Below are 257,500 nucleotides of genomic sequence, written 5' to 3'. Positions count from 1 at the left end.
ATTAACTTCAATAGATCTACTCTGAACAAAAGTTAGGTGACCACTGTTCATAATCTAACCTGCGTGTAAGCTTTTTGTACAAGTGAATCAGGATGAATGCTTAATAAACAGATTGTCTGGACATACCCATAGGTAAAGGTAAAGGGACCCCTGACCATTAGGTCCAGTCACAGATGACTCTGGGGTTGATGCGCTCATCTCGCTTTATTAGCTGAGGGAGCCAGCATACAGTTTCCGGGTCATGTGGCCAACATGACTAAGCTGCTTCTGGCGAACCAGAGCAGCGCACGGAAATGCCATTTAAGGTACCTTCCTGCCGGAGCGGTACCTATTTACTTGCACTTTGACATGCTTTCGAACTGCTAGGTTGGCAGGAGCAGGGACCGAGCAACGGGAGATCACCCCAGCCAACCTTCTGATCAGCAAGCCCTCGGCTCTGTGGTTTAACCCATAACGCCACCCGCGTCCCGGACATACCCATAGGCACTCCTAATTTTCCCTTGCTTTTTAGCCCATAAATCAACCCTTATACCTATGCATTAGAAGGAGATGGTCTCTCCAGCAAATGGCCTTTCTCATTTTCCTACCAGAATCATTTCTCAAGTATCATTCAAGCTACTTGAAGGAATCAGGAATAGGTTGCATTCTGTTTTGCTTCACCCACAACCTTACCAGAGGTCCCTGGTGACCTTGGCTTTCAGCTCTGTTCTTTGCTTTTGCCTAGACAGGTAGCTGCTATCTGGCATACCAGCCTACTCCAACCCTGCAAACCTCTCTGTCCTGTTCCACCTGCCCTATCACCAACTCCCACCTTTCTGCACCCTCCATATTCTTAAGCATTGGTTGCATTGGCCTCTTTGGCCCTTGTGGACATGCTTGTCCTATACACAGTAATCCGATTATATACAATTCCTGAGTACTTCCTCAAAAAGTCCCAACATTGACAGAGATCTGTAGTTGGCATATGCTAAAAGTCTTGATTCTTGAGTTCCCGTCACAGCTCAAGACACACTTACAACACTGTTTTGACAAGTCTGTTCATTACTTGGGTGTAGACAGTGTGATATGGGCTTGATTCATTGGCATCTCTGATACTTGTATTTTTCTTCTTCGTTAGGTGGACTAATAAATTAATATGGGGAAATAGCATGGCAAGAAAGGTGAAGCTTGCCCTATCCCAGAACAGCTGCTGCAGTTGAATTTTGGGCTATATCTTATTTCAGGGCGCAGTCAAATGTCATGGAATGTGATCATAGACCCTATGAGGTATAGTTTGGGCCATAGGATCATAGACCCTATGAGGTATAGTTTGTGCCACAGTGAGAAGCATAAAAACCCAGCCTCGGCATGTTTTAAACCGAACAAACTCAGCTGAGCAAGGAGGGAAACTCACATGAGTGGAGTACTAATCAGGGCAAGCATTTATTTTGCATGTCTGATCTTCAAAATATTTTAAAATCTATCTGAGAAAATATACACCCTTGACATTCAAAGGAGGGCAGGGAAATCTGAAAGGAGAGGGAAATATTTACATGAGATTTGTGCAACATGGCGAGTCCCGTGGAAATGCTAGCCACCTTGAGCCTATGGGCAGAGGAAGGGAGGATATAAACTGAAATAAATAAATAAAACGCACCCCTTCTATCTTCAAGCAGCGTACACAAAGGCCACAGTTAAAAAGACTCCCGTGGAATACTAATGGCATGGAACAAGCAAGTCTCTGGTAGAAGAAGGACCCCTTGTGGTGTGAAAGAAAAACAGAATGAATTGAATACACGCCGGAAAGCAGCTTCTGGCCTGATTTGCTCATGGGGTGAAGATTAAACACTTTGAGAGGTAAATACAGCAGAACGTCCCCTCACTCTGTTAACGTGATGCTTATGTTGGAGGTGGCCAAGAGCACAATGTATATGGTTACTTGGAAGTCCCACTGTGCTTAGTGGTGCCGAATCTCAGGTAAGTGTAAACAGACTTGCAACCTTAGAAAGGATATGCAAGCAGGAATATGAAATGTCAGAAGGTTCACTTTGCTTACTCCACTGAGATGGCTGTCGAGCATCTGAGGCTTATGTATGTGGTACACAGTGCTTGCGTGTGTGTGTGTGTGTGTGGTGGGGCTCATTATATCTTTAAAGAGAGAGCTGGACCTATTTACTCCTTTGCTTAATGTAACACGTGTAACTTGAATATTTGATTTCACTGACAATAATGGGTTAGATGTATGTATGGACATACACTTGGAAATCAAGCTACACTGTCTAATGGCAGTTGATTGATATTTTGTGCATGCTGTGTAAAATATTAATCAAGCAATGAATAGTAAATACTGTCTTATTTGCTAACAAGCAAAAGAGGAAAGTGCAAACAACCACTGTAGCATGGATAATTAATCAAAAGATGGATCTCAGTTGCCATACTCTTGAAACTCTCCCATTTAGTCACATGATGTATGTTAGCTCAGGCCTTTCATATGACATACATTTTTATGTGACTTTTGAAACAAGAGTATTTTATTTAAAACTACAGTGGACCTCGGAAGTCGAACGGACTCTGTTCCAGAAGTCCATTCGACTTCCAAAATGTTCAGAAACCAAAGCATGGCTTCCAATTGGCTGCAGGAAGTTCCTGCAGCCAATCAGAAGCTGTGTCTGGTGTTTGGGTTCCAAAGAACGTTCGCAAACCAGAACAGTCACTTCTGGGTTTGCGATGTTTGGGAGCCAAAATGTTTGACTCGCAAGGCATTCAGGATACAAGGTAAGACTGTAATGGCAAACGATTGATGATCTATCATCTTCTTGATACTCAATGGGTTTTCAGCAGGGTGGTAACACCAGATTGAATCCTAATACAAATTGGGCCAAGGATCAGAGCAGGATCTGGGCCTCAGTTCGGTTGGGTTGAAACAGCTTTGGATCACTACTTGTTGAGTAGGCCTGGGTCATCGAGGGCTGTCAGAGAGCAGGGCATCAGAAAGGAATGAGAGGAAGGCATGAGCAAGAAAAAGGAGAAACCATGAAAAGGAGAGACCTCCTGAATCAGTCTGATCCGGTGGATCAGGGTGGCCCTAATTTTCAGGTGCCTCCACGGAGGGGAGCTAGATGCAGTATATCTATTGAATGTCTAAGAAGACTAATTCTTTCATTAGGTTTTGCACCTTTTTTGCCAGCTTTCACTGCATATTCTTTGTCTTTAGGACATATTATACAGTTTCTTCACTTCTGTCATTAAAATTTTTCTCGCTTTCTCGCGCTCTCTCACACTGAGAGAAAGGTCAAAAACACTTCGCTGGAGATGGGTTTTCCATTTTATTGTCTACGAGGTCGCTAGTCGTGGTGTATATAAATAAAATATATACGTAGGATCTGCTAGCTGCCTTGTTGATTTGGTTGCATTTAGGGCCTGTTTATTTCTTCCTCTCATTCTACACTGGGGAGAGAAAGAAAGGGACGGAAAGAACTGGAACATTAAAAATAAAAAACAAGCTGCTATTTGATACACTTCCTTTGCATTAAAACTGCATCAGGCTTCCGACTTGCTTTTAACAGCATCCACGCCCTGCTTCTGGGAGTGAGGCGTTGGCATCTCTTGTGAGCCATTAGATTTACACTTGCCGACGTTGTTCTTTGAAAATTTGAGAGTTCTGCTTGGTGAGCAGGGTCTCAGGTGGCTTGCAAGAAATAAGGCTGGCTCCCATCTTTCCATTTGGGAGTCAGTGTTCCTGTGGGGATTAAACTCCCCTGTAGATGACCAGCTTGGTATGTGCAAGCAGCAAATCACCACCACTTACTCTGTTCTTGCTGCAGACGCATAACAAGCTTCCACATATTGTGATGTTGATAGTCAGAGACATGCAGGTGACCACACATTTCACTTTCCTGTCAGAGAAAATCTACTATAAACTATCCCTGTCACCCCCATAGGGACATGTCATTGTTATTTTCCCCTTAGGACTCAAGGCACACACTTAAGATCACCTAACACAAGCTTGTTTACTCCACTTAATACTCTTTAATGGACTGCATTCACTGTTTTGCAAAGGAACACTTTTTCTACTCTTTTCAGGGCTCATCCACACCATGCATAGAAAGCACGGGTATGGGCAGCTTTTTATTCTGCCCTGCTCCTTTCCAAGGGAAAATCCGCTCTTTAGCGATAGATCAAAACAAATGGCAATCCGGAGAAAAACTGAATTGCCATTTGTTCCTATTAAGCACTAAAGAGCAGTTTTCCCCAGGGGAAAGTAGCAGAACAAGAGGAAGTGTAAATAAGCCCTCAGTGCGTACCTAGGGATGAAAGTGGGGGTGGGGTTCATATTCGCTTTAGCAATTGCAACAGGAAAGAGATTAGTTCTTCCAAATGAATGCATGTGAGCAGCAGTACAAGTTTGGTATATAGACACCTCAGGATGTCTCATAGCTGAATGGAATATGGAAGTGCTACAGCTTCTAGCACAACCTGGTCTGCACACATTTTCTAGCCAGGAATCCATTCAGAGGTATTGGGCTCTTGATTGCAAAACAGTGAAACTGCCTGTTCCTTAACACGCTTGTAGACTTCATTTGGCCAGATAGGTAGCAATGTGCTATTATCATGAGTATGTGAGGTGTTCAGACATTGGTAACCACAAGTACTTTCTTAGACTGCTACCCTAAGCTCTACTTTATGTACAGCAGGGAGGGGGAACATGTGGCCATGCAGATATCTGGGGCCATGCTGATGGAAGTTGGAATCCAGTAAGATTTGCAGGCTTGCAAGTCTCCTGTCACTGCTGTACAGAGTGCCTTACCACTGGCCACTTTCACTTGACTTTAGTTTGTACTCAAATTTAGCCTGTCCCCTGCCTAGTTTGGTTGCAACTGCTTTCCTCAGACAGGACTCTAGACACTAGATGCAACATGGCCATGCATTTGATGATACACGTCCCAGTACCGTAATTGCTTTTTTCTTGTTTTGGCTCACTGACAATACTCAGAGCATCTGTTCTCGATTCCATATATAGAAGAATACCTGATCAAAGGAAGTTGTTTTATTTCTTCCCTTCCTTAGAAAGTGCAGTATTAGGACTCTTGATGATCAATGAGATTAAACTCCTAAGGAAAGCCAGTGCTATAAATTCTTAGTGTGGAATGGCTGCTATATCAGCAGGAGAGGGTATTTTTGCAACAAAAACAAACAAACAATGTGGTGGAAAATAGCTCCCTCATGTTAGACCTCTGAGGTATAATGGAGCCCTTATTGAAAGCAATACAGAACAGCGTTCCTGAGTATTGTTGCCGAGCCAATTGCTTCTGAATGCCAACGCAGCCACTTTTAACACCAGCAATGAAACACACAGCCTTGTCAACAGGAGTGCAACACTTAAAAACCAGAGCCAAATGATTTCCCCTCCTTTATCAATTTTGTCCACAATGGAGGGTTCAATCTGCTGCCAGTGGAAAAAGAGAGCTAATAGCCAATGTTCTTCCTAGTGGAAGGAGCTGCTTGGAACTCAAACAGTGTAGTCCTAACCGTGTTTTCTCAGAAATTTGTCTTGCTGATTACTGTGTAACTTACTAGCCTGTAGGTGGCTTTAGGATCACAGCTGTAAAGCCAGGGTTTGTTGTGTGGGCATCAGAAAAGTCTGGCAGGTCTCAGAAGAGCAGTGCATATCCTCTAAACATTAGGCTATCCCCCAATTTAAGAAATATTAGTCAATCATATGGGTTAATCAATTTGGATGTTAATAGAAACAAGCAGTTAGCAGCACCCACAAAATTTGCCTTGTGTCTGTAATACTTGGAAGCAGCCTGATAAGGTTTTAGATCTGCTTATGTCATTCTGATTCAGTTTGTTATCCAGGACCCAAATTTGACCTGTTTAATCAGAAACACTATTTTTCCCCATTGACAATGATGGGAAAAATAAATATGGCTCTCTTTTTTTACAGAAGTGGCTGGAATTTGCAGTTAAGAGTCCCTCCGGAATGGCTTGAACCTGCCAAATTTCAGGTACTGATTCACCCAGGGGTTTGTTGTGCAGAGAAACTTTTCGATGAGTTTTAAAAAATTTTGCCATATGTACATGAAAATTCCAGACATGCTTCCCTGTTCTGAGGCAATAAAGCCTGCCAAATTCCAGAAAGATGAGAGCAGTGGTTCTCCCACAAGGGCAAATCAGTTTTATCAGTTTTTGGTGGGGAAATGGAAATCACATTCCCTCCTGGTTTTTGTGCACAATCTGCTTGAAAACTCTGCATTTCTCCTCTGTTGCTGAATGGAATGAAAGATGGGTGACCAATCCTGGCATCCAATGAAATGTGAGCATGTTCAAGGGGCTGTGGTTTAACGTAGTTAAACCAATGCAAACAAGAACTGAGTTCGGATATTTATTGAGACCTTTTGCAAGTGCCTTAGGATGCATTGGTGAGCACCTTGGCACCACATTTGTGACCCCTGCCATAGTACAAACTGCTTTGGAAACCCCTTTCAATGTCAAAAGCAGTTTGCAGTGCAGTGAAGTTTTGTTTTGTTTTGTTTTTTAATGAAAACAAGGCTAGGGCTGTGACCCCATGCATATGGGAGTCAGACACATTGAACTCAGTGGACCTTACTTCCAAGTAAACATGCTTAAGATGGTGCTGAAAGCTCCTCTTGGCCTCATAGAACTAACTCTATAGTTTTTTGTACCTTGATTATTAGGTATAGTTGTAAAAAAAAAAAGGTTTACTATTATTCATATTTGAAATTTGTTGTTCTTCAGGATTAGGAATGACTCTAAAAAGTAGATTTACTTTTACTTTGTGAAATCCCAGTGGTGAAGCTTCTTCTACATTTCTCTCCTTGATCCTTCGTTCCCTGACATCAGACAATATGTGACATGTCTGTGGAAGTTCTCTCAGAAAAAGCCTTGGCAGATGCAAGAAGTAAAGTTCTTATCTCAGTACCCAGGGAAGTTATGCAAGTTAAGCTGATGGCACTGAGATGAGGAAAAAACACCCTGGAGAAATGAATCATTGATAGAAGATCCTAAATATTAATAAGATACAAGAGGATGCTTCATTCAACTTTGCACTTAGTCCAACTGCCTGGATAGACTTGCTCGCTCGCCTGCTGGATCAACTATTCTAAGCCATGCAAAGATACCTTAGGCGTGCCGAACAAATGCCAGGTCTTTCTGACTGCTGAATGGATTATTTATTCAAATCTCAAATGCAGCAGAAACTCTTTAGCCTAAACAAGGTTTAAGATCAAAATTTCAGTTCTGAATATACTGTCCTTCTGAGGCCCACTAAAGAAAGGGGCCTCTATGAGAAAGGGGGGAAAGGATATCAGAAAATTGCAAAGCATCTTCAAATGCATCTAGGTTAGATTGCACTAATGCGTTATATACCTGGGGCTGCCTTTGAAGGCAGTTCGGAAACTACAGCTGGTAAAGAATGCAGCAGCCAGATTATTGATTATTGACCAGAAGGTCTGAACATATTACATGTTTGTGTCATATGAGCACAAGGCATCAGCCTTAGTTTCCAGTTTCCCAGCTTTTGGGAACTTGGGCCAATATGAGTTAGTCTTAAATCTGATATTCAACTGGCAGGCTTTTAAATAATAATTACAGAAGGTTCTAGAAGGTTCTTTCTGATTGGACAGGTGCATCCCTAAAGATTTAGAATTTCTTCTGAGCTAAGGTTATGTGTGGCACACTCATTCTTGCAGTTAAAAGGTATATAACCCAATATTGTTCATGGCACTGATTTCCTTTCAAGTATGAATCCATATAAAAAAAATGGCAGAGAAAGTTGCTTTTCTCAGAACTTCTCCCCACTCCACCATCTTATTATATCAGTATGCATCTGTTGCAGCAACCCACATTTCAAAAAAAATTAATGAGAAAAGCAAAGTGGGTTCCCCCCCCCTCCCCCCAGTCTGAGAAGTTTCCACTGGAAATCCCCCAAGGACACAGAACAGCGAGGAGATAGGCCCTGGCTTTAATTGTTGTATTAAAATTCTTCCAAGCTAGTACACAAGCATTCAAAAGGCAAGCTAATTAAAATGCCAACGCGGTGCCTTTCATAGCCTGTGAAGTTCTTATTATGTGCTTTTCTTATTGCTACCGTAACTTCAGCTAGACCCAAAAGCCTCCCTAAAAGTCTCTGCTTATATAAAAAAGTAGAATTGTGGCAGTTTTCTCCCTCTCTTGCAGTACTAGAAACTGAGGTCATGCAAGTGAAGCTGAATGCTCTTAAGATTCAGGGCAGACAAAAAAAAAAAATAACACAGCAGCACATCATTAAAACACTGGAATTTGCTGCTTCAAGGCCTAGTGATCACCACCAACTTAAGACGGCTGAGGGAAAAGGAAACTAGCCATGGCCACCAGTCATGAGATCACCTCTAGCATCAGTGGCAGTGTGCTTCTGAATCTGTTTCTGGGGAACATAAACAGGACGGTGCTGTAGTGCTTGTGGACTGCCTATTAACACCTGGTTGACCACTGTGGGAACAAAATGGTGGACTAGATGGGTCTCTGGGTCACGATCTAGTGAGGTTCTTCTTGTCCTTGAACCCTTTGCTTCTCCTATACACACGAATGGCTCCCATTAGTCTCTGCAGCATAAAGAAGCTGCAATATCTGATATCACTGCAATGGAAACCACAGCAGCCGCCTCCTTCCACTAGGTCACTGTAGGGGGAGAGTTCACATCTCCTATATGGAAGCAAATGACACTAATCTGTGGGGGGAAGTAGAGGAAGTGCAGGAGAGGACAACTTAAGGTAGGGGGGAAATCCTGCCCCCATCCCATGGTTATCCCAGTATTGGAAGGCAGATTTTGCCCTCTCTTCAATAGTACCCTTGGTTTGATTCCGCTGCCGAATGGACGTTCTTCACTCCATGTTTCCCCCCCCCAAAAAAATAATTATTATTAATTGCTTTTTCATCTTCACCTCAGCACTTGAGAGTGCTGCAAATTTATACTAGGCCTATTTGCCTTTGAGTGTCTTGTCTCATCCGGATGTGCCTGTTTCTTCGCACAAAATGACTGAGCACTTCTTAATAAGGATTCTTTTAATCGTGTGGCACCTTTGCGTTCGTATTGCAAAGCCCAGTCTAATTCCATCAAACTCCTGCCTCAGAGAGTGACGTGCTTTAATATTAGTAGGAACCAATATGGGCCTGACTATGGCAACCGCACTAGCAAATTGCCACCGTGAGGGACAATTAAGAGGATTTGCATGAACAGAAATCAGACGAAATACAGCAAGAGACAGGTCACTGTTAACTTCTTAAGGACTGCGAGAGCCTGTTCCATTTTTAATTAATGACACTGAGCCTTAACAAAGATTTGCTTGAAGAGTGTTTGTCTGGAATGCCATTATTTTAGGAGCATCGTTTCATTATTTAGTGCCCATGCAGCAATTCCTCCTGTTAAAGATTCAGACCGGGCTCAATAATATAGAAAGTGCATGGTCTGGAGTACAAAGAGACCCCAGGTGATACAGTGGTTAGAATGTCTAAATAGGATGAGGGAGGCCCGAGTTCAAATCCCCATACAGCAATGACCCTATTTGGTTGGATAACCTTGGACCTGTCCTCCTCTCCCAGCCTATCCTATCCAGCCTCTCAAGTGTTGTTGTGAAGATAAAATGGAAGGAAAAGAACTGTGTATGCAAAAATATTTTGCAGCAAGTTGTTTCCCCTGTTTACCTGTGGGTGGGTGTGGGTGTGCTCTGTCCTGGCACTCCCCGTTGCTGGAATGGAATAGAGTTTTGATGTTGAATATTTGTTCAGTGGCCCAAGACAAGAGCAATTCAGCAACAACTTCCCAGTTGAAACACTTTTTTGCAGAAATATTAAGAGCTACCTGGTTTATCTTTGGATTGAAGGGCGGACTTGACAGAACCGCCGGAGCTCTTTGGAGAATGGTGAGTTAACAATGTTAACAAATAAGCAAAATAGATCTAACTTTTAAGTGTCCACTCTAATCCGTGAGTGAAAGAGTAGACAGCCCACATTCAGATCTCTGATCCTAAGGAAGACTAAAGCCCTTACTCCCGCCTCCAAAGCTTCTCACATTGTTCAATCAGACTGCATTAAATTAAGGGAGGGGGAATGCCTAAGAGTCCACAACCTGCTCCCATTGCAGAAATTTGGGGTGCATTTGTGGGATTTAGAAATCTGTGAAATTGGACACAGCAGTAACGAAGTATATGATGTTTATTGGCACTTCCAGATTTTGACTGCGGGTAGAGCAAAGACATGTTCCTAGCCGTGTAAAAGGTTCACTCAAAACAATCAAGGCTGCTTTTGAACATTCTCCATCCTCAACACTAAACGTTTGCTTAATGGTCACACCCAGCCCACACCCTCAGAGCTGGGGGAAAACAAAAACCCAAGTGGCTACCATTGCTTTATACTGCATGCTTAAACACCGCAGGTGTCCAAAACAATTTTCATCACAAGAAGCAACTTACAGACGCTGCAAGTCGGGGCTGGTTTGTAGAAGAAGGTACCTTTCCCCATCACTTATTGCTCAATGACACACAACCGCATCCATTGAAAAATAATTTTGCTCAAGGTAAGCCAGGACTATCTGGACATTCTCTTCTGTGGCAGCAAATCTTTGTGCATTTACCTGGAAGTAAGACCCACTGAGCACAGTGGAACTTTCTTCAGAGTAGACATGCACAGGACTGAGCTGGGGGGGGGGCACTTCACAGCAGCCAAGAGATAACACGATGCTGCAGTCACTGTGTACATGTGAACTTGCTCCGAGCTGCATTTCTGAGAGGTGCAAAATGCAGAAAAGCAAGGCTTTGGAAGTTTTCAGTACAGGGTCCTTGGGAACACCTGTTCTCAGGCCCCTACAGGAGACCTATTTTACTATGCATCTCCACCTGATACATAGCCCTGTTCTCTGTAGCGCTTTGGCAGGACATCTCAACCATTAACTTGCATCACGTTGCACACTTCCCAGGTAGTTTTCAGTCAGCTGCACAAGCTTGGCGGTTGCATAAACAATAGAATCCAGTGATTCAGCAAGTTTTCAGTGACCTCGTGCTGTTCTCCACTGACCCATCTTCTCCGTAAGATACAGACTCAATAGCTCCCACTTTATTTTTGCTCATTATCAAGAAAATAATAATAAAAGAATCACGAGGAAAGAAATCCCCTCCCCACCCCCAAAAAAATCCACTCCCACCCAGCCCCAGCACCAAGTTCTCTCCTGATCGATATGAAAGGGTTTTCACATTCCCCCCACTTCACTCTCCCTCCCCAGGCATGGTATATTATTGTAAAGCTGAACCAATACTGCACTTGCAATTGTGAAAAGGAATGACTTTCTCGCAGAAACGCACATAGACACACAAAGAGGATGTGCGCTGCTGTTAGTGCATCTTGGAGATGGGCTCCGTTTCCCTAATGAGCCACCGGAGAGCTTCTTGCCGTCCTTGTCGCTCGAGCTCTGCCCCGACCACCTCTCGGCATTTTCTGTGGTACTCGTTCACCCAGTCACACTAAAAAGAAAGGAGAGCACCTTGATCTCCAGCCACTGTGAATGCTACTTGCAAGGGGGGAAGGGATTATATATGTCTAAAAAGCTCAAATAGTTGAAGTGGAGAGCAGCCCTTTGTGTACTGATGTCTATGGGGAAGTGCAGCTGGATACAATAGTCCCTTGTGCATCGCTTTTGGAGGGATGGGGGGGGTCAAAGGCAATTGTGAGGGCAATCTGAACTCGCAACAAAATGTTGCAGCGTGGAAGGTTCAGTGTTCCAGGCAGCTAGCCATGCCCTCTACCATGATGCGCAGAGAAAAGCTGGGCAGGAAGAGTACCAGCAAGCATGTTTCTGTTTTTGTCTTTAAATTTCAGCTCTTAAGATACCTATGAATACATCACAACAAAACAACCTCACCTGATATATACTCAGTTCCTGAAATTTTGTCAATCTGGGAGTTCCCCTTCCCACCTTCTATCCTCAAAATAACCACGGTGCCATTTGTACTAGTATCCTGTCAGGTTTGGCAATAGACCACAACAGGTTTGGCTGTAAATACTAAGACAGCTAAGTACTAAGATGGAGGTTTTCATCAAGACCTGGTCTGTCTGGAAATGAGGGGGAAGAAAACCAAGCATTACAAGTCCTCACAGTAAAAGTCTCAAGTTTTACAACACAGTTATTATTTTCCTTACCTCTTTTGGAGTTAGCAAATCAACGTCTATCATTTTGGTTTGAATGGGAACCAGGGTCAAAGGCTCAAACGTCAAACTCCCTCTGTTGCTGAAGTTATACTACGGAAGTAAAATATCCTAGTCATTGGAGAAAGCTTCTAGCTGAGTAAAAGTGCCCCTCTCACCATCACAGATTTCCCATAATGCAGCCTTCCCCATTCTGGTGTCCTCCAACTCTCATGAGATGACAGAAAACTGGACAACAGTGGCATTAAGGGTATATTCTGAGACAGTTTAACTAAGCAAATCCAGACATGTCATCCATCCCTCTGGAGAACTGTCCCTGCTGCATAAAACTGACTTTAGATTTGTTCTCACCACCTTTATAAAGATGTTTTCAGTCAAGTAACCTAATGCATGTCTAAAGTCCGTTTTGGGGGTGTAATCCGGCCCACCGGTTGGTTTAATCTGGTCCCTGTGGCAGTTTATTTCCTGGGTAAAATCCTTAAAAAGCCTCAACAACTTCAATCCTAAAAAGAGCTCAACAACTTCAATCCTAAAAACAGGTTGGCCCTTTGGTCGGCCCTCACAGCCCTTCAGTTCATCAAATCTGGCCCTCTTTGAAAAAAATTTGGACACCACTGACGGTCCTAATGTGAAGGTTGGCCATCTTGTGCCAAACACCATGTTTCAACCCAATGTTCTCTTACGTTTGTCATTCCTACATAAAAACTCCCTTTCATCAGCAACTAGGAAAGTTAATAGAAGATTAAGGATACTTTCCAAAGTTATGTTTCAGCTTCCAGGATGGCAGAAACAACCAAGCACTGCAAGGATGGAAAAGCTGTGGCTTTGAAATCATTGGTGGGGAACCTGCAGCCCTTGAGATGCTGGAGGACTCCAAGTGCCATCAGCCCAAGCCAACAGGGCCAGTTGTGAGGGATGATGCCCAACAACATTTGGAAGAAGGTGGGTTCACTCCCCATTGGAAAGACATTGTGCTCACAAATCACAGCAAGGAGGCATTGCTCCATAGAATCATAGAATCATAGAATCATAGAATCATAGAGTTGGAAGAGACCACAAGGGCCATCGAGTCCAACCCCCTGCCAAGCAGGAAACACCATCAGAGCACTCCTGATATATGGTTGTCAAGCCTCTGCTTAAAGACCTCCAAAGTAGGAGACTCCACCACACTCCTTGGCAGCAAATTCCACTGTCGAACAGCTCTTACTGTCAGGAAGTTCTTCCTAATGTTTAGGTGGAATCTTCTTTCTTGTAGTTTGGATCCATTGCTCCGTGTCCGCTTCTCTGGAGCAGCAGAAAACAACCTTTCTCCCTCCTCTATGTGACATCCTTTTATATATTTGAACATGGCTATCATATCACCCCTTAACCTCCTCTTCTCCAGGCTAAACATGCCCAGCTCCCTTAGCCTCCTCTCAAGCATGCAAAGGAACCGCTCACCTTGGTTTTAACAGGAACGACAATGACAACGTTTTCTATTCGGATCCCAAAAGCATCAGCCTCATAATAACCAGGCTCTGCAGAGACAAAGTTAGCCAGGAACACTGTTAGAAAAAATTTCCCCAAAGGGCAAACCCCCTAACAACCTTGGGAGTAAGGCCCAGCTTTTCTGTTCAAGCAACCTGAAGATTTTGGAGTTCAAAGAATCTTCCATATCACACCCAAAGACACATTTGCACCTTTCATAGAGAAAGGCAGTACAGTGGTACCTCTAGTTACGAACTTAATTCGTTCTGGAGGTCCATTCTTAACCTGAAACTGTTCTTAACTAGAGGCGTGCTTTCGCTAATGGGGCCTCTTGCTGCTACTGCGCTGCCAGCACACGATTTCTGTTCTCATCCTGGGGCAAAGTTCTCAACTCGAGGTAACTCTTCCAGGTTAGTGGAGTTTGTAACCTGAAGCATTTGTAACCTGAGGCGTTTGTAACTCAAGGTACCACTGTAAAGGCTTCTTCTGTGGCTTGATCACAGAAGCTGCATTGGTGAGGCAACACTTGGGGTGAAAATACCAGAACCGTAAGAAAGGAAACCAGGATGGGTGAACCAAGGCCCTTGAACAGCAATGATGCCTGAAAACCCCACAAAATTCATATGGAAGACAAGAGATAATGTGCACCAAATCTACTGAACGCTTGTGCCAGCAAAATCAGACCTTAATGCATACATCCTGGGCTGACAAATTGCTGCCATAACAGCTAAGGGACATCCCTGCCTCAAATCTCACTCACTGCTAGGTGAGCCCAGGCACCATTTCTCAGGCTCTCATCTATAAAATGAAGCAAGAGTAGTTCAGAGCAGCAGCTTCTTGGAGATGGAGTTTACTTTATTTATTTTATTTTATTATGCTTTTTATTAACTTTTTATTACACCACATAAACACATGATACTTAAGAAACAAACTAAAAAGAAAACACAAAACAAATGACAAACAAATAACCATAAAGCTGAAAGCTCTTACACACAGACTTATGTTACCCTATTTTCGATTGTTATTCTATTCTAATAGACTTCCTTCCTCCTCAAAGCGGGTCTAATTTCTTGTTTGTTTAACTGTTTCTTTCTCATTTCATCATGGAGTTACTGATGCTTACCATGAGGGGGGTGTCTGTGAGTCTGTGATTCAAATATATTTGGACACTTGCAAGCACAATATAAATGCTAAGTATTAATATAATCACTGTTGATATTTAAGGACTGGAGAGGTGCCACCCTCCCATTCTTTCCCAGAAACAACAACATAGAGAGCCAAGAGGATCACATGAAATTCTTATATTAAAAGCCAAAGAGGCAGAAGACACTAGTTCATGTAACAAGAGTCATGAGTCAATGGGAATAAATTAATTACCATCAGAAACAATCATCCCGGCTTCCAGAGGTTCATCTGCAAAGGTTTTGTAGCTAATGCCACATGGACCTTCATGGACATTTAGGAAAGCCCCAACTCCGTGTCCTGTGCCATGCAGGTAATCTAAGCCTTGGTCCCACAGTGCAGAACGTGCAAAGGAGTCCAGGAGGTGACCTACAAGACACAAAAGGAAGTTGCAGGTCCACAATATATTAACAAGCTGAGCAGAAAGCAAGCAGCCTTTTTTCTGGCGGTCATATCCTGAACTTGCAGGTTGAAAAAGATGTGCATACAATTTTATACTGTCCTTTATATACTATGATTTTTTTAATAAAAAAAAAACAGCTTTGGAAACAGGATGTAAGCATGACCATAATATTATCCAAACAATTGGTTTCCCACTCCCCCAGAACAAAAACTAATTCATACAACAAACTTCCCCATAAATGTATATGCATATATAGTGGATGCTAGTCATCAGAGAGTTCATTTGGATACTTTATAAAGGGATGCCATATTTCAGCAAAATCATCTCTATCAGTCGCATCATTGGGGCATGTACTCTCCTAGTTAGTTTCTCAGATAAAGCAATTGACCACACGTTCTGTTTCCATTGTGTGATGTGTAGATAATCGTGTCCTTTCCTTTTGTGTACTGTGCTGAGGGAACAATACAGATACCCCTTTTATCTGCAATCTTGCAGAATTTATTCATTTTTTAAAAGGGATAATGTTGTGTCTTGCTTGAAAGTTTCAGAATTGTAAATTGAGGGGAAACAGGCCATAGCTCAGGGCTTGAATATTGGCATTGTGTGCCAGGGGTCCCCCCACATCCTCAGGCAGGACTGGGAGAGAATTCTGCCTGGAATCCTAGACAGCTGCCAGCCAGTCAGAGCAGACAATACTGAACTGAATGGACCAATGGTCTGACTCCATAGAAAGAAGGCGACTTCCTATGTTCTAAAACCGGAACCCCATTTTTAAAGGGGAATTGTTGTGATTTGCAAGGGAAATATTCAATTTTAGTTTTAAGTTTCTTTAGTTTGTATATATGCTTTATCTGCGTCTGTGGCAATTCTATTCATCCTAAGTTACTTTTATAGGGGTATGTACTTCCACATTGTTAAACCCTTCCCTCGTGAAGGCCTGATGACTAGATAACAGAGAAAACACAAATCTGATTCCGAGTGCCACTGCAGCTGAGGAAGAGGAAAGGGAAACTGACCAACCTTTGGTCCCGTTGGGGAATATAGCTGCGCTGACAGCTATGTGACCCTTCAGCACATAGGTAAAACACTCCTGGAAGGAAAGGGAAGACGATGAACAAAACAGAAGCCATTGGAAGGCCTGGCCCACAAGTCACTTGCAACCTAGAACAAGTGCATAAAGAATTCTGGACTGGGGTCTGCCAATATATTTGAAGCAGCAGCTCAGTTTGATAGTAAAAGCGACCAGTGTATATCTCATCTCCCTAAGATGTGTGTGTGTGCAGGGAGGGAGGGGTGAAATAAAGGGCAATTTCTAGCAGTGATCAGAGCTTGGATGTGGACTACACCCCAGATGTTTTAATTGGCTCTTGTACACATTGGCATCCAGAACATCTGCCCCACCCCACCCCCTTTGGAGAAAACACTGCTTCTATAAATATTCAGGTGGTTTTGATTATGAAAAAAAAATGCCACAAAACTGAATATCCAAAAGGTTCTTGATGGATAGATACAACGGGGGGTGGGGGTGGGAATGAAACCAGGACCCATAAAGAGGGAGAGTTGCTGCAGGTGCCCGGGGACAATAAGGCCACCCTTGACTTTCAGGGGTGGTTTGGTGTCAAGCAGAGCTACTTGATCGTCTCACGGTCCATTGTAGTAAGTGAAATCTGCACACATACAAACCTACAGTGCTTATTGTATCTAAAATTGCCTGTCAACCCCTTTGGGGAAATCAACGATGAAAACCAAATTCTTGCATACCTTTTCATAAGCTGTTGGGGTGCCAAAATGCATTGTCCTTGTCACATCTGTAGTTCCATCCCTTCCAAAAAGAGAAAGAGAAAAACATATTCTAACTATCCAAAGGGAAAGGTGGAGGCATAGGCTGTTGCGTTATACCGAGTCTGAGCATTGGTCCATTTAGTTCAGTGATGTCTACACTGACTGGCAACAACTCCCAAGGGTTTCAGGCAGGGGTCTCTCCCTGTCTTGCCTGTATATGCTGGGGATTGAAACTGGTATCTTCTGCAGGCAAAGCAGATGCTCTAACACTGAGCTATGGCACTTCCCGGAAAAGGCAAGAATATACTTTAATCTATAGCCAGCCTAGTGCAAAATTTTGTGAGCTTCTTCCAAGTGTTCTGCAGTGGGTAAGGCTCAGTTGTAACAAGAATGGGCATTGCTGGTCTTGCTGAGTCGCATCGAAATAGGCTATGAAACAGGTCAAGATTTCCTCATGGAAATGCCAGGAGACCATTGCCCACCAATCAGCTCACACAAGGAAGATATTCTGTGGGCCTCGTCCTTCTTACTGGAATCTAAAGTGCAGAAATAGCAATCAACTGGCAGAAGTTCATTGGGCAGGAGAAGGACAAGGTATGCCTACAGAGGGTGGAATAACAAGACGGGTAATTGGTCATAGCAGCTGTGACCTTCCAAACCTGCTAGCAAGAGATCTCCCAATTAGAGACCCCCCCAAAGCAGATGGTTTCTCCCGCACTCCTGAGATAAGGTCTCAGCTAGCCAATGGACATCCAGGTGTCTTCTGCCACACCTCAAAGTATAATCTATTTAGTTATGCTATTTTTTAAAAGGAGCAGCTTCTAGAAGCTGGCTCCAGCCCTATCCCAACTTTTCTCTAGTTAATGCATGCTCAAGTAAGCTTTCACAGACTGCAAGGCCACTGGAGAGATGTCAAGCGGAATCTGTAACTGTAGCTCAGAGGAAATGAACTCTCTTCCAACAAATCTATTCTGTTATCCCTCCAGCTATCCCGGCTCTGGTGTCCGTTGGTTCCTCCCGCTCTCTGCTTATGGAACATTCCAATCTGGATAACCATCTGCATTGTTGTCTCTGCACAGGGCAAGCTGTTCGGAAAGCTGAGGTACAAAGGATTTGGCTCCAGCACAAGAGATTGTACTAAACGACCTCTGCCCCCCTTCCCCCCCCCCCGGCTAGCTCTGCCAGCGTACAAACTGAAGTCACTGGATGCAACTCAAGGCTCTGGGATGCTATGTTTCATAAATGATACATAATTTGGTACTGTGGGGCATGTTTCAGAGGATGAGAAAAGCAGGACACACTTCCTTACGTCAAACCAACAAAAACAGGGGAAATAAATCCTGCCAAACCAGTAAAAATTAGGGCAAAATGTGCATCCTGCAGCTCTGTGCATGAAGCACAAAAGAACAAAAATCAACCTTCCGAGGACAGCACTAGGGAAAGCGAGTTGGAGAGCATGTGAGCAGTGCCTGGGGAAGTATTCAAAGCCAGTCAAGCAGGATTTCTATTGATCCATGGGTTGTTGGAAGCTATCAGGACCCCTGCATAACTCCTCTACCCTGTCCCAGAGGAGTGAGCAAATATTTCAAGTTCTCCAGAACTTCTTCTGCAGGCTAGGTGTTAAGCGGCACTTTTTTAAAAAATGGGGAAGAAAAGAAAAAGGCAGGTACAGTGGAAAATCCTTAAGAGTCTGAAAAATGGGAGTTCAGAAAGTGCAATGCACACTTAATTTCATTAGACGGACCCGGTGCAAAGTAGGTTTTCAAGTTCATCAAGAAATTCTATCTAATGGGTTGGGATCGCTGACCAAGGAAGCCTCCTTCATCTCTATGGTCCTACAGGTCATGGAGCTTTGCTCAAACATCTAATTTAACTATATGTACCGTGCTGAAAAGAAGTCAAGGGATCTGTATCTCTCTCAGAATTCCCAAATTATCCATACTTTTGAAAATAAAGAGCACAATCCACACGTAACTGCTCTTCCACAACCTCTGTTGACATTAACAGGAGTTAAGCAGGACCCTGAGAACTTCCCCCTGGGGGGGGGGATTTGTGCAAAGTCTCTCTCCAGACACTCTGCCCTAGCACATGACTTTTAAAACACTCGAGTTAACTTTGCAACATCAGCCAGTTCAGCCCTGCTGCCCCACAGCCTAGAGAATGTCATGGATGCATAACTCATTATATTCAAGTGGCTGCTTCACAATGTGGCACCGAGGAAGCCGATAATTAGGCTGCCTGAGAAGAAGGTGCTCATTGTACAAGTTTTATCCACATAGTTCCCATTCAGGGGGCCATTAAAATTTCAGAAAAACAAAAACGCCAAGCCTCTAAGCCAGGAAGGGAAAACCTGTGACCCTTCAGGTGCTATGGGACTCCACTTCCCATCAGCCAGCATGGCCAATGGTTAAGGATAATGGGATTTGTAGTCCAACAACATCTCGAGCGCCACAAGTTCCCCATCCCGGTTCTAAAGAAGCAATTTCCATTCACAGATCAGTTCCGCTCCATTCCTTGCTGAACAAAATAATTTTCAGCACAGCCCCCAACTTGCCAGAATAATATTGCTATGACTCATATTTTCTCCATGGTGTTTATCTTAAACAAGTATAGTATAAGGCTGTGTCTTTTTCCATACCAAAGCTATATCTGAGGTGGGATTTGATTTAGTGTAGGTTCACCAATGTGAAGTAGCCTATAAGCTTCATTTACCTGTACTGAGCCCCAGAATCCAGGAGGTAGATTTCATTCATGGATAAAGTCCTATTTGTCTCAGGTGTAGGCCTATTCAAGAAAAGAAAAATGATTTGTCTCACCTTTTCATTGAAACCAGCAAGTGAAAACAGACTGAATTACAAGTTCTTCCTTCAATTATACAATTAAATTATGAACTCTGGGCCGAGTGTATTTGTCCTTAGTAAATTTTCATGGACTGTTAGATCAAATCAGCTGCCCATTTAGGTCAGCATCATGTGTCTGAGGGCATCTTCAGCATTGTACAGCATGTGTTTACTATTCTAAATTATATAGGAGGCTGTATAGCATCACAATATTTGGTGGTGGAAGCACATTCACAATGACGATCAGAAGGCTGGAAGAGCTTGTTATCTACACCTACTTGTTGATCACATGATTCTCTATTGAAAATTCTACAGCTAACAGGAGACAGGTCTATGAACCACCAAGAAATATTCCAACACTTTAAATAAAATTATAAAGTAAGGTATTTGCATGTATTTGCACTTCATTCAACCATTATTTCAACTAGGGTTGTGCTAAATTCTGCACAGTTATCAGTTTTTGCACTGAAAGCTGCACTTTGGGACAAGGTTAATTTTTTCACTGAATCAGTGGATGTCAAGATTTTTTCCTTTTTTAAAAAAAGCTTCCAGCCTCAACATCATGCAATCCCTGAGAAACTTGTAAAGGACAAGCGAAAATCCTCTAGTTTCTGCATTCTGCAGCAGCAAATAACCTCAGCCCTCCACAATGACTCCACCCCTCAAACTCTCTCATTAGTAACTTTGAAAAAACAGGAAGCTAGCCAAACAGGGACAACTGATCTTCATGAAGCCAACCGCCTGAAAACAATTTGGACATCCACAGTAGATGGTTACGGAACAAGATACATTGTTCTGCTGCTTCAACCACAAACTCTCTTTATATCACTAGACGGAAAATAACATCAACTGATGTGATTCCCTGAAGTTCCGTTAAGCCTCAGATAGCATGGGGACCACACCAAGTGCAATGGGATCCTGGAGAAAAGATTTGGTCATAGAAGCTAACTTGAAGATTAACAGTAGCGAACATTTCCTAATCTAAACTAAGCAGCGATACACTAGCATGATGGTGCTCTAGGTTCTTCCAACTATGTAGTGAAGTGTCCAGTGCAAGGACTCTGTTGCTCTTACTTACTTGTAGTGAATTATAGCACCGTTTGGGCCTGTACTTGAAATCGTAGGAAAGCTCAAGTCGACAAAGTTCTCTTGCTGGCTGGAAAAAAGAGAAATTTCATGAGCAAAGGTCATTTAGAACTTCTAGAGAAAGGAGACATCCTGCCTCTCAAAGGATGAGAACAAAGGTTTTCATCTTCTGCCATTGCCCTTCATTGAGATTTCATCATTCATGATCAGCCTGGTGAGTCTTCCTGCAATTTGTCTCGATTAACCATTTGGGCCAAAACTTGCTCAAGTTGTTCTAGCAAGACATTGAACATCAAACCTAAAGTATGGGGAAGGGCTGTAGCTCAGTGGTAGAGCATATGCTCTTCATGCAGGAGATCCCAGGTTCAATCCCAGCATCTGCAGGTAAGGTTGGGAATGCCCTCTAAAAACTTGAAGACGCCCTGCAGTTCTGTATAGACAATATTGCACTAGGTGGACCAATGGTGTGATGATGTGTTATAAAGATGCGTCCTATTTTACCACCCAAAAAAAGAAGGTTGGGAACTGGAACTAGTGATGATCTCAAACCAGAGCTTGCTCTATACCCTCTGCTTAGTTCATCCAAAAAAGTATCAGCTGGAGTACTGAAACATACTGAGTTAGTGTACTTTCCCCACATCATGCACAGCAGACTCCCTAGCCACGTTTGCCAATCTGGTCTTAGATATAGGGTTGACTTTGTTTGCCCAAAATGACATGCACTGTATTCTGTGTGATGAATAAGCCTGAAGGCCAAGAACAGCACAATCTTGTTCTGAGCTTGTTTAAGACAGAGGTATGAAACCAGGCAAGACAAACAAGGAGAAGACAAGGCACCAGTTTGATCATGAAATTATGCAGGACATGGACCCTCTCTCAAAACAATTTGTGGACATCCAATCAAGCCAAATGTTGGAAGATTCAGGACAGGCAAATGAAAGTACAGTGGCACCTCAGGTTAAGTACTTAATTTGTTCCGGAGGTCCATTCTTAACCCAAAACTGTTCTTAACCTGAAGCACCACTTTAGCTAATGGGGCCTCCTGCTGCTGCCGCGCCACCGCTGCACAATTTCTGTTCTCATCCTGAAGCAAAGTTCTTAACCCGAGGTACTATTTCTGGGTGAGTGGAGTCTGTAACCTGAAGCGTATGTAACCTGAAGCATATGTAACCCAAGGTACCACTGTACTTCTTCATGCAGCACATAGTTAAACTCCCTCCCACAGGAGGCAGTAGCATCCACCATCTTGGATGGCTTTACAAGAAGGTTGGGCAAATTAATGAAGGATCATGCTCTGCCTCCAGGAGTCAGCCACACCTGTGAATGCCAGGTGCTGAAACTTGAGGGCGAAGAGAGTGTCTTATGCTCAGGTCCTGCTTGTGGCTTTCCTCAAAGTTCTCTAGCTAGTCACTGTGAGGTTGAGCCAGCAGGCTCTTCCGATGCTCTTATGCTCCTAAAGGTTTGCTCTTCTTTAAACTGCCTGCCTTTTGGAAGTCGGACCCCTTCTTTCCGCAGCCTCCCAATAAAACAAATGGACCGTGTTTTCCCCAAAGTCTATATAAAACTTCAGTGACTATAATGACCCAGAGATTGCCCACATCTGTCTTTCTTCTTACCTACGGAACTCCTCTGCTTTGTCTGCTGCTGTTATTTCAGTAATATTCCCTTTGGGAACCTAATAGAAAAGATGGCAGCCTGGTAAACAACAATGGAAACACAGCATGTTGCAGCTTTCATGAGATCTTGCCCAGTCACTCTCTCTTTTCCTTTAGAGGCCACTGTTGACTCCCCACCCCTCCATGCTATCCTTGGGCATCAATATCAGGGCTCAACGACATTAGCAGTGGCTAAACCAACAGTACTTTCTCGTCAGTAGACTACAGCTATTGAATATTAGTGTTACATTGGAAAACTTAAAAGTGTGGCTAATCTTAACTATGCTACATTGAAACCAGCTTTATAGTTTGATTTCCTAAGTTGACTTCTTTCAATAAACCATGGTTAAGACTAGACACACTTTGTTTGAGTTTGGACATTCCACTAAGCTGTGATTGGTGGCAAACAGCAGCAAAAGCTTCTGATCCCCTCCATGTGGCTGCACTGGAAAAGCAGGGTGAGGGGGAAGTGTTTGAATCCAAGGTTAACACAGGCCCATTCACGTAGTGCCAAGCACCATAGTTTAGTGTGATATCTGAACATGGCCATTGCGAGAAAACTAATATAGCATATATAAAAAAGAAGAGAATTTGATGCTTTCCAGTAACATTCCACTATGGCAATCTCTGCCATGATTTTTCTCCTGTATGCAAGCCAACCGTTTACCGTTCCTCTTTTGATCACACAAGGCAAGCAAAAACAGTCTCCAAAAGTCATCATTTCCTCTCAAGGTGTAAATATGAACAGCCCTCACAGTCCCTACAAGTCTCAGTGGCTTTCTCCCTCCCTCTAGGCCATTGTAATCAGTAGTTACCATGAGCAATACTAAAGCTTATATTCATGCAATCTTCTATTATACAGTAACAGTCTTCTCTCAGTAAAAATCTAAAAAAACCATACCTCCTTCTCCAGCCAGTTAAATAACTCACACAAGGCCACAGCATCCTTAATCTGTTAATAAAGGGAGAAGAAGAAACAAGGTAAAGGGATTAATGAAATACACCTGTATGGAATAACCCACTGAAAAACTGGCCCCAAACATTTTAATGGAAGAAATATATTAGTAGGCAGTAGCAAAAAGACGACATTTCTACTTCCAAGCAGAAACTTCTACACTTCACTCCGCACTCTGAAAAAACTATTGCAGAGTTCAGTAGAATTAATAATTTGCAGCTCTGAAACAGAAAAGAGCCACTAAACTGGGCAGATCACTTACGTGAGCTCTCCTCATGCCTTCTGACTCCGCTGCATTCTTCACAGCTTTTGCAATGCATATGGGAGTGCAGGGGGTGAGGTAGCGGTGATCCTAAGACCAAAAGGAAAAGATACAATTTGGCAAGGAGCCCAAACCGCCTGCTGGCCCTGGAGTTGTCTGGCCACTAAGACTAAGCTGAAGTGGGCTAGCTACATCTTCGTATCCTTCCAAGCCTCAGGGACCAGACAGAAAGGATGCATGCAGGCCAAGAGCATCCTTTATCATCTTCTGTCTGCATGAAAGGCAAAGTGTAGCCTTTCCTTACAAGGGACCACCAGATCATTTTGCATGCCCTTTCCTGCACCTTTTCCAGTCATTTCCCCTTGATTCTGCTCGGACTGTTCTAAGCCCTTCAGGAGATGGTCCATCTGAAGTCTACAATTCCATGGATCTACGTATTTAGATAGGATTCCTGCATTGCAGGGGGCTGGACTAGATGATCTGTGAGGTCCCTCTACAATTCTATGGTTCTGTGAAGCAGACACACCTCTGCATATAGTTCTCTCTGGAAAGTCTCCAACTCTGTGCAAGCCACTTTATGAGCTGAGCAGGAAGCAGGGCAAAGTCTGGTCTCAAAGAACATTGCGGACTGTGCCAAAACACTGCCATATACATGGGACACTGAACTAAAAGTACCTTAGAATCTTCTTGCACTCTGTGTTAGATATGTAACACAGCACAGAAAGCAAAAAGAAAAAGGAGAGCCCATTTCAAACAGAAGGCATGCTCCTGCAGCCCAGGGTAGCCAGTGGAGTGCCTTCTACGTGTGGTTGGACTCCAACTCCCATGAGCCCCCACCACCATGGCCAATGGCCAGGGATGAGGGGAGTTGGAGTCCAACGCCATCTGAAGGCACCACAAGAGCTACCACTGCTCTAGCTAATGGAGGTTTCTATATTCATGTTCTACATACAGGTGAAGAAGAAAAATGCCTCACATGGGATAACAGTAAGTCTCACGGTGCGTTTTGTCACAGCCTCCCCAAAGAAAGCCAGAAGAGGCTGCTGTGTCGTCGTCCCCCAACAAAACGATGAGAACAAAACCTCTTTATTCCTCTCCAGCCCAATCCGCAAAAGTAGTTTTTTTGCTCCAGGGCCAATTTTTTTTTCCAAATCCCTGCCTTATTCTAATCTGACACTCTTTCAGATAAATTCTTTTAATGAGTTAGTCATTTCCTCCTGCCACAGGGGTTGTAAGCAACCCATGGAGAGCTTGGCTTGGGTTTCAAAGCCACGTTGCAGCAGAGGACAAGAGGCCTGCAACAGCCCCACGGAAGGAAGCTTGGAAGCATCCGCCCCGAGTGGAAGTGCATAGCGGCAGACCTGAGCTGGGGGGGTGAGAGGAATTTGCGGCCTTGCCAAAGCCTACAGACCTTGGGGATGGCCTGGGTCAGGGCATAGCTGGCTTTGTCACTGAGCCAAACTTTCTCGTGGGGAGAAAGGGTGTCGCAGATGGACTTCAGAACGGTCAGGATGGAGTCGTACGGCAGCACTTGGATGCTGAACTCAGGGTCCTGAGCAGAGTCCAGCAACAGATGCTCTCTCACGCCTGGGTCGGACATGCGATCGCCGTCAATGAACAACCTAGAGGAATATATTGGAGAGATAGAGAAAAGCAGCCTGAGCCTTGCGGGAAACACAATTAAATAAAGAGTGAATGACTGAACGTTTTATTTATAGCATTTGCATCTCAGCTTTTTGCTAAAGAGATCAAGGTGTCGTACATGGTTCTCCGCCTCCTCATTCAATCCCCACAACAATCCTGAGTGATTGGCCCAAGGCCACCCTTCATGGACAAGTGGGGATTTGAACCCCAGTCTCCCAGGCCTTAGTCCAACACTCTAACCACTACACCACACCGGCTGGCTCTCCAGGTCTCAGTAGCAGGGTATTGGTAATCTGGGCACAGACTTTCTTATAGGTGAAAAACATATGGTAGTGCTACCATAGGAAGGAGCAGAGTGAGGTGGCACCGAGGTCAGGGGAGATCTAGATGGACAGTAATGCCTCTGCAGGTGCAGCTGCCTTGTGGGGCTGCTGCCTACTCAAAGTTCCCCAGACTTCACTGCTGCCTATTTCTTTCCTAGTGAGTGCAGTGCCACTGCCATTTCTCCCCCTTCAGAGGCTGCAGCCTATTGCTTTTAAAGACCTGCTGTCCTTGCCCACTCAGCCAATCAGTTTCTTGAAGGAAAATATATACACATGTTGACCATCAGAGTAAATGTGAGCAAAATAAATGAGAAAGCCTCGGTTTCCATTACCTGATTGTATTGGCTCCTATGATGGCGTAAGCAAAAAAGACCGGGTTGTACTCAACATCCGAGCCTCTGAGATTAAAGAGCCCTAAAAAAATAAGGAAGGAGAAGACAGTGTCACAAACCTGGTTAAAATTCAACATTACAGTGGTACCTCAAGTTAAGTACTTAGTTTGTTCCGGAGCTCCATTCTTAACCTGAAACTGTTCTTAACCTGAAGCACTACTTTAGCTAATGGGGCCTCCTGCTGCCGCCGCGCCACCAGAGCATGATTTCTGTTCTCATCCTGAAGCAAAGTTCTTAACCCGGGGTACTATTTCTGGGTTAGCGGAGTCTGTAACCTGAAGCGTATGTAACCCGAGGTACCACTGTACTTTCTTTTTTTTTAAGAAAGCAGTGGGGAAGCACCATCCATCGTGAGATGCAACACAACCACTTAAATGAACAATAAGGGGCTTTTGCCACAAGATGGCATTAGAAGTCCAGACTACGCACAAGGAAGATCTTTTGGTAACAAGAAAATAAGACAAACGAAGTACAAAGGAAGCCAAGTTGGACCATAAGGAAAAAGTAGAAAATCCACAGCGGGACCCTATATTTATTAGGACCACCCACAAAATAGTGAGCAAACTTTCAAGGTCTCCAGATCGCTTTATCGGGCTGGAGGATGAGGGAAGCAAAGCCGGAGGAGTGGGATGGTGGAGAGGGAACATGGCTGGTATTAACACCATAAAGTCTGCATTGCTTTCAGTCTTGTGACCAAGTGCAGGAAGAGATAAGGAATGTAATCAAGGTGCTGTGCAGGTTGCGGGTTACACCTGGGATTATAAACAAAAACAAAAGAAGATCCAATGGTTCAGCAGCTCACTCCTTATTACTGAAAATGTAAAATCCAGGAATTACTCACATCTGTCTCTAGAGACTGAGACCGGTCTCACATATCACACTAAGCCAAGCCAGGCTCCCAGAGAGGAGATCACAAGCATTTTGCTACACCACCAGCCCCAGCAGTCATTCTGATGACGGGCAGGGAGTTCAACTCTGGTGGTACCAGACAAAGAGCCTTGGGAGGAGATTTCCCCACCTGAAAAAGGCCCCATCTGTGGTTACCATCCTACACCACTTCAGAAGGCCTCAGGACTCGAATAATAAAAAATTATTATTATTATTTTTAAAAGGGAGTTCAACTCTGCTTGGTGAGGGTGTGCAAGCATGTTTGCCACTGTGAACTCACTTGCGCAGCAAAGCCCTGCAGAAAGCAGGCCACAAGACAAGCCCACAGCCTACCAAGCAGTCTCCCCAGATCAAATCCAACGCGTTATCCTTTGGGCCCCATTGCCTCCCAATAAGCAAACTTGCCATTTCCTGTTTTGCACTTTACTGTGCTCCTGGCTGCTCCTCAGCTGTGCTTGGTGGGTATTTGGGAACTAAGTGGTAGCAGACTGTAAGCAGGCAGCAGCTACCCACAAGTGCAGCAGAAGGTGGTTTTTCCAACCATTCGTGGTAATTAGTAATATTGAGCCCAGCAGCAGCCCTCCTGGAAATGGCACAAGGTTCCTTGCCATTGACCAGTGAACAGCCAGCAACTGAAATCTCTACATTCCAAAGATGACACCGGGACAGACTTCTATTGTCCAAATTGGCCCACAGTCCTACTGACCCCTGGGGATGCTGCAGGGTTTCTCATTTCCAGCTGCATAGAGATTTCTGAGTAGATAACCAACATGGAATTGAACAATGCTAAAGGAAACCGGATACTTGTACTCACAAGCCACTTCATCCAAGGCGGTCACCACAAACCACGGAGCCTTCCTCTCAGCCATTTTCCCCCGCAGGGCTGTGATCTTGTCCTTCCAGCTGATCCCTGCATCATGCAATGAAAGCGAGAACTTAATCCAGCCAAATTCTCTAGGGTTAATGTAACAAAGCAGTTCTTTTATCTACACACAGGTGCCGTTTATGTCCAATGCCCAATTCATCTCAGATGCTTTTAGGGATATTAAATGATGGTTGCGGCCGGACTAGTCTCATCCTTAACACACACAGTACCTCTGCCCAATATGCAATTCAACGGGGAGCCTGTCGAGATTGCCGTTTCATTATCAACAACATTCTTACAGACGTGACTGGGATCCTGCTAACCTGTGTAGTTCAAGCCTAGAGTCATCAAGGGTTTGCAAGGCCGTGGTGGTCGATCTGTCCATATGACATCAATTAGGTTGTCTTTGACAGGCACAAGAGTATGGCCAGCACTATTCAGAACTTTGGACATCCTCTTCCATTGATCTGAGGATGACAGAAAGAGTGACGTAAGAAGGATGCTGCTGTTGAGATCCCCAGCCTGCTAAGCTTTCCCTGTGAAGCGACATTGTGTAAGCAGAAACGTGGGGGATACAGTACACATTTAAACACATGGGTTGGTAACAGAATCATTTATCCACTGCATTTCTTAAAAAGTATTTTATTAAGAACCTCACCATTTGCATTCATGAAATATAAAATCAATAAAAAAAACTGAACAAAATTGTGTGCGCATGTTCTGTACATTACAACGAGAATTAGGGAACGAGAACTTCTCCTGTTAGGGTCAACTAAACCCTAAACTTTCATCAGAAAACTTTGGACCAGAAACGTATCACATTTCTGACAATGTATCGCTCTCCATTTTTAAAGAAACATAAGCTTTTACGCCTTATGGTTTTGAAAAAAAACTGAAGATGAATGGTTAGCTTACAAACCACTGTGGGATTGTAGAGGGAAAGTAGTAAAAATATTGCCATTAACCAGATTTGGGGGGAACAGATTCCTGTGACCTTCTTCAAATTCCCAACTGAAAAGTTTGCTAGATTCATTTGCAGCTGAAACTCGATAGGGCATCCAATCCACCTCCTTCTTGAATAATCAGGATATCTCACTGCCTCCTTGGAAAAACATCAGCCTCCCTACCCCCAACTACCTTGGCTGCAGAGAAAGGGTTTCAGGACAAGTTCAACTACCCTGGTTAGAGCCAACCCCTTGATGCTGTGTGGTGAAGCAGCACGGGTCAGGAGAATCTAACCATTTACACAAATCAGAAGGCATTTAAGGGCAAGCTAACCTGCTGAAATGATGAAAGGATCTACTCCAACTTTGGAACCCTCGGGGAGAACACTCACAAGCCAGTCCTCCTGCGCGGGAGTGTTCTTCAGACCTGAAGGCAAGAAAGAATTCAAGAAAGATTGCAAAGTTTAAAGAAAAGCAACACAAGCATGGAGACCTTGATCACAAGACGGGGAGCAAAAAACCTCAACACAGCGGTTTATAACCAAATTTAAGTGCAGAAATGCATACCCAAACCCCAAGTAAGACTGCAGTGCCAGAGATGGAAATAGCACCAGCGGTGGGGAACCCCCAGCCCACCAGGCCTCCCTATTTGGCCGCAATGTAATTTTGGCCAAGCCACACCCCTCTTGGGCAGCTAAAGGCTAAAAAATTATTTCTTTTCTTCACTGCTCACTTTCCTCTGTGGCCCCCTAGCCTTGTGCTGTGGCTCCACATTCACGTGATTTTCACCTGTGGCCCCCTTGGAATATCCTGGACCGCCCAGGGAGCCATATGGCACCCAGTTGGGAAACACCGCAATAGAGTCCCGCCCATGGCTTTTTGAAAGCCTTAGCTGATGAGCTGTGATTGCACAGAGCTGTGCAAGGCTCTTTGAAGTTGCAGCGGTCGACTAATTGTCAAGACTTCAAAGTGCTGCGAACGGAATTGCAACACAGGTTACCGACAGGTGGCTAGTGCCCTCTCCCCTGTCAAACTTGCCCTGTGAGGGAGATAAGGACCCAGCACACAGGTCAGGTCCACTTCCCCATGCCTGGAATACCGAATAGTATTTTGGGAGAACAAACCATGCGTAAATCCCTAGGAACAGATACTCCAAAACCATGACCCCTCACCAACCTTTATCATAGAAGCCCTCTGCTCCCAAAACAAACCCCATTTATGGAATCCTTTCCATACACCTAAAAACACTGCAGATATTCAGCAAAATTAATGACTTGGAGCTTGGAGCACTGTGATACAGTGCAGTGTGGCCCAGAATGTTGCCCCTTTAATAACTCAGTTTGCTCCCTACTATTTGCCTTGGGAAATCAGCAATCAGCTTCAGAGAACAATTGAGTCAGAACCCTGGGCTAGATGGACCAGTGTTGCCTACTCCAACTAGGAGATGTCAGAACTTTTCCATTTCTGCCAACTGATACCCTTGAACCTGAAGCCTTCTGCATGCAAACCATGCACTCCTCACACTGAAGCATGGTTAATTTCAGCTATAGCTACTGCTAGCCCCAAGAGCAAAGCACCTGGGAGGTAGCCAAACAGAGCATCCTTCCTTTCCCTGCCTGCCTCCACTGATTTGAGTACCACTGAAAAGAGAAGTGGTGCCCATGCGAGCTCTTTCCTTCTCCTATCTCCCTTCCCTCATCAGCCTTTGTTCTCACTAAGGTCAGAAAGCACTGCAGTTGCTAAGCAACCAAGGGATGGGCCGAGGAACAACAAGTTGCAAGTACTGGCAGCAAGTTCAGCGATAAAGGAGGAACTGGTATGTTCAGGAAGCCCAATGGTTAAAGGGGGGGGTCAGCACAAGGAAGAGAATGGGGAATGCTGGACTAGTCAGAAATTCTGATGTCTTGTCCTAGTGCCTCCATTGGGGAAGCTGAAACCATCTCTGTGGTTCAGGGTACCCTGAACATTGCAACATTTTAATGTCATGCCTCTCGCACACACAGTTTCTGTTCCTCAATCTTTCCCCGACACGCCCATATAAATGACAGCAATTCGGTACAATTTCCATAGCTAGAATTATGCCCCCCCAAAAAAAAAAATTACAAGAGTTTTCTTAATTTTGAGTTACATGTCCAGATATTAAATGCGGACTTTCTGCAAGCACAGTATGGCTCTTTACTGTGGCATTTGGAAAGCTGGGTGCACAATTCACAGGCCCTCAGCTGCACCTTCAAGTGAGCCTGGAAGTAATCAGACCTAACACAAAATGAAGAGGTCACTATGGGGCAAGGTCACATCACCTTTATCGCCTTTGCTCAGCATCTGTCAATCACTCAGGCTGCATTCAAGCAAACTCCATTATATTCTTCTCATAGGGTTGGTACAGGAAGCTGCAACTTGCTTTTATACTATTCACACAAGAAATGCTATTGTATTTTTCCAGCGAGCACTCACACTTGGTGAAGGGTACAGCCAAAAACTAGGATTTGCTTGCTTTCTGCCTGCAAATAACCGCTGACTTTGGGCAGATATACTAGAAAGGGAAAGCAAGAGGCCCTGCTCCTGTAACATGTTCAAGAAAACGTTTTCGCCATGTAACAACAGGACCAAGGGAGCGTTAATGGGTTAAGAAGCACAACTAAAGGAACTAAAGCAAAGCACTAGTTTGGGCTCTCACACACCCATCATCATGAGTGTCCAGTTGGTATCCATTTGCTCAGCAGCTTGGAGAAAGTAGCGTCCGTCGGTCCACATGGCAGCATCTTGTGCTGTTATTATGGCGGTTCCTGAGAAAGAGTGAAGAAGGGAGAGGTGGTCATATATTATACACACAGACAGACATGGCCATTGGTGCCCGCTGAATGAAGGGAAATAAAACAATCGAACTTGAATTAAGTTTGTTCCAAAGCATCTGAAATTCAGGCCAGAACAGTAGAGTTTACCTTGAGAAGGCCTGAGCTAAAATACTCACTTCCTGGGACATAAACCATAGTTAGGCTGCTGACACCTGGACTTGGCTGTTTTACAGTAAGGGGTAAACAAAGCAACACAAAATGGCTGGCTTGACAATGCTTACAATGCATATATATCACACACACAGCTTGAAATGAAACCTACATCTCATAGCTGCAGTTTAATGCGTGTTACCAAAGGGACATGCTGCTAAACAGAACACACTGTCCCTATGAAAGATAAACAAGGCTTTTCCCACCCATTAGCTGAATTTCAATGCCCAGCGATTTCAGATGCAGAAAAAATGTTTTTTAAGAAGATTGAACTTGGCTAACCAACACTGTTTACCGCTTAATCCCCCAATCTGCCAAACTGCAAGCAAATCTGTTTCCACTGGTTTCGCAGAGGGAAAAAGAAAGGCAAGCTGCGATCACTGTATGAAACAGTTAACAGGATTTTTCACTTTATTGAAGGGTCATCTGGGGGTCGGCAAAAGCTCATTACTACACGGGTATTACGTCACCATTCCAGCTGGTGTCGATGCTGAAAGGGGAAGGGACAAGTCAAACTTTTCCTTCGTGTTTTTCTTTCAACCCAGCACGCAAACTGCAAAGCACAACAGTTTTTCCAGAAGTGAGCTGAGCCAACTCTCTCCACCCCACCCCTACGCACATACCAAAGTTCAGCAGCCACACTGCTATAGACTTATCTGCCCAGAGCAGGTAATATGGAATATATACCAAGTCTGCCTTAAATGTGGTGGAGAGAACTGTTTATGCGGCATGGTAGGGACTGATTTCTTCCCCTTAAAAAGTTACACACAACAGCAGCCAGGTTTGGACCAGTCCCTACTCCTCTCTAGTATATAAAAGCATCAGGAAACAGATGCTGACATCACCTTCCCCATTTCATTTTTAATTTATACGACAAATGCCACTATGATTAAGGCTGCAATCCTACACACCAGCGGTAGAGAACATAAAGCCTGTGTCCCTGTCTTGCTCCCGGAACCCTCCTCAGATCACACCCCATATCCCCATGCCACACCTCTCACTGCTCCCGATTCACCCCGCAAGTGTTGTATTTGTGTGTTGTATTTCGTGAGTCAGGCTGTGCTTTGGCAAGAGGAAGGAAAAAGAGAGAATGGAGCTGACTCTAACGGTGTTTCAAAATGAGCTGCTATGTTGTTGTTTTTAGGAATGCTATTGTTTTATTGCATTGTATTATATTGTAGTTTTGCAGTTTCGGTGTTGGGTTATCTATACATCTTGAATGCATTTTGTAAACCACTTAGAAATTGTCTTAAGCGGTGGGTGTATCAAGACATTTTGCAAATTACACAGAGATTATTAAACAGACTGGATGTAAAATAACAGCAACAACCATACAGCACTTTAGCTTTAGAGGAAGTTGGAGAGATTCGTGTTTCGGCCCGTGAACCTCAGAGGAGGAGCTTGGCATTCAAAGCTGAAGAACTGTCAAATGTGACGGGGTCAAGCACAGTTCTGGGAACATACCTGCTGAGCCATCAAACCCGCAGATGAACTGTCTTCGGCAATCACAAGGCGCACTGTACTCACTCTAGAAATGAATAGTGAAAAGAAAAAGGGGAAAGTGAGCCTAATGATGCACAACAGCAGAGAGAGGCACCAAGAGCAGCAGAACATGCTTCCTGAATTAGCTGTGCTGCCCTATCAGGTGCTCTTCCAGATGCAAAGAAATACTGAAAAATCTGAACAAGCTCTTCCTCTGCACAGCTGGTGAGAATCCCAGACATCTGGTGGGCACCAGGCTGGGGAAGGCTGCCTTCATATAATTATTCCACTGAGACATTTAAACCTCCATGTTTATTCTTCATTTGTTTACTTCAGATCTGCAGTACTTTTTCCTCCGACATTTCTCACAGCGCTCATGTTTATTTCACTCTTGACCACACCACTGTCCAGCCAAACAAGTCAGGCCTTTGATGTGGCAACACAAGCGGAAGAAACGCCCCCAATATCTTCTGATCCTGGAAGCTGTAATAGACGATATGCCTCAAATCTGTAACCTTTGCTTTATTTTACTGGCATCCTCTAACTGGATTTTATGAGAAGTACTCAAAAATGGGTGTCTACCTAAAATCTCCTCGTTATGAATTTCAACCACTGACAACAAGCTGCTCTGGCCTTGATTATAAGCTCAAAGCAAAGAAGCCTAGAAGTCTCCACTGCTGGCATGTATCCCATGCAATTCAGAACTTAATTTGCTAAGGCAGAATCTACTTTTTCTAAAACTATGAGAAAGGTAGCTTTCCAGCTCTGATGTTCACAGACCAGTGCAGTCACAATACTGGCTCCATGCAAACAGTGGTTTGCAAACTGAGGCAACCTAAGGAATGCATCCTTCCTACTCTTCCTATTTTCCATTTTCTTGTTGGCCTGAATCATGATTTACAGTGATATTTTTATCAACGCTAATCATGCTTCAACCTAGCCAGGTACCCTTCAACCGAGGCTAGTACGGCTAACCACCATCAGCTTCCATCCAGCCCCACAAATAATTTATGAAATTAAGTATATATGCTTACTTTGCGTAAGATAACTTTGATGCTGTGAAATGGTAGGTAGCCCTACCACCACCACCACCCCCACTTGAAGCCTTGCTGAGGAACACTGGTAGAAAATCAGTCAGGCAGTTCATTCTTCTTCTCCCCCCACCCCTTAATTCATTATTACGTTTTTATCCCACCTTTCCTTTAAGGAGTTTAAGGGAGCCATGCATTGCCAGTCCCACCCTTTTATCCTCCCAACAACTCTGCGAGGTAGGGTAGACTAATAGATTGCGAGATTTCCCAGTGAATATAATAATAATAATAATTTGTTATTTATACCCCACCCATCTGGCTGGGTTTCCCCAGCCACTCTGGGCAGCTTCCAACAAAGTATTAAAATACAGTGGTTTGTTAAACATTAAAAGCTTCCCTAAACAGGGCTGCCTTCAGATGTCTTCTAAAAGTCTGGTAGCTGTTCTTCTCTTTGACATTTGGTGGGAGGGCGTTCCACAGGGCGGGTGCCACTACCAAGAAGGCCCTATGCCTGGTTCCCTGTAACTTGGCTTCTCGCAGTGAGGGAACCGCCAGAAGGCCTTCAGAGCTGGATCTCAGTGTCCAGGTAAAACAATGGGAGTGGAGACGCTCCTTCAGGTATACTGGGCCAAGGCCATTTAGGACTTTAAAGGTCAGCACCAACACTTTGAATTGTGCTCGTAAACGTACTGGGAGCCAATGTAGAACTTTCGAGTGAGTTTCGTGACCAAGTGGGGTTTTGAACCCAGGACTCCTTGGTCACTCTGTCTACTTCAGCACACATGTACTTGTGTCCTGAGAATCAAGGCTTTAAACCATGTAAATGGGGGGACACGGTTTTGCTGAAGTCATGGTATGCAGCAAATCTAGTGGATACAAAATAAGGAGGGGTGGGTTTCTTCCTGTCCATTCAGCTCTCTGAACAGAACAGAACAAACCTGATAAACTTGCCCAGCAGGAAAAGCATAATGCGTGGTCTTTGCATTACTGCATTCCCTAAAGCGACACAAAGAAATAAAGAATCTTGCAGGTCATATTCCAAGATCCACAGGAACATATTAAAAGTCTCACAAGTGTAACCAGAGCTACAGAGAAGCAGGCTCAGGCAGGAAAAGAAGCACCTGTAGCAGCTGCAAAAAAATAAAAATAAAACCCTCTTGCCTGCAGCAACTTGAGAGCAGAATAGCTGTGTGTGTGTTTGGTTTGCTTGCTTTATTAGATGAAGAACACTGCGCACTGGCAGCTGGAGACACTGTTCTCTGCATACAGCATAAAACGCGGACAATGGAGTAGCCATTAATCCTGGAGCAGGGCTTTCCACGTGGCTGCCCCCCTTTTGCCCCACTACCTGCACCTTCCGGAAACAACAGAAGATATTTTTTGTTCCCAGTCAAAGAAATGGGTCTTAACCACGAGTGCCTGCTTTCCTAGGGTTTCAGTCTTGTTTTAAATGTATTTGCTGATTTTGTGTTTAATAATCTCATATGTAAATTGCCTTGAGACGGCTGTTCAGAAGGTGATTAATAAATGGATGATAGTAGCTGCTGGGGGACAGGAATCTTACTGTGTTCCCGGCCTATTTGTGGGCTCCCCTAAACATTCCCACTGTGAGAATAGAACACTGGACCTTTTCACAGTGTGCATCACCTTGATCTAGGTTTAGGATATGGTGGCATAGAATAGGGATACCTCTACATATTAAACATGCTGGGCTAAAGAAACTTAATCTTTAGCTCTTGGCTAAAGCTCTTGTAGCACGGGGGAGGGAAGAATTCTACCGACAGAAGACAATTCTGCTGAATCCCATACCTGGTGCGCATCTCCGGAGGGTACAATGTAGGCTTGGATCGGTTCTGGAACATATTTGGAGTTTCTCATTGCTTGTTGAAGCAGATGAAGCAGCTCTGTAGTCTTCTTGGGAGCCATATTCCTATTTGGAATTATATATATTTTTTTAAAAAGTCTGAGAGTCCTGTGGATTTCATACCTAAATATTTCAAATATGTAAAAGAAACTCCATGGTTTCCAACCTGCAAGTGAACTTTTCCTCCTCCCCCCGCCCTCCCTTTCTTCTCCCACAGGCAACTTTACTGTGGTACAGTTTGACCCCAACCACACTCGACCAACTTCCAGGACCTTGCATTTGTAATGATGAATCTCTTGGCAGTGGATGCCTCATGAGTGGCAGATTGGAGGAAGTACTCTGCATGGGAAACTTTAGGAAACGAAGCACAACAGATGCTCTGAGGCATGTGAGAAGGGCAAGGACATCGAACAGGAAGGAAGCAATTCACAAGCTGCTGCTGCTGCTCTCAGTTGTGGGGAATGTTCCTAGAGCTTCTCACTGCTTCCTATGTGCCATCGTATAATAGTTTACTGCCAAGGACAGTCAGTAGGTTCCACAATCCCTCCTTTCTCAGCAACACGTTTCCCAAGGGAAAGAAAACGTTTCATTTTTCCAAGTTTAGATCTGGCAGCCCTACCCTTGCAACTTTCCATGTCTCCTTCCCAAAATCAAAGTAAGTGTGGTGTAGTGGTTAGTATCTTGGGCTACGATGTAGGGAACTGGCAGTTCAAATCCCCGCCCAGCCATGAACCTTTGGTCAGCCACTATCTCTCAACCGAACCTCCTTTACAGGATTGTTGTGATGATAAAATGGGGAGGGGGGGGGGACATGTGTGCTGCCCTGCGGTTCCATGGAGGAAAGGCAAGATATAAACAAAATAAATAGAGAAATAAGAAACATGGCTTGTTGGGGAAGTGTATTTAGATAAGACGAGCATAATAATATTCTTTGGGCAATTCATGTGTCACAGATCACAGATCACCCAGAGCTACCATCTTACTGGAAGATATGTCTATATTTTTATTAATTTTTATAAAATTCATACCGTGCCTCTCATCATAGATGATCTGGCAGGTGTAAAACCCTTTCTTTCTAGTTATCATTATCATTTATTTATATGCCACTTAATGCCAAAACAGTCTTGGGTCGGTTATCCCAGAAAGCAGCACACGTTGATCATCTCTATCCCAGATTACAATTCAGGATTACAACCCTTTTTGGCACCATTTGTGCATTCTCAAATGACTCCACTACCCAGAAGACTGAGGTTATTTTGGACTATTCCAGTGCTGGTGGAATATTTGCTATACAAAATCATGCAGGTCCATCTGCAGATTAACCTGGGCTCACATCTACATTATTAATTTGGCACTCACAAAGAACAGTGGATGCTCATTCAGATATGTCAATTAACATCTGAAACGGGGGAAAGGGGAAACTGGCATATACAATAAGCAACTTCACACTGGAATTGGCACTGAATCAGCAGCTACTGAGTCACTAATATTCATTCAGCACAACACAGAAGCTACAAGATCATACTTCTAATTAGGAACATACCATCTGGTCAGGGTGGGTTACCATTTTCCAAAAGGGACCAAGATTCTATCTTTGGAAGAGCTATTCTGCGGAACAATGTTCAGTGAGTACAGGGTTGTTTTTTATTCAAACATTGTGATGGGGGCGGGGGGAACTGTGCCAGTGGAAATTTGTTTTTCTTTACACCACTTAAAGAAACTGGAGCTCTTTTGGAATAAGATCAGCCTCACTGTAGCCCACTACCATATCACCAATTTACTGAATCCCTCCATGGGGATTCTATTGGAACTTGCAGCTTGCCTTGGCATGAGGACATGAAGCCATTGCTGATTGACGACAATGGCTGGTGCCCATCGGGATCCGTAGGACAGAAAACAGAGAGGCCATCAGTAAATGGCGAGTAGAGCCAACTAATTCTAGTTTTGCCCCCCCCCCAATTTTCCCCTGCTGAGTTCTACAAAGGCCGATTGAGGGGGAGGGGCTGGCATAAGAACGATCAGGCCAATGGTCCATCTAGTCCAGCCTCCTATACTCACAGTAGCCGTCCAGATGCCAACAGGCAGGATCTGAGCACAAGAGCCCTCTCCCCTCCTACAGTTTCCAACCAGAGCATAGCCATCATGGCCTGGCAGCCATTGGTAGCCCTATCCTCCATGAATTTGTCCAGTCCTCTTTTAAAGCTATCTGAGTTGGCGGCCATCACTGCCTCTGAGGGGAGAGTGAGTTGCAAAGGTTAACTATGCACTGTGCAAAGTGCTTTCTTTTATCTGTCCTGAACCTTCCAACATTTGGCCTCATTGGATGTCAGCAAGTTCTAGCGTTGTGAGAGAGGGAGGGAAACTTTTCTCTATCCACTTCCTCTGTGCCGTGCATAAATGTATGAACATCTCTCATGTCTCCTCTTGCCTGCCTTTTCTCAAGGCCGCAACCTTTCCCCACAGGAGAGTCACTTGATCATTTTGGATGCCTTTCCTTAACTCTTTCCAACTGCACAATATTCTTTTTGTGGTGAGGACAATATGCTTTTTGAGGACTGCTTGTAATAAGGAAGGCAAGCAAGTGGGACTGCTGAGGACACAGCGAGGTGGGATGAGGCAGTGTCTCATTTGCCCTAATGGACCGGCTTCCTCTGTCGATAGAAATTCAATAACAGATGGCCTTGCCCGCATGTCACCAGGCCACCATCTTCCATGGCCATTGATTAGCCACTAAAATAGAAAGGGCCTTGAGCAGCCAAAGCCCAGTATTAAAAATGGGGTATGCTTGCTGCATGTTAACTAACCCTCAGCAAGAGTACGGCACGTGGCCAATAAATGTGACTGAAGTGCAGTTGTGAATCAGACCAAGGCATTTAACTTCAAATGCCCAACCAGAAAGGAGGATTTGGGATCAAAAGGCAATGACATACTCCAAAACTGCGATCTTGACACAGCAAGGTCTGAAACAACTTGGGCAACGCATGACAGTAGCTCTTTTTAAAAAAAATAGTTCAGGAGTGCACACAAGTAACAAATTTGCTCTCATTAGCCCACTTTTGTGGGTATTTTTAAAAGCACATCTGCTTTGGGGAGGAAAGGTATCCCATTAAAAATCAAGTGTAAGTACCATGAGGCTGGACCTAGTTCCTGTGCTAATGCATTCACAGTTGCAACGCTTCAAAAATGTCACAAGCATTTCTCCAGTGTGGTTCGCTTTTGAGGGCCAAACTGCATGTGACATTGGGAGACCTGTAATCAGATCTCCTGTGTTTTTCCCAAAGGTAAAAGTTCCGTATTTTTCGCACCATAACACGCACCTGACCATAACATGCACATAGTTTTTAGAGGAGGAAAACAAGAAAAAAAAATTCTAAACGAAACAGTGGATGTATGGTTTTTGTGCTTCATGCTGTGGCTACAGACATGTGATCTGACGGTGAGTTTGGGGTAGCCCAATGCAAAAATCCTGAGGATCCATGTGGATCCATGCTTTGTAACCACGTTTTTGCACCACTGTGGCCCCAGGCAACAGTGGGTGCGTGATTTTTTTGGTGCAAGCTGTAGCCATGGACATGCTATGTGATCTGATGGTGAATTTGGGGTGACCCAGTGCAAAAATCCTGAGGATCCATGTGGATCCGTACTTTGTAACCACGTTTTAAGTGGGGAGGGAAGGAAAAGCACTCAAGGGACAAGGAACACGCGTGGGGTGGGTGGAGAAGGATGCTGTTAATAATGCAGAAGAGGGGTATAAGAGGAGAAGGCTCCTCTCCTCTCCCGCTTTGCTCCTTTAAAGGCTCTGCTTCTCTCCCTCCTCCCCGGCTCGCTGAAAAAACAGCTCCGGACTCTTGTAAGTGGCTCCTCTCCTCTCCTGCTTTGCTCCTTTAAAGAAGCAGGCTCTCTGTCCCTCTCTCCTCCCCATTCAGCGGCTCTTCTCCCGCTTTGCTGTTTCAAAGCGAGCCATGGAGGAGGGAAGGAAGGAGACCCATGGATCCTCTGCTCACGACTGCAGCAGATCCCCCCGCCATCCGTAGGCATTCGCTCAATAACACGCACAGACATTTCCCCTTACTTTCTAGGAGGAAAAAAGTGAGTGTTATGGTGCAAAAAATACGGTAGATGCATGGGGGGGTTGACAAGGACAGAAAGCAGGACTAGGGGAAGGGGTTAACCCTCCCCCCAAAGACACATATATCTTTTCCAATCTAAACTTCTGTCCCTTGAAAAGCTGTGGTGCAAAAGCTAATAATAATTAAGAAAGAGCAAACTGTCGCTCCAACACTGCAATGAAAATATTGCCAGGAGAGTGTGCACGTTGTCTCCCACAGGGCAAATAGCTTTAGATGAGGCAGTTCTGATCAGGAAAATCCCCTGCCTCGCCAGCACTGTTTTCCCAATCCAATGCTTTCCTCTTCCCACCCCCGCCCCAGCTGCTTTTAACAGTGTGTGTCATGTCACACATTTAGTTTATTCCTGAGTCTCTAGCCCACTTGTCTGTAAAATATCTTTATGAGACAGGTCACTGTCTCAGAACTTCCTGAAAAGCCTCTGGTGGCCTGTATTACTGTATTATTCATACTGTCCTAAACCAGCTCCTTATATCCTTATTGCCAAGACAAAATTCTACTGCCAAAAAAACCCCCTTAATACCACAGTTAAAAAAAAAACAATCAAACAAAAACCACAGCAATGAGGACTAGAAGGTTTATATTTCTAAAACAGTTAGATTCCTCACAGGGTTCCTCACAGCCTGCAAATCACTCTCTCACTTTAGATCTGCCCAGTTCCACAAGTCCTCACTTATGTTTCCCTATATTAGCTTCCCTCTTAAAGAAATCAGTCTTAAAGAAACAAGTCCTTCAGAACTCAAGGGAATGTATCTCACAATATCAAGCTGTTTTGCTCTCTTTTTTTCTAAATAAAGAAACCATTAGAGAACCAAGCAGTAACAATTTTACTTTTTCCATGGAGAGCTAAGTACATTTTGGTTTTGTTTTAAAAAAGAAACTTGTTCATTCTCATTTTATCTGTGTTGTGTGCCTCATTCCTGACTTGAGAAGACCAGACCTTCAAACTGTGTGTCCATAAGATCTTTGGCACAGTCCTACTCTAACAAAACAAAAGGGGGGGCTGCTCTTTTTCTCCTCCCTTCCATTTTCCTTGGGTGGTCATTTATCCAATTTCACTAGATTCCCAATGGTGCCATTTACCTCCATCACTTTGACAACACTAAATTATAGGCAAGGAGTAAGTTTTAATTCTTTCCCTGCTATCATCTGCCCCTGTGGTATTCAAAGACAAACAAAGCTGGAATTAAACGACATTTTCTCATCAGTGTAAAATACCGCCTCAGTTTAAAGGACAGAACCACAGTCTATACATGCCCCCCCCTGCAAAAAAAAATACCTGTCCTGGTTAGTCCTTCCTTGGAATCCTGGGTTCCCCAGCTTTGGACAGCACAAACACTATTCAGCTCCTTCCTTGCTCTTCATTGACTCAGCAGTGCCTGACAAAGCAAAGGGCAAAACTTCAAAGGTACAGAGACTTTTTGCCACAAAAACCCTTCCCTTCCCACAGTGGTTAATCTCAAGCAGCGATCCTTGCAGCGATAGGATTGTTCTAGTTGCAGTTCACAACACCAGAACAGAAAGCATTGTGCCATAGTGGAGGGGCTGCACTTAGATCTGGGCTCAAACCAGTCAGCTGGCTCAAGGCTGCATGAAACTTGATGATTTTTATCATCATTAAACTCCAGCAGGCTCCAGGGTGGGTTACCACAATTTACAATTCCAAACTCAAAACAGATTACAACCAGAGGATTAGGGTGGGCCCTTTAATCACACAAGTCAGGGGTCAAAGGCCAGGGTAAAGAAATGAAAGTTGTATAGCGAAGAAGCCAGGCACACCTCTGTGGGAAAGGAATTCCACAATTTAGGGGCTGCCACAGAGGATGCCCCCTCCCAGGCCATCACACAAACATACCCAAACTTCTGAGGGAGGTAGAACTCCCAAGAGGGACGCCCCTTCCTCACAGAGCTGCTATGAAGATACACAAGATGGTTCCATTTATGTTGCTCTGAACAGCTTGATAAAAAGGTAAAGGGACCCCTGACCATTAGGTCCAGTCGTGGCCGACTCTGGGGTTGCAGCGCTCATCTCGCTTCATTGGCCGAGGGAGCCGGCATACAGCTTCCGGGTCATGTGACCAGCATGACTAAGCCGCTTCTGGCAAACCAGAGCAGCGCATGGAAACACTGTTTACCTTCCCGCCAGAGCGGTACCTATTTATCTACTTGCACTTTGACGTGCTTTCAGACTGCTAGGTTGGTGGAAGGATCCAAATTGTGATAAATGTCAGCAAGGTCCAGGCCATATGTAATCAGTTTAGACTTTAATTCTGGAACGGCTACAGATTAGAAAACGTAACGGGGGATGGCAAGACTTGCAAGGAGGACAAAGTGCATTGTAGTTGTGTGCACACATGTGAGCTGTTGGGGGTGGGCAGGAGTACAAGAAGTTGCTCATTCAGTTGCAGGAGCATGTACCAACAAGCGCTGACCTGGCGTTCTGTCTGTAGGAAGAACTTCAAAAAAGAAACGAGCCATTTCACAGAATTTGCACCCAGGGCTCTCACACCATAACCACATTTAAATGGCTACAAAGAACACATTTTCTTTCTTTATCAGGCCTTTCCTCCAAGGGGCTCAGGATGACTTACAAGGGCCTCCCCACAAAAGCAACACCCTCAAAGGGAGGTGCCTTGGTTAAAAGATTGGGTCATCCAGCTCAGTAATGTCTTCATCCTGACTTGCAGTGACTCTTCAGAGGTTTAGGCAGGACTTTCCCTCCAGGCCTATAGCTGAACCTGATGTCTTCTGTATGTCAGGCACATCCTCTATCATTGAGCTACAGCTCTTTGTCCTGTGGTGCAAGTTAGGCTGAGGAAGTGGCTGGCACACAACCACCCCGGGAGTTTTGCGAGACTTGAACCTGGATCTCTCCAGTCTTAGTCCAGAGCTCTAACCATTATGCCACATAGGCTAACTAAGCTAAAATAGCAGTGCGCCTGTTTAATTTGTGTACCCTGCTTTTTTATTTAAAACCATCAAAGCTGTTTTCAACAAGACTATAACTAATAAAACCAAAATAATCAATATTTTGGTTTGATTATTTATGTTCTTAATTGTTAGGGGTTTCCTGCCTTGTGGGGGGGTTGGACTAGATGATCTTCATGGTCCCTTCCAACTCTACAATTCTACTATTCTAACCAACTGAACAGAATAGAATAAATAGTAGCTAAAAATAGCCCTACACACTAATATTATTTCTGTATTTTATTTATTTATTTATCTATCTATCTACTGCCTTTGTATATCCGCAATGAAATGTAACATACTAAATGGGGTGGAAGGGAGGCCTGTAATGAGTAATAACAGAAATAAGGTTTAAAAGACACACACGCCACAAAAAGCAGATTTTTTGGGGGGTGGCATCTTCAGGAGCTGGTGAAATGAGCTCTCTGTTCATAGCTTCTCCTCTTCTACCTTCCTTCAGGGTGCACTGAGGGTCTTTAAGTAGCCCCTGGGAAAATAAGTTCTCCACAAAATATCCAGAGTATATAAAATGGCTTATTTATGAAACTGTTACTATGGCAGCTACATGGGCATTCAGGAAATGGGTCCCCAGGACTGTACATTAGAGAGTTCTGCCAATAAGACACGTTCTGGCCTACATAAGCAACTTACAGTCCAACCATACATGTTTCTTCAGAAATAAATCCCACTAAGTTCAATATATTTCAATAGGCAGGTGTTCACAGGATTTTAGCTTGAGGCATAAAGCTTTTCACTGAACCTTTTGCAGGTTCGCTACTTCGGGGAACTCTGTGAAGTACCTGATGCTCTGAGTTTAGAAGTGCTGACTTCATACAAGCCAAGTGTTGTTGTTTTTTCTTGTTAGAAGACTAGTTAAGGAATATTAAACCAATGCTAGAATACAGTGTGTGGCCAGTATGTCTAAAATTCTGTTTGCTTCTCAGGTGCATACACACCTGAAATCTTGCTTTATAACCTTGACAGAACAGCTTCTTTTTCTTTCTTTCTTGTTGTTCATTATTGTAAAAGAAAAGAAAGCTTCTCATCTGGCCCGTCAGTCATACTCAAATGCAGTTTCACTTTCATTAATAAAACAATTGTTTTTAATAGTGAGAGCTCATATTTTCCTTCCGGCTCCATTAGCTGCTTTTTAAAAAACATTTCCTAACAAGTGAAAGCACAGAGCAACATTTGGGGGGGGGGATTTTTTTCCCAGGAAGTCCCATGCAGCCAATGTTCAGAATATCCGTTGAAGGCTGGGATCCTATTGCATATTTACTATGGAATAAGCCTCAGTGAACCTATGGGGATTTCCTTCTCAATGAAAATACACTGGATTCGATAGATGCACACCACGCCACACTCATACATATGCATGCACACACTTAATAAGTCTGGTCTGCATCTGATGAAATGAGCTGTGCTCCAAGGGAAGCGAAAATGTGCTGCTCTTTTAAGATGCCACAAGACTCTTCGTTTGGGCTTTGCGCAGAGATCAGGGGGAAATTAAAGCCTAGCCATTTTCTTCACAGCCTGAAATGCTTTATTTTATCAGTTTATTTCAGATTGCTGGAAAGCCGGGTCCTCTGTTTCACAGAGGTCCCCTGCAATGCACCAAGCTGCAGTTTCCGCGTCCCTTCTTTTCCCCTGCCCTCCTCCCGGGCGCGCCACCCCGTTTGTACCCAGCGGCCATCCTGGCCCTTCGGATAGCTCACCTGGCCGCCTCTACTGTTTTGCCTCCCTCACTTCAGCGCTTCCGGGAGGCTGCCATGCAAATCTGACGTCTCCAAACCCCGTGAGCCACCGAGGCCGGGGAAAGGGAAGGGGCGGAGCAACCTCCGCTTCCGTGCCAGTGACGTCGCGGCGGCGGCTCCCATTCATGCTCGCCGCCCGCAAGAGGGAAGGAAAGTAGGAAGGGAGCTTCCCTCGGCTCTGGCATTCTGAGCTTCTTCAGTTATTAGCTGGTGTGCGCGGCAGAAGGAAAGAAAAGTCGGCCGGGGAAATTATTTTAGCCATTTCATAAGATCTAACACACCGGTTGATATTTAACACCCCTCAAAGCCGCTTACCAAAAAAAAAAAAAGATAAATACAATTTTGTTATAAATGGATAATTTTAGTTATTTATTACCAGCGATTTTTTTCTTTAAAAAAAAATTTAGGGGCACTCTCATTTTGACTCAAGAAATTAACCGTTTTATAGTTCAAGTCGGGGAAAACAAATACAGTAAATGGACAAAAGTACAAAGATTCACAAAATGTTTAGGGGTATGTACCCCCAGAAAAAAGCACTGTTTATTACTATATGTAATACATGGGCATAGCCAGGATTTTTATTAGGCCTTTTGTTAGGGGGCGCAGAACCTCAGCTTGCTATGTATTTTTATTGATTTTTATTGATTTGGGGGGGCAGCTGCCCCTCCCTGCTCCGTGCTTGGCTACACCGCTCTTCATCTGAGGAATGCAGGGAGATTTGCACTGTAAAAGCACAAAAATACACAAAAGTATCTAGCAGACAATCACCGCCCCCACAAACACACATACAGTTTTAGAGGCCATTGATTGTTTCATTAGCCCAAGGTTTGGGGGAAGAATTTTCAGCTTGCGCCTAATGATAAGTAATGAAGGTGCCAGGTGAGCTACCCTGACAATAAAATAAGAAAAATAATAATTTAAGACTTTTGAAGAATTGAAACAACAATAGACTGGAATATGAGGCATACATCTTCAAAATAAATTGGAGAATTATATCCAAGTTTTATGTATTTAAAAAGGAAGGGGGCGAGAGAGATGTTGGGCTCATTTATTTCCATGCAAAAATGAACTGTGCTTTTGTTATGGTAGAAACCCTTTCCCCCTTGGCAAGGCCACAAGTGTAATAGGCAGATATTTGAGTGGTGAAGTTTACCCATGATTATCTGTAAAGTTGTAATTTCTGCCTGCCACGCTAGAACAAAAGATAAGGCCCAGGGCATTTCTGAAGCAGTGGCTTATATTCACTAAAGCTTATATGTACCAGGCAAATGGGAAGAGAAAGAAATGGGCTGCTCAGAATTGGACTGTTTATTGAAATGCAAAGCAATGCAATCAGTTTATTTGAATTTTTATCCCTTATAAAGATTACATTTATCCCTCACCAAGCAGTTCAAATCAGTGTCTGTTTATTTATGTATGAATACACTGCCTCTCGATCTGTGATTCCACAGATGGCTAGCTATATGGTTTCGGTTGTGTTTGTAGATGTGTACATACACATGCAATAATGTAACAAAATCCACAGTAAAACAGAACAGATAAAGCAATCAGCCTCATTAAAACCAAATATTATTTAACAAAAATATATCTACCTGCTTCCAATACATAAAAATGGTAGAGGCTGACAGACAAATAGGGAGAGGAGTTCCTAGAGAAAAGGCCCTGCTCCTCATTGTTCCCCACCATGCCTTTAGATGGTAGGGGCTCCCTTGGGAAGATCTTGGTAGTCAGGCCCCCTGAAAGTTACACTTTTTAGCACTACATGAAGTTCTATTTCTTTTACCTTCACAGCACGCCAGCAGAGCAGGTTAGGCTGAGGAACAGTGGGTGAGGGCTAACTAAATAATACTCTTGAGTGGACCCATTGGAATAATACACTTGATTTAAATGGGTCTACCCTGAGTGAAACAAATATTGGATATCACCCAGTGTTTGGCCTTCCCAATGATCTTCATGATATAATAGGGGTTCTCTAGTCCATATGCAGCACTCAATCCACAACCTTTTTTAAAAAAAAAAAACTATCATTACTTTATAACCTAAGGTTGCAGTCCTACACTTATATATAAGAAACTGATGCCGAAATCCAGCATTGCTTGAGCTCTGCAAGTGCAGCTTTCTCCTGACTAAAATGCAGAGTGTTTGAGAACCAGGACATTTGCAGGGAAACCAAAATGCTTGTTTACCAAGCTATCGTACTACCAACTTTACTGTATGCTTGTGAAACATGGACCACTTATAAACGCCATCTCCAACTCCTTGAAATATTCCATCAATGGTGTTTATCTGGAAAAAAATACATATCACCTGGGAAGACAGGCAAACCACTGCCAGTGTACTGGAAGAAATAAAGATCACCAGTGTCAAAGCAATGATTCTTCCAACATCAACTTCGTTGGACTGGTCATGTTGTTCAGATGCTTGATTATCATTTTCCGAAGCAACTACTCTATTCCCAACTCAAGAATGGAAAGCGAAATACCGGTGGACAACAAAAGAGGTTTACAGATGCTCTCTAGGCAAATCTAAAAAAAAATGTAACGTAAGTACTGATAACTGGGAAACACTGGACTGTGAGCGCTCCAACTGGAGAAGAGCCTTTACCAAAGGTGTCATGAACTTTGAAGAAGCACAAACTTAGGGTGAAAAGGAGAAACAAGCTAAGAAGAAGACATGTTTGGCAAACCCTCACTGTGATCAACTCCCACCCGGAAACCTATGTCCCCACTGTGGAAGGATGTGTGGATCCAGAATTGGCCTCCACAGTCCTTACAGACTCGCTGTTAAGACCGTGCTCATGGAAGACAATCTTACTCAGCTCCGTGTGATTGCCAAAGAAGAAGATGATAAGACTAAACCCTTCAAGAACTGGATGAAACTTGTTTCTGAGCAAACGTGTAGGATTAATGTTGCAGCCTGCACATAGTGATGTTTTTTTACCCATCATTTTTGTAAGCTACAGTTGTGGCTGTGTTGGTCTGAAGCAAATGAAAAACAGACCTGATTGTTTATTTGAATTTGTAGAGGTGGGATTCCCACACACACACAGTGCAGAGGGGGGCACTGAACGTGGCTCCACTCCCCACCCCATGATTGGCATTGTCTGGTTTATAAATATCCAAATAGGCCTAAGGAAGCAAAAAACCAATCATAGCTCCTCTGTATGTTTCCCCATGTGTCTGCTCCTCATAATTTGCAGCAAATGGACATATTTGTGGGGCAGTGCAAAACAGGAAGCAGGCCTTGCTGCTAGTTCAAAATCAAGTAAGCAACTTAGACCTGGTTTGCCTTTGATGACAATCAAATGTTTGCAGATTCTTCCTATCCACCAGCATCAATTTTATTTGTATGTTGCCTTTCCACAAAATGATTCCTGCTCAAAGCAACAACAAAGAAAGCAAAGATACATGTCTAAAGCAACTATTGCAAAAGCAATTCCAAACAGGACAAAACAGCAACATAATAGCAAATATGAAAAAACAGGGAAAAACCAATTTTCAGCACCATAAATATAACAAGATTATATTAACAGGATGGAAGTAGTAACAAATAACAAGGGAGCTTGACAGCTTCAACTTGAACCCAGAAACACCCCTCCTATTACGTACGTCTCTCTCCTGCAACAGCTTCTTATAAGACCCAAAGGCAGTGGGTAGGATAAAGTAGCCTGAAACATCCATCTCATTTTGTAATTTACAGGCCCTCTCCTGCAACAACTAGCAAGACTTCCAGGGACATGATCTTGCTCCTAGTATTGATGCCCCACAAGGACCTATAATGCTGCCTGATCTAATGTTTACATGTTCATTCAAATATTGTCATTTTATTTTTCTAATAAAAGTATAGAAGCCACAGGTATGTATCCAGCATTCCCTGCCCACTGGGAAGTTTTAATTTTACACTACAGAGATATTCAATGCAATAGTTGTGCAGGCAGAACTGTGTGCAACAGGTTGCGCTATCTCACCTGCAACAAAGCTACCAGGAACCTGCTTGTGCATTATCTTGCTTAACAACATTCTGCTGAAGTAAAAAAAAATTGGCAGCAGAATATGTCCTGCTAAGTGACTTCAACTTAGTGCTACATTGGATACACTGTTTTCCTTGCATCTCAGCAGATACCAGTTTTCAGTTTCAGTCCTCTCCTCCCATCCAAATCCATATAGCCTCAAAATGACAGGCGTAATTACTGCAAAATCTGATATATTTCCCCTGATTGTTCCCTCAAGTATAACAGCTTGCCAGTTTATTTAGCCTCGAGCACATTTTCACAGGTGGCTTTTTGCTTAGCCCCCTTTAAAAAAGGGAGTTTGTTACAGATGACCACTGCTATAGGATTGCAAAGGGAACTGCTATGACTGAAGGTAAAAGGATTTGTGGTGCAGGATTTTTTGGATAATTGCTTCCAGGTTAGAGCGTGTTTGCTGCAGTCTGGGGTTACCCACAGGACTTGCAGCATGGCTTGTAGAGTAATATAATCATGTGGCTTGCAGCAGCCCCCAGTTTATAACTGCCAAGGGAAGGCACAGCAGATCATCTGCTTGGTTTTATTGCTAACAGGCTAAATCTGGGAGGAATTTCCCTTCATCCATCAAGTGAGCAGCAAGTGCAAGAGAATTTTATGGTACTCTGATTGTAAAGTTTGATCTATTGATGCCTAGGGGGTGGTTCATTTGGTTTTTGTGTTTTTGTTTTAAAAATTGACTTAACCTGAAGTCACAGCTAAATATTATTAATGAAGTTACATACATTTATGAACTGTGCTTTTCACAAATACTGTGACAGAATTGCATGGGACTGCAAAATATGAGAATATTTGTTACCTTATTAGTTATTAACAATTTCATTGTTAATAATTTCAGTGGATTTGATGGATAGTGTTAATATTGGAGCTGCTTAACAAAGGTTAAAGACAGGGGCACAGTTTCCAGAAAATGCAAGACCAGGACATAACTGCCAAAATATATACAGTATATAATGATAATGATAATGATAATAATAATAATAATAATAATAATAATAATAATAATAATAATAATAATAATATATTTTAATACCCCACCCATCTGGCTGAGTTTCCCCAGTCACTTTGGGTGGCTTCCAGTCAAGTGTTATATGCAGTTTTGTATAAAGTTGCTTATTCTACTTTGTATGTATATATGCAAATATGGAAATAATTACTGTAATTTAAATGGAAATGCAATTCATCTCAACACAGTGAGGCAGGTGATCTGTGTACCTGTTCAACCTGCTCTTCAGATGCTAGCTGTTGATGGGCAACTTCAAAGCCCCTGCTCTTTTGTAGTTCTTTATTGGACTTGGACCAGACAGCCCTTCAAGTAGAAAACACCTTCAAAGAGAGAATATTCCTTTGTAAAGTAGAACATGTGGCCACCCCAGAAATCAGACATCCCTGCCCCTCTTCTCTGGACTGCTAAATCTAGTCCAGTCAGGAAACAGGACATAGCGAAGTCAAAATGGACCCAGTAAGTCTAAAATGAATAACCAGATTTTGGTCCTCTACAGGCAGAGTTGGAAAGAAAAGACAAACCAGCACATTGCATGATAGTGTCAGGACATCATGCTTTCTGATCACTCAAACTCCCAGGCAAGAAGAAGGTAAAACTTCACTACCTTTAAGCAACAACAGGAAGTAAGTAATGCTTGCTCACAAACAGTTGGGAGTGAGGAATATGATCCCCGTTCCATGAGCAATACAGCTTTTTGCTTATGAAACACCAGATCTGGAAACTGTGGTAGTTCCACAGTAAGGAAGAAATCCCAAATCCAGTTTAAGGGTTCCTCCAAATAACCTGTTTACTGACCATTCATCCTGACTTGTTTACCCAAAACATATGCAGGGGTTAGATTATCTCCAGCCTTATTTGGAGCATTCATTCTGGTTTGTTTGAAAGGTGATTATACAACATTGACCCTGAGTTGCTTATACATGTTCATGTTGCTCATTCATTTGCCCCACAATTTTCAGTGCATTTCCTCATCACTTTCCTAACTGCAATGAGTTGGATGTTTTGTTTCGTTGCCTTAAAAAAATGTGGATTAGAGTATTACCAGTATTTTGCCCTGGTACAAATAATCCACTTTAAGGGCACAAACACTTTAAGGGAACAAACCTAAATTTCCCCTACATGCTTGAATACTTCCTGCAAAATAGTGACAGCCTAGAAACACCCAGAGAGATGCAGAATTTTTATCTAGTGGAAACAAATGAAATCATCTTAAATAACATAGTTAAAATGCACAAAAACACAAGAAACAACTGAGGGAGGAGTCTTACTGAAGACATTAGATTAGTACTTCTTACATTTTGTTGTAATCAACCAACATTTGCTCAGAGATGATCCACTGAAATCAATAAATCTAAGTGAGCCAAAGTCATTCATTTCAATGGGTGTACTCTGAGTCAGAGTTGGCTACAACATTGCATTCTTAACTTTGGTCTTGGCACTACTTCTCATCCAGTCTCTAGATGCAGGCTGGGGAACCTGTGGTCCTCTAGTCACCATTGGACTATAATTCCCATAATTCCTGACCATTGGCTAGATTGGGGCTGATGGGAGCTGGTGTTGCAGCACCAACCATCCCTGTACTACATTCCTTGGAGCAGCCAGTGAACCATGTTATGAGTTCATGTTCTCCGGATGGGGGGCGGGGAATCCAAACAAATATGGAAATATCTTATACATTACTATAAATAATGCAGACCGCAATGTATCTAATGGTCTCACGGACATCTCAAACATTTGGATTCCGAAATCTAACTGCTCATCTAAACAGAAATGCTATTTACGCAAGTCTACAGTTACACTCGGAAGGTCACAAGCTGGATTTGCACAAGTGGGAGCTGTGGGTCTGAGTTCTTTGTAGCAGATGGGAGAGATGGATAGGACAGCTTTCTGTTCCTGAAGGAAACATTCTGTTTTCTCTCCTTCCTTTGGCAATAAAAGGAGTCATGGCTCCCATTGCTATTTGTGAAGGGAAGGACCTTAGTTTTAGTCCCTCTCCCACACAGCAACAAAGGGCAATTGGCATGGTAAGACCCTTGCAGGAAGTGAGATTTCCATAATTGCCTATTGGCTGTTATTTATTTAAGGCATTTAGATGCTGCCCTTTAGCCAGAAAGGCTCTTTGGGTAGCTTATGGATATCAGTTCTAAAGCAGTTCCCTCAAGTCCATAATCTAAAACAGACAAAAGACTTGTGGAAAAGGAAGAGGAGGAAGGAAGGAAAAGCAAGCTAAAGCTCAAGTTCAAGTTACTGTTCTTATTAATGAAGTTATATAGTTCTGTCCATGCATATCCTGGCTGTCTAGAATAGCAGCAGCCCCTCTGTGATGCCTGTGGAAATTCTGTTTTCCCCTTGATAAACAGGAGTGGTTTCCCATGCATGGAAGCCTTCCTCACTCAAATCAGATCCAGGAGCACAACAGGTGGCAGTGGCCAGGCAAGGAGGATGCAACAGTTCCTGTTAAACCTCTGGTTCTCAAATTCTAGGGGATAGAGAAGGGAGTTCAAGTTTCTCCTCAATGGATCCTCCAGATCAGTTTTCATGATGGTCAAATCAGGAAGCTGAGAATGTATGGGAAGGCCCTCTTCTGCTCTTTCAGTGTTGAATGGCAAGGAAGAGGGACATGGCAAACACCACCTCTTTCTGGCTAGTTTTAGCTTTTCCCTGTGACCCACCATACATAAAACACCTTGCGGATCGCTGTGGTCTTGTTGTCATATTTGTAATAGCACGCTCTCCTACTTTAAGCTAGAAATGTGTAAACTATATTAGGATGCACTACAGATTTCCAGCACAAGCCTAACCATGTCTGTTGTGACATGAATTCAGTAGGTAAGTGAGGTGAGTATTGCAGCCCAAGGCCCTACAGTTACAGCAGGGCTTAACTACAATGTACGTACTTCTTACGTATAGTACTTAATTGTTAAGAATACACACACACCCTGCCTTTCCAATAAAACATTGCTCAAGACAGGCAGCTGAAAATAAAAAAAGAAAATTCAGCATAAAAACACAATCAATGCTTCGTAAAAAAAATTCACGCCAAAGGAATACGCAGCACAAAAAACAAAGATGGCATGAATGTGTTTGGAGATGAGAGGAGTTGATAAGAGGCAAGGGAGGCAAAGCATCACATTCTTTTACTATTTCTCCTCTCTTAACAATACAATCCTATTTCTGCCTACTAAAAATCCCCACTGTGTTCCGTTTGTGTAGTGCTGCAGCCCAAACACACACACCTCTCCAGTGGGTATAGGATTGCAGCCTAAATCCCCCTCCTAAATCTGCTTTTTCCTGGAACTGCAGCCATCTGGCTTTTGTTACTTGCATATGCAAGTTAATGTGGAGTTCCGCCTTTTATATCAACATTGCATTAAGACTGTCACTTAAAATAAATGTAGCTGACCCTCTCTTCTTCTTCTTCTTCTTCTTCTTCTTCTTCTTCTTCTTCTTCTTCTTCTTCCTTTGTGGCTCATCATTATTACCCCTCTTCTTATTCTTCTGAAATGTTGCTCATGACCTTGATTCAGTGAAAGGAATTCTGGATCTCCATGGTTTAGGGAAATGTTCAGGACAACTGGTCAAATCAGATGTTAGATTTTATCGAAGCTTCTAAATGATTGCTGGATTGTAGCCAGCCTTTATGGCTAACAGATAGTTGCATACACACCCTAAAATTGACATTTCTTTTAAATGTCTGCACTGTTTGTTGCTTAGAAGAAAACTGGAATGTCCCTAGTGCATCAAATACTTAGAAATAAAGCTGTTTGGATAGTTCTCCTCTGGTCAGAGCAGTTGAAAACAGTAAATTGATATTGCTCCCTCTTGTGACCTGTGTGTCTCCTGTTCATTTGAACCAGCATATCAGGCAATGGTTTTTATTGGAAACAATTCTTTAAAAATATGCACAATTTGGTTCCAGTTGACCTATGTCTGCAATAGGAGCTGAGCTTGTCCCACTTCTCTCTTCTTCAAGCCTACTCCAGCCCTGCGGATTCCTGTAGGAGCAAGACTTCTCCAGCTTCCTTTCCCTTGTCTTCTCTCGCTATCCTTTTCAGCCACATTTCCTGTTTTCCTCATATTAGTTAGGATCTTGCAGGGAGCACAAGCCAATATGTTGTCCTACAAGGCAGAGGTAGTTAATGTGGTGCCCTCCACATGCTGTGGACCCATCTGCCCCAGCCAGTGCAGCTGATACTCTGGAATCATGGGAGTTGTAGTCCAAAACATCTGGAGGGCACCATGTTGGTTACCCCTTTTATGAGGAAAGCTCTTTCTATCTTTGAACTGCATGAGAAAGATTCTAAAGCACAGCAGGGTGTTCCTTGGAATTTGGCTGAATGGATGCCTTATTAAGGGCCTGACCCTGTGGGTATTTCCCAGAAAACAGAGGCAGCGCTAACCAACTCTTTGTGTTGGAAGAGCCAACCATCTAATCAACTAAACTGCTGCCAGGAACCCATATACAGCCATAACATCACACCTGCAGGTCACAGTGAAACTCAAGAACCTCCTTAGTCTCCCTTCCTCAGGACTGGTAATTATTGGCATCTCATTCATTGCTCCTTTCTGTACCTTTCTCACTTCTCAGATTTTCCTGTCTTCACATAATCTAATCCCCGGTAATTTGCACACAGGAACTCCCCCTTGTGTGTTTAGGTTTCATCAGCAATCCTGCCAGTTTCCACACACCTGCCCTGCTCCAGATAAGGCAACTTTTCACCCTCCATCTGCTTCTATCTCTGTATTAGTAACTGAGTAAACATAAGCTAATGGTCCAGCCAACATAGGTATGTGTAGCTTGGGTATTAACTTGGAACAACTAACCTTTTTGCTGTTTCATATACTGACCAAAGTCCAGTCTCTTGAGCCTCCATTTTCTTGAGCAAGGTGATTCTTGCCCTCCCTGAAGCCTGAGAGAGGCCCAGACCTGTCCTCTAGTTTTCTCATGTGAGGTCAGTACATAATTCCCATCAAACCCACACAAGTTAGCAATGGATTCTATCTTGCAGAAAGTCAGGGAAAATCCAGGCATTAATTAACATCAACATCACCATCTTCCTCTGATCCTGGAGGGTGTCTACCACTCACCCTCCACTCCCTGAAAGGAGTCAGTTCTCTTTTACCTGCCAAACATGAGAGGAACTCATAAGGTGGGCCAGGTATCACTCAACCCAATGTGGGTGGGAGAGTCCTTCAAAGAAAACAATGGCACACAAGCCTTTGTCCCAGACTCTCACATCAGGTTCTGTCGTCTCCTTCCTACCATCCTGCCATTGGGGTCCACCATCCATCACTGACCACCAGGAAGCCTGCAACTGACTACGCTTGCTGCTTTGCTTTTGAAGAGGCCAGAACACTGTATTGCAAGTACCATATTTTTCGCTCTATAGGACGCACTTTTCCCCCTCCAAAAATTAAGGGGAAATGTGTGTGCGTCCTATGGAGCGAATGCAGGCTCCTTGGCTTCAGCGATATCAACACGAAGCCTCCGAAGCGCAGAGGGAACTCGCGCTGCGCTCCGAAGGCTTCAGGTTCCTTTTGCTGAAGCCGGGAAAGCGAGACTCTCCTGGCTTCAGTGGAAGGAACCTGAAGCCTCCGGAGCACAGTGGGAACTCACACTGCACTCCGAAGGCTTCAGGGATAGCCACCTGAAGCCTCCTGAGTGCAGCGGGAGGTCCCACTGCACTCAGGAGGCTTCGGGTTCCTTTTGCTGAAGCCAGGAGAGCAAGACTTTTTTTTTCTTGTTCTCCCCGTCTAAAACAAGGTGCGTCCTATGGTCTGGTGCGTCCTATAGAGCGCAAAATACGGTAAATAGCTTAGGATTGGTCAGGCTTGAGCCACAGGGCTCTTTTGTCCATTTGCTTTCTTCCTTTCCTTCAATAATAATAATAATAATAATAATAATAATAATAATAATATATTTATACCTGCTCCACATAATCAATCATGTAACATGGTGTACACACACCACTTAAATTGGATTTTGGATTATCCTCCTTATTTTTCTGCTTTAACTAAAGGAATGCACCTACTGGGAGCAGTAGATACACAAACACAAATAAATGAGCAGAAGAGCCCATTCAATCTACAGTCCTATTTAGAATAAGCAAATTTAGAATTGGCATGAATGATTAGTATAGCTGTAAATGAGAACTATTTGAAAGCTTGCTGAGATTAATGTTCTTCCTGGTGACCTTATTCTTGGTTATAGTTGAATAATGTATGGTTAATGTTTTAAATACCAGAGTGTGGGATGAGATTTGCAATGAACCCAAGGATGATTTGATATTAATTTTGGGGTGTTTAGTAGGAGCTTCAATAATCTAAAACCATCCTCTGTGCATAATGTAAAATATTTAATAATTAATTTATCAAACCTATTATATTTAAATATTTAGACTAGGAAATTACTACTTAGAGCATTTTGATCTTGACTATGCCTGATGGCTCATTTTTATTTTTTATTTTTTTAGTTCAGTAATTGAAAGACATGATTCCTCACCTTTGCAACATGCGTTTGGAATCTGGAGCTGCACTTTTTCCATTTCATTTGGATCATATTATTTAAAAAAACAGGATATGACATCAGAAGGTACTAATGCCTGTCATATGACAGAGGATGTTACCCTTTTGTTATCCTACCCATAGCAGGAAATAAACACCCCCTTATCACGACTCCTAAATGTTGCACCTTCGTCACTATTCCAAATCTCATTTCCCACATTTCCAAACATATGTTTTTAAAAATATATATGTATATATCCCAACCCTATCTCTGTATTTGATGCAGGCTGTTTCCAAACACCACCCTCCAAAGTCAACAGAGAGAAAGAGAGAGAGAGAATTCAGAAATATTTTTTTAAGTGCTAGGGAGAGAAATCACTAAAGATTTATTATGTAGCAAGGCAATATATGTCTATTGTATATATCTATCCAGATGGACTTTGACACTACTCCCTTTTCTTTTTTTATAGCCCTTTTATTACTTCAAAGAGAGATCTGAAAACATGCAACCAGTGATATCACTAGCGATATGCAGAATCCAGACTAAGGGCTGCGCTGGGCCAGAGGGTAAAAAGAATTGGTGTTCCACACAGATCCTTGTCATGCTGTCTTAATTATTTATTACACCTGAGCACAGCTCTTCTTACAAAGAACTCAGAACAGCTTCCATTCAGTTGCCTGCCTGTCTGCCATCCAGAAACTGCCCAAGGCCAAACTTCAGCAGATGGGTTGCAGTCATGTGTCTTCAGACCTCTCTCACAGCTAACCCAATGTGTCTGCCATCATATCCCATTATATCCCACATATTTCCACTGTCCTCCACGCTAGTATTTACATCCTCTTTCCATTTTAAAACTGCTGCCTCCTTTTACCGTTCATTACAGTGCCTACAACTTGCAGGGAGAATTACGGAAGTGAACATGGTCATTGCTCACAATTGTTGTTGTTGCCTGACTCTTCGTAACCCCATGGACCAGAGCACACCAGGCACTCCTGTCTTCCACTGCCTCCCGCAGTTTGGTCAAACGCATGTTCGTAGCTTCGAAAACACTGTCCAACCATCTTGTCCTCTGTCGTCCCCTTCTCCTTGTCCCCTCCATCTTTCCCAGCACCAGGAAGTCTTTTCCAGGGAGTCTTCTCTTCTCATGAGGTGGCCAAAGTATTGGAGTCTCAGCTTCACAATCTGTCCTTCCAGTGAGCACTCAGGGCTGATTTCCTTAAGAATGGATAGGTTTGATCTTCTTGCAGTCCATGGGACTCTCAAGAGTCTCCTCCAGCACCATAATTCAAAAGCATCAATTCTTCGGCGATCAGCCTTCTTTATGGTCCAGCTCTCACTTCCATACATCACTACTGGGAAAACCATGGCTTTAACTATACGGGACTTTGTTGGCAAGGTGATATCTCTGCTTTTTAAGATGCTGTCTAGGTTTGTCATTGCTTTTCTCCCAGGAAGCAGGCGTCTTTTAATTTTGTGACTGCTGTCACCATCTGCAGTGATCATGGAGCCCAAGAAAGTAAAATCTCTCATTGCTTCCATTTCTTCCCCTTCTATTTGCCAGGATTTTTTTATTTGCTCACAAAACTTGGCATTTAAAGAGTTATTTTAGAGTGTCAGATAACATCACACATATTGTCTCGTTATCCTACTTGTAAGGTGAATCAGTAATATAACAAATGTGAGACTGAGGTGGAATTGTATCTCAGCTGAGGCCAGACCTATGAGTTCTAGCTGGGATTTTAGAAAGCCCTTTGGGGACAGATTCAGGACTTGTCTTTTTCTAGATGTTCTTGCCTGTTCAGTGAAATAGAATGGGAGATAGGTGCCTATTCAGCCTCTACTGCGCTAAGGGTGGAATCCAATGTAGCACTAAATAAGTTCTCCCATCTGTGCAAGGATTTCTGCTTGTACAATGGACAATTCTCTTCCTCTTCTCCCCCCTGTGTACCCCCTCAATCTATTCTACCTGGAGCAGATATGGGGAAGGTTTGGGGTGCATGCAGTGGGAGGGGGGAGTCCCATTGTGAAGCTGGAAATGCTTGCACTTCTGAGACATGGTAGTTGAATGCCACCTTAAGCTTCCATCCCCTGAGGCCTCTAGCCTGTTTGCCCTTTCTAAATTGTGTCCCAGCAAAATATTACTTCCTTGCAAGGACCACTAAAGCAACAAGGATTGTCAATTACAAAAGAGGATGAAATGACACTTGGTTACACTGTACCAGTCACAGTGTGTGGTCTGTAGCATATTGAATTCTATGGGACCATGCTATCCTTTGGCAGATCATGGTTTCTCACCCTAATCTACCTCATAAGGTTGTTCTAGCCTGAAAACAACCCTTTGTATACCAGCTGGAATTCCGTTGTAACAGGCATGGTATAAATAAATTAGGGATGAGCAGGATGTTCCACTAGTTTAACAGAGCTAGCAATAAATCCATTCTGATCTGTCAAAACTCCAGAATACGGTAGTTTGTGGAATTTGGAAAATTCAAAGACCACCACCATCACTTCAGCTGCATATGCAGTTCTCCCCATTTGCAGCCACTGCTTTGCAAGATTGTAGCTTTATTTATTTCCACCTAAGGAGCTCAAAGCAGCATGAGTCCATTACCTCACATTATCCTCACAACTTCCCTTTGAGGAGAATTAGACTGAAAGACTGTCAGCTGCCCAATGCCTGTCAACTTATTTTTCATGGAAAAAATATTTTCTACTGCAGAAAGTGAAATGTGAGAGCACACTTATGTGACAATTTGCAGGGAGGAGACAATTTATTCAGTGGTGTGCTAACTGGTTAGGTTTGGAGCTTATTCATCACAGCAAATTACCATTTGTGAAGCTTTGGGGGGGCGGATGGCAGGCCCCTTAAGTACCCTACCCAGCTCTGTTTATGCACTGAACAATAACACTCCTTCTGAAATGTGATCATGTCATGAATTTCCAGAGTCTTGCCTTACCTGTTTCACAACAACCCAACACCAACAAATCCCATTGCTTGCTGCTAGAGCGAACCATTGTGAAGGGTAATTTTCCCAGCTTACACAAAACACAATTCTGTTTGGAAGCACATCCATGTGAATGAGACATATTCAAGAACATAAGAGGCCTGCTGGGTTAGACCGAAGGCCTATCTGGTATGGTATTCGGCTCTCACAGTGGCCAACCAGATGCCTGTGACTGCCAGGATGTAGGTACAATAACAGTCTTATTCTTGGCCTATGATTTATCTGTATGCCTTGGAACCTTATTATGGGTTTTCACCCCACAACTACTGAACTATTAAAGGATGAAATATTTTTATACCCTCATTTACTTTTCAAACTATCTGCTGTTCATGTGCTTCTTTCTAACTGATCTAATAACACACACACACACCCTAAATATTAAATATATTAAATCATTTCCCTTTAGGTAGTGCATGTTCAATATCAGAGAGTGAGCTGTTCACCTTATTTGATTTCTGTAGATCAGCAGTGGCGACACTGTGGCCTTCAGGTGTTCCTGGACTATCACACCTCAGTCCTGACTTTTGCCCATTCTGACTGGGGCTGATGGCAGTTGGAGTTCTACAGCACCCAGAAAGTCACGGGTTCACCATTCCTGCTATAGGTGCATAAGAAAGGGGTGCCAATTTGATAGCGAGAAGTGGAGATACTTTGCTGCTGCTCTCTCTATAGGTCCACGAGGTGGGGCTGAGCAGTTTGGGGTGGGTCTGGAAAAACAGCCTAGAACAAAAATTGTTCACTTGCGATATATATCTTTTTTATTATTATTTAATGGCCAGGGTAAAGAGAGGTGGGGAAAGGCTTGTTCCTCATTTCTACAGAAAAAGAGTAAAAAAGATGAAAATCCCAGGCAGCACTTGTATTTTGTGGTGTTATTTTTTTCCCTGGTTGCCTAGCAACCTTACAATACGATCAAGCTTGAAGATATCGCACACCCAAATATTTTCTTCCTATTTTAAAACAACCTTTTATTAAGAAACAATAGGCATGTTTTCATATATTATAAACTTGCCATGTTCCTATAAGTTAAATGAGCCCAATACCCTAACCTTTTTCACTACAGAGTATCATTACAGATACGAAGTTAAAAGGGAAAGGTTTCAAGATAACCTTCCTGTTTCTTTCCATTTGTTCCAAACTGCAAAGGAAGAGATTTTACTATGCAATGCATGAAACCAAACAAGAAGTTAATGGGCGGTGTGGGGGAGGGAACTGTTTGCTACGCCATTAATAATTTCAAGATTTCTTCCTACTTTTCTTTCCTCTCCGCAGCATATATTAAAGAGAAACCTTATATTCTTCCAAGTCATTTCTTCCTTCATCCATCCAAAAACTTCAACTTGGATGTCTAATGAAATAATGATATATTCAGTATCTCCAGTCCTCTTTTTTAATAGGCTTCTGTTAAAAAAAAAAAAGGAGTTAGATCAGCTCCTTTCCTTCTCATTCCAGATAAGCCTCAGAAGCATTAAGACTCTCCTCCCTGGAAGAGAGGGGAGTGGTTGTGGACGGGAGCCCGAGCACCGCCCCTAGCAGGGGGCGTAGCCCCCTGCCTCCACCTCACCTGGCTGGCGCCCACGCCCCTCGGGAGGCAGCCAACCAGGTGCCTCGGTGGGGGCGTGTTCAGCAGCCTTTTGCTGCGGTGCCAGCCTCTCCCCGGCCTCATTCTTCGCCATCGTCTCGTAGAGAGTCACCCACCCTCCACTCCCTTTGAGCTCAGGGTCTTAGTTTCCCTTGGCCTTGCTATGGACCTTAGGTTGGTCGCCCTGGTTGTCTAGGGGGCCTGGTAGGAGTTTTTCCATTTGGCATTAGGCTTTTTGTTTTTTTCGCCTACCTCATAGCAATCGTCACAACTTTTGTGGTATTGGTGGGTAGGTTAGGCATTGGAATAATGTGGTGTGGTGTGTCGAAGGGCTAGGTGTGGCCATCGCCTATGCCTTCAATTTTTGGGTATTCCGTTAAAGGAATCTGGCGGTCGTGCATTCTGTCCGATGCCTGCTTGGCGGGAGGCCATAGCACGACCCTCGGTGACATCAGGGGGGAGCCTATAGTTGGATTAGCATCAACAGGCTCCACCTACTGGTGAATAAACCCACTTGCTTTAGAGATCCAATGCCTAAGCCAATACCTTTTCCACTGCTGTAATCAATAAAGTTGTGGCCTTTCCATGCCCATTAACCTTATATCATGTGTCCTTGTGTATTCATTTCGCATCGCGGGGGTCGGGTCCTCAAACCACAATTTCCCATGTGGGGCAGGATCTAGTTGCTTTATATTGTTTTTCAAGGAAACACTCAAGCCCTCTATCCAGACTGCTAGGTGACCATGCTCGAGCTGCATTCAAAGAGGCCAGGCAATTTTACAGTACTACCCGTCAGTTCCTTTTTGTGCATGACACACAATACATAGCACCAAGCCACCTTAAAAAAAAGAAAAAGCAGTGTGACTTGTTCAGAAGTATGGACCATGGGGAGCTGCCTTGCAGTGAGTCAGGCCATTGGTCCATCAGCTCAGCAGTGACTCTACTGACGGTCAGAGGCTTTTCCGGGTTTCCCAGCCCTTCCTGGAGATACAGGAACCCTCCACACGGAAAACAGATGCTCCCACTGAGCCCTTCTTCAATTGATGGATTTTGATCACCTGAATCGCACACACCCTCCTCCTTGTCCCATTGTGCCACCACTCCATTCTGCCCTGCAAGCTCTTTTTAAAATGCACACTGTGTGAATAAAAGCAAGCAATTCCTTGCTCTGTGCGGCTGCTTATCAACACGTCTTTGGAAACTGATTTTGGACTTCTGCCAACTGTAAATTGAACCTTGCCACAGTGGAGTGCATGTACGTATGTATGTATATTCTGTTGAAAGGAGTTGCAGAACCTGCTTCTGTTCTATGTCTCCATATCAGGATACTTAGAGCTCTGAACCCCAGCCCTCAAAACAAAACCTCTGGGATAGGATTGTAGCACACAGGCAGATTTTCGTCTGTTCAAAACATAAAGCAAAATCAGGCCTCTTGAATCAAAATTGTATGTTTTGAGGTTAAGATCCCCACACACACTCCCATTCGGTTGACCTACTGTGGATTTTGTTTTGTTATTGCAACTGTTCACACAAAGGAGTGGGAAAGGGAAAGAACGTGGAAAATGTAAATGATTCAGAGTAAGTGCAAAATGGAGCTTAAGATAGTTTATTATCGAGGAAGATCCCTGATCTCTTGCTAGGTGTGTGCTTGTCGTGGTCTTATCACACCACTGTGGGTTTATGAGGAACTGTCAAAGTTCAAAAATCCGTTCTGTATGTCAACTCATTCAAGATTGTTTTCAAAGTAGAGGATAAAGGATCCATAACTATATGATACTGAGCCCTTGGTTCTCAGCAAGAATGAATAAGGCTTCACATCAGAGAGGAATCTAAGGGGGTGGCTGATGAACCAGCAGGGCTGGCAGAATCAGAGGGAATAGAGTCAGATCCTGCTACCAAGGAAAGATCTGGCTGCCGCCACCCCTAGAAGTACACACTTCTAAGCACTGTCTTCTCACTATCATGAAGGCTGGTCCTGCCCTGCTCTTTTAAAAGTGGAGTGGGAGGTGCATGTCAGGTACCGCGACATTGTCTTAGCTGCTTCTTCGTCATGTATCTTGGAACTCTGTTGTAGACTTACAAATCTTGTACTCTGGGCTAATGCTTAGTTCATTTGCTGATCTGGTGAATAAAGTTTTTGGGTTTCCTCAAGCAGAGAGCCTGAGTGCTTTTTTCAAGAGTGGGAGCCAGGACAATCTGTTCAGTAGCACATTTAGAGGCAGAAAAGGTATTATGAGGATGCAGAAGCGAGCATTCAGGCAGGAAGGGCTGCAAGTCCAAAAGCAGCATCAGCACTCTACCCAAATCCAAGCTTTGTCCACCAACGTTCCCCTTGGCCGCTTTCTAACCAGGTAAGAAAGTGGTTCAAACCACCTGGCTTGAGTACATGAATATGATTTATATTCCTGATACATTTGTTCATATTGCATTAGCACGCACTATCAAGGGCCCAGCTAGAGAGAATGTCATTTTGCAGAACGGCAGACCTGCAATATTGTTAATGATAGCCTGTTTAGAGCTTTCAAGGCCAATTAACTTGTTACTTCTGACAGATGTGAACAGCGGATTAGCACTGAAAGCTAAACAGCTGTTCAACACGTCATTAATGCTAACCATGCACTTTGTAGAAAGCTAAAATAGACAATAGGTTCAAACATCCTCAGATCCTGACATCCTCAGATCATCATACCTCTACGGAAAGGGTTTTAAGTTTGGAAATATTTTTCTCCATAATATAATGTGTTTTTATGTTATTGTCACTAATATATGAATTTCAGTGCACACTTCACCGCAGCATATGCATGTTTGCACAGGCTAGTTTTGGTGAAGTGAGAATATTGAAAGCTGCCCATGCTTTGGTTCACTTATTTCAGAAAGTGTGGGTTATGTAGGTTTGGCTTTAAACATGAATTGAATCAAATTTCTCCCCCATCCTTAGGTGTATGTAATTTTTAAGTATAGCTCTTACCGGTAAGTATTTCTCATGACAAAAGTACTGTCACTGTGCTAGTTTGTTTTCAATATTTCCCGAAAGCACCTGACTCTTTTGGCCTGTGTCTGTCACACTGGCATTATGTGACACTGCTTTGTGTGTCACGATTTCCAAGTTCTATTCATGGCACTTTGTTTCATTGCCCATATGGTTTTGCAGTCTTCCATGGATATTCTTCTACGGCAGGAAAATGTGAGATCAAAACTAGTCTGTAGTCCTTCATCTCCTGTGAGGATTCACATGGAAAGAAAAAGCAGAAGTGAATGAGAACATCTGAAGGTGAGAAATTTATGCACGTGTGTGTGCCTGATGGCCATTGCAGATAGAGATGACCCATCACCTATAATTTTAATCATATGGAGCCAATTGGTACACTCAAGTTTAGGGTGGGCTAACTTTTATACACATTAAGGGAATCCCATCTACTAAGTCCTAACATGTTTACTTAAATGTAAGTCCTACTGGCTTTCTCATACATTTCAAGTCAGTGTACTAAGATTTTTCTCCATTAATTTTCTCCATTTCTTTTATATTTATAAAGAATTCAGCTTTATTCAATTCAATGACACATTCACATCTATAGCAAGTACAGTAATACCTCTGTGAACGTCCACCTTGTCCTGGCATCCATTCCGATGAACGTCCGTGGCAAACCCGGAAGTACCGGAACAGGTTACTTCCGGGTTTGCCGCTTGCACATATGCAGAAGTGCAAACCGTTCCAAGCATGTGTGCAGACGTGGCGCTTTGCCCTGTGTCCTTTTCGGCTAGAGGCCAGGGCTCTGGAATGGATCCAAGCCGCAAAGCAAGGTACGGCTGTAGATACATTGTGGCTCATGATGTTAGAAGTACTGCTTCTATACTTCTGCTCATATAGGCAATACGCCTGGCATGGAAATCTGTCCTTATAAACCAACATTAAATTATCCCATTGCTGTGGATGTTTCCTGCCTTGGGGATGATGATAAGTTAGTTCAGTAAGAAGGAAAAACTGTAGCTTCTTTCCTGTTCCTGTTTGCAAGCACAAGCTGCACTTGAAACATGCTGCATCCTGTCGTTCTGCTAGTGCCTTACATTTTGAAACAAACTTCCCCATTGTTCAACGTTTTGGCCTTTGAATTATGTTCCCTAGAAGAAAAGTCTGACTGTGGTCATCGAGATGGAAAATAAGTATAAGGATTAGCCATTATGAAAAGTAGTGAAAGCATTATTTTATACAACTCAAGTGAATAAAACCACAGGAAGACCATGAAAGGAGAGAGAGAGAGAGAGAGAGAGAGAGAGAGAGAGAGAGAGGAGCTTCTTTGTTGTCCAGGCTGTGATGCAGAAGACTAGAGCCATACATGAGCTATTATTTCCTAGTGAAAGGGAGAGGTGTGTGCTCAGGTTTATACAGCAAAATTGGGGCCACAGGTAGGGTAGTGCTTCTGCTGTTGGCCACTGCCAGGGAATAAGTACTTCCCCAAACCTCCAGTGCATGCATAGAATTGTGCATGTGCCAGTTTGAACCTTAGCCATCATTTCTTCTATTGGAGGTGTTCTAGGTAGGGTGAGTGCCAATTATTATGCAACCAGAACAGTACCACCAGTGCACAAGAGGGGAAACCTAAGGTTTGCAGCAGTAGAAAACATTTATTTAATAATAAAAAACTAAGGGAGCAAATAAAACCACCCCACCTCTCAAAACAGCTGAGAGAAGACTGAACAGCCTCAATGACCATAGAATACTAATGTCTCTGGAGCAGGGACAGAAAACTGGAGGAGGTGGAATTGAGAAAAGTCTGCAGCTGGCTGAAACTATGACCAAGAGCATTCCACATATCAACATTTGGTTTCAGGTTCCACTTCTGTATAGCCTCTGTACCAGGGATAGCCAACTTGATGCTCTCCAAATGCTATTGGACTACAGCTCCCAACGTCCTTGACAATATTTCAACAGTGTTTCCTGTGGCTGATGGGAGTTGGGAGTGCAACAACATCTGGACGACACCACATTGTTTACACCTGTTCTATCCTCTAAGCCATGGCTTTCTGGGTTCTAGAGAATCCAGAGGCTTCTTTGAAGTTTTTCAGAACTCCTCAAATAGATGATCAGGGATGATGGACAAGTTCTCCTAGAACTTTCCCATAATGCATTGGAATTCATAGCAGACATGAAGGGCAGTTTCAAGGCAGAGAAGTCAATAGAGTTTCATATAATAAAAAAAGACTGAAAGCTAGCGGTAAGTCAGCCCGGGAGGATTTGCCAGCTAGATGCAGCTATGGGTTCAAAGGCACAAGGGGGATTAGACCATTATCAGGGCTAAAGCTACAAAGCAAAGCAGGATCCTTCACATATCAGATCTAATGTGGATGTTGTTGGAGACTTGTGTGTCTGTTGTTGATGTAGTAGATAGGTAGCCGTGTTGGTCTGCCATAGTCAAAATAAAAAAATTCCTTCCAGTAGCACCTTAAAGACCAACTAAGTTAGTTCTTGGTATGAGCTTTCGTGTGCATGCACACGAAAGCTCATACCAAGAACTAACTTAGTTGGTCTTTAAGGTGCTACTGGAAGGAATTTTTTTATGTTGTTGATGTGTAAATCTTGGCTAAACTGCGTAAAAAGGAAAGTAGGAGAAATATGGATAAAGAGAAGAAAGCTGCTTGGTTGTTTTTAAATTGAAGTGGGTCTCATGGTTGGAGAAATTGGACCACAATTATATCTGTCTGAAAGGGAATTGGGGTATTCTCATAAATCAACATCTTCATGTTCCAGATTGATCAGTCTGAATAAATAAGCACAATTCCCATATTTAAAATAACATATTAAAGTTACCATTGCAGCCATAATCTAATGAATATCCATTGGTGTAAATCCAATATTTCATGACTCTTAAAATGCCCCAAGAGTGTTCCCTAAAAGGAAACTTAAGCTGCAACCCTATACAGACTTATCTAAGAGCAAGCCTGTTTGGACACAATGGGGCTTAAGAATTACCCTTTAAAACATGGCAGGAAGGTAAAGGTAAAGAAACCAATCCACATTCTGTCATCTGAATACCCAGTTAGACTTTGAAATATTTGCTCTCTCCTTCCACTCTTCATTCCTCTTCTATGAACATTACTTTTCTATCTGCGGAACTGATGACCACATTATATGCTTAGCTTCTTCCTGATTCTTTAGCAACTTTGCAATTGGTCTCATTTAGAAAAGATTAATGAACTCAGAATTGACAGTCTGCAGACTGAGATCATCTCAGTACTAACTGGTAAATGCTGCAGCAAGGGAGGTGAGGTTATATTGTGAACAGTTGTCATGGCAACCTGATGTGTTAGTGAGTAAAACATGCTGGGTGCATATTGTTATAAACCTGGACAACTTCAAAGCTGCTGCCTCACTGCAAAATCTTGTTGCCAAGGCAATGCAACAGAAGGCTAGACCTGACTGAAATGAATACCACAGATGGCTTGTGACAGTACCATCTAGCCGGCTGGAAAGAGAAGTGTTAAAAGAAGTAGTAATCAAAAGAGAGCAATAACAGGAATGGGAGGAGGAAATGAGGTGGGATTTTTTATCAAGAGAGAAAAGAAAGCAGAGACTAGGCAGATATCAGGTGATGTAAACCCTTTAAGGAAAATGTGTAATGTTCCTCATTCGTCTGAAATGTGGTAACTTTTGAAACTGGTAAGATGATATTGGTATTGAAAGGAGCCCTATGGATCTTGTTGGAAGAAATATGTCATACTGTGTGCTAACTATAAACACATTCTGCAAGCTTTAATGGGTTCAGTCTGTAGATCAATCAGTAGAGAAAAGCAATATAGTTTTAATTAGCAAGGGATGACATTAAACTGAAAGTTGTGGTGCAATCCTATAATATCTAATGAGAAGTAAGTCCCATTTACTTCAGTGGGGCATGCTTCCAGGTAAACATGGATTGCAGCATTAGAAAACACAGCAAGCCTGGATCTCTATGTCTGAAACTGCTGATTCCACAAGTTTTCCTGGATAAAGCGACGGGACAAAAATACTACCCCTTGGACCCCTGACTAGAACTCATGGGATGAACAGAAAAAGAAATCATGGAACAAATAAAAGTGTGTTTTCATATGGAGCAAAATTGATCTCTACGACCCGTTGACGGAGATTGTGGTGAAAGCCAAGAATGTGAATAGATTCTGCAAAGAAATAACCAAAGGAATGGAAGATAAGAGAATCCTAGCTTGGTAGACAAGGCGCTCAGGATTCATATAACCAGGTTCACAGTGGCAGTGGGTATGTCCATTAGTAATCTGTGCAGTTAAATGTTTTTCCTCCTCATACTGGCCAGTTTTACAGAGAAGGGACCCTTGCCTGCCTCACCGAGGTTTATTATTACATAAAGAGTAACTTTTACACTGTATTCAAATGATCTGATGAATCAAGAGTTGAAGGTTTGTTGCTAACAATAATCGGAAGTCAATAATAATAATAATAATAATAATAATAATAATAATAATAATAATAGGACTCTTGTAGGCTGTTGCTATTTTGGGGTGGGATTCAATCATGTACCAGCAAATTAAGGTTGCACAGTTATAGTTGATTGGGAGGTCTTGTGCAACAAATCCACTCCCTCAAGATATTGGTCTTTCTGCAATTATGAAACTGATAGGGAAATGCACTGGAAAGTGTAGGGTAACACTTGCTCTGATGCAAGGCTATCTAGCCTTCCTGCAAAACAAAACACCAGAGTGACTAGGCTTATTAGGCAGCCCACTCCATATAATCTCCCTGCAAACACATCAGAATGAATGCTCAATAAACCGCTCACCTGAAAGCACCCAGAGAATCCAACTCAACTCAGCTTGGAAGTACACCATGCCTCCTATGTTACAGAGGCAAAAAATCCACAGCAAGTGTTGCTTTATAGTAGGGCATGAGGTACCGTATTTTTCGCTCTATAACACGCACCAGACCATAACACGCACGTAGTTTTTAGAGGAGGAAAACAAGGAAAAAAATATTCTAAACGAAATAGTGGATATATGATTTTTGTGGTTCATGCTGTGGCCAGAGACATGTGATCTGACAGTGAGTTTGGAGTAGCCCAATGCAAAAATCCTGAGGATCCATGTAGATCCATGCTTTGTAACCATGGAGGAGGGAAGGAAGGGGAACCATGGATCCTCTGCTCACGACTGCAGCAGATCCCCCCCGCCACCCGCAGGCATTCGCTCCATAACACGCACAGACATTTCCCCTTACTTTCTAGGAGGAAAAAAGTGAGTGTTGTGGTGCAAAAAATACGGTAATTTCTTCTTGGAAGACAAACCTTATTGACTGAAGTGAAATCCAGCAAGATAAATAAAAATGGCATTTCTTTACAAATACAGTATGTAGACGGACAGAGAATTATTCTCTCAGTAATTGTCTACCTGTATATTTATATATATACTTAGATTAGCAGATTGTGTGCAAATACTTAAGCATATTTAAGGAGAAAGATAATCTAAATATTTGCCAACTTGGAATTTATGTTTAGACTAATCTAGAACTTCATTTTGCAGTCTGCCACCTGAACTTAATATGTAGAAGTATACACCAGTGCTTTCAATGTGCTGAGTTCCCAAGGAAGCAGCTTAGGGCTGTATTCCAGGGCATGTTTACAAATGATACTAGAAATGGTTTTTGAAGTTCATGCTTATGTAATCTGAATGTAAATCTCATAATGGCTCAAATAGTAAATTATTTAAAACTTCTCTTCCATTTACTATCCAACATTACTCACATATTTACACGGGGGCCGTGAACCCCTCGCCTCCAAACCATGCTACTTACCTTGTTGCAAACTCCTGGAAGAGCATTTTCCCAACCTGGAATAGCTAATCACCTCCACCCTCAAATTATGGTGAGGCCAGAACTGGCCAGAGGCTCCAGATGACCTATTCCTTGAAGAGTTTATTTATACCCTCCCAGTACATAGCTGGCAAAAATTAAGAGTGATTTAGTCCATCTTTTTAGGGTGCTTCCAGATGGTGCATAAAATCGCTAACAGACCATTTAGCTAGCATACTTCTCTTTTTAATAAAAAAAAACTTATCGGATTGTCCATGGAATGGGTAAATCCAAATTAAATGTGGTGTGGGGAAATACAAGGTTGTTATATTTATGCTGCCAACATTGTGAAGACACTGTGAAAAACTTGCATGCCTGAGCAGGTTGTTTCCCTCAATAAACTCGTGACTGGAAGTACCCTTAAAGAATCATATTGTGTGTAAGAGAGACATATGTAGCCTCCAAAGAATTCACCCTTTTCTTTGCAAACATATAGAAAACAAAAGGGTTTAAACTGAACTTTAACACTTCCCCTGCGAAATAGCATGAATTTGACTACCCAGCCTGCAACCTTTCACACTGGAACAGTATTTGTTATCACCTCCTTCACCCCACTTAAAGTTGTAATGTACTCCCTCTCCAAAAAGACAAAAATGGGTCCCTGGGTGAAGGACTGCATAAAGCACACCCTAAACTTTGGGTGTTTCCTTCCTTCTGCATCATAAGCTATCGCTCATATGATAACACCTGGATATTTTCACTGTTGAACTGATATGAACTCCCTGCTAAGCTTCTGTGAGGCTGGAGTTTATAAATAATGGATTCGAAAAGATCTGTTTTGCTCTTATTACATTTATGTAATCTGAATCCAGGATTAGCATTGTCTTGTCTTTTCATATACTTTCAAACTGATTTGATTCCTTCCCCCTCTCCCCTAAAAAATAGTTGTTGCTCGGCTCATGCTATTAGAAGAACAGGATGTTCTTTCTGGCCCCGAGGGGACTAGCAGGAAATGAGAACTAGGTTTTCTGGCATGATATGAGCTGTAATACTATTGGGACAATATTAGTACTACATAAGAGGAAGATGTTTGCTTGATTATTTTTGTAATCCTGGAGTTTTAATCCCAAGAATGTGAGCCTGGTTTCATTTCTGCTGCGATGGGAAAATGATGGTTGCAATCTTTCTAGTGTATATTGAACTCAGGGAGGTAAAGGTAAAGGTACCCCTGACCTTTAGTTCCAGTCGTGGACGACTCTAGGGTTGCACACTCATCTCACTCTATAGGCCGAGGGAGCCGGCATTTGTCCACAGACAGCTTCCGGGTCATGTGGCCAGCATGACTAAGCCGCTTCTGGCGAACCAGAGCAGCGCACGGAAACGCCATTTACCTTCCCGCCAGAGCGATACCTATTTATCTACTTGCACTTTGACGTGCTTTCGAACTGCTAGGTTGGCAGGAGCAAGGACTGAACAACGGGAGCTCACCCCGTCGCTGGGATTCGAACCGCCGACCTTCTGATCGGCCAGCCCTAGGCTCTGTGGTTTAGACCACAGCGCCACCCATGTCCCTCAGGGAGGTTTACTTCTAAATAGGCATGTTCAGGACCACACAATAGGAGACTTACGGTACTTTCATTTCTTTTATGGTAACCGAGTAAGAACTATTCAAATTGTCGCTTAGTTAGAAACTACTTATAACAGGTGTGGGGAACATTTGGCTTTCCAGATGTTGCTGAAATACAACTCACATCATCCTTGGCCATTGGCAATGCTTGCTAGGGCTGATGGTAGCTGTGGTTCAGCAACTTATGGTGGACTACCGATTCCACACTCCTTACAATTTTCAAACAAGATAGCAGATTATTTTTCTTGCTCAGTAAAAGATGGTTGGAGGAGCCTTAGAATACAGAGAATCATACTTAAAGAGTAGCCAATGAGAACATTTTGGTCTGTTTTCCATCGAGTGGCAATTACTGCATACACTAATTGACCCTGTTTACAGTCATCTGCACAGGAAATTTTACTTTTTAATGCATGGGAAAAGACTGCTACATACAATTTTTGAATAGCTTGTATAAGGTCACTTAACCACTGCCCTTTACTCATTGCACTAAGTTTATTGATGCTGCTTTGGAGTAAGTGCCAGGACAGCAATTCTATACCTACTTACTAGGGTCTAATGTGAATGTTGTGGGACTCACCTCTGAGCAAACAGCATGGGGTTGTGCTGTAAAGGGCAGCAGCAGTTGTGAACAAGTCAACACACTGGACTGGAGGGTATAGAACTGCATGGCTCAAGCTCAGAGCAGAAAACTATTGCACGTTTAATATATATGAAACGAGTGCAGCTATTTGTGTGTCTCCAATGGAGAAGATTTTGTTCTACATACAGTCTTAGTGCATTATTGCATGTCCAAATTCTTTTCAGCTCAAGACGACTCCAGGGTCAGCTTTAGGCTCTAGATATTCGGTAGTCATAGAGTGGTGTCCAAACGTTTTTCAAAGAGGGCCAGATTTGATAAAGTGAAGGGCCATGGGGGCCAGCCAAAGGGCCAAGCAAAGTTGTTGACCTTTTTTAGGATTTTACCCCGAAGTTGTTGAGCTTTTTTAAGGGTTGGAGTTGTTGAGCTTCTTTTAGGATTGAAGTTGTTGAGGGTTTTTTTAGGATTTTACCCCAGGAAATAAACTGCCACAGGGGCTGGATTAAACTGACCAGCAGGCCGGATTAGGCCCCCAAAATGGACTTTGGAAATGTCTGCAAACATATGATCCCCGGAAGATGAAGTTCTTACAGATTTCCTGGTAGGCTTCAAGAGAAAAGTTCCTCTAATAACCATTAACACAATAACATTTGTACAGTGGTACCTTGGGTTAAAAGGGATGCGGGTGGTGCTGTGGGTTAAACCACAGAGCCTAGGACTTGCCGATCAGAAGGTCGGTGGTCCGAATCCCCGCGATGGAGTGAGCTCCCGTTGCTCCGTCCCTGCTCCTGCCAACCTAGCAGTTCGAAAGCACGTCAAAGTGCAAGTACAGTGGTACCTCAGGTTACATACGCTTCAGGTTACAGACTCTGCTAACCCAGAAATAGTACCTCAGGTTAAGAACTTTGCTTCAGGATGAGAACAGAAATCGTGCTCTTGCGGCGCAGCGGCAGCAGGAGGCCCCATTAGCTAAAGTAGTGCTTCAGGTTAAGAACAGTTTCAGGTTAAGAACGGATCTCTGGAACGAATTAAGTACTTAACCCAAGGTACCACTGTAGATAAATAGGTACCGCTCCAGTGAGAAGGTAAACGGCGTTTCCGTGTGCTGCTCTGGTTCGCCAGAAGCGGCTTAGTCATGTTGGCCACATGACCCTGAAGCTGTACGTCGGCTCCCTCGGCCAATAAAGCGAGATGAGCGCCACAACCCCAGAGTCTGTCACGACTGGACCTAATGGTCAGGGGTCCCTTTACCTTTACCTTGAGTTAAGTACTGAATTCGTTCCAGAGGTCCGTTCTTAACCCAAAATTGTTCTTAACCTGAACACCACTTTAGCTAATGGGGCTTCCTGTTGCTGCTGCTGCTGTGCTGCCAGAGCACGATTTCGGTTCTCATCCTGAAGCAAAGTTCTTAACCCGAGGTAATATTTCTGGGTTAGCAGGGTCTGTAACCTGAAGTGTATGTAACCTGAGGTACCACTGTATAGCTCAACTAATGCCAACATTAATGTTGGTTGGAATGTATGAACACCAATCATCACCATTATTTATTGATCTCACAATCTACATCAGGGTGTCTAATGTGTGGTCCTCTAAATGTTGTCGAACTCTTAACTCCTGTCATTTCCAGCTAGCATTACCTATGGTTAGGGTTGATGGGAGTTGTAGTCTTCTCCTATTGCTCTTTCAAAGGTTTCCTCTTCTCCTGTTCGTTTTTATATATGCCTATGCATATTTCTCTAGTCCCTCACAGAATCATGAAAGAGACATCAGCAGACAAGCTGCCAGATACTGCAATCCGGCCCCAGAATGAAAATCTGCTTAGTTAAGTAGCTATACTACATTATGTTTTTGTGCGCATTGCAGGGATTTGCAAGTGCAACCCCATTTTCAGACATATTGACTTCATTACATTATCCAAGAATCAACCCCAAACATGCATGCCTCATGTCCAGGCTCACGCTTACAAGAAGTAAATACATATCTGGGGCGATGGAATGATTGGGAGATGAGCAAGTGACTAGGATTGTATCTGTTTTCTCTTACCTTGCTCACTTCCCAAATGCATGCTTATTCCTGAAAATCCCACCGTCCGTGTTTTGGGCTAAATCTGAAAAGTTTTGTGATATGAAGAGTTAATCTTAAAGCCTTAGAAAGTAATCATACAGAGTTGTTGGGAAGCTATAAAGCCATTATGCAAGGATGAGGAAGCGGGAGAGAAGAGACCTTATCTACAACTACTTACTTGAGTTGAGAAGCTGAATCTTGATCTGGCTAATAGATAATGCAGCAAATTGTGAAAGCCTGGAGCTATTATCTGATAGTTTTTTAGCAACCTGATGTTCCTTAGGAACATATAGCCATTAGCCACAACATGTATCATTCTCGGAAAGTTCTTGGGATCATTTGCACGAGAACACATTTTCCAACATTGCAATCTGGCAGGTTTCCCTATCTCTTGACGCTGAAATGGCTTTAAAAGAGAACAGAAAATTAAGGAGTAAAGTGAGGGCATAATGCTCTTAATTTTTTTGGTGGTGGGAGGGAAGGAACTTGTGCCAGGAAACACTGCGGTAATTTTTATTGATATTGAACAAGTTAGAGTGATTTGTTGGATATGTATGTTCTCTAGTCTACAGCTGTGTGAAGACATATCAAGTTAGCAATCTATTAAACTGATAGCACAAATCATGTTCTGATTACTTTTCTATAAGAAAGAGAATGATGCAGATCTGTCTAGCTTTCTGTGATGTGTACAAATAGTTACCCAGCTTCTTAGCATGAGGCAATAGTGTGTCAGTCTTCTCTTTAGAAATGTCAGGAGTAATTGCCCAAACAATGTGCCATGAATTTTACAGCACATATTAAGTACATGGACATGCAACCAAATCCTGTGCATGTTAATTGGAAGCCACCCAAAGGATGTTGCCAAAAGATAGTGCATAGGAACTCCACACGACGTATGTGGTGCTTAAAAGGCCTTTAGTCCATTCTACAGCCCATTGATGTGCAGCATTTTACACCAACACAGCCACTGACTGAGGAACAAAAGACTCATCTTCAAATGTGTTGGTAGCCAGAAGTCCTTTTTACCAGATTTGACTTATTCACCAAGTGTGGCCTTATCAGAAGCAGGCAGGTCTTGCCTCTGTGATGCATGCTTTAGCCACACCCAGATGAAACTACTGCAATGTGCTCTACGCACTTGTCATTATAGTTGGTTTGGAAACTACAGTTTGTGCAGAGCAAGATGCTCATGATGCATCTAACCTACACTTGTTACATTGGCTGCCTGTTAGTTTCCATGAGTCTAAGGTGTTGGTGTTGACCTTTGAAGCATAAATTGAACTTAATGGAATTTACTTCTAAAGCACCTCTGGGTGCAAGGAGATAAATAGGGACCGCTTACCAGCAGGAAGGTAAACGGCATTCCGTGTGCTGTGCTGGATCGCCAGATGCAGCTTGTCACGCTGGCCACGTGACCCGGAAGTGTCTGCGGACAGCGCTGGCTCCCGGCCTATAGAGTGAGATGAGCACACAACCCTAGAGTCTGGCAAGACTGGCCTGTACGGGCAGGGGTACCTTTACCTTTACCTTTAGGCATATGTAGGTTTGCCATGTTAGCCACTCTGTTATGTGAAATAAATGAAGAACAAGGGAGTGTAATAGTTCTTTCAGATTAATTAACACAGATTATAAGAGTGTTATCCTGCACATAGTGTAATAAAGTGATTTGATAACTACTGCTTCTAATGATCATGTGGTGCTAAGTGGGCTTAAATAGTACTAGATCACTATGAGTTACTTATGAAACTAGAACTAAGCTTTCACCCCTCCCATACCCAAGAATCTCCTGAGGAGTCTGCTGATTCTCCAGAGAGGAGGAGGCGTGTTCTGCTCTCTACTTATTCTGCTCCAGCACCACATCAAAGAGTCAGTCAGTGTGTCGGAGAGAGAGAGTGTTAGAGATTGTGTGTTTAGATAAGGTTGCTGCTAAGAGCAGCTGCAGACACTCAGTGCGGCTCAGCATTCATTTATGCTTAGACCTATTTAGCTCTGTATATAGTTGTATTATAGTTGTAGTTATAGAATAAAGAAGATATTCTACAGAGCTGCTCTCCGAGTTGTTTATATACTCTGCTAGACTCTGCTGTACTCTGCTGTGCGACGACTGTCTTCTTGTGGAAGTGAATCTGGTGCTCACAACTCTAAGCTGTGAGTCCACAGCACTTTGACCTGTTCCTGTGCAGAAGGTGGTCTCTGGAAGTGCTACCCAGCTCGCCTATCCCAGTCGGGCTGAAGTGGATGAGTCCAGTTAGTGGCACTGGCTCAAGGGCGATGCTGACAAAAATCACTTTGATGTTTAGTTTTAAGATTAGCATGCAATATTTACTGTATATATAAATAACATTTTCTTTATGCAGATTTCTACATATTTAGCATATTTAACACATTCCATTTCCTGCTGTCATTAATAGAAAAACATGTTTCACACTTCTTAATTAGAGCAGCATCCTACTCCCTCTTTATTATCAGCTACAGATATTTGAGGTTCTCTGATTAATAGATACTAACAGAAATCTTATGGTTGAGTTCAGTGGGACTAAGCTTGATTTTTTTCTCTCCCCATTATTATTATTTCTTCTTCTGTTCATGATTTTCAGGAAAATATTGCAGATCACACTGGTATTCATAAGCTAATGTCTAAATAAAATAATAATAATAATAATAATAATAATAATAATAATAATAATAATAATAATTTTATTTATATCCCGCCCTCCCCAGCCGAAGCCGGGCTCAGGGCGGCTAACAACAATAAAACAGTACAAAAGTACAGCATAAACAACACTCTAAAATCATTCATTATAAAATTAATTAATTCAAGCCACTGGCAACCATTGGGCCAGAGCTCCGCGAAGATTGCCGAGGGAGGGAGTCAGGCTGTGCCCTGGCCAAAGGCCTGGTGGAACAGCTCTGTCTTGCAGGCCCTGAGGAAAGATGTCAAGTCCCGCAGGGCCCTGGTCTCTTGTGACAGAGTGTTCCACCAGATTGGAGCCACAGCCGAAAAAGCCCTGGCTCTAGTTGAGGCCAGCCTAACTTCTCTGTGACCTGGGACCTTCAAGATGTTTTTATTTGAAGACCGTAAGTTTCTCTGTGGGGCATACCAGGAGAGGCGGTCCCGTAGGTACAAGGGTCCTAGGCCGTATAGGGCTTTAAAGGTTAAAACCAGCACATTAAACCTGATCCTGTACTCCACCGGGAGCCAGTGCAGCTGGTATAGCACCGGGTGAATGTGATCTCGCAGCGAATACCTCGTAAGGAGTCTCACTGCAGCATTCTGCACCCGCTGGAGTTTTTGGGTCAGTCTCAAGGGCAGCCCCACGTAGAGCGAGTTACAATAATCCAGTCTGGAGGTGACTGTCGCGTGGATCACAGTGGCTAGGTCAGGGTGAGAGAGGTAAGGAGCCAACTGCTTAGCTTGGCGGAGATGGAAAAATGCCGCCTTTGTTATAGCTGCAATCTGCGCCTCCATGGAAAGGAAGGTGTCAAAGATTACACCCAAACTCTTAACGGACGGTGCTGGCACTAATTGCGCCCCCGCAAGAGATGGGAGTTGCCCCCCCAATCCCATATCGCCCCATCCCAGCCACAGGACCTCTGTCTTCGAAGGATTTAGCTTCAACCGGCTCCCACGTAACCATCCAGCCACAGCTTCCAAACATCTGGTCAGTGTGTCTGGGGCCGAGTCAGGATGGCCATCCATCAACAGATAGAGTTGGGTGTCATCGGCATACTGATGGCAACCCAGCCCAAAACTCCGAACAAGCTGGGCGAGGGGGCGCATAAAGATGTTGAAAAGCAAAGGGGAGAGTCTCGCACCCTGAGGTACTCCACACACCAAGGAGTGGCGCGATGACAATTCCCCCCCAAGCGCCACCCTCTGTCCCCGACCAGAGAGAAACGAGCGCAGCCATTGAAGGACTGTGCCCTGGATCCCCACGTCGGCAAGGCGGTGGTCCAGACGTTTGTGATTGACCATGTCGAAAGCTGCTGACAGATCTAGAAGAATCAGCAGTCCGACCCGCCTTGATCCAGCTCTCTACGAAGATCATCTGTTAGGGCAACCAGAACCGTCTCGGTCCCATGACCAGCGTGGAAGCCGGACTGGAATGGATCCAGAGCCGATGTTTCATCCAGAAACCCACCAAGCTGTTCAGCAACCGCTCTCTCTATCACCTTACCCAGGAACGGAAGATTCAAAACCGGGCGGTAATTGGATAGATCTAAAGGATCTAGTGATGTTTTCTTTAAGAGCGGGCGCACCACTGCCTCCTTCAGTTCCCCTGGGAATGTCCCCGTGCCAAGGGACAAATTGATGATATCCCCCAGGAGGGCCCGCACCTTGTCTGGACATGCTCTAATCAGCCAAGATGGGCACGGGTCGAGAGGACAGGTGGTGGGCTTTCCAGCTCGGAGGAGTCTGTCCACATCGGCTGGGGATATGCGGTCGAAGTGGTCCAATACTGGACCCGAGGACAGTCGAGGGGCCTCCAGTTCCTTTATTGTATCCAAATTGGCAGAGAGGTCATGGCGGAGCAACAAGACCTTCTCCACAAAAAAGCTCGCAAATGCCTCACAGCTGTGTGTCAAATTGTTATTTAAATTTGGCTGTCCCTCAAGGGACGTTAAAGACCTGATTATACTAAATAATTGCGCTGGGCGAGAGCTAGCGGATGCAATGGAGGCCGAGAAGTATGACTTCTTAGCAGCCTTCACCGCCATCTCGTAGGTTTTCATAAAAGCCCTACAAGATGTTCTTGAGGCTCCGTCACGGGCACCCCGCCATACTCGCTCTAGCTGAGGTCCCGCTTCATTTTCCGGAGCTCCTCAGTAAACCAGGGAGCCCGGTTTCTGCGGGGTCGCAGAGGGCGCTTAGGTGCGATCTCATCGATGGCTGCCAGGAGCTGGGTATTCCAGCCCTCAACAAGCTCAGTCAATGAGTCGCCAGGGGGAGCAAGGTCCCGCAAGGCTTGGCGGAATCTATCGGGGTCCATCAGCCTCTGCGGGCGAGCCCAAATCGGCTCACCACCTAAGCAGGGTGGGGGTGGAAAGTCAATCCTGGCTTTCAGAGCATAGTGATCAGACCATGCCACCTTCATCGAAGGAGACATGATCACATCTATACCTACGCCAAAGATCAAATCCAGCGTGTGGCCTGCTTGATGTGTAGGGCCCGAAACAAACTGGGAGAGCCCTAGTGTCGCCATGGAAGACACCAGGTCCAGAGCCTGTGAGGAGGGAGTGGCATCAGCATGGATGTTAAAGTCCCCCAATACCAATAGGTTAGGGAACTCCAAGGCCCAGCCGGCCACCACCTCCAATAGGCCTGACAGGGTGGCTGCTGGTGCGCTAGGTGTCTGGTACACCAGCTAGACAGCCAAGCTCTCCTCGGAGCCCCACACTAGGCCAACACATTCAATGCCGGGGATCGATGGCGATGGTAGAGCCCTGAAAGGACAGTCTTCCTGGATTAATAATGCCACCCCTCCCCCCCTGGCCCACAGTCCGCGACTGGTGGAGGACAGAGAAACCCGGGGGCGCCATCTCTCGTAAGGTAACTGTTGCCCCTTCGCGCACCCAGGTCTCCATCACACAAGCCAGGTCGACCCCCTGCGAGATAAAGAAATCTCACTGGGTGGTGGTTTTATTGCCTATAGACCTGGTATTGCACAGCACCAGTGACGGAGGTGAGTAATCCTTGCTCACCCTACCCTCGTCACATGTATTTCTTAGCCTCCTTAAAAATACTATTAAATACAACATATACAGTAATTAAATGTAATATTTCCCAGAACTACTTTACAGTATCTCTACTTACATGTAATAATAATAATAATAATAATAATAATAATAATAATAAATTTATTACTTATACCCCACCCATCTGGCTGGGTTTCCGCAGTCACTCTGGGGAAACCCAGCTACAATGCACATTTAACTAGCAGTTACCACATGTATTCACACAGAATATGAAACTGTTGCATGAAGCAGATTTTAAAGTTTCTTGCTATACAACTAGGGCTGTAATCTGGTGTGCACTTATTGGAGGTAGCACATAGCTATCATGGCTGGTGCATGTCTAATCTTCTTTTAAAGTAATCCGAGTTGGTAGACATTACTATATCCCGTGACAGCGAATCTCACTGTGTGAAGAAGTACTTTCTTTTGTTTTAGAGGCTGCTGCTGGGCCAGCTGGAGACTTCATGGCCTCCATGACAACCATGGGTCTCTCTCAAATGGTCATCAGCCCAACACATCAGGCAGGACACATTATTGATGTAACCCTTGTCCCAAATGAGATGAAAGATGGACTAAGAATAGGGAGAAAGCACTTCCTTGTCATCAGAGGGTTATCTGCTTAAATTCTGACTGACATACGTCTGGGGAAAACCTTTTTGTAGGCCGACATGCCCATCTGGGTGGATTTTTATATTTTAAAGGAAATGTCTGGGTTTCTTGGGGGCCCTCAGGCGGCTCAGGCAAAGGCTGCTCTGCACAGTGCAGCTGCTGCCAGTCCAAGCTAGGGAAAGAGGTGCGCCCATGCACTTGTTTCCCTGGCTCAGGCTGGCAGCGGCTCCCACTGTCCTCTTTTTTCCTCTTCAAGATATGGCTACCCTACTACCTTGGATAGGGTTGTTCTTACCCTGAAGGAGCAAGTTCAGAGTTTGGGGGTTATTCTGGATTTAGCTCAAACACTGGAGGCTCAGGTAGCCTCACTGGCTAGAAGTGCCTTTTACCAAACGTAATTGGTTTTTTAGATATGGCTGTTTCTGGACTGGGAAAGCCTGGCCACAGTAGTTCATGCATTCATTACATCAATCCTGGATTCCTGCAATGTTGTGTGCTCAGAGATCTGCACTAGTTACCAATTAGTTGCAGGGCCAAGTCTAAGTTGTTACTACTAGTAAAGTATATAAACCTGGGACCATATTGTCAGAAGAGCAATATTTATGGTCTGGATAAAATACAAAGACTTATTAGACGGTAAGACCCCGAGGTGGCTATCACCAGTGGAGGCCAAGGCTCGAAAAAGACCCAATATGGAGGCCAACTGGCCAAAATATTGGGAAATAATAGAAAAAATTGGAGACAATTGGAGGTTGCAGAGCTTGGAGAAACTAAAGAATAAGGTGCGAGATTGGTTACATTACGCTCAAATTCAAGAGGCTTTCAAAATAGACAAAAAAGTTGGGTTCCAGGTGGATAAATCGAAATTAGAGATGGAATTGTTAGAACCAAAAACTAAGATACTTTCGAGAATGTATAACTTGCTGCTTAAATGGAACACACAAGATGAGACAGTTAAATCAGCCATGATAAAATGGGCACAGGATGTTGGGCATAACATTATGTTTGAAGACTGGGAAAGGTTATGGACCACCGGAATGAAATTCACGGCATGTAACGCCTTGAAGGAAAACATTATGAAAATGATATATAGGTGGTACATGACCCCAGTCAAGCTTGCTAAGATATATCATCTGTCTGACAATAAATGTTGGAAATGCAAGGAGGCTGAAGGGACATTCTTTCACCTCTGGTGGACCTGCCCAAAAGTGAAGGCCTTCTGGGAAATGATCTATAATGAGTTTAAAAAGGTGTTCAAGTACACCTTCCCCAAGAAACCAGAGGCCTTCCTCCTGGGCATTGTCGGCCAGAAGGTGTCAAAGAAGGATAGAACTTTTTTTATGTATGCAACTACAGCAGCAAGAATTCTTATCGCAAAGTACTGGAAGATACAAGATCTACCCACACAGGAAGAGTGGCAGACGCAATTGATGGACTATATGGAATTGGCTGAAATGACTGGCAGAATCCGAGATCTGGGAGAAGAAACAATGGAAGAGGACTGGAAAAAAATTAAGGACTATTTGCAAAAACACTATAAGCTGTACGAATGTTAAGAATGTGCATGATTTGGAAACTTTAGCTTCAGCAACTAGATCTGATGAACTGGAAATTAAGTTATAAGAAAGACAAGGTGGAAAATTGAAGTAATTGTATTATGTTTATTTTAAGGCATAAGTGATTGAGAAACAGTATTTTGAATCTAGAAACATAATACTTGAAAGATACAGTAAGGTATGAAACAAGGTAACAATTTGCTGATGTTTTTATTGCAAAGAACGCAGGGTTTGGAAGATGTGGGGAAGTCCAGTTGGATTGGTAAAAACGGTTTGGAAGGTTGGTTTTCTTTATATACTTCTTTTTCTTTTTTCATTTCTTTTCTTCTTTTCTGTATTACATTTCTGACTATGTATAAGAAAATTTAATAAAAATATTTATAAAAAAAAGTATATAAACCTGGGACCTGTTTACCTGTGAGAGCGCCTTACCCCATATATGCCCACTTGACTGTTTCAATTTGCAGAACTGGTACTGTTACATGTGCCATATAATACCTGTTCCACATTGTAAGAACCCAGTCTTTTAGTACAGCAGCATCTAGACTTCAGAACTTCCTACCTATAGAGATGAGGCAGACATCTTCACTGTACTCTTTCAGTGCCTAACATTTTGTTTAATCAGTCTTACCCAGATATTTAGAACGCTGATGCATGTTTGTTTTTAGTTTATTGTGTTAAATGTTTTAAATTTTTGTTAATTCTTCTTATTGATAATTTTATTGTTTTATATTTTTGTAAACTGTTTTGAGGCTTTTTTTTAACAATCAAGCAATGTATATTTTTTTTGAAATATTTTTCCTGACAGTATTCAGTATTGAGGTTGCATCATAGATTTAGAATAATTGAACTGTAGAGTTGGAAAGGATCATGAGGGTTATCTAGTCCAACCCCCTGCAATGCAGGAATCTTTTGTGGGGCAGTTCCCCCCCCCATCCCTTTTCAGATGTCGCCTAACAGGCAATTTGTGTGTGTGTTTACAGTTGCCACACATTGTCAACATTTTCAGTAAGCTATCCAATGTAACACCAAAGTCTCTTACTCCCCCATTGACATATATGTGAAATTATGATTTGTTGCCCCAATGAGCATCACTTTGCACTTGCTTACATTGGATTGCATTTGCCATTTTAATGCCCATTACACAATTTTGAGATCTTTTTGGAGCTCCTCAGAATCTTTTTTTGTTTTAACCACCCCTAAGCGATTTGGGATCATTAGCTGCTAACTCCTTATGAACAAGCTAAAAATCACAGGCTCAGACACCAATCCCTGGGGGACTCCAATTCCTACAACCCTCCATTGGGAGTAATGTCCATTTCTACTCTCTCTACTTTAGAAACTTTAGAAACATGGAAGTTTGTCCATCGTTTTGCTAAAGATCAGGTTGCATTCCCCCCTCCCCTGCTCAGTTTGAACTTTATATACAATTTTGCCAGTACAATTTTTTAAATAAGCTTTCCTGTACCCTAGATGGCAGGAAACAGTTGGGGAAGAATCAATAAGCTTTGAGAGAGAGGGAATGCTTTTTGCTTCTGCCAGCGCCTAGTGGCAATATAGAGCCTCTCTAGGAAGTAACATACTTTCCTGTCCTTTTAGCTTTAGAGCCGCTGCAGTGTGTGTGTTGTGACTCTCTCTCTATGCAGCATTGCACGATTTAACACTCCTACAAAAGGAAAAGGCATACGCACAAGAAAACCAGGGACACTATCTGGTAAGCAATCTTCTATTATTTTATAACATATTTAAGTTGTGGTATGGAAAGCCGAAGGAATACTCAGCCACGCTTGGTATCTCTTCTGCTGCATGCTTTTTATGTAAGGGTTGCAGACTTGGATGATGATCTGATGGTCTGACTGCAAGAGACACCTCCCCTTTCCCTGCCCTCAGAGTGCTTTTGTACAGTAAATTAACATAAACTTTCATGCAACAAGGGAAGTAATTAGGATTGCATTTTCTCTCTTTAATGACAGAAATATGCAACCTCTTCCTTCCATATTGAAGATCCAGCTACAGCAAATATCAGATGACATATTGCCATAATGGAGCTGGCAAAATCCTCATATCCTCAAGCACTACAAGACTGTACTTCTGAATCTAAAAGCCTATCATGGTGATGAAATAATCCCGGAGAGTAAGGAGAGCCACGGATAGTTGAAATCTGCAGTCTTGGATCTTGCAAGCATTATTAAGGCTCTTTTTTTTAAAAAAAAGAGCCATATTGGTTGATAGAAGAACCTTCTAGGTAAAAATATTTATTATGTGGGAAAAGGGGGGGAGAGGAAGGGAATATTGAACATATGTAGTAGGAGGTGTGGGTGTGTCTGGTTGAGTGAGGTGAGTGGGAGCTTGAGAGAGAAATGGAAAGAATGTTAAGTGTGTCCATACTAGAAGGGCTGGAAATCAGAGCTAAAATATGTGTCTGTAAAAAGGGCTGTCATGGATTTAATTCTGAGGAGAGAAAATCTGTAATTCCAAGCATATTGAATTGCAATTAAAACCCACTGAAATCACTGGATTTTTCTCTTGAGTAAACCTGAGAAGGATTGGGCTGTGAACAGCAAGGAGTGAGATCTCCTTTAAGGCGGCACTCTTTCCCGAGCTTACTTTAAAGTAAGCCGTATTGAACACTGGGACTTTTGAGCAAACATGCATAGGGTCCGGTTGTCATGGAGGAAACAGGTGTCTGTGAGCATAGGAGAGCGTCTGAAATGAAGGAAGGTATGAGTTTGAAAGGAGTGGCCAATCTATTTCAGAAACACAGGAGACGATAATATATACTGAAGCGGACTGATTCTCAAACCCCATACCAAAGCAGTCCTATTGAAGTCAGTTTGTAGCAGCTAGTTAGGGATTGCAGCCTATCTGGTTCTGGAATGTGAATGTAAAAGAATGCGGGAAGGAAGGCTAAAGTTACACGTTGTCTTTGCAGCAACATAATCGGGGAGATAAACTGGAATTTGTAATGCAATGTAGAGAATGGAAGAGTTGTGCGGAGAACGTGAAGGGAATATGGAGTAGCAGAACTCAACTGAGATGAGAGGTGACTGCAAAACGAAAGGGGGAAAGGAATCGAGCAAGTCCCGAGGGGCTGCAGGGACCTGTAAAAAAAAGGGTTTAGAAATGATCTCGCTTATTCTCAAATTATTTCGTCCTGCCCTGTAACTTTGCACTGAACTGCGCAGTTGGGGGCTTATTTACCCCCAGGCGTGGTATTTGCAGACGTGCTAACAGACACACACGCGAAGGCGCGCGCCGCAGCCTGGATAGGATAGGGAGCACAACGCAGAGGGAAACATCCAAAGCTGCTTGCGAGAGCCCGCCGTTGTTTTTTTTTTAGGTTTAACAAAATATATAGTAAAAATACAAAAACAAATCAAGGCTGCTGCGTGAGGGACTTGGGCTGCGTGCGCCACGTGTGGACGGTGTTCCTAATCCAGGCAATCGTCAATGTGAGCGTGCAGATCCTGGTCTTCGAAGGTAGACACGCGACAAGAAAAAAAGCCCTGTCACGTGTGGAAACCGAACACCAGCCCCCGCTCTTCTCCCTCTTGGGTGCATATGAGGGGCGGGAAGCAGATCCAATATTTCTGCGCGGAGAAAGAGGGCAGGGAGTGGGGCTTCACGTTCTGGAGACGAAGGCGACCTACCCGGGCGTGCGAGAGGAGAGGCGGTGGCAGCGGCGGCGGCGGCAGTGATGACGGGCAGTTGGCCGGGCCCTCGCTCGCCAACAGGCCCGCCCCTCGGGCCCGGCCACTGCGGAGCCTCCGCCCCTCAGGCGTCGCCCGCAGCCGCTGCGAGGTAACAACAAACCGCCCCCTTTGGCCGGTTCCCCTCCGGCTGCGGAGCGACGAAGTTACCCCCCCCCCTCCTCACGCCTGCCTGCCGCATAGCAACCCTGAAGCTCCGGCGGCAGCGGCAGCCCACCTGACCTCCTACCCCTCCTCCCCGCTATTCCGAGGGGCGTCGAGGGGGAAGGTGGGGGCGGGGAGGATTCAAACTTGGACGAACGTTGGCGGCGCCCCTCGGCTTAGCGGAGGGCAGGCGCGGGAGAATCAATGAGGGCAAGAGAGGGGCGCTGCCAGATAGTGCGCCGTTCACTCCGCCAGCGGAGGGGAGGAGCCCGCGCGACCCTTCCTGCCAGATAGTGAGGCAGCTACGCCCCGCCCCTCCTCTTTCGTCACTCCGGCCAGGCCCGCCCCGCCTTCCTCGGCCGTAGGAGGTGCTGCTGCTCCTGCGAGCCAGCCAGAGCAGCCGAGGCGGCAAGAGGGAAACACAAAGGCGCGGGCGCTGCTGAGGTAAGCTGGCTCTTCGCACCCTTCTCCTCCGAGGGGTGCACTGGGTGGTATCCTGAGCGCTGGGAGTCCGGGAGGGGCGGCTGGTTGTTCATTTACTTTATCCCTCATACGTTTCTCAGGGGTGGGAGATTCAAAGTGTCCCTGTTGCTCTTGGGGGGATTTCTCTCTGCTTCCTCCCTCGCGCACACTTTCTTTTTGGAGGGAAGGTGTTCTGGGGGGATTTTTTACGTCTCCCGCCGTCAGTTCCGCCCACATCCTGAGCCACGTTTAATTCAAAGAGAGTCCAGCCTCACCCCCATCCCCCCCTCACCCCAATTCATGATACGAGATAGCACTCCGTTTATTGTTTTGGGGCACCGTGTAGGGGGTGGGGCGTCACCAATGAACCTTCCGTGGAAGGAGGGCCTTTTGCTCATCCTAACTTCGGAGTTACTTATACTGAACCTACATCTGAGCACTAGGTGTGTAACACCGCCTCACAAAGTGAATTTGTGAATACTCGCGTTCACCTTGTTTTTGGCTGCGGGGAGGGGGGGAGTTGAGTGTCATCTAGATCTGAGAGCTCATTCAGACCGGGGGAGGGGTTGAAACTTCAAAAGTTATTTTAAGCCATTTAGATTTGGGGGCCCTGCTGAAACTTTTTGTTTCACTGGGGTGAACAACGCTGAATGGGCTAATGAGGCTTGGGCTCACCTTTATGCATCCTTTGTGAGTTGTAGCCAAATGGTTTGCGGCATCCAGAATGGCTGCCCTGCTTGCTTGCAGCTTGTGCAAACTAGTCAGTTTCCTAAGTCTTCTGTCCTCCAGCTAATTGCCATTGCATCCTTCACTTTGTGTGAGGTCCAGTTCCACTCATACTCTGCCAGTTGATCATCTGTGTTTTCTGTGGCTCCCCACTGAGGTGTGTTTTCCACCATCTCCCAAAGACTGTCTTTGGTATCTTACATTGACACATACTAGGTGTTCATACTGCTGTTGCTTGTAAACATGGAGCAGATTGCTTGTGCTATTTGCCTTTTAGAAGTGTACACTGCTATTAATGTTGTGTTCTGAGTTATATTTTTGGAGAGCACCCTTTCATGGATATTGGCAGTGCAGATAGGATATTCCTCAACTGTCTATTTACTTTGTTCTGTATTTGGTGGCTTGTTTCTTTGGATGAAATTTATAAGAGGACTTGGAGGTAGAGAGAAGAATAGCTTTCTATGACCATTCAGAATTATCTGGCTTTCCTTCTATTGGTAGTGTAGCTCTGTTCCAAATACATCATAGTTAGCCGAATTAGTAACCTCCAGGTATGCCAACCTTGGTGACATGGGCTTCATTGTTATTATGATTTGATGAGTGAAGTGATATTAGATAAAAGTGAGTGAAACTTTTTGATTTCTTTCCTTTGTGATCCTTTATTAATAAAAATCCAAAACTTAAGTCTATAGGCCTGCACAGTCTATAACTCACAAGTTAAACACAGTTTATTAGTCATGCATTGTGATCTGCCAAATACTTGAAAACCCAACCATTTTAAAAATAATGCTAGGCATATAGCAAAAAAAAAAAGTTTATAAAATTTCAGGGGGTTGTCATACATAGGAGATCAGCATTTGACTTGGTAGGTCATTCATTGCAGGTGCTTGCTCTACACTACAGTAATTGAGCTGCTTTTGATAAGGCACATGGTAAGAACTGTTATAGGGTTGCCATACGTCCTCTTTTTCATGGTAGAGTCGTCAAAGCGATCCATAGTTAAAAATAGAAGTCTGCAAGTGTGTCCTCTTTTTTGCTCTTCAAAATATGGTAACCCTAATATTGTATTTTCTTGTGTGTGTGCATACTCCTGGGAATTTACTGCTCGAGTGCATGAATATGGGCATGCACTATGGCTAGTGTGTTTTAGGAAGCTGCATGTTAATTTAGGATGTATCACTATAAGTCATTGTTGACTTATAAATATAACCACAGTGAAAGTAATTTGTATGCAGAAATATACAGATATTTTATCCATGATGCTTAAACCCGTGGGGGAGATCATTTTGCATAGAAGGGTAGAACATTAAAGTGCTTCACTGATAAATTTCTGCTTTTCGTTTTCCCTTTCTAGTTTCATGACAGGTTGAAGTGCAGTTATCTGTATCGGAGTTCCACAGAGCTAAAAGAAACACACATTCCCTTCTTCTTGCAATTATTCAGTGCCTTCTTTGCTTGGTGGTCTTCCTCTTGTTGGCATAGTTAGTGAATCTGTTTCTGCTGTCTTTACTAGGCCTTAAAGTACAGTGGTACCTTGGTTTAAGAACAGTTTAGTCTATGAACAACTTGGATTAAGAACGCTGCAAACCCAGAAGTAGGTGTTTTGGTTTGTGAACTTTGCCTTGGAAGCAGAACATGTTCGGCTTCCTGTTGAGTGTGTTCCATTTGTAAATTGAGTCCCCCGCTGCTAATTAGAGGCTTCCTATTGTGTCTGTTGGCTGTTGAGTCCCGAGCACCCACACAACACAGAGGTGATATTTTGTTTTTGCTATATATTTTTTGTGGGTTTTTTTACTGTGATTTGCTCTTTGTTTTATGGGATTGACTTGTGACTGTGGCTTGTGATTTCGTTTTTGTGACTTGTTTTTGTGTCTGTGTAGAACCCAGCTCAGCTACTGGTTGATTGTGTGACTGCAGAAATGGATAAAAGCCCCCCATCCAAACAATGACTATCAGTGCATATAAGAATTTTTATTTTTTTTTATCATCTATAATACGGTCTTATTTATTTTATAGTACATTGATTATTGCCTTCATTTTAGGGATCAATGATCTCGTTAGATAGTAAAATTCCTGTTAAATTGCTGTTTTAGGGGTTGTTTTTCATCGTCTGGAACGGATTAATCCATTTTCGTTATTTTCTATGGGGAAGCACACATTGGTTTAAGAATGCTTTGGTTTAAGAACAGACTTCCAGAACAGATTAAGTTCGTAAACCGAGGTACCACTGTACTGGGAGTGGGAGAAAGTACAGGGCAACATAATTTTGTTGCTAGCCAATTGATGCTGCTGTGAATCTGTTGCATCCAGGATTCAAAGGCAGAAATGTAAGTGATGATGCTTTTGTATTTGACTGGATTACAAAACAAGCAGTGCACTTAGGGCTTGATGTTAGAAAGGTACTTTCAAATGTTGCAGGGTACAGAATACCTTCAGGTATTTGGCCAAGGAATACATTGTGGGATTTTCACAAGCGTATGCCTCATGCAACAGAGTGGCAAGGCCTTTGCACAACACAGCCTCCAGCTTTTGTTATTTGTTGCCTACTTCAGATTCCTTCGCCTTCTGCATCATGTTTAAGAAGTTGGTCTATATTTGGAAATTCTCACACCAGTAAGAGCAACTGACATGTGAAAGGGTAGAAGCTTGCTTCAATCTGGACAAACTTCAATTTTTTGAAGTCTGTGATAAATATAGTGACAAATATGAAGAAACAAAATCTGAATTTTTCTCATCTCTTTTTATGGAAATGAGTGTTTTATGTCTGCTTGACACTGCAGAGAAAACACAATAATTTTCAGAATAAAGAACAATTTGTTTTACTATAATGTTTTTGCTTTCTGTTGTTATTATTTGTTGCCTGGTCCTTATAAACTGGCACAACTAGTTTCCTTACAATTCAGTAGTTTTTAGCTCCATGTTTAACAAAAACTTTAAAGAATATATTCAATTTGTAATTATTGTCTGAAGAAACTGTACTTTTAAGAACTAGACATGATGTTTCTTTGGTAGACAGAGTTATACATAATGCATTTAGATTCCTAAAGTAATGACATGAATTTTGATACCGGTTCTTTCCTGAGAAAAAGGCAAGGAGGAAATGTTTATAGTGGACCCTCCGGACACAAATTAAATTCATTCCAGGAGTCCATCTGCAACCTGAAAAGTCTGAAGGCAGAGGCGCCGCTTCTACGCACGCACGTGGCGTGATTGAGCGCTTCTGTGCATGCATGGGCGGCGAAACCCGGAAGTATACACTTCTGGGTTTGCCATGTTTGTAACCCGAAAGTTACGTATCCAGAGCAATATGTAACATCTCTAGCTTGAACTAAATGAGAATGTTTGTTTTTTAAAATGGTGGGATCGTATCAATAATGTCTAGTAATGGAACTTGGGTAGGTAGAGTTGAATCAGTCTATTTCTGGCCCATGTTGACATCACATATATTCATTTATAAGCCATCCTGTTTCATCATTAATGGCCTCCCAACTAATTAAATAACTATTAATAGCTATAATAACTATTTAAATCAAAAAAATGAATTTAAATATTTTTCTTTATCTCTGTATACACATTTCTAAATGTACCCTCAATTGTGTTTTTGAAATGCTGTTTGGTGTGTTTGAATCAAGAACTGCATTGCAAAATTTGGAGAAGTACAAAATCCAAAGGACAACCAGGTTCCAATCTATGTATTAGTCTAGACTGTACAAAATAGATCAAACTAAAAATGGAGACCAAACTAAATTTTCCTCTGTCCCTAATCCAGAATTTGGAGGCACTTGCTTACATCTTAGACATTGATTTTAATAAGGGGAATTATTTTGTTTAATTAACAATTTTATGTAACCATACTCTTTTTGGTATAAGAGGGAAAGAGTACTGGTATTATAGTTCATAGTGGACCTATGGTGAGAGATTTATTGACAAATAATATTCCACACACACACCACACCCCAGATAATCTACTACTAATATGTTTTGTGATGTTGCTGGATATTTAGAAATCTAAGATAAATTTCAGAATTTAAATGAGATCAGTTGCCAGAAATTCAGTAATTTGGTATGCTGTAAACAAATTTATGGTTTTTGAAATAATGTTATACTTTTTGTGTCCCGTTGTAAATATTGAGGAAAGTTGGGACAATTGAAAGAAATTGGTATTATAGAGCAACACAGTAAATAACAGGGAAACAACTCTGTCCCATTTCTTTCACTCATATCAGTGTTATTTTCCTCTCTCTCTCCTTTGATTGCTGGAAATGCTATATATTCCTTTCCTACATGGTTAGTTCCTAAGTCCTTGAAAGAAGAATAGCCAGAAATGCTGTGTATGTATTGGGGTACAGATGAGGTGCTATAAGGGTTCTGAAGGAAGGATTAATTTGGATTTCCCCATATGCCCCTTTTGGATCCTGGCCAGTGTTAACACATCTTCAAGTTCTCTGCAACAATGCAATGGAGAAACCTGCTCTTCAAAAGAATGTGTTATAGTTCTAAGCCTCCAATATTCTGTACTTCTTTATGTTATTTGCATTGCAATCACAGCCATGCAGATGTTCAGACACTATGCCAGTGGCTGTTGGCCAAGATATGGCATTCATCCTTACTCTGCAGGTGTCCATGAGCCTCTGATTGATGGAAGCTGGGATTGAATGGCAAAGGATGAATCACTCTGTTATTGTTCTGTTTTCCTGCCAGGTTTCTTGGTACTATTTGGTACTTTGCTGTAAGCTAAGAGAAAATAAATGGATAGTTAAGCAGCAGTGCAAGCTTCAAAGTGAGGTTGTGTAATGCCAATCGTTGGATTTATGAAGGTGAATTAAAATACATTATGTTGGGTGTTAGATCAGTGGAGGGCAGACTTTAGAGTTGTGAGATGTGTCTTGTGTTTTACTAGAACTATGAGATCTACCAACTGGAGCAAAGTACCAAAATATATTGTTTTTTTCTTAATATGTATATTAATAATATAATATATATAAATAAAAATGCTGGGGTTTTTTTCCAGAATCAGAACCAAGCTGAGCTCACCACCCTTCTACACAATTATCAGTTCCTGGTTACCTTCATTTCAGCAGTCTTTCCTTTGGGGGGGGAGTCATTTTATTATTGGTTATGTTGACATTATTGAGAGGCAGAAATTCTTGCAAATCACTCAGATGAGGATCTGCTGGTAGATTTCTGTCTACTGCACACCACTGATTCAGATATTTTGGTCTTGTTTGAAAGTTTGCAGTACTGTATAATGTACTGAGGTATATTTCAGACCTATAGTTTGGGTTTTTTAGAACACATCTCAAAATAATAATATAAAATATGTCACAAAATATTCAGCTTTTTGAAATACGATTTATACTGCTATTGCTGCATAAAAGGTCTCCAATTGCCATAGTTCATTTCTAATTGTTCAGGAATCTTTGAAATCAAAACATGACTTAGAAGTTGGTTACCGATAGCTTGCAATCTAAAGGAAGTTTAGAGACTGAAATAATATCTACCATCCATTTGTTTTTGTTTTTCAAGATACACAGAAAATGTTTGACTGCCTTGTGTAGCAGTTTCTTTTTAAAGCTATAAATACTCCTCACAGCACAACTGGTGCTCTTTGACACAGTAAACCTAAAGCAAGGATCATAGTTTGAGACTCTTCCGATTGTTTCAGGATTAAAAGATGCACCCAGTGAGTGTCTTTTCTTTCTAGTTACCTTTGGCTTCTGTATAAAGCTGTTACCAGCTATAGTTAGAGATGATCCTACTATTGTAGGTATACAAACTAGAAGCAGCACTAAGTTTTTGTTATAAGCTGATAATGTGGTAGTAATTATGAAAAGCTTGATTAAGTTGGTTAGGAATTTTTCCACATTTAAAATCCAGATAAACAAATACTAAGCAGCAACAATACATCACTGGTAGCAGAGTCTCCAAAATTTCACCTGTAGTTTGGGGTTTTTTTTATTATGCATCAATGTAATCATTCAAATAATCTATTTTAATCTTCAAACAATATTCTGTGCTTTCTGCATCTAAACAATGGGCATACCTACTGTGCTAATTACTCAAACAGCAAGAACACAACCATTATTCAAAAATAATAAGTGGGACATATTTTGTATTGTTGACTTGCACTTCTGTAGATCCCCAAGAGAGGCACTTTTGAATACATACCTGACTAGTAGAGTTTCACCACATCTATTTGCTTAACCGTTATGATGCTGCTTGGATTTAATATATTAAGTGATCTTTTAGTTCTATGCGAACAAATCCTGGCGTGGCTGCAAGGAAGAGATTGGAAGCATCCAATTTCACCTTGGATTCAAGTTGCCCTTCAAAACTTCCATGCTGATTCAAGCACTATGTCTTTTATAAAGTCATCCAAAAATCTCTGGATCATCTGATAATGGCCAGTGTTGTGTCTACAAAGATTGCCATGCAGAACTTTGATCTCAATCTTTCAAAATTGTCTATAATTTTAAGATAGTGATCTATTAGTTTCCTCACATGATGTAACATTTCTAGTATCTTGGGTTATTTTCAAGCATCACAAGATTACTTACTTTCAGCCTATTTCTACCTCATGCTCTATGGCACTTTGTATACTGTGTTAATCTCAGGAGTGTGTGAGCTTCTTGAAGTTCCCTAGGGCGACTTTATCACCCATTCTCACCCCAATCTAATAAGGGAGGATAAAGTAGCCACTCAGTGTTACTCCAGACAAGGTGAGGTTAGGAACCTGGGATCACTCTGCAATAGGGCTGGACGATATATATCGTCCAAAACCTATTTGAAGTACATATCATGATAAAGGATTTTGACTTGGCAGTACATTGCGAATCATGATGTATGTTAGAGCTGGGTGATAAATAACTTAAAACAGGTTTCAAGTCCATATGATACTAATTTTCCTAATTTTTCCTAATTTTTACCTGGCAATATATTGTGAATAATGATCTGTGCATGTGCTATGCAAAAATCACAATATGGGGAAAACCATGAAGATGGCCAATGCCTCTACATAACTCCATCCTTTTTCCAGGATGTCTTATTTTTTAATAAAATACATTTTAATCCTGCAGAAAATATTTTTCTCTTCCCTCTATCTGCTTCTGGTGTGGGGGAGGGACACATGGAATATTCTGTTTTCCATGTGATGGAAGTGACTTAAATTAGAATCCTTATGGATTTCTAATGGTGAAAGATTGATCTCACTCTTTTTCTTTGTGCGGCTTGGCATTCAAAATAGGTATGACTCATGTATGGCATATAACAGATTGAAAGGATGATCATAAAATTCTTTTCAGAACCGTTTGCATAGGTTTTTAGAAAAAAATAAAATCATGTTGTTCCAGTTGAGTACAGGCATAGTGCCCATTTGTGAGCTCAGTGAAACCCTGTGTTTCCCCCCTGGCAATAGGATCTCAGAGGCAGAGAAGAGGAATGTTGCAGGTGATGGGAGGTCCATGTGCCCTCCCATAGTCCTTCATCCTGCCATTGTGCTAAGGCATAGAGTCTAGATAAGTGGTTCCCAATTAGCTAATTACTGAGGACCCCCTATTTTTCAAAAGCCAAGCCACGGACCCCATACTTTTGAAAATTTTGATGACTCCATGGTAGTTACCTCTGCAAAGCAATTTTTTGAACAGAATGTGGGGTAGCCCTTAATAAGCAAAGGAATTTAAGGGTTTTTTTAAAAAAAAAAACAGACTAGGGCTGAGTGATACCTGGTTTTCAACATTGTGATACATCAGTGGCTATACATTGTGATATTCTGATATATCACAATGTCTGAAATTGGAGATCAGATGTGGCGGTGAGGGAAGGAGCAGTCGCAGAGGTCGGGCGGGTGGGTGGGGGAGGAGAAGAAGCGGAGTCACCTTCACTGCATGGTTTGAGTGGGAGGGGATGGGGTTGGGGGGTGCATCAAGCTGCTGTCAGCAGGGCAGACAGTGGTGGCAGCCAGTGAAGATGGACATCCACTGTGACTGTTGCTGCTTTCCTGCTGACTTACACGAGGAGTGAAATATTGCTGTGTATTTCTGGGTCAAAATTGTTATTGCAGAGGGATTTCAAAACCGATTTTGGCCAATATATTGAAAAATCGCACAGCACTAAAACAGACCATAAAATTTGTGATATTAGCATGCAGAAATGACAAAATAATAGTTGGGGTGGAGGCAAAGATGGGGTCGCGGACCCCCTGGGTGCGTTCCGTGGACCCCCAGGGGTCCCCGGACCCCTAATTGGGAACCACTGGTCTAAATCTTTTATCACAAAATGTCTCCACAATATGTAATTAATTATTTCTGTAGCTCTTTCAATAATACAAAGTATATTGCATTGTATTATCTATCAGGTTGTCATAATATGATGAAAACTTATCAACTCACTGGGCCATTATCCAGGGAGCCTTTTTTACTTGAGTATTGATCTGTTTACACATATAGCCTGCCTTCTGTCATGAAATACCAGGCAGCATATATGTTTTACTAGGTAACTTTCCTTTGGCACTGACCAGGCCCAGACTCACTTAGCACTGCCACGTTGGTCACCTCATGTGCCTTCATTCCATCCCATGAGATGTGTGTGAGTGCTTGCAGCAGCAGCAGCATTTGTCACATTGAAAACTGTCTTTGAACTTTGGGAGTTGAAATAGCTGAGCCTGTATCAGGCTCATAGAGAGCTTGCCCAGGGCAGCTAGTCCGAGTCGGGTGCTTCCACCAACTTAGCCCCCCAAGGCCTGGGGCAGGTGTAACCCAGCTTCTGCCTCCCCCGGTACAGACCTGGCTTGAATGGAGGGGAAAGATTGTGGGAGGCACCTGCTGTTTAAAACACTTTTTTTTTTGCACAGACATCTTCCCACATGATTTTGGTTTGAGCTCAAAACCTTCAGGGTTGTAGTTGAGCAAAAGTTAGATGCCTCTAACTCAGGCATGACACACTTCCTTTTTAGTGTAATTTATGGCAACTGGTATGTTTTTTCTCCATACCTATTTGATTAAGTCAAAGCAGATTTGAAAATTATCTTTATCCTCAAAACATGAATAGAAGGATAGGGAAGAGAGAATAACCAACCTGGTTTGCATACCATTTCTCCTTTTTCAGGGATTTGCAACTTATCTATTGAATTTCCTGAATCAAACTTCGGCAAAACATTTACCTTTAGTTTTGCCCTTGGTCTTAGCCTAAGGCTGTGCATTAATATTAAGATTTAAACCATTAATTAAAACATTTAACAAAGCATTCGAACAAAGGATAGCTGAATTGTGTAATGTCTGGTTTTATTCATAAAGGTGAAATAATAGCCTGAAGCTTTACTTTTGAGAGAGGCCTCCACCCAGTATTCCAACATAAAACAACCTTACTTCATCAGGTAATCTCATCTTCCACCTTTGTAATATAAATTGTATGCTGCTTCCATTGCCTAGGGTTAAATAAAATACTCTCTTGAGTTCCTTCTACTCGAACAAAGGTTTTGTTAGAGTGCTTAGAAAAACAATAAGGCTCTCTTTTATACAAGGTGACCTTTGATATATTTTGCCTTCAGGTTTCACAAGGACCTGTTGTAAAAGATTTTGGTTACAACCCTCACCTGACTATAATATGTTGGTGGTTAATTGTCAAAACATGTTTGAAGTTGAAAAGCAAAGCATGGTTGCCTCATCGAGTAAAGTGGAGATGATTGAATCTTTTACCTTGTGATACTTGCACAATTCTTTATAAGCTATTGATTGATAGAGCAAAAGCTGCCTGATATTTACATTTTACTAAATACAGAGTTGTATTTAGTTAGCTCCTTTTACTGCACAATAAAAATAAATTCAAGAGTGCTTTACTTATTGATTAACTTGGAGGAATGTGTACCTTGCATATGTTTCTAAATTGAGAAGGACTGTCAAGGACAGGGGTGAGCAATGTGGCCAAGGACCACATTAGAGCCAGAGGGTAGGCTGATTTGCATACACAATTGGCATACCATAGTGAACATTCCTCTGCCTAGTACCTTGATTCTTATGTACCTTGGAGACCTTTATAGATCAAGTATTGCTAACCCACATTTTTAGACTCCTAAGGTAGCCTGTTAGAAATCATGAGGTTTGATATATAGGAGTGGAATTCTCTGTTACTGGAGTGGGGAACCTTTGACCATCCAGATGTTGTTTGATTGAAGCTCCCATGATCCTTGATCATGGAGTTCTGTTGCTGGGCTGATGGAATCTAACAACATCTGGAGGACCACAGGTTTCCCAACCATGCTATACATACATTCGAGTAAACATAGGACTTTTACTTGTAATTAATTAATCCTTTTCAGATTATGTGCTCTCTTGGTTTCATATATCTTTCTATAAGCTCAGAAAGCAACACACCCCCTTGTGTTTTTAGCAGGAACCTTTAGGCCTTCCAAAACCTGGAGGGTGGATTATTGTATGTCAAAGGTGACTTTATTTTCTCCAATGTGCTTCTAAATGTCATTACTCTGCCCTCAACAGAGCTTAATGTAAGGCATATATTGTTCATTAACCTGCTACATTAAGGACAAAGATTAATGAACATATGATAAGCAGTGCTTTAATTTAGTTTGCATTTCAGTAGTGTTGAATGACAAATGGAGATATGTGGGGGGAGTTGGATTAGTAAAATTTATTGGACACTAATAGTGTTTACAGATATTTGCAATGCTGACTAGTCTGATCAGTTTTAAATTAAACTTTAATATTACAGTATTGAATACTGTATTAAGAGAAAGAATTGTATTTTTTCAGAGAGATGCCTGTTTTGTGCCCTGCGTGGTCTGTTGTCAGGAGCTGGAGTCATGCATAGGTCAGCAATAAAACAATAGAGCACCCGATGTCAGTGAAGTTAACTCTCTATGCAAAGAAACAAAACAGCTTAGTCCTACTGGTCATAGTAACCCTTCCCAGTAGGTCTTGCCCCAATTAAGTAGTTTCGAGGACTGAAGGTCTCTGCTTTCCCACCGTTCTCTTAAGGTACTTCCCTCGGTTCCTTCCCCAGCAGCCTAAAGCGCTATTGTCTTGCCTCTTGTTGCTCCACACTCTTCATTTCTCTGTGTATTCTGGGAGAGCAGGGGGGAAGGGAGCTGGTCGCAGCAGGAGGGGGAGACTCCCTGGACTCTTCAGCAGCCAGCCTCATCTCTGTCTCTTGGCCTTCCTCCTCTCCAGTCTCTGAATCAGAACTGCTCTCTGCCTCAGCTTCTTCCTGCTCACTAAACCCTGTTGTCTTTTCCATCTTCCAACAGCTCCTTTTCCCAATCTGCTCCGTCTTCTCCCTCTGACTACTCATCATCATCCCCAGCTGGGGAACCTCCAACCCCCTGACTCTGAGCCTTCTTCCCCTGGGGGTTCCCTTGTGGTTTCCCAGCTGGTGCCTCCCACCACTCTTCTGAATCCAGCCAGTCTATAACATCTGTATACTTCTCAGTCAACTGATCTAAACTTCAGGATTTAGTTAAACCAAATATTTCTATAATATTGTAATTATGTCTATAAACCGGTATTCAGTAAATTTATATTTGCTTTATCTGTCTTAATTCGATGGAGTATAATCTACAAAGGTCAGAATAAACTGACAAAAAGGTTGTATGTGACTTACTCATACCTGCAAGTAGATCAATCAAGTTAATAATGACTAAATTAAATCCATTGATTTCAGTGGATCTGCTGTTCAATATGGCGTAGTCATATACTATATGAAATATGCATTATGTTACAGTTTTCAAGCATGTGAAAGTCTTGTACAAATAGAACAAAAAACTGTATTTTAATCTTGTATTTTGATTACAGTCTTCCTCAGTTTTCATTCCAAATTTATAACATTTATTACTTCTAGAAGTATTTTCTGAACACTTGCCTTTGGGCGGGGGGGGGATTATTGGGTTGTTTTTGTTTTGATTATGTATTTTGTGGTTTTGTATTCTGCTTTTATCCTTTGAACAACCCTGAGACCTGTGGGTATAGGGCAGTATAGAAATTAATTATATTATATTATATTATATTATATTATATTATATTATATTATATTATATTATATTATATTATATTATATTATATTATATTATATTATTATATTATATTATATTATATTATATTATATTATATTATATTATATTAATGTAGTGGGCTGATTAGATTAATAGCAAACTAGTAGCTTTATATACTAGGGTTATTCTGCAAAAATGTCAACCCATATAGACCTATATTTATTTTCATATATTCTGCATCATTTTAAATATACTTTTGCAGCCTTTCATTATCTGGCAACAATTTTTCAAACTGACATTTTGTGTTTGAGTAAAACAACCATACTTGTGACATGCAAAATGACCCAGATTTTTTCTATTTTTTTCTAAGCTTCAGTTAAATACACCCCCAAAAAAGATAATAGGCTAATGATATTTTATTTCAGGGGTCACCAGCCCTTGTAGACTAGTGGACAACTTTTCAAATTTTGAGGGTGTGTTGGGCATGCCTGTCACAAAATGGTTACCAGGGAGGGGGCAATGCAAACACAAAATGGCTGCGGTAGGAAGTGTTAAAGCAAGTTAAGAAGGCAAATTTAATGTAGCACTGCTGAGGAGGTATGCCCAATATCCAATTAGGTTTGTGTACCCTATGCTACCTAGACGCCATAGGCAGAAGGAGTATTAATTAACCTAAACTTCTGCTTATATTTTACGTTACCATACAGTAATGTATATTGTGTGATATGGGGAAGAGGACAAGATATGGGTTCTGAATGAGTAGATGTATATGCTAGTATTCATCTTTGGCTGTCAAGAATTCACATCCACTTCTATGCATGCTTTAAATGCAGAATTAAATCACACAGTGTTCAATAGGGCTTTGAACACGACTACATTCTTAGGGAGTTGAATATGAAAGGGTCCTCCGGGAACATTAAATATGACCTATTTTCATTTCTACTTCAGTTCTGCGTTGTCTGCATGATGATGTAATCATAGTTCCTCATCTTACATTCCAAACAAGAAATAAAGAGCAGGTACCGTTGATATTATACATTTTGGCCTCTTCTGAAAATAGGATTATATTATATAAACATTACTCGCAAATCCCACTGCTGGTTACATAAACTTTAACAGCATCATGATAAATGCAAGAGGCTAACCTCAGCTCCTTCAAAGTCCCCAATGTGTGCAAAGAGAATTGAAGATGGGGGTTGAGCTATCAACTTGCAGTCATCTTTGCTCAAGGGACCACAGTTGTGCTCACTCCTGGTGAATGCATCTGTCATCCTTGTGACTTTCCTCAGGATCAGTCAGATCTCATGCTGAGGTTCATCAGAAATCAAAGAGATATCCTTCACCACCACCTGCCTTTTTTGGGCTCTGGAAATTAGAGGAATGACTCCATCTTTTGCTAAGCTGCCAATAGGCTTCCAAGCAGTAAGTTATCTCCCTTCATGGCCCACAATGTTTGCAGTGAAGCTGGAGTGACCCCAGAACTCAGTGTGATGTTACAAGTAAGACTTGTTCCTTCCCCCTTAGAGAAAGGGCAGAGTTGGTGGCTGCCACAAATTTTGGCAGTCTATGAAGTCTACCCTAGGTTTTCTTTCCAGAATTCTCTGTACATTCCAAAGGGCTCAGGTGTGGGGTTTGTGATCACTACACATTAAATATTGTTTGGACACTCGGTAATCACACAGATGCTATTGAATTAATATTTTTTCTACAGAACTAATGACAGTGGCATTTAAATTATGATACTTGGCCATGAAAATATTAGCAGTTTCTTCCCTTAGTTATGTTACATCTGCGAAACGTTATTTGCCTTTTGGGCTTAAAAGTGTCAAAGTGTGAGCAAAGTTACCACTATACTAGATAGTATTCCCTTGGCTGGAAAACACAGTTCACCACTATAGTGGTAGAGGGCAAGCTGGAATGAGCAGCAGAGCTGAAAACTACTGAGGTGGGAGGAAGAGACTTTATGTACTAGTCAAGGCTAAGAAAATGTAACTATTGTTGGAAACACAAAAAGCTGCTTTCTTTTGAAACATAATTGTATATATTGTTACAGGTATCATTATCCTAACTGATGTAGCCATGTTCTTCATCTTCTCAGCAGTGCATGTTTAATGCCTAAATGTAAAGCTGTGAACTAGTTCACTCAAAGCTTGAGATAGTTATGAACTTAAAAGATTTGTGACACTCTGGATGTGTTTGAGTTGGGAGAATTTTATCTGAGAACTAGCATATTGAAGCATACGGACTGCAGCTCTTTTATAAACTGAAAAGAGCAGGTGACAGGGAATCCTTATTCTCCAAAGCCTAGAAAACCTGCTGACTACCATTTAGTTCTCTCACAGCTATTAAATTGTCCTCATTGGATAAAAAAACAGTTTCTCCAATCACATGCTGCTTAATAGGTGACTGCAGTATATGTGCTGTGGCAACAAAATACATAATTTCTGAGGGTTAGGAGAATGGAAGCAATTACTCATGCTTTCTTGACATAATAATCAAGTACAATGATGAGCAACACATGTGCCATTGGATCCATTTTCTTGCAGCCTGGAACCATTTTAACAAAACATGTCTCCTTTTTTGCCACCCCCTCACTTATCTGGGATTCATACCTGCCACAAAATTAAGGTTACTCTTTCCCTTGAAACTTGTCCCTGCATTTTTTTAGAAGTATGTTTTTGAGAAGTTTCTGGTGAGTAGGCAAGGAGGTGAATAGGTTAGTATTTCCTTCTCATTTTGTTCAAAGTCAGAATGCATGCTAAACTTTGTATGTAATGGCCATGGTATGATTTCAATATGTTGTACAATCCATTAAACTTCTATTACTCATCCCAGTCTCTCAGGATTGGTCATACTAGAAATTTAAACTGAAACAGATAGTAATTGCTCAATTTCAAATGTGAATCTATGACAAGATTGTAAATGTGGGAATGAAAGAATGGGAAGTTACAAAAAGTAATATGTAGCAAGGGAAAATAAATAATTGAGAAAAAAGTATAAAAGTAGTATAGCTTGCTACTTTTAATGTTTGATTATTTAAAATTTATTATCTAATTTTGCCATAAAACAAAACAATGACAGTGTCTTTCCAGACATGTAAACAAAATTCACCATGACTGAATAAGTGAGAGTCATAAGAGGATTATAGGGAGAGTCAAATGAGGGCAAAACCATGACATGATTACAATGTAGCTTGACTCTGGTTATTTCTGTGTGCTTAAGTTACTTTTCTGATCTGCATGCCCTTCTCAAGGCTAACTAGCAGGCTTGCTTTTTTACTTCCATGTAGAAATAAGAACTGCAGTAAGAATGCTGCTCTGTGCAAATGAGCAAGGAAACTTAATTTCAGTTACTGAGAGATCTGTCACCTTCTCAAGGTCAGATGCCATTCCAGTAAATTCCAGTATTGTACTGTAACATCTGGTCTTGTACAGCAGTTTCTGACCTGGAGGTTGATTGCTTGGAAAGATCCACAACATGTCTTGTGTTACTCAGGTTCTGGAGCTGGCTTCTTCCACTTAAAAACAAAATACAGTCGTACCTTGGAAGTCCAACAAAATCCATTCTGGAAGTCTGTCTGACTTCAAAACGTCCAACTTCCAAAGTGTGGCTTCTGATTGGCTGCAGGAAGCCAAAGCAACTTGAGTTGGATGAAGAGATGAATAAATGCCAGACAAGTATTGAGTCTAGACAAATTAGGATTGTATTTGTGGGGTTGGAGATAGATGTAGGAATTCAAATGGGGCAGGGAATAGCAGAAATAAACACAATTCCCCCCCCCCAAAAAATCTATGTCTCACTTTCTATGCTTACTTTAAAAATCATCAGTTATGATTAATGGACACATACATTTTACTTCAAGGCCTTCAGTTTTGCTTTTGTTGAGTTTGCTGTATAGTTTATCATTCAAGAAAACAAAATGTCACATAATCTTGGGATCCATTCACTTGTTTGAAGGTAACAATTACTATAGGTAACAATTACTATAATGCATACATATTATTTAAAATGCATAGATTTAGATTGCAGCACAAATTGTTTAAGATCAGGTTTGATTTCTTGGCTGCATCAAACATCTGCAGTAGGGGAAAATATTTTGTATAGACTTGATGCTTGACAAAAAAAATGTGGTTACCTACAGTACCATCCAAAGGAAAGGGGAAAAAACACTTTCAGAAGTTGGTCATTTCCATAACTTGATTAATAATGAATTTCAAATGTGAATTTATCAAGTGATTACAAACCTATGTATTTAATGCTTCATCTTGTGGCATACTGTATGTTGCTAGCTCTGGTAAGTGTTGTCAAAAGGAAGTAAAATAAAAACTATTAGTGTCTTCTTAAAAATACCCTTTATAATGGAGTTTTCTCTGTTTTTCTTTATTATAGTATTTGTAAATCCTTCCTTGATTTCTATACATGTAAGATAATAGTTGCTGAAAAGTGTTTTAGAGGGATTACTTGGACTTTTATTTCTACTAGGTTGTTTTGTTTTGTACTGAAATTGAACTCTTTAAAGAAGTCTGGACACTTTACTAAGATATTAAGACTTTGCTATGGTTACTTGATTGAATGCAGCCATGGGAATGTTGACAAAGCCAAGTTCAGGGGCGGATGTTTCATTTGCAGTGGAAGGTCACAGAATTGTACAGAAGAGCTTTCACCAATGGGGGTGTGGAGCTGACATATCTTTGTATCACACCAAACTGTCCTGGCAAAATGTTTCTCAGCAGCCAAGGGACAGTTGATAATTGGAATATAGTGTTTCACGTTAGGATTATAAGCCTTACTAATTAACATTGCAATACAGGCAGTTGGATAAATCTTACCGAATGCTGGATATTTATTCATTATAAAAATAAGTCTGAAAGATTTGATAATAAATTGTTAAGCTGGGATAATTCTGGATATTAGGGTTCTGCACTAAGATTCTTACTTGATGAATCATCTGGCTTTTAAGCTTCTGTGCAATTGCTTTAACTAATTGGGATATTACGAGTTTCTCAATATATTTCCTTTTTTGAGAATACTTCAGGATATGTTGCAATTTGATACTCTTTCTAGAAGGGAAGGTTGTTTTTATTTATTTTTCTCCTTTAATCATAATAGGGAAACAAGCAAGTGTGCCCTTAAACAGTCCCACTGATTTAATCTTCCGGTTAAAGATTGAAGCACTGCTTTACACAGGCCTCCTGTTAAGCCTGGAGTTGGGGGAGGGGGTTGAAAATTCTCCTGGCAGATCTGCTACACTTCCAAGGCACTCATATAGCAATTGCTGGGAAAATCCTCTTCTTCCTTCCTCCAGGCTTAGATGGAGGGCTGGAACTTGTCTATTTCACTCTGTGCTTCGGAGGTATTCAGAATTATTCTGAAGTAAAGCATGACGTGGACAGGCTGCAACTGTTCTCCTGCATTCAGAAAGGGAGATTGTTCTTAACCTTGCAGTGTATTTTAGAGGTACTCTGAGCACGTCTAAAGCTCAGTTTGTTGTCAGATAAGACCCCTACTTCTCCACCATTTAGGTAAGGACAGGAGCCTGACAATCACACATTTTGACTGTAGCTGCTTAGGCCAGTAAAGCTTGTGAATTTCACTATGTATGTATAAAATGTATTATTGTTCTCAGTGCAGTGCAGTAATGGTGTACTTAAATGAGATTTTCGTAACTAAATTATTCCAATAGTACATTTTTATACATGGATTATGACTGATACTTGTTTATATATGAAATGTTGAATTTAATACTACTTCTGCAGGAGCTGTAATGCATTAGGAAAATTAATTGGTCATATAAAACAAATATATATATATTTTTAAAGTGAGCTTTAGTTTTGTTTGAATGCACTTGCAAATTAGAAAATGAGTGGGTTGTGTTTTTAAAAAAAATGCCTGAATAGTCACTTCAGAAATAACCTCTTTCTCCTTTAAAACACCTTTGTGCCTACTCTAAACTGTAGAGTACTTTTCCTAGTGGTCCTAAATTCCAGTGCTGGGAAGCAGGTGGCAGGACATTTTTGGAAGTTAATACAGATCCTACAAAGTCTATGCATTAGATGTTAATGTGTTTTGTTTCTGTCTTAGAAATGTGACTGAACTGTAGAGGTTTTATTCCTTAATGCTTTATTTTCAAGTAGCATCTGTGGTCCCTTTCCATTTATAGAAGAATCCTTTTCCGCTTATGTATGGTTTTATAGAGCCTGGAACCTTTCTCTTCTTCCCCACCCCCTTCTTGTTGCAAATTGAATGCTTGGCATTAATTTATTAAGATTCCTTCAGCCAAATCTGTACTTACTGGCTTCAACCACACACAATCCATTGTACCCTGTTAAGGTACTTCCCTTGAATTTATGGCTCTTTGGGGAGTTTCTAGTATCAAGGAATCTTCAGTCAGCTGGAAACAATTGTATAATTAAGAGGCATTGAGTAGATAGAATGGTTCTACATAATTGAAGCAAGCAATGGCATGTTTGGCTATAGATGGTGTTTTCAGCAATTTATTTGTAGGCTTTACTTTTTCTTTTCCCTTAAGTGTCATTTCAAACTGAATCAGCATGGGTGCTTCCAGTAAGTTTATCCAATAGCAACCAGTTCCAGCCTTGCTCTCCAACTCACGTGGAAGCATTGTATCCATCTCTTGGTAGGACTGAAGGTAGGAATAATAGCAGAAGCATATTAAAAGAATCTGTTTCTGATACATTGGTCATGAGAAAGACCACATTTTGCAGTAATACTCTAAAATAGCAATCTTCTTTTAAAGCAAATATGGCAAAAAAATATATGGCTGTACATCTTTGTATCACTAAAAACTTTTTGTTTGTTTTTTAACCTCAAAAACAGCAAACTGTAAGACACATCTTTATTTAACTGGAATTGTTTATACTGCCGACTCTCTACACACAAGTAATATACACATATTACCCACCCTGTTTAAGTTTATTCAGGGCTGCATCATCTTCGAACTTAGAACTATCTGTTGTTGTTGTTGTTATTATTATTAGGAAAAGTTTAACCATACAACTAACACATGCCTATTTCATTATTAATTTTGACTCTTGAATATTAGCTCAAGAAATATAGCCAAAGTTTCCTCTCTTTCAAACAATTAAAATAGTAATTATTTTTCAAAAAATGTTTTGAGCATTGCAGAAGTTTTTAGTTTTAGGATTCAAAAAATTGAAAGCAAGAAAATTCTATGGATGCTTATTTTACAATTCAGTCAATTAAGTGCCAGATTAAATAGTTTACTGTTTTCCATCTGATAGATAAAATGAACAGTATCATTATTCACAATAACTCATAAGTTGCTTAGACAGCCAAGTACTAGCTTTTCTTGGAAGGGACTCTTTAAAAGCCATTTGCAATTTCATCCAACTGGCAGGTCAGTATTACAAAACAGGCATGGCCGGTGTCAGGACAATAGATTGTTACAGCTTGTATTAGTAATGCCTTAAATGCATAATCTTTGAATCAAAACATGAGACATGCATGTAGAGTATGTTGCCTATGTTTGGAATGAGTCGTTATTTTGTAGGAGTGGCTACCTTTGACCTGGGCTTGGAATATTTCTTAGTTTCATAATCAGTTAATGGCATTAGGGATGTCCAGACATTAATTTAATTCAGTATACAGTGGAACCTCTACTCACATATAGAATCCGTTCCGGAGGTCTGGTCATGAGTTGATCCGGGTCACTGGTAGAAGTGCTGTTCTGTGCGTGCGCATTTGGCCACGGCGCCATTCTGCGCATGTGCAGACGGCAGCCGCCGCTTCTGTGCATGTGCAGATGGCAGAAGCTGCTTCTGCGTGTGCGCGAGCTGTGGCAAACCCGGAATTTACTTCTAGGTTTGCTGCGGTCGTGAGTTGAATTGTTCACGAGTAGGGGCGGTGATAAGTCGAGGTTCTACTGTACTGACTTCACAAGGATGAGCTGTGCAGGGACTGCCAACAAACCTTAGTACGGTTTTGACCAAACTATTTAGGTGAGACTTTGTATTTTAATATTCATTTATAAGCAACTTGGTCCAACCCTTGGGCCACATGCCACCTAGCCCTAGAGAGGGATCTTATTTTTTTAACATAGTGGCATAATTTGCCACTGAATCCAAATTCAGTTAAAAAGGCTGACCATACTGACTGACTGTCACAGGACCAAAAGACCTGGTGTAGCATTTCCAGTCATGTCCTTCAGCCCTGCAATTGACAGGTTTGTGTGCAGGCTACTAACTTTTATGGGCTTCTTTACAAGGCCATGTTAACTGATGTGCATGTGCACAAGAATTCAATTTGCAGAAGAATTAGTTGTTTAAAAATATTTTTCAAATGAAACTGAGTTAATTGGAAATATTTCATTAAACGTACAACAAAGGCTTATTTCTTTCCTACTAAAGACACGTGTACTTGTAGAAGTGTTGACAATGTGTCAAGCCATTTGTCTGTAACACTTCCTTGTATATAAACACCATTTGCTGGGGTGGATTTAATCTCCAATAGTATAGGGTGTGAGCACCTCTGTAATAAAATTCAGAGAAGACAATTATTGAAAGACAGACTGAAACCAGATGGGCAAGAATGGAAAGTGTGCATTCTGTATGCATTCTGTCTCCAAAAATGTCAGATTAGTGTGACTGTCTCAGAAGACAGGAAAAAGGGCTACAGTAGTAGTTGATATATTATGAGCACCTATCTTTGAATATCTGGTTTGAGACTACCCAGTTATTTTTTGCAATACTTATATCCGTAGTTTGTTATTCCAGTGTAATGAATTCCTGTTTATTGGAAATGAGAAGCTTTTCTTGGAAAGAAGTGTCACTGCATGCACATTAATTATTATTTAACAACATTTTATGCAACAGTTTGAAATATTAACACTTGTAATTGTCAATTGCTGTTTTAGATTTCTGTTATGAAGATTAAGTGTTTTGACTAGCATATGCTAGGAAGAGGCTCCACAGCTCTCTGCCCCTGGTGTCCCTTCTCTGTTAACTCTGTGTTGGAATTCTCACCATTCGATGTTATGGAAAGAGCTGTGGAATTGCTTAAATGAGTTTTGGATGAGCTGCAGGGCAGAAGGGGGGTGGGTGGGGAGAGAGAGACCAGACATTCTGCAACCCTGCATTAGAGTTTTCATCCTGGTCAAAAATTGTGCTTTAACTATAAATGAATATAGCGTTATTATTTTTTTGTAGTATGTGAACGCTTGAATAAAACAATACAGAATAATGTGTGGAAACGGTACAACGCGCTTTGTAGTGAAAGAATTTTATGTTGAATGAGTGTTGTAATTTATATGCAAGTTGTGACCAAAGTAGAGTCTACCAGTGGATGGATGGCATGGTTGCTGAGGAGCAACCATATGTGAGAGCCCAGGAGTATTGAATGATTGTTTCCTGTGCTGGGAAAGCCTTCCCACAGTAGTTCATGCGCTGGTTATTTCAAGACTGGTTTACTGCAGTGCACTCTATATGAGGCTTCCCTTGCACTTGATGTGTCAAATACTTCAGCACGATTTCTGACAGGAGTGAGGCTGTGGTAGCAAATAGCACCAGTGCTCAAATATCCGCACTGGTTGCTGATTTTCTACCATCCCAGATTCAATGTGTTACTATTAGCATTATAAAGCCCTTAACAATTTGGGACTGGTTTATGTACAAGATTACCATACCCCACATCCATCTGTTTGACCGGTTTGGTCTGCGGAATTGACACTACAAAACCCGTTCCACATTTGTGGTACCTCGGGTTACATATGCTTCAGGTTACAGACTCCGCTAACCCAGAAATAGTACCTCAGGTTAAGACCTTTGCTTCAGGATGAGAACAGAAATCACGCAGCAGCGGCATGGTGGCAGCGGTAGCCCCCATTAGCTATATGTGGTGCTTCAGGTTAAGAACGGACCTCCGGAACAAATTAAGATTGTAACCAGAGGTACCACTGTAACTTGATCATTTAGTGTGGCAGCACCTGCCCTTTGGAACTCTCTGCATATTGACATCAAGCAGGCACCTTCTCTGTACTCTTTTTAGCACTTCTTAAAAACTTCATTGTTTAGACAAGCCTACTTGGATGCTTAGAAAGTTTTTTTTAATCTGTTTTAGTATTTTAACTTTTGTATGTTTTAAGGTAAGGTTTTAATTTTTTCTTGATTTTCTAGTTTTATCTTTTTGTAAACTGCTTTGAAGGTTTCTTTAACAGTGAAAGAATAAATTTTATGCAAATAAACAAACTGTGTGTGTGTGTGTGTGTGTGTGTGTGTGTGCGCGCGCACACACACACACACACACACACACACAAATTACTTCTGTAATACATGCATGTACAGTGGTACCTTGGGTTACATACGCTTCAGGTTACATACGCTTCAGGTTACAGACTCCGGTAACCCAGAAATAGTGCTTCAGGTTAAGAACTTTGCTTCAGGATAAGAACAGAAATCTTGCTCCTGCGGCGCGGCAGCAGCAGGAGGCCCCATTAGCTAAAGTGGTGCTTCAGGTTAAGAACAGTTTCAGGTTAAGAACGGAACTCCAGAACGAATTAAGTACTTAACCCAAGGTACCACTGTAATGAAGTTATACTAGTATTCATCCTCATTATTAATGAGAAGCTATAATAATAAAACCTGCCTTGCCTTTCTTCTGTATTTCACTGAGAGAGAGAGAAAATCTGTGTACATATTATAGCAATGCAAACAGGTGTTCAGACAACTGAAAGTGGTAACATTTCTATAGTTAGTACTTTGTACACTAGCACGCTCCCTTTCACCATCAGTTTATTTAAGCGGAGCTCACCTTGCCCTGAAAGGAGAAGCTGTAATAATTTTTGTCAGCCCAGTTTTTGCTTTCTTACTCTGGGAACAGACAGCCCTTACCAGGGAGAGCAGCCACACCCATAATGAATGCCTCCTTCTCTTGTGGTGTACACACTTAGAACTGCTTTTAGTTGATCTCGGGCAAGGCAAAAAGTAAATAAACCAGACTTGTAAGTCTCCTACCCTTTCCTCTTGTACGGGTTGCTCTAGTGCAGGGGTCTGCAACCTTTAAGACAAAAAGAGCCACTTGGACCCGTTTCCGAAGGAAAAAAAATCTGGGAGCTGCAAAACCATTGCGACATTTAAAACAAATATATCTCCGGAGCCGCGATCTGACAGCGGGCAGGAAGGTGACGTCGGGACGGTGCGTGACTAACGCACGCACCGCCCCATGTGACGTCACAGCCAGTACAGTGCCCGCCACAGTGGGGAGTGTCGGGGCGCACAATGCACCTCCTCCCCTCGCTAGTATCCGCCCCGGAGCCGCGGCAAAGGTGTAAAAGAGCCACATGCGGCTCCGGAGCCACGGGTTGCAGACCCCTGCTCTAGTGGAAGGGTGGAAAAAAATTCTCTTCTTTTGGAATGAGTCCTCTAGTCAAGCTAGAAAGAAAGACATTTCAATCTCTATTTGAATGATCATGAACATGTATTTCTCATCTAACAAAAGAGTCCTCAACTTTGGAATTGCTCAAAAACTGTTGGATCCATAAGGAATCAAGGAAAACTAAACTTGCTAAACAAAACAAAAAAATAAGATTATCAGGATATATTGTTACTGTGAGAGCAGAGATGTCTGTCAAACCCTCAACCCCTGGAGTATTCATTCAGAGATAAAGTAAATAGGGATGGGGTGCTGCTTAGACATAATGTTTTACTTTCCTATTATGTGCTTGCTGATGGAAAATATTCCAAGAGATGAGGAATTAATCTCTTTTGAAAAAGCCTTTTTCATGTTCTTAGTGGTTTGGTTCAATCTTCTGCTTAACATCAAAGACTCATGTCAGACACATAGGCCATTTATTTCTAGCAATAACATCTAAAAGGCAAAGTGCAGTTCAAACATTAGACGTGGGTGCTGATGAATCAATCATCTTTTACCCCTGGCTCGGTCTAGCTCTCTCCTAACTAGATGGCTAAAATGGATTGATACTTTCAGCTTTTGCCTTTGTTCATTTAAAAAGAGGTTTCCCTCCCCATTCTCATGAAAGTGCTGCATTGGCATATTTGAAGTTGTAGCTGTTTTCATAGTTAGACCCATTGGGCTGCATAATTGGTCTTGCCCACTGGTATGTATTATACTGGTCAAGAAGAATACTTTTTCAGTTAACAAATCTGCTTTTAGTTTCTAGACTGTAAGACAATGCACAAGTGATGGGGTGCAGGCGCCTGAGATGTCATGGGCAAGTGGTACCTCAGGTTAAGTACTTAATTCGTTCCGGAGGTCTGTACTTAACCTGAAACTGTTCTTAACCTGAAGCAGCACTTTAGCTAATGGGGCCTGCTGCCACCGCCGCACCGCCGCTGCACGATTTCTGTTCTCATCCTGAAGCAAAGTTCTTAACCCAAGGTACTATTTCTGGGTTAGCGGAGTCTGTAACCTGAAGCGTATGTAACCTGAAATGTATGTAACCCAAGGTACCACTGTACTTTGAATCCACCCAATTTGCTGTGTGAATCACATCAAGTCCTGTTGTCTCTGCAATGATGCAAGGGGATATTGAGGCCATGCCTTTGGGTCATGCTTTCAGTGTTGTTGTTGTTTAGAAGGTGGGAAAGAGTTGGAATCCAAGGACATCTGGAAAGACCACAGGTTCTCCACCTCTTTCTTGCAGGGTCATTGTAAACTCCGTAATAAGATAATGAACATGAAGCTTTTTATATATTTAAAATTGTAATATATATGTGGCACACTTGAGCATAAGCAGAGATAATAATATACAAATTGCTGTCCTGTTTGAACAGATTTTTCTAATTTGCATTCAGATTAAGACCAGGATCTATATTATTTGGCATTTTGGGCAAATTGTACTGTGTCAAGAGACAATTTGTGCTGTTATGCTAATCTGCTTAGTTGTTGGAAATCAAGTGGGCATTTAATATCTAAAAATAGATTATTGGAGGTCATCAGCTTGAATGTGCATTCACATTCTCAAACTATCCCGCTATGTAAATGGAATCGTATCCTGAGAAAAGCCCCGGCAAATAGCTGCACACGTGGCTTAGTCTTGAACTGTTGATCTGTTCTCTCAGCCACTCTTCTGGAAATAGAATGTTATCACCAACATTGTCAGGTTCCTTAGGAATGTGTGAATGAATAGGATTCATCCCACCCACACAATGTTAGCACTGAGGTTAGTGTGCAAATACAAAAACTTGAAATTAGGTTTGGAATGCAATTCATCTGGAGTGGAAATAGCCATGCATTTTATTTTGTTTAGAAAGGCTTTATTTAAACCATTGTAAAACACTTCAGACCGCATTTCCATTACTACTTCCACTGAAACGAATCAAGATTATTATTTCACCATTCAGTTCTGCTAAGTTCCCTATCATGACTCCAGCACTTTCCCTTTTGCCCTCTTTGTGCTGGGTTCTGCTTCTGAGCACCGAGTATATGTCTGACCCATATATACAGAGTATATACATGTAGACGCTGCTATACTTCTGGCAGATCTGCTGGTTGTTGCGGGAGCCCCAGCATTCCTGCCTTCTTAAGAGGCCTATCCCAGAAACTGAAAATGTAGAATTTAGTGGTCATGTAGCAGACCATCTTACCGTCTCTTAAAATAAAAGAACTTCAAATATTGAGAAGAATTGATTTTCTATGATGTGTTGTGCTGTGTTACAGTATAGTAAAGATGCCTGTTTATTCCTCCTTTGGACAGTCTTATGGGTTGCTTTAATACAGGGATGGTTAATTTTTTTCTATCTGAGAGCCACATTGCCCCATGTTGAACCATCAGTGGTGGGTGGGATGAAATGTAAAAATGAGTATGGCAAAAATAAACACACAAATTTGGGAAGCTTGGAGGAACCATAAAAAACTTTGGACACCACAGCAGGGCATGCATAGGAACATTTTTTCTTGGGGGTGGGGAACCCTCAGATTCTAAAAACTTTTTCAAAAGAACAAAAATATGATAGGTACAAATCTATTGAGGAGCCTTTGTTAGCTACCCCAGTTTAATACCTTGAAAATTGAGAAATTACATATCATACTTAGGACAGAAGCATGTTTTGGTGGTGAATTAGCATAAGCAGTTGCACCAATCTTTGTAGGACAAAAATTCTGTTTTCTGATGTCTTGTTTTATACACACACACACACACACACACACAGTGCGTACTCTCATTTTGACTCAAAGAAAATCACCATTTTATAGTTCAAATCGGGAAAAATTAAATAGAGTAAATGGACAAAAGTACAAAGATTCACAAATGTTTAGGGGTATGCGTCCCCCTGCATCCCCCCAGAAAAAAGCACTGTATATATGGGTCAGATATAAAAACTTTTTGATCTTCTACCTCTAAAAAACAACAGGAGGAATAGCATCAGCCCCGTCTTCTATAATGTTTTTATCCAATCCTTGTTTGAAATAGTAACACTGTAGAAACATTTTGGTTGTCTGTCCCCATGCCCCCCCCCGTCCCCCACCATATAGGAACTTTCACACTTTCCCCCTTCCTACCTCTTGCTAATGATGTTCAAAGGCTCCTGTAATGGGAATTAGATTTTTTTCCCCTTTGGTTTTCCTGAGAGTGATCTTGTATCAGTTACAGATGCTCATTTTTGTTTTGGATTGGGAAGGTGTGCATTAATTTAACTAAAGTAAAGGCTGTTTTCTCTACAAATTTATGTAGTTTAATACAATTTCTGGAAGAGTTAAATGAATCTCATCTAAGTCATATACTTAGTTGAGCTGATGAACTGTAAGAATTGTCATTGTTTGGCGAGAAGTCCAGTGACTTTAACAACTTACAGAATGTCTCAGGAGAATGCTTGTGGTTGCAAGAATGGAATATTCAGTTACATAATCAAGTTATTGTTCATGCCGGCTCAGCTAACTTAAAATGATGAAGAGGTCTGTTTTGCATTCAAGGAAAGGTGAACAGCTTGCAGTTATCTCACTGAACAAACTTGCGTGTAACTTCTATAACCATGCTATTTTGAAGCTAATGGAGTTCCTGGGAAGGATAATTTCTGAACTTTTGGCTCTACTTGTGAATAATGACCAGTGATAGATTAAAGGAGCAAAAGTTGCTGCAAGCTGATAAGGATGTCTCTTCTGCTACAGAAAATTTATAGTGGAAAAAAGTCTCATTAACCAAGTGTAGCCTGAAGATGAGAGTCTGGATTGAAAACTGGATCCCACCCTCCTCCACACCCCTGTCTGAAACACAATTGTTACACAGGTTAATTAGCATTTGAGCATCTCATGATTCTTTCCTTGCTTTTACTTTACATTCTCTACTTATCTTGAGTTTGTGTAGAATTTGTTCTTTTCTTCTTGCATTCTTTTGATGTATATATTGTGTTAATATTGAAAATTTCTGTTTTTTAAAATTGTGAAAGATAATAAAACTGAATAGCTTTGTAAATTTGTGTTACTTTTGACCAGAACCCACCTCCTTTTGTTTATATATTTCATGTTGAGTTCCCTCCTCTCCTTCCATATCTATCACAACTTTTCCAATGTCCTGAAAACACTTACTATATGCATTCCTCCACTGTCCTTAATTGGCTACTGCAGGCAGGAACAGGTAAATACATTAGTTGAGTGTGCCATTTTTTTGAGGCAACTAGTGCTATGTGCTCTTAGCGTTGATAAATTATTGAGCCGTGTAGCACAATTCAGCTTTCATCTTGCATAGGGCAGAACTGTACTAGAAATAGTTTGTATGTGCAAACCCAAGGGACCTTGCCAGAAATGCAAACAGTTTAGGATAATAATAATAATAATAATAATAATAATAATAATAATAATAATATCCCACCCTCCCCAGCCAAAGCCGGGCTCAGCTAACTTAAAATGCATTATAAAATCAATTCATTGTAAAATCAGTTCAAATCAAACTGATGGCAACCATTGGGCTAGAGTTCTGTGAAGAATTACCAAAGGAGGGGGTCAGGCTGTGCCTTGGCCAAAGGCCTGGTGGAACAGCTCTGTCTTGCAGGCCCTGTGGAAAGATGTCAAGTCCCTCAGGGCCCTAGTCTCTTGTGACAGAGCGTTCCACCAGATCGGAGCCACAGCCGAAAAAGCCCTGGCTCTGGTTGAGGCCAACCTAACCTCTCTGTGGTCCGGGACCTCCAATATGTTTTTGTTTGAAGACCGTACGTTCCTCTGTGGGACATACCAGGAGAGGCAGTCCCGTAGGTACGAGGGTCCCAGGCTTTATAGGGCTTTAAAGGGGCTGAAACAAGAGGCTGAAACTGATGATAAATTAGTCACAGGCAACGTATCATTTTAAAAATTCATTTATAAGATAGATAGATAGATAGATAGATAGATAGATAGATTCTGTATAAGGCTACTACTTTCTTGCCTCAGCCCCATCTATTTTATAATGGGTAGTTTTTCCAAAAAGGAAGAAAGAATTCCCAGAAACAGATGAAATGTCAACAGAAAAGCTTGAACAATTATTTAGTTTAAAATATCAGTAAAAATACTGGTAGTAGTCACATCTACTTAGTTTTTTCTAAGTTAATGTCAATGAACAAATCATCCGGCAATGGGTGGCTTGACAAAAATAATTTTCTAAATCAGTATTCCTTGTTGGTTCTGAATGTCTTTCATCTCTAGATGGTAGTACCCTTCAGCTAGTATGAGAGCAGAGAAACAATTGCAGTTTGAATCTGAGCAGAGAACAGAGTGCTAGCTGGAGTTGGCTAAAACAGAAGCATCACCTGCATTTGCTGTGCCCTTGGTAATAGTGAGCATTTGGATCCCTCGCCTTCCTTCACCTACTCATGCAGTGAATCTCACATGGCAGCAATGCCCATCTGGTGCACACCTTTATTTGAGCTTCATATCTACTGGTCAATCTGCTGTCAATGTAGTCTGCCGAGTTCACAGGATGTTGACAGTCTAGTGCAGATATAGTATATAGAGTAAAAGAGATTGGACAATATAGTACTACTGCAAAAAATGGAACAAATATCAAAGCAATTAGCAGAATAGCATAATACAATGTATAGCACTCACCTTTTAACACTATGTAGGTGGGCTGCTGATTACCAAACACTACTTGTGATGATTTGATACATTTATCGTCGTGACTAATGAGCAGACTATTTGCTTTTGTAGCCATAGCAATACTATAATAACCTGTAGGTTGTTAATTATTTTAAGGAATCTAATTTGAAAAATGAATGTGCTATGGTAAATGAATCGTTGGCCTTGAAAATTTGTTATCCCCTTCCCAGTCATTGGGTGGCAAAACTTGGGATTTTCCATCTGTAAAATGAGAGCAATTATACTCCCTTCTAAAAGGTGGTAGCAAATGAAGATAAAGTACCATGCCATATAAGTCATTTATACAAATGAAATTATTATTTATACAAATGTAATTACCAGTAAGACTTTTGCCTCATGTTCTGCACCAAGCAAGCCATTTTTGAAATTAAGAAGATAAAACACAGAGATCTGTCTCTTGAAGAAAAAGTAATAGGTCTTTTGGTTCCAGGTAGAAATGTTTGACAAAGAACAAGTGTGCCTTTTGAAACCAAAGGATTTTTTTTACAGTTAGAAGCACTTTGAATCAGATTCCCTTTTTGACTAAACACTTGGAAAGAACTTGACAGCTGTTAAGGCAAGTAGAGTTAACTCTGAGTATTAGGTCTGAAATGAAATAACTGCAGTTTGTTAAAATAACGTATAGTTGATTCCAAATGTTTAGAGTAAGCAGCTAAAGAATTATCTTAAACTAATCTTAAAATCTGTTATAAAATCCTCCTATAATCTCAAACATTTTTCTGTCCAGCTGCCAAAATCTTAGCCCTTAATTAGGCAAACTTCTAAGAAAGGAATGGAAACTTTGCCTGATGGTGAACTGTTGTTATTATTATTTATAAAATTTCTATATTGCCCTTCATCCAAAGATCATAGGGGAGTTTACAATATAAAAACACAAAAATACATACCATAATAACAAACAAAACAATACCCATCCCCCAATTTAAAAGGACATAGATTATTTAATTATCCAAAGGCGAGGGAGAAGAGTAATGTTTTTACCCAACGCCTAAAGAAATGTAACGAATGTGCCAGGAAAGCCTCACCAGATGGATACCATGGTTGATGGTATTGAAAGCCGCCGAGAGGTTGAGGAGAATTTACAGCAGCCGCAGATCTGGGGGCCTGGCTGATGGAATAACCACAATTTCCCAGGTTGGAGGAGGGACTGGCACATGGCAGTCACTCACTGTCTGTGCCGTGTGCTTTTTACCCGGCCTGCCCCACCATACTGCAATTCTCCCCCCCCCCTCCAGCTCATCACCTTCCAGACACATCTCCCCTCCCTCAATAAAAATAAAGAACACTTAGAAAAGTTGTAGCAGTGGCCCTGTCTCTGCTTTGTAGCTGGTGCTGCAGCCAGAAGATGTAAGTTGGCTATAGGTGTGGAAGTCACAGGACTACTGCTGACACCTTCTGGTGCCAGATTGCTGGATGGTGAGAGGCTCAGCAGGTGCAAGCTGTAGGATTATGCTTTCTTTTCCGTTCACAATAGCAAGAAAAATGTAACTGGGTGTGTTGAGTCAGTCAGATTTATGATGGTGAGCTCACTTATCCTGAAAGTAAGCATCAGTGAACTTTGTTCTCAGTAGACGTGCATAGGATTGCTCTACACAGTTTAAGTAGAATAAAGGCTATACAATATTTTTGTTGATCATGGCACCTAGTAGAATAAATGTTTAATACTGACATGAGCTGAAGGACTGTGGAAAAGAAAACACATTTATTTTGTTTATATTAAAATTGCTATTTAAAAAAACACACTAAGGCACACTTCATTGTGATGGATTCCCAAGTGCTGTACATTGTACAACTAATGTGTGCTCATCACTAAAGGCAGCTTACAACAATTGAATTTGCAATATTGTTATAAAACTACAATATAAAAAATGCAGATGTTGTGCCTTTTGTTTTGTTTTGTTTGTAGGTGTGATAAAGTAGAAATACGTTAAACCTGATTGTTGATTCCCGCCCCACACGCTATGTTTTCATGTTTTAGTATAGCTTTATTCTGACTGGAGGTGATTTTAAGTTTCCCACTTCCTTCTTCCTCTGCCCTTTCCCAGAAAACAGATGCAGTTAAAAAAAACACCACCTCATAGAACTGTAGAGTTGGAAGGGACCCCAAGGGTCATCTAGTCCAACCCCCTGTGATGCAGGATTCTCACCTGAAACATCCAGGACAAGTGGCCATCCAACCTCTGCTTTAAAACCCTCAAGGAATGAGAGCCCACCACCTTCCAAGGGAGCCCATTCCACTGTTGAACAGCTCTTACTGTCAGAAAGTTTTTCTTGCTCTTGCCTCTTTAAAAACTTTCTATATGTGAAATGGTTTTCAAAAATTAAAACTTGGACAGGTTTTTAAACGTTTGAAACAATTCAAATTACATGGAATGTGGTAATGATTTGGTGGAGTCTTTTTAAATGTTATATCCTCATATTTTGATTCCAAATTAAAATTATGCATTTGGCTTAGTTCCTAAATATACATCAATAGTGTGCTTAAGTTTCATGTTGGGGCTTTTTGCCATTGGAATATTTTATCCATCTGAAATTTAAGGTGTTTGCTTGTTTGAATATGTAGACCCCCTTATGAGAAGGCAAACTGGGTGAATGATGACTGGATGGAATATATTACTTTGGAATAGTCTTTCTTTCGCCAGACCTTTATTAGGCATTACAGATATAATACAGAATAGTATTAAACTAGTAATTACTGGAGATTTGAAGATAGGAATGCCCCAAAACTATATAGTAACATATTCATTCCAGCACCTTGGTGACCTGGAACAAAAGCAGCAATGCCTTTTAAAGCTGTATCATAGATCAGTTAATCAATAGAAAGGGTCTTAAGTAGTTCAGGACACATACTGCAGCTGTCCAATAATTTTCTTCTTTTTTCCTGACCTGATACCATAAAGGAGTAATTGCATGGTTAATTGATTTCTAGAACATTTACACTAACCATGTGCTCTGCACATGTCCAAGTGTCCTAGACTCTGCGTAGACTAACAGTCTAAAAAACAAGACACACAAGGGGAGGGGAGGGCCAATTTCAGAGCAAGGAAAATATGGTGTTAACAGGCATTAATATCTAGTCGGTGCCAGGCTTGATCTGTCTTTGCTAGTGTTTTTGCTTGCATGGCTATAGAGCAAGCACTCAAAAGCTAGAGCAAGTCCTAGAGCAAGCCACTTGCTCTACTAAATGGGAATATTCTGTTGACTTCAGTTGAGTTGATTGCATATTCTCTTCAACTATATATTTTGGAAAGTGGGCTGCCTGCCTGTTTGTTTTCTAAATATTTGAACGCCTATCAAGATATTGTTGTGAAACTTGGCACGATGGTTCCCAAGTAGGGTGGCAGACTTTGTTGCCATTTGGACACTGGGTGCCATTTTCAGGCACAGTGGTTCCTAAGGTTGGGATGGGGGTTAATGTTTGGACACCATATGCCATTTTGAATAAAGATGGCGAACTGAAACATTACTTTGGTGTGACTTCATACAATTTTTGGTGTCTTGGGTCCAAACTCACAAAACTATCCATTAAAAAGCCCCACAATTATTATTTTTTTACTAAAAAGTAAGCACTGGACGCTCCCCACTAGTATCCTGTATGTGAGCTAAGATAGAATTGTTTGGACCAACGCAAGGAAATGTAGCTGTGGCCCATGTAACTGATACATTACTACAATAAAAGCTTTGTTTTTAAAGTGAAAATGTGTCATAAGAATTATCATGCAAGTCTCTCCTGTGTTAATTTTTCATTTCCATCAAGATGCTTGAGATTCGTCTGGCTGTTGAGAATTTTTGTAAAATTATTTTATACTTCTTGCATTCTATGCGCTTAAGGCTTTGGCAATATTTAGGGATGGAAGAATTGTTGCGTTATTGTCAGTTGTTTCCAATGAGGAAATCACTGCTTGGTAAAGCTGTTTGCATTCCTGTGGCCTGTGGTATAAGGAAATATCATGCTATAAAAATTCCCAATTATTTCCCTAAGGATCTCTTTTCTAAATCCTTTGATGCCTTGGGGGTGGGAGTTGGAAGTGAAGTAGAAAACACAGAAATCTAGTTTCTAAGCCATTAGTATGCAACCTCAAGCTTTGTTAACATATTCTAGTTTTATCTTTATTTTTATAACCCACGGTCATGAATTGTACCAGAGATGCTTCCCTTAATTTCATCAAACATTATAAGCTAATAACTGTGAGAGAATATTTTTTACTTCAGAAAAAAGCATGCCGTGCAACTTTGAATGTACTGTACTGTGACTCCTTTGATACATGGTTACTTTTGTACGTTAGAGACAGTGAGAACACTCTGTCCAGTTCGGGGCACCACAATTTAAGAAGCATATTGAAAGCTTGTGGTGTGCAGAGGAGGGTGACCAAGATGATAAAGGGTCTGGAAACCAGATCTCATGGGGAACTGTTGAGGGAATTGAGTATGCTTAGCTTGGTAAAGAGGAGATTGAGAGAAGATATGAAAGCAATCTTCGAATTCTAAATGGTTGTCGCTTATGGAGCAAGCTTACTTTCTCCTGCTCCATGGCTAGGACCCAAACCAGGGGCTTCACATTACAAGGAAGGGAGTTCTGACTAAATATCAGGAAGAACTTTCTGACAGTCTGATATTGCAAAACAGCAGTAAGATTGAGACAGCAAATTATGGTTTGCATCATCATTCCATAATGGGCTTAAGAGATGGAAAAACTTCTCCCTTCCACAGGGACTCTACACAATTTTTGCTGTTCTTTTCCTGATAATGGTGTTAAGAAAAAATGAATCAAAAATAGTGCCCACATTTCCCGTACCATTCTCTGGCAGCAAATTTGGGTATTTCTGAATATTTTTAAGGCACATAAGTCTTCAAAAATTGGTGCATTCATTCTGTTTTGTAGTGAAAGAAATTCAACATCACTCTACGTCAAGTGTTCCATCAGAGCAAGCATTTCAGTCAGACCACTGACAGCTTGATCCCCACTCCTCTTGTGTACTGTTCTGGGGAGTCTCCTGAACCCCCCCCCTCCAATTTCAGGGGCATATAGGGGAAAGTCCTTTTGTGCAAGTCCTTGTGTGGGCATCCACTGACAGGACTCATTAGTTGGATCCCACCCAATGTCATATTTTTAAAGCTTAAATCAGTACAGGTGGCAGCAGAGATTTTATTTCGGGTTGCTTCATGGTAATTGCTATTTCCTTCTACGCTATATCGTTCTGTGATGGGAGCAGGGAGGACTGCGAGTGGGGGTGGACATAATTTCCCCCAGAATGTGTCAGAATGAATGCTATGGCCAGGATATTTTGTGGGGGTAAGTGGCGGCCACCAGGACGAAGCCTGCAAAAGTACCGTTCTCTGCATGTGCTATAAAATGGATGGGAGGGGTTGGACTTTGCTTCTCTTTGGACAGGCCATTTGCAGAAACCGTACAAACCTGTTGTGCTGCTTCTGCCTTCTGCAAAGTTAGAATGGTGAGAGATTCGACTGTTTCCTCCTCAGGGTTCTTTGCAGTTTATTAAAAACTTCAGGAGGAGAGGAGATTGCTGTCTTGGTGTCCAGCTAATTTGATTTGAGAAGTCTTGGCAATTAGAACTCGATGACAAACTGATTTTACGGTGCTTTTTTAATGTCCAGTTAGGCACTATCTAACCTTACTTTCTAAGGGCAATTTTTATTTGTAATCAAAGATTCGTAAAAAACAAGCTTCATATAAACATTGGCTAGAATCCATTATATTGTTAAACATGCTGAAGTCCTTTTGATTTCAGTTGTCCATCCCTCTTGCAGCCAATTTTGAGGAACTAGAGAAGTTGAGTTCACTTTCCTGAACACTTGGTTGGTGTTTTTTTTTTTTTAAAAAAAGTCAACAAATACAGTGTTTTTGAGTGGCTGCATTTGCTCATGTAAAGTTATAATGAAATTTACAATCTGTGCAAGTTCTGTCTGAAGCTGACATGCTTTGCTTTATTTTTGTTTGCAGGTCAGAAGGGAGAGAGAACTGTGAAAATAACATCCAGGTAACAAATGTGATTTTGTGGAAATTAATAGCAAGAAAATGAATATTTATTTTTTTGCTGAATGATTAAGAATAATATTGTACCATTAACAAAGATTGATAGTGCTTCTGAAAATTATTGGTGAATTTAACACCAACTCTATATGGATATTGGTGGGGTTTTTTTCCATAATTTATTAAGTTTTCAATTTTACATTTCAAAATTTTTGGGGGGAAACTTTAAAAGATCCAGTGACTTCCATTCTTCTCCTTCCATGGTTCGTTCTTCATATCATACATTCCTGCATATTTTACTATAACCATTCAAATCAGTTTTCCACTTTTAAATCACTCAAATATTATTTACAGTGTTTAATTTAACTTAATGCTGCCAGCTTTTTCAGCTGAGTACAGTTATTTTCCATATATACAATAAACGTTTTCCACTCTTCTTTAATCATATGTTCTTCTAGCTCTCACACTATTGCTCTTCTCCAAAGCTTTTAATTTTTCTAATGCTTTGGGCACACTCTCCAAAGGGTGTCCTAATGTCAACAACACATCTTCAGCAAATCCCCTTAATTTATAGATTCTACGTCCCACCTCAATACCTTTAATTTCCCTATTTCACCTTATATTCTGAAGCAATATTTCAAACTCATAATAAACAGTGAAGATGGGGACAGCCTTGTCTCATTCCTTTTTCTACTTGGCATTGGTCTGAAAGAATATTGTTTACTAATATATTTGCAGATTGATCAGTATAGATTGCTAAAACCTTAATCATAAATGATCATGAATTTTGTCAAAAGTTTTCTCTGCATCTAGAAAGATTTAACACAGCCTGTTTCTTACTTCTAGGTACTTTATTAAATTGATTACATTTCTTACATTGTCTTTCATTTGTCGACCTAGTAAAAACCTGGCCTGGAGTCTGCGGACTGACTTAGTCACATGTCGTTTTCAGTCTAATAGCCAGGATTGTAGCAAATAGTTTATAGTCACAGTTCAATAATGAAATAGGTCTGTAATTTTTAGTCTATGTTAAGTCACTCTATTGTTTGGGGATTAGAGTTATGAATGCGTCTTTCCATGAAGCTGGTACTCCCATCACTAGAATTCTGTTAATGGTGTCCTTAAGTGGTTCTATAAGTGCATCCTGAAACTTTTTATAATAAATTGCAGTAAGTCCATCTGGCTCCAGTGCTTTTCCCATCCCATATGGATATTGTTAACATAATTTACATTGCTGCTATTTTTTATTTTTGCTATACCTTATTTATCTCTGTCTATTTACCCAAGCACAGTAACTCAGTAGAACAGATAACTAACTGTTGATAGTGCTGCCTCTTCTCTTCTCTGCACCCCTTTCTACTAACCATCTGTCACTAGACGTTGTGTGTCTACAAATTTTAAAACTTCTGAGCAGTTAATAAAACAGTTCATAATGCATAATCAGCTGAACCAATAGCTGGGGTGGTGGTGTATGAATTTCAGTCAACTGCATAGGTTGTTTTCTGTTGTCAAATTTTAGCTCATGATTTGCCAGAAAAGCAAATCAGGTATACCCTACCTGATTATTGGGGGTGGGTGGGAATTATTATTCTCTTTCTTACATAAATTATCTCATTTGGTTCTGCATGACCTTGGCTTTGCCCTAGTCAAAGGGTGAGCAACCTACTTTCTCTTTAGGATTACTTTCCCTCAGGGGTGATCTGTCAGAGGCTGAGTGTAGAATGAATTCAGTCCAATTTACTATTTGTAGAACTCTCCAATTTACCTGGGTAAAATCTGTTCGTGCATATAACTTTTCCCAGCTATGCAGCAGTTTGTCAGTTGTCCATGAAACTTTCTCTCCAGCTGTCATGGCTCATTCCCTAAAAAATATTTCAAAGGCAAATTTCCCATATCCCATAGAAGAGGAATCTGATGGGAATTGTCACCCTGGAGCTGAAACTGATAAGTAACATACAACTGTCTCCAAACAGCAAATGGTTACTTTCTTCCGCCTGTCAATTCATTTTCAACACAATTGTCTGTGTAGGAAACAGCATATACCCTGTGTGAACTTCCTTATGTGCATTTGTGCATGTGTCTTTTACAATATGAACACAGGCTCTGCATAGTTTGTACACATGGAAAACTGCATGCCATTATTTGCTTGAATCTGAGGTCTGTTTTAGAAATGTGTAATATGTGAAGTGGCAACTGGGGAAATGATTTGGTGCCCCTGGTCTGTGTGCTGTCCATAGTTTAGATATTACTTGTCTCCATTTATGCCTATCTAATAAGACCACCATCTTAAATCCTTCTCTGATGCCACCACAGGTGAGATGTAGCAAAAGATTATCACAGAGGACCTTTTCAGTGGTGCCCTCTGCATCTTTAAAACCATGTCCCCAGAGTAGCTTGAACTTCATATCATTTTGGCACAAGACAGAAATCATTTTATTTCTCTCATGCTTTTAAATCTGTTAAGGTCCAATCTAGTTTTTTAATCTCTGCCAAATGATTGTATGCTCCTATTTCATGTTAATATTGGTTCTGTTTGATGTATGTCTTTTAAATTGTCTGGTATTTTGATTTGAAAGCTGCCTTGTGAATTTTTGCTAGCGTGGGAATATAAACACTTAGAATGAATAAATAAATACAAGGCCAGCACTTCCACGAGCCAAGCTGAGACAATTGTCTCTGGAAGCATGGACAGTGAATGGGTGTCCTCTGGGCTCTCTGCTTGCTGGCTTGCTTGCTTGCAGGCCACCCACCCAGTGAGGCTCCAGTGAGCTCTTCCACCTTTTCCTCTTCCTTGCCTAGCTCTCCTTTTAAACTTGTAACTAACTAGATTTACACAGAATGTCCAGCACCTGCAGCAAAGTGGTGGCAGCACAGGGGTTCCTGGCCAACATATTCAGAAGACTGGGCTCTGAGGGACAATCCACTTGACATTTCCTCTGAGCAAGGTAGGGAGGGGAAAGAGAGAGACCACCAGTGCTGCCACCACTAATGCATTGTTAAAACAAAACAAAAAGTAAGTGAGAAAAGTGGAAGGGGATTAGCATGGGCAAGAGGAGTGTGAGGAAGAGGAGGAGCAGGAACTAGGCCTAAATAAACCAGCAATTCAGATACACAGGGATGTTAATGGTACTTTTTGGAACATCCAGGAAGGAACAGAATGGAATCAGGTTGAAGTATTAATGCTATCTTAAAGCTAGAACTACTGCTCCTCTTAAGCAAGGGATGGGGATTCTGGCTCTCCAGATATTGTTGAATCAGCTGTCATTATCCCTTATCATTGACTAGCTTGGCTAGGGTTAATAGAAGTCGAAATCTAACATTTTGTTCTTCATTCTGATCTTAGGCAAATTTTATCAAAACTGCAAAGGACATACCTGAACATTTAGACAAAAAGTTGGAAAACAGTACTGTGTGTTAAAGTGCTCAAAACTGTGATGTCCTATCTTAAAGAGGTCTGGGAATCAGAATCTGTTGTATGTGGAACTCCTTGGTTTATGATTAAGAGGTAGAACTTAAGTACCTTCAAGTGAAGTGAAAGAACCTTCAGATAAGTTCTGTTTTCCATTGGATCCTCCCCCCCCCCCCAATTGGATGTCTGGGTTGCCTTCTTTTGAGTCTTCTAAATCTTTCATCAAATCCCAGTCAGAAATCTTATGGCCCTCTCTTGACAGATATACATTAGAGATTTTTAGAACTGATTCTGCGATGTGTGGGATCTTGAATTATTACTTGTGAATAGCAATGGTGTTTTTTCTCTCCTATATTGTTGGTTTGCTTTGATATCCTACCCTTCCACCAGCAGTCTCAAAGCAACACACATCATTCTCTGTGCTCTGCCTGTTTGTTCTCACAACAATCCTATGATATAATGACTGGTCCAAGATCACCCAGGCATCATCATAGCAGAATAGGGATCAGAACCCAAATCTACCCAGTAATAGTCCAACACTCTTAAGTATCATACAAGGTATGCTTGCTGTATATTTGCTACAGTTGTATATGATTCCTATGATTTGCTTTACTTTACTTCGATACCACAGTAAAAACAGGATGTGCTAATGGTGTTATCTACTCTGGAAAGGAAAGAAGTACTGTTTTCACTGTAGCTTCTTTTTTCCTGTAACTTCTTTTTCCTGTTGATCACAGGAAACTCTTTAGTAAGATAGTCCCTCTTTTGCCTGATTGTTCACAACTGTGTGCTGTAACATGCAAGGAAATGGCTTTGTGTCTCTTCTCTCTCTTTCCCAGCCACTCTTCATTGCTGATTGTGCTAATATATCAAACTATAGTTTTTACTAAAATGATGACATATTGGAATGCTGCCCAGATGCTAGTGCAAACAATATGTGAATATTATCTTCAAGCAACGTGGTAGTTCCCAGTTAAAGATTAACTTAAGAAGGAGTGTGAATTCATGACATTTGTAGATTAAAATAGTGTTTACTTGCATCCTGTACAATAATGACCTTAACACTCCATCTGAACAAATTAAATTAAAGTTTTGGAAATGATGAAAGCCAGCAGTGCTTTATCAGTGCTCACATACCGCTGTTGTTCTTGCTGCTGCTGCAAATCAGGAGGTAGAGGGGGAATGTTAGTGCAGTGCAGCCCCTCTACCTCCTCTTAAGCAGTAATAATAATAGTAATAATAATTTTATTACATTGCATTTTGGAGCCCATTGAAACAACTGCCAAGAAGCTGTTTGGGAGTGTACAAAGCGCTGATGTTAACTTGGGTTCACCTGCTGTGCGCTTGCTTCTGCACTTTTAAAAAACTTGTTCAATTCTTCAAAATAATAGGTAGGCACTTATAACAGAAAATAGAGCGAGAAATATTCACAGCAGAATCCCTTAGTGTATCAAACTTCAGTTCTGTTGTCTGTTTTTAATTCATTTTGTTGGAGAAGGTATTTGTTTTCAAATCTGTCCTGAGCTTTTATAATGGGGCAGGCTAAAAATCCATATAAATCCTAATACCAGTAAAATGAGGATTTGCCATTTTCAGTTAGCATAGAAAAGCTAACTCAAGTCAGCTGAACAGGAACACTGGCAGACTAACACTATTAGGACCCTTCTATAAAGATAGGTTTGTTCTTGTCTCAACCTATATAGCATCTCCGTTGTGTTACGTTCATTATTCCAAAAGTCTTTTGTATTCCATTTTTGAATAACATAGCTTAAGCCTATGTTTTAAAGGAAGACATATAGGACTACATAATACAAGGTGGTACTTAAATAAAGAAATACATAGCCACTGCCCTCAACTGTGTTTGCATAACTTTAGTGTCACATTTTGGTTTTCCTGCACCAGAGTATGAACTTTTGACACAGATTCAAATTGTCAACATCCTTGTCCATGAGGCTTACTACAAGCCAGCCTGCAAAATTTAATTAGGTTAATCTACATTTGTTTGATGACAAATATACCGAATTGACTCTTAACTCTTAACTCCACACAACTTTGTACAATCTTATTACCTCACAAGTATCTAAATAGGGAGTTTCCTAAAGATACTTTCTGGGCAGATTAATGAATTTGCCTAGAAAGTATCTTAAGGAATACCTTTTGAAAACAAATCTTGTGTTTAAAAATATATCAAGTAGCTGTTATTTTACTTACAGCGTCTGCAGAGTGTTAAAATGCTCTTCCTTATCTGCCCAACGGTCCCTCCTCTTTCCAGTACCATACGCAAGCATGAAGGCCGTTTTCTGGCAGCAGATAAATTTCCATATCGCTTTCCCTGTCAGATTCCTGGGCTATGAGATAAAGTGGTTTCATACAACACAAAAAGGAGAAGGTTAATGTAAAGTTCTTGATTGCACTTATGGGTAAGAAAAACTTGGCTATGGCTTTTAAAAGAAATTATGCAGGAGTGAGTTCTGGTGGGAGTTGAAATGTTGCTGTTTTTCTCCTCTCTCCCCCAACATGGATGGTGTTTTCCAGTTCAGTTCTAGGGGCCTCATTTAAGGTAAGCATCACAATCTGTTCTTTCCCTTGCACGTTCAGTTGTAGGGCAATTCAGGTTTAAGAGAATTGCATGTTTAGTTTCTGAGACATGTTTTTTTCTGAACCTTTTCATGAAATCTTTCTTTAGTTTTGCAAGTGACTGGGGTGGGGGGGAGTTATATTTTGCTGTCATACAAGATTCTCAAATTAGGTTTGAAATAAACCAGAATAAAGGGTTGTAAGAAAATATTCACCCTAATGTTGCAACATTTAATTCTAAGCTCTTGCCTCCTGCTTTGCTATCTTAGAAGTAACCAACTCAGACAGAGTTAAAACAATAGGTTCTCTCTTGTTTTTATAAACTTGTTGGAACATTGAAATGAAAAGTAACTGCTGGGAAACAAACTTGTATCCCACAAGCCTTCACTTTTTAACCAGCAGAGTTGTAAATCGTCAATGGATATCATTTTTGTCCTTCGCAACATTTTGATATACTTTTATTGCAAACATATCTATTGCAAATATATTCCAAAAAGAGACTGTATAAATACATTCTCAAGCAATTTTATCAACCTCATTGTGCAGCTTTAATAACATGAGGATTTGAAATATGCATGTGGCAAAAACTGACTTTAAAAAAATGATATGTTATTAAGAACTTTTTTATTTGTGCTAGTGAAGTATATTGGCATGCCAGCTGAAACTGATGTCATTTTTGTAAGCTTTATTCTTTGGATTTAGTTACCGCTGGATGCCTCACAGTTGCTGAGGCTTTTCCTCTGAAAAGTAGCAAATTTTTTTCATCCCATTTCCTTTCTGTTCTGGTTTTATGCTGTCTATATCAGAGTTTGGAAATAATTTAAGCTGAATTGATAGTGAAACCTGGGTGCACCACTAAGTGTTTTATATATGGAATTATTTTTATTGCTTTTGCACATGTAATTGTTTTAATTGTTGACATTTTTATTGTGAAATCTCTGAGATATTTTATTGAAAGTGATTCATAAATTGAATCAAATAAATAAACAACCATTTTGGGGCACAGTTCTTCTGATCCAGTATAGGTCAGTTTATTTGCCTTTATGTACAAACATATTTTGACTAGCTGGTCAGGCAAGACCTGTCCACCTATTTATTATTTCTTTTTCCAAAATTGTGTACCCTTACCCATTACCATTTTTTAAAGGAAAGCAAACATTCCATCTGCATTTGCAGCTTATGTGTAGGCATGTGCACATTTCTTGTAATACCCTTGTGGTCACTGAAAAAAGGGTCAAAATGTTAGATGAACTAGTTACATGTTGTAAAAGAATGACATTATGTATTTTGAGTGTTTTTATGGCAATAAACTTAGGCTTAACTAAAGATCTCAGTGATTGCAGGATAGTGTAATAAGTGGGTGACTGTTTAGGAATAATAGCCCTGTACTACTTTTGATGCGGGTGGTGCTGTGGGTTAAACCACAGAGCCTAGGACTTGCCGATCAGAAGGTTGGCAGTTCGAAGCCCCGTGATGGAGTGAGCTCCCGTTGCTCGGTTCCTGCTCTTGCCAACCTAGCAGTTCGAAAGCATGTCAAAGTGCAAGTAGATAAATAGGTACCGCTCCGGCAGGAAGGTAAATGGCGTTTCTGTGAGCTGCTCTGGTTCGCCAGAAGCAGCTTAGTCATGCTGGCCACATGACCCGGAAGCTGTACGCCAGCTCCCTCGGCCAATAAAGCGAGATGAGCGCCGCAACCCCAGAGTCGGCCACGACTGGACCTAATGGTCAGGGGTCCCTTTACCTTTACCTTTACTTTTGAATAGCTCAGCTATGCTCATCTTTGTCTTCAGTATGATTCCAATCCCTTACTCATGGCCTCCCATTCTAGAATAACTCATAATGACTCCAGAGCTACTGTTTTATCATGACACTCTAACCATATCAACATATCTTATTTCTTTTCCTATAGCTCATCCTTCCCACCTCTCTCCTCTCTAAAGTTTCTGCAAAGTGTGTCTTGTCAAGTTTAGTAAACTCTTAGTAAGCCCATAGAAAATTTGTGTGTTAGGATTCTTGGATCAGTGGACTATTATTGCAGACTATTACTTGAACCTATGACGTTTATGCTATGGAGTGCTACAGAGCTCAGTGTTATACCCCATGTTGTTAACATCTTTACTGTATGATGATGCTGGGAGCTGTCACTTAGTGATTTAGTCTGCAGGGATATTAGAACCAACATCAACTGTGATTTCAGCACAGGGTCTCTCTCTCTTTACAGCAATAATGGGAATGAGCAAAGTGGCTTTGAGCTTCATATTATAAGATTATGGATTTAAACCATTTTGCATATACATACAAAAACAAAACTATGTAGACAAAATATGAAACAACTTGTCTGTTCCATTAGCTCAGATACATCAAACACAAATTATATAATGTGCACTAAGTAAAGTCGAAGATATCCTGAGTAGGAACCAGCTGCATACCCTGCTACAATTCAACAAGAGACTACACACCAATATCTCCAACGGCCCATATCAAACTAATAGCATGGCTCTCCAGTGTGGAATAAATTGAAGCTAGAAGACTCAACTCACACCACTGAATTAATTTCACTGCCTTAATTTGCTAATCATGTCAAGACCATTTGTCCTCTCTCTCCCCATCCTCTTGGGGGAGTATGTTAATGGATAACTGCCAGACCTTCATTGTTTTGTCAACATGAATCCATACCTAAGGAGGTTCACTACTGCTTGCATGTACAGAGAAAACTTGTGTATATTTAGGTTCCCAGAGTCCACTGTGAATTAGCAGGCTGCAGATAGGAATTTCTTAAGGAAAACAAGATAACAGTCTAGGAAATTGATCTGAGTAAGCCTTCTGCTGCTGAGTCAGCAGCAGTTAGTGTTAAGAAATGGATCAGCTATAAAATGTGCATCTCTCATATCTTCCTTAAAAGTCAGAAAGCATTTGCAGCCGTTTCTGTTTTAAAGACCACCTGTTCCCACATGAAAATGCCCAGAAGTTGAGGTCTTCATCTGAGACCTTTAGAATTAAGATGGGTAGTGACCAGATCCTTTTCAGTTGTGCCACCCTGTCTTTGCAATACATTTCCCACGGAGGTTCATCTGGCACCGGTCTTTTTTGGTAACAGGTGGATATCTTTTTTCCCCACAGGCTTTTTGATCTTAATGTTTTAGCTTGGTTTTTTAAACTGAGTTTGATACTGGTTTTGGCTTTGTTTATTTACTGTGTTTCTATTTTGTATCTTTTCGATTGTTAGTTACCCTTGAGGCCTTTCAGGCTGAAGAGGATTCTGAGTAAATAAATATTAATAGCAGGGATTTGGAGGTGCAGGAGGGGAGGAATCTCAATCCTACAAAAAGTACTTAGAAGTTACAAGCTGTGCGCACATGCAGTGATAAGCCATGCTGCCTAATTGCTCCTCCTTTGCTCTCCCCCAGCACTAAGCAGGAAGCCTCGGCTGTCCATTTCATCCAAACCCAGGGGTCATGGTTTGTTGCTTCCCAACAAGCCAAAAATCAGCATGCCAACAAACCATTGATTAAGGCTGGCTAGTGATTGTGGCTTATTAGTTTAGTGGTAATGTGGAGCCACTCACACCAGAGGAGGAGTGAAGTGCAGGCAATTGGGTACCAGGATGTTGCTCATTCAAAATAAAGTACAATAAAGCCAAAAGTCCAGCTTTGTTATGTGCAAACATGGCTAATGTTTCTTCTGAAATATTAGAAACTTTTAACACCTAAAGTAGGATGATGAATGCAGCTTCCTGCTTTGATGTACACTTCAGAAAGGCAATTAGTAGCTGCAAGAGGAATACTGAAATCCATTATCTATTCTAGAGAAGAGATACCATTAATCAGAACGATCAGTTTGCATAGCTATTTAAAGGTTTGTGTTCGTACTGACAAGGGACATATGTATTAAACAGCTGTTCTATTACTAAGGTAAAACATATATGTATCTCTGCATATTTATCAACACAGGACTTTCCTTCTGGACTTTTAAATCAGGTGCACCTGATCGTGGGAAGTGTGCACTATTATTATTTATTATATATTGCACCTTTCTCCAAAGGATTAAATATATCAATACTAAAACAATTCACTGAAACTTTTAAAAACAGTTTAAAACTCCTTGAGTGCTAACCAAATACCTTACTTAGAACACTAACCACAAACACCTCTTGATAGTGAGTTGATCCCGTATTTCTTCCTCACTTTAGTACTACGTAACATTGGCATCGACAGACACCTGTACTATTTAAATATACAAAGCATGTGTATTACTCTGTGATTCATTTTGGCATAGGTCTGGCATGTGCTGTAGTATTTGTTCGTGCTAATTTGAGCTGGCAAGATACCAGAAGCATTTTTTTCACTTAAAAGTGTGTGCAGAAGGCAGCACCTCATCTTCAGAGTTTGTATAACCAAAATCAGATATGGTGTTGTTTAATCTGAGTATATTTAGGGCATGATTGATTGACTATGAATAATTGAAGTTCAGGAGCATATGAATTGGACAGTACACTGCCTTTGAACAACTGTATGCATGGGTTTATTTCAATCATTAACTGAAGGTTAGTACATGAGCTATGTGGGAAAGCACAGTGTCATCTGAGCGGGGGCATGTTAAATGCAAGTTCTTGTAAGATGCAATGCATGTGAGAAATTGTGGGCTGAACGGCTGCCTGCAGCTACTAGGGGGTGGTGCGCTATTTGGTAAAATGCACACACTTTGCTTTACCTGTTTTTCTGGATAAGCTTCTGCTTTTATGTCACAATGTAGGGATACAGAATGTGGAAAGCTCCTGTAGTTAGTTATATGTTCAGCATACCACCAAGAACTAAAATTTACTTTGTGTTTTTCCTGACCAGATATGTTGCGCTGTTCGAAGTAGTTTCATGAAACCAGCTAGCACAAGTAATAGTGTGTGCCATTGATTCTGTTTGTTTGGCAAGCACCTCCCAAAATACATAATGCCTTGGATGACTTTAACATGCCACAAAAGATAGAGCCCTAAGAATGTTTCACCTTTCTTTTGCCAGTAAAGCACAATTGCGTACACTCTGGGTACTTAATCTGACTGAGCTGGCAGTTGTCCATTGTTATCAAGAGAGTGGGGGAAGGGAGGGGATAGAATAACTTGATCCTCTTAGTCGAGATATGCAACACACGCTGCAGACAGCCCGATCTGGATTTTATTTCTTCATCTCTATGTGATCCAGTATGCATTCCTAACATGTTACAAACAGTTTGTGTCTCTGAAAGCACAAGATCAGTTTTCAGTGGCAACAGCCCCTAAAGGAAACAGACTGATTCCTCCTTGAGCAAACATCTGGCCAATTGTGGATGGAATTAATTGCTGATCTCTGCTGCCTGTGTTTTTCTTCTCTTGTCATTTCCTTTGCAGCTGTGAAAGGCAAGTTTTTAGACCTGAAAGCAGCATGGACATTTCCAGCAGTAGTAGTCTAAAGTTACAAATATTATAGATACATTTGGATTTAAATACCTCCTGCAAACATACTAATTTTGAAATCTCAATATGAGATAGGCAATTATTTTGGAAAAAATTAAGACTCCGTCTATGTTTGGAACACTTTGAAAATCAAGACCCTCTAGTGTATGAAGCTTATTCCCCTGCAGTTAAGGAAAATAATCACCTACAAAGCTGACTGTTGTTTTTATTGCTTTTAACCATTGGTAACATTGAGATAAATTCCAAAAGGTTGGTTTAGACAGAAAAGCACATATTTTTATAATGATCAGAATTGCTGTTTTGTCAGAATCTTTTCAAATCTTGCTCTTTTGTCATATCACAAATCATCAACTGCATTCAAGAACAATTTCTAACATTTGAAAGGTAAACCTACTGGTTTACTGTTAATGTCCAGAGGCAAACTGCAGTGTTAACAGTACTTTGTCTCCACCCACATATTTCTTAGTTTATTGGAAGAAATACCTTGGTTACAGTGGTGAAAATTAAAGAGGCAACTTTGTAGCAGACTCCACACACTTGAAGAGTGGCCTCAGTGCTACTCACCCAAGACTCAGCCTGCTGGTTTCCTATTTCATTGGATATTTGTTTATGGCAAGGTACCTGTAGCTTCCTGCCTGTGTCTAAATCATGTGGCTTTATATCACTGTTGAAGTCATCTAGTACCTGGAATGTAGCAAGAGTGCCTGCAAGTATGGACTGATGGTCTGATTCTGCACTCTGGGTTGCCTGTCGTCCATCCCTGCCAAGCTCTGCAATTGCATGGCTGTCAGCAGACAAATTTAGAAGCAAATGCTAAGTGTTTTGAGGAAAGTTTCATTCAGTCCATTCTTAGCCACTGTATCAACCAAACACCACTGTCCACCAAGGAGCTACAAGCGAAAAACATTAAAACTCTTGAGGCCTTGATAGTGCTTCACACCACCTAGAGGAGCTTGCTGTGCTGTCACTCCCTATCCCTATTTATCCTGACCATCTTTGTTCTCCCCAGCTTATATACTTCAGTGGAAAAGTACAGAAAAAAGGTAGAAAGCAAGAATTATGACAGACTCATGTTTGTAGCTTCGAGAACACTGTCCAACCATCTCATCCTCTGTCGTCCCCTTCTCCTTGTGCCCTCAATCTTTCCCAACATCAGGGTCTTTTCCAGGGAGTCTTCTCTTCTCATGAGGTGGCCAAAGTATTGGAGCCTCAGCTTCAGGATCTGTCCTTCCAGTGAGCACTCAGGGCTGATTTCCTTAAGAATGGATAGGTTTGATCTTCTTGTAGTCCATGGGACTCTCAAGAGTCTCCTCCAGCACCATAATTCAAAAGCATCTATTCTTCGGCGATCAGCCTTCTTTATAGTCCAGCTCTCACTTCCATACATCACTACTGGGGAAACCATATTGACTCTAGAGGATGCTGTCTCAGTGTAACAAGTCTAAGATAATCCACAACTCCATTTCAGTCCCACACCACTTTACCGCCCTGCCAAAGCATCGTGACCACCAGCATTTGACATTCTGAATATGAGTCCAGGGATGAGCATCTTAAATGATGCTCTACATTTTTGTGTGTCTATTTTTCTTTTTCAAACTAAGATTAACTGAAGCAGAAGTTTGAATCTCCTCGTGTTCTTTCATTCATTACACAATTACGTGCACGTATTTGTGTGTCCTCCCTCAGCTATCTCATATTAAGTGGTTTTTGGCAGACAATGAGAGTTATGGAAACAATTAAAATTCCTATGAAACATTGTCTCACTTGTTTATTTGGAAGAGTGGGTGGTGGTTGGGAAATAAAGGGCAGAGCCTTGCTTTAAAACAAAAGTAATTTGCTTTGGAAAGGACTTTTTCAAGGAAAAAATGTCAGTGTCTTGTATAAGTTTTCAGCTTTCTGTCAAACTGAGCATTGACAATACTAGGTCAAACACATTCAAAATATTCTGACAAGCAGTGATACAATACTGATATGTAATTGGATTATGGTTTAGTGTAGAAATGAAGTTTAAATGCTCATTAATTTCCTACGGATAAAAATACAGAATAAAGCAATGGTTTGATCTAATCATGTTTGGAGCGTGCAGTGTTTATTCAGAAGAATCCCCACAAGCAGGAGACCTCTGTCCCCCCCCCCCTTGGTATGCATGGGTACCATAGAAATAGGAAACTGTGGTGCATGGAAATGGGAGGCAGGAGGGCAGGTGTCTTATTTTTGCCCTAAAGCAGGGGTGAGGAACCTGTGGCTCTCCATGTATTATTGAACTCCAACTCCCATCAGCACCAGCCAACATAGCCAGTGGTCAGTGATAATAGGAATTGTAGTCCATCAGCACTTGGAAGGCCAGAGACTTTCCACCCCTACCCTATAGGGATCTAATACAGGTGCTACACCCATCATAGGACTGGATTAAGCTTTAAGTGTACATATCAAATATCCACTTTAGTTAATATAAACACTCTTGTTTTTCTTTTGGTTTTACTGGTTTGATAAAAAGGGTTCTGCTGCAGTTCATTCAGCAACAGTTGATGGACTACTGCCTGGATAACTTTTTGTTTCTTATTACTATTAGCTATATAATAGAACCTGCCAATAACTGATATGATGATGGAAGTATTTGCTCTGATTAAGGCAACATATCCTGGGACTGATATGATAATTTGGACAAAAATGCATATGACCTTACTCAATTTTGGCAAGTTTTGAGGATTTAGGAGTTACCTTTTTAAGTATTAACAAATTTGTTTTCAGTTTATAAAAACACTTTTACAAATAGTAATTAACAACAAACCATACTGGCTGATACTATCTCATGTATCTCACTCCCCTTACACATCCTAATGAATGTTCTTGTCAAATCTAATCTGATTAAAATAAATAACATATATCATTGTATGAGATTTAAAATAATAAATAAATAATTGAAAAGGTTAAATTTCATGGGTAAGAATGTGAAATCAGCAGGTATGCTACTGCTATCTTTGCTAATGATCAAGAAATGTACGCAAGATTCTTTTTAAAAAATACCTTTAATTTATGCACTTTTCCCTAAACTATTTTCTCATGCATTGGCAAGTCTTCAGCCAAAGTTGTAATGATAAGATAACACTGGGACATATATAAGCCAACACTATAGCTCTGTTCTTACTTTCTGTGTAGGCCAGGGGTGCCCAAACTATTTTCAAAGAGGGACAGATTTGATGAAGTGAACATGCGTAAGGGCCAACCAAAGTTGGTGAGCTTTTTTAAGGCCCCCAAAACGGACATGCCTGGTGTAGGCAATCACTTGCCCCACACTCAGTTTGCATATTGCTCACCTCAAGATACGAAATGGACTTCTATGTCAGGAAATTTTAGAGTTAAACTAGAAATTGGATTCTGAATAAAGCGATAAAGCATTCATTCAGTCTGAGTTAGATGAGTCTCCAATGATTTGGCAGCTATAAATTAACAGGTGCAGCTGTGAGGAGACTGATGGCTAGAATGATTGGAGGGAGGCATGGTCACCTTCACTTAAGTGAAATATTTGGTGACAAATGAGAATGCAAGGAAAAGATATCATTCCATTTGCCTCTACACACCATGAGGAATGTGGTCTTCACTTTTTCACCTGGCTATACTATTCCTGTGGGACGCGGGTGGCTCTGTGGTCTAAACCACAGAGCCTAGGGCTTGCTGATCAGAAGGTCAGCGGTTCAAATCCCCATGATGAGGTGAGCTCCCGTTGTTTGGTCCCTGCTCCTGCCCTTCAAAGTGCAAGTAGGTACCGCTCCAGCGGGAAGGTAAATGGCGTTTCCGTGCACTGCTTGGGTTCGCCAGAAGCGACTTAGTCATTCTGGCCACATGACCTGGAAGCTGTCTGTGGACAAACGCCAGCTCCCTCAGCCTATAGAGCAAAATGAGCACCACAACCCCAGAGTCGTCCGCAACTAATGGCCAGTGGTACCTTTACCTTTATACTATTTCTGTAGTGAAGTAATCAAACATTTTCTGCCTCATTTCGTAGCACACTTCATTGTGGGAGACAAGGTTGTGTAACCTTGTGTAAAGACAACTTTAGAAAGGGGAAATCCAGTAGTGAAGTTGGAAGGGAAGGGAAAAGAACTAGGAACTTCATTCCTCCCCTTATGTAATCTAAGAATTCCATGAGGAAAGGGGAAATTATAAAGTCCTGTCCCATCTCTTTTGCTACATTCCTGTTAGAAACTGAGCAGTCTGTTTCCACTTCGTATAAGTGAGAGAGTAATGGTATTTACAAAGTAGGTTAGAGAGTGAAGCAAAACACGTATGAGTGAATATGAATAATGAAGCTAAGTATTTTGTATGTGATAAAAATGAATGTAAGTTCCACCCATCCCTGGATTTCCACCATATGGCTTTTTTCAAGTGTTGAAATTTTGAATACTGTACAGAGTATTCAAGGCAGGAGAGCACAAAATGAATAATCACTCTTGTCTAGACCACCCCATTTTTTGCTATTGGGTGGGGGGCTCTCATAAAGAATCAGCCAATACTAAACCCATTTAAGGTTTCGAACTTCAGATATTTGAAAGATAAAAGGCACATTGCATATAGGTGTTCAGCAAGAGCCAATTACTGCTTACCCGAGGTGAGTGAACAAGTGGCAAATTATAAGGATATCAAGGTTTGGCATCTCAGAACAACTTGTTGATACCATTAGACAGTTTCATCTCTTCTATGTGTCATTCTGTGAGTCCAGGGCAGCTACAAATGCCCAGATTTGTTTTTATTCACTATTTGAAGCAAGGCAATAGTGAGAATAGGTAAAGGTAAAGGGGACCCCTGACCATTAGGTCCAGTCGTGACCGACTCTGGGGGTTGCATCGCTCATCTCGCTTTACTGGCCAAGGGAGCCGTCATACAGCTTCCGGGTCATGTGACCAGCATGACTAAGCCGCTTCTGGCAAACCAGAGCAGCACATGGAAACGCCATTTACCTTCCCGCCAGAGCGGTACCTATTTATCTACTTGCACTTTGATGTGCTTTTGAACTGCTAGGTTGGCAGGAGCAGGGACCGAGCAACGGGAGCTCACCCCGTCACGGGGATTTGAACCGCCGACCTTCTGATTGGCAAGTCCTAGGCTCTGTGGTTTAACCCATAGCACCACCCGCATCCCTATAATAGTGAGAATACACACCTCTTAAATGCCAGGAGTTCCTCTATTTGGTGGGAGAGCAAATAGGCTAATGTTCCGATGGGTCTCTTTAAAACATCAGTTGGCAGGATCCTGTAGACTTTCATCCAAAACTGAAAATCTTCCTTTCTTTGTGTGTCCCTCTAGGCCCATATCATTGTAGCTTTTATGTAAACTGTATTCATATTTATCAGAATTTATGATAAGGAAAACATTTACAGTGCCTTCCAAACGCTCAGATAACAGAATTTGTAGACTTGGCCAGTGCAAAGTACATGCTTTCAACAGTTTTGTATAGTAATTTTGTCCGCAGAAAGAGCTCCACCCTTGATCTTTACCACATGTATTATGAAGAACATGATGAAAAAGAAGGGTCACCTCCAGGGCAAGATTTCTTCAGCATTGCCATATGTGATCAGCTTCAGTTTCCTGTTTTAGGGGTTTTTTTATAAGGCAGTTGGGCAGCTGCTACAGTCTGTTGGAGGAAGAAAATATAGTGCTTTTCTGCTGTATATTTCATACATTTAGCAAAAATATTTTGGTCATGCTGGCTGGGACTGATTGGGAATTGTAGTTCAACAATAGTCCACAAGGTTCTAACCTCTGCTCAAGGGATATCTTTACACCTTGACAAAATAAATGTCACTATGATCATTGGTTTTGTACAGGCAGAGCATGAAGTTCATAATTTAGACAATTACAGAGTGACTTAAGACAGGAAAGAAGGTAATGAAGGATGGCTCAAACATATTTGGAATTCCCAGAGTAAACAAATGTTGAATGAAGTTTTTTATTTGGAAAAAACCACCCTGAAATTAGCCTTAGGGAGACTTCACTGTCATGGACATTGTAAATAAGGCTTTGAAATGTTAAAATGTTGCTAAGCATTGATTAAACATTTATTTACTAACTGTATCACAAATAAATACTTGCATGTTTACGGTATGTAATTTACCAGAATTGGATGATAACTTGTGATCTGGTAATTCTGCTCTTCGAGACATCGTGGCATGAACTTTGTGTAAGAGTGGGTTCATTCAATAAAAAAAATATAAAGGAGCATTTAAAGAGCCTTTTATTCCACCCATAAAGATGCTTTGTGCTGTAGCTGCTGTGTATTTGACGGACCAATTGGGGAGAGACACAGCCAAAGACTGTTTTGAAGCATATTTCAATGCTCTTATGCTAAAAACTATGCCTTCATCTTTGGTTTAGCAATGTGAATGGTAAGTTTAAATTTGTGTGAATTATTCTATTTCCTCTACAGGCAGGGTTTCTATCCATGCAAATCTCTTCTCTTGCAAATTGTTTTTTCCCTTCTATATTATTGTTCATATTGGGTTCTTGAGGGGATATTAGATCTTACAATTTTGAAGTGTTTGCAGTTAGTCAAGAGTTTCATGTGGTTGGACTTGGAGCAAGTTTTAACTTCTAGTATGTAATCCATGCTAATGATTTTCTGCATTTGTGGTAGGTGGACACCTGTACAGATTATGATAGTTTTATGTACAGTAATGAAATATTTGGGTATTAGGATGGGCTGCCTGTGATAAAATGACCAATTATGGTGTTAACATACATTACATATGTGGAAACAACTTCAGCTTTAGGCAGTAAATGATATAGTAATAGCAATGTGGCTATAGCTGCCTCCAGTTAAAAATCTGTGTCTTCAGTTCTGTGTTTTCAACAGTAAATTACGCTATGGTTTCTTCTGAATACTAAGGGCATACAAATGATAAATCATTAAATCTAAAGGTATATAGTAAGAAGAAAATGAAGCATGTCTAAAACTAGAAATAGACACAAATTATGGTAATCCAGATCTGTAAAGTGAATACTTCTGACTTCTAAGCAGATTCTTCTAAGCAGAACTTTGCCTGAAAATTCTGTTAGGCAGTTGTGCATGGGTTTTGCACACTGGAGTTACAAACTGTCTGGCTGTGATGTGCTATCTTATGACTATACTTCCTGGACAATTGGAAGAACCCTGAGTTCAAAATTTCAGAGGTAATCCCGAAATCATTTCAGTTGTATACCTCCTTGCTAATTATTTTAGGATAGATACACTGTGCTTCCATAGAGAATTGTGAGCTTCACATATTGAAGATTATGACCCTGTAATTGTTAACATGGTCCTTTATCCAAAGGTGGAAAAGTGGTGAGCTAAGTCTCTGATATTGCCAGAGCTGGATGACTCTAACAGTACAATCATATGCATGCCTACCCAAAAATAAGTCCCACTGAGTTCAGTAGAGCTTACTTTCAGATCAGCAGGATTGGATTGCAGCCTAAGTATCTTTTCAACCTTATAAAAGCAACATATGCTTAAAATCTTTAGGATCTTTTCTGTTCATCTTCACTTACATTTTGGCAAATTTTATTAAATCTACCTTGTTTCTAGCACACATTTTTTAATTTTGATATCTGAAAGTACCTGCATCTCAGTTTTGATATAAAACAAAGCATTGACAATTGATGCTGAAAATTTGCATGTTTTCTTGTGCTCTTTCTACATTTTAGTCCTATAATCCTATTCCTTGCTTCATTGAATACTGAAAATGACGTATATTGACATGACATACAATTCTATGTGATGTCCAGGAAACCGAATGAGAGATGAACTTTAACCTGCCATCCTGCCAGCAAATGTTCATTGTTGTAGAAGCAGAAATTCACTTAATATTAAGGATAGGATAGTATTTAAAAAAACAAAACAAAAACCAACTGGATTACGTGTATTGAGGTATTTGATTATGTATGATTGCCAAAGAGAGGTGCCCAGAATGAAGGGCTTCTGCATAGTTTTTATCAGCTATAATCCTGGTATGTGGTGAAATACTCAGTTGACTAATTGTTCCAGGTGATTGCAATTTATTTGCAAGCAGCCAAGCTATTTTGGAATCCTGGGATATATAGGCTATCAGAACTTTTTCATGTGTCCACATTTTTGACTATCTTTTGTAGCAGAAAAATCATGGTCACCTGCACCACCTTTATTGTAAGAGAGAACCTGTGCATCCCTTTCTCTGAAGGCTCATATTCCTGTGAGAAAGGAAGACACAAGGAAGCTTGCCCTTTCAGCTGCAACATTCCAGGTGCTTTGGTTCCCCAGTAGCAAAGGAAGCTGCCCATCTCCTTCTGTCAAAGGGAGTTTGATCTTCTGACTTTTGCACAGCCAGGCACCTTAGAAATACAGTGGCCAAACACCTCCAGCCGCCTTCCAGACTGCTGATCAATTTCTCGGCAATCGGTGGAGAGGGTAAAGTTGCATTCAGTGTCATTGTGTGTGCTTGTTAAGAGCATTATTGTGATGAGATGGGATCTCATCGCAAGATAGTGGCAAAAAAATAAATTTTAAAAAAATCACCTTTTTAAAAGGAAGGTAGAGGAGAAAGAGAGAAATTGTGTCAATTGTCAGTGGTTTGGACTTGGAGTCCCATTCCTTTTCTAGAACTGAGTGTTTGGCTGAAATCCTGTGATACACAGTGGGAATTCACTTCCTGTCAGGAAATGCTGTTTTCAGTGTTTTATCTTGTTGAGGCAACCATGAGTGAACAATAGGTTATTAAAGCTTTAAAATAACAAGTGTCATAACTAAGCCAATATTTATTTTGTTCACAGTACTGTCCTAAAAGAAAGTATTGGCTGGTTTTTAGAATGGGTTAAGTAATTGGCAGTTGTATTGAACTTAGGGTCTGGCTACTTTCTAATTTTTTTTTTTTTTTTAGCCAAAAGCATAGTGCTGTACTTAGCCTGCAGAGCTTCCTGCCACTGTTTCCTGTAGTAAAAGAGACAAAAATAAATGTACTAGTTTTAAAGGTACTTCGTATTCAGAATGCTAAAATCACTTCACTTGAAAACTTGGCACTCTAAATGCTTATTGAAGAACCTAAAAATGCAATTCTGAGGTGGTGTTTTGGGTAGTATCTACTATTCCTTAAGGGTATAATTTCTGCCAATTTCAAAGTACAGTATTAAAATTGTATTTTACTTCAATATGCATTTTTCATAGTTAAATTCTAGCAATTAAACCATTCAGAATGAACATTCAAAACATATAATGTGCCTCCTAACATTACATGATTGCCACCATTTTGTACATATTATAATTTTTTTAAAAGATAAACCCTGGTGTCAGGTTAGTCCTTTCTTCTTAACCTAATCTTACCTTGGACCATGTCTGGGAAACCTTTTTCTAGGCAGAGGGCCATATTTTTTTGTGGCCAACCTTCTAGGGCCATGTGCCAATGGTGGGTGTGGTCAAAACAAAAGTGGGCATAGCCAGCACAGACAATAGGTGGGACCACACCACACTCTCTCTCTGCACACACTGTATATGCAAACAGTACACGTTCGCAGCATGCACACACACTCTACATTTACGCATACACTTGTCATGCACATATATGCAGCAAGAAAGGCGAGGGAAGCAAACCTCTGCCCACCTTCTTCAGCTACTGCTTGAAGTTGTAGTTGCAGAAGAGAGCACTTTTGGGCAAAGGAGAGATGGTGACCTCATCCAAAATGTTTTGTGGGCCAGGTTCAGGCTACCAGTTCTCAACTCTGCCTCAGATTTTAGATTTTGATAAGGACTTGTGTCTGTCTTTTTCTGTTAAACTTTGCTTCATACATGCATTTTCCTTCCTTAATGACTTGTGTGTATGAATTACAGATAACTTTCATGTTTCATATTTTATCATAATATCTGATGTTAACAACAGTGTAATACTTTCCACTGGAGTATTTCCCCAAATACTGCTTCTAGACATTAATTTTTCAATAATAAAGTGGTGTTAACTAATACGATGTACAGTGGCATCTCAAGTTACAAACGCCTCAGGTTACAAACGCTTCAGGTTACAAACTCTGCTAACCTGGAAGAGTTACCTCGAGTTGAGAACTTTGCCCCAGGATGAGAATGGAATTCGTGTGCCGGCGGCCCAGTGGCAGCAAGGAGCCCCATTAGCGAAAGCACGCCTCTAGTTAAGAACAGTTTCAGGTGAAGAACGGACCTCCGGAATGAATTAAGTTTGTAACTAGAGGTACCACTGTACATGTATATGTGAGTTATACCTAGACATATGTCTGAGTAGTATGCATAATTGTCAATAAGCTCTAGGTTATACCACATAAGTCTCATTCTGCAGGAATTTTGACTATGTGCACTGTGTAGGCATGGATATTAGTGGTAGTGATTCCAGTGACTTAAGCTGATGCCTTCAGCAACTTAGAGTCACTGGGATATTTGTCTGTATGCCAGATGGGCAGGGTATAAATAATAAATTATTATTATTATTATTATTATTATTATTATTATTATTATTATTATACACACCAGTTTGCTCAGGACTGCTTGCATAGATGAAAAACATGTATTGTGCAAAGTGACCCTTTGAATACCCTTCTGTTATTGATCCTAATTCAAAGGCTGTTCAGATCAATCTGTTGCGTTAATTTGCTTGCTATGACTAGCTAGTGACAAAAGTGTTGAAGTTTAAAATCTTTCTCTTTAAAATCTTTTTTGTTGCTGAGGAAGATGAGTGACTGGCAGGCCTTCACTGTGTTGGACACGATGGAAGTAATTACAATTTCATTACGTGGCTGGCACTGGCTGTTGATCCTCATGGGTTCTCACAAAAGAATTTCTGTTCAGAATCTAACATAGCTAGAAAACTCATATGTTTGCAACCAGTTTCCATAGCAACTTTGTAAACTAATGTGAACAGGCAGAAGGCATGATTTCATAATGGCGAAAGTTCTCTGTTCTCTCAGTGTTGCAAAGTTTGTACTTCTGATTCTGCATAACACAGGATTTTTCTCCTCAACTCATAGCCAAGCTCATCATTGGTATGCCTGGGTGGATGAACTGTAATGCAAGAAAAACACGAATATTTTTCAGCTGAGTGGATAATCATTTTAGTAACTTCCCACACCTTCCTTTCATGAGCCTTAAGTCCATGCCACTATTATCATGCCAAGATGCAACTTCAGATGGTAAACAATATGTTTATGATGATCCTGAAAGTGACAAGTTAAGTGATACTTTGTGGATCTTACGTGCAGCAACTTCTGTAATATTTTGCATGCGTTTCAAACTATTATCACAGGCTTAAAATCTTGTTTCTCTTCAACTATCAGCAATGCAATAAATTGATTTTCCGAAAAAAGATAAACCCATGCATACCTGGAGATACTTTAAAAAGTTCAAAGCTGTTTCATTAGTCTAGACAGAAATCTTTTGTTCACTCGCGGTACCTGAGCCTTTTAATTCATCCCCCCTTTTCAGTGATTGAGTGGTTATTATTATATCACAGAAGGCTTGAGAGGAAATGGGAATGCAGGGCTGGGAACTGGGGGAAAGGATTTGATAGGCGGCATGCAATTGGAACGGAATGTCATGGATGTGAAGATGAGAGAGAGAACAAGAGGTGAGGTGTGCACAAAGCAGCAAATAGAAGATAAGCACAGCCTAGGAAAGAAAGAGTGCAGAAAGCTGGAGATCAACAGACCACTGTGAAAGCAACAGGATGCCAAGGAAAGCGGCAACCATGAAAAAAATACTGAAGAGTTGTTTTGTGAAGGCAATTGTAAATCTACCGGACTACAAGTTTTCCGTGCTTCCACTGATACAAAGCTGCCAGGATGTTAAATGTTCTGCAGCAAAACTGAAACAGCTAAAATACAACAAAAAGTTATATGGTAGCTGCTAGGCTTGGGCACATGATTACTACAGCTCTATTATGTGGTGGCAATGGTAACTTTCAAAGTTAAAAAAAAAAGCAAGGGAAGAAGACTGTCGAACATGGGTAGGCAAACTAAGGCCTGGAGGCCGAATCCGGCCCAATTGCCTTCTAAATCCGGCCTGCGTACAGTCCGGGAATCAGCGTGTTTTTACATGAGTAGAATATATCATTTTATTTAAAATGCATCTCTGGGTTATTTGTGGGGCATAGGAATTCATTCATTCCCCCTCCCCAAATATAGCCCAGCCCCCCACAAGGTCTGAGGAACAGTGGACCAGCCCCCTGCTGAAAAAGTTTGCTGACCCTTGCTATAGAAGAAGCTCTAGCCTTGGAGACCACAGTATAGGTTGATACTGTCCCTTTAAGACTAGTTATGCCACTCCAACAGAGTGACTACAGCTTGTAGCTGATTAGGGAGTGATACAGCTCAGGGAGGAGTGCTTGCAACAGGAACCACTCTGTATGTGTGCTGAACATAAAGAATATTGGCCTACCATGCCATGAGAGTCATCATTTGAGAGCCACCCATGCCACATGACAATGACATCACTGTCAGCAGGAGGCCACAACCAAAAGAAGCAAAAAGAAACCCTGACAGGGAATTTAGTGGAGACACTCCAGGAAAGTGCAATGACATCTCTATTCCCTTTCCCCATGTAAGAAAAAATGAAGCAGATCTATCATTTTACCTGATCCCAGGGCAAGGAGGAGCTACAGGCAAGAATTCATAGCCTGTGCATACAGTAATTTTCACATTTAACCCTCAGTTTTGTACACACGTGCATGGGTCCTTGTTGAGAGCAGCAGCAGTAGGGCATCCAAAATCACACCTTCACCAGGAACCCAGGAACCCTCTGGGTGGGTCTTCAAAATTGGTGGGATGTGTAGCTTTTGAACTAACTTTACCACAGTTGCAGCCTAATCCAAGGCTGAAATGTTGCATACTGCAGTTAAAAAAGTAAACAGTTATCGTCTGGACTGTTCTGCAGAATATGGTAACGCTGCTATGGTTTCTGGACCCACTCTATTTCTTCTTGATCACTTTAATCAGTTGATGAGGTGATAACAACCCTACCCCATGAAAATTATCTCTGTGTAACGTTTAATCCTAATTGTCTCTAAGAGTCCTGGACAAGCGCTTCCTTTTTTCATTTCAACAAATATAAAGGAGTTTTGTCTATCTTCTCTCTCTTCAAAAAACCTGATTGTACAATTGGAAACTGGCTCAAAACAAAAGGCTTCTAAAGGATTCTAGAGGCATTCACTATGAAATAGTCTTCACCCCTTCTTCAGTCTAGGAGGCAGGCTTTTTATGTATTGCATCCAATGAAATATTAGATGAATAAATTAAGATGTAGTGATCTCTCAGACAATTTATGTTTGCCAAGTGAGATATGAGCAGTTTCCTGGCTCCATGTATAATACAGATGTTAACCAGTTTAGTGACTTAACTCATATTTACTCTCATTAACATTTAAATCTCTTATTTCCATCATTTCATGGACATTTATTTTCAGTGAAGCTAGTAGTCATCCTCCTACATTTATCTGGAAATCAACTTTGAATTGTAAACAAAATCAGTATGCTTTGAAATCATGCAGTTTAAATCTAATGAAGATCACTTATACAGTGTAATTGCTCTCAAGTTTGAGCATCAAAATTAGACCAGTAAACATCTTTCAGTAAAAAAGTCCTTCAACAGTTATTCAATTTTGTGGTCATTCCAAGCAAATTACAAAGAGCACAAGCCAATTCTAGGCTTTACATTACTTCATTGTCCTCAAAAGAAATTTTATTTTTCTTAGAAATTTTGTTGTTACTGCCTTGCAACAAATAAACCAGAGTTTAAATAAACCTTATGCCTTATGGTTTGTTTGTGGAACTAGGTCTGTTGTTGGCTTCCTGATCTTACGTGTGGCTTGGTGTTATATGCCTAGGCAGGCTTTTCTTTAACTATGGTTTAAGTGTAGTTTGTTTTATCACCCAACCCACAAAGTAGCGGAGTTGCTAGGCAAGAGCAGCTGGAAATAGAAGCTGCACTTAGCTCTTCTTGCTGGCACTTTTCCTGAAGCTGATGTTCTGATATAAGTCAGACTTGCAGATATTGCAGCACACCTGCTTGGCAAGCACACATGCACACCTTCTCTTGCTACTACTTAACAGCATAGGTGGCGCTGCCTGCAATATACATTATGCTTCCTAGAATCAAAGGATAAATTCACAGTATTGACTGATAGTTTTGGAGGAGGGGGAAGTAAAAAAAAAGAGTGGATGCAGAGTGGAGGAGTGGAAGAAAAGGGTTAAATAACTAAAAGCTACAAAGGAGAATGGATGTTGCTTTCTTTGGGGAAGGGTAAAAAGTAGCTGTTTGAGAGCTGCCCAAGACTCAAAGATAATGATCACATTTCTCTCTCTCAGCTGAGCAATGGAAAGGGAAATGACATAATGCCAGCAGTTGGGTGCCACAGAGGCTTAAGGCAGAGGTTCCTAACCTTTTTGCTATGATGAGCCTCAAGTTCAAATTTACTTAGTATGGTGACCCATCACTTTATTGTCACATGAATTTTGGACTTTGGGTCTTTGGAAACTGTCAGTTTGGTGCGTTGTAATGACAATATTACCTATTTATTATCATTACTTGAGGCACCCAAGCAAAAATTTACATAATGACCCTATTAATGTGAAAGTTACAGTGCTTGCATATTGTAGCAAGAAATCCTGATTTCACATATATGCTAATGAATTCTGAACTGCCAGTGACTGTCCAGGAACGAGACCCTGCAGTATTAGTAAATAGTTTAATGAAACTGCCAACCCATTGTGAAGCATCTGTGAAAAAGGTTGATTCTATGTTTGGAATCATTCAGAAAGAGTCAAAATAAAACTGCCAGTGTCATAATACCACTATACACATCTATGATGCAACCACACTTTCAACATTGTGTAGTGTTCTGGTAAACTCACCTCAAAAAGAATATTCCAGAGCTAGAAAAAAATTCAGAAAAGGGCAACAAAAATGATTAAGGGGTTGGAGCAATTCCCATATGAGGAAAAGTTAAAACATTGGGAGCTTTTTAATTTGGAGAAAAGGGAGTAAGCAGTGGGAGGCTAGATAGAGGTTTATAGAATTATTCATGGTGTGGGGAAAATAAATAGCAGTTTTTCTTCCTCTTCTGTAACGCAAGAGCCAACAAGCTGGGCTAGCCAACAAAACTGCATTTTGGAAGATTCAGGATAGAGTACTTCACACAGTTGCGAAGTTAAGGAATTCACTCCCACAAGATGTCATGATGGCTTCCAAAATGGATGGGTTTTTTAAAAGCATTAGACAGATTCATGGAGGATGTGTCTATCAGTTGCTACTAGTCACCATGGACATGTTCTCCCTTCACTGTCAGAAGCAGTATGGGAATCAGAAGTGACAAGATTGCTGGTGCATTCAGGTCCTTCTTGCTGTCTTCCCATAGATATCTGGTTAGCCATTCTAAGAGCAGGGTGCCTTTGATATGACCCAGCAGGGGTCGTCTTGTGATCTTCTACAGAGTTCTGGAGAATTTGAAATCTTGCACACTATTTTGTCACACCTTTCTTGACCTAATAAAGGTTTTGCCTAATGCTAATTTTAGAATAATATAAGGCAGTTCCTTCATGCTGGGCTTTAATGTTTTTGGCTAGCTCTTCTCAAGGTCCTGTCTAAAACTTTGTGAACTTCTGTCTCTGCTACTGATTATCGGTTCAATTTTTCTCACTAGAGCATATGTCTGACCTTCAAGATGGAATAGACTGATAATGGGAAGTGCTCACCAGTTGGCACAATTTCAGACAACTTGATAACCTTTTGACTTCTTGATAATAGCATTGTTGACTTGTAAGAATTAAAGGTTAGCCTTGATAGAATGTGGACAAAGAGGAGGAGCTGCGATGGCTTGCACTAGGAAAAGGGTTGGGCACATACTACAGCAGTGTGGTGCAAGATCAGTTGTTCATGTAAACATTTGTAAAATCTACCAGTTGCTGCACGTCTGTCACTTGAGTTGCTCGCCTTCCCAACTTTTGAACCTACACTCAGAGCAAAGAGGCAGCTGTTTCTCCTCTTGACATTTTTAAGGATGGGCAAAACTGCCATAAATCAAGAATGACTTATGATATGATATGAATACAGTGTGTGATTCCATACTGCTAAAAGTAATCAGAGAAATCGTGATCTTCAGAGGTATTCACAGTAGAAAGACAGGTACATGTGCAAAATAAAAGAGAAATTCCTAATTCCTTCACCTAGTATTTGCAGTAGTATATCATTTTTGTATCTCAACAACAAATAGAAACTTTTTCTCCTTCTGCATAAGGAAACTTTGGAGTGAACCAAAAGAACAAATCTTGGTTGTGCAAAAGAAGTTGGGAGCCTAGGAGGTGCTGCAAGAGAGGAAATATTTACAAACTTACAAACTCTTGGCACTTAAGAACACTTCGTATGATTAAAACCAAATGTATTGTACAATTGTTTCTTTTACGTGTCATGGTTATCTCAGTGGAACCATAGAAACAGTTTACAGCTCATAAAAAGTAAAGAAAATAGTTCCATGACTACAAGTTGATCCACAGTGAATACAATAAATTACACACAACTGCCAGCTTATAGTAAATAAAGAATATCCCTGGCCAGTTATGTTGCTTTGTAATGATGAGAAATTTCACAATGCTGTCAGATTAGAAATTGGTATATTTTAAAATATCTGTCAAGTACTACAACAATGTGAATATTCCAGTTTTAAGTTCTAAATGTTATCAAATATGGTATGCACAAAGTTGGTAGCATTCAGAATCACCATGGGGTTTTACCCACTTGCTAAGGAGGGGGCGACCCAGTCCATTTCCCCCCTCTTTCTTTTCAGCTGATGTTTGCTTTTGTCCAAGCTGAATTAAGTATAGTGAAGATGAGCTAGGTCATGAAAACCAAAAATGAAATTGCCAGTTTCAGTGCAGCAGTACCTAGACTGCCAAGACTGCAGCAAAATCTTTCAGACCAAGCACAGAAAAATGCTGTCATCTGTGAAAAGCTTTTCAAACCAGTTTTTTTCCTTCAAAATAAGCATTCTTGAACCTTCAGATGCCTCATATTACTCTCACATCACAGAATTGATTGCCATGTTGTTGTTTGTAAAATAAATTTGAGCTCTTTGCTGATCTATAGCACTGTCCTCATGATTTTCTCGCCCAGGATGTCTGTGCTAGCCTTGTTGGGAGTGTTAAAAAGGGGTGAAATTATGTCTGATGTTTAAAGCCATTTTTTGTTCAGATCAGCAGAAAAAGAGGTAGTGTTTACTTCAGTTCCATATGATTCCATCTATTTTTACAGATGGCTTTAATGTATTCATAGTGTTCAAATTTTGTATTGTAATGGTATTTATTTATTTTTTTTGTACACCACTACAATATTTTTGAATTGTGACTGGTTTACAAGTTCTTTAAATAAATGGTAAAATAATATATAAATGGATTCCTGTACTTTTGCTCAATCTGTTTGTTTTGTTCTAGGAGAATGTAAATGAACAAATAACCAAAAACACCAGCTAGAGGATCAAGCACAATAACAGTGTCAGCTCTGAAATAATTCAGTTGGGGGAGAGAATGGGGAGCTTTGTTCCATGACCATACATACCTTTGTTATGAACTCCCTATTATTATTATTATTATTATTATTATTATTATTATTATTATTTATTTCAGTTTGTTACCTGCCCTTCACCTTAAGGTCCTAGGATAGGTTACAACTATTTAAAATGCAGCTTAATGCAGTTTAAAAATTTACAGTTAAAAATACTGATGTCTTTGCTGCCCATGACTCCTTTGGGAGGGAGGCAAGGATATGACTTTAATTAATAAATAATAAAACAATATTGTGCGCAAGATGAAACCCTTTGGAACCCCATAATATAAGTGCTGTAGGCTGGCACATTAACTTCCCCTTTGGGACTAGCCATACAACAAGGAGCAGACTCATAATATCATCATGCTTCGGTTAATCTAGCCAGTCCAGGAGGATAGTCAGATCTATGGTAGCAATGGCTGTTTGAGAGGGCCAGGAGAATCAATAAGGTCTCACTACCCAATCTCTTTTATAGCACAGGTAATCTAATTAAGTGAAAAGTATGAAGTCAGTGTGTGCTATCATGCTTTTTCATGTGTAAAAAAGAATAAACTATTTTTGTTTGCTATTACATATGCATGTTTGATAAGTAGTAAGTTCCAGTGAAGAAGCTGCTTCCTAGTAACCGTGCTTAGGACAGCAGCATTTCTATAGCATCTTAAAGGACTTATTTATAAACCTCCATCTACTATGTAGAGTGTACTTGAAGGGAATTGAATAGCCACTTTATTTTTATCAGGCAACAAGTGCTTTCAGGATTTATGAAGTAGTTCTGTATGTGTTTGCAGAGCAGCTAACATGGAACACCTTTGTAGTAGTAGAGCTAGGAAGGCGATTGATTCTTGTTGGGATTAGTTGGCTGAAGCCAAATATAAATAGTAAAACTCAAGTTCCACTATGCAGGAAATCAAGAATCTCTATTATTTGGGTGCCAGCTGGAGATGAGGGAAACAGGAGGTTACCAGAGAACAAAACATGCCTGCTGACACATCTCTTCTTTGCTTAACCTGTCTCTGTGAACAGTTTCATGAAGTAGTTGGGAAGAGAGCAAAGTACTTTGATGGTTGATGCTGGAACAGAGTTCCTGAAAGCTTGTCACCTGATTAATGGCTGTTTTGTAACAGTATGTGCTGCAGTCCTGATTGTTGGAAATGTTTGCCTGCTTTTGTTTGCTCAGCAGGCACCAAAGCTTAAAGGGAATTTTTTACCCTGGAGCGAAGTTGGTGAAGGAAAAAATGTAAGGGGGGGGGTGGGGAGGACCTGTCACTGACAATGTTCAGTTTATGTGCTGCTGTAAAAGAATTAATATTGCATAAGCTCTGATTTTGTTAGATACTCTCTTTTTTTGCACAATTTTATGTCCCCTGCTGCCCCAAGCACCTTTGTTGTTCTTCTGCAATGAAGTTACAACTAATAGGTCTGTGAACTGTGAGTCTGGGGTTTAAGAAATGGCAACATTCCAATAGTCTTGATTGACTATTGAGAATGTAAGTTTTAAAATACTGTATTCTAAAAGGTTAAGGAAAGTAATTCTTCAGTTATGAAAAGCATGCTTTTAAAATTCAAAATTATAGTTTCTAGTAGTCCTAGTTTCTCAATCAGCATCAATTTGTAACAAATCCAAAATATGAATGTAGAATTAGTGGAACATCTCTTCCTGCTATGATTTGGCATCCAAGCATGCTTTTGCAAATAGTATGCGTATTGTATTAACTGCCTCCAATTCCTCCTCCCCTTTTCAATGCTGTGCAATTTGTCCGGTCCCTGAACTTCACTGGAGCTTTTAGTAACCAGTGACTTTCATCACAACCAGTTGCATTCTGAGGCAAGAAGCACAAATGGCTGGGGAGGGCGGGTAGAGAGAGAAAAGGAATATAGACTGCCAAAAGGAGAACATCATTCCAAATTGTTCTTTGCTGCTATGCTGTTAAAGATGAAAACTTGCTTGGCCACGGTGTTGAAAAGAGCAAGCATTTTAAAAATTGTTTCACTTTAGTTCAGAGCTTGGGGTAGGGTAGGAAGAGGTAAACCCATCCCCCTCCATGCAGAAACACAGGCTGGTTTCTCTGGATGATTTGGACTTTAAGGGATATTTAATTTCTCCCATTCCACTAATATGCTGTAGAATTTGGTGCTCTAAAGAAACTTGTCCGTATTGGGAGTCAGATAACCAGAAGCAGGCAGGTTGTAAGGGTTATGGATCCAAATCTGTCCAGGTTGTTTTCTACTTCCTACCAGGTTGGGGAGTCCCTGAAGTTATTTGTTTATTCATTTATTGATGTTTGTAGGTCAGCCAGCTGCAGGAGGGCAAAGTATTAACCCTGAAGACAAGACCACCATGTAAAAACTGCCTATTTATGTAACAGAGAAAAAGCAGTTAAGTATTAGTATTCAAGCCTTTGTGTCCACCCTCTTGTTTACAAGGGAGTTTATGCCACCGTAGATTGGCTGCAATCCAGCAAGACAGTCCCACACATACAAAAAGAGTTTTCCCGTTTTCAGCAATGGAAGGGGGGATAGCTCTGCGTATTATCCGGCTACGTTAGAAATGGTATTGGGCCACTGGAAAGTGGTTGCTTTTTCAATTCCTCTATGCAGCGCATAGAGTGCAACGATACTTTACAGGCAGGTTCTTGTATAGAAAATCACTTTGATCTTGTTTGTGTACAAACTGCAAGGTGACCATTATAAACTGTATCCAGTGTGGTATTCAGCCACAAACTGAAAATAAAAAGTACGTGAACAAGACTTAAAAGAATTTTGAAACAAATTTTCTTGTTCAGAGCAATGTTCTTTAACAGTATTGATAATATGTCTCACTTTCTCAATAGGTTATTTGAAATTCAAGCTATATTTTAGTTTTATCATGGTGGGCATATTTAATATCTGTGTCACAAATACATAGCTGGGGAGGAAACTGCACTATGAAGGTGTTCTAAGAAATCTATTTACAGTCCAGGGAAACTAATCATGTGGCCCTCTGAACTGTTTTAAGTTTAAGACCTCTTCAGGACTTAGACACCACCTGGTGGTCTGTTGAGATCTACTGGAAGCAACTAAAGTGTTACCAACCCAAGCTAACATCTGACTCAGAAGTGATGATTCTTATACAAGGGTTACCTTGCAACATGGCAATTAGAAATTAAATATTACCGTACTTTTCCGTGTATAAGACTATGTGTTTTTTTACTCTTAAATAGTGTTCAAAATCTGGGCTCATCTTATACACGGATAGTATCTCCCCCCATTTTCTTAAATCGGAGTCCCAAAAAGTAGGGGGCATCTTATGCATGGAGGGGCGTCTTATAGGCGGAAAAATACAGTACATTGATGGTCCCCCAATGTTGTCTTGATTTACTAGCCGACTGTTAATTGTGATTGCAACTGACCGGTCCCCTCCTTCCCACTCTTCAAAAACACAGGGAACTTTGAGATGTGGTGGAGTCGGTCTTTCACTTAGCACTAGGCTTTAGAGCAGTGTTTCTCAAACTTGGGTCTCTAGCTGTTGTTGGACAACAACTCCCATTATTTCTGACCTCTGGTCCTGCTAGCTTAGGGATCATGGGAATTGGTTGTCCCAACAACAGCTAGGGTCCCAAGTTTGAGAAACACTGCTTTATAGAGAGGCAAAGGTAGTTTGACTCTTCCTCACTGCTTCCTCACTAGGCAATCCCCTAGTCTTCCCCTAAATTCTGTGGTTAAATTCAGAGTGCTTGAAGAATTAGAAGGATCTTTTCTCAGTTTGTGCTGAGCTTACCTAGCACAAAGATCTTCCTTACAGATTTATTTGCAATACATAAAGAACTTATGGGAATTTTGTGGGGAATTTTGTGCCAGTTGTGGTCACCAGAGGGGAGAAAGCTAATTGTCACTGAAATGCAGATTTTAGATTGAGAACCAAACAGATGTGAAAGATAATTAGGACAAGATTGACTGAGGTGGCCCTTCTCATTGATTGCTAATTTGCAGTAGTTATTTCAAACAGCCAAAAAAGTTCATGACCCAAATAATCAACATTTGGTATGCCTTAAGTCTTTTATATTCCAACCACACAGCAAGTAGAAAGTGAATGGATTGTCATAAATTGTTGTTTAATTTTTTGAGCATTTTTCATCTGGCATGCCCTCCAAGTGGTTTGATTAAAATGAATATAAGATTTACAGAAATCCCAAGATACAATTAAAACCAACAATAAAGCAATCACAATAAGTATAACATATAAAAAAAGGCTAGAGGCTGAAAAAAAAGTTCATCTGAATCTTAAATCTTGATTAATCTTACGTGATTACCGTATTTTTCGCCCCATAGGACGCACCAGCCCATAGGACGCACCAAGTTTTTTGGGGGGGAAATAAAAGGGAAAAAAATATTTTCCCCCCCAGGTGCTTGTGGGGCCGGCAGCGGGGAGAAGCGCTCTTCTCCCCGCCGCCCGCCTGCAGACCAGGTCCGGGGACAGCGGGAAGACGCACTGCGCCTCCCAGCTGTCCCCAGAGCTTGCGCGGCTGGCGGCGGGGAGAAGCACGCGTCTCCCCGCCGTCAGCCTCCAAATCACATCGGGAGACAGCGGGATGGCGACGTTCCGCCTCCCCGCTGTCCCCCGACCTTGTGGGGCTGGCGCTGTGGCTCTCCTGAAGCCTGGAGAGGGAGAGGGGTCAGTGCGCACCGACCCCTCTCACTCTCCAGGCTTCAGCGAAAGCCTGCATTCGCCCCATATGACGCACACACATTTCCCCTTCATTTTTGGAGGGGGGAAAGTGCGTCCTATAGGGCGAAAAATGCGGTATATGGATATTGACTTTTAAGTGATTGATGTCCTAAAGAAATCACATTAAATAAATAAAAATAAAAACTCAGAAGCTAATAATCCTTTTAAAAGGCATGAAAATGTGCATATTGTACAACTCTTCCCCACCCTTGATTGCTCTTTGTCATGTCACAGGATTCTAAATCCATGTCTTCTCTGTAATTGTCCATGCTTGTAAGGTCAATTTGATGGCTTGTTCTTAAATGCCATTAAATCTCTCCTGGCTTCTTATTGTTCCAGGTGAAGAGAATAATCCAGATTGAAGCATGAGTGCCGAGACCAGCCAGGGGGTAATCACAACCCCTCCACCCCCCAGCATGCCTCACAAAGAGAGATATTTTGACCGCATCAATGAAAATGACCCTGACTACATCCGCGAAAGAAACATGTCTCCTGACCTCAGGCAAGACTTCAACATGATGGAACAAAGGAAAAGAGTCACCCAGATACTGCAGAGTCCTGTGAGTATAATTCAAGGGGATGGGGTTGGGGGGGAGAGACAAAACGGTGTTTCCTCATTTGCAGAGACTTGTATTGTTATGTCTTCATTTTAAAATAATGAACATGGGAGAGAAACTCTTGGACTACATAATAGCGAGAAAGAATAACTCAGGACTGTGTAACATTTCATGAAAATCATCGATGGGTGGTTTGTACAGTATTTGTTTGCACAGTTTTCATGTGTGAACAAACAGCCCTTTATGCGGAGTTTGGCTCTCAACCCCCCCTCCTTTTTTTTTTTTAAATGCTATGCTTCATTAACACTGCACAAAAGTAGCTTCCCAGCTACATGGCATTTGATTGCTGCTTAGACACAGGGAAGAAAAGGGAAGTCACTGCCCAGATACAAACTATTGGGACATTTACATACAGATCGGCATTCCGCTCTTATTTTGAATTCTGTACTTAAAAGCTGCCTCAAATGCCTCCATGTGATTTGGTTTGTTGGAAAAGGTAAACTGTATTTTACATATCATTAAAATAATGTTTTAGAACACCAGCTTAGCGTACACTTGTTTGTGAGTTCAGTGCATCTCATAATTGTAGTTAAAATTGTCAAACTTCTTCACGAGTCCAAAGGAGATTGTAGTTTGTCCAGAAACTATAACAACCCAGAATAGAGCTAGTTTTGCTTTTTATAATCCATGTCTGCTCATAAGTCTGTGTGCCAAGGAAACAGGGCCAGTCTACAAGAAAGCAACGCACAATCTGTTTAGGCAATTAACCCATATTCATCAGATTGCATCCTAAATGGACAGTGTGACTCCATACGACTGGCTTATGTGTAAATATGTTTAGAATTGCCATGTTAAGGTAGCATCTCTATGTGGACAATTTGAAAATGAAACTTCTGTCCTGAGCTAAAGGATAGGTGTAGGTGTGTCTGCACCACTTTTAACTTCAGTTTGAAAACATCTAAAGCTAGTAATCCAAGTTAATCCTGTATGGAAGACTGGTGTAGTGTTTATGCCTGAATGATAATTGAAAGGCATATGTTCTGCTTCCTCCAGTTTCTATATTATTCAAACCAACTATTAGTTGTAAGTTTCTGGCTTTCATGGCTCCAAATAAATTTCTAAAAGGGTGACTTTGCTATGTGCTCCTCATTGCAAGTTCCAAATAAAACAACTAGTGGCTTAAACCTACCGTGGAATAATTCTGTAACAGACTCATCCTGCTCCAAACCTGTAATTCAGAGGACTCAGCATGCTAGGAGAGGCATTTTTAAAGGCTGTATACAGCTTAGAAGAGCTCCTAGTGAACATAAACTGAAGACAACACATACAAAGTTGCTTGTATATGGGCTAATTGGGAAACTGTGTTTGGTAGGCTGTGTCCTTCAGAGGCAGAATAGTGGACCAGGGGAAGGTGATGATGTGTGAGTTAGTGCGAAGAGTGGGCACTTACAGTGGGATTTTATGGTTTGGTCTATATCTGAAATGTATACACTACTTTTTTTAGTCAGATACTTTTTATTAGATACTGTAAAGCTAAAGTAAATGTATTGTGCTATTCAGTGAGGACTCTTACATTTAATTGGTCGTAGCAAAATTCTACATTTTTTTTTAAAGTAGAGTTTGTCTACCTGAAAGAAAAAACATGGGCACCTATTTCAGATGTGATTCTACATTTCCCATTTTAAGTGTTGCCTTCCTGTGAAACTGTCACATTCTGTTTTTTCCTGTATTGCTTTTTTCTACCTTTATGTGAAATGTCTGTCAATGCCGTAAAAACATCATTCAAGAATAGTTTCATGCGACCAAAGCTGACCCTAAGCTAATCCATATACAGTGTCAGCCTGGAGCCAATATTATACTTTGTGAATTCAGTAAACATATGACATGACCAGTTCTGTCACTGTGGAACAGAAATCCTGTGTAAGACATAGCATATAGTTGTCATGTGCTTGCTAAATATACAAACAAACAAACAAATAGGTAGCCCCTATCTTGAGTCAGCTTCTGTTCTGTAATGCTACACTAGGAAATGCATGCTGTTTATACAGCTTGTGTGTTACATAGTTTATTTTATGGAGTATCTCAGGCATGCTCACTAAAACACAAACTATCACTACAGCAAGCAACTTGCTAATAGGATAGTTGTGCTGGTTTTTAAACAAGAGAAGGAACTGTGGTTTTTATATTATACAGTAAAGTAGACCCACAACTCATGCAGGGGATCACACCTAAAGCCATATATATATCATCAAAACCCATTGGGTTTAAAGGTGGGTGGGATTGCCAAACTCATGTTTCCCAGAACCCCACCTCTTTCTTTCTTTCTTTCTTTCTTTCTTTCTTTCTTTCTTTCTTATTATCATGCACATAAAGCACACGAGTTAAATGTCTGCAAATTGTGGGCTTACTGTACTGTCTACACTGTTGTGTATAAATAAGTACATGTATAATTAGCAGTACCTGTGCTACTAATTTCAAAGGGGCTACTTTACCAGGTGTCCATAATAATGGTACTCGTTGGTTAGTGTCTGTCTTGGGAGGAATGCGCCTTTCAGGGTGAAGTCAAACTGTTGGAAGGTTGCAGGGCCTTCTGGCATAGCTCCTGAGGGCAGAATCCACATACCCATATTTTTCGCTCTATAAGACGCACCAGACCACAAGACGCACCTAGTTTTTGGAGGAGGAAAACAAGAAAAAAAATATTCTGAATCTCAGAAGCCAGAACAACAAGAAGGATCGTTGCGCAGTGAAAGCAGCAATCCTTCTTGCTGTTCTGGCTTCTGGGATAGCTGCGCAGCCTGCTTTCGCTCCATAAGAAGCACACACATTTCCCCTTACTTTTTTGCTCCCTTATAGAGCAAAAAATACGGTAATTAGAAAACTCGGCAGTGAGTGCATGAGTGACCAGTGCAGTGGAATCACAGCTTTGTAATAGGCTTAGCACACTGGTCAGTTGACTACCTATTGTTTAACATTGATCAAATTTTGTTGAATATTCTGTTCAGTCACCTCTTAGGTGGGCCATTGCTATTTTAAGAGAACAGGGCAAACATTTTCTAGAAAAAATAGCAATGGTTGATCCTAGTATTTCTAGATAAAAGCCAGAGAAAAGAGCCATTCACATTAATAGAAACAGGACCAAACACTGTTAGCAGTTATTATTCATATTCACACAAATAAATTTAAATGCTTCACAATAACGGTATTAAAATGCTATAAGATAAAATGTACTTTTAGTGTTCTGACACCTGACCACTGTTTAACAATAATTGACAGGTCAAATGCCGTTTCTGCAGCTGTGAATAGCATTGCATTTTGTTTACCTGGTATTATGGGGAAATTGATGCTGCTTTAGGCAGTGCACAATGCCAGAAAGCTCTGGGTAAAAATACAGAACAGGCATCTGAACCATCGAGAGAAGTCTTTCTGAAGTACCGAGAGAATGATTGCTGTGTGTTGAGGTACTGTTGCATAGAACTATTGAGTCAGAGATAGCAGAAATAAGTCACATCATTGCATAACTGTATCATACGCACCAATGTAGTAGAGCAGAAAGAGACTTCCTGGAGTGGGACAGATACTTCTGCCTGGGTCAATGTGTGAATAGACAGATTAAAAACATTTCGGGGTAAGGTAAGGAAATGGCAAATGGTTTACATCTGTAAGTAGTTAATGTTCCTGTTAGCTTTTTTCATGTCAGTTAAGGTCTATTTGTGTGTGTGTTGCATGAAATAGTGAGTGAAGAACTTTCAGTTAGCTCTAATTTTATATTGGCTAGTGGGAGTTGCTTATCAGCAGTTTCCAGACATGCAGAGCTTGAGGCTAGTATTGCTAATATAGTGGTACACTATTGGCAAGAATTCACTGGGCTTCCCCCCACCCCATGTTCCTAACCTCACCTTCCCCACATTTATAATAGTCTAGCAGCTTTAATGATATTGCAGTGCAGATAAATTAAGACCCCAAACCATTAATTCCTTCAGCGTTTTCCACTTACCACCCCTTATTTGTGGTTTCCCCATAGTTTTATGTAATAATACAGTATAGCCAGTTATAGAGACATTGTGTAATTTTTAAAAACTAAATCCAGATGTATCACAATATCTAATATATAGCTTCATCCACTGTTGGGGTGCTTTTTTTGGTTGTTGATGTAGAAAATAATATTCCTTATTGGGGGAAATCTGATCACCTGGTTGCTGTCAGTTCTAGTTTCCCCAAAGCATTTTGTAATTGAGTTAAGTCTAGAGTGAGAGACTAGGGTGATGTCTGCTGTTTCCAGAAACTCTTATGTACTATTATAAAGAATAAAAATAACTTCCTGGCCTTACATTGCAGCTCTTAGCATATGTATTATGACACAATAGCGCTCAGCTCAAAAAGCTTTGTAGAGTGTCCTGCCACAGTCAGCTTCAAAGACAACCAGACATTCAGCTGTTCTACACTACATGCTCTAATATGAAACAAATAACATGTTAATTAGTAAAAACCATAGTGAATTGGATCCCCCCCACACACAACAAGCACCATGGAATTTAGAGCAGTTGGGTCAAACATCCAATGAGTCTTCCTGTTTGAAAAAGTTGTCTTTCAAAGAATGGCTTCAGGTCGGAATGTCCCCAGTATTTCATCAGCTGCTGTTAGGTTTGCACTAATGGTTACCAATACTTGGTTAAAATAGTTTTGAAGTAAATGTGTTGCATTTCGGAGTGGGACGATCAAGGCAAGAAGCAAACCTGTGGGGGAGTGGCATTAGTGGGAGAAGATGGCAGCAAAATGTTACTCAGAGTAATCTTTCTTCAACTCCCACTCTGCTTGAGTTCAAATCTTAAGGGGGAATTGTGTGTGTGTGTGTGTGTGCGCGCACACACACACACATAGATGCATGCTGCTTTCATTTCCTAGCTCTAAAAAAAAATTCACAAACAGGCACTAGAGAAAGTGTGACCCAGGGCTATTTCTAAGCATGACCCTCTAGCTAGAGTAGCTGCTTGACATAGCCAGCAGGTGATCTGTTTGTCGCTGACCTCCATGACTTACATGGGGAACAGAGTAGTACCCTTCTTTTTCAACTACTAAGCATCTTCTGTTCCCCTTTCTCCTGGCTTCTGATACAATAAAGCAGAAATAACCAGACGTGCATGCAGTTAATCCATACAAAGCAATGCTAAATTGATGTAGTTGTTCTGAAGTTCAGTACAGAGATTTCAGTTCCAAAATATTTTGAACTTGTTTTAAAAAATGAACTACTCTTTAATAAGTAACTATGTTGGATGGTAAAAAGAACAAACCAGCTGCTGATTCTTCTTGACAGATATGTCTTATATTTTCACAGGCTTTTCGGGAAGACCTGGAATCACTAATTCAAGAGCAAATGAAGAAAGGCAATAACCCAACTGGATTGCTTGCCTTACAGCAGATTGCCGACTACATTATGGCAAGCTCTTTTGCAGGATTTTCTTCATCTCCTCTAAGTAAGTGCAATTCATAATAATTCTTTCTAATAGCTAAAATGACCTTTATAGAGAATGCCTATCCTTGTTCCTGGATTATTTTATGGAAAACCTGATCTTGATAAACTGCTGATAGATTCACTTTTGCTTCTACTGATTTCTGTTTGTGATCACATATACATGTATATATGAGATATCAAAAAGATCCAGTGTTCTGCTGCATACAAGCAACACCACTCCCTATAACCCAGGTAGCCAATGTACCGCCCTCCAGACACTATCGAACTACCACTTCTATTAGCCCCAGCCACAATGGCAGTGGTCAAGCATGATGGGAGTTGTAGTGTAGCAGCATCTAGAGGGCCACATTGCCTATCCCTGCTTTAACCTGTAGTTTAGATTTGGCAAATATAATGCTTTCTTTTAAAAAGAACTGCTACATTAACAGCTATTTATTTTATTTAATTGTTAATTGAGGTAGCAGGAAAATATAAAAAGTGACATTTTGTTGTGAAATTCAGCTTCAGGTGGTGTTTCAAGTACCTGCCTGTGTCACCAACTTGGTTCTGCCTTCTCTTTTGAAAGTCAGAAAAAGAACATTTCTCAGGTGCAAAGTTCAGTAGTTTAAATGCTAAAAGTTGTTGGGAAGGTAATGGAAATAACCGCAATGTTAGCAGTTTCCAGTTCATTCTAAAATGTGACTATGGTTGCTTTGAAGAGAATGTTCTAATGGTTTTTTTATAATATAATTTAGGCTCTGGATTGGTTACACCTATCAATGACCTTCCTGGGATAGATACCACTACATACGTAAAGGGCGAAAAACTTACTCGTTGTAAATTAGCCAGTTTGTATAGGCTGACAGATCTTTTCGGATGGGCACACTTGGCCAATTCATATATCACAGTAAGTACCCTGAAGTCAGCATTTTTATTACTCCTTTGCATATAGGAAGATATAGCTGAGCTTTTCAGCCCTATAAATTGCATATTACCCCAGGATTAAACATACAGTTTTGTTAGCATCACAGTAACCTTTTCCTCTCAATTTCCAGGTAAGAGTAAGCAAAGAACATGATCATATTCTTATCATTCCAAGAGGCCTATCGTTTTCTGAAGCTTCTGCCTCCAATTTGGTATGTACTTAACATAGGGAATAATGTTATGCACTTAATTATGTTGAGAGTTTTGTTCTGTTTCATTTACTGTTGACCCAAAAGGACATTTCAGAACCTTTAGGGCATACAGGCACACCTCCCCCCACTTAGGCATGTTCTACCCACACATATATGCATGGAGCCAGGAAAGAAAGAAAGAAAGAAAGAAAGAAAGAAAGAAAGAAAGAAAGAAAGAGAAAGAAAGAATCATACAAGGAAATGGCAGGAGAGAGCTGGAGAGTCCTCATGGCTTACAAGCAGACCCTCCCCAGAGCCCAAAGAGGATGTCAGTGAGGGCGGAGGAAGCCCCAAAGAGACCTGAGGTGCAGCAGGGCTTTATTTCGGCTGCTTAGCCTCCCTACCCAACAGCTGATGTGGGGGGTAGCGCAGCAGTAGCAGCCCCTTTACCGCTCATCCTCCATGCAGCCCCAGAGATTCAACTGGATTGGAGAGAGAGCTAGAGAGCAGGGAGAATAGGCATTTAGTGTCTCTTTAAAGGGGGTTTCACACTTTACATGATTTCACTCAAGCGCTCAGGGGCCTGGAACATAGCCCCTGCATGTGGGTCGATGCCTGTATGTGCCTAATGTTTTTCTTTGAGCAAACAACTGAAACAAAGGTTACATTTTTTTCTCAGTTGCTAAAACGCGGCTACTTTATTGTAAGTGTCAATCTTCAGGTTTCTATGTAGGTTTATATTCTCTTTCATCTGCAGGTATCTGCTGAAACAGCACTTGCATTTTTAATCAGTCCTCTGCCAAAATTTATCTGCTGCTTCTTACCATATGATCCTCCTCCTTGTTCTCTGTTGTCTCTCCCACTCATATTTATGTCTGATCCTGTGCCTCTTAAGTACCTTAAATTAAACTTGGCTGTTTGTATCCAGGTGCATATAGTGGGAGAACATGGATGGAGTGACCCAGAAAGCCTCCCTGTACCTAACGAAATACTTCCTTAAGCAAAACAACTCCTATTTGAGACAGTCTCCTTTAGAAAAAGGGTAGCACACCCATCCCTGCCCCACAATTTGAGCTTGGAGTTGGCACACTGAACAATTTCATCCGTTTTATTGGGAAATTGTATTGTTCGCCTAAGCCACTGTTAGGAAATTCAACATGCATCACACTGAGAATGACATAATCAGAAGTGTGATGGGAATCTTAATGGCTTCCCTCATTGCAGCTGTTAGCTTCCCTTCCTACTTATTTGGTGGCTGCAACACCAGAGAAGTCTCTTGGAGGCTACATTCCCTATCTGGCATTTTATATGCTGTGATGGCAGCAAACCAAGTGTGAAAGTTGGCACCTAAGTCCATTGTTTTGATGTCAAATGTCCTGAGGAGTGGCCTGGAAGGAAAGAGCCTGAGACTGTCTTTGCAGCATGCAAGGTGACAAGGAAGCACAGGCGCTTGACACTTAAGGCTTGATAGTAATCTGAGCTATAAGAACTACTTTAATAGGCACAGTATTTACTTCATAATATAAAGGAGTATTAAGAGCTTGCCAAATCCATATTTGCAAGCAAGGTAATTTACTAACTACAACAGCATCACTATTCTCCTTCTGAGGGTTTGTACTTTTTTCTTTAATGTTTATTAGACAACTGAGAGCTGAAGTACAACAGAGCTGACTGAAATGGTTTAAAAATACCGTATCACACTCATTTAAATCTTGTAGTAATTCTAACACTATACTCTGTGTTTCTCCTGAAAGCTGAGGAGCTATAAAAGCCAACCCATGTTCCTTGGTTACTCTCAGTCAGGACTGAAATGTACTTAGTGGTGTTTCTCTGACTTGGCTTTTCAGGTAAAAGTAAACATACTGGGAGACGTGGTTGACCAGGGAAGCACCAATCTAAGCATTGACAGTTCAGGATTCAGCCCTCATGCAGCCATCTACTCCATGCGCCCTGATGTTCGATGTGCGATCCACATACACACTCCAGCAACAGCAGCTGTAAGTCTGTTCTCTTCTTAATGTGGCATAAAGAGGAAAATGTTTCAATAGTACACCATTACAGGATTGACTGAAGCTGAGGATTGATTTGTGTTGAGAATCCTTGAAGCTCCAGCAATTCTATTAATAAGTTGTTGCTCTTCAAGGTATGGATCAACCACTCTTCTGACATCATCTCAGATGCGTACAAATTTAAACAGGCACAAAAACAGCCTGTTGTTGCCATTTGATTAATTCATCTTGAGAATAACACAAGTTGCATAGAAGTGCTATACTTTGTGCTCTTTTATTTCTCAAATTCTTGAGTCTGCTTTTCCTATCAAAGTAGCTTTATTCCTATTAACTATAATGTATACAATACATCAAAATGTATACAATATGCATACAATACCAGCAAAATTAAGTCTTCAGATACACACCAACACCAATGCTGCACACTCTAGAGATTAAAGATGAAAGCTGTTCCTGCATAGGATCAAAGCAGTAAATATAACAATAATCTGTATTTTCAGGTTTTGCATTACTAACCTTTGTTAAGTTTGACACCAAGGAATCTCATTCAGTTATTATGCTATGCATGGCCATTCAAAAACAATGCAGTAAAGAAGATGTTAATAGTACAAAAATTTAACCTAAAATGACCCATCAGATTGATATTAATTAATTAATTAATTAATACAATACATGTATTAATAATCAGTTAGGCTCATCCAGACTCAGTATTTGGATGAAACATGCAAATTATTATAGAAGCATCAAATTAACAAAAAGCTGCATGTACAGCACAGCTGAAAAGTATAAAGTTTTCCAGATGTTCAAACAACAAAACAATACTATTGATAATAAAATTAAAATGTTTGAAAACAACCACAGCTAATAATTTCAAGGTTGCCAGGTACAATGTATTTCTGCTATCCACTGCCTAGGTAAATGGGAATGTTTTAAAATTCCTTCCTGAATGTTAACAATGATAGCGACAGATGTAGCTAACCAGGGAAAGTATTCAAAAACTGAGGAGCCCTGCATGATCAGCACCAATCAGTACTAAGCAATACGCAGAAGCAGCACCCACAAAGCCCCAATATAGTTGATAGTTTAGACCAGGCTTCCTCAACCTTGGCCCTCTAGCTGTTTTGAGACTACAATTCCCATCATCCGTGACCACTGGTCCTGCTAGCTAGGGATCATGGGAGTTGTAGGCCAAAAACATCTGGAGGGCTGAGGTTGAGGAAGCCTGGTTTAGACCCTTGTATACTAGTACTAACACCTTAAATGGGGCCCAGGTCACTAACTGACAACCAGTCTTGCAGCTGCGTACTACGCTAGCTGCGGTTTCCAGACAGCCTTCAAACGCAGCCCCAGTGGTCCAAATAGGAGGTGATTAGAGCATTGACAGCTGAGAGCAAGTTATCTTAGTCCAGGAATGGTCATAACTAGTATCCAGTGTTTTCTTTTCACTGCCAAAGAGGTTCCTATTTGCAGAATAGAGATGGAGGCTATTTTTTTGATTCATTCTCTTCTATGCAACCTTCTATTCTGTTCTGAAGTATCCTTTGACCCTCAAGAACAGGTTTTGGGATGAGAATGATTGGTTCTATGGGCTGAGTATGAATATGCAACACACACACACACACACCCTTCATTGGCAGAAACATCTGTTGGATGAAAGAGCTTCGCATGAGCAGAGGGACACCACTAGATACAACCCTTGGTCTTTTTTTAGAACTCCCCATTTACTTGAACTATTTAATTCTGAAACCATCTGCCTTCTCCACATTTGCTTCAAAATCCATATGCTGGCAATCCATCCATAAAACTCCCACAATCTATTGATAGTTTGTTATCAACTAGGTAGGAATCCATGTTCTCCTAATTTTCAAATAGTTGCAAACTAAAGTTATTAAACAGGTACTTTCAGTGTCACTTGAAAAATTAACGAGTTTTCACGTTCATTCCATGTTACAAGCATTATTTCTTTGAAACAGGTTTCTTCCATGAAGTGTGGTATACTTCCTATCTCTCAGGAGGCTCTCATTCTAGGAGATATTGCATACTACAATTATCAAGGATCTCTGGATGAACCAGAAGAAAGAATTCAACTCCAGAAAGTTCTTGGGCCAAGCTGTAAGGTATTCCACTCTAGTTAATGTTTTTCTTCAAGGTTTCTAGTCTGGCTCAGTTTCTGTAACTTACAAGTGTCTCCATTTCTTAGGTGCTGGTCTTGAGGAACCATGGGGTAGTAGCGCTTGGAGAGACATTAGAGGAAGCCTTCCACTACATCTATAATGTGCAAATAGCTTGTGAAACACAGGTGAGAGAGACAGAGATGTGAAGCACTTTAAATGCTATATAAATACTGGCTTCTTAAAAATATTGTCTGTGTGTGTTTTAATAAGATGCTTGCTACTAACAGCTACTAACAGCTAACAGGAGAGAAAATGAAATCTAAGTTTAACATATACTAGGAACACCAACAGTGGGCTGTACACAGAAGTTACACAGCCCTTGTCCTAGTATCTAGTAGTGGGTAATGCACTTTGCAAGATAGCTATCATGTTTGTACATGCTAACATATTGAAAAGAAGAATATTAGCATGTATTTTCTTTCCAGAAAATTCAAGAAGGCTACATATTCACCCTTTAAATAGTACTTGGAAAAATTTGTAATTACTGAGTCCTTTATGTCACAGGTACATGCACTGGCTGCAGGCGGCGTAGACAATCTTCTTATCCTAGACTTGCAGAAGTATAAACCTTTCACACACAATCTGGTAGCATCTGGAGGAGGAGGAGTTAATATGGCCTCTCAGTTCAAGTGGAAAGTTGGCGAACAGGAGTTTGAAGCACTGATGAGAATGCTGGACAACCTGGTGCGTTCATCTGTCTAATCTACAAGTTCTCAGTACTTTGAACAAGTTGCTCCCCATGGGATTGTTCCATAAGAAATTCTGCTGTCACTTTTTTCCTGTAAATAAGACACCTGAAAAAGAAATATTAACATGAAGTAGGTTTATAAGCCAACATTCAAGTTCAATTTCTATCCAGGCTCGTGACAATCTCCTCCCAGACAAACCACAAGAGTGCAAACCTTGGCTACAGCTTCTGGTTTCTCTGGAGTGACACAGACCAGGAGCTTGGGTTCAGATGTAACACTAAGCCAAACCATGGTTGAGCTCTGAGTAGCCCAGCGGCAGCAGGACTGAGGAGGAGCTAAGTGGCAATGAGTTTTCCAGAGAGTATCCACACACTTGCGTGTCCATGCTTAACCATAGTTTTGTTTAGCATTATATGTGAACTAGAACACACTTGATTGGCTAAGGTAGTGAGGCAGTGGTTTGGTCCATAATAGAAAATCTCTGATCTCCTACCCACTTTTTATTTATTGGTCTCTGCTATCTCTGTATAAGGATTTTCTCACTTTCTGTGGGGCCTGTGATGTGGAGCTACTGTGCTGCCATACCATACTTGTTCTGCAGTCTTTTTAAATAATTGTTTGGCATTTAGTGTTAGGATACAAAGGTGTTGAAACTGTTAACATATATTGTCACAGTTTGAGTTGGGATGGGGGGGCGAGGTTGAAATTTCCACCTGAAAATTAATTATGTTTTAGGATTAATTTCATGCCAAAGATTTTATTGTCCAGGCACAATGTATAAAAAATTTTCCCCTCTTGCACAGGGTTACAGAACAGGCTATGCTTATCGACAGCCTCTTGTGAGGGAGAAGCCCAGGCACAAGAGTGATGTTGAGATCCCAGCCACCGTGACTGCCTTTTCCTTTGATGACGATTCAGTTCCAATTTCCCCTCTCAAATTCCTAGCACAAAAGCAGCAGCGGGAGAAGACAAGATGGTTGAATTCTCCAAATACATATTTGAAAGTAGATGTTCCTGAAGAATCCCGGAATGGAGAAACAAGTCCCCGGACTAAAACCACAGTAAGCAGCTCCCTAGTGATGGGGACGGAATATACCAAAAGGGGTGGGGTGGGAATAGGCCCATACAGTGACCTGTATGATAGAAGTTATGATTCTGTGGTGGATTCAATGAATGAGCTACAACTTTGAAAGAGCCAGCCTACTTTGAGAAACAAGAAAGTGCAGATGGCATATTTTGACAGCAGTTCTGTCAATAATCAGACGGGCAAATGTTGTCTCCATTGTCAAAAAGAGGAACCCTTCCAGTCCTATGATTCTGTGATGTGGTAAAAAGAATAGTATTCTCATGTACTGTCCCAAATATTGTATTTTATTATCTTCAATTCCCTGCCAAGTTCAAGGTGCTGGTTTTGATGCATAAAGCCCTATATAGCTGGAAACCAGGATACATGAAAGATGGTCTTAACCCTGTGCTCTGCAGGTGAAGGCCTCCTGTAGAAACCATTATCACTAGATCTCCATCCTGCACAATGCAGGAATTAGGCCTTTAGTGTGACACCTTTTGGAATTCCCTCCCTGAGAATATTGGACAGAAGCCATCTCTGCTGTGTTTTTAGCCCCTGCTTGAAGACTTGCCTTCTTCAGCGAGCCTTCCCCAGTCTGCATCCGTATTGGATTTTTTAAAAAGTTGTTTTTGTTGTTTCCAACCCTGGGGTCCTTGGGAGGAAAGACAGGATATAAATTTAATAAAATGAATAATTTCCAGAGCGCATGTATGAAAAACAAGTATTATGCAAGGCATCCAACCACAACATAAATTCAACTTTAAAAGATCAGCTCCACCCAGTGGTGGCTTAACAAATGCAACAATGCCTTGTAGTTTCTGTCAGCAATTTTCATTATGAGAAGTACTGCTTGAAAGGAACGATAAAAATACCTAGTTAGGAGGGATAGTTATCCAGGTAATTAAGAAATACAGTGGATATTCAGTCCTTCATTATAGTATTTTTGGCAGTTGAAGTACTGTAGCAAGTATCCTTGCTACGTCAGAATTCAAATGTCGGTCCTTTTCAGGTACTTAATTAAAAATACCTAAATGCTATTCAAGCTAAAGGACCATTACACATATTAATATCCTTATGAAATGATATACTGAAAAGCTAAGTGGCGTGGCAATGTATTATTATTAGGTCACTTGGATAATTTAATATAAACCCCATTGTCCTGAAATGTCCCCTAGCCTTTACCAACTACTAAATTGCAATATCCTCACTTCCAATAACATTCTTCTTTATTTTTCTTTTTCTTTCCAAGTGGATAAAAGCTGAAGATTCATCTAAGCTTAGTGGAGGAACTCCAATCAAAATTGAAGATCCAAACCAGTTTGTTCCGATGAATACAAATCCAAGTGATGTACTGGAAAAGAGGAATAAGGTAAGGCAAGTCAGGTTTCTTGAAGACATAAGCTTATTTGCTTCTTGAAAATAGTCAGTACCTAACTTACTCTGCTTGTTTGAGAAGCATTAAAAACTGTTCAGTAACATCTAAAATATAATACAATATTACTGGTAGCTTAAAGGTAGCTTTAAGTGCAACAGGAACTTGCTAAAATTGTCCTTAGTTTGGTTCTGAAAAATTGCTTTTAAATGCCCATCGAAAACCATATTTTGATCAGAAGAAAAATGTTTAAGGTGGGATTTTCTTCTGTGCTATTTTTAACATTACACTATTTTGGAGATTCCTTCTTTTTTAGTTTTTAGAAAGAGCTAGCTGTTTCCACAAGAAATAGCCTGCTGTGGTAGCCAGAAACCTCACGCTCTTCTGCCTCCTTGTTTCCCAGTGAGCCAATGTATTTAACAATGGCAATGAGGAATAATGACAAGAGGCTCTTTGTAAATGCAGACTGCTGGCTGCTTTCACTCCCCAATTCATTTTTTTCTATTTTCATACTCATTTAAGCTCCACCCTGGGAAATTATTGTCCTGCCAGATACAAAATGTTTCGTGCAGAAGTTCTGGGAATTTCCTACTTCACATCTGCTTGTAATCAAAAGAGTTTGCCACTATCCTGAGCAAGTCAACTTAGTTCAGAAGAGATCACTCTTTCTTGGAAAAGATCAGTATGGCAGTGTCACTCAGACATTGGATTAGAAAAGAATTATCTGTTCTAGGCATGCAACTTTCTCTGGCAAACTTGAGGTAGAGGAGTGTCAAAGTGGGGAGCTATGTTTTCATTGTGTTCCTAGCTGTGCACTATGGAGCTGTATTGTCAGTGCAGCTTGGTGCAACAGGAGATAGAGAATAATTACAGAGGTTCTATCTCGATTTACACATACTCTGCTGACAACATAATCAGCAGCATTGCAGTTCACAAAGGAGGAGAAATAACGTTAGACTACAGCAGTGCTGGGGCTTGACGTTGAAGCTGGGTCATAATAGATATTCTGAAACTAAAGAAGAGCAGACTGATTTGCCAACTAAGAGAAAATTCAACGCTGTAAATGAATATGTATTGCCTGAGCACTCCCTGCTTTTAAATCAAACTTGCTACTCTTGATTCCTAAATCTAGCTACTGTATGTGGAAAGGAAGACTAAAACACCAGGTTAATAATGACATACAATTTGGATATAGATATTTCATGCGTGTTGAAGCAAAAATGTAAATACACTTGACATTGTCATTTTCTAAAATGGCTTGGTAACCATTTTAGAGCAGATTGACTAGAATGAAAACAAATAACAGTAAAGTAATAGATTAACTATAGTATCTGTTTTCTGTGACCCATATGAAGTTTAAGATTCCTGATACTTCAGTGTGTTTGTGAAAAGGCTTTTCAAAACCCTTCTGCTTTTCCCCCCTTCCAGATTCGGGAGCAAAATCGGTATGACTTAAAAACTGCAGGTCCACAGTCTCAGTTGCTTGCTGGAATTGTAGTGGATAAAAAGCCCAGTGCTGTGAGTGTTCTCCATTGTCTGAGTTAAGCGTATAACATCTAAAGCAGGCTTCCTCAACCTCAGCCCTCCAGATTTTTGAGACTACAATTCCCATCATCCCTGACCACTGGTCCTGCTAGCTAGGGATCATGGGAGTTGTAGGCCAAAAACATCTGGAGAGCCGAGGTTGAGGAAGCCTGATCTAAAGCATGTCCAGCATTTAGTCACACCACATTTTACATGATTCTCTCCTTGCTTTTGTAATACTCTTCATACAAAGTAGAGCAGGTTTTAAAACCATGAGTCCTATTTAAAATATTTGCAAAGAGTTTTTAGAGAAGCAATAATTTATGTTATGTGATTTTTCACTGAAGATAGGATTCTTCCCCTGTTTTCATCTTAACCATAATACATACATGTATTATGAGATCAGGTGGACAACTGCTATGGAAATTGTAGGATTCTTTAAAAAACAACACTGGCCAAGCTTTCTACAAGTCTTTAAAGTTTGTTTTGACTAAAACCTGGTATTGATTAAAGACCCTTTCTGTAAGTTCACTAACCTAGTAATTGAAGCAATTACCATATTTTTCCATCTATAAGACGCCCCCATGTTTAAGACGCCCCCTAATTTTGGAGACTCCGTTTTAAGAAAATGGGGGGAGATGTATAAGACCCCCCCATTTTTGACATTATTTTTTAGGGGGGAAACCTAGTCTTATACACGGAAAAATACGGTAGCTCAGTTGGTAGAGTGTGAGACTCTTGATCTGAGGGCCATGGGTTTGAGCCCCATGTTGGGCAAAATATTCCTGCACTGCAGGGAGTTGGACTGGACGACCCTCATGGTCCCTTCCAACTCTACAATTCTATGTTCTGCTGATGGTTTTTGAAAATGCTGCACTCCTTTCAGATTCTTACTTTGAAGGATCCTATCACCAGCAATAGGCTCATTTGTAATTGTTTAATGTGCTTGTTTTTCGTATTGACTTTCTCCCCTTCAATTTATTTTATTTTTTCTTCCAGCCAATGCAGTTTGAAGAAGACGAGCATGCCCCACCAGCCCCTCCCAACCCATTCAGTCATCTCACTGAGAAGGAACTGGAAGAGTACAAGCGGACAATCGAACGCAAGCAACAAGGAGTAGATGGTGAGTGTTCTGATAAACTGGTGGTGGAAAATATTCAGGTAAAGATTTAGTGAAGTTTAAATTCACCAAAAATGATTTAAAATTTTTAAACTAAGAGCCATTACATTAAATAATATCACTGGCAGCTTCAATAACTCCATTTTTTAAAGGTCTGACTCTCTTCTGGCAAGAATTTATCTCTCACAACTTTCTTCTCTAGTGCTATGCTGTGTTGTGACCAGTAAAATCTTGAATGTTATGCTGCCCCTTTGAACCTACTTAGATCAATGGATATTAAAACATGAAATGAATCAATGTGATTTGTAGTTCTAAGGGAATCTAATCTTGACTTGATCAGGGGTCACTCCATTCCATGGAGCCAATCCATGCGTGCTTAGTAGTACTGAAAGCCATAGAGAGATCAAGAAGCAGGAGCAAGATTGCACTCCCCTTGTCTTACTGTCTGTGAAGGCATCCATCAGGGTGGCCAAAGACAACTCAGTCCCATGGCCAAGCCTGAACCCGGATTGGAATGGATGTAAATAATCTGTCTTCCAAGAATGCTTGCAGTTTCCCAGCCACTGCACTCTCAACCACCTTCCCCAAGGAGGAGAGTATTTACAGCTGGCCAATAGTTGTTCCAATCCAAGGGGGCCAGGGCAGTTTCTTTAGGACTGGCCGGTCATCTTTTTTTACCCTTCACCACCAAACCCTTTGAACATGCTATTTTACCAGGGTTGCCATATTTCAAAAAGTAAAAACCAGGACACCCAAAAAGTTGTTGAGCTTTTCTCAGAATTGTCTAAGATCCTCCAGAAAGTGCCACCTTTCAGAAATCCCCCCCCCCCCCGGATGTCAATTCCACCTTTGAAATCCTGGTAATGTCCAGAAAAATCTAGACATATGGCAGCCCTAATTTTACTCTCACTACTTCTAATAGTCTTGGGTAAGACTATTATTTTTAAACTGAACACTTGTTAAATTTCATAGTCCTATAAAAGGGCTTATATGGAAAGGAAGGATGGTATCTGTTACATAGTTGTATTGCTTTCTCATGTTACTATTATAAGTACATATCGGCATCTGAAAACAAAGGATTGTGTCCTTCCTTAGAAATTAGTATCAGGTCAATAGTACAACCAGCAGGGTAAAAGGTAAGTATCTTTAAATCATAATTTTTCAAGAAAAAACAGTCTGACAGTAGTATTTTCTCTTGTCTTCAATCTTGATATTATTGCTAGCAGACTTCTAACTTGCCCATTTCTTATTTTTGAAAGCATAAAGATTCAAAGGTAAAAATATTGCATTACAACAAACTTTTCCACCCATCTTCATTCAAAGCATCTGATAAGGAACTTTAATTGCTAATTTGCTGTTGTCTAACACTAGCATTTTCAGCACTAACGTTGCATAGTTTGTTCTGTCTATTTTGTATAGTAACCAACGTATGTTTGCATGGAATACTTCTAAATAATTGGGACCATCTAGAGTGTGTTATAATATACTAAGTTTAGGTTACTAATAGGATGAAATTAGTATAATTATATGTGTTAACTTTAGTATAATCAGGTCAGTACTAGTGAAGTTGCTTGTGTTTTGTATGCACTAACGTACACTGATCTCCTTGCATTTGTTTCATTTTGGCATGGCTTTTACTAACTCAAGCTCTTGTCCTACAGATGCTGATCAGGAATTATTCTCAGATGACGGGTCATCTGTTTCACAAATTAATTCTCAAACTCAGTCCCCACAAAATGTCCCTGAAAAAGTAGAAGGTATACAATGTAATGTCCTATGCAGTATCGTGAGCCTGTTAGACCCTTCCTTGCCAATTACTTTTAATTACTTAGATCAGGAAAGGAAAATATAGTCATCTTGCCAATATGTGAAGACTATGATTTATTTTCTTGAGCTACATCTTTTAAGAATCCTTCTGGATTTATCAGAAGTTTAAATCCAATATCTTCTCTCTAAATAGGGTAGGTTTACCTATAAGCTCATTCATTCTTCAGAACAGGTCACTTAGAGACAGTTTCAACGTCATGTTGATCTCCTGTTCCTGCAACAATTTGTGTTCGTATCATTTGGAGAAAGCACTCGCATTTCTTTCCCAGGATTATATGTGTGCATTGGCTCATAATACAAGGCTAACATAACAGTCTATGATGTTGCTCTGTTGGAATTGCCACTGCATCATATTCTATTCAGATATACTGTCTGTAAGTGTCCAGTTGTGGCTAGGACGTAGCTGAAAACCTTGATTCCACACATCCTACAATTAATATAGCTAATGAGTTACATGCTGGCATGTTTTTTCAAATAAAACGTGGGGCAAGAGGAAAACACCGCTTTGTAGATTATTTTGCCTGGGAAAGTGGGATATAAATACCTAAACAAAAATAAGATACTGGTAGAGGAAGGAGGGGAGCTTTACTAGTTATTCTCTCAGTGTCCCAATACGCTGCTTGCATTTTAGACCTGTGCGGAATTGCTGCATAACCATCAGTATAACAAAGAGTAAAATGCCTCCGTTTGCTTTCTCTTTTTTTTTTTACAGAAAATGATGATTACCAACAGGATGCTAACCTCGTCTCTCTGGAGATGCCGGCTGTTGTAATGAATGGCAAAGAAGATTCACATGATGTGGACGAGGATCTTGCACACAGAGTCAGCCAGTTAACCACTAGTACTGTAGAGAATGTGGAGATCACCATTAAGGCCTCTGAAAAAATTGAGGAGACCCTTTCACCCGAGGGCTCTCCTTCGAAATCACCATCAAAGAAGAAGAAGAAGTTCCGTACTCCATCTTTCCTAAAAAAGAACAAAAAGAAGGAGAAGGTGGAAGCCTGAGTGCAGTTCATTCCGAGGCTACATTGCACATTTCAAACCCATGTTTTAGTTCACGTTTTAGTCACGTTAGGTAGGGTTGTGCAGAAAAATGGGCCTTAACCTAAAAGCAGAACTGGAAAATAAAATTAAATAGAAACAATGTTATGTTAATGAAGCAAAGAATTCATCTCTTAATTAGTTGGTGTAAGAATTACTATGAGGGTTTGAAATACTTAATAGGTCCACCACAAACTAACACTGGCAGGTGTTCCAATATAGCACTATTGTAATTTCAAATACCCTTATGGTTACACATGGAGAGTTTTCTCAATTAGTAGACCTTCAGCACAGTGTCACAAAAGTAGCTGTTGAGTTATCAGATAATGTTGGTTTTTTTAATCTACTGCCTCACTCTGTAATTGGATGATACTTCTTAGTATTGTGATTTTGACCATAGCAGTTGTTTTACCCCTGCCTCACAGGGTGCTGTTCACCTCACCTTTTCAACCATAGGTCATTTATGATACACTGGCACATAATATTAAGAGGGGGAAACTGTAAAAGGAATTGCATTTGGAATTTTACAGACTCTGTAAAAATTGCATTCATCGATAATAACTTTTGCCAAATACTTCATTTTAGTAAGATATAATTTTTGAAAACTTTTTTTATTCTATCAGTTGGGGGGGCAGGGAGAAAGCCCTTATTTTTCAATAAAGGGGATTTTATACGCTTAACATTGATAACTTAGTTTAACTATGGCAAAACAGAAAAAGAATTTTATACGTTGAAATTTTTGTATACCACTCAGTATAAAGTATTATAGGCATGTAAACCAAGCATTTAACAATAGAATGTATTTAAGGATGCTTGGTGTAGAGTATACTTAAATATAATTCAGGAATCCAGAACCTCTGATTATTGGGTGTTGAAAGCGTATAAACTTAACTGGATTCAGGTTTAAATCTTACTGTATTTTTTTCCTCATGGTATTGCTGTTGAATGAAGAAAAATAAACTTGTTAACATATGGCCTATCCAGGAGATCAGTTCCAAGTATGTCCCTTAGCCATTCTGCGTTACTTCTGCAGCATGTCCAACTAAATTCTCAGGGCAAAGTCTTGAGGACTTACTTGTTGGTCAAGATAAAGCCACAAGGGGTTTCTTTCCCTCTTTGCCTTGAGACACTCAGTTGCAAGTCATCTGTGAGCTTCCTCTTTGCAGATATAGAGTGCTGGTACCATGCTGACAGAATGTCAAGGCCATCGGGTGAAGAGTGTAAAACTCATGCAGCTACATTCCGGCAGCACTCCAGTGGCAAAGATTGCTTGTTCGAGTGAACATTGCCACCCAGGTGCAGGAAAATGCAAAATACCCATGGCAAAAGTGCTTCCACAAGGGATGGGGTCTAGATTTCATGCAACAGCTTAGAAGCAACTGCATCTACGTTGCACTATCAACTGATCCTCTGGAAAAGCCCACAACCAAATGAAGGAGACAAAACCGAAAAAGGGAAAGTGAAATGGGAAGAATAAGGGGTTGGAGGTAAAGAGAATAGTAGCTTGTGGATTATTTTTCATAAAATATATGGTATGGATTTGGGGGTATTTTTTATTAAATTAATGGAACAGCTGTTTCATATAAAATGTATAGGCTTTCGTATGGAGTGCCACACGTTCTCCCCTTGCTATCATTGATTTTAATGGGATAATTTTAATCTGAGTTTTGCCTTCTCAAGGAATCTTAGATCCAATTAGTCAAGCGCTATAGGCGCTGATCCTGCCACTTGCTCCTTTTTGCTGGTAGCTTTATTTTGCTTTGAAACTTAAGAAAGAAAAATTCAAACCTGTAAATACACACTAAACATGGAAATTTGCCTAGGGCCTTTAAACTAGCCTTTGTTCATCAGTAGCCACAAGAGCAAATACACCTCAAATATCAATGTGACTCCCAGATTGCCAGTTGAAATATATACCGTATATAGATTGTTAAAATATGGCTGGGTTGTGGTTTGGCATGAAAAAAAAATTGACTATAGCATGTTGCAGGGCTGGTTAGCTTTGACTGTGTAAGTGTGAAAATGCAGCGCTGGAGTGACTCTGGAAACGATATTCTAGATATCTCAAAATACTGGAATCAGTGTGTTCTTTTAAAAAAAATAGTGGAAATCTATAAGTTGCTTAACTTTGTTTATGTTCTACATTTTTGTGTTGTATTACAACATATGTAGAAACAGTAACCTGTGAACTATGCTTTTCATAACTTTTAAAAAATATATCTAAATGAATGCAATGTGCATAAATATTTTTTAAAAAATGCAACCGTGAACTATTTGCACCTTTTTTTTGCTAATGCCTCTATTTACTTGCTTTGGCATAAAGAATGAGCCAGCCAACTCTGTGTCCTGTGGAAAAAAATATATAAATGTTGTTGGAAATTGCTCATAGATGTAATGCTAATTAATGTTAAATCACAAATAAACAGTATTTTAAATAGATGGATTTTGGAAACTAACTTATTCACAGCATTCCTCAACCTGCATAACCTATAGGCTTAAAGCAATCATATGTAGCAGAAGACAGGAGCTGTATAGTTTAAGAATAATAACTTCTATTTGAAAATAGAAAATGAACTCCAAAATTACCATATGGCAAACACAAATATATGTGATTTTTTCTCTACTGAGTTTTATCCTCAGAAGGTCTAGAACTCTGTAATCACATAATATACACGGTTGTTAGGATAGAGTATTATAAATGCATATCCCTAGTTGGGTTTGTAGACTTCTACTTGCCATAGAGAAACCTTAAAAATTTAAGCAGTGTCTGAAACAAGGAGACTGTGTTGCAATATGACTTCTACATTTGTAGCAACTGATCCACAATTGCTTCTGCTTGTTTGTGTATACACTCCCAACAGACATTAACCATTCAGAGCAGAGTATACTGTCAATGTTGTAATTATTACTGTGATATAGTCCTTTGTATGCGTGCAAGGCTATACTTCTTGTTGCTGTTTGGTAGTGTCTGACTCTTCGTGACCCCATGGACCAGAGCAAGCCAGGCACTCCTGTCTTCTACTGCCTCCCGCAGTTTGGTCAAACTCATGCTGGTAGCTTCGAGACCACTGTCCAACCATCTCGTCCTCTGCCATCCCCTTCTCCTTGTGCCCTCCATCTTTCCCAACATCAGGGTCTTTTCCAGGGAGTCTTCTCTTCTCATGAGGTGGCCAAAGTATTGGAGCCTCAGCTTCACAATCTGTCCTTCCAGTGAGCACTCAGGGCTGATTTCCTTAAGAATGGATAGGTTTGATCTTGCAGTCCATGGGACTCTAGTATAGCAAGGCTATACTACCAATGTCCATTAGGTGGCATCTGCTCCCTTTCGCATTTTTTTGTGTATGTGGAATTAATCCCTTGAAAGACAATTAGCAAGCTGCTTTCAAAGAAAGTATTTTGGTGGAGGCTCTGTGGGCATTATTCCAGCTGCACTTCAAACAGATGAAAGGGAACAGCTGGCTTTTTTGGACATCTATGTTTATCAGCTCAGTTGGAAACCCAGAAATGGAATGTTTATCTCAGAGGATTTCCCCCACTTCCCACACACATGTACACATTTTCCTTAAAATCTTTTAAGAATATTATGCTTGCTTTTGGGTACCAGAATATATCTTTTTTTAGAATGTTATACTCCTGAGTAGATTATGGAGCTATCACATTTAACAAGGCAGATTTACTCTCCATTTTAGGACCTCTTCAATACAAAGTTCTTGGGTGGAGACACTAACTGAAATTTTTAATGTAGAATCTGCATAAAATACATGTCCCTGAAAGTGCACGTAGTACACACTTGCTGGGCAGCCCTTTGCAGTGGACACTTGCGAGCACATATACATTGGGTGAACATGCTTGTACAGTGGTACCTCGGGTTACATACGCTTCAGATTACATATTCTTCAGGTTACAGACTCCGCTAACCCAGAAATAGTGCTTCAGGTTAAGAACTTTGCTTCAGGATGAGAACAGAAATCGTGCTGCGGCGGCATGGCGGCAGCAGGAAGCCCCATTAGCTAAAGTGGTGCTTCAGGTTAAGAACGGACCTCCGGAACGAATTAAGTACTTAACCCAAGGTACCACTGTATATACATGCTCACAGCAAATGGTGTGATGCTACGTGATTATAAACTGCTTTGAAATCAAATTCACATGGGGCAGCATGTAAATCTTAGAGCTAACTATGCAAATCACACATTTTATATTTACATGCAGGTTCCACATCAAACAGTTAGGCAAAGCATTTTAGGTCAGGGTGTTTAAAACAAACGGGAGCAGAATGGAGCTGAATATTAGAGTGCTACAGACCATCTTTTAAGAGGGAGCATCACCCAGATCCAAACATTCCTATACATTGCCATATCAAGAAATAAAGAACTGCAGGATTATTTATATTATAATGTAAGCCAAGTAGAAAGATCCGTCATACTGGAAGGGACAGTTTAAAGCAAAAGACTGCCCGGAACCCTATGACTCTTTTCCTTTTTGTTTTATTTAGATACTCAATTTATTGTATACATCATCACATAATATTAAGGTCTCTTTAAAAAATCTACAGTCCTCTTTCTGAAGACACCTTTACAGTAGTACCTTGGGTTACAGACACTTCAGGTTACAGACTCCGCTAACCCAGAAATAGTACCTTGGGTTAAGAACTTTGCTTCAGGATGAGAACAGAAATCGTGCTCTGGTGGTGCAGCGGCAGCAGGAGGCCCCATTAGCTAAAGTAGTGCTTCAGGTTAAGAACAGTTTCAGGTTAAAACGGACCTCCAGAACGAATTAAGTACGTAACATGAGGTACCACTGTAGTATGATGCAAGTTTGGATCCATTCATGGAAACAAATGGATAGTCTTTGGTATCCTTATGTCTCTTCCCATCCCACCCCCCCAAAACAGGCATAGGCAAACTCGGCCCTGCAGATGTTTTGGGACTACAACTCCCATGATCCCTAGCTGACAGGACCAGTGGTCAGGGATGATGAGAACTGTAGTCTCAAAACATCTGGAGGGCCGAATTTTCCCATGCCTGCCCCAAAACTTACTGTGGTCTGAAGTTTCATGGGCCAGCATTCACCTAAGTGGGACTGCACCATTCCATGCTCAACTTTCAGTTCTTCCCATATATGCGTTTGAGATGGGTGTTGTGCATCTTGCAGGGATCAGCTGCACTGAATGTCCAGATCCGGTTGCTCAACGCTGCCTCCTTGCAACTTTATCAGAAAAACTCAAGACGACTCTTCTGTGACGACACCATTTGCCTCGGCTTCGAACAAGTTTTCTTATTTTTCTGCTTTGATGACCTATAAAGAAGAGTTGTGTGCAACTCAAAGGCTTACATTAACACTTCATATGCTCTGTAGAGCCGACATAACTACTAATGGCTCTACTCACAAGGTTCACACCTGGTTCACACATAATGCTAGTCTATGGCTTATTAAACCATGGCTTAGTGTTAAGTGTGAACCCTGCCCAGTGACTTAACTAGGATTTCTGTACTGAAAACACGATCTCTGAAGCCTTTGTTTTTGCTTTTTTAATGGCTTGGTGTTATGTGTGAACCCATCACAAGATAATTTGTGCCTGGTTAAATAAATCATGGCTTAGAGTTGTATGTCAACCAGGCCAACGTGTGTGTAAACATCAGATGAATGTAAAAATCTAGCAATTGAAAACATTGCACAGCTTCTGCCTGTGAGCCTCTCACACCACCTCCACTCCCAGCTTGTTCTCTGGAGGCACAGAATTTGATGGATCTGAATGTTCTGAAATTGCAGCCATGAAAGAATTGACTAGTCAATTCTTCCCCCTGCCTTTTTTGGACTAGATTCAGACTATGTCATACTGTTGCCCTGCAGATGTTGTTGGTCTCCCAACTTCCCCCAGTGGCCAGGGCTGGTTGTAGTCCCAAGAACCTGAAAAAATAATATCACCTCTTACATACCCAGTCGATAACTTTGTAGGTGAGGGCCTCCTGCAAACAACAACTTATCAGGCGGTCCATTCTGCACAGTATAGGAATCGGGCCTTTGTTATGGCACCTCTCCTTAAATGTTAGACAGGCACCATCTCCGTTGTATTTTTGTCACCTGCATTAGTATTGGAGTTGTTTTAAAGTGGATTTTAAAGATGTTTATTGTTGTACAGTCGTACCTCGGGTTAAGTACTTAATTCGTTTTGGAGGTCCGCACTTAACCTGAAACTGTTCTTAACATGAAGCACCACTTTAGCTAATGGAGCCTCCTGCTGCTGCCACACCACCGCAGCACGATTTCTGTTCTCATCCTGAAGCAAAGTTCTTAACCCAAGGTACTATTTCTGGGTTAGCGGAGTCTGTAACCTGAAGCGTATGTAACCTGAAGCGTATGTAAGCCTAGGTAGCACTGTATTGCTTGTTGTTTGCTGCCCTGCGCTCCTTTTGAAAGGAGGAATGGGATATACATTTTATTAATAATAATAATAATAATAATAATAATAATAATAATAAATAGCTAGAGGGACACAGGTTAGTCACCCCTGCTTTAGTCCCAATCAAATCAAGTGGATAAGGTACTGATGATAAACAGTGGCTAACTCAGGCTGCGTACACATTACCAACTTCAAATTCAACTACACTGTTCTTTTTCTTGACACTAATCCAAGCTGATGGGGGGCGGGGACGCATCAAAATGCAGTATTTCGTAAGAAATGACACAATAGATACAGACTGTGGCTAACGTGTGAACACTCTTCCTACCCAGCTGTGGGCATGCACCGGATGCAGAATAAACAGAAGTAGACACAGTCATAGTTTTTGGATCCAACCTCTTATCATTCTTGTCATCACACTCATCATTATTTGCGTCTCTCTGTGTGTCCTGGTTTCTTGGCAAAGTTACCAAGAGTTTTGCAACTCCCAAGATTATCTGCTCCTACACTCTTTATTCCCCGCCCTCCCCCCACAGCTTCTGTCTGGTGAAAAATAAGTTGATATGTTAATCAAGCAGGGCACAGTAGTACCCAAGCATGCACCCTCTGTGTGGGAGAGAGAAGACTGGATGCAGCCAGGTGCCACTTGTTGAAGGAGGAAATGTTAAAGAAAATAGGCGACCTGTTGAAATGTATAGAACACCTATCTTACAGATGTTGATGTATCTGTTGGTCTAGTTTTTAAAATTAAAAAGCTTCTTCAGAATTGTGGAATCCTCAGCAAGGAGTGAAGAGGAAAAATTGTGTATGTAGCCTTAATGATTTTTCCCTCCCCCCCCCCACCCTGAAAACATGGGTGAATTGTGCAGTGAAGATTTTTGTCTCTGCTCCTGCCCTGTGAACTGTCCCAGGAAGGCTTTTTGCCAAGTTTCAGTGGGCCTCAGGCAGCAGCTTCTTGAAGTTGGAATGTCCCCCCCCCTTTTTTGTGCACAAAAAATACCTAGAAGCTTTTTGGGTGATACCTGAAGCCAAATAGCACTCATTACCCTGATGGTTATTTATTAGCATTTATATTAAGGCTGGTGGCTGTGAACCACACATTAATAAACACCCTTTGCTATTGAATAAAAGTGAGACTTTCAGTCCTTTGGCTCTGCTGAAAAGCAGCTCAATGGGGAGAGAGCAAGCGCCAATCGCATGAATCTGGTTTTGAAATAAAGTTTAAAATACAAAAAAGGAAGCCCGTCCTGCAACAATAATGGCTAATTAAATTATACAAGCATAATGCTAATTAAAAGAAAAGGGGAGATACTTTTGAATATTTGATGTCCTCGTGGACAGCAAATAAACATTGGTGTGCTTATAGGGTGGTTGAAGGAGCAGACTGACCTTCATGGAGAACCTGAGCAGGAGAGACAAAGATTTACCATTGCATTCCACACCCAGTCAGCTTGTACCAGCCATGACTGAGACTATACATTTCCCTTTATTCTGCATCCTATAGAATCCACTGCTGCTTTCTGAATTGATGTATGCCATTGGCCATGATCCATATCTCTCTGTATCTATCTAGCCATTTCTTATGAGAGAAGAAGAGCCTGGTGGATCAGACCAGTGGCCCACCTAGTCCTTTTTCTAATGGTGGCCAACCAGATGCCTGTGGCTTAGACTCCTTAAGGCCTTGGATCTACCGGTAGCCCCACCCTGAATGACCCCATTGAGAGCTTCCCTCTTGTTTCCTCTGCTGGCATTCTCTGGCCATCAGAGAGGCAACAATGCACCTTTCTCCTCCCTGCCCCTCTGCACTCAGCCATCAACAGGGTAAGTGGGTAGGATCGTACTCAAAAATAGCCTGAAGAGAAGCTTGAGGGAGTGAAAGTCATTTTGTTGCTGTTAGATGTGTGTCAAATACACCGCGAGGACAGCAGTTGACGTGGGGTAGGGAAGCCACCTGCTTTGCAGAAAGGCAGAAGGATCACCCACTCTTTTCTTCCCACCCTCGTTCACAGCACTGCAGCAGTGAGTATAAAATCAGCTTCCCAAACAGCCTTCTGTTGGGCCAAACTAATCATGATTTCAGTTGTGTGAAAATTAAGTTTGTGAGGGAGAGTCGATGAACAAGACAAAGGCTCCTTAGATCAGGGATGGGGTATCTGTGGTCATCATCCCTGACCACTGGCCATGCTGCCTGGGGCTGGTGGAAGTTAAAGACTAGAGGGCCACAGCTTCAGATACCAGGTGCCTAACTGTGAAGGAAGACAATAGGATGATCATCTTGTCAGTATCCCATTCAAGCAGGAGAATTTACATTGATCCCAGCTGTTTTCAGTTGCACCCTGGCCAGTGAACATTTTGGGGGGGAAATGAATGTTGGTGTCAGACAAAAGGAAGCTCTGTCTACTCAATGGTCAAAAGGGTTTTTTTGTACATATTTAGAACTTCTGGATCAAAGGTTCTCTTCATTTTCTTCTATCACTGAGACCTGGTGTCTTGTTTTGGTCTTTGTTTTTCAGAGATTCACAGTTAAGGGAAAGGAACCCTTGACTTGCATTGAGTCGAATAAGACATATTTCAGAAGAAGCAGTTCAGAAGAACCATCATGTACCTAAGTCAGGGTTGAGTGAATGCTAGATTGTAGTCCAAAGTCAAAGTTCAGAGAGTCCTAGTCAAGAAGGACAAGGACTTGAAATCAAAAAGGATGCAGTCAGATTTGAGCAGGTGATTATAATTAAATGACAGAAAACAGTGAAAGTTGGAAAGGATTTGCTGAAATAATTAATAACTAGAACACAAAAAGGGAGGTGTGAGGAGGTCGATGAAACAAGTTAGTGAAAGATAAAGATATGGAAATGTTGGATGTGCTTTTAATTGTTTTTGCTTTTGTTTTTGTTTTGATGTATCGTGTTTTTTTGCTTTTTTATATGTACTGTAATGTATTGATTTGTATTGTTTACTTTTATTTTTTACTTTTCTTTAATTCTTAATTTTTTAATAAAAAATTTAATAAAAATTTTAATAAAAAAAGAGATTTGAGCAGGTGATCAACTCCCATGAGCATCGCAAGAGGGAAAAGTCAGGGCTTGAGTTAGAGCAGGGGTCAGCAGGGGTCTCCAGCGCCAATTGCGTGGCCGGCCGGAGGGCAGGGGAGCGTGTGCCCATATGCGTGCACACACACTATTTCCAGCGCACTTCCGGGTCGGAAGAGCACCGGAAATAGCTTGTGCGCATGTGCACGGGGCCTCCTCCAACCTGGATGTGCACCGGAAATAATGCTTGCGCATGCGCACAAGCTCTTTCTGGTGCTCCTCCGACCTGGAAGTGGGCAGCCGCGCAGCGCAGCGCTGGTAAGAGTGGAGGGTGGCAGGGGTCGCTGCGGGCCAGATAAACGAGTCCCTCGGGCCTTATCCGGCCTGCGAGCCTTAGTTTGGGGACCCCTGAGTTAGAGCAAGGCAGCCCACTGAACAATCTGTGCAAGTCAAGAAACATGAACCCAGACATGAGCCAACACAAGAAGAAGGTCCCAAAGTTGAAAAGAAATGAGTGCCTAGCTACCTCGGCTCCAGGAAAGATGGCTGTTGTGCTCAGGTGGCTGCTTGTTTGATATAGATGCCTCTTAACAGTCTGTGAGCACATCATGCACTTGGTAAAGCTAGGTAGGTTGGTCAGTGTATGCCATATTAGGTTCCATTATGGAAGAAAGCTGAGAAATAAATGAAATTAGCACCCAGGGCCAGTAACTAATACAGCAGGAGATGGGAGACAGAACTCTGAGTGTGATCCTTTCTGCTTGTGTTGAGTGACTGAAGGCTTTGATGCCATGCAGTTCCTCATTCAGGATAACTTATTTATTGGCTCTCCCTTGATTTCTGCTACAGGGTGTCCTGAACCCAAGGCCTACCTGGTAGCAAGTCAGTATGCCAAGTTCAAAGTCCAGAGGTCAATCCACGCAAAGGTCAGGAAGTGCAGTCCAAGATCAATCAAAGTAGCTAATTACAGGTAGGTAGCCGTGTTGGTCTGCCGTAGTCGAAACAAAACAAAACAAAACAAAATAAATAAAATAAAAAATTCCTTCCAGTAGCACCTTAGAGACCAATTAAGTTAGTTATTGGTATGAGCTTTTGTGTGCATGCACACTTCTGTTTCAGTGCTACTGGAAGGATATTTTATTTTATTATTTTGTTTCGACAATGTAGCTAAGTCTGAATTCTAGCAGTCAAGATACCCAAAGTACTGCCCCATAGAGGTCCAGGAGCAACCAAGCCAAGGTCCATCAACATGGGCAGTTGAGCAGACGCAGCACCTCAGCTCTATTTCCCTTGTGTACTTTGCATGCTGATTGCAGTATCTGGGCTTGACGAGGCAGGTGACCCTCACCTGTTCCAAGCCTCCTCCAGCTGAGGAATCACAGCCCTCCTCTCAGAGCTAGTGAGCCCCACCTGGCCAGCCAGGGAGCTGGGCTGTGGGCTTTTGCCTGCCTCAGCCTCCAAGAGCACCCATCCCGCTGCTCCCTACGCCTCAGAACCCACTATGTTTGTGGCTCTGGTGATGAGTCCTGCTGCTCTGGATCCAGTGCATTGACATCCATCCTCTAGGCATCCTCCATCACTCTGTGAGTACTTCCTTCCCCATCCCCAGCTTGCCCTGGTGTGTCCCAGTCCCAGCTACACCCCTCGCCAGGATCCTCTTCCTCCTCCCCATCGTACTGCCAGTTCAGGACCCATAGATAATAGCTACCACTACAAAGAAATGCAGAGTCTTCTACCAATGGAAGCTTGCAATTTGCTCAGTGGGGAGAATAATTCCAGGTGTGTGGAGAGACGATGCGCTAGATAGAACAGAAGTGCTGGACCAGGGTAGGCTATACAATCTGAGCAGCCAGCTTCTTAGACTATGGCTTGCATGCTACATACAGTGCCAGATTTAGAGGCTGTTGCACAAGATGCCATCAGAAGGCTCCGCTCCTCCTTGCCCCTAACCTCAGAAGGCTAAGCCAGCTGGGGCCCCCACAAGAGATTGGCTGCTTTTTTGCTTGAGTTTATAACTTTAGTCTAACAAGTTGCCTGCGCTGGGCCTCAGGCAAGCTCTGCATGGGCCTGCCTCTAGGTAGTACAGTGGTACCTCAGGTTAAGTACTTAATTCATTCTGAACATCTGTTCTTAACCTGAAACTGTTCTTAACCTGAAGCACCACTTTAGCTAATGGGGCCTCCCACTGCTGCACTGCTGGAGCACAATTTCTGTTCTTATCCTGAAGCAGAGTTCTTAACCCAATTTACTATTTCTGGGTTAGCGGAGTCTGTAACCTGAAGCGTATGTAACCCAAGGTACCACTGTAGTAGCAAACCAAGCCTCCCTGTCATCTGTAGCTTTTAGAGGCTGACATAGATATCTGCATGTGGATATTCTTCCTTATCCCACTCAGTTTTTACCATGGATCGTCTTAAGTTCTATAAAAGATGAACCATGATGCAACATAGGGAGATAATTGTGTGGGGAGGGGGTTTCACCCTCTACATGACACAGAAGCCCTTCAAGCTAGACCTCTTGAGTCCCAACCCAGCTTTGACTTTATAGTTTTCCTTTTCTGTGCATTATGCTGGCAGGAAGCCAAGTTTCATTTAACACAGAACTTTGATGGCATAACACAGTTAAGTAAAAAGAGGACATGATTAGGGCTTGCACAAATGTGTTTCCCTCAGAGGCGAGCACGCAGTTGCTGAAATCAGCAGGCAGAGGCACTGTCTTAAGGTGACAATTTACCTTGGGTGCTTTACTGTCCGCCTTAAGCACAAGAAGTCTGCCCTGGCTAGATAATGCCATGGGAAAATGTATCCACTTTTATTTACTGTTCAGAGCCTTTATTTTTTATTCAAAATGCTCATACCCTGGGTTTTCTTCATGATACAAGCCACCTTACAAAAATAGCAAAATCCTTTGAAAACAGTGATGGACAGAAACAGCAATTAAATAACCATTAAAGCCCACTATGATAATTTTAAGAAGCCAGAGTGGAAAACTGGAGTAAAATACCAGATTGATGTATGTTGTGAAGCTATAGGATCCTGCCTCTATAAAGGCCAAAAGCCTTCCAGAATATAGTGGTACCTCGGTTTTTGAACGTAATCCATTCTGCAAAACCGTTCGAGTTCCGAGATGTTTGAAAACTGAGGCGCAAAGGGTGGTCTGCAAATTTACCATACTTTTCCGTGTATAAGACTACGGTATGTTATTTTACTCTAAAATAATGTTCAAAATCTGGGCTCGTCTTATACACGGATAGTATCTCCCCCCCCCCCTTAAATCAAAGTCCTCAGAAATAGGGGGCGTCTTATACATGGGGATGTCTTATAGACGGAAAAATACGGCAATTGAGAAAATTGAGCAACACTCAACAGAAACTGTTTGACTTCCAAGGTGCTTTCAAAAACGGAAACATTTACTTTTGGGTTTTTGGCGTTCGAGTTCTGAAATGTTAGTCAACAGAGATGTTCGAAAACCGAGGTACCACTGTAGCAAGATTTTAATAACAAGGAGAAGGACAAGCAGAAACCTCTCTAGGTAGGGAGTTCCAATGTCTGCCACTTGAGCCAACCAAACATGGCTTTGGAACTGATAGAACGGGCCTCCATAGATGGTCTCATGGTCCCTGTTCCAGATTACCACCATTATGGCTTGCCCAAGATGAGTCCTGTAGCACAGGGCCACTAATGTGGTGGCTTCCAGAACTTGTGGGCTACAGCTGCCATCCTCCCTGGTCACTGGTCATGCTTGCTGAGGCTGAGCAGAGTTGGGGTCCACAGCATCTGGAGGGCACCAGTTTGGCTCCACCCACTACACATGGCAAAAGATGCATGTGAAAGCTCTACTGTGGGCTTGGGAACTAGGGCACAGAAGCTTTTCAGATGTTTTTTCGTCCTGCTGCCCCATCTGTCGCCGTGCCCAATAACTACTCTCTCAAAGTACCAAGCCAGCCTCACAAATGGCACTCCAGAGGGGGCCATTTAAATTTCTTGAAGCATCCACTCGTATACCATTTTGCTCAGAAGAACCTTAGCTCGAGAACACAAAACATACTTTATGTGGCCCTGAAGTGCTTTGGGGGGACAATGAATTGTGCATGCCCACACTAGGCACCCTTTGAAAGCAGCGTCAACTGCCTTGGATGGGGCATTGCAGGTCAACCAGGGCAACGTCCCATACGAGGGAACCCTCTGTTTATATGCCTCTCTGCTTCCCAAGAAGCATGTGCCAGCTCTGAGGACATGGCTGTAATTTAGAGCAGGGGAAACGTGAGCCAAACCTATGCATGCCTATGCAGAGTTTCTTGCACAAAAAGCCTTCTGTCCAAGAATGCATCTTTAGCACTATTATTACTAATTATTGGTTTCCTTCTCCCTCTTTAGACTTTAAAAGGGGGGAAGGCTATGAGGATGGGGAAGACCATCCTTCTTATAAATGTGTGAAAATGGCTACCAACTATGGAAAAAAATAAAATAAAAGCAATTAGTAGCTGAACTGGCTGCTGGCGTAGCCACAAAAGCTTTTCAGTCAAATTGCTTCTTGGCCTAACAGTTTCTGTGGCTAACATTCAAGTCCGTTTCTTGAGGCTGGCTCATCTTTATCACACCATCCTCCTTTGGAAGAGGTTTGTTAAAATCGTCTGGAGTTTAAAGGGGATGGATTTGGCTGTCTCAGACTGTGCCTGAGCATGTCAGGTGGAACCCAGCCCTCCATTTTATTCACTGATCATAAATTAGTTGCAATGAAATTGGGAAAGTTACTACCACATTCACCCTGGTGTTACTGCGTTCTTCAGACATCAGCCGATGGGCTCTTACTCTGGAAACATGTTTTGAAGCTTGAATCTCTGACCTAGATCTCAAAATTCCTGTGGTAACGTATGTTTTGGCACATAAACACATTTGGACTCTGCTGAGCAAGGACTTTGCTCAACTCCAGCTGGGTTTTTAAATGTTTCTTTAGCCGATAGACATCTTTTCCTGAAAAGAAATCCAGTTCCAAAATGAAGGAAAACCAATTGTACAAGCAGAAACCTTAATCTGGTCTTTATTTTATTTTTTTCTAATTAAGAGAATTATGCATATTTAATTAGTGTAATTCTGGCAGCAGAATTGGCCTCCTGTCAAAATCTATTTATTTAGATCATTTTCTTGCCCTAAAACAAGGAATCAGGACAACCATTAGGAAACAAGGTAGCAAATCCTGGCAGCAAAAAAATAATAACATAACATAAAAGGTCATCTCTTTATTTTTGTTACCTTGAACTAGAAAAAGAAAATAACTGGCCAGATGTGAAGATCTTATTAAGTGCCCATTTTGTAGATTTCATCTTGGACAAACATACTTCTATTGTTCCTGGAAAAAAGGGGATAATGGTCAAGGGATGGGCGGCAGATTTGTCTGCCAAAAAGCACTCTCCATCAACTTCTGCTACTGGTGGAACAAAGAAGCAGGTCACTTTCAGGACTCTAAGACGCAATCCAAGCAAGTTAAACATACTTAAGTCAACTGAAATCAGCTCAATTCTACATTGTGTTGGCTGGCAAGGTAAAAAGTAGGTATAAAAAGGATAATTCCTTGGATGACAAGATCCAAGTTTGGGGCAAATACCCTTTGGTGAGAGAACAACAGCAGAGATTTAAAATCACAAAATATACAGCAAAGTAAAGCATGGAAATAAGCATGGACCTTTACAATATGTATTCCCAAGTGAGTTCCAAAAATAATACCCTCTTCCCCCAACATAGGAAAAGACCACACATTTAGTAATTTAAAAACTGTTTACTTACCAAATCTCCAAAGGTCAGGCTCATTTTCCATACATTAGTCAGAAAGGTTGCACAGACGGTGAAACTTCGTTTAATTTCAAAGTAGTGAAGGTTCCTAAATTATTGGTATGGGAAGTCAAGAGTGACTTGTGAGAGCCATGCAGTCTGAGCTTGGAGTAACCGGCTAGCACCTCCTCAAACATTGAGCTTCTCTGGTAGTCTGGTGGGGTAAACAAAGGCTTGATTACCTAGTCTCTCTCAAAGTGATCTAAGCCTGGCAGGACAGCTTACTCTATGATCTTAACTCCTTAATGCATTCGTTTGACTTAAGCATGTTGGTTATATGAGGCTGGTAATCCCACAAATTGGACTGTAGAGTTGTATGATACCTTCCTCAACCCTCATCCCATAATGCCTTTGGGTGTCTGCTCTCAAATCAATCCTTCCATATGTTTAAATTTTCTCTTATTTTATATCATTTGTTTCTGCTAAGAATCCCAGGGCCCCTCAATTGTCATATGTTAGTTTCTCCGATACTTGTTCCTGTGCTGCTCTTTTATATCAGCAGAGAAGCAATGAAGGACAAAGAGGAGAGGGGAAACTCAGGCAGCAGAATACCTTGGGCCATCTCTGGCCGGAGGCTGGTCTACTTCCCACCTGTACACCTGAACCTTTTCCCAAGTGCAACAGCACCCCACTTTTCCCGTGCCCAAAGAAACTAGGGGAAAGCCAGGCATGCCACACACAACATCCCCCATTACGGTCACCAATAATAATTATTTTTAAAAGTTCTGCAGATGGTCTCCCTTTGCCTAGTCCCAGCACACCAATGAGATCACTCCAACAGCACTGAGCAACGACGGTCCCTTTTCACCCAGACCTATGAGATCATCGCCATCTCTTTGCTGCGTAAAATGATCACAATGGAGCTTTTCATGAAGCACGAAGCAGAGAGGGAGAGGAGGTCATCGAAAGCACCAAGAGGCTGGGATTCTTTTTTAAGGTCAGGGACCTTCTAAGGCTCGAGTTTCATGGCAAATGTGTTGGTGACAGAGTCCACACACACACACACACACACCACATGCCATCATTGTCATGAGGCAGCTTGCTTTTCTTTTCCAGTGTATTGAGGCCTGCTAATTGACAGTTGGTAAGCATGTCTCCAAAAGCCAGGGCCATGCGTGTGTGAGAGTTGGAAAGGAGTGCAAGGACGGCGAGGGGGGGGGGAATACTCTGAAGCGGCAGATGGCATTCTGCCACGTTCTCAAAGAATGGCTCGCCTGCGTGTCTAGCTGTCTGCTTGAACCTTGCCACAAAGTGCAGACTGGCTGCCCAGACACTCACAGACAAAATCAGTGTGGCAGGGAGGAGAAAAGTGAGGAGGGGAGGTTGAAGCCTCTCACAACATGGGGCTTCGCTGAGCCAGGCAGAGGGGCATCGCTCCCTTACTAACCATGTGGTACGTCAGGTAGAAGTGTATTTAAGAGGGTCGAGGGTAAAAAACAGCAACATACTAGTCATGGGAAATGGAGTTTGTTCTGGATGAGTTAGGAATCTGTTTTAGCTTCCCTTGAGCATTATTCCCCATTGGCTTTTTAAAAAAGGTTTTCCCCTTCTCTTCCCCCCACCCACCTTGCCCCTGCTGCTTACATTTACATTCCCCTTTTCATTTTCCTCACAATAAATAAATGATGCCAAGGAGTTGCCCAGACTAGTTTTCTGCACGGCATGCATGCTAATGCCCTACACAATGGAGCCAAAGGGAGAAGATCTAGAATTTTCTGTGCCAACTGCCACAACAGGGGACAAGGTAGCTGAGGAGAATTCAGCTCAGCTTTAAGCTACTTTCACTTATTGGACTGAATCATAGAGTCCTAGGGAGGAGGGGTAGGAGCTCATCCACACCTTCGCTTGATCTGTATTTTTATCATATTGTATACCAATTATTTTTTCTCAGGCCCAAGAGCTTTTCTCATTATTCCATGGCTAGGCCTTGCAAAACTCTGATCTTACCCGCTGAATCAGATCCTATCAGAAACGCAGAGAATCTGAAGAGAGACTTTGCTTCACCAAGCTTCAATTCAGCAGGTAAGATCGAATTTCCGCATGGCACAGCCACGGAACAATAAAATTATGCAATTATGTGGTTACAGTTGTCACACAATACTCTACATTTGTAAGAAATTGATATTTTAGTGCGGCAGCAGCTGCACTTTGGAACTCCCTGCCTATTGACATCAAGCAGGTGCCTTCACTGTACTCTTTGCAGCGTCTGCTAAAAACATTTTGTGCTTAGGTAAGCCTTTCCAGACCTGTAGAACATTGACATGTGTTTTAATCTGGTTTTCAGCTTATCATTGATTTTAATTATTTTGGAAAGGTTCTAAATTGTTCTCTTTTTATTGATTATTTTGTTGTTTTGTTCTTTTTGTATTCCACTTTGAGGTTTCTTTTACAATCAAGTGATATATACATTTTACGAAATAAATGAAATGGATGGATGGATGAAAACTGACACACACTAAAAACACACCAAGCAATATAAAATATATTTATTCTCCATTCCACATTTAGCTCACAGTTGCATGTTCCACAGGAGATAAGTTGCCCGTGTTAAACTGCCTTCCTGAATCAACCACCTCAGGTTATTCACATCAGCTAATAGCTAATAGTGGAATCAGTTCAGATATTTAGCCTTGAGTTCTCAGGTATGATTTATTGGTAGCGACATACATACATGTGTGAATGGGAAACTCCAACACAGCAGATGGTGCCTAAATATCTGAATTGCTTCAATGAACATTCCTGCAGCCCAGACATTTTTGACCCTTTCTCCTTGCCTTTAAGTGCTTCACTTCCACCGCGGCTCCGATGTATCGTAAGAAAATAATTGCCAGGTTGAAATGTTACCTTCTCTTCCATTATTTGGTAACATAATATTACTTACACATTGTACACAAGTGTATAATCAGATCTTTGAACCTCTAATTATATTCACTTGCCATTCTGCTTCATCCTGGACTAAACCTTAGGTACCACTTTTAAAATGAAAGGAAAAGCGATGGACTAAAAAAAGCAATGCCTTTTAAAAACTAGAGTACAAAAAAAATGGCAGGTTGTTAGTTTGGGTGTGTTCATAAGGAACTACAGGCACTCAACATTAGGCGCCATGTGCAGGAACAGCAGATTTTAGGCACCACAGCCCAGGTCTGAAACCTCAGAAGAACCAGCGTCTACATGGGAAGGGGTGGTGTTATGTACTGAGTTGAATAGGATCCTAAATGCAGCAGTCTGATTGGTCCTAGAACAATAGGATCCAAAATGCAGCAGTCTGATTGGACCTAGAACAATAGGATTCAGAATGCAGCAGTCTGATTGGTCCTAGAACAATGCAGCAGTATGATAGGTCTGCAGGAGCCACCCAATCCAGCTCCAGGTGGAAGTGAATCCACAACCTGATTGGCCTACAGGAGAATCCCAGAATTAGCCAATCACGTGCAGCCCATTGTGTAAAAAATGTATATAAAGCAGATATTTTGGGGAAACTTTCCTCCTCGCCACTATGAGCTGAATAAAGCTCATGAAATCCACTCTTGACTCTGAGTATATTTCAGGTGGCATGAAAGTCACCAAGATTATCAATAGTCTCATGCCTCAGCATCATGAAAATAATACAATGCCCATCATGTGACAGGAGTACAAGTCATTAGACACACACCTCCCTCTTGTGTTCTGGTGCTACCGCTGAATGGGCAACTTCAATGTTCACTCCTTGCTTCTGGTTCTTTAAGCCAGACAACCCTTCCAGTGCAGGACAATCCTCTGACAGCCCTTTAAATAGAGGAGGCAATGTATTTATTTATTTCAAGTACAGCCCACCATTCCTCCAAGGAATTCAAAGAAGCATGCAAGCTCCTCATTTTATCCTGTGAGGTTAGAAGTTTTAAAAGTGACAGGCCCAAACCCTGGGTCTCCAGGCCCTGATCCAGCACTCTAACCATTATGCCACAGTATAATGATTCCAGGGGTACCAGGCACACTTACTAGGGTCTGTATTCCTTTTGGACAAAGCGGCACAGCAGAGACTGTGGTGTCTTTATGATACATGGTTTATTTATATATATACACAGCTCTTCTCGTGTTCTTTCATCAAATGAATTGCCGGGGGGCGGGGGAGTTCAATGCACCTAAACAGGCTTTCCCAACTCTTTGCCATGTCCACCCCCATTGCCCACCCCCTCCACACACACACCAGAAGTTGTGCTTGAGGTTGGGCTCTAATGGCATGCAATCAGACACAGTTGTGCGGCGGAGGAAAAAATTGGAATATCTGTGTACTTTCCAGCATTGCATTTCAGAGCACATACCTCAACAGGCTTTAAGAGTCTAGCAGAATTTGAGATGCATATTGCTTGCTATATATAACAATATATTACACACACATGATGACTTTATTAATATTTAATACATTTTAAACATAAGCAAATGCCTTATAAAAGTATATGCAGTGCAGGAAATAATTCCATTTCCTCTTTTCGAGTAATTATGCCAAACAAAGAGGGAACTTTAACCTGTTTTATAAAGCTAGGCATTATATATAGTGATGTGAGATATATATAAAAACTATAACTAACTATATATATAAAACTATATAAAAACATATATAGTTATATATGCACTTTTATATCTATATTTATATCTAATCTATATCGCACACACACAAATATATATATATATATATATGACACATTCTTAGTGAGTATCGTTGAAAACCATAACTAAAAAGTTATACTTGGTATACTGAAATGTGTTTATGCATAATCTGCTCTAGTGTATGTGTGTAAAAATATGAATATGTATGTGACACAAAGTTATAATTATGTGTTTTCTGATGGTATAGAATTATGGCCCCTTGTTAGTGTCTTGCCCATGCTCAAAAGCAAAATCGGACATTCACAGGAGACAGCATGCATAACAGGTTAACAAAAGATATAAAATTTGCCCAGAAAAAACCAACCTGTTCTACAAAAGAGATCAGAACCTATAATCAGGGTGTCTAATATAATCTCATCTGAGCTGCTTGTTGATCCTACTAAAAGTTAGTGGGAAAGCTCAGCAACAAGAGCACACACTTTGCTTGTAGATAGTCTCAAACTCAATCCTTTGGCTAATGTGCTGCACTTGGTTTGATGCAGGCATGGCCAAACGTGGCCCTCCAGCTGTTTGGGGACTACAGTTCCCATCATCCCTGACCACTGGTCCTGTTAGCTAGGGATGATGGGAGTTGTAGTCCCAAAACAGCTGGAGGGCCAAGTTTGGCCATGCCTGGTTTGATGGATGGGATCTCAACTTGTTCAGGCACGGCCAGCATCACTGAGCACCCAGCAAGTGTCAGGTGGTAGGTCAAAGGTGCTGAGCCCCACTTCCCATACTGGCATTGCTCCAGCTTACCTGGACAATGCTGGGGTAGGACGGTGGTGAGGTTGGGGCTGTGAGGATGCCGTGGCTAGAGTGCTGGATTTGCTCCACCAGCATTTCACACAGCCATGACCTTGCCACAGCCTGGTCCAGGTAAGCTGCAGCAACCATAGTGTCCTGAGGGCAGCCTTGCCCAACTTGCCACTAATGCAAGCACCAGCTGAAGCTCTCATCCCCAGTGGCAATCCCTGACCCATATGCGAGAGACACGTCTGGTTTTGCTGCTATTGGTGCACCAATATTGGTGCTATTGGTGCTTCTCTCTGCACTCCTCCCAGCAGTCATTCCTTCTCTGGTCAACAGCTGGATGACAACAAGTCAAAACGGGCCTATTGAGAATCTCTTTCCCAAGTCTTCCAAAAACCTGTATGTGAACTACTGAGCAGCAACCTCACTTGATTAGCACATTTGTATTTATTTATTGAGAACAAATACCATTTGGGGTTTTTTGCAGCAGATCCCATAACTACGTGCTCAGAAGTAAGTCCCTCTGAGTTCAAAGGGGCTTACTCCCAGGTAAATGGGCCTAGGACCGCAGAGTTAACACCGAATGGGAGCATGCTTCAGACATGGAACAATGGTAAGCAAACAAAACCAGTGACTCTCCCTCCCTTCTTTCTCCAGGCCTCCTCCCCATCTAATGGCTCATGAAAGAGCCTGAATTTAAAATGGTTTTGCTGGGCTAAGAAATCATTTCACAAAGTAGCACTTGGCTGAAAATGTGGCCACGTTTCTCTAGCCTGTAATTGAGCAAAGGTTTCATTTCCTCCCTGCTGACTGAAGCCTGTGGCTCCATGACCGGTAGAGCTGCTCAGATGACAAGTGCCACACTGACAGAATCTTTTACACTTTGCCCTTTAGACTTGCTGTGAGCATAGGTAGATGATAAGGTGGTTAAAAACGCACCTGAGCCTCATCTAGATCTGCAGTTGCCAGTAGCAGAGCAGCTGTTATGGAAGATTGCCCTAAAATTGCCCGCCTAGAGGCAGCCAAGGAACAGAGACCTCTACTCTGCAAAGAACTGGAAACCCACAAACGTTTGCACTTATAAAAAAAACAAAAAACCAACCCATTGCCACCAAAATAGGGTTAAACTTGCTTGACCTGATTGCCAGTAGCCTGGCTAATTGCTATTCCTACATGGCCAGTTTTAAAAGAATAAGTTTGAGTGTTGTTGCATATGTTTATATGCTTTAACATTTGCTCACATCTGCAAATTGGCAAGGCCCCTGTATTTTTCTCTGGCGCAGGTGGAAACCCTCGAGCCTTGCTGAAATCAAGCAACACTCAAGTATCATCTTAGTTGCTTTTATGAAACTGGGGCTTGGGCTAAGGAAGTTGTGCTCCATTTGTATGCAGCGTGTCTTTGTGTCTTCTAGACTGCAATACCATGCACATTCGCTGGGAGTAAGCCCCATTACGGGAACTTACTTCTGAGTAAACATGCCACAACTATGCTGTCAGAAATGGTTTTTACACTGGCTTTTAGCTTTGTGTGAAACTTTGCCTGTTTACTAGACCTGTTTACTTTTTTAAAAAACACCCACTTAATAATAATAATAATAATAATAATAATAATCTGATTGGATACAGTGGCCTGCCAAATACCTCTGATAGTGGAGGCCTACACATGTCTGCTCAAAAGTCCCATTGGGTTCAGTGGGGCTTAGTCTTCCTTGAGCCATCACGGCCTGCAGCTATTGATAGACCTATATTCCATGAATTAATCTAATTATTGCTGGTTTTTAATCTTGATAAACCATGTATTCTGAAGAAATCAACACTAGAGCAGGGCGCCGGTTCCTGGGGGCAGAATCATTTTGAGACCCCTCTATATTTGGGGGGTAGGTGCCATTCTTGCCTCCCCGCCCCCCATGTCCCCAAAGTACAAAGTACTGAGCAGGGCATGGCTCCAGAGGCTGACTCCTCCTCCTCTTCCTCCTGCTGCTGCTGCAGAGCAGAAGGAGGGTCTAAGTAGCCTCCTGCTGCTAGTAGTCCCAAGAGGAGGAGGAGGAGCCGCCGCTGTGTTTGGCACCACCCCTGGAATTTCTCAATAGAATGTTCCACACATGCTAGACTGCAGAGTTATTAAAGCTGCCTCTTTGTCTTAGAAGGATAGTTCACAAAGTTCTGTAAGATTTGGTGTTTTCTGGAAAGTAAACCTGAAGCTCCTTACTATTTAATATTTCTAAAGCTGGGCTTAATGGGAGGGATCACTGCCAGTTTGCTTTATAGAAAAGGTAAAGGGACCCCTGACCATCAGGTCCAGTCGTGGCCGACTCTGGGGTTGCGGCGCTCATCTCGCTTTATTGGCCGAGGGAGCCGGCATACAGCTTCCGGGTCATGTGGCCAGCACAACTAAGCTGCTTCTGGCGAACTAGAGCAGCACACGGAAACGCCGTTTACCTTCCTGCCGGAGCGGTACCTATTTATCTACTTGAACTTTGACGTGCTTTCGAACTGCTAGGTTGGCAGGAGCAGGGACCGAGCAACGGGAGCTCACCCAGTCGTGGAGATTCAAACCGCCAACCTTCTGATCGGCAAGTCCTAGGCTCAGTGGTTTAACCCACAGTGCCACCCGCGTTCCATAGTTTGCTTTATAAATCCATCCAAATAGAAGGATAGCGTTGTGATGGTAGCCTAGCATAATTCTTGGGATGGGGAAGGGGGGTTTATATAAAAAAGTACCTGTCAGAAAGGAAATCCCCTCCCTCACCTCAGTCCATCACCAAGAGCATCTATGTTAATGGCTATTATCACATCTCATAGCAATGAATTCCAAGAATTAATTATGCACTGCACAATCAAATTCTGTTGCATAAGCAAGTATGTGTCATATAATCAGCACCCATTGACAGAATGGTAAGATCACCTGGTTTGATTTTATTTTAGCTCGTCTTCTGTGATTAACAATAGCAACTAAACACAATACAGGTGTTTAAATGAATTGGAAAACTATGTGAATTAGCAATTGACCAAGAATCTGATAAAAAATAAAATCAATAAATACTGTTCCCTACAACATGGGAATAATAATAACATGCTAAATACTTGCTTCCCTTGGCAGAATGTTGTGCCTACCAAACCAATTGTGATGCCTTAGAAGGGGTCTGCTCCAATTTTCACCTGAAAAGGCTCTGAAACACTGCTATAAGATAAAGCTGTGTTGAGGAAATGGATCTTGTTAAATAATGACCCACATCCCTTGACTGAGTCCCCCAGAAACATGGCAGCCTAACAGACATAAGATATTGGGGGACAATAAGAGATTCACTCCTAAATAAATGAATGTGCTCTTCTAATTATACTGTACAGTTCCAATTTGTATTTGAGGAGGACATTTCCATAATAACAAAGCTGGAGCGGTTGGGGGCTAATGACACAGATTGGTCCTGAGGTTTCATTTCTTTGTTACAAAAGTCCTTCCAGTGGCAGCACTTTGATGTTGGACAGCATGGCAATGCACTCTGTAACATGCATTTTCTCCAGCTCTCCACAGTGAGTATGAAATCAGCTCACTAGCTCCAGTTTAGACTATTGCACTGTTTCTAAGGCCTAGATTCCTCCCTCTTTCTTCCTCTTCTTTCTTTTTATCTTTTTTTCCAGGACCACACATATCAACCAGTAAGTGTTTCTCTGCTGTAGAATAGAAGAGTCTGCAAAGAGTTTGATAAATAGAAGAGTCTGATAAGTTTGATGGCCTCAGCAGCTGCTTCTGAAAAAGAAAAGGAAACCATTTCAAAATAATCTGGCTTCAAATTCAGATCATGCTATAGGAAGAGCTGAACCATTGCCTAGAGTGGGACTGGATGAGGGTCAATAAACTGGTAAGACAGAGTTGGTGCCTGGTTTATTGGGAGTGGGGTAGCATTTCACCTTAAGGTCTGTAGGTTCAATCAGGTCTGTCCCTGTCTTTAGGGGCTCAAGTGGCCGTGGTGGCATTAAACCCCCTTCATCAGCTAAGACTGGTGCACTAGCTGTGACCTCGTCCAGGCAGAGATAACCTAGCCACAATTTTTCATGCTCCAGTGACACACCTTTTAGAATATTACAAAACACAGTCTATGGGGCTGCCCTTGAAGATAGTTTAGACAGTACAATTAGTACAAAATATAGCATCTAGGTTACGTACCTGGCATATGGCACTCATCTTCCCAGCCTTGAATGAGTGCCCTGGGTCCCAGTCCATTTCCAGGTTCAATGACAACCCCCTCACCCCGTGCCTTGTTATCGGTTTGTTTTGTTCTTGTTTTTATTATGTATTTTGTGTTTCTGTCTTATATTGTTATGCTGTGAATCACCCTGAGATAAATAAATAATAATGTCAAATGCTGGTTTTAACTTTGAGAACCCTAAATGACTTTGAAGCAGGGTCCCTTAATAATTACTTTCTCCCTTATGTGCAGGTCTCTTCATCAGAGGCCCTTCTGTCGTTCCCACAGATGTGAGGTGGATTGTGACGCAAGACAGGAACCCAGACACATCCCATAATGTATTGCAATATATTAAAAGGCACAACCTGGAACCCTGGCAAACTTGGAATTGCCAATTCATATTACACTGATGTTTGGCGAAATGTACAAAATTTCACGAGAGCCTAGAGAGGGCAGTGCAGAAAACAGATATATTATAATATTATCTTCTATTGCCGAGCAAGAAAGACACAGATACAATTAGATACAAATGTGTTGCAATATAGTCCATTTATAAATTGTTTCCCATAGAATATCTCAATACAATTTCACAGTAAAAATAATTCCATATTTTAAAAACTATTTCAAATCCAATACAGTTATCCTGTTCATGCAAGGACTTCCACTCCCTCTCCTCTCCCCATGTACCCTTCTGCCCCCCAACTCTACTCTGAAGGGAGCCCCAGGGCAGATTTGAGAATGTGAAGGGCAGGAGGGGAAGTTGCATTGTGCAAGCAGAAGTCATTGTCCTACAGGGATAGAACACGCAAACAGCGATGAAAATATATATGCATCTGTGCACACATGCATTGTGTGTGTGTGTGTGTGTGTGTGTGTGTGTGTGTGTAGATTACTAGATTGTGAAACAAGACTCTTGGCTGATAATCATAGCTAAACTAAAATTGTTCAAATAATCCACTTCCCTTCCCTTGAACAATTGAACTGAGCAAAGGGACAGGAAATAAGGAAAGGTCAGATTTGCATGCTTTGTTTGTTTCCTTAGATTTTCCATAGTTGTGGAACTGAATGTCCAGCATTTGAAGATCAAGTTCACCCTTTAGGCTTGCAGTTGCAACCCTCTTCAGAATAAGAACTCAAATGGGGCCTTTGTAAAGAAATAGATATACACAAAACCATGATGTCTTCTCCCTGCTCTTGAGTGATGTCAAATGACCTCTCTACCCTCCAGCCTAAGCTGCTTTTCCAGACAGTGGATCAATCACTGTATTCCTAGGAGTGGTGTAAAATTCACCTTTTAGCAGACAGAGTTTGGCCCCTCTCACTAGGGACCCGAGCCGTGGACACTCAGAGCATCATTACATCAACCTAAGAGGAGAGCCGATTCCATCTGCAGTGTAAAGAGACACCAAACTATTCATTTCTCCTCTCTTTCTCTCTCTGTGTCAGTTTAAAATCCTTTAATTCATTGTATAGTACTTTGCAAACCATAAACAACTTAAGAAGGAATACTCTTCCTAAAAACAACTTGGCCTCCTCAAAACAAGTCTCATGGAAGACTGACTTAAGAGTAAGTAGGCTAGTCAAAGTGATTTGTCAATCTCAGCTTTAATGTGCAAAACATTTTCTAATCCTCCTGTCATTCAGCCTCTCAATAGTCTGTCATTCCCATTTTCTCTCATGGGATGCTGAAGTCTGAGGGCCAAATGAGATGTGGCAACAGAATGTATGAATCACTCTCAGCTCTCTCTAAACTTTTGGAAGTAGCAGCCACTGTGTGTATATGTAGAGAGGGGGATTGAAGTCAGGACTGCAGCATAGGGGAAGGGTATTGGTTTGTTTTTTTACCAGACAGCATCCTGGAACCCACATAGGTAGGGCATATGTCACCCAGTTCACTGCTCTTAAGTTGAAGTGCTAGGAACGTGATGAAATCTGTCTCACACTGAATACAATGGGGCTTTGAGGAGGGGGCTTCACCTTTCGCTGGGTTGGACCCATTATTTATTTTAAAGGTGTGCATCCTGCCTTTCCTTCACTTTATCTCTTAGTTGGCTTGCATAATTATAAGCCTGTATAAGCAAAACAAGCTGAAAAACAGGAACAGACACACAATTATTGTGAGAATCACTGTACAAAATGGCAGATCAATCAAATGCATTCTGTAATTACCATCAATCCTTGGGAGGGGTAATTTAAAAAAAAAATCACCAGGCACTTAAGGGATAGGGGGTGGGGGTGGGACAGGACTGAGACAGGTATGTTTCCTTAGGGAGTTTTCATTTATTTGTGCATTTATTAATGCATTTATTTATCAATTTTATATTCCGCCCTTCCTCCCAATGGAGCCCAGAGCAGCAAACAAGTGATAACAACATCTTTAAAGTCACCCAGCACCCACCTTGTCGTCTTTCCTGTCTTGAACAAAAGCTGTGTGTTTTGTTTTGTTTAATTGCCCCCAGCTTTTTAATGCATTTACATTTAAACCCTTCCTTACTTGGGTGTTTGTACCACCAGTGGTTTTTTTTTTCTGGGAGGACACAGGGGTACACATACCCCTAAACATTTTGTGAATCTAAGTTTGGCCCCCTTGAGGGGCAGTATTTCAATATGAGTGGGAAAATGAAAGTACCCCTAAATATTTTTTTAGGGGGGAAAAGCATTGTGTACCACTGAGCTCACTGGCAGTTGCTACTTAGTATGCCTAGGGCTGCGATGCACAGCTGTGATCAAAATCTATAATCCTTTCCAGGTTTTGTATTCTGCATTATGCTTTCGTATCATTAGAGTGTTTTCTTTTTGTTTACTACACAAACGTATTTTGTTTGAAGCTGTTTCCTTGATGGAGATAACAAGGTGCCCTGGGAATACCTATCAATCCAGCAGGGAAGGTGTGGCATAACAGTCACGGAAACACATAAAACAAATGAAGGCTCAAAGGGGCCACAACCGAAAAGTCCCTGTCACTGGTGGCCATCCACCCAGCCTCTGAAGAGGGGTGGGAACTGGAGAAGGGCCTCAGCGGATGATCACAGTAAATGCACATGCTTGTGCCTCTACATTTGCTCAAGTAAGAGATCATCATGGCCAGTGTACTGTCCTCTGAATCATTTGCAAGCAGACTCTTTAATGGATGTATTTACCTATGCCCCGGAAGAGAGGCAACTGGACACTTGGGAAATCAAAACTATTTATATTATGTTGCTACATTTTTTATCCTGTTCCTCTTGGTCAGGGTGACAGGCATGGCTTTCCCCTCCCTCTTCCATCCTCTCAACTAGGGATTGGCAGAAATTTGATTCAGTTTGCATCTGAAGGGGATCTTACCAAATTCACACTTTCTGAAAAATGAACTGAAACATAGCCATCCTTCAAAATCCACCCTCTCCCAGATTTTATAGTGCGTTTTCCCCAGTCAAGCAGTGTGTACAGAAAGGGTAAAGTAAATACACATGCTAGTGAAAGCAGTGAAATGACTTTAGATGGGGATATTTATGGGGGGGGTTCCTTTGGGGGGGATTCCCTGCCCCCCAGCCCTAACTTGAGCTTCCAGGAATTGAATCTGAGATTTTCTGCATGCAGGGCAGATGAGCCATCACTCTGCTATGGCCATTCCCACATAATATTTTTATAAGGTGAACTTTGTTTAGAGTTTTTAATCTTCTGAACCTCTTTTCATATTGTTTTTCTCAATATTGTTGTTCTGTTAGGATATAGTTTCAATGAACATTTTAATTTCTGTAAGCTACTCCAAGTAACTGAGTTTATTAAATAAATAGGACAGGATTGAAAACTTTGAATACATAAATTAAAAAAAAAGAATTACTTCTAAAGAACACCTGTACCTTATTTAGACCTGTTTTCATTCAGACATATAACAGCACCATTATACAGCAAGATATGGCAAAATCTGCAAAGGCTGAGTTTATAAGGTTTTATCATTTCACATTTTGATAGGAATTTAACTGCCTCCCTCAATGGACAGCCGCCATAGCGTTTGCTTCTACATTCTTAAGGGTGGGGTGTGCTTTGTGTTCTTCACAGTATTTGAGAATGAGTCACAGAGAATGAACTACCTATCACTCTCTGAAAAGGAATTTCCTTCATACAAAGAACTGAGGTCAATCTGTGATGGAGAGAGAAGCCAATAGATCGTTGATGGGGCATAAAAGTAAACTTTAGTTTCCACAGCTGCTTTCTGGCAGCCTGGTTGTGCAAATGCATTTTATGGAGCAAATAGCAGCTGTTGACCCCATTGCAATTAAAGCTGTATCTTAAGCTAGGACAGAGGTAGAGGCATTCAGCACTGACTTTTAGGCTCTTGCAAACCCTGTCAGATAGCCTTCCCCAACCTGGTGCCCAGCAGAGGTTTTGGGCTGGGCACGGTGGGAAATGCTAAATAGTGCTGCCTGCTGAGTGCCAAGGCATTACAGCTACCTCCACTTTTTCTACTCTAACTTTCTTCAGAAATGTCCTGTTGACTTAGCTTTCATTGTTTTTTTTTTAAAAAAGAGTATGGAGCCCCTGCTAGCATGGGGCCTGGTACATGTGTACCTCTTGCACCTCCCTGTTAGCAGCCCTGAACATGAGTAATTCAAAATTTCTATCAGTGATATAAGACAAGAACAGTGAGGTCACATCTGTGCCATACATTTAAAGCATTCTTACACCACTTTGACAGTCCATGGAGAAGCTTGGGAACTGTAAAGTGCTGGGAATTGTAGCTCTGTGAGGTCAGTGTCAATGACAAGCAACGGTTCTTGGAATTCTTTGGGAGAAGTCATGACTATTGAAAAAATATAAGAAATTTCTGTTTTAAATTTGTGAGGTTGATGTGACCTGAATGTCAGGCACGGCACTATGGGGCATGGAGGGGGGGGGGCGTTGGGTGCCACAGGGATCTGTAGGGAGGCACCAAAGTCTTTAGTGCAGTGGCTGCTGTGCATCTGGGGTTGGGATTCTGGGTGGCAGGGGAGCTTGTGGGCTTGTTGGTTCCTTGGTTGCTGCAGTGGGGCAGAGCCACTTCCAGTCCCTGAAATCAGCGGCTGCCCTAAGAAACTGAGATGGACCTACCTCATTTTGCTCTCAGCCAGCCCCCACCTGCCTACCCTGCTACTTACAATCAGTCCAGGGGGTTTCACTGTCTGTCAGCTTCTTCCTTCTTTGGTCTCAGTGTTAACTCCAGGGAATGGGAGGGTAGAAGTAGAATTAATTGACTCTGCCTCCCATTGGCTCTGGTTCCACCTTCTGTTGGGGCTTGAAGCCAGACACCCAACTATTCCCCAGTGTGCACCAGCCACCACTGAAGCAGGAGGGATGTGTAGTAAGGCAAAACGGACAAACAGATGAAGGGGAGGAAAGCACACAATGAGTGAGAGAGGTGGGTGGCAGGCAGAGAGAGAGAGAGAGAGAGAGAGAGCTCTAGACAAACTCCACCTACTGCTGACTATAGCTCCACACACTCCCAGCACCCAGCCCTTGGCAGATCCCTGCTGAGAGACTGTGGGCCTCCATGTCCAAGGCAAAATCTAGTGTGCTACTTCAGGGCTTCTTTACTGGCAGCTCAATATGCAACATTTATTGACTTGATTGGCCAAAAGTAACTGTGGCCAGGACAGTCTAGTGTGGCTGCAATTTCCTCTTGTCAGTAGAATGTTAATTAACCAGCCATTGGCTCTGTCAGACATTGCACCTCAGGCTGTTATGGTATTCCTGCTCCTATACCGAAGTTGCATTTCCTCTATTTTCAGAACCTCACCACGTCCTCTTCACCTTCTGGGCCTTGGCACCTGCCCTTCAGCTTTGCTTGGAACTTAACCTAGTTCAGATCTACTGCCTTCCCCTGAACAAGGGATATATTTGCTGTAATTACTTGCACAACCTTTTTTGATTCTATATATCTGAGGTTCCACTGAAGCTGCTTGGTTCCCGGTTCCTACTCTGCTGGCGATTATTGACCATATTGATGGATTAAGGCCAGGGATGACAGATTGCTTCCCTCACCCTGAAAACTCCAGGCTCAGTGACAAAAAGACAAATGGTGAAGACACTTTTTAATGTAATTCCTTCATATTTTGCCAGTGTTTTGTTCCTGTCCACATTTGGCCACAGCTGACTTTTCTCCTTTGCCTTTACTCTTCTTTGTTTGTAGAATGTAGCTTGTAAAACTTTTAGCTGGGCTCTCCAAAGCACCGTGTATATTGATAGTACTCCAAGTACCAGAGAGAAGAAACAACCAGGCTAACTGTCTCCCAAAAGTATGACAAAAATTAAATAGCCCGATGATGACATCACTGCAAAACAAACAAGGCCACCATTTTAATACCACTCATGTTGAATGCAATGAAGATTAACGGTATGTTTATTGCTTTTCGAAACAAGCAAACAAAACAACCCAGGTTGGTCTTTCCTAATGGAAAGTTTCAAACTTTACAAAACAAATTAAATTTGTGGGGGGAAATGTACAAAGATTTCCGAACAGAAGCAGAGCCAGTACAGTGGTACCTCAGGATGTGAACGGGATCTGTTCCGGAGCCCCGTTCACATCCAGAAGCAAACGTAACTAGTGACGGCACGTCTGCGCACGCATGCGTCGCTTTTTGCCACTTCTGCACATGACGATATTTTGAGCGTCTGCGCATGCGCAAGCAGCGAAACCCGGAAGTAAGACACTCCATTACTTCTGGGTTGCCATGGAGCGCAACTCGAACGCGCTCAACATGAAGCATATTCAACCCGAGGTATGACTGTACTCTAGCTTCTCAACAGCTGGGTCACTGTTGCCTACCAGGAAGGGTGGGGCAGTAGGGAGGTCAGAATGGTGCGAATGCACCACCAGAATCAATCTAGCCCTCTTCTATGGCACCAACCTCCCTGCTGCCTCACCTCCCTCACAGTAAGCAACAGCAACCCACCTGCAAGGAAGCTAGCTTAGTGGCTCTACCCCAGCTGATAAGTCGCTTCTGGATTTGAATGGCAGTACCCCTCCAATGAAAGTAGATATTTTAAAGATGGGCCACTGGTAAGAAAGAGCTGTCGTTTTTATGAAAAGCTTGGAAATATTCTTTGTACCCAATATTCACTTGCTTCCTGGAATGGCCTCCTAGAAGAGGTTCATCAGGCCCCAACATTTCATTCTTTTAGGCTAGGGATGGGGTGCCCTTCAAAGGTTTTTGGTCTACATAACTCACATCAATACTGACTGCTGGCCATGATGTCTGGAGCTGGTGGGAGTTGAGTCCAAAAACATCTGGACATAGCAGGTTCCCCAACCCTGTTTTAGGTGCTTGACTAAACCATGGCTCTTCCAGAAGGCTTTCAGTTGATTGTTCCTCTTGGCTTTGTTATACTAGTTATACTATAGCTCATATCATTTTATTGGTGGTACTTCAACATATATACATATATGTGTATATATGATGTGCTTTGAGGTATTGTGTGGTTGTTTCTATATCTTTTCCAGTGCTATGATATCATTCTTGAAGATGGAACAAGTAGAACTGTACACGGTCTTCCAAATGTGCCCACACTGGACAGTTATGCAGAAGCCCAAGGAGACTGGCAACTTTATTTTCAGTGCCTTCACTAACAATATGCTAGCTACACATAACAATGATAGCAAGATAAAGTAGGTCTGAACTGTTACCCTCTCACTTACCTGTGTTCAAATGACATTGTTTCCATCCTGCTCACTTTTCAAATTCTGTCTCACAGGATTGTCATGATTGCTGCAGTCAGATGATATTACAATTGCACACAGTGAATAAAAAAAAAAAACAAATAAGCCATTGAGTCTTTCATGATTTTAGTCAACTGTATGAATGAGAATTCAATCCATGAGCTCTTTGTTGATTTACACAGGTTGGCCCTGTAACATCAAGTTTCAAGATCTTAAGGTTATGCAACAGTACCAGAGTCTGCACTTTTCCCTCACAATACACGTGCACGCATGAACACACATCCACACTTGCTACAACTTGCAGTTGAAGCTGAACTTATCAACAGAAGCACATGGTAGCATTTGAGAGTGTGGCACTTACAGTACCGGCTAGTTTCTGCATTTTAGAACACATCGTTCTGTACTATTAATCCATCAAAACTGTCTGGAGTTGTAACAAAGACACCACTTTATTTATTATAGCACTCCCCTAGCAACATGTTCTCTGTGGAACCCAGGCCAAATCTACCAGGCCTGATCTATCCCCTACCTTAGTGTGTGAAAACTAAGTGCAATGATATTTACATCTGCAAAAAGCTAGGTCAAGTCTGTAGCAGCATTGAGACTTTGCAGTTCAGTTTACAATGTTTTACTTTAATAGATTTGCTGCTCCAGGCTACATTTGCGTGGTTTTTGACCAAGGCCCAGTTCAGATGAAATGCTGTATGCACAATAGTTTGTATTATAATATACTAGCAGAAAGTGCTTCGTATAGCCCAGCACTGCTGAGGGGGGCGGGGACCAGTGCAGTTTTGAAATCAGTGGTTAAAATCAGTGCAGTTTTGAAAGATTTAGTCCACCATTTTGATTAAATACAGCATGCAATTGAACCCAACAATAGACAAAAATCTCCTCTTTGATCTCAGGAACCGTCATGAAAAATTTGGTTACCATCCTTTTTCAAATGAAACCAAGTCCAGCAGTTCCCAGACCACTCATGAGGCAATCTGAAAAGAGAGATCTGGTCACAGTCCAAAGTCAAAGCACAAGAGACAAGGTCAAGGAACAGTCCAAGGTCAAAACAAAGGCCAGCCAAAGAGCTGGTACAAAGACATTCTAGCATTCTTTGCCAGGAACTGGGGGCTTTTAACCACGAACCTTTAGAGTCCCACCCACAGCAAAGTTGCAGACCATCTGGGCTGCATGAAGAGTTTGGTCTACTTGTGACAAACAGCTTCCCCACAAATAGTCTCTTACTCCTGAGGAGTCCATGTTCTCCAAATGGGCACTCTAGTATCTGGCATCTGAATGGGCCTGCATTTTTAGGTACTGGTGGTCCCCAGATTGGGTGGTGGCTCGGCCTCTGATTCTGTTCAGGGACCCTCTGTGTCTTGTAGAGGAGGTTGGGCTACTGTGACTTCTGAGAGATCTGTATCTCCTTGCTGTTCATTGTCAGAGTCTGTAATGTTTGCTCTGGGGAATGCCAAGTGTTCCTCTGGATAGGGTTCTTCCAGCAGCAGCCTAGCATTTAAATTATCTTCAGAAGTCTCCAAATTTTGAAAGGATCAGCAGCCCATCTTGATTCAAAATGGCGTCCAATGGTATCCAAAAGCTGCTCCTCAACTTCAGGAACCTTTGTGATAAATTGGGTGGCAATATTTTCAGAGATGTACAAATCAGTGCAATTTGAAACATTTCTGTCTGCCATCTTGATTCAAAATGGCATGTGATGATATCCTAACTGATTCCTCTATCTTGTGAGCTGATGCGCCAAGTTTGGTGACAAAATCTCAAGAGGTGTCCAAATAAGCGCAGTATGGAACGTTTCAGTTTGCTGACTTGATTCAAAATGGCATCCAATATTCAGACAAGCAGTTCCTCCACCAAGGGAACCCTTGTGCCAAACTGGATGGCAAGAGGTGTCCAAAACACAGAGAACAGATGGACAGAGAGACATGTCAATTTCCAAAATATGTAATAGATTTGGGGGCTACACAATATTTTGTTATAGGAAGCAGAAAAATCAATGTCTGTTTATTCATGTTAACCCTTTTTCTACACAGATAAAATCACAAATGGTTACATCAAAAATAGTACCAAACCTCTGGCTCATGTTATGTATCTGAATGGCAGACATCTATTCTCTAGCAATTAAAAGACAGTCGTCTCTGTAATATGCATTTTAATATAACCATTGTATTGGGCACAGTTGTTTAAAAAGAGATAACGACAACAGTGAGCTTTCAATGTATACTTCTGGAAATATATATCTAACATCAACACTGTGATACTCATTGTAGAAGATATAGTACACTCACTGCTGAGTGAGGAAATAGTTCACATTAAAAGGTACATGAGGTGAAGAATCAGGTAATAGTGGTAATAGGTAATTGTAACCATGGTCCAATTTTAATCTGGCATCAGAATCCCTCAATAGGTAATTCTGATATTTGTTTAGCACCTCTGACAGAAAGGGAACATTGGTGTCAGAAGTATCCCTTAAACCAGGGATCGGGAACCCATTTTAGCCCGAGAACCACATTTCTACATGGGGAACTTTCCAGGGGCCACATATCAGTGTTGGGTGAAGTCAGTGGCAAAAATGGTCAGAAGAATGGATGTGACTCTAACTTTTGTACAATACGCTACATGCCAGTGACACAAAACCCAGAAGTTTCTATATATACTAACATTTGGAACATGCGCAGAGTGGGGCCAGCAAGATCATACTGGGTCTGAAAACCAAGCCTTATGAGGAGCAGTTGAGGTAGTCGGGGATGTTTAGCCTGGGGAAGAGAAGACTGATATGATAGCCATTTTCAAATATCTGAAGGGCTGTCACATGGAACATGGAGTAAGCTTGCTTTCCGCCGCTCCAAAAGGTAAGACCCAAAACAATGGATTTAAATTACAAGAAAGGAGATAATGACTACACAAGAGGAAGAACGTTACAACAGAGCTGTTTGACAGTGGAAGAGATTACTTCAGAAGGTGGTGGACTCTCCTTCATTGAAGGTTTTGAAGCACAGTTTGTTCATCTGTCTGATGTGATTTCTACATTGAGGGGGTTGGACCAGATGCCCCTGGGGTATCTTCTAAATATACAATTCTGTGATCCTATTATCTTTCCATTCACCATCAAGGAGGCATGATCACAGTTGAATGTCACCGTTTAAAAATGTATTTCTTTGCTTGTTTAAAAGCATTTATACTGTGTACCACTTAGCATTTCGAAAATCTCTAAGCAGTGTACAGCTTGAAAAACAAATATAGAATGAAAACATTAAAGCAAAAACACAGCCTAAAAACCAGTTAAGACAGCAACATAAATACACATAAAAAGCACACAAAAATGAATAGAAACTCCTAAGATTCCATGATGTGAAATGGGGTATTTTGATCATTTGTTTTAGTAATATTTTGCCAATAAAGCAAATCAAAACCAGAGGACAAACTAGGAACCAGACCCAGGAAAAAAGAACACGCCACTCCTCAGGAAAACCTTGTTTTTCAGGTGAGGCATCGCTGGAACAGGAAGCTTCTAATAGTAGTTCTTTCTGCCCAGGAAGATCCCATGGCCAGCTTCAGTCAAGGGTTTGAAGGTACGTACTCTACTTAAAAGAAACTGCTGCCTGCAGTTCAGTGATTAACCACATGGGGCAGCTGCGTCCAGCAGCTCCTGACAGTGCAGCATGAGAAATGATGCTCACATCATATGTGTATTAAATTACTGGATTTCTGTCTTTCATGTGGTAGTTCTGTGGCAGTCCTTCCTGATTATTGTTTATTTCACAATCAAGACTAAGTTGTTGCACAGTTGTTCAGAGGAACTGTGAGTCTTTTCCACAGCAAGTTCATCTCTTGTGGGGAAAATAACATTTCCTTGGTCTTCAAACTACAAGATCTTACCAGTTGGGGAATGTAAGAGAGAGAGAGAATTCAGATGTGGGGATCTGCTTATGATGCCAGTGTTTCTGTCCCAGATTTTAATATTCCTTTTTAAACAGCATACCTGTGGACTTTTAAAAAATTGATATACCGGTACCTTTGTCATGTTGTGCTACATTTCATTCACACCAATAGGAAAATTCAGTGTACAACACCCTCCTATGCCCATCCCAGTTTTTTAAAACCATTTTCTATTTATGTCTCAATTTTTTAGAGATAAAGTGTTCCATGTACAACTCAAATAAGCCTTTCAACATTTAGGAATAAGAGATGTTTGTCCTTATTTTATAGCCATCTACTGCCATTTTGTAAGCCTTTTCCATTTTTTTCTCTTCTGTTTAAGTTGTGGGCTATGTCAACCACTGTTTACACTGTTTCGGTTTTTTTCAGAATAATACAAGAATAATACCGGCTTATCCAGGTATAAGATTCTTAACAATTATGTGGCTTACACTTGAAATGACAAAAGAAAAGGGTATGTGTTGTTCATTAGAAAATGAAAAATAATATGTTATAATTATTTCCACTTTTTCTAGACACCCTTTGGCTTAACCTTTATTCCCAGTTGTAACCCAGCTTTGTGTATATCATGTAACTTTATTTCCTCAAGTTTCACCTCCCTACCTTTGTACTGCTCTTCCTTCTCCCAGTGTTTGACAGAGAATCAGACTGTAAGCTCCTTGGGGTCAGGGAACCTTTTTTGCCTATATAACACTGTGCAGGGATAATATGTGTTTTATTCCAATAGGGGTTTTATGTTTTTTTAAAAAAATAAAATAAAAATGTGGTTGAACCTCCGCTCAATCCTTTGAGTAAAACAGGGAAAAGAGAAAGAAAGAAAGAAAGAAAGAAAGAAAGAAAGAAAGAAAGAAAGAAAGAAAGAAAGAAAGAAAGAAAGAAAGAAAGAAAGAAAGAAAGAAAGAAATGAACTCCCATTTTTAATAGACAAGGAAAAAGACGAGCACTAGGACCTGCCCGGAGTCTTTGAATCAAGAGGTCCCTTGATTCATTCAATCTCTCCTAGACATACACACGCACTCTCTCTCACACACTCACACAAACTGCAACAAGAGGAGGAAAGTCGGCCAAAAGGGCTTTAAAAATTTCAAAGTTTCCATTTGCAGAAGCAATGGGGAAACGTGGCAGGCCGAGGAAGGAATTCAAATGTGAAGAGGATGCTGTGGAGCCTGGCGTAGGGCAGCCGCGGCAGCAGCAACTGCCAGTGGCAGATAATATGTCCAGGTGCCCGTTCAGTGACATTTTCAACACCAGCAGCGAGGACTCCATGGAGAAGATCAACACTTTCCTACAGAACGTGCAGATTTTGCTGGAAGCAGCCAGTTACCTGGAGCAAATCGAGAAGGAAAACAAAAGTAAGTGGAGTTTTGGTTATGTTTGGTTCCTTCTTCTGCTGCTCCTTTAAAAAATAAAAAAAATAAAGAGAGCCAGGCATGTGCGATGACAACAGAAAATGAAGAAAATCTTCATGAAGATGCAACAAGACAGAAAGAGAGAGAGCCGGGGCTACCAGATCAGGCTAAACTCTCGGTTAGTTTCACCCTTACAACCACATCCCAGCAAATATATACGGTATTTCTTTTTTAATGCACCAAGAGATTTCGATTTTTTTTATTAAAAAAACACACACCACCCGATCGAATTAGAAAAACATTGTTTTTGTATAGTTCTCTCTTTTTTTAGAAACAGAAACAAAGCAAAGCCACAACCCGTGCTATCCGTAAAGTGACCCAGAACAATGTCATCATGTTATATTTGCATCTTTGTGGCATGTTTTTCTGAGATCTCCCGTTCCCATAAAAGACTGGTAATGTGTCAAAAGGGGGGGGGGGAGAACAAAACTGGCCCAACTAGGGGCTGGTGTGGAGGGAGGAGGGGAGACAATGCAAAACAAACTTTATGCTCGGCTAGTAGACAAACGGGAATACTTCGAAGGTTTAAGCAGAAAGGAAAAGGGAGGAGGGAGCTTGTTTATATTTTTAAACTCTTGCACTCCTCCCCCTCCCTCCTCCGTCCAGAAAACCGAGCCGGATAATAAGTGAAAGGGAACAAAAGCAGGGTAACCAAATAGAGAGAGATGTGTATTTTTCTCCCCCTTCCCCCTCTGGTGGAAAAGGATTTGCCCCAGCACCCCTCCCCCTCGCTAGCGTCGCCGTCAGCGAAAATAACAATCCGTCGGGAAACGCTCGTTTGCAACGTCTTCGCGCGGGGCTCCTAGAACAATAACAAGCCGGGGATCGTTTTAACCAAACCTCGCTGGCGTGTGATCTACTGTACCAGGAAGGTCATGGGGGAAATAAATAAAGCAATGCATCGCGTCAGCCCCTGCAGTGGGGAAGAAGAGGGGGGGGTGTTGAAATAACTCGCTCCCCTTGGGTTTAAGTTTATTATTTGCATCTTGCAAGCAGTCTCTGGGTTGTGCGTTTGTTGTTTCGGCCCCACGGACAAAGTGGGCCTGACGGATCTAGCGCTCCCCCCCTCCTGTCGCCCCCGCGCAATCCCCCCGTGTAAATTTCCATTGCAGCTCAACTCGCTTAGCCTTTGTTGATCGCTTTCGCTCTCTCTCTCTTTTTAATGAATAAGTGGATATGGGTATTGTTTCCGGGAGGAGGATGGAGGGCGAAGACTCGACAAAGCCTCCCCTCCTCCTCCTCCTGGTCGTCGAGCTTTGCAATGGCACAGGCCTTGCTGTCATCAATGGAAATATTTTTAGAAGGCAGCTCGTTTCCTTGTAAATCCTGTTCCTCCTGAGTCGCCCAACCAGACTTTTGAGGACTCAGGTGGAGGGACCTTCGCTTGACGCGGCCGGATCACACAAGGCAGATGAGCTAAATTAATGGAGCAGGATCCCACCCCCGCTCATCCCCCCCTTTCCAATGGGAAGTCACGTAGGCAAAGAGCAAAGTAGCCAGGTAGCCCACGAGGGTGGGGTGGCGCCCGCAGCTCTCTTTCTCGGCAACTTGGCCCGTGTGGGACCAGTCCATGTCTCTTGGTCACCTCCTTTCATTAGTGCAGGTGAAGGTGGTGCACATAACTGGGTCAGGCTCGCCTCTCTCTTTCTGAGCTTACAAAAACAAAACCTGCACCAAAGTACAGTATCAGTTTCCCTCCAGAGCATTTAAAAAACCTCTTCCAAGCTTTCTAAAAAGACCTCATCCAATGCCAAAGAAAGGGAGAAAACAACAAGGGATTACATCAACGCAGCAACCTACGCATTGTCTTGCCAGTTCTGTAGAAGTAGCCCCGCCAGTTATCTTACATGGGTTCTCGGTGCTGACAGTAGTTGAACTCAAAACAGTAATTTTGCTTACAGCGGAAGATCTGCGTGTTGTTAAATGGTGCTGTCAGTTTAATGGTTTATTTTTATATTCTCTTTGAATCAGCAAGGCATATGCGGTAGGAACACTCCTCGCCTCCATTATGTCCTCCTCCTACAGCCTTATTTATTTTGAATTCGCCAGGTGTCTCCTGCAGGGAGGCCTATATAAATATGAAACTTGATGTAAACAGCAGCACTCTCATTAATGCGAACTTTTCGGTTATCGCGTATTTTTTGGGACGCTCTCCGAGCTATTTGGATAAATGGAGGGGCGGCAATGCACTGGCTTCAGAAAGCAATCCGAGTATTCATAACGCCTCCGTGGAATAACACTGCAGTCTCCCTGGACCCGATTTGAAAGTCTGTGGGGCTGTCGGTTTGGTGAGTTGTAATCTCCTCCAGGGAAATCACGTGCGCGTCCCCCCCCCCCAGGGGAACAAGCATCTTTCTCGGTTTACACTAGATTTCTCACACCTTGTGCACGGTTAGAAAATGCTGAGGAGCAGATGCTGGCTTCTCTTCTCTGCCTGCATTTGCAAACAACAGTGCTGCAGCCCCCCCCCCCCCCCGCGCATGTAGCTCTGCTTCACTAAAACTTTTTAAAATGCGCTTATCCAATGCCATTTTGTACAACTTCTTAAAAAACACACACAAACAAGGCGTGAGGACTTGGGCAGCGTCCACGCGCAGCCCCCGCCTCTCCCCCCCCCGGCCTGAAGTTTCATCAACGAGGCTGGCAACGCAAACGCCTGGGCTGCCTCGGCTGCACTCTGATCCGCCTGGCTGGGTTACAGTATAATCAGCCCCGGCTCCTCCTCCTGCTCAGAACCACATGGTTTCCACATGGAGACAAACTCCTCTCCTCTGATTGGCCCCGCTCTAACTCGGAAGGCGCGGCTATCCCGGGCCTCTCCGCCAATGGGGGCGCCCCTTCATCCCTATGACGTCACGCGTTGCTGAGCCTGGAGATCAAGGGGAGGCGCCTGCAGCCGAGAGGGTGTCCTTGTTGGGAGTTGTGGTCGGGTGATGTCATAGTCTCCGCTTAAAGGGGCAGGGGCCCTTCTGGCCAGGGCGAAGAAGCGCAGCAGCGGCAAGGGCAGGAAGGGGTGCCGCGAGATGCAGCCTTTTCCCCCTGCGAGGCAGGGAATGGCAGAGCCCCTCGTAAATTCCTGCAGGATTGCAAAGCAAGTGATGAAATCCTTTATCTGCGGGGCGCCCTGCTTCTCCCGAAGGAGAGCACGCTCAGGCTGCCCAGAAAATGCTCCGTGTCCTTCTTCCTTGGGGCGGGTGCTTTGCCAGCCAGTAAAAGTTATTTATGTTTGAAAGGCTTTCCTCTCTATTTATTTTTCCACCAGCTGGATTTATGCCCGTCAAGGTACCAGAAACTCATAGGCCTCGATAAAAGATTGGAAGTTTTTTCCAGGATGTTTCCAGGCTTCTGTCGCACTTCGCTTTGCTTTTGAATTTTTGGCACATCAAAGGCTTTGTGAAGCCAGTCCTCTACCGTAAACCTTCGTGCGGAGGGCACGCGCAGATTCGCGCTCACCTCTTGTTTACTAGCTGCAGATTGGTAGTGCCATCCCTGCTCCCCGCCCCCATACGGACCAGTAAATAGGACTTTCGGGAAAGCCGCAGTTTCTTTTAGGATATATATATATATATACAATGTAAATTAAATCACCTTGCAAAGCATGGCTTCTTTGTGATATACTTATGTAGAGAGACGACCGTTCCAGTCCACTAAATCAACGTGTGCCATTACTTTGCAAAATAAATAAATGCATAATTAAAGGCAGCGAAGAAAGGAAAAGTAACTCTGACTTAACATCAATATTATCATTTCAATTTTTTATGGCAGGTTGCACTTGGCTTGTGCCCTGTCTTCCCCCTCCCTTATATAAAATATTTATCATTTTCACTTTTCCAGTGCCTGTTTATAACTCACATTGGAACAGGAGAGCTCAGTTCCATTTCATCTTCTGATTCTCATACACCATATGTCATTGTCTCCGCACGCAGGGTACTGCTTGAGGGCAATATTTGCATTAATTTTATAAAGCCCAGCACTGGCATAATTCACAATAATGGTAATCTTCATACTAGTTTAATTCATTTTGCAAGAAGCATAATACTTGGGCATGTGTTTTAAACAAACATCTCAGGCCTAAACATTTTTAAAGAAAGGAATCCCCAGTTGCAGCACAAGATCACTGTAACTTCAACATGTGTGTTTGCACTGTAGATCAAAATGGAAACAATACAAAGCACCCATAACGGAGAGAGAAGAATATCTATATTTTAAAAATGCATGATTGAAAGAGACATTGACATTACTGGCTGCAAACATTTAAGGATATATCCATATGTTCATTATGATATAATTGCTGAAACCTGAAATGGGGTTTTTTTTTAGGTTAGCAATACAATAATAATTATACCCTACATGCTTTGCTAGCCAGCCCATCAGCATATCAGTAAGGTCTTTTCACCCTCTTGGGAAATTGTCTCAAGATGATTTTTACATGACCTTAATGATTTCCAGAAGGGAAGCCACGTTAGTCTGTTATAAAACAACAAAGAGTCTTGTGGCATCTTAAAAGACTAATAAATGTTTTTATTCTGTGGCCCACATAGTCTGTAGCCCATTACAGCTATTCCTGTAATAAATCTGTCAGCCTTCAAGGTGTCACAAGACTCAGTGATCTTTCTAAAAATGTGGCATCGTCAGAGGCGCTACTGTGGTGCCAGTGGTACACCAGTGCTAGTATCTGAGCTTTGTGGCTTCCATGGTTGATAAAAAGTTGGACCACATCAGATCACCATGGCTCCTGCTTCTCTTTTTAATCCCTCAATGTCTAGAAATGTGCTTTACATAATGATTTCTGTGGCAGGAGTATTTTGCTTAAAATAAATGGTATTGACACCCCTCCGACATAATGAAAAATGTTTGGAGGGCCCCCCAAGCTGGAATCCTTGATGTGGAGCATTTTCTGCAACTGCTAAATGCCAGCCATATAGCCTTTTGGCTGACAAGTGACACCAAAGTTTCTTTCTCGTGCATCCTTAAGACCAATGCTATAATTGTGTAGGACAAATGAGCCATGGGACTTTCTGAGCATGTGTACATAAAGCGTAGAAGACAATTCACACAAAAGCCACATGGACTACAGATAAAGCAAAATAATAACACCACAGTGATTCTTAGCAATTGTACCATTCAACAATAACTCACTGTTTCCCAAAGATTAATCCCAAAGATTAATCCACTTCATGCGTTGTAATCTAGTGGCAGTCCATGTGGGAGCTATACTGTCTGAAAGCTGCCATCCACATGGCTTGGCTTCAACATGGGGATTCTTGTAGACTGTGTGATGGTCCTGGCATACATACAGTTAGGTTCAATCATGGGTGAAGTTAAGCATTTTTAAGATGTTACCAACACCATAGTCCAGTATATATGCAACTAGCATCTAATTGCAAGGTTTTTTCGGGGGAAGGATCTGTTTTTTTTATAAAAAATGTGGCGTGATTCCCCACCCCTACCATCTTTACAGATTTGTAGCAGAGGTTGTGGACCTTATTCTAGTGCAAGAGGTTTCCTTAAATTTACCACTTGGTAAATTTTTCATCAATAGTCATAATCCATAGCTGACGACAGTGAGCAGAAAAGGTTTTTGCTTTGAGCTACAAGCTCTGGTAGTGGTTCCTCAAGGTGGTTCCTCAAGAAGTACCTTGTCTTTCCTGCTTTTTCAACATTATGTTATGCTCTGTTTTGATTTCTGTTCTAGGTGCTTTTATGTATTTTGAAAAATTTAAATCTTTGCAATTTTCTGAAGTATTTGCTTAAAAAGAAATTTCTAACAGTACTTTTGGTGTGTTTGATGAGGTTTTTCATAATGAGGGCTGGGTGAAGTGTGTGTGCCCATGATCAATCTTAATTGCAAAGTAATAATAAACATGATACTATTTTATTATTGTTCATTTCCATTTTGTTTTCAATCAGATTGTGATAGGCCATAACATATACATCAGACTTCCTCAACCTAATGCCCTCTGGGTTATTTTGGACTGCAGCTCCCATCAGCCTTAACAACACAGCCACACATCAGGTTGTGGGAGGCTGAACTATATTCTTCAGGCATTGGTCATCATAAGCATGTAGACTATGTGGGATAAGGTACCAACCATGAAAAACTGTCAGCATTAACTTGGTGCTAATATAGCAGAAGAAAGTTCCTACAAAGGTCACATTTGCTTCTGGAAATGCATGCATATGCACACATCACAACAGTGGATTAAAAAAACTGACAACATGCATACAACATAAAAAGGTAAAGGGACCCCTGACCATTAGGTCCAGTCATGACTGACTCTGGGGTTGCGGTGCTCATCTCGCTTTACTGGCTGAGGGAGCCGGCGTATAACTTCCAGGTCATGGGGCCATAGCAGCACACGCAAATGCTGTTTACCTTCCCGCCGGAGTGGTACCTATTTATCTACTTGCACTTTGACGTGCTTTCGAACTGCTAGGTTGGCAGGAGCAGGGGCCGAGCAACGGGAGCTCACCCCATCGTGGGGATTCGAATCGCCGACCTTCTGATCGGCAAGCCCTAGGCTCTGTGGTTTAACCCTATGCATACAACATAAGACATGGATAATCTAAAACAACACATCACAAGCTTAGTAACAGAAGACTTCATAGCAATGGCGCAGCTAGGTGGTGTTGTTTTTTTAAAAATAATAATCCTGAGATTAATAGCCTTACAGGGCCCCCGGTATATTTTTTGCTGTTTGGTGTCCTGGACCTCTGCCCTGACAGCCCCACTGTTGCACAGGTTTAAATGCAACAGAATCTTCTTTTTAAATCCTGGCGTTTTCCCCCTAAGAAGAGAAAGAGAACAATTTCTGAGACAGAGAGAGAGGGAGGGGGGTGGAGAAAGAGAGAGAGGAGACAATGTTCTGTGGACTTGGTCAAAACAACACCATGATCAGTATGAATAAACTTTTTAAGACTACGGGGACAGAATTAACCATATTTTCCCCTAAAGAAAGAATCAGGAAATGGTGAGAAAACAACACTAGGGCAATGCATGGAGAAATAGTCTTTATGTATAGTAGCAGAACAAGTCAGTAATGGGATAGAGTAGCAGAATACTACAAAGCCAACCAGCCATGGTCCTATATATTGGTGTACCTAAGCATACATTTAAGAAATTAGCAAATTTACACTGTGGTCAGTTGGATGTCTGTAGCACTCCATGTGGAGGTCTGCCTTATCAATAAGATTTTAGCACCAACACCCCTTTGAGGCCATGTCAGATGAAGTAGCCCTGAGGAAGGAGCTCCAAAGACCCCTCTATGAAGAGCGCTGTGATGGCCTGGGATTCCGATTCGGAGGATGAAACAGAGGAATCCCAGCCTGCACAAGAGTCCCCGCCTCCAGGGCCGGCTGAACTGGGGCAAGGCCTAGATGCTGAAGAACCTGCACCTGTGGCAGTGCATCAGGAGCTGGCCCCAGGTGAAACCCTTCTGGCCCCAGAGAGGCTTGACGACTCAGTGGCCACAGGTGAGCCTCCTCCAGGGCCCAGTAACCCTTCGGCCTCTCCTGATCTGCAGAGGCTTAGGGCAGAGAGGCGAAGGGAACTGGTTGCCCCCAGGAGGAGTGCTCGCCTTAAGGCCAGAGGAGGCGGGGCTCCTGGGGGCCGGGACCGCCCCTGGCCTTAGAAGAGGATAAAAGCCCAGTCAGCCCGGCCCCAGGTTGCGGGAGCAACGTCGTTGTTGGCTTCGGACCTTCCTGTGTTCCTGATCCCTGCTCGGCCTCCTGTTCCTGACTATCCGGTACTCCTGTTCCCTGCTCGGCTTCCTGTTCCCGACTATCCTGTACTCCTGTTCCCTGCTCGGCCTCCTGTTCCCGACCATCCGGTGTTCCTGCTCCCTGCACAGCCTCTTGTTCCAGCGTTCCTGTTCCCCGCCCGGCTCTCTGCCTCGGACCTCGCCCCTCTTCGTGTGGACTCTGCTACACCCAAGGTACCTTACCCCCGGGACCAGCACAGTTTGCTCCCGCCACACCCGCACTCCCCCTTCGTAGGGGTGCGTTCGGGAAGAGCCAGAGGCCATGGCTGAACAGGCGGCTGCACTGGTGGCTTTGGCCCAGAAGAACCAGGCCTTGACTCACACCGTGCAGCAGCTCAGTGACGCGGTTGTGGCACTTCAGCAACGCTTGGAAGCCCTACCGGCTCCTGGGGCCGACGCCCCGGCTCCGGGCAAGTACCCAGTGGCTTTGCCTGAGAAGTTTGATGGAGCCCCGGCCAGCTTTCCCATGTTCCTGGCCCAGGCCAAGCTGTATATCCAGGGGCGAGCCCGGAACTTTCCTGACGACCGCACCAAGGTGCACTTTTTGATTAGTTTGTTAAAGGACCAGGCGGCCAAGTGGGCGTTGCCGCTACTCAGGCAGGACTCCCCCTTGCTGGCAGACTATACGGGGTTTTGCAATCGTTTGGAGGCCGCGTTCGGCAACCCCCAGAAAGGGAGTCAAGCCAACCGGGCGATTCGGCGTTTGAAACAGGGCAAGTCCACGGTGGCTGCATATACCACGGAGTTTCGGCTGTTGGCACAGGACTTGACCTGGAATGACTCGGCACTGCGGGACCAGTATCTCGAAGGGCTTTCGGACGAGGTACTGGACCAGTTGGCCACAATGGAACGCCCCACCACGCTGGACACCCTCATTCAACGGAGCCTACAAATAGACGACCGGTTGGAGGATCGTCGTCAGGCCCGGGGTCGCCGACACTTCCAGTTCACGGCACCAGCTTTTTCCGGCAGCCCCACAGTCACAACTGATTTAATGGAGGAGCCTATGCAGCTCGGGGCAGTGCGGCCACGCCTTTCCCCCACAGAGAAGGCGCGGCGTCGGGAGGGAAATCTCTGTCTTTACTGTGGCGGAAGTGGACACTTCGCTCGGTCCTGCCCTGAGAAACGCCAGCCGCAGGGAAACCACCAACCCCAGTAGCTGATGGCCCTAGCTACCGGGGGTCCCAAACCGTACAGAATGGGCCCGCACCAATGGACTTGCAACATCTTATGGTTTCGGTACGTTTATACCCTCCAGGGGGGCCCTGGATCCTCACCCATGCTTTGGTAGATTCAGGGGCAACCCGCTCCTATATGGACGCTGCTTTTGCCACCCATCATCAGGTGCCACTTCGGAACAAGCCAGTACCGATCCAGGTGGAAGCGATTGACGGACGACTTCTGCGTTCAGGTGCTGTTACTCAGGAGACCCAGCCCCTGGTCCTGTGTCTCCAGCAGCACCGGGAGTTGCGAACTTTGGACATTGCCTCTATGCCCCGCTTCCCCCTGGTGCTCGGGATGGACTGGCTGGAAGCCCACAACGTTCAGATTGACTGGGTCAAACGGACCGTGCACTTCCCAGACCCATGTTCCCATGCTCAATCCGGAACGCTGGCGGCCGCGCCCTCAGAGGAGGCAGCACCCACGCTCCCAGCCGTGTACCAGGACTACCAGGACGTGTTCGAGGAACGGGGGGCAGACCAGCTGCCGCCGCATCGGCCTTTTGACTGCGGCATAGACCTCCAACCCGGAGCGCCTTTACCAGTGAGTCGCTTATATTCCCTAACAGAGCCAGAGCGCGAGGCTTTGCAGGACTTCTTGCGCAAGAACCTGGAGCGTGGGTTCATTAGGCCTTCCACCTCGCCTACCGCGGCACCAGTGCTTTTCGTTAAGAAGAAATGTGGGGAACTCCGCCCTTGCCATGATTACCGAGCCCTGAACAAAATTACCGTCCCAGACCGGTACCCCTTACCCCTTATCTCGGAGCTGCTGGAGCGGGTGCAAGGGGCACAGGTGTTCACCAAGCTGGACCTCCGAGGGGCCTACAACTTGATTCGGATCCGAGCCGGGGATGAGTGGAAGACAGCGTTTGGGACCCGGTACGGGCAGTTCGAATATTTGGTTATGCCTTTCGGTTTGTGCAACGCGCCTGCTGTGTTCCAACGCTACATCAACCACGTGTTTCAGGACTTGTTAGACAAGTACGTGGTGGTGTATTTGGATGACATACTGATTTACTCCCGTGACCCGGCTCACCATGAGGGACATGTCCGGACCGTGCTGCAGCGCTTGCGTGAGCACCGTTTGTACGCAAAGCTCAGCAAGTGCGAGTTCCATCAGCGGACTGTGGACTTCCTTGGTCACCGGCTCTCTCCAGATGGGGTGAAAATGGACCCGGGGAAGGTGACAGCGGTTCGAGAATGGGCGGCACCCCGGAACCGCAAGGACCTACAGCGTTTCCTGGGGTTCGCCAATTATTACCGGACCTTCATCGCTGATTATGCTCATCGCACCACCCCGTTGACCCGGCTACTGCGCCCAAAGACGCCGTTTTCCTGGGACAAGGAGGCAGAGGAGGCGTTTCAGGGGTTGAAGGCCTGTTTCCAGAGGGCACCAATCTTACAACATCCTGACCCCTCTCGACCCTTTGTGGTGGAGACCGACGCCTCCAGTACGGCTCTCGGTGCCGTCTTGTCTCAACAGATTGGGCCTGAAGCGCCACTCTTACCCTGTGCCTTCTATTCCCGCCAGCTCCTACCAGCGGAGCGTAACTATACTGTGTGGGAGCGGGAACTACTGGCCATCAAGGTAGCCTTTGAGGTCTGGCGCCACCATCTTGAGGGGGCACGACATCCGGTGGAGGTGAGAACCGACCACCGGAACCTGGAGTACCTCCAGACCACCCGCAAGCTGAACCAAAGACAGATCCGGTGGGCGTTGTTCTTTTCCCGGTTCCAGTTCCGGATCCGCTACATCCCTAGCTCTCAGAATCAGAAGGCGGATGCCCTGTCCCGGAAACCTGAAGACAACGCAGACACGGTACAGCAAGCAGAACCCACCACGATCCTACCTCCGGCTGCATTCCTGGCCACCCAGGAGGCGCAGCCACTGCAGGTTCGGGTGCGGGAACAGCAGCGGGTCGACGCTTGGGCCCAGGATCGGCTCCGGGAGCTGGCTGAAGGGTCCAGCCCACAGTATCCAGGGCTGGTCCTGCATCAGGGCCTTCTGCTGCATCACGGTCGTCTGTATATCCCGCCAGGGCCACTACGGCTGGAGGTTCTCCGGATGGCCCATGATGCCCCAGCAGCGGGGCACTTTGGACGGTATCGGACCACCCATCTGGTCAGTCGTGAGTTTTGGTGGCCCCGCCTGAAGGCTGACGTGGCTCGCTACGTTGCTGGTTGTGATGTCTGCCGGCGCGCCAAGGGACCTACCGGGCGACCCCCCGGCCTACTTCAGCCATTGCCAGTTCCACCGCGCCCTTGGCACACGGTTTCATTGGACTTTATAGTGGACTTACCCTCGTCTCGTGGCTGTACCTGCCTTCTGGTTTTCTCTGACCATTTCACCAAGATGGTGCACTGCGCTCCCTGTCCATCTGTACCCACAGCCAAGGAAACTGCTCAGCTGTACCTTCAGCATGTCTTCCGCTTGCATGGCCTACCTGAGCGCGTGGTGTCCGACCGGGGCGTTCAGTTCACATCCCGGTTCTGGCGAGCATTACACCAGACCCTCGGGACAGAGGTCTGCCTCTCGTCAGCCTACCACCCACAGACCGATGGCCAGACGGAACGGGCGAACGCGGTGCTGGAGCAGTACCTCCGGTGTTACTGCAGCTACCAGCAGGATGACTGGGTCGACCACCTGGCATTGGCAGAGTTCGCCTATAACAACGCGGTGAATGCGTCCACCCAGCAGACCCCGTTCCAGGCCAGTTATGGTTATCATCCACGGCTGTTTCCAGAGGTGCTGCCGGCGTCCGTGGTCCCGGCGGTGACGGAGTGGCTTCAAGAGCTCCAGTCCCAGCAACGGCTTTTGGTGGAGCAACTGCACCAGGCCAAGGAAGCGTACAAAGCCCAGGCCGACCGCCACCGCCAGGTGGGGCCGGAACTTCGCGTCGGTGACCTGGTTTGGCTCTCCACTCGCCACCTCCACCCCTCTCGACCTTCGCGGAAGTTGGACGCCCGCTTCACCGGCCCGTTCCCTATCGTAGACCAAGTCTCTCCTGTGGCATTTCGTCTCCGGTTACCTGCAACCCTGAAGGTTCACCCGGTCTTCCACAGGTCCCTTTTGAGTCCGGTGGCCCCACCCGACGAGTTCCACCCGAACCGTCCCCGACCGCAGCCAGTGTTGGTTCGGGGAGAGCCTGAGTACGAGGTGGAACGCATCCTGGACTCCCGATACCGCAGGGGAAAGCTGCAGTATCTCATTGACTGGAAGGGGTACGGACCGGAGGACCGTTCCTGGGAACCAGCGGCCAACGTCCACGCACCTGCCTGCCTCCGAGAGTTCCATGCGACGTACCCCGGCAAGCCGGGTCCGGACCCTCGGTTGAGGGGGGGGCCTGGGAGGGGGGATGGTGTGATGGCCTGGGATTCCGATTCGGAGGATGAAACAGAGGAATCCCAGCCTGCACAAGAGTCCCCGCCTCCAGGGCCGGCTGAACTGGGGCAAGGCCTAGATGCTGAAGAACCTGCACCTGTGGCAGTGCATCAGGAGCTGGCCCCAGGTGAAACCCTTCTGGCCCCAGAGAGGCTTGACGACTCAGTGGCCACAGGTGAGCCTCCTCCAGGGCCCAGTAACCCTTCGGCCTCTCCTGATCTGCAGAGGCTTAGGGCAGAGAGGCGAAGGGAACTGGTTGCCCCCAGGAGGAGTGCTCGCCTTAAGGCCAGAGGAGGCGGGGCTCCTGGGGGCCGGGACCGCCCCTGGCCTTAGAAGAGGATAAAAGCCCAGTCAGCCCGGCCCCAGGTTGCGGGAGCAACGTCGTTGTTGGCTTCGGACCTTCCTGTGTTCCTGATCCCTGCTCGGCCTCCTGTTCCTGACTATCCGGTACTCCTGTTCCCTGCTCGGCTTCCTGTTCCCGACTATCCTGTACTCCTGTTCCCTGCTCGGCCTCCTGTTCCCGACCATCCGGTGTTCCTGCTCCCTGCACAGCCTCTTGTTCCAGCGTTCCTGTTCCCCGCCCGGCTCTCTGCCTCGGACCTCGCCCCTCTTCGTGTGGACTCTGCTACACCCAAGGTACCTTACCCCCGGGACCAGCACAAGCGCTCAACCACTGGCATAGCCCCATGGCTATTTTTCATGTTTGTGAAAATACATTGTGTGTTCCCCAAATTAACTATTTAAAGATTCATTTTGCTATGACAGAGGTAGAATGATAAAATAAGGACACACATAGGAAATAAGGTTGAGTGCCTGTGGCATTCAGCATGCATTTAACAAAACACTTTTGGTCTGTTAGCTGTTTTCGTGCAGTTTGGAGAATATATAAAGAAAAGCATTGTTTATGTTCTTTTATCAGAAGCATCTCACTTATTCTGTATGTATCAGTCGAAGTATTAATTTCTAGTTGGTGGTAAGTTGCAAGTGCTGCTATTAGAATGAGGTAGCATAGTTCAAGTTCACTGTAGCTTGAGTTCATTCTCTTTATTGTTTTTCCTTGTATGGGCTTCAACTTCATCTCATCCGTTATTCCCTTTTCCTTTTTTCTTCTTCACCATGTATCTGCAGCAAAAATAATAATAAAAAAAGTGTCTGACCTCAGTGTAGCCTAAAGGCTCAGAAACCAGATGGCAAATAAAAAGCAATCTAAAATGTATTATTTTAGATCACATAATATATAAGCCTCTCTTGCAATTTGGATGAGGATGAGAGTTGACTTGCTTTTCTGAGCATCAGGAGTTGGCAAACCTGATTAAGAAGGCAGATAAATGAAGGGTTTAAAGGAAAGACATCAGGAATGTGTCTGCTGCAGCAGAAGGGCAGGCAGGACAGCGAGGGGCAAAATTGTTTTGTTATCAGAATCCAGATGTCATGCTTAGCTTTCACAGTTGACCAACATGGAATGAACTTGATACCTGCAGAGGGGCTACGCATTCTTCTCCAAATCACTTTGCTTTCCAACTTGCCGCCAGGAAATCATTTGAATCTCATCCATGCTACTTTCTGCCCTTGGGAATCACTAGTCGCAAGTACACTGGAAGGTTTTAAAATTATGCTTTCATTGTTTTTCTGCTTGTCTAAGAATAAGGCAGGTTAGCAATTGTAGTGGCTTCTTGTCCTTTTTCCTCTGGTCCCCCTGATAACACTGAGCAATATGTGTGTGGCTGAAGCATCCCTATGGAATGCCGCTGCAATATTATTCTCAGGTTAAATGGGTATCTGAACAGTATTGTTCATTTATGTGGACTTTGAGGCCTCCTGCTGCTATAGCCATAGAGGCTTATCTTGGACGTTGAAGCATGTGTATCATAGACGCAAAGCAGCAAAGGTAGGTGGTAAAATAGTGGTGGAGTGTTTACACATATATTCATGGTAGTGGAATTTTGTTATATCCTCTGGTATCAAGGGTAAGAGATTACACACAGGGTGCCCCAATTACACAAAATATTAAATATTTAGACATATTTATCAATGCACATGTTAGTGACAAGCATTGCTTCAGAAAGAGTGACTGACATCCAACTAAGTAATACTTAAGAGAATTGTTTATTTCACTGGGTCTGCTCTAAGTATGATAAACACAGGATATTGCCCAGCGTCTCTGAAACCAAGTGCAGTTATTTCCATATATAAAGTTTGGGAAAGTGGTTTCATAAGAAAACACTTTTCTTTCATTATCTTAAGATAAACCAGAGCCTGCTTCTTCAGTTTGTGTGTTGGCAATTTGAGTTTGTGCTTATGAACAGGAATTTGCTATGGAGGTCCTTCCTTGGATTCAGGATCTTGTTAAGAGATGGAAGGGGTTGGGTGCTGAAGTGGCCATTAATAAGATGTAAACAGCCCCTTTCTTAAAAGGTCAAGTGGGAGGAGGCAGCCCATTGGTGTCAAAGCTGCCAATTGGCATGCAGTGAAATCCAAAGAATGAACTGACAAGGACATCATTACCCATAAAAGGTGCTCTCTTCTTCTCCCTGACTGTGACCTGATCTGTACTTCTTGAGGGTATTCTGGCTTTCCATTTGATGGTTACTTTGCTGTGGTGTGTGTCTTGTGATACGAGAGGTTTTTAACAAGCTGTCACAAGACTTTCCAAGGAAATGATGAGAAGTTCATTTAAAGGGGGGGGGCTGCATTATTTGCCGTGGTTGAGGTTTACAGAAGAAAGCTCAACCGAAAAGTTGATGTGAGAAGTAAAATTCCAAAATACCTCCAAACAACGCCCCTCCTCCACAGCCTAACTGTGTTTTCTGGGTGTGGGGGGAAATATAGCACTTTTGCTAAGCAAATTTTACAGCCCTTATTTCCTTCAATCTCAGAAAACTCCTAAAATGGCCCCACTTTCCAGATGAGGAGCTGAGCTTGAAAGGCAATTGTTTACATACAGTTCCTGGGGGGGGGGGGTTATGGATTAGTGAGCATTATGGGACACCCTGATGTAGCTTTGAACCTTTCACTGATGGCATGAACATTTTGGCAGATAATTCCTACTCACTGGATTGTTGTTGTGAATCTTGCAACCACACCAGGGTGTAATTTGCTTATAGAAGAGGGATGGGCCCTCCAGATGTTGTTGGACTCCAGCCCCATCAGTCCCAGACATGGTTACCCTTGTTTTGGAAGGACGCTTTCACCCAGTCCGCACCTTGCATCTCTCAGGTCTGCGTCATGAGATGTTGAACCGTGTGCCCTGTTATGGAACTGAAGAGAAAGGCAATAGTGGACACTTTGACAGAAGACTGTTTTGCTCATTTAGTAGGAGAGTGACTTTCTGCAGTTAAGACCTGTCCTAGAAGACAGTCATGAAACTGGATGGCAATCACCTACAGTCTGTTTTACAGGGTACTAAATGCCATCTTATTTGTAACCCACTCTTCTGCCAAAGTAATCAGACAACCACCCCACCCTTGATAACATTTTTTCTATGCATTGTGATAATTTGCCGTGCCCTATTGGTGAGATCAACTTCTATGTGTTGGGGTGCATAGAACCCAATGCACTTCGGCTCCTACAACATGATCTGTACACGGGAAATAGGGCACAGGTTCATGCCAGTCTATGTGCTCAGTGCATGGTGATCAGGCATGCCAAGGGGCAGGACCAGATGGCACAATTACATTTGGCCCCTACACACAAATAAAATGCTATCTGCACAAGGCGACAGAGGTGGTGATTCCCAAGTGGTCTCCCTTCTAAGCACTGCTCAGGACCAAACCCTCTCAGCTTTATCACTAGAACTCTTCATATTTTCTGGGCTAAGGAATGCAGACCAACATTTGAAAATCCTAATCAAAGATATAGGCTGTGTACACACCAAACATTTAAAGGATCCCCTGACAAGAATCTTGGGAACTGTAGTTCCCTCCCTGAAGTGCTACAACTCCCAGTACCCTTAAACTATAGTACCCAGGATTATTTTGGGGGTGTTTTACATTTTTAGCCATAGTTTTCTCCTCCCTTGATGCCCCCAACTCTTGCTGAAATTATAGACTTTTAGAAGACTGTCTGGAGCGGGCAGTAAGGCATGCACCAACAGTGATGTGCTTTCGGCTCTTGTTGAAAACTCACTTGTTCTCCTTAGTTTGGTTCTTTGGGTGGTGTCATATTTATTTTTGAAGTAAAAAGATCTGAATGGTGTTGCATTTTATATTGTTGTGGGTTGCCTCGAATGTTTTGAATAGAAGGTGGCATATAAATGCATTGAATAAATAAATATTTCTCAGCTCAAGGGCTACATGCCTTCATGGACAACGCTCCAGGAGTTGCATGCCAGTGCTGGGCAGGGCCAGCAAAAGCAAGCAGAGCTATGGACTCTTACCTTTGTTCAGCTGGGTACTTTCCTGCAATGAAGATTTATGACATTTATACCCCGCCTTTCTTCTGTCATGAACCCCAAGGCAGCTTACGTGTGGTTTCCAGGGAGTCACCTATCCACGTGTCTACGCACAATACACTGTGTACACACTGTGCACCTTTAAAGCACATTCTTATCTTCAAAAAATTCTGGGCAGTTGTTTACCCCTTGCAGGGTTAGAATTCCCAGCAACCCTCAAACTACAGTGCCCAGAATTCTTTGAGGGAAAGAATGTGCTCTGAATGTGCTTCAAAGGTATGAGTCTTTTATCCAGGCACACGAGATGGACACATTCCGGCCAGGCAAAAGCGCAGGACTGGAGTGTAGGCTTGGAGAACCTTATATAGCTCCTGGGCTCAAGGCTTCCCACCCTTGTAGGGGATCTTGTCCAAGCTCCTGCTCGATGCAGGGCACAGTCCTGGGTTGTTTTGAGTTTGCCCAAGCCACATTCCTGCAGGTATGTTAGGAGCTTTCTATGAAATACTAAATAAATAACTAATTCACTTGCCCAGGATCCTAGAATTGCACGATCCACTTGTGATTCTTCCTTTACTGTGTACCCACTATACTTTTAAAGAACATTCAAAGCACATTTCCCCACTTAAAAAATAAAATAAAATAATCTCCAGCTTTGCTAACGCAAGGATTACTGCATACTATATTCCTTTGCTTCTTCCTTCTGTCTTGCAATTAGGGCTAGAGCCATGCCTGAAGAACTGCTAGCGTTTATATTTTTGCAGAGAGAACAGCTGTGCTTCTCTGTCCCTACAGTTTTTGGGACAACCTGAGATCCTTTACATGAAGCCTGGTCTAACTTAATTAAGGCTGCAATCCTATGCACACTCACCTGGGAGTAAAAGGTATAGGTACCCCTGCCTGTACGGGCCAGTCATGTCCGACTCTAGGGTTGTGCGCCCATCTCACTTAAGAGGCCGGGGGCCAGCGCTGTCCGAAGACACTTCCGGGTCACGTGGCCAGCGTGATGAAGCTGCTCTGGCGAGCCAGCGCAGCACACGGAAACGCTGTTTACCTTCCCGCTAGTAAGCGGTCCCTATTTATCTACTTGCACCCGGGGGTGCTTTAAAACTGCTAGGTTGGCAGGTGCTGGGACCGAACGACGGGAGCGCACCCCGCCGTGGGGATTCAAACCGCCAACCTGATGATCGGCAAGTCCTAGGCACTGAGGTTTTACCCACAGCACCACCCGCGTCCCTTACCTGGGAGTAAGACGCATAAAACACAGGAAGTCTTACTTCTGAATAAGGAAACATGCATAGGATTGTCCTGTACTTCTGCACAGCATGTCCTCCCCATCATTCTTTCTTCAACTATTACCAGTGCTTTTTTTCGGGGGGGGGGAACGCAGGGGTACACATACCCCTAAACATTTTGTGAATCTAAGTTTGGCCTCATTGAGGGGCAGTATTTCAATATGAGTAGGAAAATGAGAGTACCCCTAAACATTTTTTTAGAAAAAAAGCACTGACTATTACAAATTGCAGACATTGTCTTTCCATCATGTGCTCAGCAGTTCTGTGTGCCCCCTTCTCTCTCTCTCTCTCTCTCTCTCTCTCTCTCTCTCTCTCTCTGTGTGTGTGTGTGTGTGTATGTATGTGTATGTTTACCATCCAGTTTGCTGAAGAGTTCAGATCACCTGAAAAGCTGGCTAATTTCTTTATGGCTTTCAATTTGTTCCTAATAAAAGTATGATGTTACTCTTGCTTTTGTGTGACAGTTTATGCTGCATTTTTTGTTAGCCTAGGTGGCTCAGTTTATAACTTCTAATGTTTTTCTTTTCTTTGTTTTTATTTGCTGATGTTTGATTAGCCGAATTTTAATCAACCTGCAGAACAGGTTAGTTCAATCTGGCCTATTACTGCATTTCTAGAGTGGCAACAATGGCAGCACCAATAAAAAGGATGGGGGGGGGCACAGAAACAGAAAAGTGGACTTCTGAAATTTATTTCTATAACAGGATTTAGATACTTAATGATCCAAACCTGTAAGCAGCTTAGCTAAAACATCTACATTAAAATTACCAATAAAATCAGATGTTAAAAAAGGTTAAGCTGAAAAAATTAAAAACAGAAATAAAACCAGCACTTAAAAATATGAATTGCAAACATATTAAAATATATGCCTGGGTAGCTTGTTAAACAAACAAATAAACAAACAGTACAGCAAAAGCTCTTGCCTAATATCAATGAGCAGGGAATTCCGAAGTGTACATGCTGCCACACTGAAGAATAAAACTTGAGGGTGAGAGTGAGCTTTCTCCTTACATTACAGTGGTACCTCGGGTTACATACGCTTCAGGTTACAGACTCCGCTAACCCAGAAATAGTACCTCGGGTTAAGAACTTTGCTTCAGTATGAGAACAGAAATTGTGCTCCGGCAGCATGGCAGCAGCAGGAGGCCCCATTACCTAAAGTGTTGCTTCAGGTTAAGAACAGTTTCAGGTTAAGAATGGACCTCCGGAACGAATTAAGTACTTAACCCAAAGTACCACTGTATATTGAAGAGAAATGACAGTATTTTTCACGTTAACACTCTCGTCCTAAACCTATTTTCTCTTAAGTAAGGCTGCAATTCTAATCCTGTTTACCTGGAAGTAAATTCCATTGAATTCAATAGGGCTTATGTATAAGTAGCCATTGGTTAGGCTTGTGCTGTTAGTCCAATTGATTTTGATGGAATTAGCTTTCAAGTAGTAAGCCTGCTTAGGGTTTCAGCCTTCTTTTAATTTTCAGTTGATTATTTGGGAATAATCTGAATATGAAAAGTGCATCTCCTTGAAATAATTACAGGGGCCTGGCAAAGTGGTAGGGGGTGGATGAATGAAAGGACCACTTGTGAGAAGGGTGCATGCTTGCTTTCCATCAACCATTCCTCTGCCCCCACCAATGAAATAACCAGGGATCTTTGATCACCAGTCAAAAATTAAAATACTTGATAACGCTGGCCAGCAGCAACAAACCACCTATCAGACTGGCATGGAGACAAATCAGCCCTCCTAAGTGGGAGCCTTTCATGCAAACAGAGTGGGCAGTTCTAGGCTGAGATATTCCTGTCCTGATAAGACTCCAGAAGCTGAGATTTGGCAGTGCTGATTCTGAATACGTTTGACCTTGTGCTTTTTACACCACCTCGGGTGGATTAACAGCAGGGTCCCCATCCAGACTAACCCTCCTACTACCGCGTTTTTACCGGACAGCTCTGCCACATAGGGAACATGAGGTGAAGGATTGTCGTCCAATCAAAAATGTGTTTACCTCGAAATAAGTCCCACTGATCTCAGCGAAACTGACTTCCGGCGTCTGCTCGAAGAGTTGCAAGAGCAGAATTTTGTAGTTTTGACGGAAGGCATGAAAATGCTTTTTAAAAAATAAAAATAAAAGCAATGCAGAACATATGCAGTCTTGTAATGTCACCCCCTCCCCATACACACACATTTGTGCCACAATTCCGTGCACACCAACTTGGGAGCAAGTCCCACTGAAATCAGTGGCGCTTACTTCCGAGTAGATCCAGATAGGCTCTGGCTCCTAAGCTGTTCTGTGCAAGTTAGTGGCTTAATTTGCACAAAGTGCGAGTGACACTTTAAAATGCAAGCGATTTCCCTCAACGAGCGTCTTGGCGGAAAGAAACTCGCCTGCATCACTCAAAAGGTCTCACTGAGCCTAGATCTCGGATTTTGTTAAGTGGGGAATAAACGGGGAAGGGGCTTCCCCCATTCCCAGCCCCCCCCCCAAGAAACGCAGGGGTGCAACGGGAAGGAGAGTGGGCGAATGAAGCCCGCCTGCTTCGGCGATGATCGCCTTGCTGCTGCAGCCGCTTTCGTCCAGCCACGAAAGGGTGCGCGCAACGCGGAAGGCAAGAGGCTCCCACAATGCCATTGCTATTGCTGCTCCTGTGCACGCTCCCCGCCCTTGAAGGGGGAGCGCAGGCAGGGAAACTACATTTCCCAAGCGGCCCCGCGGCGGAGTCTTCTCGTGTGTGTGTGTGAGTGCGTGCGCGTGTGTGAGTGTCCCCTCCCCCCGCCTCCCATGATTTCTAACCAGAGGTAAACAAACTGTGAAAGAGGCAGGGACCTACAGGATCTGCTGCAGGAGGCGGAGAGAAAACGGCCGCCAGATCCCCGGGAACAGGGCTTGGACCATGGATGCAGGGGCAGCCCCGAGGTGGAGAGGGAAGGTGTAGGGTCAAGGGAAGGAGCGGGCAGCGGCGGCGAGCAAGGATGCAGGACTAGCGGGGCAAGGCTGACGGAGAGGTCGGAGGAGGGATCGATGGTGGGACTCGGAGTGTAGGGAGGGGAAGGCGCGGGGCAAAATCGGCGGAGAAGGGGGGAAGAGCACCCGAGAGCCAAGGATCAGGACTGGGGGGTCGCGGGCAGGATCGGTGCTCCTTGACCAGGGGATGAAGAAGGGGGGTAGGAGACTGAGCGCCAGGCTCTCGAGGTAGGAGGATGTGGGCAGGGTCCAGGGGCAACTACGGCAGGAGTTGTTAGATCCTCTCCATTTCTTGGTCTCGCTGATCAAACTTCCCGGAGGCATCAGAAGGGACCCCCCAGCCCCTTAGTACCGCCTCGCCTGCTGCCCTGTGCCCGTCCCCTCCCGGTAAGAGGAAGCGGAGTTGTTGCCACCCTTGCTGTAAAAGGGGAGAGCGGGGAGTCCTTCCTCTCAACTCTCCAGGAGAAGATCTAAGAGTGCCCAGGGGCTGGCAAGCGGCCTCATCCAGCTCAGGGGCTATGGAACGGGTGGAGATGATTAACATCCAGCGCCTTCTGGAGGCAGCTGAATACCTGGAGCGCAGAGAGAGAGGTAACTGGATTGAGGAAGGGGGTGGGGATTGGAGTGACACGTCCCCCATAAGGGGGAATTGTTCTCTCTCTCCTTTTTAATGAATGGGGTGTTTGGGGAGGGCTTGGGGAAAGGGGGGATTGCGAGCAGGCTCACATGCTGTAGATAAACAGGGTGGAGAGATGCCCCCCCCCCCCAAATGGCAGAGACTAGGCACTGCTGGCATGCCATCCCAAGCATTTGCCTGCTATGTTCTGGGCTCTCCCTCGGACAGGTGGCTTGTTGTCTGTAGCCCCTGTGTCCCGTCAGAGTTCTTTGTGGTTTGAAGCCACTCCCTGAGGACTTCTCTCTGGGCTCGCTGAAGCTTCCTGCCTAAGTCCATGTGTCCTTGGAACCTACTGTTTTGTACCCTCTTGACTGACCCTTCTCTTTCCCGTTTGCTGGTGATTTCTGCAGAGTGTGAGCATGGGTATGCCTCGACCTTCCCCTCCATGCCGAGCCTCGGACTGCAGGACCCAAAGCCACCGCAGAGGCTGAGCCGGGCAAGAAAGCATAGCAGCGGAGGGAGCAGCACGGGCACTGCTAACAGGTACCAATTGCAGGGAGTAAAAAAAAAAGGGGGGGCTTTTGTGATCCTTTGTAAGCCCATCAGGAACAATAGGCTGTATTTTGCTTGCAACTTCTGGGGATTCAGTTTCCTTTTCTCTGCGATCTCACTTCCTCTCAGTCCTTGATAATCTGTAGGCTCGTGCCTTTTAATAGAAAAATTTCCCAACATGCTGTTGTGGTAGCTGGCTCTTTAAATCCAGCAGAGCGAGCTGGCTATGTAATGCCTCAGCTTCTGCAGGTTGTGCCATGCTGCCTTTTATGTAACTTTCCATCCTTCATTCTCACTGAAGGCTTTTCTAAGCAAGGATGATTTTGCTCTAGGGAAACTAACCTTGGTTTTGAGCCTGATCCTATGCATGTTACCTCTGAAATGAGTCCCACTGTGTTCCGTGGAGCTTACTCCTTGGTAAGTTTGTTAGGATTGCAGCCTAAATATTGTTTTGGAGAGTGCATATGTACCTGCAGTTCTAGATCTAGCCATATTTGCTGAAACATTTCCTAAAGAAATTATAGGTGCCCCTTGATGTACTTTTGCTTTGTGTTACTTCTGTGTTGTAGTAGTATGACCACATAACACTAAACTACCTACCTCTATGTGAATGGCTTGCTAATAGGGTAATGTAGAAACCTGCTTTGTATGCCTCATGTGGTATGCATTATGCAGTAGTGAGTTGTCAACAAGTTCTTGCAATCTCCCCCCCCCCCCCAAAAAAAGACCTGTACAGTTCTTTTCAATAAAGATAATATTTCTGAAGCCTCGTGGACTGCTTTAGTTGGAAGGTTCACTTGTAATTTGATTTTGGTGGTTGCGTTTTAGTGAAATAAATTCATTCTATTGCTGTCTGTTGAATATACTTAAACCAACTTGTCCAAAGTTACCCAAGTGGTGCGTAATCATTCACTTCTTTAAAATGTTTGTGTTTGTGTGTATTGAAGTTATTTTAGAACCCATTTTGTAGAGACATGAAGTTATTAAAGCTAAACAATGCCCTCAGAATGAGCCATATTCACAATTTCTGCATAGATGCCATTTTAGTTGCATGATGTGTCAGACAACATGCAGATTTGCCTAAAAATAATTTTGCCGGCTTGTTTGCCAAAAAGTCGCAGGAATTTTGTCCTGGGTTGTGATAACAGAAAATAATAATAATAATAATAATAATAATCCAAGGAAGACCCCAGATTTAAAAGGGCAGGAAGTGGACAGACTTTGGAAGGGATCCTGAGGGTCATTAGTTTTACTTACACACACACACACACACCCCACCCTATACCCGTAGGTCTCAGGGTGTTTCAAAAGATAAAATTACAATATAAAAACCCAAAATACAAAATCAAAATATGAACAAAAACAGCTGAATAACCACCCCAAAACACATAAAACAGTTAAAAACAATTAAAAAACAATTAAAAACAAGACACAATTGAAAAGCAGTTTAAAAGAATGTAAACAGTAGCATCTGCTGGGCAGCAGCAGTCCTTTTGTAGTCTATCAGGCCTGTCCTGGGCCTGGTAGAGAGGCAGCAGCAGGACCCCCTGCAATGCAGGAATATGCACTGTCCCTTTTCAGGTATGGGGTGGATGTCCAAGGACAGGGAATGTAAAACATAGCAAATAGGGGTAAGTGGAAGCTGCTGATGGAAGGAGGGAAGGAACCATGAGTAAAAGTAAGCAAGGTGTGAGGTGAGAGAACTGCTAAAAAGACAGAAGAGGCAGAGATAAAGAAGGCTGCAAATCTAAGAGCCCATCTTTTTGCATGCTTATTCAAAAGTCAGTCCCATGAATACAAGGAAGGTTACTCCTTGGTTTGTCCCCCTCCCACTTCCAGAGCTCTGTGGTCATAGAATGTTCTGGAGTAAAATCTTGAGCAGAGTTCATGGGCATAATTGGTGATGAGTTTTCAGTGTGCTTTCTGTTTTCTTGATGGCATTTCTGTTACTTCCTGGTGTTGACTTTATTGGTGGGGTGGGAAGGACTCAAACAGTTCTAAATTGAAGAGCACTTCAACATACAAGCCTGTGTGTGGTTAATATAAAAGTGTATTAATAGGTGAGGAGGGCTGAATTTAGAAGAACTGTTTCTAACTGTTGAGGCCTTCGCCTATGTTTTCTGAATCTCCAACAAGCCTCAAAGCATATAAAATAATGTACAGGGAGTGTTTTTGTTCCAGGAAGAGGAATTTCACTTTACTAGAGCTGGAGTAGTGATTACTTCACAAAATTCCTTACTTAGTAGGGTAAACGTAGTATTTGACACCATTGAGATTATTTGCCATGAAGAAGCTGTTGTTTTTCTGTGTTTGCATCAGCAGTAGGACAACAGGGGGTATATATTGAGTATATATACTGAGTGTCAGGATTCCCAGCACTTGAAGCATTCATTATCACAGTAACTTCATAAAAAACAAACAAACCCTGTGGGCTGGACAGGCATAAAACTAAATTTATTTTTCACCAGCCTGCTTCTAATACCAGAATTGCACTGGATTTGTGGGTAGGGAGAATCATGATTTGATGGAATACAGGGAGTTACAGCAGGGGACAAAAATTTAGTTCTGCTTGTCAATGTGCACCTTTTGTTGTAAAAAAATAGAACCTACCATTTTAGATTCACATGACTGCACCATTTGCACGAGTCACTGTGGCTGCCCCTACCATGTTTAGTTTGGCCTGCACTCTTCCCTTAGTAGTGCCATACAGAATTGTGTGCTGTATTCTTCATATGACGTATGCTATGCTGTGCTTCTACCAAGCTAAGATGGTAATTAGCAGGGCATGAATAAGGTGGTGAATGAAGCAGGCTGGTGAAAAATCTGCTGGTTTCCATGAGATGGAGGTATAATTTTGTGGCCCCCTACTTGTAAGTTATTTTTGCTGTGGCATTTCCCCCGAGCATTGTTTGTTTATTTGTTCTGATTTTTTTTTTTACTGCTTTCATATTTTTTAAAAAAAGCCTAAGCAGTGTTCAACATGGTGCTTTAAGTTTAAGGCATGGAGCTGTGCCCTAAAACATAACATGAGAATATGACCCACAGATACTAAAAGCAGGATAAAAATGTAAACACATCAGAGGGGGAGAAAGATATAAGAAGGAAAAGAAAAGGGAAAAAAAATCAGGAAAGGCCGGGGGGGGAGGGGGAGAGATGTTTTTAATAAAGTGCCTAAAGCAGGTAACTGACAGTGTCTTGAGGATCTCAGAATAATCATTTGGCAATGTTCTCCATTGGAGATACCTGAACTGTCAAACGTCACATCATAGTGCCTGTAGATTATGGGGTTCTCTGCTTAGCCTAAGCAGCAATGGTTATAAGAAAATTAGTTTCCATTTACAAAAGGAATACTGATATTCTCTGGGTGCTGCATGTACAGCTAGATTCCAGGCCAGAGAACTGGCCTACGACTGCTTTCATATGTAATGCTAAGCTATGATGGCTGTTTTTGTGAAACCCAACTGCTCACAAATTGCATGCAACCTGAGCACTCCTGCTTTGCGTCTCCCTTCCAGCAGCAGGGAAACAAACCATGGAGCATCTGGTTCAGCTTTATCTCTGCACCTGCAATCCTGGACTGTTTGACCCATGACTGCAGGTTCAGACACAGCTTTAAGCCAGGCAGCTCCTGCACAGTATGGTTTAGCTAACCATCCTTAATGGTTTAACCTTGTATGTGAATGCAGCCTTTGCTTTGTTGGGTGACACCTCTGCACGTTTTCAGCCCCTATGAAATATACTCTTGTCGTGTCCTTATTCTGGACATTCACTATTTTCATTCTTATTTGTTGTGACCGGGGGTCGGGGTTGAATTTTCAGTTTTGTACACGGATGTCATTTTGTCCCATTATAACTGAAGGGGTGGTTAACGCGTCTGCTCGCCTAGCAGTTACTCATTTCAGCCGTGCACGCCAAAGCTGTGCTTCCCCATGTACTGCTCCTGAACAACCCTGAATTGTTTCAATAGGACTTGTGTGGGAGTGGAGTCTGGTGGATTGCAGCTTCGGTGGCTCTTCAATAGCCAAAGCATTATTGCATGCACAGGAAATCAAGAAAGCCGCATGCATGCAGACGGATGCTTTTTCCAACATATAATCAGGTTAATGAAGTTAAAATGGTCTGTTGTGTAATCCCTCAGTCTAACAGGGTTCATGAAAGGATACGGCAAATTGAGGCTGAGAGCACCAGTGGCTGTTAGTAGGCAAAGTCAGGAGGTGCAGCTTCACACCCAGCTTGTGTAGGAAAGTGGAAATGGACAATTCGGAGAGAGTTGCTCTGTAACAAAACTTGTGGCATCTCTGAAACATCTAATACAGTGACTTGATGCTGAGTAAGGTAGAGTAAGTAGAGTGCTATGGTATTTTGGTCCGTAGGCTTGACTATTTGTGCTGCAATCCAATTCATGCTTTTATTTTTAGAAGAGCACGTTGAGCTGTCATCATTGTGGGAAGATGCTCGTTAAAGGGACAGAAGGCAAAAGTGGGCCTTGCTAGGATTTAGAATTAAGGTTTGTGAGGGGACCGCTTTCCCCTTGGCTCCTTTTCTCTCCTTATACCACCAGGCAAGGGCCATATCCCCTATCATCCTATACAGGTCCTGGCTCTTCCAAATTAATTTGAGCTGTATGGAATTTCCTTCAGAACCAATGGTGCAATATTAAGCATATTTATAGAGACATGGCATTTCTGAGCACGGAATTTAGGTCCTGTTGATTTAAGACTTGCTCCTAAGTAGACATGCATGAAGACTGGCTTCTAGCTTCTGAACAGAACAATCTCCTTTCTATGAATGTACATGCAAAGTGAACCCAAATTTCTATACTTCCAGCCACACTGTTTTTGAATGTCTGGGGCCTGATTTTAAGTAGTTTTAAGTAGCGCTGAGCCAAAATGGGAGATGAGCACTGAGTTTCATGAACATTTTCTCTCTGTGAGAAATGTGCCTCCCTTTTCTGGACAATTTTGCACAGCCCTTTGTGAAAGGGTATGAAACTCCTTGCAAGGTGTTAGGTATGTAGAGGTGGGGAGGCATCCCTATTGCTGAGGCACAATTGCTGCTCCATTGCAGCAGTTTAGTTACATGTAGTTGATTTCATTAGGGCAGGATAGGGGTGCACATCTGAACATAGTTGTACACAAGGCTTATTGTGACAGCACTCACTGGTACAGAGTACTGGAACCTCTTACCTTGGCCATCCTTAGCAGCCATTTTGTGATGGTACTCCAAGCACTTTTATCAGTGCAGAATATGCATACCAGCATCTCTCTTCTTCTTTTTCTTCTCTTTGCATAGGAGTATCCTATTGAAATCAGTGCAGTGGAAATGGTTAGTGTCTGCATCTGAATCCATATTCCTATGTGCTGTCTGTCCTAGCTCATGCCGTGCAACAAGAAAAGGAGGGACATTTGCTGTGTAATGATGGCATATGATGAAATTGCCTAGTGAAGCAAGTTGGGGACCAACAAGCTGGTGGCCTGAGCTTTAGGCATGCATTCTCTCTTTCCTTGTGCTCCTTCAGTATGAGGGCAGTGGGTAAGCTTCATTTGCCCTTGCTGAAATCATCGTATGTTCAAATGTGGCTGTGCGATGACTTCGTTCTGTTCACAGTGTGTGATCCCTAGTTAGCTAGAATTGCATAGTGAAGAAGCCCTTCCTATATATATATATATATATATATATACACACACACACACACACACATACACACATATAAAAACAATAGGAACAATGGCAATGAACAGGAGGCATGGAAGAAGGTAGGAGGTTTCTTGCAAACTTTTTGCCCCCGTCAAAATGCAGAGCTTGCTTTTGAAATAAAAAACATTTGTGAAAACCTGGCACAGCACTGTTTTTAGTGTCATGTTTCCCAGATGAGCCCTGAAGCTCTTTGCAAAATCTAGGCCCAGTCAGAAAAGTCAATTGCTGTTTTGCTATGTTTAGGCAGTATACAATTCAGTGGTTTCAGTTTGTAGGGTGTGCTGCCCCCCCCCCTTGTTTAGAAAGAGAATTGGCAAGGCTGCTGGCATTTTCTTAAGTACATGCTGTGGAGTGGCAACACAGAACATAGTGATAATGTTACACAAATAAAGTTACTTCCTTATTGCTGCTAGCGCCATTAGGGGATATGAAAATCTCTTATGTAGGATTATTTTATGCAAGTTTAGTTAGAAGTACTGTATTTACTCGAGTCTAATGCCCCATCAAATCTAACGCACACCTGTTTTCAGAACCTTGAAACAACTAAAAAAAGTTGGCAAATGTAAATGTGCCACCGAATGTAATGCACACCCTAATTTTCGCAACATACTTTGGCCAAAAAAGGTGAGCATTAGATTTGAGTAAATACGGTAATTCTTACTGATTTCAGAAGTGCTAATTCACATTTAAGTGTACAGTGGATTTGAACCTCAATTGATTTTATTTTAGCCACTTATAACCCATCTCTCAATTCAATAGATTCATAAAGTGGCTTATAAAATAATGGAAGGCCAAAAAATTACATAATCCATACAAAAAGTAACATAAAATGGCAACATAAAACAGTGGCATTGTTGTTGTTTGTTAAAAGCCTGGATAAATGCATATGTTTTGGTTTGATATATTTTTGTTGTTGCTTGTTAAAAGCCTGGAAAAATGCATATGTTTTGGTTTGATATATTTTTAAAAGCCAGTTACCCCCCAAGGTCCTGATCCTGCAAATGTTTTCATGAATTAAACTGCTGAAGTTTCTTCTCTGATGTGTTAAGGCTTGCACTGCTTATCTGATAGGATATTTTTGTCTGTAGAAATTGAGGATATTTTTGTCTGCATGAAATGAGGCATATGGACACTGATTATCAAAAGATCTTTCCAGATTGTTTTAAAATTTATTCATGAGGATCATCATAATGGAAAGGTCCTCCCAGATCCTTTGCTCTATACTTGTTTTGTTGTAATGGATTTGGGTTTTTTTGTTTTGGTTTTGGTTTTACTCCCAGAAGCACCCCTTATTGGTCTTTTTTCAGGTTTTAATTCTGATTGAATTTCTCTTTCTTCTGTCCTTTTTTCTGTTTTAACCCTTGATTTCTGGTAAATGAAATACAGATGTTATTGAATCATTTTGAATTCTGTAAGGGCTTGTTCATCTCTCTCTCTCTCTCTCTCTTTTAACCTGAGTACACAAACTACCAGAATTTAAATAGCAAATTCCATGTGTTGTGCCATCAGTTGTGGATGATTCATTCCCATTTAAGTGGCTGGGCTTCCCTGCAATAAACAGAAGTGGGACCAATCCTTTTTCAGTCACCATTTCTGTGCACGCTGCAGAGAAACCTAACCATTTAAATGCCCAGGTACCGTTTAGAACTGATGGCACGGCTAAAGTAGTTTGGCATTTTTTAAAATGTAGCATATGTCCACATTTAAAAAGTAAAGTGTGAATGGCTCTGAAGCTGTGTTTCCAAATATATATTTGCGGATGCGTTTTATATATGGTGCACACGAATGTGTCACTGTTGTGTGCAGTGTGTCCCGAGTTCATTACACACGACTGAATTCTGACAGATAACTGAGCCACAGTATACAAGACGAACGTGATTGCAGGTGGCATTGAGATGCCAGCGACGACGTGGGGTTGTGTGCAGTGTCAGCTGTGCTGGGATACTCCTGATTTTATGGATTTAGAGATCTACCTTCTGACTCTTCTCTCCCCGCCTCAATGTATTGGAGCTGCAACAACATATGTAGGATGTAGGCCTCTTAAACTCTTTTGCAGGGCTGATATTTTTAGAATACGCAGACCACATACATGGGATGTTGTCCAGTACCTGGTAATATCTAGGAAGTGCAAATACTTGGGGATAGAGAGAGTTTAATTATATGTGCCAGATTTGTGTGATACAAAATACCTGTTTTGCCTGAACTCCTATCCCAGAACCCTGTGGCAAAGGAGAGGCTTGCAGTAGGCGATGCTTTTTGACAGAACTGGGCTGCTTACTTCTGCATGTATATTGTTCTTCCTGTTTGGCCAAGAAAATAGGGGTGGTGTATATATTGTGGAACTATATGTTGGCTCCTTTCACTAGATTCTAATCCAAATGAAATCCAGCTTGAAAGCACTTGGATTTCAGCTGCTGCCTAACCAGATGGACTTAATATTTTGGTTATGCGGCAAGATGACTTGGTCTTTCTGTTATTCTGACACTTCTGAAGCTTAGCGACTGCTTTAAAACCAGGTGCCTCTGGAGAACTGCTGTGCATTGCTGGCTTGAGAAAGCTGATTTGGTGGCCAAAAGTTTACCCATAGGAAAGATCACGAATGCAGCCAGTGTGGTGTAGTGGTTATAGTGTCAGGCTAAGACCAGGGAGGTTCAGGTTCAGATTCCCATGCCGCCACAAAGCTTGCTGGGTGATACTAGGTTGAATAATAGTGACTGGCCCAATAGGATTGCCATGAGGGGAAAGGAAAGGCACAGGACACCCTGTACAACTGCCTTGAGGTAGGATGGATGATATATTTAGCCTCAAGAGGTCCAACATGACCTCCTTTTAAGGTTTTATTAGCTACAGAGACCACAGCTTTCCTGCATGTCTGTAGACTGTCTGATATTCCTATCAGGCTGGTCGTAGGAGGCCAGCTGTGGGAACCGCCCCACACTTATCAGAAAGGGAGCTGTGTATTTCTTAGAAACTGAACACTGCTGTTGCTAGGTTTCTGGAGGAAGAGTTAGCACTATTTTTGTGGCTTTAGGTTTGTGCCTGCTTTATTGCAATCCTGGCTTCTGCTTCTACAGACTTTAATGCCATGAGATCTTTTTGCTGGAAAGGACCTGCAGGTCATCTAGTCCAACAACTGTCCTCTATAACCAAATGTTCCTAATGCAGTGGTGCTCTCCAGATGCTGTGGACTACAACTCCCATCACCTTTGAGCATGCAGCTCATGGGAGTTGGAATCTGAAACCTTTTGAGGGTACCATCTTGGCTACCCCTGCCCGAGCAGAGCACTCTGGTTGAGGACAGCAGGATCCAAGGTGCCTAATGAAAGAAGAGGTGCCTCTTACCTTAAACTAAAGACTATTAGCTTTTTTCAATACAGATAGTTGAAAATACACACAAGGCATGGTGAACAAAATTGCTTTGGAGTTATCACTGGTCTGACCCTGGTGATGTGTACATTCTGAGCATGAAAGCAAGCTTCAAGGTACTCTTGAAGTTGCCCTTGCAGTTTAGAAATATTACCTAAAGCCTTTTGGAATATGTGGATTTTATGAAAAAGTGTCTTTTCAACTTACCATGTTATGAAAATATTGAAAACTGCCCACAATAAGATACTTTATTTTATCTATAAAGCTGAGCAATATGTTTGAGTTGTTTTGTTTTTGTTCTGTAACTTTTATTTTATTACTTGTTATTGCAACTGAATATTGGTTTATACGGATTAGTAACATTGAAAAAGAAACACACACACCACAAAAGTATCTGAAATATTGCTCAGGCCTCTCCAAACCTGGGTCATAAATATCCGATACAGACACGTAGCTCTTTACTACCACCACCACCATGTCCAACCCTGATTTTTTGTGTTGATGCTATACTTTTGTGTCTTTTGCCCAGAGCTCTACAAACTGCATTGCAGCAAAAGTGCCACAGATCTAACAGACATAGTTTGATAACCACCATACTCAGAAATGTTCGGTGAAATATATCTGCCTGATCTGGATCCAAATGTAGATTACTGATAGTTCTCCTGGTTACTTTCAAATTCCGGGCCATACATATTGTTGTCTTTTAGTCGTGTCCGACTCTTCATGACCCCATAGACCAGAGCACGCTAGGCACTCCTGTCTTCCACTGCCTCCTACAGTTTGGCCAAACTCATGTTGGTAGCTCCGAGACCATACATATTAATCCATCTCTAATCTTGCTTCCTTGTTGGTTTCTCAGTGCTGAAACCTTAAAGGGAGTGAAAGGCGGGATATCAAATCCAAACTCCTCCTCCTCTTCTTCTTTGGCATATTCTCTTTCTGCTCCTGTGTTGTAGTGATTCCTAATGGTTATGACAAAACATTTTGCTGGTTGGTTGAGTTCTGCAATATTTCAGCCTTGGCTCTTCACTACCTTCCAAGCTCTTATGGAGACAAGAAGAAAACATGCTGCACATGATATTATTGTAGAAGAGATTAGCTGATTCTTTTGAGATGTAAAACCTGGGGCCAACCTAGAGGTGACTGCAACAGTCCCTTGCATTTAAACGTGGAAATACCTCTGTCACATGCAAAGAAGGAAGGAATCTCATGGAATGGAGAAGAATCCTTGCTCCACCCAGAATGTCTCTCCTTGAGCACCTTTTTATGCCACTGAACTCTGATCCCAGCAGTAACCTTGGCTGGGTGAAAAGCACTTGGAGCTAGGGGGGGAGGGAAGTTGTAGAGGGGATTTAGAGCCCCCTCGCATACATTGCTTTGCTGGTGTAAAAATAATGTTCTCTTTGCCTCCCACCTTCCTGTGATTGAGGTAGCCCTGTGTTTGAATGCACAGGCTTGTTGCTATCATGCTGAGTTTGAGTCTTGGTACCAGGTTTCAGTGGGGCCGTGTGACTCCAGTGGAAGGGTAGGATCTGGAAGACCTGGGCTCAGATCTAAACTCTGCTATGAAGTTCAGTGGGTGACCTTGGGCTAGTTGCACATTCTACCTGAGCTGCTTCACCCTATGGTACTAAATCTCTTTTTTTGCTGGAGCATATTTTTAGATTTATTCTAGTGAGGGCAGACCAGTGAAGAAGCATGTGACTCTATTAGGATGCAGGTACATTCTGACTGGATTCTAACTATCACTCTGTGACTTGACCTACACCTCAAGTTAAAACATAGCTCAAGCTCAAACCTGCCCAATTGCTTCTTCTGCCATTCTGAATTTTAGCTTAATATCATTCCTCCCAGGCTGCGATCCGAAGGCATATGATGCTGCAATCTTGCTGGTCTTAAGTCAGGTCTTTGTTTAGATGGGAGACCAATCGCCTTAGGAACCCAAGTTCCATCATGGAAGCAAGGCGGAATAATAAATCGAATAATAAAATAAATCTTAAGGAAATATAAATTCATCAGTACAGATATTTAAAATCAGTTGACATGTCCAACCGATCCCAAAGGTCTTGGCACCCAGAAACCAAGCGAAGAAACATTGTTTGAGATGGGCAGTGAAACTGATCAAACTGCAAGTAATTTACAGTACTGTGTCAGGTTTTTATTTCAAGTCACATTTATTTGTTCTAATTGAAAAAGTGAACATGGAAAAACAGAGGCTGGGTTATTTTCACACATAGGGTTGATTTTAAATGGCCACTTTTGACATGGAAAAGTCATCACTAGATAGCATCCTGGTAACTTTGTGTAGTGCAGAGGTATTTTATATGTACCCCTTGATAACATGGTCACTGTTTTATTATACCATTGGAAGTGTTGCATAGTCATCAGGTGGTGACTCTTATATGTGTAAAAAATGGCCATATGAATTGTTTCCCAAGTATATTTTTATAATTATTATGTTTAGAGTGGCTGTGCCATCTTAGTAGTGTATAGTAATAAAAATAAAGACACAGGCAGTGCCCATGGATGTAACATTTAAAATATAAAACACATGTAGTGACCAGTGAATTTAAATATATGTAAAGAGAAACTTGTGAACTTGTGAGTTGCAATCCATTTCCAGGATTGCTTGCTTCTCCTCCAAGAGTTACTTTCTATGCCTCTGTAGGGGTTAACTTTGGGTATTCATGAGGCTGTATTTCTAAAGGTCGTTTTTCCATTCCCTGGAACAACATATTTTATTTAAATAAAGAAACTAGGTTAAGCAGATGTATTATTTTACATTGTCTTGGTTGTGCTGAGGACTTGACGTTGCTTAATATTTCAATAACTTACTAGTAGCAAAGGTCTGGGTTAGCAGTCCTGCTCAAAGCATTGCAATTGCCATTTTGCAAACTGGCCCTCATACTCCAGTGGGTGTATTATAGTCATCGGCCTAGATAGCACATCATATGAAACCATGGTTTTCAACTAGCTGTGGTGTAATTTGAATGAGAAATGTGCTGGTGCATTCTGTTCAGATGTTTCTGCAGGGGTGGTCCCCTCCTCCTCCTGCTGCTGCCATACCGCAGATGAAAGAAGACTGAGTTTGGCTTGTTGTTCAGACCAGGCTTGTGGATTGTTTTCTTCAAACAAACCATAAGCAGTAAGCCCAGAACAAACATTGGTTATCACTCAGGATTTCTTTGGAGGAAAGAAACTATGAGCTCAAGTCCAGGCAACACGACAATCCAGCCTTCTAAGGAACACCACAGGAACTTTTGAGCAGTGTTCAATAGTACACTACTCTTTGTAGCACAATTAAGTTATTTGGACGAGTACACTACTCATGCACATTAAACCTGTTCTTGTTATCAGATTATGGTTTAATGTGACGTGTGAACTGGGCCAATGTGTTGTATGCCTTTTATTCACCAGGTTAGGTCAGGTCTGTACATTTAAATAACCTTCCAGGACGTGTTGTTCCAAAACATGACTTCTCTTGAATTCCTATTTCTTTCAACGAGTCTAGTATAGCAGCAGAACTGTGAATTATGTCCCCTTCCCTACGCTTCTTAAGTTCATCAGTATGAATGTGCCAAGAAGGCTGTTGACTCTATTCTGTGTCTTGGATTTTGCAGTTTACAGGGAACGTCAACAGCAACACGGGTTTATATGGGGAGACGGGAGAGAAACAGCCTCATTGTTCTGTTGCTCATATGTTTCTGCATGCTGCCTTGATGTGAAAAGATCTTTAGCTGCTTTGATGTATGAATTGTTTTAGAAATGTGAAAGTACATTCCTCCTTTGTAATATCCACTTTGGGGAAAAAAGACGATGGTAGGTTAGGTTACAAAGAAGGGCGGGTAGAATGGGTTTGCTCCCTAGTGCCGTTCTGCAAACTGTTGTGCAAAGCACTAGGGGAGACCTTGCTGCACAAAGTACCTGCAGCTGCAAAGGCATTATGCAACGGCATGCCTGTACAATGGGTGCATGAAGCTCTCCAGTGCATAGTAAATATTTCTCTGTTGCAAAGCTTGTTTTGCAGCAGGGTTTAGGGGATTTCAAACACCTTACTTGCCAATGTTTCCCAGTGAGGAACTGCATATAACCCAGCTGTTAGGACAGGGATGGTGAACTTATGGCCCTCCAGGTGGTTGTTGGACTGCAGCTCCTACCGGCCCCAGACAAGCACAAACAGTTACAGTGGATGATGGGAATTGTAGTCCAGCAACAACTAGAAGCCAGAAGTTCCCCATCTCTGTATTGGACTGTGTTTTGGGCATGCGAAAAGAGGCTTAAAACTATACACAGTTCAAGCTACAAAATCCAGTTAGGAAAGAGAGAACATTATCTTGTGCAAATGGAAGAACACCTCTGGATTTCACTTCATTGTGAAATGTTCTGCCAAGTAGGATCCGATCTTGCTTTGAGTGGAAGGCCACCTTTGGATCCACGTGACTCTTTTTGAAGTTAAAAGAAGAAGAAAAGCTCATGCCTCAGCCGTACCACTCCTTATGTAGAAGGGCATCCGTACCCAGGAATCTTCCTTCTTCCTTTCCTTTCTCTCCCAGGCTATGCTGTACCTGTGCTACGATGGCTCCTGGCCATAATGTTTACAAATATTCTTGGAAAAAATTAAAAATTACTTTTCATTAAAATAATAATAATATGCCCTGTGACCTTCAGGCTACTCATCTGCTTAGTTTTGGTAACTCTTCAATATTGGGTGTTTCCAGACCATTCACTGGGCCTTTCTCCAAGATGAAGCATTTTAAGCCTACACCCAACTATTAGGACTATGTCAGGCTGGAGGGGAGTGGCTTACCCAAGAGATCTGTTTGTGACTGTTCAACTATTACCTTAAAGACTTGTGCTAATTAACTTTGCACTGCCTGATACTTTGTAGTAAGGAATTTCAAATGCTGGACAGCCTATTTTTTGTCAAAAGGAGGGTTCCTTTGTGTGTGTTTTTTTTGGGGGGGGGGAGCAGGGAGGTAATCGATCCATGTCTTTGTGTGCATTTGCCCATGCCAGTGACAGAGCTAGAATTAATGATTGGCAAAGCCAGGGACATGCCTTCTGGACTGGCTAATCCAGAATAAAGATTGATTTGCTTCAGTTTTCCCCATGGCTACATCAGGTTTGAATTACCAGTCCTCTGAATTTCAAATTTTGAATGAAATTATTTCTTTCTGATTTCAGTGTGTGTGAGGGGGGAGGGGGAGAGAGACAGACAGACAGACATCCACACTGTACACTTAAAGCTCATAACTTCCCACAAAGAATCTTTAGGTTATTAAGGGTGCTGGGAATTGTAGCTCAATGAGTGGTAAACTACAGTTTCCATGATTCTTTAGGGGAAGCCATGGCGTGGATGACAGAAACGTACCAGTTTGTTCTCAGACAGCTGGGGGGGGGGTTATTGTGGGGCCCACATTTCCCACCTGTGTTCTAAAGTAAGGGGTCAGCATCGAAGAACCACATAGCCTTATGAAATGGAGGCAGCAGAGTGTAGAGCAGTGCCACAAAATTCAGCAAATGTACAATGATGGAATAAAGCTTGCTTTACTGAGGGGGTTCTAAGCATTATGCTGAATTGTGACTAAGAGTGCTTCCAGATAGGAGTTTATTATGGGATTGGTGCTGCTCATGTAGGCAAGGCTTGGTTTTGGTTTTTGTTCTTTGTTTTAGTTTCCACATGACATCATTGCCATTAAAATACTGGTCCATGCTTCAAAAGTAATAATAATAATAATATGGATCTCCCCTTACTATAGAAAATCTGATAAGTAAAAGCAGCCCATTAAGACATCTGCAATTACAGCTGGTATGGAAGCTTGTTAGTATTTTGGGGAGTGTGATTTGGGTGGGTGGCTTCTAACACAACACCCCTATACTTCCATTTGCTTCCCAGTTGAGCACAATCTAACCATTTTCTTCCTGGTAGCTCAAATGATATGAGTGGGCTTATTTCCACCAACTGCGACATGCTGAAGGCACATTTGAATTTCAGCAACCTGATTAGGAAAGGCTGTTTTTCAAGATCTCTCTACTGTGTGTGGGGGGTATGTACCTCTGAGACTATGGGCTCCTCCACATTTACCTTTTGCCCCACACTTTCTAGGCTTTAAAATTAGATAAAAATATTAATCCCTCTTGTGCAAAAGCCTTGGTACTAAAAATTAGAAACAAACAAATGGAAATGTCCACCCTCCCCCACAAAAAACCCCAAAACTACAAGTCTCTGTTTTTGCTTATTGTGAAACAAGATAACTAAGGCTTGCAACATTTGCTCTTGTGCACTTCCTGAGAATTGTTTATGAAAAGGTGTCCTGAATAGAAAAAGTTTGTGTAGTTTGTGATGTAGAAGTGGGGCAACAAACCCACATGGGTGGAAAAACGATGAATACGCAGGATTGAGAAAACGGGGGTGTGTGGAAGCCAACTCCTCACACAGAGAGATTGTATCTGAATGACCCATTTGTGATATAAGGCCCCAGTCTGGAAACACAACTGCGTGCAATTGAGTCAAATCTGGTAAACAAGAATAATAAGAATTGGAACCGTTTGTGCTGTTCTGCAGCTAATCCCTTTTCCTCATCAGAGTTTAGCTCCACTTCTGGCTAGCGTTATGTGGATATGTAATAAGGCTGGTACTTTGAAAAACTGTGATGTCCTGTACCAAAATCGTCATTTGGGCAAACATTTCGTCCCTTCAGCCTCACAGGAATTCTGTAAATGCTGTATACAGTATTGAGGCTCTTTTCTATGCCTTTACCAAAATAAAAATAAAAATGGAATTAATCTGGTGGTCATGTGGACATCTATAAGGAATAACAATCTGCTTAAAAAAACAAAACGCTAACTAGGATTCAGACTGCTGTTCCCATACACTTACCAGGGAGTAAACCCCTTCAAGAGAGTGGGGCTTACTTCTAAAAAGACACTTAGAAGAGTGCACTGTTAGCCAAATTCTGTCTAGCATACAACTGAGCGATGGTTATGCAACCGCACAATTTAGTCACAGTCGTGGGCAATACTTAACACATGAGTGTATACGATCTAACAGAAAGTCAGGATGTTACTCCATTGAATGATTATAATTTTTAGTTTAGAGGCAATTATGAGTGTACTTACTACGAGGAAGCTATGGAAGAAATGGCAAAGATTTCTGAGGAGAGAATTCTGATTATACCTCAAGTTACCAAGGAGAACACTAGATGTATTTCAAAATGCTTTCTATTTTAAGGATTGTTCGTTGTAATAGTCTGACAGGATATATTTAGAAGCGGCAGAGGTCCCCCCCTCCACCCCCCCTTCCTTGTCTGGGAAAATTCATACTACTTTATGCCAATATGGTTATAAATCACATAATAAACTTTCCAGTTTCATGGAAAAATGGCAACCCTCCTCAGCTTGGGTGTCTGATAGAAGGAAGATAAGTAATAAAGAGTCTCCTGTGTGAGAAGAAATAGGGAGAGCCTGCTGTTTTAATTTTGTTCCCAGCAGTGGGCCGAACTTTGTTCTTTCAGCGCCAACCTTCATGACTGGCTTGATTATAATGTTGGAATTCAATCCCTTGCATATCTTTGGGTTTGGAGCCATTAATGGAGTCTCCAGGAAGAGGGAGACATCTCCTGCAGGAACATAACAGTAAATAAAACTAATAACACACTGGATTTACACACAGTAATTTACACACAGATTACTCCGAATGCGTAAGTTCACAACAGTGTCAGATTTTATTTCTATACTGTACCTTTAGATGCTGCTGCTTGAAATGCAGTTCAAAGGAATTTCATTTGTATTTCTTGGGATGAGGGAGAACTGTAGTGTCTCCCACCCCTCTTTCATTCTTATTTAATAGTTGAAATGCATGTATTTTAACACAGTGCACAGTCTACAGAATTCCATGTATGAATAGGAATATGATATGTGTATGTGTGAAATTTAAAACTAGTTGTTCCAAAATAGAGATTAAAAGGATGTTTATAACATTCTGATGACTGCTGGTTATTATGGGGATAACCTAAGAAATGGGTAGGGGTGCAGCTGTGTTATACCAATGAGCTCAAACATACATTTAATGGCTTGGTCAACTAAATCTCAAAATGGTGGAGAAGAATTCTTATGAGAACGCCGGAAGGATGTGAGTTCTGTCCTCTCATCTTTTTTTTTTTAATTTCTAAGTTTCTGCATAGCATGTGACAATAGGGTCCCATTGTTTTTACATTTGATTTTACTCCAAATGCTCATACATCTTTAGGCTAAAAAAAAAGTTCATTGAATGTTGCTGGTTTTCTTTTTACACTTGTGCATTCTGCTCTAGGCTTTGTAATAATTTGCACAGTGGGAGAGGCGCCAGGCGTCTGTCCATCAGAACATAGGAGACTGTGCTTCTTAGAACCAGATCCAAAATTCCTGACAATATTACAGTTAGTGGCTTATGCATGTAGCCATCCATTCAGTTCCAGGTTGGAGGTGTGAGTAATTCAGATTAATCTTTGTGTATTCTACTTGCCCAGCAAAAGTTGGCCCTATTCACCTGTTCCCCTACCCTTATTTCTTAAGAAGCTTCTGATTTAATAGAGGAATCGCCATTGAGTTTGGAACTACTGTAGTTTTGAAGTCAATCCTATTGTCATTAGGATTCTCTGCAAGGATCTTTTTTAGATGTTGATAGTTTACAGGAGTGCCTCTCCCTATATCAGCCTGCCCCTTTCTTAAGATCGAAGGAGTGTCTTTAGCATGTCCTATCACTGGCGGAGGTGGTATGTGGTGATGCAGAAGAGAGCCTTCTCTGTGGTGGCACCCTGTTTGTGGAATATCCTCCCCTCAGAAGTGAGATTGGCTCTGACAATATTTTTTCACCAGGTCAAAACCTATTATTTGCCCAGGCATATTATGTTTTAGTTGCTTATTAGCCTGCTTTGTTATTTTTATCTCCCTCCATTTGTTTTGAGGGTTTCAGTGCTGGTTGTATGGTGGTTTTTAAAGTTTTGCACCCTGGCCAAGTATCTGTAGATGAAGGGTGAGTTATAAATATTTTTAATATATTAAAAGGAAATAATTGGCCTTCAACCAAGTGTGATGTCAATTGGCAAACAAATGGATATTTCTTTCTATTCTTTTTCTAAGCCACTCACCTCTTATTTTAAGTTAGTCTATCATAAAATATACATGCTGCTCTCAAATTCTTTTATGTCAATTTTTTTTTAAGTCATAGGATCTTGTTGGTTACGGTTAGCACTTTAAATAATATAGAGTTTGATGGGATCCAAACATTCATTGTCTCCTGCTTCCGTTATGCTATCCATGATGTAGGCCAATAAAAAACAAAGTTTGCAGTCTCATTAATACAAAGGGCCTTGGAAACTTGCAAAATTGCTCAAAATAATTAAAACTTCCGTAAATTGGCTTGTTCAGGATGACTTATCCTGAGTTTGAAACCTCTTCCACTGTTTCAACTTCTGATTTGTTTACGGGAAGAAGTGAACAGATGATCAATGGGAGCTGAAATATGATCTGAGGAGCCTCATGAGTACAGCGAAACCTCAGGTTGCGAACGTGATCCATGCAGGAGGCGCGTTTGCAACCCACAGTTTTGTGTCTTCACACGCACGTGACACGATTTGGTGCTTCTGCGCATGCGCAAAGTGTGATTTAGCGCTTCTGCGCATGCGCGAGCACTGAAACCCAGAAGTAACCTGTTCCGGTACTTCCGGGTTTCGGCACATCCATAACCCGGAAATGCGCAACCCACAGCAATCGCAACCCAAGGTATGACTGTACTCAGGGCTTTCTCCCAGATCTCTGTTTTCATCTTGTGGTAACCAACCTGTGTAAGCTGTATCATAACTCTAAAATTATGTGGGCCACGCTGCTTCATACAGGGCACTGGTGGTGACTGAAACAATGAGCAAGTGAAATGAATGAAAATCCCAAGCCTTGAAAACCGTTGGTATAATAAGATCTAGAGCTCCAAATATTTAAACAATAATTAAGGACCTGTACTTGTAGGGTCAGTAAGTACCGTATTTTTCCGTCTATAAGACGCCCCCTATTTTGGGGGATTCCAAATTAAGAAAACATCCCTCAGCACTACCAATGTATAAGACGAGCCCCAATTTTAAACCTATTTTTTTGTAAAAAAAACCTAGTCCTATACATGGAAAAATACGGTAGTTCTTTGTGTGCTTGGTTGAATGTGCTGCTCTGATCCATTGTAACTAATAAAGAAAAAACTGCTCACAATTTAGGGGAATTGGCTCTTGAAGTTATAAAATGGCTAATCCTTTTCTTCTTGGTTTATCTTCCAGATCTACGCACAACGAACTAGAAAAGAACCGGTAAGTTACTGATAAACTGTCTTCCTGAAAATGCAAACTTTTATCAGTGTGTCTAAATGTTAAACCCTTCAGCTTTCCTCTGGTTTGTCCTGGCAGCCTGGAAATGCCACATTGCACCAGGTGAGTGCTTTTTTCAAAACGGAACAAAACAGCGTGCACACACAGACACACACACAAATCCATGCAAAGATCTGGAAAGAAGAAGTACCTCTCTTACCCTTCCCGAAATGCAAAGAAGTGACCCATTTTTGCAGCTCATCTGTATGCAGAAGAAATACTGTTTCTCTTCTCTTTGCAAACTGAAATCTGATTGGGTCAGTGTCCATACATGAGGTTGCTAGGGTATCGGATTTCTCAGACACTACATGTTAAGGCCTGTCATAATCCCTGCCTATTGCAGGGAAATGGCATTGTCCAATGGCTTTTAAATCTGGCTAGCCATTGCTCCTCTGGAGTGGTGCTCTTGTAACGTGCTTCAGGATGCAGCCCGCTTATCCTTGAGCCCAAGTTTTTCAGCAAGCCATGCAGTTTTGTTGCTTGGCTAGCTCTGCTCTATGACTCATCTCCTTTGTAACAGGAGTTAGAGTAATATAAATACTACTGAGACAACAGGGACTTAGTTCACACGCAGATCGGGTTATGGCATTGCTTTCAGGATGCTATCATTGTACCCAGGCTTCCTATTTATAAACGTATCTTCAGGATTGGGGAGGGTGGGTGTAGGGAGGCTGGTTGAATCACTGTTCCCAGGCTCGCTGATATGGTCCTGTGGAAGGGAAAACCTCTTGCATGGGGAGGGCAGACTTACTCTGACCGCCTTCCGAATCCACTGATAATGAAGAGGGGACCTCAGGCCTGGTGCTCCAATGGGACCCAACCACCGCTCTGTCTGGCTGTTGGCCACACCCTTCACAAATTCTGCCTCATCAACTCCTTGAACAGGTGCGGGAAACCCTTTTGCCCTGCAGATGTTGCTGAACTACAACTACACCAGCCCCAGCAAACCTGGATGATGGTCCGAGGTGATGGGAGTTCAGCCACATCTGGAGGGGCAAAGCTTCTCCACACCAACCTCTGAATGTCTTCTGCCTGCCCTCGTACTCTGTATCTTGCTTGCCTGGGTGGAGAATAGAGAGGGGGCTGTATGAGTGTGGGTAGAAATTAGCTTCCTGTGCAAAGGTAAAATTCACCTTTGCTGCCTTGCTCACTTTTGCCTCAGGCCCTCTCCACCCCCAGCATGTGGCCCTCTGGTAAGGTGCTCAGATTGGAGCCCAACCCTCGGTCTGAAACGGGTTCCCCCCACGCCACCCGCAGCAGGGGCATCTCCAGCTTAGCACCCTGGCTAAAGACATAGCCACAACTCTCAGGCTGGAACAGCAGAAGTTAACGTGCTTCCACAAAATCAAAAGGTTCTGTGTGCGCACCAGCGTCCCTCTGTCACAGCAGCGCTTTGTAGTTTTTGTTTTGGTGTCCTGCCTTGTCCCCTGACATCGCAAGCCTGTTCTTTGTGGGTTTCCTGTGTATGTTTACTTCCTTCTGCAAAGGGCTGGGGGCTGGGCCCGTTGTTGTTGTCTTGAGCTGAGCTTGCAATTTCAATTAACGATAATGCTAAAAGTGCACACAGCTATATGCTTTTGAGGCACCAATAGTTTTGTGAGGGGGAGGGGATTTTAGAAAGGGGGAAAAATACTAGGGGGAGTTCTGATAGGTCTGTGGGAATGCAAAGGAGGTCAAGTTCTGAAAGAAAACAGAGGGGAGGGAGCAACAGATGCATAGGCACAAAATCAAATGGGAGAAGCTGGGCTTTATTTTCTTGCCTGCAAAGGGCCATCTACCACAGTGGGAAGGATTCAAGAGCCCTTTTATGCATTGAGGTGCACAGGGGTGGGCTTAAAGTGGAGAAGTGTGTGTGTGTGTGTGTGTGTGTGTGTGTGTGTGAGAGAGAGAGAGAGAGAGAGAGAGAGAGAGAGAGAGAGAGATCCTTCATATGTTCAGTGCAGAAGGGGCTCTAAACAATTTTCAGTTGAATCTGGATACACTCTACCCTGTGATTGGAACCCCTGTACAAAGGGAGGCTTCTGGGCATGCTCAGTTGAATGCAGCCAGAATCTCCATGGGAACCCAAGCATGGGGAACTTCAGGCCTCTCTATCTGACTTTTTAGGCTCGGCCCCCAGGTCACACCCCTGTGTG

At 42.1% G+C, this 257,500-nt stretch overlaps 4 protein-coding genes and 2 long non-coding RNA genes across 40 annotated transcripts in view; 3 read left to right on the top strand and 3 right to left on the bottom strand.

The window, feature by feature from the left end:
• Positions 1 to 10,173: 10,173 nt before the first annotated feature.
• On the bottom strand, positions 10,174 to 45,177 carry XPNPEP1 (X-prolyl aminopeptidase 1). 2 transcript variants are annotated; one of them, XM_083504950.1, is made up of 21 exons: positions 45,054 to 45,177; positions 41,651 to 41,750; positions 36,190 to 36,310; positions 33,332 to 33,395; positions 31,544 to 31,648; positions 29,197 to 29,289; positions 28,242 to 28,385; positions 27,868 to 27,963; positions 26,106 to 26,187; positions 25,218 to 25,428; positions 23,807 to 23,896; positions 23,491 to 23,541; positions 22,551 to 22,609; positions 20,927 to 21,004; positions 19,721 to 19,792; positions 16,988 to 17,048; positions 16,247 to 16,316; positions 15,019 to 15,192; positions 13,615 to 13,691; positions 12,169 to 12,267; positions 10,174 to 11,492 (listed from the first exon to the last, which is right to left on the bottom strand). In XM_083504950.1, exons 3-21 carry the CDS (start codon positions 36,304 to 36,306, stop codon positions 11,364 to 11,366), a joined length of 1,872 nt encoding a protein of 623 aa, XP_083361076.1. In that variant the 5' UTR covers positions 36,307 to 36,310; positions 41,651 to 41,750; positions 45,054 to 45,177; the 3' UTR covers positions 10,174 to 11,363. The 2 variants fall into 2 exon arrangements, with proteins under 2 accessions (XP_083361076.1, XP_083361077.1); XM_083504951.1 differs by lacking the exon at positions 10,174 to 11,492 and having other exon boundaries at positions 12,169 to 13,175; positions 13,584 to 13,691.
• Positions 45,178 to 83,679: 38,502 nt separating this feature from the next.
• ADD3 (adducin 3) lies at positions 83,680 to 178,330 on the top strand. 29 transcript variants are annotated; one of them, XM_083504798.1, is made up of 18 exons: positions 86,015 to 86,469; positions 122,232 to 122,268; positions 128,206 to 128,230; positions 153,529 to 153,616; positions 156,285 to 156,505; positions 161,838 to 161,976; positions 162,710 to 162,861; positions 163,010 to 163,090; positions 164,917 to 165,066; positions 167,052 to 167,195; positions 167,279 to 167,377; positions 167,757 to 167,936; positions 168,745 to 169,002; positions 170,257 to 170,376; positions 171,808 to 171,897; positions 172,903 to 173,026; positions 174,685 to 174,780; positions 175,563 to 178,330. In XM_083504798.1, the coding sequence occupies exons 5-18, from the start codon at positions 156,311 to 156,313 to the stop codon at positions 175,853 to 175,855; spliced, it is 2,121 nt and encodes a 706-aa protein (XP_083360924.1). In that variant the 5' UTR covers positions 86,015 to 86,469; positions 122,232 to 122,268; positions 128,206 to 128,230; positions 153,529 to 153,616; positions 156,285 to 156,310; the 3' UTR covers positions 175,856 to 178,330. The 29 variants fall into 29 exon arrangements, with proteins under 29 accessions (XP_083360934.1, XP_083360930.1, XP_083360949.1 ...); XM_083504823.1 differs by lacking the exons at positions 86,015 to 86,469; positions 128,206 to 128,230 and adding an exon at positions 83,738 to 83,885; XM_083504821.1 differs by lacking the exons at positions 86,015 to 86,469; positions 153,529 to 153,616 and adding an exon at positions 83,738 to 83,885.
• A 12,011-nt stretch (positions 178,331 to 190,341) lies between these two features.
• On the bottom strand, positions 190,342 to 192,838 carry LOC310707692. Of its 2 annotated transcripts, none has more exons than XR_014526648.1 (4): positions 192,730 to 192,838; positions 191,101 to 191,299; positions 190,570 to 190,666; positions 190,342 to 190,466 (listed from the first exon to the last, which is right to left on the bottom strand). It is a non-coding gene; the product is annotated as an uncharacterized lncRNA (long non-coding RNA). The 2 variants fall into 2 exon arrangements; XR_014526649.1 differs by lacking the exon at positions 192,730 to 192,838 and adding an exon at positions 192,533 to 192,720.
• On the top strand, positions 191,311 to 208,484 carry LOC310707689 (uncharacterized protein). Its single transcript, XM_083505039.1, has 8 exons — positions 191,311 to 192,082; positions 193,037 to 193,167; positions 197,012 to 197,137; positions 200,164 to 200,384; positions 200,964 to 201,049; positions 201,754 to 202,278; positions 206,459 to 206,748; positions 208,171 to 208,484. The coding sequence occupies exons 1-4, from the start codon at positions 191,994 to 191,996 to the stop codon at positions 200,205 to 200,207; spliced, it is 390 nt and encodes a 129-aa protein (XP_083361165.1). The 5' UTR covers positions 191,311 to 191,993; the 3' UTR covers positions 200,208 to 200,384; positions 200,964 to 201,049; positions 201,754 to 202,278; positions 206,459 to 206,748; positions 208,171 to 208,484.
• A 4,786-nt stretch (positions 208,485 to 213,270) lies between these two features.
• MXI1 (MAX interactor 1, dimerization protein) overlaps positions 213,271 to 257,500 on the top strand; it is an 89,170-nt gene continuing 44,940 nt past the window's right edge. For 2 of the 4 annotated variants that reach the window (XM_083505021.1, XM_083505020.1), the window contains exons 1-3: positions 213,290 to 213,686; positions 235,773 to 235,905; positions 255,279 to 255,308. In XM_083505021.1, coding sequence (XP_083361147.1) covers positions 213,443 to 213,686; positions 235,773 to 235,905; positions 255,279 to 255,308 — 407 coding nt within the window. In that variant the 5' untranslated portion in view covers positions 213,290 to 213,442. Of the gene's footprint in view, positions 213,687 to 234,417; positions 235,338 to 235,772; positions 235,906 to 255,278; positions 255,309 to 257,500 lie in introns of those variants that run through there. The other 2 variants (XM_083505022.1, XM_083505023.1) reach the window with 2 other exon arrangements.
• LOC310707721 lies at positions 252,432 to 255,941 on the bottom strand. Of its 2 annotated transcripts, none has more exons than XR_014526691.1 (2): positions 255,526 to 255,941; positions 252,432 to 252,596 (listed from the first exon to the last, which is right to left on the bottom strand). It is a non-coding gene; the product is annotated as an uncharacterized lncRNA (long non-coding RNA). The 2 variants fall into 2 exon arrangements; XR_014526692.1 differs by lacking the exon at positions 255,526 to 255,941 and adding an exon at positions 255,212 to 255,295.

This window comes from Podarcis liolepis (genome assembly GCF_965112155.1).
Source record: "Podarcis liolepis genome assembly, chromosome: 5".
Lineage (NCBI taxonomy): Eukaryota > Metazoa > Chordata > Lepidosauria > Squamata > Lacertidae > Podarcis > Podarcis liolepis.
Note: the sequence above shows the minus strand (reverse complement) of the source record. Positions and strands in the feature narration are given on the sequence as shown.

Bases quoted from the DNA above. Each gene is read 5' to 3' on its own strand.
- XPNPEP1 (XM_083504950.1), bottom strand. From the start codon at position 36,306: ATGGCTCCCAAGAAGACTACAGAGCTGCTTCATCTGCTTCAACAAGCA. The intron at 22,610-23,490 runs GTATGGTTTTTT...CTTTTCTATTAG, and splicing joins TTAACTGGCTGGAGAAGGAG to GTTCCCAAAGGGAATATTAC. The intron at 12,268-13,614 runs GTGAGCGGTTCC...TTACTTCCGTAG, and splicing joins TCGTTCCTGTTAAAACCAAG to TATAACTTCAGCAACAGAGG.
- ADD3 (XM_083504808.1), top strand. From the start codon at position 156,311: ATGAGTGCCGAGACCAGCCAGGGGGTAATCACAACCCCTCCACCCCCC. The intron at 163,091-164,916 runs GTATGTACTTAA...TTGGCTTTTCAG, and splicing joins AAGCTTCTGCCTCCAATTTG to GTAAAAGTAAACATACTGGG. The intron at 167,378-167,756 runs GTGAGAGAGACA...TTTATGTCACAG, and splicing joins AAATAGCTTGTGAAACACAG to GTACATGCACTGGCTGCAGG.
- LOC310707689 (XM_083505039.1), top strand. From the start codon at position 191,994: ATGATCACAATGGAGCTTTTCATGAAGCACGAAGCAGAGAGGGAGAGG. The intron at 192,083-193,036 runs GTCAGGGACCTT...ATTTTTTCTCAG, and splicing joins GGCTGGGATTCTTTTTTAAG to GCCCAAGAGCTTTTCTCATT. The intron at 193,168-197,011 runs GTAAGATCGAAT...GGTTTTTTGCAG, and splicing joins ACCAAGCTTCAATTCAGCAG to CAGATCCCATAACTACGTGC.